Below are 272,977 nucleotides of genomic sequence, written 5' to 3' on the forward strand. Positions count from 1 at the left end.
CAGGAAGCCTCAATGCACTGAACAGGATGATGCAGGAGCACCGTTGGGGGCTGGTGGATATAATTGGGAGACTCTGCCTGTACTTGAAGTCATTGAGAATTTACTTCAGAGTTTACTTGCAAGCCAGTAGTAAACCCATTGGAAACACGTTTTATAAAGCTCGCGAAGTATTTCAGTTTTGTTTACTAGCTCTGGCACCGTCTTCCCACAGCCTAAAAATCCCCCTGGGCCTCAGGGAGCTATTTGGATGCCTGTAGAACTGAGGCCAGGATCCAGAATGCTGCGCGTGAACAATGAATAAAGCCAGAGCAGCAGAGACCGGGGCGGGGAGAGGGGACGCGCTGGGCTCTAAGTTAAGCCAGACTCTAAGCCACGCTCTGCCATTCACACGCGCGACCTGGAGAGTCACTCCGCCTCCCTGGGCTGCCCCTGCGGAATGAAGATCTTGGAATAGCTTCCACTATTTGTTCAGCATATACAGGTCTTCAGGACCTGCATGGCCCTACCGAGGAAATGCTGAAAACAAGGCTGCCCTGGGGAGGTCACGGCCTGGAGAGGGAGACAGGCTCGTGCCCACACGGTCCCTGGATGTAGGGAGGGGAATTTAACATTGACTGAGCATCAGCTGTGTCCCCAGCACCTTATATCTAATGTCTAATGTAATGCTTCCTCTAAGGCAGGTGTTAGTACCCCTGTTTTATAGCTGGGGAAACTGAGGCTCAAGAGGTTAAATGACCTGGGAGTTCCCGCTGTGGCACAGTGGGTTAGGATCCAGCATGGCTGCAGCTGTGGCTCAGATTCAGTCCCTCGCCTGGGAAATTCCATACGCGTGGGTACCGCCACTGGGAAAAAAGGGAAAAAAAAGGTTAAGTGACCGACTATGCTAGCAAGGAACAGAGCTGGCCTTTGAACCCAGGTCTGCCTGACTCTGAAAACCAAGATGATTCTCACCTAATTTGAACAGTCTCTCACTCTGTGATTTAAAAAAAAAAAAAGAAAATTTAGTTTAGGAGAATGCATGTTCATTTCCTTCCTTAAATCTGGGCTTTCAATTATTTAAATTAAAAAAAATTTTTTCTGGCGTTCTTGTCATGGCTCAGTGGTAACGAACCCAACTAGTATCCATGAGGACACGGGTTCAATCCCTGGCCCTGCTCAGTGGGTTAAGGAGCCAGTGTTGCCGTGAGCTGTGGTATATAGGTCACAGATGCAGGTTGGATCTGGTGTTGCTGTGGCTGTGGTGTAGGCCGGCAGCTATAGCTCTGATTGGACCCCTGGCCTGGGAACTTCCATATGCCTGAGTGTGGCTCTAAAAAGACAAAAACCAAACAAACAAAAAAACTTTTCTGATTCAGGAAACGGATAATGTTCTGTTTCAAATTATATGTTAGAAGCTGAAAGATGGCTCCTTCCTTCCTTCATTTATTCATTCATTCCCTTAATTGTTCAACAGACACTTACTGTCCGCTGTGTGCTGACCATGTGCTGTTCAAAGCCCTGGATGTAGCATAATGAGCGGAGGTCTCCGTTCTCTGGAAATGACTTTGTCATATGTTAAGACATGATGAAGATGAACACAACTAAATAAATCTGATTTATTATAAGTTCTAGGAGAAATTTAATCTAGGAGTACTGATATGGTAGATTGGAGTGCCAACTAAATCAAGGTAGTTAGAAATGGCCTCTCTGAGCTGAAATTTGAGCTGAGATCAGGTTGAGAAGGACCCAGCCGGTGATGCTTTAGCGGACGTGCTTCCTGGGCCCAGCGAACAGCCGGTGAAAAGGCACTGCGGTGGGGGCAAGTGAGACTCTGGGCGGAACAGAAAGGAAGCCAGTGTGGCTGGGGTAGGTTAATGATAGGGAGAGCGGCAGAAGATAACCTGGGAGGCAGGGGGGATCATGTGCGGCCTCGGCGCAGCATCGAGACAGCTAGAGAAAGTCCCTGGCCGAAGGTAAGCAGGGCAGTGACATTCAGCCTTGGCGACCACAGGGACAATGGACTCATTCTGACTCAAGCATCTCCCCTTGGTCCAGTGGAAGAGACCTGTCCAAAGACTGCCAGGGTCAGTTCGTGGTAGAGCCAGGAGTTAGTGAGAGACCCCGTTCAAGCAGAGCTCTCGGCCAAGCCACTGACACCCAGGTTGTAATGCAGCTGCCCAGCCACCACCCTGACCCTCCCCCCCCCGGGCCACCAATGTGTCTTTCTTTTTTTTTTTTTTTTTGTCTTTTTAGGGCCTCACCTGTGGCTTAGGGCTAGGGGTCGAATCAGAGCTGTAACCGGCCTACGCCACAGCCACAGCAAGGCAGGATTCGAGCCGCCTTTGCTACCTACACCACAGTTCATGACAACGCCAGATCCTTAACCCACTGATCAAGGCCAGGGATTGAACCTGCGTCCTTGTGAAGGCTAGTCCGGTTCCTTAAGCACTGAGCCATGATGGGAACTCCCCAATGTGTCTTTCTCCTGATCAATTGCACCAACCTTCAATGGGCTTCTCACTCTCACCCTTACCTTCTGAGGATTCATTGTCTACGCAGGATGATCGTGGTAAAGCTTCATTTAGATAATATTTCATCTTTGCTCAACCCCTTTGATGCCTCCCTGTATCTCACTGTATCTTTTCATTTCTTTGTCTTCCCTCCAGCCCTGCTGGCTCTTGTCTTAAATATCCTTGGATCCTCCATGTGCTGGCTATAGGGTCTGGGGCACAAAAGGAGCTCAATAACTGCTGAATGAGTAAGTAAACATATGTAAATGTGAAATCTGCGAACATGACAGGAGGTGACTTAACGTAGGTCCATGTAGGAGAATCTGTCTGCTCAGTATTTATGGATAGGACATTGGTTAAGAAGAGCATGGGCTTTGAACCAGACTGCCCGGGTTCGAATCCTGTCTCTTCCCCTTATGAGTGGTTTGATCTTGGTTAAGTCATTAGCCCCTTTGTGTCTCAATTTCCTTGTCTGTCTAGTGGGGATGAGATCGCATCAAACTCAGTGATGTTGTAAGTATTAAACTAGTGAGTATACATAAAGAACCATTCTTGGTATCTCTCAACTCTCGGTCATGATGTCATGACTGCTGTCTCCATGCGCAGGGAGGAAAATGCCTGCCAGGAAGGTCTGGTGGCTTCGATGGAGACCCCTCGTGTGAGAGACACATTGCTGCCTTTGGGAGGTTCCTCTGACTTGCTGGTTCCACCTTGGGCAGGTCATTCACCCTTCAGGGTCTGTTTCCATATCTGAGAAATGGAGATCATCTTATTTGTTGCAGCTTCGAGACTGAGCATAGCAAGTTTCTGGCACAGTACCTAGCCCCTGATCCAAAAGCAACAGATGCTTCCTTTCTCTCTTCTCCCCACTGGCCTGTGAGCCACAGGATTCCTGTGTCTGCATTGACCCACACCCTCCTGCCCAGCACAGAGCCCCGCCCTGGGAGCAGACAATAAACACTGAACAGAGGATCCAAACTCGCAGACGCCTAAGGAGGCTGCCCTCGCCACCCTCACACATCTGTCTCCACAGGGTCTTTTTTTTTTTTTTTCTTCCAGAAATCTCACCCAGAGAATCAGTCGTCATCTGTCACGGTGGCTAAGCCAAACGACCAGCTCCCATCTCCCCATTCGGGGAGGGGCACGTCCCTCCCGTTTACTGAACATGGTACCAGATGTGTGTTTCTAAAGCACAGCTGAGAGCGTCCCCTCGCCTCACTCAGAAGCCTCTGGGACCCTCCAGAGCTGCCCCAGCCACCCCTGCTGGGGTTTGAGGCTCAGCACAGGCCACCTGGCTGCCCTTGCCGTGTCCTCTCTTCCTCCTTCTGATCTGGCGCACACACACACGCACACACACACACAGAGCAGACCAAATCATCGTTCTTAGGCCTTGCCATCCCCAAACCCTTGCTCTCACTGTCCCCTCTGCCTGGGGTGACCTTCAAAAGCATCAGACCCCCCCACATCCCCAGGTCCCACTCCAAGGCCACCTCTCCACCTGGCCTCCCAACCACACAAGCTAGAAGCGTCCCCCCTGCACCTCAGTTCCCACAGTGCTCCGCCCTAGGGCTCCTCGCGCACTTGTCGCTGCGGGCGTCATATTTACCTGCGTGCAAGAGCTAAGCTGGCCTCAGTCAATGAGACAGATGACTGTGGGTTGGCCTCCGCCCTGCGCCCCGCTCCCTCGTACATTTTTCTTGCCTGCAGCAGGAGCACAGCTCATGCGTACTGGATGGGTCACCCAGCGTCATCTGTTCAGTGCGCAGAGGTGTGTTGAATCAGCCTCTAGTTCCTCAGTCCTGCTAACGCCCGAGGTCAGACCACACTGTCTTTCACTCTACCTGTTACAACAGCCTCCAGCAGTTTTCCTTTTTCCTCCTGAGTCCTGCACAGACTATCAGAGTGACCGTTCTATTTTTTTTTTCTTTTGTCCTTTAAGGGGCGCACCCGCAGCATGTGGAGGTTCCCAGGCTAGGGGTCAAATCAGAGCTGTAGTCGCCAGCCTACGCCAGAGCCACAGCCATGCCAGATCCGAGCTGCATCTGCAACCTGCACCACAGCTCACGGCAACGCCGGATCCTTAACCCACTGAGCAAGGCCAGGGATTGAACCTGCAACCTCGTTGTTCCTAGTCAGATTCGTTTCCGCTGTGCCACAATGGGAATTCCACCTTTCTACAAAGAGAATCTCATCCTGCCTTTCCCCTGTGGAAAGCATTTCATTAACCCCCACCCCTGCTTCGGGGTGAAGCCTCAGCTGCCTTCCTCTTCTGCCCAGTCTTCGCCCCCCCAGCGCCTCCCATGTACTTCCTTGCGCTTCTCCAGAGCTACTTATTTGTTTGAGCGTTTTGGGGCCACAGCATGCAGAGGTTCCCGCGTCAGGGATTGAACCCTCACTACAGCAGCAACCCAAGCAGAGCAATGACAATGCCAGATCCTTAACCCGCTGGGCCACCAGGGAACTCCCAGAGCTACTTGTAATACCACAGCCACCTGGTGTTGTTTCAGGCCTCTGTGTCTTGGCATATGCTGTTCTGTCTTTTTCAAATGACACCCACCCCCACTCCCCGTCCCCCAACATCTGATAACCACTACCCGAGCCTCAAAACCCAGTTCTGACAAAAGCTTCCTCTGTGAAGGGAGAGCCGGCTGCCTGCACGAACACCCCGACACTGGCCATACATCCACCTCGGAGCACTGGGCATTCGCTGTGTGCCAGACGCTCCCTCTGGGCAGCCGCTGCACTGGCCAGATTCCTGGGCTTGTAGTCATCAGCCTGTTTGACATGTTGACGTGAACTGTGCTTGTACCTGCCTCGTGTCCTGGCCTGCAGCCCTGAGGTCCAGGCTGCTCCTGGCTCTTGTCACTGAGGGTCCCTCATCATCAAGGACTCACACGGTGCTGGCACATGTGGGAGACCCATATGTGGAAGGGAGGAAGTCAAGTGGGAAATAGGGCAGGACCACTGTGAGATCTGACCCTAGGCTGCTGGGGCCTCTGATAGCAGAATCCAGGATCCTGCTGCTTAATACAAAAGATGCTTCAGCTTCGATAGTCCTGGGGCTCCTGCTCTGACTTTGGGTGAGTGGTTCTCAGTGGAAAAGTCCTCAGGAAATTCCCTGCAACCGCCCAAATGCTGGGCCAGTGAACCGGTCCAAGAGGCTGCTGACAATCCAGCTCAATATGAAACGCAGCTTTGTTATCGGGGTGGCAGGAAATAAGTCAGTTCTGTCCCTGGCTTCAGCTGCTCAGACCCTCAATGTGCCATTCTGCCATTCTTTCTCTCTCTCTCTCTCTTTTTTTTTTTTTTTTGTCTTTTGTCTTTTCAGGGCTACACCCGAGGCTTATGGAGGTTCCCAGGCTAGGGGCTGAATCGGAGCTACAGCTGCTGGCATACATCACAGCTCATGGCCACACCAGATCCTCAACCCATTGAGCAAGGCCAGGGATCGAACCTGAGTCCTCATGGGTGCTAGGCAGGTTTGTTAACCACTGAGCCACAATGGGAGCTCCCATCCTTCTCTTTTACAAAGCTTGCCGATGCCCCCGCTTTGTGCTTGGCACCGAGGACAGAGAGAGAAATTAGACCGTTCCTGCCCCGGAGAAGTGGCTTGTCTGGGGGAGCAGGCAGTGTGCTCCAAGACACAGCCCAAGACAGGTGAGTCACCCCGTGACTGCGTCCCCAGAGTAGATCCCCGAAGGAGGAAGGAGTGTGGTGCATTCCAGGAACAGAGAGAAGACAGGTGAGGGGTACCAGGAGCTCAGGGACAGGACCCCACGGTGAACCTGGGGAGGCCTTGCAAGGTGGGGGGAGGGGGAGGGGCAGAGTCTTGTAACTACAACAACAGCTAATGTTATGTTACTTGGAGCTCTCGTTACCTGCATTCCTCTAGCTGGTTCGCTTACTTTAACTCCTTAACTCCTTTAGTTGTCTAATAACCCGTGAAGTTAATAAATGAAGTTAATAAATTGGGAGCTCCCAGCTCAGGTTACAGCTGCGGCTCCGATTCAACCCCTGGCCGGCGAATCTTCCGTATGCTGCAGATGTGGCCAATAATAATAATAATAATGTTGTGATTATTATTAGGAGCCAAAGGAAGCCATTGAGTGGTGTCAAGCAGGGAAAAGCGATCAGATCTCTATGCGAGCAAGTTCCCTCTGGCTCTGGCAGGGAGCACCAGAGGGGCTCAGAATGGATCCTCTGATGGGGATACTCTGGGTTCATACCTGACGGGGAGACCTGTGGGGGCCCACGCCCTAATGGGCCAAGGGGGTGACTCTGGGGTGGGGAGAGGGAGTGTATCTGAGAGCTGCTAAGAGGGAGGGCTCGCAGCACCGGCTAGCACTTACCATCAGCGGGACTCAGCCCGGGCCTCCAACAAGCCTCCCCTCCTGCCCTTGGCAGGGTAGGGCCCTTCTGCCAGGCCAGCCCGCACCTGGTCTCCTTCCAATAGCGCCCCGCTCTTACCCAACACCAGACTCCAGGTCAAGTTTCCAGCAAACCAAGCCAAAGAGTCAGCGGTGCAAATGAAAAATTCCCCAAACCATCACTTTGCCATATGGCTAATAAGTCAAAGACCAATTCACCCAAAGCCAAATCAAAGTTAATCCCCTAAATTTGCATGTTTCTTTTCAAAACCAGTAGGCAATTTATAGCAGTTGGTATTAGGTGGGGTAGATTTTGGGTTTGTATTCATATTAAGTAGATAAAAAAGAATACTTACAAAATATGCATAAAGTATTAAAAATACAAAACCCTCACCACTAAAACCAGTTTGTTTTTTTTAATTAACACTTCCAGAAACAATTTTTAAATTACAAAATGAACATTCCCGTAACTTTGGGAACCCCCTCAGTGCCCTTCCCCCGTCCTGTCGCCTTCCTTCCATCCCAGAGATAATCGCACTGCCAGATGTTCTGCCTTTCTCCTTGGCTTTGCTTTTCTTTTCTTTTTTTTTTTTTTTTTTTTTTTGTCTTTTGTCTTTTTCCTTTTTTAGGGCCACACCTGCATATGGAGGTTCCCAGGCTAGGGGTCTAATCAGAGCTGTAGCCACCAGCCTACACCACAGCCACAGCAATGCCAGATCGAGCCACATCTGCGACCTACACCACAGCTCATGGCAACGCCGGATCCTTAGCCCACTGAGTGAGGCCAGGGATCGAACCTGCAACCTTATGGTTCCTAGTCAGGTTTGTTTCTGCTTTGCCACAACGGGAACTCCTCTCCTTTGCTTTTCTTTATGGCTACATAATTGTATTTTCAAAGAGTATTTTTCTTTTAGTTTTGCATGTTGTTTTTTTTGGCCACGCCCACAGCATGTGGAAATTCCCCAGGCCAGGGCTTGAACCAGAGCCACAGCACTGACAAGGCCATGTCCTTAACCGCTAGGCCACCAGGGAACTCTTGGTTTTGCATGATTGTAAACTTTATATAAAGGGAATTTGAGTGCGTGTATTTTTCTGACTTATTTTTTTCATTCAATATTATGTTCCTGAGATTCAGAGCTGTTGATGCTTAGAGTTCTAATTCATCCATTTTTCTTGGCTATATAGCTTTCTTCTGTATAAATACGTTGTAATCTACGTATCATTGAATTGAGGGACACTTAAGATAGCTTCAGTGTTTTCCCTTTACGCGTTGCGCTGCTAGGAACATTCTTGAAGATGTCTCCTAGGGCACATATGCTATGGAATTGATCTAATTCATTCTGTACAAAATCACATGAGGTACATATAATTAGCCTCGTTTTGTAGATAAAGTCATTGAGGTTCGGGAGATTTAAATCACTAAAGATAGGAGTCTAATAAGTGTGAGACTTGTAGGAGTTCCCGTCGTGGCACAGCAGAAACAAATCCGACTAGGAACCATGAAGTTGCAGATTCGATCCCTGGCCTCGCTCAGTGGGTTAAGCTTCCTGCGTTACTGTGGCTGTGGCTGTGGCTGTGGCTGGCAGCCGCAGCTCCAATTAGCCTGGGAACCTCCATATGCTGAGGGTGTGGCCCTAAAAAGCCAAAAAAAAAAAAAAGGAAGTGTGAGACTTTTATACGTTGAATCTCCCCACCTCATGAAGTGGTCTCCCAGGAGAAATCCACCCTCTGACCCGTTCCCTGAGTGGAGTTCCTCTCTGGACACTTCTATGCCTCCCCCTCCCCTTCCCCCATCCCATTCCTCCCAGCATCCACCAGCCTCATTCCTCCTTGGGCCCTTCCTCTCCATCCCTACCCCCACTGCTATCGGGGTTTCAAGTTGCTGCCAGCCACCCCTGAGTTAGAACCTCGAGTCAAGGCCTTACTATCTCCCACCTACTCTCCCCACATCCCCTGTCTTGCAGCCTCTTGCCCCTGGTCAGGCATCTCCCCTCCCCTCCTGAGCACCCACAGCTCTGCTCTACTCTGGGAACCCTGCCTCCTCTGCCTAGGACGCAGCATCTCCCTCTCCCAGTCTTTCTTGTCCATTTCCCCAGCAGTTCCAGAGAACTCCTCTCGTGGTATTTAGCACCTTCTAGCTCATGTCATTAGGACCTGTTTTATTCTCTTTTATCTCCCTTGGGCTTTGCACAGGATGAGTAACAAATATTTAATGAAAGGATTGATTATCACCCAAACCACTTCCTGTGCCGTGCCTGGATTCGTTTCAGTTAATGTTTACTGATCTGCCTTCAAGTACCAAAGGTTGTGCAAAGCCCTCTCGCTCTGGGCCAGCCGAGCCACACTCTCTCCATCTCATCTCTCCAGCTCAAGCAGAGGGTCTCCCCTGCTTCTGGGACCTTGCTGGGCACATTCTTCCTCTTACCTTAGAATTCTAGCCCCTAACAGCAAGCACATAGCTCTTTCAAGTTGAAGCAGCCCTGTCAGACCCATTTGATCTGGCCACCCATTGAGTGCTGCAGGTTTCCTGATTTCCATTTTGCAGATAAGGAAAGTCCAGAAGTATGAAGTGATTTGTCCTGGTCCACGCAGAAAGTCTCCAGAATTGAATCCAACTTTTCTAACTTCGGAGCCCTTGATTTTTGAGTTATTTGCTTTATTTTATTTTGTTTTATTTTTTAACATACTGCCACTTCTTCCATGAAGGCTTCATGAAGGCAGTGGAAATTGACAAGACTGCGTGGCGTGGCAGAAAAGGATGCCAGCTTGGGGTAAGGCAGCCTTTAAGTTTGAGCTCCATCATCTAGTAACTGTGTGACCTTCGTCAAGTCACTAACCTTCCTTCAGCTCACAAAATTATGAAGATTCAATGGAAAAAAAAATGTCTATAAATTTCCTTTCCTGTAGCCAGGGCTCAGTCAATCTCAGCCCCTTACCGGCCTCACTCTGCCCTCCCCCACCCCCAGTCCCCCCCACTCCAGTACTCCCAGCTCTGGGCCCTAGAGCCAAGCGTTAGTGTGTGCATGTCGGGGATTGCTCACCCGCAGAAGATGGGGACACTGGGTTTGGGACAGAGAACAAATGCATATTTACGCCCTCACTCCTGGGTCCAGCTCTTAATGTTCCTCTGGTTGGTTGGTTGCCTTTTGACAGCATATATGTGTGGGTTTGCCCACCACCTCATGTGGCCTGGTGTAGCGACAGTGCATAGTCTCTGCGCTCCTGCTCCCGAGGTGAACCCGTCACCCTGCGCACGAGCTACCAAGCTGCTAAAGAGTGTGTGCTTCCCTGAAGCCCACAGCACCTTCGAGGGATTTTTTTTTTTTTTTTTTTTTTTTTTTTTGGTAGCTGCTTTTCATCTCAGAAATTATTCCCTGCCAGACAAACGGCCTATCAGTCCATTTCTGAAGACTGAACCAAGTGCCAGCTCATGTTACCACATACCAGAAATAATTACTATAATGACTGAGGCTGGCAGTTCCTGGGCATTTATATGTGTGCAATGGTACTAAGTGCTTTATACACATGATCTCATCTAATCTTACCAATAAAATATTGAGATGCGTGGTTACTCCATTTCAAAGATGAGAAGACCAAGGATTAGAAAGGCTTGGTGACTTGCTTAAGACTGCACTAGTTGCAGAGCTGTGGTTCACAACCCTTTCTGATTCCAAAGCTCAGAGTTCTTTTCCTGCCCAAAGAATCTTCTCAGTCTCTTAGTGGAAGGTAAAAATCCAGAAATGCCTCATGCATTGCAAATGTCCCTTTGCTTCTGAATATAAAAATCGGTTCTGAATATAAAGCCTTCCTCTAGAGAAGAAGGTTAAGGAACTGGGGTGAGAGGAAGACCTGCTTTTTTTTTTTTTTCTTTTTCTGGCTGCACCAGCAACATTTGAAATCTCCCAGGCGAGGGATTGAATCCCAGCCATGGCCGTGGCAACGCTGAATCCTTTAACCCACAGTGCCGGGGCTGGGGATCTAATCGAGCTGCTGCAGTGGGATTCTAACCCACTTGTTGAGTACTTTATCGTATTGAACTTTTGAACTTACCGACTGGAAAAAAGAAAGAAAGCCCAACGTAAAAGTTGAGAATTACGTCTTGTTCGGACAGCTGCGAGACATTGCTACAAAGACGTAAGGGAGGAGCCAGGATACGTAGGAGTTTTTGCATCAAAGACCAGTTAGTCGGAACGTCAAAAAGATTACTGTTAGTTAAAGAAAACCAGACATCTCAAGTTAATGAATTTAGGGAGGAAGGATCAAGAGGGCGGAGGAGTAAGACTTGCGAGCTCAGCTTCTCCCATAAGCACCTCACATTTATGAATGTAGTGCCTTTTTATGCATGGGAACGTGCAAAATAATTACGGAAATCATTTCTTTGATATGTATCTCATCCATCTGGGGCCAGTAGCCTGTGCTTTCTCATTCTGAGTCTCCTCTGGGTGCATCACTGGTGGTGGCTGCGGTGACGGCTGCTTGCTGTCAGGCATCGCTTCTGTCCTGGGTCACTGCAGAGGGGTGGCTGTCTTGGGAGGCTTGATGGCTGCAAAGCAACCCTTTGTTTGTTGATGTGGCAGGCAACATTTTTTCATTGACAACCTATGTCGTTATTCTCCTTTTAACCTAATGCAGAGGGATGGAATATGCCACTCCACAATGTGCCACTTTGGCATGTGGGTTATTCTGAGCTGAAAGCAATCAAAACCTAGCACTTAGGAAAAGCTTTTTACCTCTCCCTTAACTGCCTAAAACTATTTAGAAAGGAGGCCTGTACCAAGAAGAGAGTTATTACTAGAGACAAGTAGAGAAAACATATCTGAGAAACATATCTGCGTGGCAGGGCAAACGTGTTTGTCAAACATTTGGCTCTTCTCACTGTTATCAGATGAATCAGATCTCCTGCTTGCTGCTTACAAAATCAATTACATACGCAAAAATGTCTGAAGAAAGGAAAAGGGGCATTAATCAAAGGCAATCTGGGGAGACGGTGGACCCAGCATCCCCCCAAAACCAGCTCCAAAGATTCTGCTTGGCCATGAACGCTTTTAAAGGGACCCAGGAAAAGAATCTCTGTTGATCATTGATTGAACTGGGGGGGCAGAGGGGTCGCCATTCCACACAAGCCTGTGTGCAGGCTTGGTGGCACCTCGAGATCTCCCTCTAGATGCTGTCACAGTTTGGTCACACGGTTTGTTCAAGAGATTACTCGAGGGGAAGCTAGCGAAGAGGTCTGGTCATCTGTTAATTACTTCTTCTTTATTTCTACTTCTTTGATCTATGGAAGAAACCAACCAGTTAGGCAAGGCATAGTGTGATTAAAAGATTTGAAAGATGTGCGTGGGCCAGAGATGCCCCGTTTAAAAGTTAAGATGTAGCTTTGCTAAACTGACAAGGAAAGGGGTTTCCTGCTGAGGGGGTTTCCTGCAAAGAGCTGCTTACATCACCTCCCTCCCTTCCTTTCTTCCTTTCTTTTCTTTGCTTTCGCTTTTTAGGGCCGCACCCTCGGCATATGGAAGTTCCCAGGCTAGGGGTTGAATCCGAGGTATGGCTGCCGGCCTACACTACAGCCACAGCAACAGGAACGCAGGATCCGAGTCGTGTCTGCAACCCACACCACAGGTCATAGCAATGCTAGATCCCCGACCCACTGAGCAAGGCCAGGGATCGAACCCCCAAACTCATGTATACCAGTCAGATTCGTTTCCACTGGGCCACAACGGGAACTCCTTCCATCACCTTTCTGGGAATTACCTTCCCCAATTTGAAGCCTCAGACTCTTATCCCTTTCCTTAGCTCAGGATGGTAGATAAACCTCAATTGCCTGGCTGCCTTTGAGTCTCATATATTTGCATAAATTTGTTTTTCTCATGTTAATCTTTTTTTTTTTTTTAAATATGGATGTGGGGTGTCTCAGCCAAGAACCTAGAAGGGTAACAGGAAAATTATTTTTCCTCCCCTACGCAAACTTTTTAAACAAATTAAAATATAGTAGAACAGGAGTTCCCGTCGTGGCACATCGGAAACGAATCTGACTAGGAACCATGGGTTGCAGGTTCGATCCCTGGCCTCCTCCCTCAGTGGGTTAAGGATCCGGTGTTGCCATGAGCTATGGTGTAGGTCACAGACACAGCTCGGATCTGGTGTTGTTGTGGCTGTGGTGTAGGCTGGCAGCTGGAGCTCTGATTTGACCTTTAGCCTGGGAACATCCATATGCTGTAGATGCAGCCCTAAAATGACAAAAGACAAAAACAACAACAAAAAAAACATAGCAGAACATTTAGAAGGTACAATCAGTAATTTTTAAAAAAGCCATTCCTAATCTTACTTTCCCTAGGTACTCATTTCTGGCTTTTTCCACGCACACACTAAAAAATTGGATTATATTTACATATACCATTTTGTAACCTGCTTTTTACTCATATTACTTTTCATGTCTGAATATAGATCTGACAGTAGTGGTGAAGTTTAAGCTGTTTCCAAACCTATGAGAAGACTGAGATGAAAAATTAAAAATAATAATAACAATAATAAAAGGAAAAAGGAGTTCCCATCGTGGCACAGTGGAAACGAATCCAACTAGGAACCATTAGGTTGCCGGTTCCATCCCTGGCCTCGCTCAGTGGGTTAAGGATCCGGCGTTACTGTGGCTGTGATGTAGGCCAGCAGCTGTAGCTCTGATTTGACCCCTAGCCTGGTAACGTCCATCTGCCGCGGGTGCAGCCCTAAAAAGACCAAGAAAAAAAAAAATGCTGAGATGAACTTTTTTTTTTTTTTAAGGCTTTTTTTCTTTTAATTTTATTTTCCCACTGTACAGCAAGGGGGTCAGGTTATCCTTAGATGTATACATTGCAATTACAGTTTTTTCCCCCACCCTTTCTTCTGTTGCAACATGAGTATCTAGACATAGTTGAGATGAACTTTTTTGATTGGGAATTCGCGGCATCCTGTGCCCTTTACTGCGGCATTGCTGGGTCACAGTAGGGAGGCAGGACCCGCAGGGAGGCAGCAGCAAGAGCCGGCTCACCACGGGGGCACGCTGGGCCCTGGGCCCCCGGGCGCTAGAAAGGAGGAGTCCAGGGACGGGGCCAGGCCGGGAGGCGGCCGAGGGCGGCAGGGGCAGGTCTGGGCTGGTGTCGGCTTCTCTCCTGTCCCACGCTCTCTGGCTTGGCTGGAGCTGGATAGAGCACTGATGGAGCTGCCGAGGTTCCTGGCCGGGACCAGCTCCTGGAGGGAAACCTTGATTCTCCTCTGGACCTAAACTCGGTGGCACTGGCAGACAGGTGTCCCCGCTGGGAAGAGGTGCAGACTAGGTCAGGCGAGTGCCCAGAGCTTGCTACACTTAAGATCTGCAGGCACCCAAGACTCTGGTCAGTCCCTTTGACGGAGTCAAGACGGGGTCTGTCCCCTGCTGCCTGAGGGGAGGCATGTGTGGGCATGGGGAGGTGGCCGCTCTCAGGGATGCTGGTGGAATGGCGGGAGGGGAGACTTAGGACCTGTGTGGACCACAAGGCCCCTACACTCGAGTTTCTTTCTTTCTTTCTTTTTTTTTTAAATCGTTTTATTTTTTTTATTTTTATTTTTTGCCATTTCTTGGGCCACTCCTGTGGCATATGGAGGTTCCCAGGCTAGGGGTCGAATCGGAGCTGTAGCTGCCAGCCTATGCCAGAGCCACAGCAACGCGGGATCCGAGCCGAGTCTGCGACCTACACCACAGCTCACGGCAATGCCAGATCCTTAACCCACTGAGCCAGGGCAGGATCGAACCCGCAACCTCATGGTTCCTAGTCGGATTCGTTAACCACTGCGCCACGATGGGAACTCCTCTTTTTTTGTTTAAGGCCTCACCTATGGCATATGGAGGTCCCAGGCTAAGGGTCAAATTGAAGCTATAGCCTCTAGCCTATGCCACAGCCTCAGATTGGCCTGCACAGGACCCAAGCCACGTCTGCGACGTACACCACAGCTCAAGGCAATGCCAGATCCTTAACCCACGGAGCAAGGCCAGGGATCAAATCTGCATCCTCATGGATACTAATCAGATTCATTTTCGTGTGTCACATTGGGAACTCCCACTCAGAGTTCTTAATGAAACCTTTCAAAAATTATAAAATAAGGCATACACAAAAATAGAATAATATAAGCAATCTCTATGTACTCGTTCCCCAGCTTAGTCACTTCTTGTATTTTCCTATATTTGCTTGTCAGCTGTTTTGTTCTTTAAGCAATGAAGCATTAAGTATACACTGAATGTCTCTGTGTAATACTCCCTAATTCCATTCCTTTCTCTCCCATCTTGAATTTGGGGCTTATCAATTTATCAGCTCAATGCATGTTTTTATGCTTCTAGTACATACGTATTTATGCACAAAATAGATGGCTTGTTTTGCCTGTTTTTAGCTTTATATAAATGCTACCCTCCTGTAACTATTCCTGAATATCCTTTTTCCCCCCTCTCAACATTACGTTTTTGAGCTTACTTCAGTATAACTGCTGTATACTGTTTCATTTTGTGATTATGCTCCAGTTTGTTTAAACGTCTTTCTGTTCGATAAAGGATCACGCAGTGAACATTCTTGAAGATACCTCCTCATACACAGCTGTGAGACTTTTTTAGGATATAGTCCTAGGATTGTATTTGCTGAATCATGGTGTCCGCACAGCTTCACCTTTGCCAGACAGTGTGTCCCAAAGTGATCATCAGTCATTTCCATTCCTGTCAGCCGTGTATAAAATTCCCTATTCCTTGTAGTTTCCAAACTTGAGTTATCTTAAGAAAGGTTTAAAAAGTTTCCTTCCTTAAGTTCAAGTTTCATCTCTCCCATTGCTCTCAATTATACCATGTATGAATTATTTTTCCTCACTAAGCCTGGGCATTCTTATTTGTAAAACAGGTTAATGATACTTATCTTGCTATGATGACTAGGAGAGTTAAATAAAATAAGGCAACAAAAATTGTACTTAAATGCTTGGCTAGAACTTGATAGTGCCACACAGATAGTAGTGGTAGCTTAGAAGTAGATGGTCAATGTGTGTTGAGTTCACAATATGCATCAAGTGTTGTCCTAAACGCTTAACGCTCATTATCTTCATTACATGTAGTGGCGACCTTATTAGCTTGAGGTGCATATTAGCATAGCTTTTCAGGGGAGAGCCACAGTATAGATAGTTCAAACAAATTGCTCAGAGTTACAGTGAGAATTAGAGGCACTGCTGGATTCCGATCAGGTGTGTCAGAGTTTGGGCTTGAAACTGCAGACACTGGAGAATCGCTGAAGGAGAATCATTCATTCATTTGCCTGGCAGCAGTCTGTGCCACCCTCTAACTAGTAATCGTTATGATTATATCCATGAGGCAGTGTAGGGGAGAGGAAGGAGAAAGGTTGGAGTTAGATGACCCACTGTATGCCTGGCCCCGTGCTGGGCACTAGGGCTACCCTAAAGACAAGGCACTTTCCTTGCCCTGAGGCTGCCTGGAGCCTGGGTCCGTGTCTTTCAAGATCTGGTTCCCGGACCATCCTTCTGACAGGGACCCTGGCTCCTAGTTCAACATTCGGAGTCCCGGGTCCCTGTTCCCCAGAGATTCTGATTCACTTGGTTTCTGGAGGAGCATTATGAGCAGAGGTTCTGACATTCTCCTCAGTTTGAGAGCCACTGCTCTTGCTGGTGAGGAAGACAAATAAAAAGACGGCTACCATACAGAATGATGAGAGTTACCAAGGCAGGTCCTAGAAGGAGGTTACAAAGGCCGGTTCTGGAGGAAGCCTGGTGTGAGCTGAGACCTGACAGATAAGAACAAGTTAGCTAAGAGGGCAGGAAAGAAAGGGGAAATTCAAGCTGAAGGGAAAATGAGAGAAGTGGCTCTTTTAGAGATTATTTTAAAGTGTTTTCGTGTAACTGGAGGGTAGGAATGAAGCGAGGCCTCAGAAATTGACAGAGGGAGTTCCCGTCATGGCGCAGCGGAAACGAATCCGACTAGGAACCATGAGGTGGTGGATTCGATCCCTGGCCTCACTCCGTGGGGTAAGGATCTGGTATTGCCGTGAGCTGTGGTGTAGGTCAAAGACACGGCTCGGATCCCAAGTGGCTGTGGCTGTGGTGTAGGCTGGCAGCTGTAACTCCAATTAGGCCCTTAGCCTGGGAACCTCCATATGCTATGGGGACAGCCCTAAAAAAGCAAAAAAAAAAAAAAAAAAAAAAAGGACAGAGAGTCATAAAGGTCACCAAAAGCCTTGCTGGTTATATCAAGGAGTTTGGACTTTACCCTACAGGTAGTGGGAAATTTTTTTTAGAGGAAGGCAGCAGTAGTTTTGAATTTAAGAAAGAGCCCTCTGGGAATTCCCACTGCGGCACACTCCGTTGGGACTCTGACGGCAGCAGCTTGGGTCTCTATGGAGGCGCGGGTTTGATCCCTGGCCCGGAGCAGCAGCGGGGCTAGAGTTGAGAGTCTGGCACTGCCACAGTTGCTTCGTAGGTTGGAGTCAATCCCTGACCTGGAAACTTCCATATGCCGCAGAGGCAGCTGTTAAAAGAAAGAGAGAGAGAGGAAGGAAGGGAGGAAGGGCCCTCTGGCAGACACAGTGTAAGGAATAGGCTGTGGGACTGGAACAGGGTAGGCTTTCAGGAAGGGCACAGGCATTAATGACTTAGAGACAGTGGCGAAGAGAGAAGGGGAGACGTGAACAGATGGAAGAGTCCATGCGGGTGATAACTGATTAGATTCAGCCGGGTGGGGATAGAGAGGCGTTAAGACTTTCTTTTTTTTTAATTTTTAAAAAATTGTAACCATTGTTATTTCCCCAATACATTTTTTTTCTACGGTACAGCGTGGTGACCTAGTTACACATACATGTATACATTCTTTTTTCTCCCATCATCCTACTCCATCGTAAGTGACTAGACATAGTTCCCAGTGGTTTTTTTTAATTTTTAAAAATTGTAATCAATTGTTACTTCCCCATTACATTTTTTTTTTTCTAAGACTTTCTTGAGGAAACTGGGTCAATGGTTGTGAATTTCACTGTAGTTTAAAAAACACTGAAAGAGAAACCAGTGCGGAGGAAAAGGACCAGATTGCGTTAGGACATTTCGAATTTGAGATCCTCATGAAATATCCAAGTAGAACTGTCCAGAAGATAGGAGGAAATACAGGTTTGTGGATATCCTGCTGGTTACTCGCTCAATATCCTCTCCTTCTGCTTTCCTAGCAGAAGTCAGTTTTATTTGGGACAGTGATGTGCCCAGTTGAAACGTCCACCACCGCCACCCAGCCTCTCTTGCCAGTCCTCCCAGAACTCTCTATGGTCGGTCATGAGCTCCGGTTCTGACCAATAAGCTCTCAGTGGCCATCCCTGAATGGAGGTTCTGGGAAAGCTATTGTTTTCCTGCTAATAGTGTAAAAGCCCAGTTGATATTTACCTTTCACACTTGTCCTTCTTCCTTCTTCCTGCATTAACACGGTCGTGATGCTTGGACAAGATGCAACCATTTTGAACCGTGAGGATGAAGGCTCAATGCTAAGGGAGGCAAAGGAGAAAGAAGGAGTCAGCCTTTGTGGAGCTATTGTATGGCCCTGGGCTGTCCACCCTCTGAGAAAAATAAACTCCAATTTAGTTAGGCCACTGGGACTGGTTTTCTGTCACCTGCAGCAAAACATGATCCTAACTGATTCAAGGACTAAAGCTCTGGAGACAGATCTGGGTTAGAGATAGAGATTTAGGTCAGCATCTAGATGGTAGCTGGCAGCGTTTGGGTGGATACAGGGAAGCTAGGTGCTCAAATGTGCTCAAGTGTAAGAAATTCTTACGCATAAAAGGACAGGGCTTAGTTTGTGGGGCAGTGTTGACAGGAGCAATACGTAGTCACCAGGCAAGTGTCTCTGGGTTACCTGTTTTGTTGTTGATGTTTCCATAACCTTATTCAAAACAAAACAGTCAATTTAGGGCTATTCAATTTATAATCATCCCCTCTCCCCCTTAAACTTTATTTTGTAACCCTTTCAGGTACTTAAGCAAGGGCTAATGACCCTGGTGCTAAGCGTGACATGCTTCCCAAGGGTGTGTGTTTGGGTCTCGGGAGCAGACTTGGGAAACCTCAGCTCTCCTCTTGTTTTCCCAGGAAGCAAGTGCCCCTGGAGTACCTTCTGGGAAGGTTGGTGCAAGGACTGCCTGCCCAGGACCTGTGTTGCCACTTCACCTGACTGTCCTATCTTTTGTCAAGATTGTTTGCAACAACTTCCTAATTAAGAGGCCAGTCAAGCTCATTTGCCTGATTTCTCTCTTCTCCCTACCCTGCCTCCAACAACCAAAACAATCCCCACACCAAGCCTCTTCTCCCAACACATGGAAACAGGTTGTTTTCTTTCTTGATCCCTTTTGTTGTCTCTGGGATAAAGCTCAAATGCCTTACCAGAGCCTGTTAGTTCCCAACCTTCCATCCTCCGTCCCTGGAAGCTGCCCCCGTGGCACTTCCACCTCTGCACACGTGGTCAGCCACCCTCAGTGTCTCATTCTGCCCGAAATTCTGTTGCCCTTTCAAGCCTTTGCGGGCTCTTTTCTTGCCTAGTACTGCCTTGTCCATCTCCTGCACTGACTACCCACATCCACCCAGTGCAGCTGCATTAATCTGCTGGTCTTCCAGCAGCCAAGAAGGGCTGGAAACGCCGGAGCGGTCCACTTCCGAAGCTTCCTCCACACCCCCTGCACCGAATCGCTCTCCGAATCCTGTTGATTTTACCCCTTAAATGACTGTTGATTTTACCCCTTAAATGACTGTAAATCTGTCCCCTCCTCTCCACCACTGCTGCTACTCCCTTCAGGAGCCTCCATGTCTTCAGTCTTGCCCAATGCAGTCTCAATCCATCTTCCCCTCTGTAGATGTTCCCATGTCAATCTGTTCCTTAAAACCTCTGGGTCCCAGAGGTCCCTCCTGGCGCAGCAGGTTAAGGATCAAGCCTTGTTACTGCAGCGGCTCGGGTTACTCCTGTGACTTGGGTTGGATCCTTGGCCCAGGAAGGTCCACAGGCCACAGATGCAGTCCCCCAAACCCCCCAAACCCTGAGGTCCCTAAGGGAATTCCCCCAGCAGAACTCTCAGGCCTCATTTCCTACACTCCAGGTGCAGAGGGAACTCAGCTCCAAGGCTGGCCCCCAGTCCTGTCTGTCCTGCATAGCCCCCTTTGGAGCCCCTGCAGGACCTGCTGGGCACAGTAGTGAGAATGTGGCCTCTGGTACCAGAGTGCTTAGATTCCAGCCTCGGCTCAGCCAAGCTGTGTGCGCTTGGGTGATACCTCACCTGTCAGTTTCATCCTCAGTCAATGAGAGCGAAAGTTGCCTTCATCCACAGCGTTGTTAGATTTTTCAAAGGTAAAACTGAAGACTCCTCGGAAGAGTGTTAGGAGCAGAGAAAACATTATCCAAGTGTTAACTCTTATCATTGTTTGCGAGACTTCATTTGGGTGCTTGAGATTTGTCTACTTTGGCCTCTCTACTGTCTAGAATAGTGCAAGAGAAACGGCAGCAGATGGCTTGTCACTGGGGTACAGGTTGGGGGGGGGGATGGATTGTGAGAGGAAATTCTGAGAGATTAGGGGCCAAGGAAGTTTAGCTGTTTCAAGGCCTGTGAAATTGATTTTTCATTCTCTGTAATCCAGGTTTCATTTTAGTTTAGAAAACAGGTCTTATGGGGACAATCAGGCCCAGATGTTTCCTCTTCTTTCCCCCCAGCACCAAGGAGGCCTTCTCTTCTCTTCAAAGCAATAATACTGCAATACCAGGAGATGTATTGACCTCATTCCGTTTCCAGGTACTGTATTTTGCAACTATGTTTCAAATTTAATCCAAACATGAAGTGGGTGCTACTGCTTCCCCATGTTTTAGACCGGGAAACCGAGGCTTAGGTTAATAGGGCCCAAATCACAGCTTATTAAGGGTGAGTTTGGTCTACAAGGTCATGTCTGCCACAATCCAGAGCCAATACCCTTGGCTACTATGGCCGATTGCTTCATAAAAGTGGATTTGTTACTTCATCTGAGAAATATCTACAGACTTGTTCGCATGCCGGTTGCTGGAAGCATGAGATGGATGTGGGTGATTCTTTCCCGCCAGGAACACATAGCTGCTGCCTCTTAGGTACAAACTAGTCGACAGGCAATGAGGCCAAGTGTGAGAAAGGCACAGGCAGCTGGAAAGCAAGAAGAAAGAAGCACTAACTGCCTGAAGAGTGAGGCCTGGGGTCCAGCTACAGAAGCGACCCTTGAGCCTCAAAGTCTGGGACTGAGTGTGACAGTTATAAGAATGATGTGTCTGGAAGCATAAGCATCAGCAGGGATATAAAACATATTCTTTAATGCTTATCATGTATTGTAAGTGACAACAGAAAGCTCCAAAATGATCTGTACTTTTTTATTCTACCTTAACAAAACATACGTATCTATGTTTTAATAAAACACACACACACACAGAAAAATGGAAAAATGTTTGACCAGTTATATAGCAAAATATTATCAGTGAGGAGTTCTTGTCTTTGCTCATTGGTAATGGACATGACCAGTATCCACGAGGACAGGGGTTTGATCCCTGGCCTTGCTCAGTGGGTGAAATGACTGGGCGTTGCTGTGAGCTGTGATGTAGGTCGCAGACGCAGCTTGGATCTGGTGTTGCGGCGGCTGTGTCATAGGCCGGCAGCTATAGCTCTGATTCGACCTCTAGCCTGGGAATTTCCATATGCAGCAGGTGCAGCCCTAAAAAGGACAAAAAAAAAAAAAAATTATCAGTGGTTACTACCAAGTGATGAAATATCAAGTGATTCTTTATATATATTTTTATTATGAATTATATTTTTATTGTATAAATACATCTTGTATAATGAAACAATTTTATTGTGGGACTGTAAATTGGTACAGCCACCTTTTTTTTTTTTTTGTCTGTTCTGGGGCCGCACGCGTGGCATACGGAGGTTCCCAGGCTAGGAGCCTAATTGGAACTGTAGCCGCTGGCATATGCCACAGCTCACGGCAATGCCGGATCCTTGACCCACTGAGCAAGGCCAGGGATCGAACCTGCAACCTCAAGGTTCCTAGTCAGATTCGTTAACCACTGAGCCATGACGGGAACTCCTACACAACCCCTTTAGAAAACTATTTGGTGTTATCTAATAAATTTGAAAATGTGAAGACTCTTCCATTCATAAGTAATATGGCAAAGAAACATTTGTGCGTGTGTATCAGATATGTATAAATGAATGCTCAGAATAGCATTGGTTATAATAGCAAAAATGGGAAACAACTTATATTCATCTTAGGAAAATGGATAAATCCATTGTGGCATTGTCAAGCAATAAAATACATTATAAAAGACTAAAAATGGGAGTTTCCGTTGAGGGTCAGCAGAAACGAATCTGACTAGGAACCATGAGGTTGCCGGTTCGATCCCTGGCCTCCATCGTGGGTTAAGGATCCGGCGTTGCCGTGAGCTGTGGTGTAGGTCTCAGACGTGGCTCGGATCTGGTGTTTCTGTGGCTGTGGTGTAGGCCAGCAGCTGTAGCTCTATTCGACCCCTAGCCTGGGAACCTCCATATGCCGCAGGTGCGGCCCTAAAAGTACAAAGGACCAAAAAAAAAAAAAAAAAAAAAAGATTAAAAATGAAGAAACTACAGCTTTATGGAGAAAGTGCAGCTTTATGTCACAACATGGATAAATCCCGTTTTTGTTTGTTTGTTTTTGTCTTTTTGCCATTTCTTGGGCTGCTCCCACGGCATATGGAGGTTCCCAGGCTAGGGGTCGAATCAGAGCTGTAGCCGCTGGCCTACACCACAGCCACAGCAACGTGGGATCCAAGCCGTGTCTGCGACCTACACCACAGCTCATGGCAGTGCCGGATCGTTAACCCACTGAGCAAGGGCAGGGATTGAACCCGCAACCTCATGGTTCCTAGTTGGATTCGTTAACCACTGCGCCAGGACAGAAACTCCTGTTTGTTTGTTTTTTAATGGCTGCACCTGCAGCATATGGAATTTCCTGGGCCAGGGATTAAATCCAAGCCATAGCTATACCACAGTTGTTGGCAACACCAGATCCTTAACCCACTGCCCCACTGCACTGGAGCAGGGGTCAAACCCATGCCTCTGCAGTGGCCCAGACTGCTATAGTCAGGTTCTTAACCCACTGTGCCACAGCAGGACCTCCTGGATGAATCTTAAAATGTTGATCTTAAAAAAAGTTTTGGAAAAGTACTATATGAGTCCACTTTTATAAAATTCAAAAACATACAGAATCTTTGCTCAGGGGTACATTCATGTGATAAAAGTGTATAGAAAGATAAAGAAATGATAACAAAATTCAGGAAGTTGGTTGCGGTTGCTTTTAGGAGGAAGAGTCGTGAAGTTGGAGAAGGACAATCAAGGGCTTAAGGAATCCATCAAGTTCTATCTCTTAAGCTATATTGATTTTGCTTCATTATTATTCTCGAAACCTATGTATAAGTGATATATTATTTTTATATATTTCATAATAGCGCTTTTCTTTCCCTCTTTTTTTTTTTTTTTTTTTTTAGGGTCCCACCTGTGGCACATGGAGGTGCCCAGGCTAAGGGTCCAATCAGAGCCGAAGCCTCCGGCCTAAGCCACAGCCACAGCAACTTGGACCCAAGCCGCGTCTGTGACCTACACCACAGCTCACGGCAACGCTGTGTCCTTAACCCCCAACGAAGGCCAGGGATCAAACCCACAACCTCACGGTTCCTAGTCGGATTCGTTAACCACTACGCCACGACGGGAACGCCAAGTGTTACCTTATTATTATTGTTGTTCTACAAATATTCCCTGAGCAGCAATTGTGTCTGGACTGGAGATTCAGAGATAGAATGAGTCAGGGGCTGAAACATCAACTCCTAAACAGACTATTATGCAATGTGAGAAAGGCTATGGTGGAAGGAAGGTCTGGGGCTGCAGGAACATAGAGGGGCCCCAACCCAGGCTGGGTTCCCCGAGAAACTTGGGGTTGTGTCCCCAGGTTGGGGTCTGTTGGACTTGACCAACAGTCTAATCCCCCACAGATAGGGGCTGGGGAGGATTGGCCTCACTGTAAGAGAAGCCGAGGAGTAGCTTGTAGATCATAAGATCACTTAATCTGCAGTGAGCCTACACACTCAGTCTTTGTGGGTTCAAATTTCCTTTTTCAGTTATGAAGTTATGGCGCAATGTATCTCATGTGGAAAAAATGGATTACAGCTTGATTTCTTTTGTTGTCTTGGAAACTAGTAGAAAGGGTTTCCTTAAAGGAACCTGAATAAAACCTTTCAAAATGTGGGTTCTCATTTGTTAGCTGGAAAATAAACACAAACATTGGAAATATCCTAAATACCCAGGAGTAAGGGAATAGTAGCATGGATATTTAATAATTAGGTAAATTGCGGTATAGCTGTAAAATTGATAATAACTATTAATATATTTACAAGGACTTTTAATGGCATGAGAAATGCTCGTAAAAATACGCTGTACAAAGGCGTTATTAGTTCTATCATGTAAAAAAAAATCCATAGATAAAATGCTCGAACGGAATATACTTTAATGTTGACAATGGTTATAGCTAGTTGGTGAAGATTATAGGTGATTTCCTCTCTTTTGATATTTTTCCTCTATTTTTGTACTTTTTTGATATTTTCCAACATGAGAATGTATTTTTCATTTTTTAAAAAAAAGCTTTTAAGATATAACTCACATACCACATGGTTCAGCCATTCAGAATGTTTAGTGTACAATTTAAAGTATACAATTCAATTTTTTCGTATTTACGGAGCTGTGCAACCTTTACCAGGAACTATTTTATTTTATTTTATTTTATTTTTTTGTCTTTTTGCCTTCTTTTTTAGGCCCGCACCCGTGGCCTATGGAGGTTCCCAGGCTAGGGGTCCAATCGGAGCTGTAGCCGCCGGCCTACACCAGAGCTGCAGCAACGTGGGATCCGAGCTGCGTCTGCAACCTACACCACAGCTCACGGCAACGCCGGATCCTTAACCCACTGAGCAAGGCCAGGGATGGAACCTGCAAACTCATGGTTCCTAGTCGGATTCGTTAACCACTGAGCCACGACGGGAACTCCCAGGAACTATTTTAGAACACTGTTATCATCCACAAAGAAACCAACCATGTTCCCACGAGCAGTCACTCAGTATTTTTATTCCCCCTCGCAGCCAACAACGAATTTATTTTCTCTGTGGATTATCCTATTCTGGATCTTTTGTATAAACAGAACCATCCAAAATGTACCTTTTAGTGTTTGGCTTCTTTGATGAAGCATCATGTTTTCAAGGTTCATCCATGTTGTATCCTGTATCAGTATTTCATTTCTTCTTATTGTCAAATAATATTCCAGCGTATGGATAGTCCACCTTTTATTAGTTCATTCATCAGTTGATGGCATTTGCAGCATTTCCACTTTTGGCTCTTGGGAATAGTGCTGCTGTGAACATCCTCGTACAGTTTTTTGTGGACCTATGTTTTCAGTTCTCTTGGTGTACATCTAGGAGTAGAATTCTTAAGTCACATGGTAACTCCACTTAGCATTTTGAGGAACTGTTTTTTTCAAAGGGCCTGCATCATTTTACATACCAGCAGTGTTCGAAGGTTCCAGTTTCTCCACATCTTTGCTAACAATTGTTATTGTTTGCCTTTTTGATTATAGCCACCTTAGTGTGTGTGAAGTAGCATCTCAGTGATTTGCAGTTTTTTATTTTTTAAATGCCTGCACCGGCAGCATATGGAAATTCGCAGGCCAGGGACTGAATCTGAGCCATAGCTGTGGACTATGCCACAGCTGTGGCAGTGCTGGATCCTTTAACTCAATGCACTAGGCTGGGGATTGAACCTGTGCCTCCACAACGACCTGAGCTGCTGCAGTCATATTCGTAACCCACTGCGCCACAGCAGGAGTCCTGATTTGCATTTATAGTATGGCAAACATGAACACCTCTTCATGTGATAATTGGCATTTGTTTGTCTTCCTTGGAGAAATGTCTATTCAGATGCTTTGCCCAATTTTTTTTTTTTTGGTGTTATTTTTCTGTTTTTGAACCGTAGGAATTCTTTATGCATTCAGAATACAAGTCTCTTATTAGATACATGGCTTGCAAATAATGTTCTCACATATTTGATATCATTTGTATCAAAAGTTTTTAATTTTATTGAATTCCAATTTGTTTTTTCTTTTGTCACCTGTGTTTTTTATATTTTGTAAAAGAAATTATTGTCTAACTCTAGGTTACAAATATTTACTTTTATGTAAACTTTTTTTTTTTTTTTTTTTAGTCCTGCACCTACCTCACATGGAGGATCCCAGGCTAGGGGTTTAAGGAGAGCTACAGCTGCCAGCCTACGCCACAGCCACAGCCATGCCAGATCTGAGCCTCATCTGTGACTGACACCACAGCTTACAGCAACTCTGGAGCCTTAACCCACTGAGCAAGGCCAGGGATTGAACCCGTAACCTCATGGTTCCTAGTCGGATTTATTTCCACTTCACCATGGCAGGAACTCCATGTTCATGTAAACTTCTAAGAGTTTTAGCTCTTACATGTAAGTCTAGATCCATTTTGAGTAACATTTTGTTTATTCTGGCAGATGGACTCCAAGTTCATTCTTTTGCATGTGGATATCCAGTTGTCACAACACCAGTTGTTGAAAAAACTATTCTTTTGCCTATTGATTTGTCTTGGCATCCTTGTTGAAAATCAATTGACCGTAAATGTATGGGTTTATTTCTGGAATCTCAATTCTATTCCATTGATCTACATGTTTATCCTTATGCCAGTACCATACTGTCTTGATTGGTGTAGGCTTGTAGTAATTTTTGAAATCAGGAAGTGTAAGTCCTCTAATTTTGTTCTTCTTTTTCAAGATAGTTTTCGCTGCTCTGGGTTCCTTAAAATTCCATTCATTGCTTTTATACTCAGGGGAGAAATTTTTTTAGAAAAGAGGGAAAGGAAAACAGGCATTGCTGAAGGAACCATGAAATCCATTTTGTATTTTCTCAGTGATACCTTTTCTTTTGGTCAGGGAAATTCATTTTTCTCTCCTAAATTTTGTCCTGGTCGTGGTAGGTCTCCCCCCACCTCGCCTCACCGCTGATGAACAATGTTCAAAATACTGACTTACCCAAGCTGCATCCCCTACCTGAGTCACCTGGCTGGGCTAGGGGTTCTTTCTACAGAAAGGGCTCCCACAATACCCTAATTTTTGCTATATTCTTAGTATTATCCCACTCTGTGGTTGTGGTCTCTATGATGTTTTTATTGCAATCTCATCAACAAATCACTTTTAGGATGTATTTCTACATACTCATTCTGAGTATACAAATATGTATATTCATTCATGTATAACTGATATACTTATGATTATTATCTACATTAAGAACATACATGAGACAAATTTTAGAGGACAAGATAAAAAATGAGTTAAAAGTTCATTAGAAAGAAGTTTTCCCACGCCTCAATATTATCTGTCTGAAGACTGCCCCCATAGAGCTTTCCTATTTACCTCTGTGTGTTCTCAGCACAGAGCCAAAGTCTGAGTACATAGCAGAAGCTCAATGCCTGCTGTTGAAAAAGAAGAATTTCAAATATCCTACTATTTCTATTAAAACACACTGCCTTGGAGTTCCTGTCATGGCGCAGTGGTTAATGAATCCGACTAGGAACCATGAGGTTGTGGGTTCCATCCCTGGCCTCTCTCAGAGGGTTGAGGATCCCGAGTTGCCCTGAGCTGTGGTGTGGGTCGCAGACGCGGCTCAGATCCCCGGTTGCTGTGGCTGTGGCATAGGCCGGTGGCTACAGCTCCAATTGGACCCCTGGCCTGGGAACCTCCTTATGCCGCTGGAAGCGTCCCTAGAAAAGGTAAGAAGACAAAAAAACAAAACAAACAAACAAACAAAAACCCCCGCACTGCCTTTATTCCTAGGTTTTGCACCATGCAAGGAGACATTCTGCATCTATCATCTGCTAGTCACTTTGTAGAGAGGCTGTGGGTGCCTTATCGTTCCTTTTTTTTTTTAACCTTTTGATTCCACCTTATCTGACATTTCTTCAGAAAACAGCAGTTGTGTTATCCTCACCTATACTCTTCATTTCAAACTGCATAGTCAGGCAGAGTCCTCGGTGTTAGGACGGTAAAGAATGAAGACCAAGCTTTCGGATCGGATGTATCTGACACTGGAGGATGTGAACAAAAGGCAAAGGAGCTCTTGGGGGTGAGTATGTAGAAATACATCCTAAAAGTGATTTGTTGATGAGATTGCAATAAAAACATCATAGAGACCACAACCACAGAGTGGGATAATACTAAGAATATAGCAAAAATTAGGGTATTGTGGGAGCCCTTTCTGTAGAAAGAACCCCTAGCCCAGCCAGGTGACTCTGGTAGGGGATGCAGCGTTTCCTGAAGCTGGATTCTAAAGGACCCGTGGAAATTAGCCAAGTTGTGACGAGAGGAAAGTGGTTCCAGCTGAATCGCTGGAGCAAAGTCAGAGGATGGGAGTGGACCCTGCACTTTCTGAGCTAGGAGAGTTTGGTGTAGCTCAACACAGGGGCAGGGCACGGTTGCATTTGCATTTACATCTCTGCAGCAGTTTTATTACCTATCAGGGTCTTGAGGCTGGTATTAGGGGAGGTTGTTGGTTGCCTGGAGAGTAAGGCCAATTATAGATTGTTCGAGCGTAGAAACTTCGGGGCTTGGAAGCGTAAATGGAAGCAGGCGAACTGCTTTAGAGCTCTGGTTGCACTGTTTTTTTAGGATCTCAAAGCCTCCTCTGAGCGGGTCCCCCCCACCGCGGTCCAGGGTTTGTTGCCCTTTCCCTTTGTTCCCAACTGACACTTACACCTTTATCAGAAATTTGGCGTTTATTTCCTGGGAGTTCCCGGCAGGGCTGTGAGTGTTCGGTTTCTGGGCTCCGTTTGAGGCCTGGGGCCAAAGGATACTGAGGTGCATCTGCGCACAGGTTTCATCAAGTCACGGCTCGATTGAAGGCTTCACTCCACCTCCGCCGGAATAAAATCACCCCCGCTTTCCCCCCCCCCCCCCCCGGCCCCAACACCCACACACGCGCACACTCGCTCTCTCCCTGAGATAACCCAGACAGAAAACAGCCTCCGGGATGTCAGGAACGCCTAACCCGGGGCCCACCCGCGTGTCTGGGCGGGGCCGGCGGCTCCCGTCGCACCCCTCCCCGGGGCAGAGGGGGCAGGGCAGCCCGGGGCCGGCGGGCTGGGCCCGGCGCCGGCCGCGGTGGGCGGGGTCTCCGGCCCGGCTGGGTCGCTGATGGCGCCGGGCCCCGCCCCTCGGGGGAGGGGGGCGGCCGGGCGCGCGGCGAGCGCGGGAGCAGGGCCTGAGCCGGCCTGGGAGCCCGCGGAGCCCGCGGAGCCGAGCGCAGCGAGAGAGCGAGCGCGCGAGCGGGCGAGCGCCTGGGCGGCTGCGGCGGCTCCTCGCGCGATGGCTCCGGCCGCGGACCGCCAGGGCTACTGGGGCCCCCCGACCTCCACGCTGGACTGGTGCGAGGAGAACTACGCGGTGACCTGGTACATCGCCGAGTTCTGTGAGTGCGGCCGCCGGCCTGAGGCGGGAGCGAGCGAGGGAGGGCGCCGGGCTGAGGGGAGGACGGCGCCGCGTGAGGAAGGGAGAGGGCGGACTCGGCCGCCGGAGGAGGCGCGGGGCCTGGCCGGCGGAGGCGGCGTGGGGAGCCCGGGGCCGGGAACGGGAAGGCGGCGGCCAGGGCAACCGGTGCGGCGGGCGAGGAGGGGAGGCCTTGAGTTCGAGAGGAAGGGGGAACAGACGTGAGGCGCGCCTGCCGGACCTCGGGGAGGCCCGAGGGGCGGCGTTGGGAATGGGGATCCCTCCCTGGGGGGCCGAGGGGGGCCTGCTGGGGGCAGCCGGGAAGAGCTTGGGACGGTGGGGGACTCTGCTTATTTGAATGCGGGCTCGGGACACCTGCTCCTTCTGCGGCTGCCACCCCTTCGTCCTCAGGGCACAGGCGAGGGGAACAGGTCCGAGCTCAGTCTTCCCCCACATGCGAGAAAACTCGGTCCTTCCCTCTGTTCGCGTGAGACCTCACGGGTCACCTCCAGGGAACGGTTCTCCCAGCCTCGGATCCCGACCCTCACCCCCAGTCCACTCCTAGCCAGGGTCTCTTCGGCACAGAGATCACCCCCTTGCTGAGGACAGTCATTCAGCTGTTACCGCCTTGCTCCAGAAGTGGAAGGCAGGGCACCTAGTCTGTACCTTCCGGCTCCCAAGAGCACAAGGGATAAGTCCCTGCTCCATTCTGCCTCCTCCGACCACCTGACTACGGTTAAGGTTCTTCTGAGGACATTACTTCCACTGATGACACCCTCTGAGGACTTGGGGAAGAACCCTCCTGCTGCCCCTGTGAGAGAGTGTGTGTGTTCAAGATGATTGTTCCTTCCAGGCTGGGAGAGCACCGGAAAAATCTGCTACTTGGTTTGCTGTTGTTTACTCTGGTCCACACACTATATGATCCCTCTTCAGGCACAGTACAGAGAATGTTTTTTGGCTCACGATGATTGCATCTTTTTAGTTGGCTCCACTTTCTCAGGCCATGAAGCAAAGCTCTTTTTAGCTAACCTTCCCATTGTTGGGTCCTTCTCCCAGACATGTGTTTGGTGTTGTGGAAAGAGGCACAAGGTTCATGCCAGCTGATTGTACTTTATTCTGTTCCCAGTAATTGACTAGGTGAAAATAAAAAAACAGAACTCTTGTAGTTTTTTAAGACTTTAAGTACCATTTCTTTTAAACCATGATTTATGCTGAGAGTTTTTCCTGAACTACTAGCTTAAATTAATAACTTTTGTAAGCAATGAGATCCTGCTGGATAGCACTGGGAACTCTATAGTCACTTGTGATGAGCATGATGGAGGATAATGTGAGAAAATGAATGTGTATTTATATGTGTGTGTGTGTGTGTGATTGGGTCACTTTGCTGTACAGTAGAAAATTGACAGAACACTGTAAACCAACTCTAATGGAAAAAATAAAAATCATTTAAAAATAATTTTTATTAGTAATGGATGAATGTGGGCAAGGGGATCATTTGTAGTGTAATTATTTGGCAGTTCAAATGTTGGCAAAGAAAGTGCTTTACCAATTTGTTGTTAGATCGTATTGGCAAGCCCGTACATGGTCCAGAGGAGGCGCATGAGGGACGGGACTTAAAATCATGCTTTCTGAACTAGAAATTTGTAATGTGGAAAAGTGAAACTCAGAGGTCTTCAAATATTGAATGGGCTGTGATATAGAGCAGTTAAACTTTCTATATTTCTCTAGAATGTGGAATCAGGGCCTGTGGGTGGAAACTACTGCAAAGGAAGAGATTTTGCTTCAACACAAGGAACATTTAAAACTAAAAATTTAATAATTGAATGGGTTGACTTGAGAGGTAGAAGGCTTTCTGTCACTGAAAGTGTTAAAACAGTTAAAACAGGGCATTGTTCAACCAACTCACACGAATATTTTAGGGGGAATTGTTTGGTAGAGAAAAGAGATTGGCTCTAGATGGCCTTTAGGTCCTTTTCAGCTTTATGGGTCTAAGTAATAATGACTTAGTGTAGAATCAACGGTTAGAATCAAAAGAGAAGACCGATGGTAAGTCATGTGAGTTATGAGAGAGCAAGATACCACTGTTCAGGCAGATAGCTTGAGAAATGGGAAATGGCTTTAGTTCTTAATGTCCTCAGAAGAGGAAACTGAGCAGATTGCAGAGGGTTTTGACCTAGGAATCAGGAGTTACCCAGAAGAGAATGAGTGCTGGCAGCCCTCTGCACAGGTACCTTGGGAGAAAATGATCTGGAGGAAGTTGACATCAAGTCTTCTTACCCAGCAAGTGGTAAGAGGATTATTTCATTTCTTTTTACTTTTTTTGACCGTGCCTGTGGTATGAGGAAGTTCCTCAGCCAGGGATCGAACCTGAGCCACAGCAGCAACTCAGGCCACTGCCGTGACAATGCCGGATCTTAACTTGCTGTGCCATAAGGGAACGCCTATCATATCTTTCCGTAAGAGATTTGGTCTTTTTTTTTTTTTTTTTTTTTTTTTTTTTTTTTTTTTTTTTGTTTTTTGTTGTATTTCTTGCGCTCCGCCATATGGAGTTCCAGCTAGGTTAATCGGAGCTGTAGCACGGCTACCAGAGCACAGCAACGTGGATCCGAGCTGGTCTGAATACACCACAGCTTACAGCAACGCAGATGTACCCACTGAGCAAGCAGGACGAACCGCACTCATGTTCCTAGCGGATTCGTTAACCACTGCGCCACGAAGGGAACTCCAGATTTGGTCTTTGATTTAATAATGATGTGTTTAAAACATTGTAATATTTACAGTAATGATAGAAATATTAAGGATAGTAATAATGGTGCTAATAGCTATAGCTAAGTGCTTAGTATGTACCACACTTTGTTAAGCACATTATATGTCTTGTCTTTTTTGATCTTTACTATAATTCCAAAAAGAAGGTTACTATTATCCATATTTCACCTATTAGGAAATTGAAATTCTAATGGAGTTCTCTTGTGGCTTAGTGGGTTAAGGATCTGGCATTGTCACTGCAGCAGCTCAGGTTGCTCCTGTGGCGTGGGTTCGATACCTAGCCTGGGAACATCCCCAAGCCACAGGCACGGCCAAAAAAAAAAAAAAGGTGTACGGATGGCATTCAAGTTGAGGTCTGACTCTGAAACTACTGTACCACATTTTTTCTATCACACATTCATTGTTTTGCCCCTACATGTAAGGGATGAGGACAAGCATGAAGTAGTATACTGATCACAAATGACAAATTGAATAGCTATTCAAGAGGTCCCAACCCGCCAGGAGTTTACCTTCCCAACACCTGGGAGCCAGCACAGATCACCCAGGGCGACCACAGCGCTGCAACCAGGGCACCAACTCTAATTACTCAGAATGCACATGAGGAGGTGGGATTAAGACGGTGGAATAGAAGGACTGGAGCTCAATTTCTCTCCTAAAAACAACAAAATTCACAACTAAAGCCTGAGCAGTCTTCATCCAAATGGACCGGAAACCTTAAAAAAGATATCCTACTCCTGAATAGCTATTCAAGAAGCCTGTCTTTGAGCCTTGGGGTGTGTGTATTTTGGGTAATCTAAAGACAACTTTGGGGAATTGCATGTTAAGATGGTAGCAGTTCTTAGTCACTGACAAACTTGAAACACTATCTTTTTAAAAAAATTTTATGGCTGCACCTGCAGCATATAGACATTCCTGGGCCAGGGATTGAATCTGAGTCACAGCTGTGAACTACATACACTGCAGCTGTGGCAACCTGCTGTGCCACAGCAAGAGCTCCTTGTTGTTTATCCTCCTAGATATACTAGTTTGCTAATCCCAAACTCCCAATCCTTCCTTCTTGTTGATCCATCCTAGATATACTAGTTTGGACCTTGTCATTTATCATCCTAGATAAACTAGTTTGCTAGTCTCAAACTCCCAATCCTTCCTTTCCCTGTCCTCCCTCCCTTGGGCAACCAGCAACCACAAGTCTGTTCTCTATGTCTGTATGTGAAACTTAACTTCTGTTTGGCTGTGTCTGCAGCATGCGGAAGTTCCAGGGATCGAATCTGAGCCACAGCAGTGAGGAAGCTAGATCTTTAACCCACTGAGCCACCAGGGAAACGCTGTCTTCTTAACATCACAGAATGAGTAAAAATTGCTTTTTTTTGTTTGAGCAGACTGACGGGACCAGGGGAAAGGTAGAGGGTTTCTCTCTAGCTGTGAAATACCACATTCCTTGATGTTCCAAGAAGTTAGAGGTATAGGCAGTCCTCACTTTTCATGGTTAGTTCGGGATGATGCAAATGCCACGTGAGATAAAACCTGGCAAAACAGCCTTATTCGTCAGTGAGAAAAGTTCTGAGTGTTCTGTGATCTTTAAACATTTTTATCCAACACTGTAAGTCCTCTTATTGTTAGTCATAATTATAGAGAATTTTAAAAAATAGTAAAACTGAATTTATTTAGTACACTGTAATTTAAAACATTAAAAACTTTGAGAATTAAAATGTTTTCTTTGTAGAAGAACTTACCTAGTTCTTGCCTTCTTCTTGTCATTAACTGATGATACAAAATGACTGTTTTTCTATGCTTTGGTGGATTGTCGACTCTTAAGCTTGAGTTAGGTTCCGACATTTCATTCTTCGCATTTTAAAATATTGTGACATATTTCTGAGCAATCCTTTAATGTAATTTTTTTTTTTTTTTTTTTGCTGGTGTCACTTCTGGTCCATCTTCATTCTTTTCTCACAACTACTTTCTTCATTGTGTCAATAAGTTTGCCTTCACTAAATTCCTGGCTGCATATTTAGGCAGCAAGGTCATCATTGTCATTTCACCTCTTTCTTCTATAACTCTGTTAATGTTTGATTGGGGTTTTACTTCCAACACTATTACTTTTTGTTTCTTTGCTGCACTTTAATCATTCTTGGTCTGTTCATTTTTGTGAAATGTCACATACATTCATTGCCAAGAGACAAGGAGGCAGCTCAGCTACATAGTTCGCAGTCTGTACATGAACTGAATAACAGATGTGCAGTGACTAATCACCAATAGACTTTGCTCTCATGCTTTATCTATAGTTAGAAATTTAGGCATATATATATATATTCTTATTTTTTTCCCCAAGAGAGAGGTTTTTTTGGAGCACTTTGAAGGTATTATTCTGTTATATCCTGGCTTTTAATGTTATTGATGAGATATCCACCAACTCCCTAGTTGTTTCCTTTGCAATTTATTTTTTCAAATCCACCAACAAACTTTGAAAAAAATGACTTAGTCACCAGTCGTAATGTGCTTCTATTATTTACGTAGTGATTTGTGGATTGAAGATCTAGTAGTGACGTTTGTACCGTTTTCACTTACTCACAATTGACGTACTGGGGTAACTAAAATTTGAAATGTGTTGGGAATCTGTTTTATTTAACAAAACTGTGGTCACTGAAATTTATGCATATTAGAACTTTGCAAAGTGAAGACTGCTTGTGTATTTCTTTTTTCTTTTTTCCTTTTTTTTTTTCTTTTTAGGGCCACACCTGCGGCATATGAAAGATCCAAGCTAGGAGTGGAGTCAGGGCTGCACCTGTCAACCTGTGCCACAGCAACTCAGGACCTGATCCAAGTCTGCAACCCACGCCACAGCTCATGCTAACACTGGGTTGTTAAACCACTGAGCGAGACCAGGGATTGAGCCTGCACCCTCATGGATACTACTCAAGTTGGTAACCTGCTGAGCCACAACGGGAACTTGTGTTTGGTGTTACTTTGTTTTTTTTTTTGTTTGTTTGTTTTTGTTTGTTTGTGACTGGCTTATTTCACTTAACATATGTCCTTGTGATTCATCCATGTTGTAGCATGTATTAGAATGTCTTTTTTTCTAGGAATTCCCGTTGTGGCTCTGTAGGTTAAGAACCCAGCTAGTATCCGTGAGGATGCAGGTTTGATCCCTGGTCTCTCTCAGTGTGTTAAGGATCGGTGTTGCTGAGAGCTGTGGTGTAGGTTGCAGATGCGGCTCAGATCTGGCATTGCTGTGATTGTGGTGTAGGCTGGCAACTGTAGCTCTAATTTGACCCCTAGCAGCATGTGCGGCCCTGAAAACAAAAGAAAAAAAAAAAAGGAGAATATCTTTCTTTCCAAAGGCTGAGTAATATTTCATTGCATATATACACCATATTTTGCTCATCCATTCATCCACTGATGGACACGTAGGGTGCTTCCACTTCCTGGCTATAGTGAATAGTGAGGCTGTGACATGGGTGTACGAATATCTCCTTGAGACTCAAAAGTGGAATCTCTAGATCCTATGGTGACATAGCAGCTCTTTTAACCTTTTCATTAGAAAGAAGAATTTTATTATTTACTTTCTTGGGCCTCATGAATTTATTATTTTTACATAATTGAAATTTATTATTACTTTTATATACATTAAATTATTATTGTACTTTATCTTCATCTCAGATATTCAAAGGCACGTGTAACTGTCCGTTAGAGAAGATCTAGTCACTGTTACCACACTGTATTGATCCATATGAGTAAATGAGATAAGGTAATGCATAGTTAATACGTTACCTTAATGTATTGATGTAATTCTAGTCAAAAGCAAAACAGCATAATATTTTCATTGCAGCCTTGTTCCAGATAAATGTGATTTTTGAGGTATTGAAAATAGGCAGTAGAAATAATAAAAGCTAACATTATAGGACACAATGTGGAAGCTCTATGTGTTAAGTTATAAGAACCCTTATTATAATCCTTAGAGCAACTCTTTTAAAGTTTAGAATGGTTAAGTAACTTGCCCTAGGTCACATACTATTAAGTGGCAGAGCTTAAGTGACCCAGGGCCACTTGATTCTAAAGCTATGCTGTTAGCTATCATGCTATCTTGCCTCCCTACATTTACTGCTTTTTCAGATCCCAGTGGGTTCAGGGACCTGAAATTGGTCACTGGTGATCTCACCTTCTCCTTTTACATATCAGGAGAAAGACCTGGAGAATTGAAGCAATTTGCCTAATTAATTGTGATATCTAGTCCAGAATCTACATTCAGTAGTTTCTCAGCATGGGAGCTGTGGAGGATGATGTCAAGTCTTGTTGTTGTCATATTGTTAATGAGTTACCAGATTATAAGACATCGGAACAAAAAGAGCTCCTAATGAACTATTTTTTTATGGTGAAGATACCTTACATCTATAGAATGCTTTGTAGTAGTGCTGCTCAGACTTTAACGTGCATGTGAATTACCTGGAGGTCTTGTTAAAAATGCATAACCCGGTAGTAGGTTTAGAATGTGCCTTAGAGTCTACAGTTCTCGTAAGTTGTCAGGTGATTCCAATGCTCTTGGTCTGGCGACTTAAGAGAGAAGCGCAATTTTACTGTTCGCAGAGCAGTAGTAATTCCTTATTCCCTATGGGCTGTAAATGTTATCCCTGTTTGCATGGGATGAGCCACGTTCCAAAGGGTGACTTGTTCAGGATCACAGTACTGGTATTAGAATCTAGGTTTCTGACTTGAAAATCAAATTAGGTGTTGATCATCCCCCCACTCCTTCACAGTAGTAACAGGCCGAAAACATTGCATATGAAGGAACATTTGAAAATGATTCTCTTTTACTGCATGTGATGGAAAGTTTGAAAATGATGAATGAGCAAATTTGTACATATATTTTCACTTTGTTTTTTGTTTTGTTTTTTTTTTTAGTTACTCAGTGAATTTTATTACACTTATAGTTGTACAACAATCATCACAACTGTATTTTCATTTTGGAAACAATTTTTTTTTCTCATTTATTACTAATACCTTCACCACACTCAAACCAAACTATCTTTTAAATTTAGGTCTATAGTTAGTAATTAGTTTAGTAATATAGTAGTCCTCACTTATCTATGGGAGATTTGTTCCAAGATCCCCAGGAGATGCCTGAAACTGCAGATAGTACCAAACCCTATATAGTTGACTTTTATACAACACCGATCCTCTATGCAGTCAGAAAATCCGTATACAGTGTCACAGTCAGCCCCCTATATCCCTGGTTCTGCATCTATGGATTCAACTAACCGAGGATTGGATAGTACTTCAGTATGTATTTACTTAAAAAGGTCCACAGAGGAGTTCCCATCGTGGCGCAGAGGAAACAAATCTGACTAGGAACCATGAGGTTGTGGGTTCGATCCCTGGCCTTGCTCAGTGGATTAAGGATCCAGCGTTGCTGTGGCTGTGGTGTAGGCCGGGGGCTACAGCTCTGATTGGACCCCTAGCCTGGGAACCCCCATATGCTGCAGGTATGGCCCTAAAAGGACAAAAGACAAAAAAATAAATAAATAGGTGCACATATAATTGGATCTGCACAGTTCAAGCCTGCTTTGTTCAAGGGTCAACTGAACATACTGTGCTTTTTTCCTGTACATAATACATGTATGATTATATTTAATTTATAAATTAAGCACAAGATTTAACAACAGCTCAAAATAGAACATTTATAATTATATGCTGTAGTAAAAGATATGTGAGGAGTTCCCGTCGTAAGCTCATTGGAAACAAATCCCACTAGGAACCAGCTGTGATCTGTGGTATAGGTTGAAGACGAGGCTCGGATGTGGGGTGGCTGTGGTGTAGGCCGGCGGCTACAGCTTTGATTCAGCCCCTAGCCTGGGAACCTCCATGTGCTGTGGGTGTGGCCCTAAAAAGTTAAAAAAAAAAAAAAGATATGTGAATGTGGTCTCTCTCAAAATATCTTTTTTTTTTGCTTTTTAGGGCTGCGCTTGCGGCACATGGTTCCCAGGCTAAGGGCTGAATCAAAGCTGTAGCCGCCGGCCTACAACACAGCAACAGATTTGAGCAGTATCTTCAACCTACGCCACAGCTCACGGCAATGCCAGATCCTTAACCTGAGTCAGGATGGGAACTCCTCCCAAGATATCTTATTGTATTGTACTCATCTTTACTGTGAGTTGATAAATCTCTACCTGATAAGAAGACATCGTGACCTAGTATTAGGCTAATATTACTTTCTGACGTTGTGGAGGAGATTCATTTGCTTTGAGTGATCCTGGATCATTGAGCCACGATGTTGTTGATGGTTGAATGTCAGGAGCAGATGATGGTGATGGTTTAGGATCCTGGGCAAGACAGAGCAGGACAGTGCAAGATTTTATCATGCTACTCAGAACAGTGCACAGTTAAAAAATTATGGATTGTGTATTTCTGGAATTTTCCATTTGGTATTTTTGGCCTGTAGTTGATAGTGAGTAACTGAAAGCTTGGGAAGTGAAACTGCAGATAAGGGGGAACTACTGTACTAGGCTAAGTACGTTTGAAGTCTAATCTCTCTCTCTCTTTTTTGGCTGTGTTAGTGGCATGTGGAAATTCCAAGGCCAGGGATCAAATCTTCACCACAGCAGTGACCCAAGCCACTGTGGTGACAACACCAGATCCTTAACCCGCTGTGCCACGAGAGAAATCCCTATTATTTGTAGACTTTAATGATGGCCATTCTGATCAGTGTGAGGTGATACTCATTGTAGTTTTAATTTGCATTTCTCTAATAATTAGTGATGTTGAGGATCTTTTCATGTGCCCATTGGCTGTCTTACATATATATATGTATGTATGTATGTATGTATCTTTTGGCGAAATGCCTATTTAGGTCTTTCTGGCTTTTTTTTTTTTGGTATTTTTATTTTTGTTTTTATTTCACTTTTTAGGGTCACAGCTTATGGAAGTTCCCAGCCTAGGGGTCAAACTGGAGCTGCAGCTGCCAGCCTACACCACAGCCACAGCATGCCAGATCCAAGCCCCATGGGATCCTCATGGATACTAGTCGGATTCTTTTCCACTGCGTCACAATAGGAACTCCCTTCTGGCTAATTTTTGATTGGGTTTTGGGGATTTTTTTTTGATATTGATCTGTAAGAGCTGTTTGCATATTTTGGGAATTTATTCTTTATCAGATGCGTTGTTTGCAGATATTTTCTCTCATTCCGAAAGTTGTCTTTTTGTTTTGTTTATGATTATAGCAAGCTGCTTTTAACTGTAAGTGGAAAGACTGGATGGAGTCAGAAAACAAAACATAACTCCAAAATTAGCACTTTAAAATCTTGATACCACCATAAAAACTGTTTTTATGACTTGACATTAACTCATGTATTCCTTCATACAAAATGATAAGGAGAGATTCTAGATATCTTGTGTTTATATCACTGTTTATATCACTTCTACTCAAGGATGAACTGGAAGGTCCTAGGCACTGCAATAAAGGCAAGGAAAAAAATGCGTAAGAATTCAAAAGGAAGAGGAGTGCCTGTCGTGGGGCAGCAGAAACGAATCCAACTAGGAACCATGAAGTTGCTAACACTATCTTGTGTTCCTACAGTGAAATATTACAGATTCTAGGCTATTTTACCTGCTGGGTAGCAACTACTGCTTCCCCCAACCCCATGTACACACACGCTTTTTTAAAGCAGACATCAGGGCAGTCTGGCTTTGTTGTCTGATATTCTCATGATCGTTTGATCACTGGGTTGTTTCAATTAGACTTTCCAATCAAATAGATATTCTTTGCTCTTTCGCTATGCTAGAAATGTCCAATTTAATCTTGACACTTGAAAAGAATTACGGCCTTGTTAAAGAAGACTTTTTGGTTAAGAGGAGCCATCGTTAGATAAACATTTAGCCCCCTCTGTGCCCTTCCTCATCCTGTCATCTTCCTTTTTCTTGAGAGATAACCACCAAATGTATTTAGTGTTATCATTTCCTAGCTTTTTGCCACTTCTGAATTTCTAAAAAATACAGTTTAGGTTTGCTTGTTTTATATTTTACGTGATTGGGATTTTACTATATACGTAGATTTTTTTCTTGCAGCTTCTTTTTTTCCACTCAAATTGTGGTCCTTAGTATCATACATGTTCTTGTGAATTCTATGGTGATAGGTTAGGTGGTTCATTTATTTTTACTATTGTTGGGAATTTCATTGTATGAATATATTCATGTATCCATTCTTCAGTCACTGGATGTTTTGTTGTTTACAGGTGTTTGCTGTTACATATAATGCTGTGAACATTCTGGTACATCTTATGGACACAAATGTAATAGTATCTGTATATATTTAGGAGTATAATTATTAGATTGTAGTCTATGCCTATATTCGACTTTTATTAGATCAGACTTTTTGGTCTTATGACACCTTTATACATTTAAAGTTATTGAGAACCTGGGAGAACTTTGTAAGTTAAGTCTGTTGGTATTATTAAAATTGAAAAAGATTGAATGCTTGTTAATCTATTTAAGATTTATGCCATATCTGCGACCTACGCCACAGCTCGTGGCAACACCAGATCCTTAACCCACTAAGCAAGACCAGGGTCGAACCCGAAACTTCATGGTTCCTAGTTGGATTCGTTTCTGCTGCCCCACGACAGGCACTCCTCTTCCTTTTGAATTCTTACGCATTTTTTTCCTTGCCTTTATTGCAGTGCCTAGGACCTTCCAGTTCATCCTTGAGTAGAAGTGATATAAACAGACATCTTTATGCAGAGGCACAAGTTTGATCCCTGACCCAGTGCAGTAGGTTAAAGGATCTGGCACTGCCTCTGTGGCCCAGATTCAATCCCTGACCCAGGAACTTCCACAGGATACAATTGCAGCCGTTAAGAAAAAACCAAAACAAAACAAGCAAAGGAGGAAGGTATTAAATATTTCATTATTAGCTATATGGTTTTTTGGAAACATCTAGGAACTATTTTTAATCAACTTTATTAAGATATAATCTACACACAATAAAATTCATAGTTTTAAGTATATAGGTCAATGACTTTTGAAATGCACAAACTTACTTAGCCAGCACCCTAATTAAGATGTAGAGAATTTTCATCTCCCAGAAAGTTGTCTTTCATCCCTTTTCAGTCAGTCTTTTCCATGCTGTTCCCTGACACAGAGAACCAATGATAGGGTTTTTGATCAGGATTAATTTTTCCTGTTTAGGAACTTTTTTTTTTTTTTTTGTCTTTTGTCTTTTTAGGGCTGCACCTGCGGCATATGGAGGTTCCCAGGCTAGGGGGTCGAATTGGAGCTGTAGCTGCTGGCCTACACCACAGCCACAGCAATGTGGGATCTGAGCTGCATCTGTGACCTACACCACAGCCCATGGCAATGCTGGATCCTTAACCCACTGAGCGAGGCTAGGGATCGAACCCATGTCTTCATGGATGCTAGTCGGGTTCGTTAACTGCTGAGCCATGACGGGAACTCCCCTAATTTCTAAATATTTGGAATTTGCAAGGTATCTTTCTGTTACTGATTTCTAGTTAATTTCATTGTGTTCAGAAAATACATTTTTAATTTAAATTCTTTTCAACTTTTTGACTTGTTTTGACTCTTCATATGTTTTACTTGGTGAATGTTCCATGTGGATTTGAAAAAGATGTGTATTCTTCTGTTTATATACGTAGTATTCTATAAATGTAGGTTAAATTGGTTGATAGTGTTGTTCAAGTCTTCTGTATATTTATTGATGTTTCTTTCTGCTTCAATTAGTAGAAGATTATTGGAATCATTATAATGATATATATTTTTTCTGTATCTCCTTCCTATTTTTGTAATTTTTGCTTTGTTTTTTGTTTATGGCCTTGCCTGTGGCATGTGGAAGTTCCCTGGACCTGGATTGAATCTGAGCCACAGCAGTGACAACAGTGCCGAATTCTTGATCAGTAGGCCACCAGGGAACTCCTATTCCTAAGCGGGCCTTTTTTTTTTTTTTTTTTTTGCTTTTTAGGACTGAACCCATGGCATATGGAAGTTTCCAGGTAGGGGTCAAATTGGAGCCAAGCTGCTGGCCTACACCACAGCCACAGCAACATGGGATCCAAGCTGTGTCTGGGACCTATACTACACCACAGCTCATGGCAATGCCAGATCCCAACCCACTGAATGAGGTCAGGGATCAAACCTACATCTTTATGGGTCCTAGTCGGGTTCATTACTGCTGAGCCAAGACGGGAACTCCTTAAGTGCTTTGATGATGCTTTTCTTTTTTGGGCCACACCTGCAGCATATGGAAGATCCCAGGCTAGGTGTCAAATTGGAGCTGCAGCTTACGGCCTATGCCACAGCCACAGCAATGCTGGATTGGAGCCCCATCTGTGATCTCCACCACAACTTGTGGCAGTGCCGGATCCTTAACCCACTGAATGAGCCAGGGATTGAACCCACATCCTCATGGATACTTCGTCGGGTTCTTAACCCACTGAGCCACAACAGGGACACCCGAAGCTACATTTTTAGGTATATACACTTTGGGATTGCCATATAATATTGAGGTCTTCCTGCTTTATCATTAGATCACCAGGGAACTCCCTCTCTTTCTTAATTAGTACAACCAGTGTTTGGAATTCCTGTCGTGACTCAGGGGTGAACGAATCCGACTAGGATCCATGAGGTTGCGGGTTCCATCCCTGGCCTTGCTTGCTCAGTGGGTTTAGGATCGGTGTCGCCGTGAGCTGTGGTGTAGGTTGCAGATGAGGCTCGGATCCCATGTTGCTGTGGCTCTGGCGTAGGCTGGCCGCTACAGCTCCGATTGGCCCCCTAGCCTGGGAACCTCCATGTGCCATGGGTGTGGCCCTAGAAAAGGCAAAAAGACAAAAATAATAAATAATTAGTGCATATAATTCATTTACATTTAATGTAATTATCACTGTGATTATGTTAATATCTTGCTGTTTATTTTATATTTTTTCTTCTCTCTCACTTTGTTTTTTGGCTTTTCTCCCCTCATACTTTTCCTGATTTCTTTTAAATTATTTTATGGTTGTGTGTGTGTGTTTAGTGTTTTATTTCATCCTGTTTACTAGTCTTTGTGTTACATCTCCTTTTTATTTCATTAGAAGTTGCTACGGAGTTTACAGTATATATCTTTAACTTATTATAGTTACCACTTTAGGGAGTACCTGTTGTGGCTCAGCGGGATAAAAACCCGATGTTGTTTCTGTGAGGATGCAGGTTTGATTCTTGGCCCCACTCACTGGATTAAGGATGGGTATTATCACAAGCTGCAGCATAGGTTGAAGACGCGACTTGGATCCAGTGTTGCTGTGGCTCTGGCATAGGCCCCAGCTGCAGATCCCATTTGGCCCCTAGCCTGGGAACTTCCATATGCTACAGGTACAGCTTTAACAATGTGTATATTGTGTACCACTTTAATGTATGTATAATGTAAGAACATTAAATTGTATACTTTAACTTGTAGTACACTTCTGTGATAAATTTTGTCAGCTTACATTTATGTGAAAATGTCTTTTTTTACCTTCCTGTCTGAAACATTTTTGCTGGCTGTAGAATTCCTTCCTTCCTTCCTTCCTTCTCTTTCTTTCTTTCTTTTTCTCTTTTTCTCTCCCTCTCTCTCTCTCTCCCTCTGTCTCTCTCCCTTTCTCTTTCTCTCTCTTTCTTCAGCTGTGCCTGTGGCATATGGAAGTTCCCAGGCTGGAGTCAGAGCTGCAGCTAGGGCCTGCGCCACAGTCGTAACAATGCTGGATCCAAGCTGCATCTGCCGCCTATACTGCAGCTTTCGGCAACGCCAGATCCTTAACCCACTGAGCAAGGCCAGGGGTTGAACCTACGTCCTCATGGGTACCAGTCAGTGGTTCATTACCGCTGAGCCACTACAGGAACTCTTTTCTCTTTATTATTGGATTTCAGCAGTTTATTACTATGTTCCTTAGTGGTTGTGTGGTGGTGTTGCTGGTGTGTCTGTGTGTGTGTTAATCTTGCTTAAAGTTTCTTGATCTTCTTAGATCTGTGGTTTAATTAAAAAATAAAATAGGAGTTCCCATCGTGGTGCAGTGGAAACGAATCCAACTAGGAACCATGAGGTTGCAGATTCCATCCCTGGCCTCGCTCAGTGGGTTAAGGATCTGGCATTGCTGTGAGCTGTGGTGTAGGCCAGCAGCTGCAGCTCTGATTCAACCCCTAGCCTGGGAACCTCCATATGCAGTGGGTGAGGCCCTAAAAAGTAATAAAATAAAATAAAATTTGGACTATTTTAAATCAGTACAGCTTTAATATTTTCCTACTTTGTTTTCTGCTACCTCTTTTTTCCTAGTACTCTAGTTATACATATGTTAAATATTCTGATATCGTCTTATCTTTTTTTTTTTTTTTTTTTTTTTTTTTGTCTTTTTAGGGCCATACTCATGGCATGTGGAGGTTCCCAGGCTAGGGGTCGAATCAGAGCTGTAGCCGCGGCCTGTGCCAGAGCCACAGCCATGTGGGATCTAAGCTGCATCTGTGACCTACACTACAGCTCTTGGCAATGCTGGATCCTTAACCCACTGAGTGAGGCTAGGGATCAAATCCGTAACCTCATGGTTCCTAGTCAGATTCGTTTCTAGTGTGCTATGATGGGAACTCCTTATCTGTTGTTACATTCTTTTTTTTCTTTGCCTGTTTCACTGTGTGCTTCAATTTGTATAGTTTCTATTTCCTTGAGTTTAAGTTCACTGATCCTCCTGTTAACACACATACAATAAAATTTTTTATTTCAGATACTGCATTTTTCAAGCTCTAGAAGTTTCATTTGATTTTTATTTATTTATTTTATTTTTAATTTTTTTTGTCTTTTTGCCTTTTCTAAGGCTGCTTCCCACAGCACATGGAGGTTCCCAGGCTAGGGGTCTAATCGGAGCTGTGGACGCCAGCCTACGCCAGAACCACAGCAACTCAGGATCCGAGCCACGTCTGTGACTTACACCACAGCTCATGGCAACGCGGGATCCTCAACCTACTGAGCAAGGCCAGGTATTGAACCCGCGTCCTCATGGATGCCAGTCAGGTTCATTAACCGCTGAGCCACCACAGGCACTCCTGCAGTCATATTCTTAACCCACTCCACCTCAGCAGGAACTCCACATGTTACATTTAGATTTCATGTCTGTTTGGTCTCATTCATTTTTTTGGGGGGGGGTGTTTGAGGGCATACAATAAATTTTTTTTACTCAGTGAATTTTATTATATTTACAGTTGTACAAGGATCATCACAACCCAGTTTTATAGCATTTCCATCCCAAACTCCCAGCCCCTGCCCTCCAACCTGTCTCCTTTGGAAACCATAAGTTTTTCAAAGTCTGTGAATCAGTATCTGTTCTGTAAAGAAGTTCAATGTATCCTTTTTTTTAGATTCCACATTTAAGTGATAGCATGTGATGTTTGTGTCTCACTGTCTAACTTCATTTTGCATGATAATTTCTAGATCCATCCATGGTGCTGCAAAAACCATTTATTTCATTCCTTTTAATGACTGAGTAATATTCCATTGTGCATATGTACCACATCTTTTTTTTTTTCTTTTTTAAGGCCGCACTTGTGGCATATGGAGGTTCCCAGGCTAGGGGTCGAATTGGAGCTACAGCTGCTGGCCTATACCATAGCCACAGCAACGCCAGATCCATAACCCACTGAGCGAGGCCAGGGATTGAACTCACAACCTCATGGTTACTAGTCAGATTTGTTTTTGCTGAGCCACAACAGAAACTCCAATGTACCACATCTTCTTTATCCACTCCTCTGTCAATGGATATTTAGGTTGTTTCCATATCTTGGCTGCTGTATATAGTGCTGCAGTGAACACTGGAGTACATGTATTTTTTCAAGACAGTTTTCTCTGGATAGATGCCTAGGAGTGGGATTGTATTTAGTCTTATTCTAACTGGACTATTTCCTAAATCTTTTTTGACCATTATCATCTTGACACTTTTAAAGATTTTTTACCTTTTACTTTGTGGAATGTCTGCTGTTTACGGACTTCTCCTCTCGCAAGGATTGGGTTAGTGTTAACTCTGGCAAAGAACAAACTCTTTCCTCAAATTAGATTAAAGTTCTAACCTGATCAAACTCAAAAGCAGAAATGTAGAATTTCAGGACAGAACCCAAATAGTTACTCCTTTAACTGAACACATAGACTGTGCATCTGAATGATCAATAGAACCCTTGAACTTTTTGTTTAAGTAAGAAATCCATTAGAGTTTTTTTTTTTGGTTTTTTTTTTTTTTTTTTTTTTTGGGTTTTTTTTTTTAAACAACCTTGTAGCCCATGGAGTTCCTGGGCAAGAGATCAGGTCAGAGCTGCACTTGTGATCTGTGCCTAAGTTGAGGCAGTGCTAGATCCCCCAACCTACTGGCCCAGGGATTGAACCTGTGTCCTGGCACTGCAGAGACACCACTGATCCTGTTGTGCCACAATGGAACTCCCAGAGTCATAGTTTTATTTTACCCTTTTTTTTTTCCAGCCACTTCTGCAGCAAATGGAAGTTCCTGGGTCAGGGATCGAATCTGAGCTGGAGTGGTGACCTACGCCACAGCTGTAGCGATGCTGGATGCTTAACGCACTGCATAAAGCTGGGGATTGAACCTGAGCCTCCCAGAGACAAGCCAGATCATTAACTCACTGTGCCACAGTGGGAACTCCTTAATTTGCTTTTAGGTATAAAGGGAGAAGGACATTCCTAAAGCTCTTATAACAAAGAAATATCTTAAACATTTGTCTTTTTAAAAACAAAGAAAACCCTGAGCAGATTAACACTTTAAATAGTATCAACAAGGCAACAGAATATCAGTTTTTATCTCTGGTTAATATGGTTGAGTTGGGGTCTACCATTTTATTTATTATTATTTTTACATTGGTTTTCCGTGTTCGTTTCTACTTTAAAAATATTTTGTTAATTTTTGAGAATTTAATTTTCCTGTTTGCTTTTCAACTGTATTATTTATTTAGTGGTCTCTTGAGGAATTACGTATACATCCTTAACTTTTTACAGCCCACTTCATGAAAAATATAGCAACATGCAGAATAAGATAGTGTTGGAGGTCCATATCCTGCTTAACTTGTTCTTTCTGCTATAGTTGTTACATGTATTACAGCAACATATGTTATGAAATTCAAGACAGTTACATGTTAGAAGTAGATAAGTTATAAATAAATTGAAAGAAAAAGGCAAAATAATTAACTTTTGCATTTGACCAGAAGTTTACCATTTATAATAATGCTCTTTATTCCTGTCTGAGGATCTGCATTTTCCTCTGGTATCATTTCCCTTTAGCAAGTTGAGCATCTTATAGCTACAAATTTTTATCTTTAATCATATTTTGGAAAAATTTGGTCACTCTTTAAATATTCTTTTCTGCCTCAGTCTTTCTCTTCTATCATTTGTTTCCAGTTACAAGTATGTTGAACTGTTTAACAGGCCTTTAAATTCAGTTCATTTTACCAAAAATCTTTTCTCTCTTTCTGCATTTGCAGGTTGGATAATTTTGATCTGTCTTCAGGTTCACATACCCTTTTTTTTCCTCCTGTCATCTCCATTTGTTTTTTAAGTCTATTCAATATTTCAGATATTTTTCAGTTTTAGAACTCTATTTAGTGCTTTTAAAAATCATTTCTATTTTTCCCCCAGAAATAATCTGTCTTTTCATTATTGTCAGCGTATTTTGTTTTAATTTGTTGAAGACAGTTATAATAGCTGCTTTAAAGAAAGCCCTTGTCTGCTTTTATTTTTTTTATTTTTAATTTTTTGTCCGTGGGGTGGTTTTTGGAGTTCCCAGGCCAGGGATCATATCTGAGCTACAGTTGCAAACTACACCGCATCTGTGGCAACACTGGATCCTTTAACCCACTGTGCCAGGCTGGGGATCAAACCTGTGACCTGGTGCTGCAGAGATGCTGCTTATCCATTGCACCACGGTGGGAACTCATTGTCTGCCTTTTGAACATCTAGGTGATGTCAGGGTCGGTCTCAGTTGATTTTTTTTTTTTTTTTTCTCTTAAGGATGTGTTTCATTTTCCCGGTTCTTGGTATGTTGAGTAATTTTACTTTATTTTGGATAGTAAGAATGATAAATTGTGGAGAATCTGTTCTTTTGTTTGTTTATTTTTTTCCTGGTGAATGCTGTTTTTTTGCTTTTAATTGACAGTTGTCTTAACTGACTTGACTTGAACTGTAAACTGTTTCTTGGCCAGCATCTCTTTTGCATTTAGCCACACTTCTTTCAGTCATGTTAATAGCAGAGATACAGGCAGGAATTTGTGGAATCCCTTCTCTGTCTTGTTCTTTTTAAGGATCCTCCATTGTCTTCAGTGGTCATGTTTCTTCTGGCTTCAGTTTTCTGGTTCCCCAAGCTAGAAATCCTGCAGTCTGCTCCTTGTGTGCTGTGCTTTGCCCAAGGCTGAAAGCTGTGCAGGTGGGAACTCACTTTGTACGACTCCCCTTCTTCAATGTGTACTCTCCTTTGGAGTCTGTCTGCTTCTCTTTTACTCCCCAGTGCTTTCACTTCAAATCGCTTTTAGTATTCCTCCAGATATTTCCCATTTTTTTTCTGAGGGAGAATTAGCCAGTAGGATCTTACTCTGTCATTACTGGAAGCAGAAATATATTTGGTCTTTTAAAATATATTCCCTTTCTCTCATCATTTTCATGTTTTCCTTCAGATTCTTGAACGAAGTTACAGTAGCTCATTTAAAATCTTTGGAAATTTCATCATCACTGTCATTTCTGGGTTGTTTCTTTTGACTGATTTTCTTTTTAAACTTACTTAGCAATTTTTGTTTGGATGTTGAACATTATAATGTGATGTTTGTTGGGTCACTAGATTTTGTTGTCTTCTTTTAAAGGGTGTTTGGCTTCTTTTTGGCCAGGAGTCATATTTCTGGGCAGCTTCTCCTTTTGTCAGGTTCCTGTGCTCTGCATTGTCTCTCTCGGCTTTTGCCTACACACAGCAAAGATTTGGAGGTGTAGGCCCAGAAGCGCGGTAGCACTGTAGTGGCGCTGGGATAGAGCTGGGGGGCTCATGCAAAGATGGAGGCAGGTGGTCTGGAGGGAGGTTCTTCAGGCTGGGAGGTGAGCAGCAGCGCCAGGAGAGACTGAGTGGTCTCGCTGCATAGGGATGGAGAGCAGGAGCTCTGGGTTCAGGATGGGAGCAGTTCAGGGTGGAAGAGAATTTCCCTTCAAAGCTACACTGCCTTCACATGGCAGCTCAGATCTGGGAACTTTTTTTTTTTTTTTTTTTTTTTTTGTCTTTTTGTCTGTTTAGGGCCACACCTGCAGCATATGGAGGTTCCCAGGCTAGGGGTCGAATTGGAGCTACAGCTGCGGGCCTACACCACAGCCACAGCAATGTGGGATCCAAGCCCTGTCTGCAGCCTACACCACAGCTCATGGCAATGCCGGATCCTTAACCCACTGAGTGAGGCCAGGGATCGAACCTGCAGCCTCATGGTTACTAGTCAGGTTCGTTAACCACTGAGCCATGACAGGAACTCCTGATCTGGGATCTTTTAATGAGCCCTTCTGGTCTTTTGACCTGAGTGAAAAACACTCCCACCAGTTGCTTTGGAGATCATAATTTTGATCACAATCAAGAATCAAGTAGCAATGTACAGCAAGTTTTATTTACACCCTCAGAGAGAACAGGCCGCCCCGGGATAGGGACTGGCTCTGGCTGCCACTGGGTCTTTCCTTATATCCCTGTATCTTGGACCTGTTTGGGGAGCCCTATTATCTTGCCTCGGGTCTACTGATTTCCTGTCCCAGGACTCCCTGCACTGATTGGAAGGCCTGAGTGATGTTTTGATCTCTCTATGGGGTGCAAGTTTTGATCCTCTGATTGGTTCTGGGCGGGGTGGTTCTGGGCGGGGACGTCTTATTTGCAAGGGGAAAAGGTTATAGGGAACCTCCTAAAAGCATGTGTCATTGTTTGATCACAGGCAGGCCTCCTATTTTAAATACCAATAAATGGCCTTTTTTTTTTTGGTCTTTTCAGTGCCACACCCGCAGCATATGGAGGTTCCCAGACTAGGGGTCCAATCAGAGCTACAGCTGCCGGCCTACGCCAGGACCACAGCAATGCTGGATCCAAGCCTTGTCTGCGACCCACACCACAGCTCATGGCAACACCAGATCCTTAACCCACTAAGCGAGGCCAGGAATTGAACCCACAGCCTCATGGTTCCTAGTTGGGTTCATTTCCACTATACCATGACAGGAATTTCACATGGCCTATTTTGAATCACCCTGGTCAAGTCCCTATCCTATCCTACTAATGATTTTAAGGCTTTTTTTTTTTTTTAAAGCTTGTTTTAAAACATATTTCTGGGTGGGTTTAGACTTGTTTTTACTCTTTTGCTAGTTCTGCTTCATTACTAAAACATGGTCTTTCTGGAATCCCTGTTGAATGCTTTAGGTGTTCAATGTGATCTCTATTCTGTGTGGTCACACTCAAATGTCTCCAGTTCTGTGTGCTCTGGTCGTTGTTCAGTTTACAGCTCTATAGTATTCCCCCCCCAGTAATTCATTTCTCTGCCTCGTAGAGTCTCACTCTGTGCAGGTACAGCTTAGTATTTAGCAGTAGGCTCAAGAGGATTCCCCTGCAGACTTCTGGACTTTTTTCTCTTTGGTATTCTGTCCTATAATTCTTAATGTCTCAGTATTTTTGAAGTCTCATTTCTGTCTCCCCTAAAATTTAGTGAGACTTCCGTGCTGTTTGGATTCCCTTTCTTTGCACCAAGATTTGGAAAGCTCATCCTCCAGAAAACTGGGGTGATCTTAAGATTTACCTTGTGAACTGAAGTTTGGCACTTGCCATCAGCCTCTGCATGGAGTAAAACATGAGCCATTGCAGCTACCAACCTGCAGCACCCCCTGAATGGAGCTCAGGGTGGAGACCAGGAGTTAGGCACTCTGCTCTAGGAAAACTGGGAGAACAGGCCTTCAGATAGTCAGATACATTTAGGACAAGATTTTATGTGCCCAATTCTTGCATCTCCTCATATTTAGAAAAAAATTAAAATCCTTCATGGTAATGTCTCCTCCTTGTGACTGGTAGTAACCTTCACAAGATCAGCCACGAACTTTTGTGTATGCATTGTAAAATGTGTGTACACTCATGCACCTCCCCCTCACCTTTATCATATCCTGATATTCCCCCTTTTTCTCCTTGGGCGGTATTTCAGCCTGGTTGGTAGTTAAGGATAAAGAATGTCACAGTCATTTGTAAATGCAGTCCCCTCCAAGGGTGAGAGCCAGTGAGTCCTGCAGGCTGCTAGCCAGTGTAGCTGTCTTCTGTTCCTGCCTCCTGCCCTTTGTTGCAAAAACTCCTGTATATCCTTGTTCCTCCCTCACCGCCTTGGAGCAGTTTCTCTGGGCTGCCTGAGCTGCAGTCTCCTGGACTTAAGTCCTGGTTTCACCCTAAATAAAACTTAACTCTCAACTTTCAGGTTGTGGATTTTTTTTTAGTCACCAATCTCCTTTGCTTCTCTTTGCTCAGAGGTCCCATTTCTCAGGGGTACTACTTTGTTGTTCGATTTCTGAAGAGTTTTTTTTCCCCCATATGTTTTGCCCTCTTTTCTAGTTGTTAACATCAAGGAAAAGTCCAGTGTAGTCACTCTATCATAGCTAGAAGTAAAAGTCCCTCAGATCATTGTAGTGTTATGTCTATTAGTGCTGTTGTATATTAGTTCAAGCCAATTACGGCGTTAAAATCTTCTGGAACCCTACTGATTTTGGGGCGGGAGGTGGTGTGGAGAGGGGAAAGTTGCTTCCTCTTTCAAACACTGAAATGGCTATATTCAGTATTCCACCATGTTGATGGATTTGATTATTTTCCCTGTTTTACTGTCCATTTTTTGCTTTACATGTTTTGAAACTGTGCAATTAAGTTAGATACATGTGCATTTAGGGTTATGATATCTTCCTGATGAGTTGGATCCCTATTTTTGTAATACTTTTGTTTTAAAGTTATTTTTGTCTGATATTATGAAAGCTATACCAGCTTTTTATCCTGAAGTAATTATAGATTATCTTTTTCATTCTTTTATTTTCAACTTTTCTGCATTCTCGTATCTTATTTGAAACTCTCATGATCAGAATATGCCTATGTTTTATTCATCCCTGTATCTTTAATGATAGCTACCTCTTCTTGGGCAAAGAATACATGTTTTACAAATGATTTAATTATTAAAGTGTACTGAAGAATCATGAGTAAACTCACTCATGCTAAGAACTGAAAGAAAACAGAGGAATTTATTCTCCAGGCTTATTAACAAATATTTATGCAGCAAATTTATTCAACAAATATTTATTGAACTTATACATTATGCTGTTCACCTGGGATACCTGGGATTTGTTTTAATTAGTTATGATGAGACACACAAACGTGGAAATGATTGCCGTAAAGGAAGAGGTTTTTATTACAGTTTCCTAGAAATAGGAGGCATATGTACATGCAGGACCAGACGGGGAAACACCAGGGTCAGTCCAGCGAGGGGAGGATATGGAGGGGTGCTGTGGGTGAGCGCCTTTACTGTGGTTTCTGTAGGAAGGAATGGGAGAGGTAGGGTAAGCAGGTCTAGAATTGGTTAGTTTGAATAATGTCAGTGGGCTCTGGGGTGTAGGGGCTGTCTTTGTTGTCTGGTATTTTGCTCTGAAGTTAGGACAAGGGTGAGAATCTATAAATTTAAGAATCTAATAAGGTAATTGGGTTACAGGCTCTGAATTGTTTGGTTTTCATATAAAAGCTGTGCTTACAGGCAAGTAGTATGCTAGCCTTGAGAAGAATAGTCCTGCTAAGGTCAGCAAGACCCCACATGTCTGAGCATCAATTACAAAACCCAGGAAACGTGGCTATTACGGTATTGTTCTAGGAGTTTGTGATATAGCAGTGAATAAAATACTTAAGATTGCCGTTAAAGCAAAATAGCTTTCTAATGAAGGGGGATGTCGAATGCATAGGGAGTATATTAATGGTTTCTATTGTGATAAATGCTATGGAAAAATAAAGCAAGGTTATATGATAGAGAATGGCTATAGGACTTCTTTAGATGGGGTAATAATTAAGAAAGGCTTCTCTGAGTTGGTAGTATCTGGCATAATACCTAAAGAATGAGAAGGAATGTGCGGTAATCTGGGGTAATGACGATCCCGGCACTTCGGCATCTGGTTCTGAGACTGGAATGGACTTGGTTTGTTTGGGAGCATTAACAAGTTTAGTGTTGTTGGAGTGGGTTAGCAATAATCATAGTTAGAAGAGGCAGGCGGGGGTTGATTGTGTTGGCTTTGTAGTCCACGGTAAGGCTTTTATTTTATCTGTGATCCAAAGCCTTTGGAAGATTTTAGCCAGAGGAGTGAATTTTTTTACACTCATTTCAGAACAAATAGTACAGTACTAGTGACAATGACAGTGTAACGTTTGGGAGATACATTAACATGTTATGATTATGTGATTAAAAATGAAAATGTTACTAAATTGGGAACAATTTCATGAAACATCTGTCTTCTAAGGAGGATGTTGATCATGGAGGGAGACTAAGATTGATGGAAGATAAGAATGAAATTTTAAAGGGGAAGAATCTAACAAAGCAGACCTATGTGCTTGGGGTAACCTGACTTTTTACACGTAAGAACTTATCAAGAACAACATATAGATAAGAGTTTAAGATTGGCTAGAATAAATGATGAGAGAAGGGAGATATAAAATAGCTTTAAAGGTCAGACAAGGCTATTTTAAAAGTCCTCAACTTTATGTAAAATATTTTCAATAAGAGATTGGGGTAGACCCCCCCCCCTTTTTTTAGGTCTGCATGTGGAGGTTCCCAGGCTAGGGGTTGAATCAGAGCTGTAGCCACTGGCCTGTGCCACAGCCACAGCAACACCAGATCCAAGCTGCTTCTACGGCCTACACCACAGCTCACAGCAACGCTGGATCTTTAACCCGCTGAGCAAGGCCAGGATCGAACTTGCAACCTCATGGTTCCTCGTTGGATTTGTTTCTGCTGAGCCACGACGGGAACTCCTAAAGGTAGATTAGCTTTAAGAGAGGGTAAAAATTATGAGTGGGTGATGAGAAAGCAAAGGAAAACTCAAACAGTAATACAAAGGTAGTTTGAAATAAATTTATGTCTTTGCATTAGATGGATCAAGAGAATCATCTTCATAAAAAACACATAATTGGTTGCCAACATATTACAGTTTTAAATATTTTACATTGTGTAAATTGTTCGTGCTCTTGTTAGTTTCTTATAATTAAATTTTATTTCAGTAAAAGAAATGATTTTTAGGGTATGGATTGGCCATATGTATTTTATTTTATTTTTTTATTTACTTACTTATTTTCTCTTTGGGCTGCCCCACTGCATATGGAGTTCTGGGGCCAGGGATCAGATCAGAGCTACAGTTGTGACCTGTGTTGCAGCTGTGGCAGTGCCAGATCCTTTAACCCACTGTGCCAGGCTAAAAGACTTTTACACTTTTGCTCTGTATCTACAGTATTTAGCACAGTGTCTAATATAGATTAAGTTCTCAGTAAATGTTGGCTAAACCAGCGAGGAATTGCTTGGCATATTCTGCCCATTGTAATCTAAAAATGAAAAAGATATTTTGCCTGGTTGTCATTCTGAAGCCATTTTGATAAAAATGGAGAATACTAGAGAAATGATGAATCAACTCATAACCACTAGAGTGTCTTGGTCATGATTGATTTAGGTAGAACCCTTTTTCAGACTAAAACTCTTTAAGTCAGAACTTAAAGACCATTGTCACTGACGGCTAATCATGTCATCAGCTATTCAAGTACTTGCTGATTTCAGGGCTTTGTGGATATGCTAAGTATTCAACCGACAAATACATACTTAACACCTACTGAATATATATATTACTTTGCAACATCATATAATGTTTTTTTCCCCCAATAGTTTATGTTCTAGTTAGGGTATGAACTTAAAAATGTGAAAAGATAAATAGCACAAAAGATAAATGATTCTCATTACACCAGTGAAGGAATTGTCTTAAAATGGTATTATTTCTTTAATCTTATGGATTACAAATGAATACATTCTATAGTGGTTTAGATAAATCTAATATAGTTGCTAGAATTACATGATTTGCTTCCTAAGAACTATTAGAATAAACTAATGCTCATGATTGTATCTCTTTTGCCATTTTCTTCTCTTTTTCTTTTTAAATGATGTAGGAGGAATACAGCTTTGTTGTTAAAGAGAAATGGCATGAGATTGAATCTAGATATTCCCGGATATGATGCTGGGCAAGTTTCTTTTTTTTTTTTTTTTTTTAAGATACTTATTTTTTAATTTTTTTGGCTGCACTTGTGGCATGTGGAAATTCCGGGGCCAGGGATCGAACCCCCACCACAGTTGCAGCCTGTGCCCCTGCTGTAGCAATGCCAGATCCTTAATCCACTGCACCACAAGGGAATTTCCTGGGCAGGTTTCTTAATCTTAACTGTGTCTCAATTTCCTAATATATAAAATAAGAATGATAAAACTATCACCTTGTGAGCTGGGTGTTAAGAGATTATGTAAATAAAGTCACTAGCATGATTCCAGGCATACAAGTTCAATAGACGTTAGTGCTCGGTTTTATTCTTTTTCTTTTATTGTCTAATTTGTTACATTGTCTTTATTTTTAAAAATAAAATCGGGAGTTCCCGTCGTGGCGCAGTGGTTAACGAATCCGACTAGGAACCATGAAGTTGCGGGTTCGGTCCCTGCCCTTGCTCAGCGGGTTAACGATCCGGCGTTGCCCTGAGCTGTGGTGTAGGTTGCAGACGCGGCTCGGATCCCGCGTTGCTGTGGCTCTGGCGTAGGCTGGCAGCTACAGCTCCGATTAGACCCCTGGCCTGGGAACCTCCATATGCCACGGAAGCGGCCCAAGAAATAGCAACAACAACAAAAGACAAAAAGACCAAAAAAAAAAATTTTTTTTTTTAATTAAAAAAAAAAAAAAAACCGAAACCAAGTTTTTTAAAAAATGGTATTTAGATTAAAGGTTAATGGGAAAGACCACAGAAATATTCCAGTTATATATGTGTAGGAGTGTAACAGTACTGCTATTTTAGTTGGCTCACAGAGAAACCTCTGTTTGCTACACTGCACACTTGTCTTGGCTGTCCTATTTCATTTTCGCTGGTTTTCTTCAAAGCAGATTTTTTTCAGACCTTTAAAAGCTGCCACTTGGGCAGTGAATTCCCTGGAAAACAGTCTTATTCCAGTGGAACTTGGTCTAAGGGATTCAGATAGAACTAGCGAAGTTCATTTGAGAGGTTTGGGAATTAAAAAAATTTTTAAACCTGTTTTTTAATTTTTTCTTCCTGCTTAGGAATTTGGCTTAAACACTGCTTAAGAATTTAAGTTGAATGAATTAAGTTCATAAACTTTTTTTTCCACAGGCAATGCGGGATCATTAACCCACTGAGCCGGGCCAGGGATCCAACCTGTATCCTCATGGATACTAACTGGGTTTGTTGCTGTTGAACCACAACGGGAACTCCCATTAACTTTTTTTTTTTAACTTAATTAATTTTTATATAATGATTTTTATTTTTTTTCATTAACTTAATGTATTTTTTGGAAAAAATATTTAGTTGCTTACACTGATCAAGAATGAGATACTGTTAAACATTAACAACTAGTCATTCATTTTCAAAAGTTCCACAGCTCAGATAGCTTTTCATGTTTAAAAAATATGTATCTAAATTTAATTGTGATCTGTAGGCTGACTAAAAGAAATGAATGATTTTTATTTCATTTACCAAAAAACTGAAGATTACCTGGAGGTTAAAGATAGGTAATTCAGTAAATGTTTAAGAAACATGTTTGTAACCATCAATTAGAAAGAGAAGTAGATCAACTATGCTTCAATTTAAAAAAGAAGTTATTTTTCGGAGTTCCTGTCATGGTACAGCTGAAACGAATCCGACTAGGAACCATGAGGTTGCGGGTTTGATCCCTGGCCTCGATCAGTGGGTTAAGGATCTGGCGTTGCCATGAGCTGTGGTGTAGGTTGCAGATGTGGCTCAGATCCTGCTTTGCTATGGCTGTGGTAAAATAAGCAAATGTTTTACTTAGTTATTTTCATTTTGTGGATTTTTTTTTAAAACAAAAATTGAAACAAAACTTTGAAATTCAAATCAGCATAAGAATAAGAGTAGTTTATAAGGTAGAAAGAAAATAAATTAATAGAACCCTTGAATTTGAATCTTGGCTTTGCCTGATACAAGCTATGTGATTTTGTATATATTAGAACAAATTATTTAATTTTAATTTTCACTTTTCCTTAGTTCTCAAATTCAATTAGAAATACCTTATAGATTTGTTATGAGAATCAAATGAGGCAGAGTAATGACCTCACACACTGTAAAGTACTATATAAATGTTAGTTAATAGCTTTCTTAAGAATTTAGAATATCAGATTATGTACTTAGATTCAAACTTTCTATTCATCCATGGACTAAAAAACTATTAGTTTTTCTGCTTTAGAACGTCTCACTTTTTCACCAAAACTGTAAGCTCTCCCTAACATAGCCTAAGTTGGATCATTTGGTAGTTCTATTTTTAGTTTTTAAAGGAACTTCCATACTGTCCTCCAGGGTGGTTGTACCAGTTTACATTCCAACCCACAGTACAGGAGGGTTCTCTTTTCTCTGCACCCTTTCCAGCATTTGTTATTTGTAGACTTAATGATAGTCATTCTGACTGGTGTGAGGTGGTACCTCATTGTAGTTTTGATTTGCATTTCTCTAATTATTAGTGATGTTGAGCATTTTTTTAAATATGCCTGTTGGCCGTCTGTATGTCTTCTTTGGAGAAATGTCTATTTAGGTCTTCTGCCCATTTTTCAATTGGGTGTTTTTTTGTGTGTATGTGTGTCTTTTTGCTGTTTCTTGGGCCGCTCCTGCGGCATATGGAGGTTCCCAGGCTAGGGGTTGAATCGGAGCTGTAGCCTCCGGCCTATGCCAGAGCCGCAGCAACATGGGATCTGAGCCGCGTCTGCAACCTACACCACAGCTCAGGGCAATGCCGGATCGTTAACCCACTGAGCAAGGGCAGGGATCGAACCCGCAACCTCATGGTTCCTAGTCGGATTCGTTAACCACTGTGCCACGATGGGAACTCCCATTTGTTTTTTTGTTGTTGAGTTGCTTGAGTTGTTTAGGCCCTTGTCTGTTACATTGTTGGCAAAGATTTTCTGCCATTCTGTGGGTTCTTTTCATTTTTTTATTGGTTTCCTTTGCTCTGCAAAAGCTTTTGAGTTTGATTAGGTCCTATTTGTTCATTTTTATCTTTATTATCATTATTCTAGGAGGTGGATCAAACAAGATGTGATTTATGTCAGAGAGCATTCTGCCTGCGTTTTCCTCTAGGAGTTTTAAGAGTGTCTGGCCTTGTATTTAGGTCTTTAATCCATTTTGAGCTTATTTTTGTATAAGTTTTGTATCAAACTACAATGAGGTACCACCTCACACCAGTCAGAGTGGCCATCATTAACAAGACAATAAATGATAAATGCTGGAGAGGGTGTGGAGAAAAAGGTACCCTCCTCCCCTGTTGGTGGGGATGTAAATTGGTACAACCACTATGAAAAACAGTAGATCCTGTTCTACTTCCATTTTTTTACATGTAGCTTTCCAGTTTTCCCAGCGCCATTTATTGAAGAGGCTCTTTCTTCCACTGTATGTTCTGTCTTCCTTTGTCATAGATTAGTTACCCACAGGTATTTGGGTTTATATCTGGGCTTTCTATCCTGTTCATTGGTCTATATTTCTGTTTTTGTGCCAGTACCATATGTTTCTATGACTGTAGCTTTGTAGTATTGTCTAAAGTCAGGAAGCTTGATTCCTCCATTTTTGTTTCTTTTTTTTCTTTTTTTTTGTTTTTGTCTTTTTGCCTTTTCTAGGGTCGCTCCCACGGCATATGGAGGGTCCCAGGCTAGGGGTCTAATTGGAACTGTAGCCACTGGCCTATACCACAGCCACAGCAACTCAGGATCTGAGCTGCATCTGCGACTTACACCACAGCTCATGGCAACGCCAGATCCCTAACCCACTGAGCAAGGCCAGGGATCAAACCTGCAACCTCATGGTTCCTAGTTGGATTTATTAACCACTGCACCACAACGGGAACTCCTCATTTCTCTTTTTCAATATTTTTTTGGCTATTTTGGGTCTCTTGTGTTTCCATACAAATTTTAAAATATTCTGTTCTAGTTTTGTGAAGAATATCTTTGGTAATTTGGTAGAGATTGCATTAAATCTGTAGATTGCATTGGGAAGTATAGTCCTTTTGACAATATTGATTCTTCCAATCCAAGAACATGGTATATCTTTCCATCTGTTTGTGTCGTCTTTGATTTCTTTCATCAACGTTTTATAATTTTCAGAGTATAGGTCTTTTGTCTCTGTAGGTAGGTTTATTCCTAGGTATTTTATTCATTTTGATGTGATTGTAAATGGGATGGTTTCTCTGATTTCTCTTACTGATCTTTAATTATTAGTATATAGAAATGCAACTGATTTCTGTGTATTAATTTTGTAGCATGCAACTTTGCCAAATTCATTAATGAGATCTAAGTTTTCTGGTGCTGTCTTTACGGTTTTCAAGTATGGTATCATATCATCTGCAAACAGTGATAGTTTTACTTATTTTTTTCCAATTTGGATTCCTTTTATTTTTCTTTTCTAATTGCTGTGGCTAGAACTTCCAAAACTGTGTCGAATAATAGTGGTGGAAGTGGACATTCTTGTCTTGTTCCTGATCTTGGAATATTTTCAGTTTTTCACCATTGAGAATGATGTTAGCTATGGGTTTTTCATATTTTTTTTTATTATTTTGAGGTAGGTTCTCTCTGTACCCCGCTCTGGAGAGTTTTTATCAGAAACAGGTGTTGAATCTTGTCAGAAGCCTTTTCTACATCTCTTGAGGTGATCATATGGTTTTTATTCTTCAGTTTGCTGATGTGGTGTATCACACTGACAGATTTGTGCATATTAAAGAATCCTTGTATCCCTTGGATAAATCCTACTTGATCATGGTGTATGATCCTTTTAATATATACTTGGATTTGGTTTGCTAGTATTTTGTTGAGGATTTTTGCATCTATGTTCATCAGTGATATTGGTCTCTAATTTTCTTTTTTTTGTGGTATCTCTGTCTGGCTTTGGTGTCAGGGTTATGGTGGCCTCATAGAATGAGCTTGGGAGTGTTCCTTCCTCTGCTGTTTTTTGAAAGTTTCAGAAGAATAGGTGTTAACTCTTCTCTGAATCTTTGATAGAATTCACATGTGTAGCCATCTGGTCCTGGACTTTTGTATTTGGAAGGTTTTTAATCACATATTCAATTTTGGTACTTGTGATTGGTCTGTTCATATTTTCAATTTCTTCCTGATTCAGTCTTGGTAGGTTGTACTTTTGTAAGAATCTGTCCATTTCTTCTAGGTTTTCCATTTTATTGGTGTATAGTTGCTTATAGTAGTCTTTTAAGATCCTTTGTATTTCTGTGGGGTCAGTTGTAGTTTTTCCTTTTTCATTTCTTTTTTGTTTGTTTGTTTGTTTTGTCTTTTTGCCATTTCTTGGGCTGCTCTCATGGCACATGGAGCTTCCCAGGCTAGGGGTCGAATTGGAGCTGTAGCCGCTGGCCTGTGCCAGAACCACAGCAACGCGGGATCCAAGCCGAGTCTGCAACCTACACCACAGCTCACAGCAATGCTGGATCGTTAACCCACTGAGCAAGGGTAGGGATCGAACCTGCAACCTCATGGTGGTTCCTAGTCAGATTCGTTAACCACTGCGCCTCAGCGGGAACTCCTTTTTTTTTTTTTTTTTTTTTTGTTTTGTTTTGTTTTGTTTTTCCAGTTCTAATTTTATTGATTTGAGCCCTCTTTCTTTTTATTTCATGATGAGTCTGGCTAAAGGTTTATCAATTTTGTTGATCTTTTCAAAGAACCACTTTTGGTTTTATTCATCTTCTCTATTGTTTTCTTTGTCTCTATTTCATTTATTTCTGCTCTGATCTTTATGATTTCTTTCCTTCTGCTAATTTTGGGTTTTGTCTGTGAACACTGACATATCTTTATAAAGTGATTTAGAAGGTCAGCTTTAGTCTATAGGAAATTACCTTAAATTAAAAAAAATAAATATCAAACCTACATTTTTCTATCAAAAGTAAACAATATCTGTTGACCCTGCTTGTAAAGTAATACTCTTATCATTCATTGTTCTTTTATTTTTGCTTACTTTACTTTGTATCATACAAGTCAAGAGTAAGGCCTTAAAATATGGCCGCGATAGTGAAGATGGATGTAAAGGAACCTACTCCATTGAGTATTCCCATCCCTTGTCAATTGACTTTCTGCCTCCTCTGATAGCTAGGACCCCTTTCTCTTTTCTCTTTTCCTTTCCTTCTTTCCCAACTAGAAGGATATATATATATATAGAACATAAACAAGACGCCAGTATAAAGGTACGTGGAGGATTTCGCTGAGATACTGTTTAATAGAAAAATATAGGAAACAATGTAGAATGTCCATTGGTATGGGAAATAAAATTCGTTATATTCCTAGGATAACATACAGCAGCTGAAAGCAATGAACTAGAGCATCTTATAGTCTGTTTAATGGATCTCTCAATTTTTTTGATGAAAACTATTGGTAGAATGATGTATACAAAGTTATTTAAGTAAACATCAAAAACACAAGGCAAAACTATATGGTTACACATATATGTAAAATAATTTTGAAATGAATTACAATGATGTATACCAAATTAACCGTAATCATTACCTCTGGAAGTTTATGAAGGTGAATTGGACTGGAGAGATGAGTGATTATTTTCTGTAATAATTCGTTATTAAAATGAAAAGCTTGAGGTAGACATGACAGCATATAAACTGTGATCAATTCTGGGTATTAGATGTTTTTGTCCCTTTAGTCTTTATTCTGCATTTTACGGTTTCTGAAATTAAAGATCATGTTGTATAGCAGCTGGATGGATATTTAATGAATTTCAGTTCTCTTTCTTTTTTTCACCTATTCTTTTAGGAGGAGTGGATCAGTAACTTGTATTACACAGCCAGTTTATAGCTTCTCTAGGCACTTTAAAGAAACTTCTCCCCCAGTGATGATATTCTGAGGTACAAATTCAGGAAACTTTTTTTTTAACTTATAGTGATTTTTATTTTTTTCCATTATAGCTGGTTTACAGTGTTCTGTCAATTAGGAAACTTTTTTTTTTAAATGATGACTGGGCCAGGAACCAGTTCTTATGAGAAATACCAATAATCCCTGTCTAGAAACTTCTGCATTTGAATGTCTTCTGTAAATTACAACTCTCCAAACATGATTTCAAATGAATTTATTGTGAAACCTGTGCTCTTTAGCTAATTTGTTCTTAGTGGACATGCTATCAGTGTGATTGTCTGTTTCTGTGGTTACTTCTTTCATATCATTGGCAACAAGGATAACTAATAAACCCATATGGTGATTTTCTTGAATGCTTTTATTTGTTTCCACCTAGATTTTTTTTTTTTTTTTTTGTCTTTTTAGGGCCGCATCCATGGCATATGGAGATTCCCAGGCTAAGGGTCCAATCAGAGCTGTAGCCGCCAGCCTACACCGCAGCCACAGCAACACCAGATCTAACCTGCATCTGTGACCTATATACCACAGCTCATGGCAACACTGGATCCTTAACCTGCTGAGTGAGGCCAGGGATCAAACCTGCATCCTCATGTATCCTAGTCAGATTCGTTTCTGCTGAGCCATGACAGGAACTCCCCATATTGATTTTTAACTATTCAGATTTACAAGATTATTTTTGAACACAAGAAAATAAGCCAACGATGTTCAGTTTCATAAAATTATTGTTGCTCATCATGGTATACAAGCTATAATTTTCACAGATAAGTCTTAGAATAACCATTTCTTATTTTAAAAAAAATTACATGTAATTCCAATGAATCTATTACTGTTTTTTTCTAACAAATGATTATAAGTGTATATTTTTCTAAACTGTTTTCACCTTATTAGAATAAAACTATTATATCTTATTACAGAATAAAAATCTTAAGGGAACTCACATTTATTGTGTATTCATTTCACTTTTGCAGTATTTTATCATGACAACAATAGGTATTAGGCCTAATCTACATATGAGATGATTAAGCCTTAGGGTGGTTAAATAACATGAATAAGCATTTATAAAATAGAATATATCACTAATAAACAAGAGGAAAAGTGAATAAACAAACATAAAAATGGTTTGATAACCAAAGAAATATATTTATAGTTGTCTACCTCTTAAGTATAAAATTGTTCAATTTTAGAATTTTAGTGTGAGACACTCACCCTTATACACTGTGAATAGGAGAGTAAGTGGTCCAGCCATTCTGGGAAGCAGTTTGGTTGTGCTGTGAAGTGTACCCACAAGTATAATGATGAAAGTGATTAATTATATGGTGGAACATTATACTGACATCCAAATGATTTTTTCAGTGATTATTAAGTTACATGGATGGATACTCATGTGATCATGTTAAGTTTGAAAATTGGCATTCAGTGCTTTTGAAGTTATAACATGATTCTAAATTTATTTTTTAAAATTTTTATTTATTTATTTTCTTTTTGCCATTTCTTGAGCCGCTCCTGTGGCCCATGGAGGTTCCCAGGCTAGGGGTCAAGTTGGAGCTGTAGCTGCCGGCCTACGCCACAGCCACAGCAGCTCGGGATCCGAGCTGCACCTGCACCTACACCACAGCTCACGGCAACACCGGATCCCTAACCCACTGAGCAAGGCCAGGGATTGAACCCGCAACCTCATTGTTCTAGTTGGATTCATTAACCACTGAGCCATGATGCTATTTAAGTTTATTTAAGTAAAGCTTTAAGTTTATTTTAAATAGTATATGGAAATATAATTAGTGAAGGGCTTACGTGATTTTGATTTTATGTTTCTGTATTTTCCCTTTTTTAAGTAGGTATATAGTACTTTTATAGTCATAAAAACAATGACTTTTTATTTTTATTATTTTTAAATGATTTTTATTTTTTTCCATTGTAGCTTATATACAATGATAAGCATGGTTTACAGTGTTCTGTCAACTTTCTACTGCACAGCAGGGTGACCCAGTCAAACATACATGTATACATTCTTTTTTCTCACATTATCATGCTCCATCATAAGTGACTAGATATAGTTTCCAGCACTACACAGCAGGATCTCATTGCTTATCCATTCCGGAGGCAATAGTGTGCATCTGTTAACCCCAGATTCCCAGTCTATCCCACTCCCTCCCCCTCCTTCTTGGCAACCACAAGTCTGTTCTCCAAGTCCATGAATTTCTTTTCTGTGGAAAGGTTCATTTATGCCGTATATTAGATTCCAGATATAAGTGATATCATACAGTATTCATCTTTCTCTTTCTGACTTACTTCACTTAATATGAGAGTCTCTAGTTCCATCCATGTAGCTGCAAATGGCATTTTTGTTCTTTTTTTATGGCTGAGTAGTATTCCATTGTGTATATATACCACATCTTCTTAATCCATTCATCTGAACAATGACTGTTTTTAGAACTGCAAAGTTACTTGTAGTTATTAAGATTACTCTCTGTAGTGTCCACTACTGTATTGTATGTCATGTCAGCTACTCTCTGCCCATCTGTGCTTTTTCTCTATTTCTATGAAGCTTTCTCTGCTTCATTATTCACATAGTCTAAATGTGGATGTCTTGACTTTAGCTATATATCACCTTCCAGTAGAAATATCCAAGAGTGTTGTTTTATTTGAGTCCTAATTTTAATTTACAGACAAAATGTCTGGAATTATTGCGAATTTGTATAGGATAATGAGGGAATGGGGAAGATCTTTTAACCCTCCCATCACACCAGGAGGGGCTAGGGAGCCAACACTGAAAGGAAGCTGGGCACTTTCTCCAAGAGATTTTACCTCTAGAAATTCATCCTGCGAACTTAGTAAAATAAAAAGACGAATATGTTTAAGGATTTTGTAGTGGCTTGAAAAATGTTTCCCCAAAACTTATGTATATTTATAGCCTCAGAATATGACCTTATTTGGAAATAGTTTTTTAGGTATAATTAAAGATCTTGAGATGGAATTATATTAGATTTAGGGTGGGCCCTAAGTCCAATGGCTGATTTTTTTAAAAAAATTTTTTATTATTGTCTTTTCCCCAGTACAGTTTTTTTTTTTCCTACTGCACAGCTTGGTGATACAATTACATATATGTTTATGCATTCTTTTTTCTCCCATTATCATGCTTCATCGTAAGTGACTAGACATAGTTCTCAGTGCTATACAGCAGGATCTCATTGCTAATCCATTCCAAAAGCAATAGTTTGCCTCTATTAACCCCAAGCTCCCAATCCATCCCACTCCCTTGCCCTCCCCCTTGGCAACCATAATCTGTTCTCCAAATCAGTCCATGATTTTCTTTTCTGTGGAAAAGTTTCATTTGTGCTGTATATTAGATTCTAGATATAAGTGATATCATATGGTATTTGTCTTTCTCTTTCTGACTTACTTCACTCAGTATGAGTCTCTAGTTCCATGTTGCTGCAGATAGCACTATTTTGTTCTTTTTTATGGCTGAGTAGTATTCCATTGTGTATTTATACCACATCTTCCTAATCCAATCATCTGTTGATGCACATTTGGGTTGTTTCCATGTCTTGGCTATTGTGAATAGTGCTGCAATGAACATGCAGGTGCATGTGTCTTTTTTGAGGAAAGTTTTGTCTGGATATATGTCCAAAAGTGGGGTTGCTGGGTCATATGGTAGTTCTATGTATAGCTTTCAAGGATACTTCCATACTGTTCTCCATAGTGGCTGTACCAGCTTATATTCCCACCAACAGTGCAGGAGGGTTCCCTTTTCTCCACACCTTTATTGTTTGTGGACTTATGAACAATGGCCATTCTGACTGGTGTGAGGTGGTATCTCATGGTAGTTTTGATTTGCATTTCTCTAATAATCAGGGATGTTGAGCATTTTTTCATGTGCTTGTTGGCCATCTGTATATTTTCCTTGGAGAAATGTCTATTCAGGTCTTTTGCCCATTTTTCAGTTGGGTTGTTGGCTTTTGCTGTTGAGTTGTATAAATTGCTTATATGTTTTAGAGATTAAGCCCTTGTCAATTGCATCATTTCAAAGTATTTTCTCCCATTCTGTAGGTTGTCTTTTTGTTTTCTTTTTGGTTTCCTTTGCTGTGTAAAAGCTTGTCAGTTTGATTAGGTCCCATTGGTCTATTTTTGCTTTTATTTCTGTTGCTTTGGGAAACTGAGCTGAGAAAATATTCATAAGGTTGATGTTAGAGAATGTTTTGCCTATGTTCTTTTCCAGGAGTTTGATGGTGTCTTGTCTTATATTTAAGTCTTTCAGCCATTTTGAGTTTATTTTTGTGCATGGTGTGAGGGTGTGTTCTAGTTTCACTGATTTGCATGCAGCTGTCCAGTTTTCCCAGCAATACTTGCTGAAGAGACTATCTTTTTCCCATTTTATGTTCTTGCCTCCTTTGTCAAAGATTAATTGACCATAGGTGTCTGGGTTTGTTTCTGGGTTCTCTATTCTGTTCCATTGGTCTGTATGTCTTTTTGGTACCAGTGTCACACTGTCTTGATGACTGTGGCTTTGTAATATTGCCTGAAGTCTGGGAGAGTTATGCCTCCTGCTTGGTTTTTGTTCCTCAGGATGCTTTCGCCATTCTGAGTCTTTTGTGGTTCCAATAAATTTTTGGATTGTTTATTCTAGTTCTGTGAAAAATGTCGTGGGTAATTTGATAGGGATTACATTGAATCTGTAGATTGCTTTGGGTAGTATGGCCATTTTTACTAATATTTTTATAAGAAGAAAAAAACACACAGAGACCCAGAGAGAAGAAGGCAATGTAAAGGTGGAGGCTAAGATTGGAGTGATGCATCTACAAGCCACATCAAGAAATGCTGGCAATAACCACAGCTTAGAGGACATGTGAGACATTTTTTCACTGCAGCCTCCAGAAGAACCAGCCCTGCTGATCCTTGATTTCTGATTTCTGGCCTCCTGAACTGTGGAAGAACATAGATTTTTGTTGTTTTAAGTCACTCTACTTATGGTAGTTTGTCATGGTAGCCCTAGGAAACTAATACAGATGTTCACAGCACTTTTTTCAAAGTTAAAAACTGGAGATAACATAACTTCCCTAATAAGGGATTTATTATATAACTTAGAATATATCCATACAATGTAATACTATGTGATCATCTTTTAAAATGATGTATCTATCTAGAAAAGTGATAAATTTTTGTCTTTTATCTTTCCAGGGCCCCACCCAGGGCATATGGAGGTTCCCAGGCCAGGGGTATGTCTGATCAGAGCTGTAGTTACCAGCCTACTCCACAGCCACAGCAATGCCAGATCCGAGCCATGTCTGTGACCTACACCATAGCTCACACAACACCAGATCCTTAACCCACCGAGCAAGGCCAAGGATCGAAGCCGCAACCTTCTGGTTCCTAGTCGGATTCGTTTCTGCTGCTCCAGATGGGAACTCCAGAAGTGATAAATTTAAGGTAGCATATCTGGGATGCATAAAACAAGGTCTTACTGAACAGAGAAGTATATTCAATATCCTGTGATAAACCAAAATGGAAAAGAATAAATAAATATGTATGTGTGTATAACTATATATACAAATATATAGATATGTATGTATAACTATAATTGAGTCACTTTGCTCTACAGCAGAAACTAACACAATATTGTAAAGTAATTGTACTTCCATAAGACTTTTAGAAGATAAAGAAGGCAGTGATATTTATATTTTAAATTGTTCAGCATTCAGGTAGTTTTTTTCTCTTTTTTTCTTCCAGTTTTATTAAGATGTGATTGACATACAGCAGTTTATGAGCTTAAGGGTACAGCATAATGATTTGACTACCATATATCGTGAAACGATTACCACAGTAAGTTTAGTGAACATCCATCATCTCATAGAGATAGAAAAAAGAAAAACTACTTTTGGAGTTCCCGTCCCGGCACAGCAGAAACCAATCTGACTAGGAACCTACCTTGAGGTTGCAGTTTTGTTCAATCCCTGGCCTCGCTTAGTGGGCTAAGGATCTGGCATGGCTGTGGCTGTGGTGTAGGCCGGCAGCTGTAGCTCTGATGAGACCCCTAGTCTGGGAACCTCCATATGCTGTGGGTGTGGCCCTAAAAAAACAAAAAGACAAAAAAAAAAATTTTTTTTTTCTTATGGTGAGAACTCTTAGGATTTAACTCTGTTAACTTTCATATATAACTTATAGCAGTGCTACTTATATTTATTATGTATATTACATCCCTAGTACCGTCTATAGGAAGTTTGTATCTTTTTACAACCTTCATCCAATTCCCCCTTCCCCCATCTCCTGCCTCTGTTAACCAAAATTTGATTTCTTTTTCCTCTGAGTTTGTTTTTGAAGTATAATCAACCTGTAACATTGTTAGTTCCTGGTATACAACATAGTGATTTGATTATTTCTGCACATCTCAAAATGATCACCGTGATGAATCTAGTTACCATCAGTCACCATACAAAGACACTACATAGTTATTGGTTATCCTCCCCACACTGCGTTTCATACTCATGACTCATTTATTTTATAACTGAAAGTTGGTACTTCTTGATCTCCCTCACCTATTTGTCTCCCCCCCGATCTCTTTTCCCTCTGGCAACTGCCTGTCTCCTGTCTCTTATCTATAAATCAGTTTCTGTTTAGTTATGTTTGTTACTTATATTTTTTTAGATTACACATAGAAGTGATACCATACAGTATTTGTATTTCTCTTAGAATAATACCCTCTAGATATTAGAACCATCCATGTTGCAAATGGTAGGACTTCATTCTTTTTTATGTCTGAATAATTTTCCATAGTATATGTTTATGTGTACATGTATGTATGTATCTTCTTTATCCATTCATCACTTGACGGGCAAATAGAGCGCTTCCGTATCTTGGCTATTGTAAATAATGCTGTGATAAATGTAGGAGTATGTACATCTTTGTGAATTAGTGTTTTTGCTTCCGTAAGTAAATACCTAGGGGTGTAATTGCTTAATCATGTGGTAGTTCTATTTTTTATCATTTGAGGAATCTCCATGGTGTTTTCCATAGTGGCTGCACCAACAGTGCACAAGAGTTCCCTTTTCTCCACATCCTTGCTAGCATTTGTTATTTGTTGTCTTTTAAAAAAATATTATTAAAAATTGAGGTATAGTTGATGTACAATGTTATATAGATTTCAGGTCTATTACATAGTGATTCACAATTTTTAAAGGTTATGCTCCATTTATAGCTATCATAAAATATTGGTATGATAGTTACTGTATATGACTGTATATAGTTATTTTATTTTATTTATTTATTTATTTATTTATTTTTTTGTCTTTTGTTGTTGTTGCTATTTCTTTGGGCCGCTCCCGCGGCATATGGAGATTCCCAGGCTAGGGGTTGAATCGGAGCTGTAGCCACCGGCCTACGCCAGAGCCACAGCAACGCGGGATCCGAGCCGCGTCTGCAACCTACACCACAGCTCACGGCAACACCAGATCGTTAACCCACTGAGCAAGGGCAGGGACCGAACCCGCAACCTCATGGTTCCTAGTCGGATTCGTTAACCACTGCGCCACGACGGGAACTCCTGTATATAGTTATTTTAAAATGTCCCTGTGCTGTACAGTATGTCCTTGTGGCTTGTTTTTTTTTTTGTGTGTGTGTATACATAACAGTTTGTATGTCTTAAAACCCTACCCCATTTTGCCGCTTGTCCCTACCCTCTCTCCACTGTTAACCACTAGTTGTCTATTATCCATAAGTCTTTTTTTGTGTGTGCGGTATTCATTAGTTTTAATTAATTAATAAATTAATTGTTTTGTCTTCTGTGCTTTTAGGGCTGCACCTGCGGCATATGGAGGTTCCCAGGCTAGGGGTCTAATTTGAGCTATAGCCTCTAGCCTACACCACAGCCATAGCAATGCCAGATCCGAGCTGCATCTGCAGCCTACACCACAGCTTATGGCAATGCTGGATCCTTAACCCACCGAGCAAGGCCAGGGATTGAACCTGCAATCTCATGGTTCCTAGTTGGATTCATTTCCGCTGCACCACGATGGACTCCTGTTCTATTTCTTTTTAGGTTTCAGATACAAGTGTTATCATTCAGTGTTTTTCTTTCTCTGTCAGACTTATTTCACTTAGCATAGTACCCTACCTGTCCATCTGTGTTGTTGCAAATTTTAAGATTTCATTCCTTTTTATGGCTGAGTAGTATTCCATTGTGGCACATGCATGTGCATGCACACACACAGATATACCACATCTTTATGTGTTCATCTTTTAAAAAATTTTTATTGGAATATAGTTGATTTACAATGTTGAGCCAATTTCCACTGTACATCAAAGTGACCTAGTCATTTAAACAAGAAGAGATGCAAAATACAATGACTGAAATAAAAAATTCACTAGAAGCAACCAACAGCAGAATACAGGAGCCAGAAGAATGAATAAGTGAGGTGGAGGACAGATTAGTGGAAATTATGGATCCGAAACAGAAAAGAGAAAAAAGATTGAAAACAAATGAAGAGAGTCTCAGAGAACTCTGGGACAATGTGAAACGCAACAACATCCGTATTATAGGGGTGCCAGAAGGAGGAGAGAGAGAAGGGGCCAGAAAAAATATTCGAAGAGATAATAGCCAAAAACTTCCCTAACATGGGAAAGGAACCCATCACTAAAATCTAGGAAGTGCAATGAGTGCCATATAAAATAAACCCAAGGAGGAATACCCCAAGACACATATTAATCAAACTTATTGAAATTAAAGCCAAAGTATTGAAAGCAGCTAGGGAAAAGAAATGACATACAAGGGAACCCCGATAAGGTTATAGGCTGATTTTTCAGCAGAAATTCTGCAGGCCAGAAGGGAGTGGCATGATATACTTAAGTGATGAAAGGAAAAAACCTCCAACCAAGATTCCTTGACCCAGCAAGGCTCTCATTCAGTTTTGAAGGAGAAATCAAAAGCTTCACAGATAAGCAAAAGCTAAGAGAATTCAGCAACACTAAACCAGCTTTACAACAAATACTAAAGGGACTTCACTAGGCAGAAATGAAAAGGCTACAACCAGAAACAAAAATACCGCAAATGACAAGGCTCACCAGTAAAGGTATATATACAGTAAAGATATGAAATCATCCGTTCACAGTTTTGCCACCAAAATCAGAAATCATGAGAAAGGTGGGTACAAATGCAGGACACTGGAGATGCACTTGCAATTAAGAGACCAACAACTTAAAACAATCTCATATATATATACGTATAGACTCATATGTATATATATGAATCTATGTAGTCTCATGTATATATATATATGAATCTCATATATAGTCTCATATAAACTTAAAAACAATCTCATATTTATACATATAGACTCATATCAAAACTTCAGAATAACTGCTAACCAAAAATCTACAATTGATACACAAACAAATAAGAAAAATCAACTCAAATACAACACTAACGATAGTCATCAAACCAGAATAGGAGAGAAGAGCAACAAAAACAAATCCAAAGCAATTAATAAAATGGCAATAAGAAAAAAAAAGTGACCTAGTCATACACATTCCCTTCCGTATATTATCTTCCATTGTGGTCTGACTGGATGTATAGTTCCCTGTGCTTTACAGTTAGACCTCATTGCTTATCCATTCTAATGTGTCCATTCATCTTGAGAGACACTTAGGTCCTTCCATATCTTGGCAATTATAATGTTAATATGAACATTGGGTTGCACATACCTTTTTGAATTAGTGTTTTGACTTTTTTCAGATGTATACCCTGGAGTGGAATTGCTGGCTTACATGGTAGTTCTATTTTTTAGCTTTTTGAGGAAGCTCCATGCTGTTTTCCACAGTGTCTATACCAATTTACATTTCCATCACCAGTATATGAGGATTCCCTTTTCTCTACATCTTTGACAGCATTTGTTATTTGTGGTCTTTTCATTGATGGCCATTCTTTTTTAAAAATATTTTTTTTGGTTATAGTTGATATACAATGTTCTGTCCATTTCTGCTGTACAGCAAAGTGACCCAGTCATACATATATATATATGTACACATATATATATGTAAAAAGTTATATTCTTTTTCTCACATTATCCTCCATCATGTTGCATCACAAGTGACTAGATATGCGGAGACCAGCTCAGCAGGATGGGGCTGAAGAACGGGTGCTGTGGAACTTAAGGAAAGAAAGTTAACATAAAACAAGACACGGAGACATTTATCTTAAGTAAAGGTGGGAACCGGGGGACTCAAGGTCTCAGGGACCAAGAGCCCCGCCTCAAGAAACCACACTGCTTTGATTGTGCTCTGGAGGATTACGTCAAGCGAAAAGGGGGTTGTAGGTGCAGGGTATAGGTTTTTTTTTTTTTATTATTTTATAAGTTCTTTTATTATTTTAAAAGTCTCTTAGCTGGTAGATGGTTAAACTTTTCCTCTAAACTTTAGGCATTTAAGAATCATTAGCATTTGAGTTAGCTATCTATGCATAGCATTTCAGAGTCCTCACTGTGCTTCTGCAAAAGGCATGCTTACTTGTGGTAACCCTGGGTGCCTAATGCATATTCTGTTAATGACCACTCATAAACCGCTTGGCCATGAGGTTCCTCTTTCTCTTATTCTTTAGAGGACATATCATGCTTGTGCAAATGGCGTGCCAATCTGCACAGGTCCGGAGTGCCTAGACCAATGTATTATGTCCTCTTTCAGCTGACCCGCGAATAACCCATGCCTTTAGGTCTTTGTTCTTAAGCTGAAGTCATTTACAATCACCATGACTGTTTCTCAAGCAGGAAGACGGGACAAAGTAAGGAAGGACAAGATGGAGTTTTCAGCAAAGAGGCTAAGAAAATATTATAAAAACATGTCTCGTAACATAGGTACAGTTCCCAGTGCTACATATAGCAGGATCTCATTGTTTATCCACTCCAGACACAATAGTTTGCATCTACTAAGCCCAAGCTCCCAGTTGATCCACTCCTGCCCCCTTCTTCTTGGCAACCACAAGTCTGTTCTCCATGTTCATGAGTGGTTTTTTTTTTGTTGTTGTTGTTTTGTTTTGTCTTTTTAGGGCCGCACCCACAGCATATGGAAGTTCCCAGGCTAGGGGTTGAATTGAAGCTGTAGCTGCTGACCTGCACCACAGCCACAGCAATGTGGGATCCTTTACCCACTGACCACACCACAGCTCATGGCAATGCTGGATCCTTAACCCACTGAGCAAGGCCAGGGATTGCATGCTCATGGATCCTAGTCAGATTTGTTTCTGCTGAGCTGCAATAGGAACTCCATATGAGTTTGTTTATTTTCTATAGATAGGTTCATTTGAGCCATATATTAGATTCCAGATATGTGATATCATATAGTATTTGTTTTTCTCTTTCTGACTTACTTTACTTAGTATGAGAGTCTCTAGTTTCATTTGTGATGGTCCAAAAGACATTATTTTGTTCTTTTTTATGGCTGAGTAGTATTCCATGTTGTATATATACCACATCTTCTTAATTTATTCATCTGTCATTGGACATGTAGGTTGTATCCATGTTTGGCTATTGTGAATAGTGCTGCAGTGAACATAGGGGTGCATGTATCTTTCTCAGTGAAAGTTTTGTCTGGATATATGACTAGAGTGGGATTGCTAGATCATATGGTAGTTCTATATTTAGTTTTTTGAGGTACCTCCATACTGTTTTCCATAGTGGTTGTACCGATTTACATTCCCACCAACCGTGTAGGAGGGTACTCTTTCCTCCATACCCTCTCCAGCATTTGTTATTATTTGTTGACTTGTTAATGATGGCCATTCTGTCTGGTGTGAGGTGGTACCTCATTATAGTTTTGGTTTGTATTTCTCTAATAATCAGTGATGTTGAGCATTTTTTCATGTGCCTGTTGGCCATCCGTATATCTTCTTTGGAGAAATGTCTATTCAGGTGTTCTGCCCATTTTTCAGGTGAGTTGTTGGGTTTTTTTTGCTGTTTGAGTTGTAGAAGTTTGTTTATTTTAGAGATTAAGCCCTTGTTGGTTGCATCATTTGAAACTATTTTCTCCCATTCCATAGGTTGTCTTTTTATTTTCCTTTATGTTTTCCTTTGCTGTGCAAAAGCTTGTCAGTTTGATTAGGTCCCATTTGTTAATTTTGTTTTTATTTCTGTTGCTTGGAGACTCTTCTAAGAAAACATTTGTATGGTTTATGTTAGAGAATGTTTTGCCTATGTTCTCTTCTAGGAGTTTTATGGTGTCTTGTCTTATGTTTAAGTCTTTAAGCCATTTTGAGTTTATTTTTGTGCATGGTGTGAGGGTGTGTTCTTGTTTCATTGATTTACATGCAGCTGTCCAGTTTTCCCAGCACCACTTGCTGAAGAGACTTTCTCCCATTTTATGTTCTTGCCTCCTTTGTTGAAGATTATTTGACAATAGGTGTCTGGGTTTATTTCTGGGTTCTCTAGTCCTTTTTTTTTTTTTTGTCTTTTGTCTTTTGAGGGCTGCACTGGTGGCATATGGAGGTTCCCAGGCTAGGGGTCTAATCTGAGCTGTAGCTGCTGGCCTACACCACAGCCACACCAGTTCTGAGCCATGTCTGGGACCTACACCACAGTGCATGTCGACGCCAGATCCTTATCGGTTCTCTATTCTGTTCCGTTGGTTTGTATGTCTGTTTTCGTAGTTGATAGCCGTTCTGACAGGTATGAGGTTGATATTTTATTGTGGTTTTAATTTGCATTTCTCTGATGATTAATGATGTTGAACATCTTTTCATGTGCCTGTTGGCCATCAGTATGTCTTCTTTGGAAAAGCATCTTTTCAGGTCTTTTCATTTTTTTAGTGGGTTGTTTTAGTTTTTGTTTTATTTTTTGATGCTGAGTTGTATGAGCTGTTTACATATTTTGGATATTAACCCCCTTATCGGTATTATCATTTACAAATATCTCCCACTTGGTAGGTGGCCTTTTCTTTTTGTTGGTAGTTTTCTTCACTGTGCAAAAGCTTTTTAGTTTAATGTTGTCCCATTTGTTTATTTTCCTTTTGTTTCCCTTGCTTGAGGAGACACAGCCAAAAAATATTGCTGAGACTGATGTCATAGAGTATGTCACCTGTCTTGTCTTCTAGGATTTTTATGATTTCGGGTCTTATATTTAACTCTTTAATTCATTTTGAGTTTATTTTTGTATGTGAAAAAGTAGTCTAGCTTGATTCTTTTGCATGTAGCTGGTCAATTTTCCCAACACCATTTATTGAAGAGGCTATCCTTTCTCTTGTGTCATAAATTAATTGCCCTTATAAGTCCTTTCTGGGCTCTGTATTCTATTGCATTGATCTAGGTGTCTTTGTGTGTGTGTGTGTGTGTGTGTGTGTGTGTGTGTGCGCGTGCGCCAGTACCATGCTGTTTTAATAATTGTAGCTTTGTAATATAATTTGAAATCAGGGAGTGCAAAGGCTCCAGCTTCATTCTTTCTCAACATTGTTTTGGCTATTCAGGGTCTTCTGTATTTCCATTCAAATTTTAGAATTATTTGTTCTAGTTCTCTGACAGATGCCCTTGGTATATTGATAGGGATTGCATTGAATCTGAAGATTGCCTTGAGTAAAATGTTCATTTTAACAATATCCTTCCAATCCATGAGCATGGTATATCTTTTCATCTTGTTTTTAATTTCTTTCATAAGTGTCTTATAGTTTTCCAAGTATAAGTCTTTTAGATTTATCCTCAGGTATTTTTTTTTTTTTTTTTGGTGTAATGAAATTGTTTTCTTCATTTCTAATAGTTTATTGTTAGTGTTTAGAAATGCAACAAGTTTCTGTATATTAATTTTGTATTTTGCAACTTTACCTAATTTATTGATGAGTTCTAGTAGTGTTTTGATGATGTCTTTAGGATTTTCTTTTATATAGTATTATGTCACTTGCAGAAAGTGACGGTTTTATTTCTTCCTTTCCATCTTGGATTCTTATTTCATTTTCTTGTCTTGATTGCTGTGGCTAGGACTATAGGTACTATTTTGATTAAAAGTGACAAGAATGGACATTCTTGTCTTGTTTCTGATCTTAGAGGAAATGCTTTCAACTTTTCACCCCTCACTATGATATTAGCTGTGGGCTTGTCATATGTAGCCTTTATCATGTGGAGACGTTCCCTAGGGCATTGATACAATGTTAAAGAAAAAAATAAAGAAGGTTATAGAACCCTGATCATTTGACTTTTGGGGAGAAATCCCTGAGTTTTGATCTGAGTAACTTGGAGGCAGGGTAACAGTCAAAAATTTTCCCCTTGTCCTTCCTATATATGAGAATGAGCTATTCTTAAACATTTTTTGCATATTTTAAGGCAGCTTAGGAAATGTTTTATGCCATTTCATAAAAAACATGAAATCAATAAAAAATGTGGATGGTATCCTCAGTAAGATTTTAATATTAATAAATACTTTGCATTTCTATTATAGTTAATTTAGTATAACATTTTAAATGCATTTTAAGGACTTGTATGTTCATGAATTTTAACTAATGATTTCTTAAGTAAATGAAGAGTGAAGAAGGAAAAATTACAGAGAAATTAGTTTGGAGTAAAAATGATCTGTTACATCGAATTAATTTGGGAATAAAGAATGACTGTTACAACATAATTGAACTACATCAAAAAGAATGTCTGTTAGGTTTTAAATATCTTAACTATTTTGTAAATTTGGTTCTATTTTAATCTGCATAAGGTCAGAGTCTGTCTGGTTTTGCTTTGTATTCTCTTACAGAGCCTTGCAGAGTAGATGCTCAATAAGTATTTGCTATTGAATGAGTGAATGTAAGAGTGCTGCTCTCAAGAAATTTAACTTAAGGAGACAAGATACAAATATCTATGTTCTTATTCAGTGAAAAGAGAACTAGCTGTGGAAAGCAGTCTGTGCTAAGTGCCACATGAGAGCTTAGAACAGTAAGTGCTATAAGAAGAGAGTGATCCTTTCAGTAAGGTGATTAGGCGAGACTAATTTTACTGAGTTGGACCCTGAAAAAAAAGTTTTAATAAAAATGGGAGAGAAAGTAGGGATAATCATGATCAGATTTTGTTATTTCAGTAATGCCTCTTTATCCTGAGCATGGTTTGGAAACTTCTTTCTGACCTTTGGATAAGTCTGAAATCTTCATTTCATTAAATATTTCTCTGAGGACTTGAAGATGGTCTTACTTCCCTTGTTCTTCTGACTATTCTCCATCATGCTTATTTGTTAACTGTTTATTCTCACTGTTCAGTTCTCATCTTTAAACCTTCAGAGCAGCAGCATATATAGATAATGCATGTTTTTGCTCTGAGTCTTTACTTTCCCCTATAACTTCCGTCTTTTTAGGCTAGAGTTTACTTGAGCCATAACTGGTAGGGATTCCCAAGTCTTCTGTCATCTCATTATCACTCTGTATTTAGATTTTCTTCCCAAACCTAAAATGTACATCCCCTTGAATTTAATATGATTATTTCCATTTTTACTATATATGGTTTTAAAATATTTTTTATAACTTACATGCAATAAAGTGAAAGTGTAAGGTATATTTTTAAAGAATGATATGAGAAATCAATTTTCATAAATAATGTTTTTGAAGCTACTGTATGTGTCCCAAAGGAAATTGGGTGCTATATATATATATTTTTTTTTTTATAGAATTCTTATATTGGCAGTGATAAATACTTCTCATCTTTCCCTCTTTCAAGGCATAGCTCAAGTGCTATCTCCTTACTGAAGCCCTTCTTAGGTTCTTTCCCTCCAAGTAAGTTTTTTATCCTCTTTGGTCCAGTTATTTTCCTTCACAAGCTGTTTACTTGTCTTTCCCACTAAATTATATTTATCTTTTCTCAGGACAGGAATCAAGATTGCTAACCTTTCTTCCCATCTCCTGACTCAGTGCTCTGCCCATAGAAAATAGTTAGTGAATGTTTGTCAAATTAAGCTGAATTTGTGTTTATCACTTTTTTTTCTTTTTAGGGCCATACCTGCGGCATATGGGAGTTCCCAGGTAGGGGTGGAATCGAAGCTACAACTGCTGGCCTACACCACAGCAATGCAGGATCCGAGCCGCATCTGCAGCTTACACCACAGCCCACAGCAACATACGGAGCAAGGCCAGGGATGAAACTCACAACCTCATGGATCCCAGTCGGATTGTTAACTGCTGAGCCACAAAGGGAACTCCGTATTTATCACTTTTTAAAGTAAGACATACCTGTATTAATTTCCTGTTGTTATTCTGGTATTTGTCTTAATTAAAAGCTGCTATGGAGTTCCCATTGTGGCGCAGTGGTTAACGAATCTGACTAGGAACCATGAGGTTGCAGGTTCAATCCCTGGCCTTGCCAGTGGGTTAAGGATCTGGCGTTACTGTGAGCTGTGGAGTAGGTAGCAGACGCGGCTCAGATCCCGTGTTGCTGTGGCTCTGGCGTAGGCGGCGGCTACAGCTCCAATTCGACCCCTAGCCTGGGAACCTCCATATGCCGTGGGAGCGGCCCTAGAAAAGGCAAAAAGACAAAAATCAAAATGAAAAAACAAAACCAACCAACCAACCAAACAAAAAAAGCTGCTAAGGGGGAATTCCCATTGTGGCTCAGCAAAAACGAATCTGACTAGCATCCATGAGGAGTGAGGCCAGGCATCCGAACCTGTGTCCTCATGGATACTAGTTAGATTTAGATTCGTTCTGCTGAGCCATGGCGGGAACTCCTTAATTCTTAACATAGCAGTATTGTAGACGTTCCTGTATTATGTTCGTTGGTTCTTTCTCTTATCAGAAATGATCTTTATGTGCATTATTTTGTCATATTTTTTGTTTTCATCATAGAATTATTTAAATAACATCTCCCTGCCACCCCCAGTTTAGAGGTCAGGAAACTAGGCTTAATTAAGCATAAGTTGCCCAAGTTCTCACAGCTGGAAGGTGGTAGTGGGTATCAACAAAATGTTGTCTGCTGTAAGTTGAGATTAGATGATCTTGTCTTTTTCCAGCTCTGAATACTCTGAAGTTCTGCAGTTAACATTTTTTGAACATTTGCATAAGTAGTTAAATATTTGACAAAATGAACTTTCCTTGTGGGAAGTACTGGGTTTCTTTCAGGCTCAAACCAGTTACTGCTTCTCTCATCTGGCTTTTTGCTGACTCTGAGGACTCCCCACAGTGGCAAATGAAGCAGTGTAGATCACTTTTTCGGCTTCCCCAGATTTTATTGTTTCTGTTTTTTTAAGTGGTGGTTACACAATTATAAATATGACTGAGTTCTAAATTATCAACCCAGCTGCCCCGGGGCTTTGTGTGTTCTGCCACTTTTGGGAGCACTTTAAAGGAGGCTGAGCATACTGGCTCCATCTACTGTCATGCTGAGGTAAACAGCTTTCTACTATATTTTCAAAGTTGTTTCAGACTTACTCTTTGGCACATTAACCGCCCCCCACCACCGCCACCTTCTTTTCTATATTTTGATACTTGAGTTCTTTTCACTTGGTAAAAGATAGCTTTACCTGTTAAGAAATCTTGAAATTACTGAAATACCAGCCTTGCCTATAATTTGGGGGCAAGAATTCAAAGATGTGTTTGTGGGTATAAAAATATTATAATTTTCAGATTAAAAAAAAATCATTTAACTCTGTATCCAAACAGGATTCCCTCTATAAAATTTTGTTTTGTTTTGCTTTGTTTTTTTGCTTTTTATGGCTGCTCCCACAGCATATGGAGTTCCCAGGCTAGGGATCAAATTGGAGCTGCAGCTGCCAGCCTACACCACAGCCACAGCACTGCAGGATCTGAGCCGTGTCTGCAATCTGCACCATAGCTCATAACAACACAGGATCCTTAACTCACTGAGAGAGGCCAGGGATCAAACCCACATCCTCGTGGGTATTAGTCGGGTTTGTAACCTGCTGAGCCACAATGGGAACTTCCTAATGTTTTAGAACAGTATTGTGTGGTATATGAATGAATCTCTAGTTTTTATTTTTGGAAAAATAATGTTTTAATTGAATTTTCTGGGGCACTCCAAAGTCCAGTTAAACCCGTAGTGGAAATAATTTAGCCTTTATTTTCTATCATTCATCTATATTACCAATATTTTAACTTTAAGTTATAAAAACTGAATACCCATATTGTAGAAAATATTAAAAAAAGAAGAAAGAATCCATTACTTTCCATCTTTTTTTTTTTTTTTTTTTTTTGTCTTTTGTCTTTTTAGGGCCCCACTTGCAGCATATGGAGGTTCCTAGGCTAGGGGTTAAATTGGAGCTGTAGCTGCCGGCCTACACCAAAGCCACAGCAACACGGAATCCAAGCCTGTCTGAAACCTACACCACAGCTCACAGCAACACTGGATCCTTAACCCACTGACCAAGGCCAGGGACTGAACCCGCAACCACATGGTTCCTAGTCAGATTCGTTTCCATTGTGCCACAGTGGGAACTCCCATTACTTTACCATCTTAAAACTTATTTTGGTGCTGGGGGAACCCGCACTAAACATAGTTTTGTGCAGAAATGATTGGCGAAAACATAGTTTTATAATTGTTATCAACTGTTATCGATATAGTTATTAATTTATTACCTCTCATCTTCAAATTCAAATTCATTGCATGCTCTGTGAAAGTGGGCCTGGGCCCTTTAAATGTTTCCTTCAATAGCTTAGCTGGATGTTCAGCTTGGTCAGTAGAGGGCACTGGAGAGACACTGCAAGAGAAAGGATTTTCCTTCCTAGTTCTGGTGTGTCAGCTTGGCTTCAGTGCCTGGCTCTTGCAGTGCAAGTGGTTCATCCATCTTCTGCCCTGTTTATGAAACTTCCCCCAGTGCTCAGATCCAGAAGCTTACTCAGCTTCTCCAGTGCCAGCTCCTGCAGTCATGCAGTCAGCAGCACTAGTGGCCCCTAGCTCCTGCCTCCATGTAATAAGCTTTTCCTGGCATCCTAGAAGGTAGTTTAAGCACAAGCTACTAGGGGTGGATTTTCACTGAGCTCTTCAGGGGTGGCAGCCCAGTAACTTACCTACTGTTTGATGAGCTTTGGTCATGCCCCCTCCACAAGGGTCTGGCTGTCAGCCCTGGCTGGGACCTCTCCTTTTAGTTTCTATCTCCATCTTAGGCGTAGTAGCTGTTCCTTACATATGCTATTTCTGTATTCTCTAGAGTTAGCTTTGCTTACTACTAGCCATCTCTCACTACTGCAATTTCCTCTTATAATTAACGATTTTTTTTTTTTTTTGGCCGCCCCCACAGCATGTAGAAGTTCCAGGGCCAGGGATCAAACCCAAACCACAGCAGTCACAGTGCCAGATTCTTAACCCACTGCATGACCTAATGATTTTTTATAGTAAACTTTTTCAGTTCAAATTACTCTCTGATTTATCTTTCCTGATTGGACCCAGACTGGTAGTATTTTTTTAACCCAAGTTTTCATTTTATGATAATTTTTCATGCATTCTTTTTGTCCAGTAAAGTTAAATAAGCTGACATTTATATATCCCTTATTTACAAAGCAGTTTCATATCTATTATTCTTTAAATCAGCTTTGAAAAAAACAAACTTTTATTCTTTCTTCTTGACTTTATAGTCTTTTTGCCTTTGTGGTTAATCCTTTCTGTGTTCTCTTTAAAAGTTTATTGCCATTTCCAAGCTTGTTTAGCTGTTCTCCCATGTTTTCTTCTAAAAGTTATGCTGTTTAAAAAAGAAAAAAGTTATACTGTTTTACTTTTCACATTTAGATCTGCAATACATCTGGATTTTATTTTTGTGTAAGAAGTGTGAGCTTGGGGTCCAGATTCATTTTTTTCTCTTGCAAACATCCAGTTGCTCCAGTACCCTTTATTGACAAGACCATCCTTTTCATACTACATGTTTGTAGTGTGTAGGGCATGCTTGCCATACAGTTATCCACAGGGGAAAGTGCACACTAGCTTCAAACTTCTACATAGTGATGTTTTTAGTCTGAATAATGAGAGCATAGTGATTAAAAACTTTTGAAAGAAAGATAGACCCCAAAATTTTGTGGCTAAATTATCTTTTGCATTAAAGGCAAAAGACATATTCTCAAGCACTCAGAAGTCAGGGAATACAGCACATACATATCCTTGAAAAAAAAATATGGAGATGGATGATGAAATTTAAACAAGTAAAACTTGGCTTAAAAAAAAGACAGATGTGGCCAGTTAATGATTCGATAGGAACATGAGTGGGTTGTTGCCTGTCAGTGGTAAGGATCCGGGTGAGCTGGGTAGGTTGCAGATGCCGATGCGTGCTGTGCTTGGTAGGCTGGCTAAGCTCCGATTCGACCCTACTGGAACTCATATGCCGGAAGAAAAAACAACAAAAAAAAAAAAAAAAAAAAAAAAAAAAAAAAAAAAAAAAAAAGAATAGCATGGGAAAAAGACTGGAGATTGACACTGTATCCATTTAAATAGAGACCTGAAGTTAAAAACAAAGATAACATAGAATTATGAAATGACACAGGAATTCCACTCCTAGGTATATTCTAAAGAGAACTGAAAATACATCCATACACACAAAAAATTACATATGAATGTTCATAGCAATATTATTTGTAATAGCCAAAGAGTGGAAACAACCCAGATGTCCAACTGACAAGTATATAAATAAAATGTGGTATATCCATACAATGGACTTTTTGGCAAAAAAAAAGAATGAGGTTCTTTTTTTTTTTGTTTTTTTGTTTTTTTGTCTTTTTAGGGCCACACCTGTGGCATATGGAGGTTCCCAGGCTAGGGGTCTAATCAGAGCTGGAGCCACCAGCCTATGCCACAGGTGCAGCAACTTGGGATCCGAGTCACCTCTTCGACCTATACCACAGCTCACGGCACTGCCGGATCCTTAACCCACTGAGCGAGGCCAGGGATCGAACCTGCAACCTCATCTTTCCTAGTCAGATTAGTTTCCTCTGTGCCACAACGGGAACTCCAAAAAAGAATGAAGTTTTTAATGCATACATGCTACAGAGTGGATGAACCTTGAAGACCTTATGTTAAGTGAGAAAAGACAAACACAAAAGATTGTATATTGTATGAATCCATTTATATGAGATGTCCAGGATGGCCAAGTCCAGAGACAGAAACTAGATTGGTGGTCACCAGGGACTCTGGAGAGAAGAGTTGGGAAGTAACAGATAATGGGTCTGGGGTTTCATTTTGGACTATGGAAGTGTTTGAAAATGAGATTGTGATGGTGGTTGCACAACTCTGAATACACGAAAAAACACTGAATTGTACACAGTTATTTTTATGATTTGTGAATTATATTCTGATAAAGCTGTTAGGTTTAAAAAAATCAGCAAGGATGCAAAATGTGGTGTGTAGAACTAAATATAGATTCTTGACAACGTGAAATATATAGTCCTTGAGAATGAGGAAGAAACATAAAAATCAGTAAGTAGTGGAAGGGAGGTAGATAGAAATTTAAGAGTGTGAATTTCTTTGTTTTACAGCAAGGATGCATATGCTATAAAAATTGCCATGTAAAAATCAGAACTCTAGTTATTTCACATTCAGTTTTACTTTCTTTTGTTAAGATAATTTAATAAAAGAACATGTCTAATATCCTATAAAACTGTCTTTTCTTTCTTCATTCATCCATTCATCCATGCAATATATGTAAATCTTAGCAAATACTAATAGTGATAATTTCTGGGTGTTAGGATATTTAATGATTTAATTTTTTTGCACTTTTCTGAATTGTTCAAAAATATATATATTTTTTGGTCTTTTCTAGGGCTGCACCCGCAGCATATGGTGGTTCCCAGGATAGGGGTCGAATCAGAGCTGTAGCCGCCAGCCACAGCCACATGCAACATGGGATCTGAGCCAGGTCTTTGACTTACACCACAGCTCATGGCAACACTGGTTCCTTAACCCACTGAGCGAGGCCAGGGATTGAACCTGCAGCCTCATGGTTCCTAGTCGGATCCGCTAACCACTGAGCCACAACGGGAACTCCTCAAATTTTTTTCTTTTCTTTTTTTTTCTTTTTTTTTTTTTTTTTTTGGCTGCACCCGTGGAAATTCCTGGGCCAGGGATCAAACCTACACTGCAGTTGCAGCCTGTGCCACAGCTGTGGCCTGTGCCATAGCTATGGCAATGTTGAATCCTTAATGCACAGTGTCACACAGGAACTTCCTGGATTGTTTATATTTTTTACAATGAATATTTGTCACTTTAAAAAACTATATTTATTTATTTATTTATTGGCTACACCTGCAGTATGTGGAAGTTTCTGGGCCAGGATCAAACCTGTAGCACAGCAGTAACAATGCCAGATCCTTAACCACTAGTCTACCTGGGAGCTCCTTTTTTATATAGTTTTTAATTTTTTCATTTGTCACGTTTTTAAAAGAGCAAAGTCATGCTAAATGAGCTGCTACCCAGGATAAGCAATAAGATCCTGCTGTATAGCACTGGAAACTATATCTAGCTATTTATGATGGAGCATGATAATGTGAGAAAAAGGAATGTATACATGTATGTATGACTGGCTGTACAGTAGAAAATTGACAGAACACTGTAAACTGGCTATAATGGAAAAAATAATCATTAAAAAGGCTGCTGTCTACTATAACCATTGTTAAATCAAAAAATCAGAAACTGGGACTTCCCATTGTGGCACAGTGGAAGCGAATCCAACTAGTCTCCGTAAGGATGTGAGTTCGATCCCAGGCCTCTCTCAGTGGGTTGGGGATCTGGTGTTGCTATGAGCTGTGGTGTAGGTTACAGATGTAGTTCACATCCCATGTTGCTGTGACTGTGGTGTAGGCCGGCAGCTGTAGCTCCAATTCGACCCTTAGCCTGGAACTTCATACACGTGGTATAGCCCTGAAAAAAAAAAGTAAGAAACATGTAATTTTGTGAATAATACCCAGAGGATAGAGGAGGAACTGCTATATTTAGGTTTCAGTAAGCATGCATACATGAATTTATTAATTCTACCAGACTTTCCCGTCATTTGTTTTGAATGTATTATGCCACTTTATTCCCAGAATAAATGCATAAAATATTACCCCAAATCAATTTTGCACAATAGTTTAGCCAACTCCAATAGGAAATAGGGCTCCAGTAGGAAAGCCCTACTTTACTGTTTATTTCTACTATTGGGGTTTCTATTGTTTCTTTGCTGTTCCTGTTTCAGCTTGTTTTTTGTAAAGAGAGGGACAAAATCAAATCAAGATCCACTGCCTTTTGTGTTTTACTAGAAACAGAAACTAGGAACTAAAAACATTATCACAAAAATTAAACTATAAGAAGACATGCAAAATGCAAACTCTGATTTGTTGCTATTCAATTCAGGAGACAAAATTAATTCAGTTCTATATTTTATCTTGTCATATTGTTATCCATGGACCAACCTTTCAGTAGCGTTGGTGTAAGGTGCTTTCTCCAACTCATTTTTTGCTGTACCTTTGAGGTTCTTTCTTAGATATTTTCCCTTTTTACCTTGAGAAACTAGAATTTCCGTTAGTGGAAGTTCTGGTTGAAAATCCTTAGTTTCAGTTGTCTGAAGTTGTCTTTATTTTACTTGGATTATTTTAAGAATTTTTTGTTGACTGTAGAATTATTTTCCTTTGGCATCTTATAAATATTTTCCCATTATGTCTCTGAGAAATCACCTACTTAATTTTTGCTAAGGGCCAAGTGTGTGTATCTTTATTTAAAGTACTATTTATTAATCATCTTGTGTTTTTTTTTTTTTTTTCTTCTATAGGGAATACAGTGAGTAATCTGATTATGATTATACCTCCGGTTTTTGGTGCAATTCAGAGTGTTAGAGATGGACTGGAAAAGCGGTACATTGCTTCCTATTTAGCACTCACAGGTATGTATAACACTTCAACTAAAAAATGATGTGCAATATTCAGACAGGCTGTTTTTCTCATTTATTCCTGAAATTGTTTCTCAGTTTTATATTGTTTATTACACAACTTGAGCATATCTCAGGCATACAGAAAAGGATAAGAGTAATATAACAAATATACCCCTGTATCTTATAGATCTTAACACTTTATAATATTTGTTTCAGATCTTTTTCTTTTTTAAAGTAAACTACTGTAGATAAAGTTGAAGCTCCCTTTGTTTCTCTGCCTGATTTTGTTCTCATCACTCTCAAGAGTTAACCTCTATGCCAAATTTGATTATCATTTTCTCATGTTTTTGTATTTTTATGTATGTATCCTTAAAAATATAAAAAAGTATGGTTCACGTATTTTAAAATTTTGTGTAAAGGATGCGTTCCCATTGTGGTGCAATGGAAACAAATCCGACTAGTATCCATGAGGATGTGGCCTCGCTCAGTGGGCAAAGAATATGGTGTTGCTATGGGCAGCAGTGTAGGTTGTAGACGAGGCTTGGATCCCGAGTTGCTGTGGCTGTGGTGTAGGCCGGCAGCTGTAGCTCCAAACCTACTCCTAGCCTGGAAACTTCCATATGCCATGGGTGTGGCCCTAAAAAAAGCCAAAAGGATATTATATTGCATCTAACCTTCTGCAACTTACTCCTATTCCTTTACTTGCCTGTGAGATAAGGACTCTGTCTTAGTTATCTCTGTATCCCTATTGTTGGGCAGTTTAGGTGTCCCCAATAAATGTTGGATGGAGAGATGAATGAATTTTACCAGAGCCTAAGAGGGGAAAACCACTCTGTCATGTTCTTGCATTATCATCATAAAGACAAAAATAGCGAAAAAAAAGTAGATTATAGTTTGTTTCTTTTATATAGCTTTGTAAATTAAACATAATTTGTTTTAGTTCATGACGTATTATTTACACATGGGCAGAAAGGACTTCTAATTATGACACAACTGTAAATTGTAGTGTATCATATCAGATTCTAGATAATTATATTAATCACCGCATCTGAGAGAGTAATTTCTGAATCTGTTTCTCATATGTCTAGTTTAACAGAGTTACTTGATTCATATTGAAATGGAAGACTTGTCCACAAACGTAGCCCTCTGCTTTATTTCCTGGGATATTTTAAGAATGCTTATAAGATACCAACAAATCATGATCCATAATAATCATAAGAATAAAAAAATGAGAGTGACTTACAGGTTGCTCTAGGATTATACTGGCCTCCTGAGTTAGAATTTGTCTGCTCGTCCTTCTAGAAAACCATACAGATTAAGAAGGAAAGTAAATAAAACCACATTTAGTCCATATTTTCAGCCTTACTAGGAGAAAAAGAATACTTTGCACTTCAAATAATTTTTGAACAAAAAATAAATACCAAATTCTAAAACAACTGTCTTTAATGTCTTAAACTTGGGGACAGTTGAAAAACTATGGGGGAAAGAGATTTGAGGGCTTAATCTGACAAAACACCAATGGAAAGGGAAAGCCTCACAATAAATGCAAAATTTCTGAAAGCGTTCTAAGATCATAGTACTGGCTAAAGTACACAGTACTTTAAAGTACATGGTAAAGTGGCAGTTTTAGAAAGGTATTACCTCTGGGAAAGAAAGAACTTGAAAGAGGAAGATATCCTTTGGAGATAGGTAAGTGTAGGGAAAGAAGGAAGAAAGGTAGGAATTAAGATCCTACTGGAACAAAACAACTACAAAATACATTGAACCATTTTCGCAGGGTTTTATTTAATTTAAAATTATTTAAATTTGCCACATGTAGCTAGCAGCTACTATATTAGAAGAGTACTTGTGGATTCATCAGAAAGTATTCAATGAGTACTTGCATGTGTACACACATGCACACAAACACACACAGTCACTACCCCCAAATAAACATATATGAAAAAGAATACTAACCTTTATTATTCTGACAGACGAGGGCAGTCTTGAACTAGAAATTAAAAAAAAAAAAAAAATTATGTCTTTTTGCGTTTTAGGGGAAGTTCCCAGGCTAGGGGTCGAATTGGAGCGATAGCTGCCAGCCTACACCACAGCCACAGCAACGTGGAATCTGAGCCATGTCTGTGACCTACACCATAACCCATGGCAATGGATCCTTAACCCACAGAGCGAGGCCAGGGATCGAACCCGCACACTCATGGATATAATTCGGGTTCCTTATCATTGAGCCACAACAGGAACTCCCTTGAACTAGAAATCTTTTAGGCCACCCCAAACCTTTACTCTTTCCACAAAATAGACAGCTCCCCCAACCCAAATCAGTTTACACCCATACAAAGTTACTGTAGTAAGAAAACAAAATGAGAATCAAAACCTTTTGGCTCATGGACATTCTTCTCCTGCAGTTAATTATAAAGCAGAAAGAAACCGTAGCCCAGTACTCTTAACTGAATTAAATCGTCTCAAACAAAAGAAGTAAATAAAAGTTTTAAAAACCAGTAACAGAAATAGCTCCCTCACCCCGAAAGAAATAAAATTAGAATTGATTAAACTTAGGAAAGGAATTAAGACTGAATTACAGGAGTTCCCGTCGTGGCGCAGTGGTTAACGAATCCGACTAGGAACCATGAGGTTGCGGGTTCGGTCCCTGCCTTGCTCAGTGGGTTAAGGATCCGGCGTTGCCGTGAGCTGTGGTGTAGGTTGCAGGTGCGGCTCGGATCCCGCGTTGCTGTGGCTCTGGCGTAGGCCGGTGACTACAGCTCCGATTCAACCCCTAGCCTGGGAACCTCCATATGCCGCAGGAGCAGCCCAAGAAATAGCAACAACAACAACAACAAAAAGAAAAAAAAAAAAAAAAAAGACTGAATTACAATGTGTTGAATATTTAATAAGGGCTGCTTAAGAAAGGCAGAGAAACAAAAAATGAAAATGAGATAAAGAAATACAAAGGGTCAAAGAAAAAGTGATTGAAATGGAAGACAGGCAAAAATAATTCACTATAACTATAATTGGAGTCCCTGAAGAATCAGGAAAAAACAGTGAAACAGACCTTATATTTAAAACTGTAATTTAAAAATTAATTTGAAAGAAGACTTTTGGTGATGAAACAGAAGACTTGAATTTCGATATTGAAAGGTTCGTTTTTGTCTCATAAAACTGAGTTGGAATGGTCAACTTTGAGAGGGACTGTGAGAAAGAAAATTGGACTGGCACTAGACCTAATCAGCAACATAAAAAGAACTAGTGGAACAGCATTTTTAGTGCAAACCAAGGATTTTATGTTTAAGTTGTTTTTCAGGTGTCTAGGTTGTAGAAAAACAGTTTTAAACATGCAAGTACTCATTGAATACTTTCTGATGAATCCGCAAGTAGTCTTCTAATACAGTAGATGCTAGCCACATGTGGCAATTTAAATTTAAATAATTTTAAATTACAATGTAATTTTCAGTTCCTCTGTTACATGAGCCATGTTTCCAGAGGTCAGTATCCATTTGTGGCTTACGGCCGCCATACTGGGCAGTGCAGTATGGAGCATCACATTCGTCACAGAACGTTCTACTGACTGCATTGTACCAGAGAATGATTTTATCCAACTAAGAGAAGACAGGCAGACCTGGGCAAAACGTCTGATGATGAGAATTTAGCATATTTAACTATAGATCTAAGACCAAAATAGAGATGGGATAAGGACCAAAGAATAATATATGGACATTATATGGTCTGGTACAGTAGACACAATGTGGTTTTTTAAATGGGAGAAGGCGAAGGCAAAGTAGAATAAGTTCATTGACTGATGCCTATGTAATAAGTTGAATATTGAAGAATATGATCTAAAAGTAACAAATCAGATAGGAAAAGGTTAAGTAACAAAAAAAGTGGAGGATTCAGGGTACTATGAAAGGCATAATGACAAAGTAACCCATAGACCAAAAAAGCCCCTTTCTAAACACTAGAAGAATTGTTTTAAGTGCAAAAAAAGATATTTTACTTAGGGAAATGAATTTAAATATAAAATAATATATGTAATAATTATAATAAAAGAATATAACAGAAATGAGATTAAACATCAGTCATTTCAGGAGTTCCCACTGTGGTGCAGTGGGTTAATGATCTGGCTTGTCTCTGTGAAGGCGCCAGTCCAATCTCTGGCCCGGTGCCGTGCGTTAAGGATCTGGCATTGCTGCAGCTGTGGTATAGGTTGTAGCTCCAGCTCAGGTTCTGTCCCGGCCCAGGAACTCCCATATGCCACAGGTGCCACCAAAAAGGAAAGAAAGAAAAAAAAGACCATCAGTCATATCAATCAATATGAAATAGCTTAATGTCAAAAGAAAAAGCTTTTCAAATTTACTGAATGAAGAAGACTGAACTTTATGCTATATCTAAAAGACACACCTAAAACAAAGTGATTCAGAACAGTTAGAAATAATACGAAAACAAGGTAGTGATCCTGATATCATACAAATTAGAATTCCCTTGAAAAAGCATTAAATATGACAAAGAAGGATGGTTTTTTTGTTTTAAATTGTATTGGAGTATTGTTGATTCACAATGTTACATTAGTTGCAGGTGTACAGCAGAGTGAGTCAGCTACGCATATATATAGATCCATTCTTTCTCAGACTCTTTTCACATGTAGGTTATTACAAAATAATGAGTAGAGTTCTTTGCTATATGGTAGGTGCTTGTTAGTTATCTATTTTCTATGTAATAGTGTTTATACATTAATCCTCAAACTCTTACTAATTTATCCTTCCCCACCATATTTCCCCTTTAGTAACCATAAGTTTGCTTTCAAAAATCTGTGGGTCTGTTTCTGTTTTGTAAATGAGTTCATTTTTAACATTTTTTGTTAGATTCCGTGTATAAGTGATATCATGATTTTTTTTTTTTTTTTTTTTTTTTTTTAGCCTTTGTAGGGCTGCACCTGCAACATATGGAGGCTCCTAGGCTAGGGGTTGAATTGGAGCTGTAGCCGCCAGCCTACACAGCCACAGCAACACTGGATCTGAGCCGTGTCTGTGACCTACGCCACAGCTCACGCAATACCAGATCCTTAACCCACTGAGTGAGGCCAGGGATTGAACTTGCTTCCTCGTGGATACTAGTCAGATTCGTTTCCCCTGAGCCACAACGGGAACTCCAGTATCATGATATATATCTTTCTCTGACTTACTTCACTTAGTATGATAATCTTTAGGTCCATTCATATTGCTGTAGATGGCATTATTTCGTTATTGTTTATGGCTGAGTTATATTCGTGTGTGTGTGTGTGTGTGTGTGTGTGTGTACATGTATACACCACATCTTCTTTACCCATTCCTCTTTGAAGGACATTTAGGTTGCTTGACTATTGTAAATAGTGCTGCAGTAAACACTGGGGTACATGTATCTTTTCAAATTATGGTTTTCTCTGGATATATGCCCAGAAGTAGGATTGCTGGATCGTATGGTAGTTCTATATTTAGTTTTTTTATATATGTATGAGATATGTATATGAATATGTATATGTGAATATATAATAAATACACATCTCATATATATGAAGATATGTATCTATGAAGTATATTGCTATATAGAAGTTCTCAGGCTAGGGATTGAATCCAAGCCACAGCTGCAAACTGTATCACAGCTGTGCCAGCAGTGAATCATTTAACCCACTGCTCTGGGCTGGAGCTGAACTGATGCCTCCTCAGCGACCCAAGTCTCTGCAGTCAGATTCTTAACTCACTGTGTCCCAGCAGGAACTCCTATATTTAGTTTTTTAAGGAACCTCCATACTGTTCTTCATAATGGCTGCACCAGTTTACATTCCCACCTACAGTGTAGGAGGTTCCCTTTTGTCCACACCCTTTCTAGCATTTATTGTTTGTAGACCTCCTTTTTTTGGGCAATACCCAGAGCATATGGAAGTTCCAAGCCCAGGGATTGAACCCACACCATGGTGGTGACCCACGCTGCTGCAGTGACAATACTGGATCCTTACCTCTTTTGTAGCACAGGAGAACTCCTATTGTTTATATGCTTTTTAAATGATGGCCATTCTGACCAGTATAGGGAGATACCTCATTGTAGTTTAGGTGTGCATTTCTCTAGTATTAGTAATGTTAAGCATCTTTTCCATGTCTTTTTGGTCATCCATCTGTCTTCATTGGAGAAATGTCTATTTAGATCTTCTGCCCGGTTTTTGATTGGGTTGTTGTGGGTTTTTTTTTTTTTTTTTTTTTTTTTTTTTTTTTTGTTGTTGTTGTTGTTGCTATTTCTTGGGCGGCTCTCGCGGCATATGGAGGTTCCCAGGCTAGGGGTTGAATCGGAGCTGCAGCCACCAGCCTACACCACAGCTCACGGCAACGCCGGATCGTTAACGCACTGAGCAAGGGCAGGGACCGAACCCGCAACCTCATGGTTCCTAGTCGGATTCGTTAACCACTGCGCCACCACGGGAACTCCATGTTGTGGTTTTTTAAATAGAGAGCTGCGTGAGATATTTGTATATTTTGGAGATTAATCTCTTGGCTGTCACTTTATTTGCAAATATTTTCTTCCGTTCTGTGGTTTGTCTTTCTGTTTTATGTTTTCCTTTGCTGTGCAAAAGCTTTTAAATTTGATTAAGTCCCATTTGTTTATTTTTATTTTCGTTACTCTGGAAGGTGGATCCAAAAAGATAATACCGCAGTTTATGTCACAGAGTGTTCTGCCTATGTTTTCCTCTAGGAGTTTTATAGTAAACAGTCTCACATTTAGGTCTTAAATCCATTTTGAGTTTATTTTTGTGTATGGTGTTAGAGAATGTTCTAATTTCGTTCTTTTACATGTAGCTGTCCAGCTTTCCCAGCACCACTTATTGAAGAGACTTGTCTTCTGTTCATCGTATATTCTTGCCTCCTTTGTCATAGATTAGTTGGCCATGGCTGCGTGGGTTTATTTCTGTTTTCTATCCTGAAAAAATGATGTTTTTAATGTTAGAAGCTATGATTCAAAGTGATATTATAACAGTTATTAATATCTCTGTACCAAATAATGCAACACCACTATTATATGGCAGAAACTACAAGAGATACAAAGAGAAATAGAAACATAAGCATAGTAGATTTCATTAATAAAAAATTGGGGCTCCTCCTGTAGCATGAGGAAATTCCTGGGTCAGAGCTCAAACCCGTGCCTTAGCAGTGACCGAAGCTGCTCCAGTGACAATGCTGGGTCCTTATCCCACTGTGCCACAAGGGAACTCCTCTTATAGCCTTTTAGACATAATGTCATCTCTCAATCAGTTGAAGTGTGGCATAGTGTAAGATGGATGAAGTGAACAGAAACTATCAACTATATCTGAAAGACCTAAAGAGCTTAACCAGTAGAGAAGATCTTATGGACTTATGCCAAATTTTACACTTGGCAATAGAGAATATACCCTCTTTTAAAGTATACATAGAATATTCATAAAAACAAAACAGTAAGTTTCTGTTAAGTAGAAATATTAAAACAGCATCTTCTTATCACAATGCATCTATGCTAGAAATTAACAACAAATTTAACAGCAATTCAAACCCTAAAAAACTTCCTGGAGTTCCCACTGTGGTATAATGGGATTGTTGGCACTTCTGCAGCACTGGGATGCAGGTTCAATCCCTGGCCTTGCACCATGGGTTAAGGATCTGGCATTGATTAAGCTGTGGCAGCTGCAGTTCAAATCTGATGCCTGGCATTGATTAAGCTGTGGCAGCTGCAGTTCAAATCTGATGCCTGGCCCAGGAATTCTGTATGCTATGGGGCAGCTAAAAAAGAAAGTGGAAAAGAAAGAAAGATAAAGCTCTTCCTCTTTGAAATTTTAAATCTTCTTTTAACTCTTGGTTAAAAGTGAAAGCGTAGACAGAAATTATGGAGTTCCTAAAATACAGTTGCAACAAAAAGTGTGCCTATCAGATATCTATGGGAATTTTTATAAAGCAGCAATCAGAGAATAATCCGTAGGTTTAGATAACTAAATAATTATGAAAGATAAAAGTGAAAAATTAAAATCTCAACTCAAAAGTCAGGAAGAAAGACCATAAAATAAACCAGATGAAAGTTCAAGCAGGGGAAATTATAGAGATAAAAGCAGAAATTAACTAGATAGAGTACAGAAAAACATAGTTTAATTAATGAATCAAAAGGTTTTTTTTAAGAAAAAGACAACTAGCTAATTTAGAAAAAAGTAAGTAAATGTAAACACAAAATAAGAAATGATGGTGGGGAAGTATCCACTGAAACAGTGGAAAAAATTAAAAACTTCTATGTAAATAAATTTAAAATTGGATAATTTCTTAGGAAAATACAATTTGCCAAAATTGACACCAGAAAAGATGGAAAGCTTTGGACAGACCAATTTCTATATAAGAAATAAAATAACTTATTAAAGTATTCCTCCACAAAGTGTTGGGCCCAGTTAGTTTCACAGAGTTCTACTAAGCCTTCAAAGATGAAATAGTCCCAGTGCTACATAAATTTTTCCAAGCATAGATAATGAAGGAAAGCTTCCAAATTTTTTTATGAGGCGTATAACATTGTTATTTAAACCTGATAAAAATTCCATAGAAAAGAAAATTAAGGACTACTACTGTGAATGAATATCAGTACAGATATCCTAAATAATTAGTAAACGAAAAGGAGTGAACTACTGATACACAGAACGACACGTGTGAACTTCAAAAACATGCCAAGTCAAGGGGCCAAAAGATGCAAAAGACTAGACTATACAACCCTTTTCCTTTGTCCATTGTTGTTGGCTTTTTTTTTTTTTTTTTTTTTTTTTGTCTTTTGTCTTTTGTCTTTTGTCTTTTTAGGGCTGTACCCATGGCATATGGAAGTTCCCAGGCTAGGGGTTGAATCAGAGCTGTAGCTGCTAGCCTACCCCACAGCCACACAACATCAGATTCAAGCAAATCTGCAGTCCACACCATAGCTCACTGAGCGAGGCCAGGGACTGAACCTGTGTCCTCATGGATCCTAGTCAGATTTGTTTCCGCTGAGCCACGACAGCAACTCCCATTTTTTTTTTTTTTTAAACAAGTATTGAGACATACCTTTAAATTCACTCATTGTGAGGGTACAGTTTTATGAGTTTTTGTAAATTTAAAGAACTGTGCTTTCATTGCAGTCCAATTTTGTAATAATTCCATCACCCCCTCGAGCTCAATTTCTTTTCAATTTCTTCCAGTTATATCACTAATATATATTATCAAGTTCTTCTCCAAATCCTTGAGACCAGTATTTCTGAACTTATTTTTTGCTTCTAAAAAGTTGAATAGACTGTGTTTGCCACAGTGTAGTAAGCCCACCAAAACCTGGGACAGCACCCTGTGGATGAACATATCCACACTGCTGCTTATCGTATGACTCTTCACACTAACTAGGCTAAATAATCGCTATAAAGAGCCTCATGTCTAATCAGGTCAGGATTTGCTATCAGTGAATTTGTACTCAACTTGAAGAACAAACAGCTTTTGGTTTTAAAAGCTTTTTTTGGAATGTATTTTTATACCGGAGATGTAAATGTATTTAATTATGTTTTCTTCTTTTAAAAAGGAGTAAATATTAAACATAATCTAGTCCCACATTAGGAAAATAAAATACTGTGACATCTAGAGTTTGTCCCCAGAATGCAAGATCATTCAGCCTTAAAGAGATCCCTTAATATAATTTACTATGTTAATAGATTTTAGAAGCAAAACCACATGATTATCTCTATAGATGCTGTAAAAGCCTTTGTCAAAATTCAGCAGCCATTTCTTTTTTTTTTCTTTTTTTTTTTTTTTTTTTGTCTATTTGCTATTTCTTGGGCCGCTTCCGCGGCATATGGAGGTTCCCAGACTAGGGGTCTAATCGGAGCTGTAGCCACCGGCCTACGCCAGAGCCACAGCAACGCAGGATCAGAGCCGAGTCTATGACCTACACCACGGCCACTGTAGATCCCTGACACACTGACTGAGGCCAGGGATTGAACCTGTATCCTCATAGATACCAGTTGGATTCATTTCCACTGCGCCACAGTGAGAACTCCCCAAAAGTGTTTTTAAATTAGACACATTGATAATAAAATTCACATGAAAATATAAACATGCAAAGACGTCTAGGAAACCTTTAAAAAAAGAAGAGCTAGAAGGATGAATTAGCCCTCCTATATTTTAAACATACTGAAAAATCTGCCTATGTAAAAATAGTAGAATAGTGGTATTCTGATAGTATAGTGGAATAAAAAAAAAAAGCATAGGAGTTCCCGTCGTGGCGCAGTGATTAACGAATCCGACTGGGAACCATGAAGTTGCGGGTTCGGTCCCTGCCCTTGCTCAGTGGGTTAATGATCCGGCGTTGCCATGAGCTGTGGTGTAGGTTACAGACGCGGCTCGGATCCTGCGTTGCTGTGGCTGTGGTGTAGGCCGGGGGCTACAGCTCCAATTCGACCCCTAGCCTGGGAACCTCCATGTGCCACGGGAGCGGCCCTAGAGAAGGCAAAAAAAAAAGCATAAATAGACCCAAGTCCATGTTAGATTTGACCCTGTATGCTGCCAAGTGTGGCTCTAAAAAGCAAAAAAAAAAAAAAAAAAAAGCGATATAGCCACTTCTTACAAAACATAATGTGCTCTCACAATACTGTCTAGCAATCACTCTCCTTGGTATTCACCAAAAGTTGGAAACTTTCATCCATATGAAAACCTTCTCACAGATGTTTATAACAGCATTATTCCTAATGCCAAAACTTGGAAGCAACCAAGATGCCCTTCAGTAGGCGTATGGATTAGGAAACTGTGGTGCCTCTAGACAATAGAGTAGTATTCACTGTCAGAAAGAAGTGTGCTATCAAGTCATGAAAAGACCTGGAAGAACCTTAATGCATATTACGAAATGAAAGAAGTCTGTTTGGGAAGTTCCCTTCATGGCCCAGCAGTTAATGATCCCGACCAGGATCCCTGAGGATGCGGTTTGATCCCTGTCCTCTCTCAGTGGGTTAAGGATCTGGCATCGCCGTGAGCTGTGGTGTAGGTCACTGATGCGGCTCAGATCCCAAATTGCTGTGACTGTGACATAAGCTGGCAGCTGCAGCTCCAATTAGACCCCTAGTCTGGGAATTTCCATATGCCACAAGTGTGGCCCTAAAAAGCAAAAGAAAAAGGAAAGAAAGAAGCCAGTCTGAAAAGGCTACATACTGTATGATTCCATCTATATGACATTTTGGGAAAGACAAAACTATGGGGACAGTGAAAAGATTAGTGGTTGCTAGGTGTTAGGGGTAGAGAATAGAGGATTTTTAGGATCGTGAAACTGTTCTGTATGATACTGTAGTGGTGGATACATGTCGTTGTACAGTTTTCCAAACCTATAGAATGTATAACACCAAGAGTAAACTGTAAATCTTCCTCATTAAAAAAGGAACTAAATCTTCTTTGTTAAGTGCCTGATCTCTGGTGTAAGGCAGGGAAACTACAAGATGAGTCTGGAACATTTTGTCATGCTAGGAGTTAAGAAAGGGCTCAAAAAATGAAAGAATAATGTCAAAATGACACAAAAGTCTTCACAAACTGAAAATTTGAGCTTCCAAATGAAAAATGACTTGGGTTATATAACACATGATATAAAAATGTTCATACTAATGCTAACAAATAAATAATGTGCGAAGAGGAAAGCTTTTTTTTTTTTTTTTTTTTGTCTTTTTCTCCTTTGTTTTGTTGTTGTTGTTGTTTATTTCTTGGCGCTCCGCGGCATATGGAGTTCCAGGCTAGGGTTGAATCGAGCTGTAGCCACGCCTACGCCAGAGCCACAGCAACGCGGGATCGAGCCGCGTCTGCAACCTACACCACAGCTCACGGCAACGCTGGATCGTTACCACTGAGCAAGGCAGGACCGAACCCGCACTCATGGTTCTATCGATTCGTTAACCACTGCCACAACGGAATCCTTTTTTTTTTTTAAGAATAGAATTGCCAACTAATTAATGTAACAGAATGATAGAGTTTTGTTTTGTTTTTTCCAGGCTGTGCCTGTGCCATGCAAAAGTTCCCAGGCCAGGGATTGAACCCAAGCCACGCTGCATCCTTAATCACTAGGCCACCAGGGAACTCTGATAGGTTTTTTTTTTTAAATGAGCATTTTGCAACCATCATAATAATTTATTCACACAAGAGTCTTCAATGAATAGTAAAAATTTTGTACTCAATCTGCATGTATCTCCTTGGAAAGTACTCATTAATTACAAATGGAAGAAGGGTAACAACACAGAAGTCTTGCTGATTCCACCTTATCCAAGTAATCAGGGTCAACATCATTAATAACAGTGTAAAGTAACAACCTGGTATGATACACTGAAAAGGAAACATCATTTTATATATACTGAGTATTAGGAATAGTGTGTTAGTAATTAATGATGGTCATTGTATCCTAGGTTAGAGCCGAGATCTACTAATAATTTAGTCATTTTTTTAACTCATTCAAAGAACCTTTAACTGAAAATTGATTATATGATAGGTATAGTTCTCAAACCATTGTTCATTGAAGTTTAGAGTTTAGCAGGGGAAACAAACGTTAGTCAAATAGCTTGGTAATTTGAAGTATGCACTAACAGTTATGGTAAGTTTTGTGAAGAAAAGGTAGCAAGTACAGTAAGAAAGAATTAGGAAAATTAAGAGTTAAAAACATTACTTTTTCGTATTTTTTTCCATCCCATGCCCCTGAGCAACTGCCAGTTCTTTCGTAAGCCTGATTTCTGTTTAGTTCGCCTTCCCAGTTACAGCTGCTTTGGAACCACTCAGTCCCTCTTTCTCCTCCTATTTATTTTTCAACTGTATTGTATTCCAAATGTACACATTTTATGAAAGGAAGAGATACTTATAACAGATCTGTACGAGAATCTAAGATGTGGGTTAAGGATCCAGTGTTGCCATGAGCTGTGGTGTAGGTCGCAGACGTGGCTCAGATCTGGCATTGCTGTGGGTGTGGCACAGGCCAGCGGCTACAGCTCCGATTCGACCCCTGGCCTGGGAACCCTCCATATGCTGTGGGTACGGCCCTAAAAGGCAAAAAAAAAAAAGATGTAGAAAATTTCAGTCACCCCAGAAAGTTCCCTTGTGCCCTTTCTCATTCAACATATCCCTGAAAAGATAACTGTTATTCTGGTTCTATGTATGCCCATATATTAATTTGCATGTTCTTGAACTTTACATAAACGGAATCATATAGTATGTACTCTGGCATATGGTTTCTTTCACTCGATGTGATGTTTTTTGATATTTACCTATGTTTCTATGGTAGTTCATTCTTTTTTTATTGATAGGTAGTACTCCATTGTGTGAATATAAAACAATTCATTTGCCCATTTTCCTATTAATGAACATTTGGGTTGTTTTCATTTTGAGACTTTTATGAAGGAGAGATTCTATGGATATTCTTGCATATGTTTTTGATGGACAAATGCCCTCATTTCTTTAGGGGGTGTGTCCAGGTGTCTAAATGCTAGGTCGTAGGGTAGTCTGTGCTTAAATTTATTAGAAGCTGCTCAACAGTTTTCTAAAATGATTGGGCCATTTTGCACTCTCACTGATAATATCTGGAAGTTTCACTTTCTCCATATTGTTGTCCATACTTGTAAGTCTTTATATTTTTTATTTTTTAATTTTTTGTCTTTTTTGTCTTTTCAGGGCCACACCTGCGGCACATGGAGGTTTCTAGGCTAGGGGCCTAATCGGAGCTGTAGTACTGGCCTATGCCAGAGCCACAGAAACGCCAGATCCAAGCCAAGCCGAGTCTGCAACCTACCCACAGTTCACGGGAACACCAGATCCTTGACCTGCTGGGCAAGGCCAGGGATCGAACCCATAACCTATTGGTTCCTAGTTGAATCTGTTTCCACTGTGCCACGATGGGAACTCCCTGTAAGTCTTTTTTTTTTTTTTTTTTTTTTTTGGTCTTTTTGCCATTTCTTGGGCCGCTCCCTTGGCATATGGAGATTCCCAGGCTAGGGGTCGAATCAGAGCTGTAGCTGCCGGCCTACGCCAGAGCCATAGCAATGCAGGATCCGAGCCGCATCTGCAACCTACACCACAGCTAACGGCAACGCGGATCGTTAACCCACTGAGCAAGGGCAGGGACTGAACCTGCAACCTCATGGTTCCTAGTCAGATTTGTTAACCACTGCGCCACGACGAGAACTCCCCTGTAAGTCTTTAATTTTATCTGGGTTGGTGTGTAGTGATACTCACTGAGGTTTAAATTTGTATTTCCCAATGAGTAATAATGCTGAACACTTGTCAAGTTTATTGGCCCTTTGGGTATCATCTTTTTTTTTTTTTTTTTTTTTTTTTTTTTTTTTTTGTCTTTTTTTTTGTTTTTGGCCTCCCGGCATATGAGGTTCCAGGCTAGGGTCATCGAGCATAGTTCTGCTACACCAGAGCACAGCAACGGGATCCGAGCGCACCTGCAACTACACACAGCTCACGCAACGCTGATCGTTACCACTGAGCAGGCCAGGATCGACCCGAAACCTCATGGTTCTAGTCGATTCGTTAACACTGCGCCACACGAATCCGGTATCATCTTTTCAATGTACTTCTGCAAGTCTTTTGCTCATTTAAAAATTGGGTTGTCTTTTGCTTACTGATTTTTGTATCACATTTTCTAGATGTGAGCCTTTTGTGAGTTATTTTATGTGTTGTGAATTTTTTCTTCTAGTTCGTAACTTGCCTTTTTACTTTACTAATAGTCTTCGTATGAGCCAAAGTTCCTAGGCAGGAGTTTTGAGAGACACTTCAGATACCAGTTTGGTAACTAATATACTAGTCATCTGTTAGTAATGTATTGGTTTTTTATTGTTACTGTAACAGTACCAAAATAACAAACAAGATTAATTTATTGTCTTATGTTTCTTTAAATTAGAATTCTGACTCACGTCTTGTTGGGCTAACCTCAGAGTATCAGTCTGCCTTCCTTTCTGGAGCTTCTAGTGGGAGAGTCCATTTTCTTGTCTTTCCCAGTTTATATTGCTGCCGACATTTCTTGACTCAGGCCCCTTTCTTCCATCTTCAAACTAACAGCTTTGTATCTCTCTGACCACTCTTTCATAGTTACATTTCCCAAAGGTTCCTGCTTTTGAGGACTCAGGTGGTTAAGTTGGACATGTTGTAATAATTGGGGATAATTCCTCATCTCAAAGTCTTTGCCAAGTCATTTTTGCCACTTAAGGTAACACATTCACAGCTTCTGGGGTTAGTGCATAGACTTCTTTGAGAGCCATTATCCTGCCCACCACACTAATTTAATTACTCTGATAGCCCATGAGTTGCTAAACTAATGTAGTAGCCTGTCTGCTCTAATGGTGCAGCATCCTTACTGGGTGCAGGAAGGGACAAAGTAATCCAAAATACGTAGATAAAGCTAAATAGGATTTTCTGGCCTCTGTACGTGTATTGTTACAATAAGGTTATATAGTAGATAAGTGATAGATTTGAAAAGGGAGTGAGTGATCACTTAGTAGGAGGGGAACAGTTAGAAAGTTCTTTTTGAATACCCTAAACTGGCTTCCCATCAGCCTAAGGATAAAACCAAACTTCTTGGGACACCTGTCCAGAACTTGTGCTTTTCATCATTACGCTCAATGGCCTCTCTAATATGATAGCACATTTTGTTTCTAATGTGAATGCTAACTTCACCTGAAAATACTCATGCATTCCTATAATTGTAGCTGGTATTGTTTCGATAACCACCAATAACATTAAAATGAACTCTGAGATTGTAGATTTTAAGATAATCAAATATTACATTGTTAATACCTTTGGTACTTTAGAGTAATATGCCCTTTTCCTTTGTCATCTATTCTGGGTTTTTATTCTTTTATTTTATTTTTATACATCATGATAAATCTGATATAATTTAAAAGGAACTCATAGTGTTTCTTGGGCAATTTTCAGTATGGCAAATAAGCCAAACTTCTTTCAAAACCTAATGACTCCATTTTTCTATGTACATGAAATTTTTTCAGAACTTGAATTGGGGACTAGAAAATAAAATTTGTTGATACCTATTATATGCTAAGTGCATGCTAGATAATCCTCACGGCATTGTTAATGTTTATTTTACACCTGAGGTAACTGAGTTTCAGAGATTTAAGCAGCTTGCCAAAAATCGATAAGTAGTAAGTGACAGATTTGAGATGGTAGTTTAGATCTACTTCTAAAGCCTTTGTGCACTCTTTCCAAGGTGTGGTGAGTCAAATGGATCAAATAAATGTGTGTCAGAACGTATCTGTATTCTTTTGTAACCATGAGAAACTTTGGTAGCATGCCATAATATCTGAATCAAAAGGTTCCAACTTGGTGAAATTCTGTTAAATGCTTGAGAGACCTAAATCTGTGAATGCTGTGAATATGCATGTCTAATCAGAAACTTGAATAGTGCGTTGACCTCTTTATTCCATTTCCATTACTATTTTGACTCCTTCAGTTTTCACTATAGCCACAACCATGTAGGCAAACTTGTTTGTCCCTGTTACTTGCTTTTTGGAATGCTCTGGATAATTCCTATGAATGCGATGTTTAAAAAATTAATTAATCTTTTTTTGGCTGCCCTGTGGCATATGGAATTCCTGGGCCAGGATCACATCTGAGCCGTAGTTGTGACCATGTCACAGCTGCGGCAACGCTGGATCTGTCCCTTTGTGCCAGGGCAGGGAGTGAACCTGTGTCGTGGTGCTGTAGAGATGCCACCGATCCCCTTGCACTACAGCTGGGACTCCTGTGAATGTGAATTTTATTTCGACTTTGATGTTTCAGACTTTTTAAGAAAAACATTGTAATGAAATGTTGGCTAAGAGGCACCCTTATATTAATATTTTAGTCTTTGTGTGATTGAATCAATTGATTTGCACAAGAAAGGAAAGGAAAATGCTTAGATTCCTTTTTAAAGTATCCCTGAAATTTCTAATTTGTTTAATTTAAGCATCAATGAACATTGTTTTGCTTTTACACATTTGACGTTCCTTTGGCCTAAGTAATTCAACTTCCCTATCTTGAATTTCTTATTTCTGCCAATTTTGATAGTATTCTAAAAATATGCACCTGTTGATAAATTGCAGCAAGTCAGTGGTGAAAACTGGTTTATTGTGCTAAATTTCACCAGTGTTTTTTAGGCAGGCCTGCTTCTTATGATTGAACCATTTTTCTCTTTGAATGAGGTAAACTGTTTGAAAATCTGTATTCCTTGGCAGATGGTCCCAGTCTGAACTTTCTGCCTTACTAGCTTCATTTCCCATAACTCTCACCCTTGTCCCTCTCATATCAGCTGTATTAGACTACTTATTGTTTTTAGTACCATATGTATATTTATATCTCTGCCTTTCACCTTTTTCTGGTAAACTTGTCATATCTGTCATTCAGGACTGTTTCTCATTTCTTCTGAAAAGCCCCCCTCCCTTCTCATCACGCAGAAGATCCCGGGTCAGGGATCAAACCAAGCCACAGCTGTGACCACACCGGATCCTTGACCTGCTTAGCCACCAGGGGACTCCTGACCCCCTTTTTTTCTTAAGTAGAGTTGATTTACAATAGTATGTTAGTTTCAGATGTATAGCAAAATGATTCATTTATACATATGTTTTCAGATTACTTTCCATTATAGGTTATTAGAAGATAGTGAATATTATTCCCTGTATTACACAGTAAACCCTTGTTGCCTAGCTATTTTATGTATAGTACTTTGTTAATTCCATACTCCTGATTTATTCCTCTTCCCCCTCCCTTCTCCCTGTGGTAACCCTAAGTTTGTTTTCTATGTCTGTGTGTCTATTTCTGTTTTGTATATAGATTCATATGTATTATATTTTAGATTCCACTTGTAAGTGATATCATATAATATTTGTCTAGAAAGGCTTCCTTTAAACCTTCCTCAGCCCCTGATAGTTTAGATGATCCACAGAATATGATGCATATCTATCATCGTACATGATAACACCATATTGTAATTATCGCAAGACTTTCCTCTAATATTCTTTAGTAGTTAAGGGGGAAGTGGCAGAACATGAGGTTGAAGAGATTTAGGCAGGGGCTAGATCACACAGGGCCGCACCATAGGCCAGAGCGAAGAGTACAGATGTTATCCTAAAAGCCAGTGAAGGTTTTTAGCAAGAGAGGGACATGATCCAATTTTAAAAGATCACCTTGGCTGCCTTGTGGAGAACAGATTTGTGGACAGTAAGAGTGTAAGCTGGGAAGCTAGTTAACAGGAGCTAATGGCAGTGGTTTAAGATATGACAGTGGTTTAGACTAGGGTAGCCTCAGTGGAGACATTAGAGAAGTGGATGACTCAGGATACATTTTGGAGTTAGTGCCTGTAGGACTCTTTAGTGAATTAAATATGTGGGGATTGAAAGAAAGGAACATTTTTCAAAGTTAACTTTCAGGTTTCTATTTTAAGCAACTGTGTAGAGACATCTGGCATTCTGTTTTGAGTAAGTTGAGTTTGAAATGCCTGTAAGACATTAAACCAAGAAACAAGTAGGCATTTAAATATGTGACATTGGAACTGAGAGGTAAGGTGTTATAGTTATAAGGTTATAAAGTCATAGTTATAAAGCTGGTATTTAAAGCCGTGGGAACTGATGAAGTCACTGAGAATGAATAGAGAGAGAGAAGAGAGCCCAAAGATGAACATAAATACCATAAGTTCATCACCTAGAGGCAGAATCTGGCGTGCAGACATGATTTGTCATATTTAAATTTAAACATGTTTTAAATTAGTTTCCCACATTTGAAAATTGAGAGAGTTCCTGTAAAAATCCAGATCTTTGCCTTCTCTTGAATAATTGGAAGAAGTGACATCACTGAGCCTGTGCTTCTATGCAGTAACAATCAGCCTGAGCTGTGCCCTTTGGTGTGATCTGTCCGGCTGACCACAGTTCCTACACCGTTCCTTCTTTTCTTTTTTTTTTTTTTTGTCTTTTTGTCTTTTTTTTTTGTTGTTGTTGTTGCTATTTCTTGGGCCGCTCGCGCGCATATGGAGGTTCCAGCTAGGGTCCAATCGGAGCTGTAGCCACCGGCCTACGCCAGAGCCACAGCAACGCAGGATCCGAGCCGCGTCTGCAACCTACACCACAGCTCACGGCACGCCGGATCCTTAACCCACTGAGCAAGGCAGGATCGAACCCGCAACCTCATGTTCCTAGTCGGATTCGTTAACCACTGCGCCACGACGGGAACTCCCCTTTTTCTTTTTTCTTTGCTTTGTTCTTCTTCTTTTTTTTTTTTTAATTTTCTATTCTTTTTTTCTTTTTTGACCGCTTCTGCAGCATGTGAAGGTTCCTGGGCCAGGGATCAAATCCGAGCTGCAACTGCGACCTTTGCCACAGCCTCAGCAGTGCCGGATCTTTAACCCACCACACTAGGCCAAGGATCAAACTGGCACTGCCACAGAGACAACGCCAGATCATTAGTCCACTGTGTCATAGTGGGACCTCCCCATTTTTTTTTCCCTTAGTCTGTTTTACTCAAATGCTGTTCTGGACATTTGAATTTACAGCCCTTGATTTAGAAGTTAAGGACAGAAGGAGCCCACAAAGGAACATAGGAGGAAGCAACACCACGGTAGGAAAACCAGGAGAATAGAATGTAACAGAAAACTGGAGAGGAGCGTGTTTCCACTTATTAAATGCTACTAAGAGATTGAGGAGGATGAGTACAGAAAAGGGCAGTTTTGGTGGTGTGGCTAGGTTGAGGGAGGGCAGGAAAGAGAGGTGGCTGAAGTGGAGGCTGTCCTTTTGAAAACTCAGGAAAGTGAAGAAGTGCAGGTAAATGGAGCCACAGTTGTCAGAGACCCTGTGAACAGTCCATTAGGGGGATGAAGATGGTTGTTACAGGAGAGAAAGGTGATAAATAATGTGAGGATCTTAGGGACCAGGTGATATCCTAGGACGCGGAAGTCCAGATGGCCTTGGCTCAGAGGACGCGTGCTGCTGCAGGGAAGGATGGAAGGAGCGCCCTGGTACTGAGGAGGTAGCGACTGGGGACACTAACAGATAAAAGTGAGAATCAGCAGTGTTCACATAGAACCAGAGTGTTACTTGAGGCTAAATGTGTAGACTCAAACTGTCTATGTTCTGCGTTGTATGTTCTCCCTATCGCTGCCTATGAATCTATATGTCACCTTGCCAGGCAAGCCTTTCCATGTTGTTATTGTTCACATTCCACCCAAATAACATTTTTTTCCCTATTCAGAACTCATTTCTCCTGTTATATTTTCTCAGTTCATTCCTCACCACCCTGTACTACACATATACATACTCTTAATGTGAAATGCTGGGTCATTAAAAGAGAAGGAAAAAAAAATCAGCCAGTCACCAGATACTTAGTAAGTGTTCTCCGTGTGCCTGGCACTGTGCTAGGCTCTGGAGATTTGTTTTCTCCCTCCCTCCCTTCCTTCTTCTTTCTCTCTTTTTTTCATTCTCTCCGTTTGTTTCTTTCTTTCTCTCCGTCACTCCTTCTTTTCTCTCTCTCTCTCTCACTCGCTCTCACTCTCTTTCTCTCCCCCTCCTTTTTCCTCCCTCTCTCTCTCCCTCCCTCTCTCTCTTTATTATCTTCTTTCCTTCTTTCCCTGCACCTTTGGCATATGGAAGTTCCCAGGCTAGGCATCAAATCAGAGCTGCAGCTGCTGGCCTGTGCCACAGTCACAGTCATGCCAAATCCAAGCCACATCTGCGACCTGCACCAAAGCTTGCTGCAGTGCTGGATTCTTAACCCACTTAGCAAGGCTAGGGATCAAACCCACATCATGACAGATACTATGTCATGTTCTTAACATGCTGAGCCACAGTAGGAACTTCCTCTTTTTTTTTTTTTTTTTTTAATCTTTAGTGAACTATAGAGATGGACAATGCCTTTATGAATCCTAGAATTTAACAGTGTCCTTTGGCTTTTGAAGCTCGAGAAAATCATTGGCAGTCCTTTAAAAAATATGTACCAGGACACCCACTGAATCAAGAGCTTCTGGGACAAGAGGCAATCATTTATAAAGATCTTGAGGCAAAGTAGTGTTCTCCAAAAACCGATAACTACTGGTCAAGCCAAATATTGTGTTAGATGCCTTGAATGGTTGACCTAGCAGGGGAGGAAGTCAAGGAAGATTTAACTTAAGTGATGACATTTGAAATGGATCTGGGATACACACTGTAGTCTTAAGGGGTAAAGGTACATGATGTATCCAGGTTTCTCAAATGATTCAGAAATAATAATTTCATTCATGTATATCAAAATATTAAAATTGGTGAATCCGAATAGAACATATACAGGAGTTCACTATACTATTCTTGCAACATTTCTGAAGTTAGAAATTGTTTGAAAAGAAAAAGCTGAAAGGAATGAAGATCAAAAAATAAATTGAACCTAAAAGTTGCATATCAGAGTTCCCGTCATGGCTCAGTGGTTAACTAATCTGACTAGGAACCAAGAGGTTGCCAGTTCAATCCCTGGCCTCGATCAGTGGGTTAAGGATCCGGCACTGCCGTGAGCTGTAGTGTAGGTCTCAGACTCGGCTCAGATCTGGCGTTGCTCTGGCTCTGGTGTAGACCGGCAGCTACAGCTCCGATTAGACCCCTAGCCTGGGAACCTCCACATGCCGTGGGTGTGGCCCTAGAAAAGACAGAAAGACCAAAAAAAAAAAAAAGTTTAATATGGTTTCAATAAGTAGAAACATAGGTTAGAGTTAGGTAGGATTGGGCGATGAGTGGGTAAGTGTTCTAGGCTGAAAGCACAAGGTACACTCTGAACCAAAGCAGAATAAACTAGAAGTTGATAGTGTGAGGTGAGAGATAGGTAAGTAGTCAGTTGTGACTGAACTACCAGATCAATCAAAAGAAGTGACTGGAGCCAGATTATGAAGTGCTGTGTATGCCCTGCAAGGAGTTTAGTCTTCATCAGTTAAACCAGCAGTCACAACCCCAGGTTGTGAGAAAAGTGATCTGTTGCGGTGCAGGAAGAAGACTTTGTAACTTGTATTTGTATATATTTATGCCATTTTTCTAAATTTCTATTTTTGTGTTTTAAAATATATGTAGTGGAGTTCCTGTCATGGCTCAGTGGTAATGAACCACCTAGACATGAGTTTGATCCCTGGCCTCACTCAGTGGGTCGGGGATTGCCCTGAGCCTGTGGTATAGGTTGCAGATGAGGCTCAGATCTGGCATTACTGTGGTTGTGGTGTAGACCAGCAGCTGTAGCTCCAATTTGACCCTAGCCTGAAAACTTCCATGTGTCTGGGGTGTGGCTCTAAAAAGCAAAAAAAAAAAAAAAATATGTGTGTGTGTGTGTGTGTGTGTGTAGTATCTTAACATAGCCATATATATACAATTTGTAAATATATATAGAGTTCCTAAACAATATTTTTTTTGCTATCAGAGTTAGGAGAATACTCCTATAGACATTTTCCTGCCTTGTAACCAGAGTGATGTTTTTTTTTTAATGTAAAATCAATCATGTTAATCTCTGTGTGTGTATATGTGTATTTGTGTATGTTATGTGGTTTTTCAACAACTCACTTTATTTTTAGGATGAAGTCCAAATCATGACTCTAAAAGCTCATCTCAGTATACCGGCTACAAATCATGCCAACCTTCTCAGTGGATGCAACCGTTTTCATGGTTTAAGCCAAGCTCTTTTACCTCCTTGAATGCACTACCTTGCCTTTATGTTGAATGATTCTTCTACATAGAATGGTATCATTTAAAAAAGTTCTTTTCACCTAGTTAACTCCAGCTTATTGTTCAGGTCCTAGCTTATGTGTTACTTCCTTGATAGCCCTCTTCTGACTCCCTTCACAAGGTAGTAACCCTTTTGCATGGACTCCCCAAGCTTTGAATGGGCCCTCTCATATTTTTAATGGCTTACTAAAAGTTCTTAGGACAGGAACCATATCTTTCTTGTTCACTCTTTTATCCCAGCGGAAATGCTCGGAACATTGTTAAGAGCCCAGTAAACATTTGTGGAAAAAGGAATGGGGTTGTGGAGCAGCAGGAACTCTTATTCATTGCTGGTGGGAATGTAGAATGGCACAGCCACTTCAAAACAGTTTGGTGCTTTCTTATAAAACATACTCTCACTGTACAGTCCAGCAATCATGTTGCCTGGTATTTACTTGAAAGAAAATGAAAATTGTTGTCTACATAGGAACCTGCACACAGGAGTTCCTGTCGTGGCTCAGAGGTAACTAACCTGACTAGTGTCCATGAGGACACAGGTTCGATCCCTGGCCTCACTCAGTGGGTTAAGGATCCGGTGTTGCCGGGAGCTGTGGTGTAGGTCTCAGATGTGGCTCAGATCCTGAGTGGCTGTGACTGTGGCGTAGGCCAGCAGCTGTAGCTCCGATTTGGCCCCTGGCCTGGGAATTTCCATATGCCATGGGTGTGGCCTTAAAAAGACAAAAAAAAAAAAAAAAAAAAAAAAAGGGAAGGAAGAAGGGAGAAAGAAAGGAAGGAACCTGCACACAGAGAGCAGGTTATTCTAATGCTACAACTTGGAAGCAACTAAGACGTCTTTCAATATATGAATGGATAAATAAACTGGTACCTCCAGACAATGGAATATTATTTAGCGTTAGAAAGATGTGTGCTATAAAGCTCTGGAAAGACATGGAGGAACCATAAATGCATATTACTAAGTGAAAGAAGCCAGTCCAAAAAGCCTACATATTGTATGATTCCAACTATATGACGTTCTGGGAAAGACAAAATTAGAGAGACAGTAGAAGATCAGTGGTACTAGAGGTTGGGGGAGTGGGAGAGATAAAGTGATACACCACATAGGATTTTCAGGACAGCAATCTCTTCTATGTAATATCATGGTGGATACATGTCATTATAAATTTGTCCATAGCCAAGAGTGAAGCTGCAAATATGAACTATGGACATTGGGTGATAATGATGTATCGGTATAGGTTCATCACTTGTAACGAATGTACCACTGAGGTGGGGGATGTTGATGGTGGGGGAGACCATGCATGTGTGGGAATGGAGGTTATATGGAAAATTTGTGTACTTTCTGTTCAGTTTTCCGACGAATCTAAAGCTGCTTTGAAAAATAAAGTCCATCAAGACACACACACACACAATGAGATAAATCTCAAGTGTGGAACATTCTATAAGAAGGGAAAAAAAAGGGAATGGGGTAATCATGAGGCAATGCCAATTAAAACCAGAATGAAATACCACCTCAGTCCATTAGGATGGGTATAATCAGAAAGATAGCCATAAACAAGTATAAGGAAGATGTGGAGAGATTTACATTACTAACGGAGGTGTAAAATGGTGCAGCCACTTTGAAGAACAGACAGAACATTGTAAAGTATAATAGAAGAAATAAAAATATTACAAAAATAAAAAACAAAAAAATTTAAAAAGTCAAGATAAAAACACCCCAAACACTTTCACAGTTCAAAATGCTAAATGTGGAGTTTCCATATGATCCATATGAGAAGGTCCAGCCTCAGCATATACCCAAGAGAAATGAAAACATACGTCTGCATAAAAACTTATACGTAATTGCTCACAGCAGAGTTATTAATAATAGCCAAAATGTAGGAAAAGCCTAAATGTCTCTTAGCTCAAACTGCCATAACTAAATATCATAGACTGGTAGGTTGAGCAATAAACAGTTACTTCTCACAGTTGTGGAGATTAGGAAGTCCAAGATCAAGGTGCTGGCTGATTCTGGTGAGAGCCCTCGTCTCGGCTTGCAGAGGGCCACCTTCTCCCTGTGCCCTCCGTGGCCACGCTTTATTGCATATGACTGGGACAAGAGGGGGGTCCTGTCTCTTTTCTTACAAGGACACTAATCCCATCATGGGGGCCTTACCCTCCTGACCTCATCTAAACCTATTTACTTCTCAAAGGCACCACCCCCAAATACTGTCACAGTGGGGATTAGGGCTTCAATATACGAATTTGTAGGGAACACAAACATGCAGTCCTTAACAATGTCCATCAGCTGGTTAATAGATAAATAAAATGTAGTATGTTAATACAGTGGACTATTATATGTGAATTATGTCTCAGTAAAGCTAGTAAATTTTAGCAAAAATGGTGGTTTGCTTTAAAGTGGCAAAATATAAAATACTGCATAGAAAATGGTGATGTTCTGTTACATTTCTTTGCATTCTAAATGGAATGTTGAAATAAACTAGTTTTTTTTTAATTAGACTTTTAATGGCTATATAATAAACAGTAACAAGAGAACATTTAGAAAGATTTGAATAAACAGTCCTTGAGTGAGGCATGATTAAGTGGCTAGTCTGACTTTCAGGATGGATAGTCATCCACTTCATTTTTATTTTTTTACTTTATAGTATATTATTTGGCTTTATTTTATTTTTTGCTTTTTAGGGTCACACCGTGGCATATGGAGGTTCCCAGGCTAGGGGTTGAATCAGAGCTACAGCTGCTGACCTATGCCACAGTCACAGAAATGCAGGATCTGAACCATGTCTGTGACCTACACCACAGCTTATAGCAACACCGGATCCTTAACACACTGAGAGAGGCCAGGAATTGAACCTGCAACCTCATGGTTACTAGTTGGATTGGTTTCCACTGCGCCACGACGAGAACTCCTTTATTTGACTTTAAATAACTCAGAGGGTTTGTTTTTTTCCCTCCTTCCATATCTACTTTACATCTTTCAGTTTTTCCTTTGGAAAAAGGCAATCATCCCACTCCCCCATTTCTTTAGTAAAATGAGTAAATACTTCTTTCATTTCACTTGGAGCATTAAAAATAGTGTGATTATGTCAATAATGACTTTTTTAAAAGCAAGAGTAACAAAGAGTTTGAACTTTTTCTCCAGTGGCTTTATACAAATGATTTGGTGACATCCACTTTTACTATGTTTGTTGGGGTAATAACTCTTACATCCAGAGGCTGACTCTTCTGGCATCATTCTTATTTTCTCTTTCTTCATAAGTCCCTTGTCTGTGCTCCCATGGTACTCTTTTAAAAAATCATCTGCAATTCTGGTATCTCTTATTTATCTGCCTGTCTCCTCCATTAGACTACATCCTTCATTAAGGCCAATGACTGGATCTCATCTTTGTACCTCAGCATCTGTAACTGAATTTGGCAAATAGGAATTCCTCACTAAGGGCTTGTTGAACTGAACTTAATCACAGTAAAAGCTGCATTATCTGATATGATAGGGACTGATATTTAGTCTATGAATTTTTAGAGTCAAAGCTGTGATTATTAAAAAATGTATATACCCACCTTCATGTTTTAATTAAGACATACAGTTGTATAATCTTTGACAATTATTGATGTAGAGCATGGCCTTTGATTATTATAGTTCTGTTTAGTCTTTCTTGCATTAAAAAACAAACGTTTTATCCCCCAAATAAAAAAGTTTATTTTAAATAGAGGTACTTGGAAAGAACTTGAGACTTAAATACAGACTCTTGGAATTCCCATCGTGGCGCAGTGGTTAACGAATCCGACTAGGAACTATGAGGTTGCGGGTTCGGTCCTTGCGCTTGGTCAGTGGGTTAACGATCCGGCATTGCCCTGAGCTGTGGTGTAGGTTGCAGACGCGGCTCGGATCCTGCGTTGTTGTGGCTCTGGCGTAGGCCAGTGGCTACAGCTCCGATTCGACCCCTAGCCTGGGAACCTCCATATGCGAGGGAGTGGCCCAAAGAAATAGCAAAAAGACAAAAATAAATAAATAAATAAATAAATAAATAAATACAGACTCTTTAGATTTTTACTTTTTCCCACTCTATAAGATATATTATCCATATTTAGTTTAAAGCAACTTTTATTAGCAACTCAGTTTTATTGAGTATGTTAAGCATTTTAAATAGTTTTTTTTTAATAGAAACAACAGCTCTCTTTTTATAGTCATATTTCTGATAACTAAAGACAGTGGCAGTAACAGGTTTGGGAACAAGCATAACTGACTGACTCTTAGTAAGCATATGACTCAGCTATTTGGCCAAGTGCAAGGAACCACTCACTGAAGTGTAGCTAACCAGCTATGATCATTAAAGCTTATCCTGAGTATCAGGTAATATATTTTATAGAAAGAATGGAGGATGTTGATTATCTAGTAAATACCTAGTGGAGGGAATTTAGGAGGATGTGTGCTTGTTTTTTCTATACCAAAATTTCATCAATTACAGATAGAGCTAGGGAAAGTATGTTATATCCTGCCATGAGATTTCATAAATTTGTTCTTAAAACTCAGTGCTTTGAAATGTCTTATTATCTTCTCAAGTCACTCTGGCCACCCCAAAGAATTTCATGCTAATTTTTTTTATTTGTTTGTTTTAATTTCAGTGGTAGGAATGGGATCCTGGTGCTTCCACATGACTCTGAAATACGAAATGCAGGTCAGTAATGACAAAATTGACTATATGCTTACTCTCTTAATCCAGAGACACTTCAAATTTGAGGGAAGAACATTACTAGAGGATGATACTGAGACAAGAAAAAAAAGATGAGATTTATAATCTCTGGAGTTTTTACTTCAGGCCAAAGTATCCAGATTAAGTAAGCAAGCAAATAAGTTGTCCATAGAGAAAACAGATCAGAGCAGTATGGGTTGTTTCTTTTGTTTGTTTTTTTGGCTGCCCCTGAAGTACATGGAAGTTCTCCGGCTAGGGGTCAAATTGGAGCTGCAGCTGCAGGCCTGTACCGCAGCCACAGCAACCCTGCATCCAAGCCACAGCTGTGGCAGTGCTGGATTTTTTAACCCACTGAGCAAGACCAAAGATTGAACCTGCACTCTCATAGACATTGTGGTTCTTAACCCACTGAGCACAACAGGAACTCCCCAGTATAGGTTTTTTGACCACCTCTGTGCAGGCATGTATGGTTTTAGAGCAGGATTAGACAGTAGAGTCCCATGGAGACATCTTAAGAAGATAAAAATCAGTTCACAAAAATAATATATTCTTATTCTTAGCTGCCTACCTTCCCTGTGTCTCTCTTATGGCATCAATTTGAATGGTCTGGTACCTCTAGCTAGCAAGGTTTTAGAGCTATGCAAGGATTTTTATTTACTGTTCTTGCTCTAAGAGGGCCATATATCTAGTTGTCATTCTTTTAACCTTTTTATTCCCCATCACTAACACAGAAACTTCTAGAATAGCATTATCCAGTAGAAATATAATGTAATACATATGTCATTTAAAAATTTACAGGAATTCCCATTGTTGCTCAGTGGATTAAGAACCCGACATAGTCTTAATGAGGATTCAGGTTCGATCCTTGGCCCTACTCAGTGGATTAAGGATCCGGCGTTGCCACAAGCTGTGTGTGGCGTAGATCACTGATGGGATCACAGATGTGGCTTGGATCCAGTGTTGCTGTGGCTGTGGTGTAGGCTGGCAGCTGCAGCTCTGAGTTGACCCTTGGCCCAGGAACTTCTGCAAATGGAGCCTTAAAAAAGAAAAAAAAAATTTTTTTTTCTAGTAGCCACATTTTAAAAAGCCACATTAAAAAATAGGTGAAATTAACTTTAATAATATGTTTTAGGAGTTCCCGTCATGGCGTAGTGGTTGGCGAATCCGACTAGGAACCATGAGGTTGCGGGTTCGATCCCTGCCCTTGCTCAGTGGGTTAACGATCTGGCGTTGCCGTGGGCTGTGGTGTAGGTTGCAGACGCGGCTCGGATCCCGCGTTGCTGTGGCTCTGGCGTAGGCCGGTGGCTACAGCTCCGATTCAACCCCTAGCCTGGGAACCTCCATATGCCGCGGGAGCGGCCCAAGAAATAGCAACAACAACAACAACAAAAAGACAAAAAAAAAAAAATAATATGTTTTAGGTAGTTGCTGTTGTAGCTCGGTGGGTTAACACGACATAGTGTCCATGAGGATATGGGTTCAACTCAGCCTTGCTCAGTGGATTGAGGATCTGGTATTGCTATAAGCTATGGTGCAGGTCACACCTTTGGCTCGAATTTGATCCCTGGCCCAGGAACTTCCATATGCCACAGGTGCAGCCATAAAATTAAAAATAATAATAATATATTTTAGTTAACCCAGTATGCCTAAAGTATTACTTCAACATGTAATCAATATAAAAATTTATTAATGAAGCGTTTCACAGATGGAAATCCGGTGTATATTTCATACTTGCTGTGTATCTCAATTTTGATTAGGTTTATTTCAAGTGCTCAGTAGCCATGTAAGGCTAGTGGCTATTGTATTAGATAGTGTTATTCTGGAAGGATATGTGTATAACAACAGTCTCTATTACAGTCAGTTATTGATTATAGCTATATTAAATATATGAGTTAATTCTTAGGATTGATTCTAATGTTTATATATTTGTAATAAGGTGTCATTTGTGCTGCACATACCATGCTTGACTCGGAGAATACATAGATGAGTACATAGGTCTGACCTAATCAAGCACAGAATACATTTCTCGCTCTTTCTGGCTGGGAAAACAGACTTATGAACAGTGATATAATGGCAATTATATTTTAAGAAATACAAATAATCTGTGACAGTGGTGGAGCTTAGAAGAATCTATACTTGTTAAGACATTTAAGCAGAATCTGAAAGTATTAGTTGAAACTTTTTACATAGTGGCATACTATACTTGTACTATGGCAGAAGCAGAAGCAGAGAGTCATTGCAGTGGTGGTATACCTGACAACGGTAATAAAGCTAGAGCTTCTAGTGTGTTTGGAGAAGTGGTAAGAATGATATTCAAAATAAATAACTGTATGGTAAGAATACAAGCTATCAGAATGATGTTACCAGTGAGCGGCAGCTAAATAATAACCTTGAAAATAAGGCTTTGCATTTTATCATACTGAAAAAAATTAGAATTTGTCCAGTTTAGCAATCATCTAGTGATTTCATATATACTCGCTTAGTTATTATTCATGTTTTATAAATTGCAATACTAGAGGTGAAAGAGGCTAATTGATTTGATCAAAATTAACCACAGTTTATAAATGATATCCACACATATACACACATCGCATGTGGGCATGTACACATGCATACGTATTTCTCTCCACACACACACACGTATATATATATATCCATTCTCTAGCTCTGTTCACAAGAGGACCTGGGAGCTGGGAACCCCAATACCAAAGAACACACCTAACATCCAGATCTGGTTTCTAAAGGTCATTCTTGAACCTGAGTGAATTTTGAGGGCTGGGGCAGAAAAAAGGACAGTATGAGTCTGGAACATCTTTTTGTGCCAGAAAGAATATAAATGGTAAAAGCACGGTGGGAACATATCAAAAGGACACTGAAGCCAACGTGAAGGGATATTCACTGACCCATTTGAGATAATTTGAGCATCTAAATAGACATTGATAGTAACAGATTCTAACAGTTATTAAACTCATTGAAGTTATTAAACCCATTGAATGAGATGGGAAATCATGATTTCATATTCAAACAATATATTACATAATAAATAGTAATAGTAAATTATTATGAATAAAAGTTTGATGTTGGATTTACATAGTTTCAAAGTACCTTACCACCAAATAATTACAAGAGGAAAAAGATGTACAATGGGGAAGATTAGCAGGTAACACCTTAATCAAGGTGTCAGGATGAGCATCTTCATGATGGGAGAAATCAAAGCTGTATGCTGTCTGATAGGATGCAGTGGCAAAAACATAGCATACCTCTCTGATACTCTTGCCACAGATGCATAATCTGAATCTAGTCATATGGAAACATCAGACCAAATCAAATTGAGTGACATTCTGGAAAAGAACTGTCATGTAATTTTCAAAAGTATCTATATGTTCATAGTCATAAAATCAAAAGATTGAGGAAATGTTCAAGACTAAAGAAAACGAAAAACATATGGCAAATACATGTGTAATTCTGGACTGGATCCTGTGTGTGTGTGTGTGCATGCTTATATTTATACTTATGATATTATTGGGATGCTTGGAAAAACTTGGAGTCTGAGGATTACATGGTAATAATCAAAGTTAATTTCCTGATTTTGTTGTCGATAATATTGTCAATACGCAGGCGAATGTCTTTTTTAAAGATGGAATTTCACATACCATAAAATATACCCCCCCCCTTTTTTTTTTATCTTTTCTAGGGCCGTACCCATGGCATATGGAGGTTACCAGGCTAGAGGTCCAATCAGAGCTGTAGCCTCTGGCCACAGCCACAGCAACGCGGGATCCGAGCTGCGTCTGTGACCTACACCACAGCTCACGGCAATGCCGGATCCTTAACCCACTGAAAAAGGCCAGGAATCGAACCCACAACCTCATGGTTCCTATTGGATTCGCTAACCACTGAGCCACGACGGGAACTCCACCCTTTTAAAGTATATGAATTAATCTTTTTAAGTATACTTACAAAATTATGGAACCATCACCAATCTCTAATTCCAGAACATTTTCATCATCTCAAAGAGAAATCCCATTCCCAATAACAGTCATTACCCATTAGTCCCTCTACCTAGCCTTGACAACCACTAGTCCTCTCTTTGTCTCTCTGGTTTTGCCTGTTCCGGACATTTCATGGCAGTGGATTGTATAGTATGTATTGTTTTGTGTCTGGCTTCTTTCGCTTAAGCCAAATAATATTTCATTGTTAGGATATACCACATTTTGTTTATCCATTTATCAATTAGTGGGCATTTGGGTTGTTTCCAGTTTTTTGGCTTTTACACATAATGCTGCTATATATATAAATTTTTGTGTGATGTATGCTTTCATTTCTCTTAGGTGTATACTTAGGAGTGGAATTGCTAACTATGGTTTAACCTTTTGATGACTCTGTATACTATTTTCCAAAGTGGCTGCAACAGTTTACATTCCCACTGGCAATTATCCATATCCTTGCCAGTGCTTGTTATTGTCTGTCCTTTTGATCATAGCCATCCTAGTGGGTGTGAAGGTGTATCTCATTGAGGTTTTGTTTTACTTTTCCCTATGTTTAATGATATTGAGCATCTTTTCCTGTGTGTATTGACCATTTATATATTTTCTTAGGAGAAATGTTGCTTAATATCCTTTTTTTTCCCTATGGCTGTACCCACATATGGAAGTTCTCAGGTCAGAGATTGAATCTGAGCTTCAGCTGTGACCTACACCACAGCTGCAGCAATGCTGGACCCTTTAACCCACTATGCCAGGCCAGGGATCAAACCTGCACTTCTGCAGTGACCCAAGCTTCTGAAGTTGTATTCTTAACCCACTGTGCCACAAAGGGAAATCTCCTTTTGTCTATTTTTAAATTGAGTTATTTGCCTTTTTGTCATTTTAGTTGCTTTTGATATTATATCTAAGAAACCGTTGCTTAATCCACAGGTCACAAAGATTTATACCTGTGTTTTCTTCTAAGAGCTTTATAATTTTAGTTCGTACATTTAAAATTAGTTTTCATATTTGCTGTGAGGTAGTAGTCTAGCTTTATTCTTTTGCATGTGAATATCCAGTTGTCCAAGAAAAGATTGTTCTTTTCCCTATTAAGTTGTCTTGGAACCCCTGTCAAAAATCAGTCAGTGATAAATGTATGAGTTTATTCCTTGACTCTCAGTTCAGCTGTTCCATTGACCTATATGTACCTTGAATACTGTAGATTTGTAGTAAATTTTGAACTTAGGAGTTGTGAGTCTTCTGATTTGTTCTTTTTTTTTTTTTAATTGTTTAAGCTATTCTAGGTCCCTTGCATTTTCATAAGAATATTAAGAGTCAGCTTATCAATTTCTGCAAAAAGTTAGCTGGGATTTTAAAAGGGATTGCCTTGAACCCATACTTTGGAGAGTATTGGCATCTTAATATCATATCTTCCTATGAACACAGGATGTCTTCGCATTTATTTAAGTTTTTAATTCTTTCAATAATGTTTTAATTTTTTTCATTTTTAGAGTTTTATTGAAGTATAGTTGATTTGCAGTGTTGTGACTTTCAATGATGTTTTATAGTTTGTGTGTAATTCTTTTTAAGTTTATTCATAAGTATTATTTTCTTTTAATGCTATTGTCAGTGAAATTTCTTATTTTCATTTTCCAATTTCTCATGCCTAATGCATAGAAATACCAATGACTTTTGCATATTGCTTTTGTATTCTGCAACTCTAGTGAACTTGTTTTTTTACTTCTTACAGTTTTAATATGTGTTTATGTATGGATTTATGAGGGTTTTTGTGTATAAGATCATGTCATATGCAAATAGAGATAGTTTTACCTCTTTCTTATCAATTGAATACCTTTTACTTATTTTTCTTGCCTAATTGCCGTGACTAGAACTTCAGGAAACTTTTTTTTTTAATCAAAATATACTTGATTTACATTATTTTAATTGGTTTCAGGTGTACAGTGTAGTGATTCAGTATTTTTGCAGATTATACATCATTATAAGGTATTATAAGATAACAGCTGTAATTTCCTGTGCTATGCAAAACAATGTACATACACACTTTGAGGAAGTAATTTACTCCTAGGAATACTTCCTAAGAAAATAAACAGAGACAGGGAAAAGAGCTGTCACTAAGATGCTTATCAAATTTTTTTTGTTTTTTTTTGTTTTTTGTCTTTTTGCTATTTCTTTGGGCCGCTCCCGTGGCATTATGGAGGTTCCCAGGCTAGGGGTCGAATCGGAGCTGTAGCCACTGGCCTACGCCAGAGCCACAACAACGCGGGATCTGAGCCGCGTCTGCAACCTACACCACAGCTCACGGCAACGCCGGATCGTTAACCAACTGAGCAAGGGCAGGGATCGAACCCGCAACCTCATGGTTCCTAGTCGGATTCGTTAACCACTGCGCCACAACGGGAACTCCGATCACAGTTTTACATATGATAAAGATTTTTAGATGATCTAAATTGTTTAACAGTAGGAAAATTGTTAAATATACTGTGATACGTGTTTAAATGCAATGTGGCCATTTAAAGTAATGTTTTGAAGACCACATGAGAATGTCGTAAAACACATAAAACTTTATATAATATGACATCAACTTTATAAACAGTAGTAAAAAGATTGGAAGTACATTTTGCCTCACTTATATTCCATTTTTATGAAGTTTGTTATCCTTGGCCCCAAATTAAAAAAAATTTTTTTTTAATTTAAATTTAAATTTTTCTTTTTTGGCCGCCCAGTGGCATATGGAGTTTCTGGGCCAGAGATGAGATCCAAGCCATAGTTGGGACCTATGCTGCTGTGGCAACACTAGATCCTTAACCCACTGTGCTGGGCTGGAATTGAACCTGTGTGTCAGTATTGCAGAGACACCATCGATCTCATTGCAGCACAGTGGGAACTCCTATGGCCCCAAATTGTAATAACTCCCATGCACCCATATAGATATCCTTAAAGCCCTTGCCCCTTGCTTTTTGACAGTATTCAGCCTAGATCAAGATTTTTTTTTTTTTTTTTTTGTCTTTTTAGGGCCACACCTGCAAAATATGGAGATTCTCAGGCTAGGGGTCAAATCGGAGCTGCAGCTGCTGGCCTGTGCCACACCACAGCAATGCTGGATTTGAGCCGCATCTGCACCTACACCACAGCTCATGGCAATGCAGGACCCTTAACCCACTGAGCAAGGCCAGGGATTGAACCTGCATCCTCATGGATACTAGTCATATTTGTTTCTGCTAAGCCACAACGGGAACTCCAAGATTAAGTTTTTGCCTATTCCATGCCTGAACTGATTAGCTAAATTTTGCTCACAGAAATCACATCCCTTTGTTAAATGATCTCACTTTTAAATTATTGAACAAAAATCTCAAATAAGCACTCAGTGCCATAAAGCAGTACAATTACATTTCCCTGATAATTTCTTATTTATTTATTTATATTTGAATTTTATTACGTTTATAGGTGTACAATCATCACAAACAAATTTTAAGGCATTTCCATCCCAAACCCTCAGTGCACCCCCCCCCCCACCTGTCTCCTTTGGAAACCGTAAGTTTTTCGAAGTCTGTGAGTCAGTATCTGTTCTGCAAAGAAGTTTATTGTGTCATTTTTTCAGATTCCACATGTCAGTGATAGCATTTGGTGTTGGTGTCTCATTATCTGACTGACTTCACTATGATAATTTCTAGGTCCATCCACGTTGCTACAGTTGCTGTTATTTCCTTTCTTTTCATGGCTGAGTAATATTCGATTGTGTATATGTACCACAACTTCTTTATTCACTCCTCTGTCAATGGACATTTAGGTTGTTTCCATGTCTTAGCTATTGTAAATAGTGCTGAGATGAACAGTGGAGTACATGTGTCTTTTCGAGTCATAGTTTCCTTTGGATAGATGCCCAGAAGTGGGATTGCTGGATCTAATAGTAGTTCTATTTTTAGTTTTCTGAGGCATCTCCATACTGTTTTCCACAGTGGTTACACCAATTTACATTCCCACAGTATAATAGGGTTCCTTTTTCTCCACACCCTCCAGCATTTCTTGTTTGTAGACTTTTTGATAATGGCCATTCTGGCTGGTGTAAGGTGGTACCTCAGAGTGGTTTTGATTTTCATTTCTCTAATCATGAGTGATGTTGAACATTTTTTCATGTATTTTTTGGCCATCCATATGTCTTCTTTGGAGAATTGTCTGTTTAGATCTTCTGCCCATTTTTGATGGGGTTGTTTTTTGGTATTGAGCTGTAGGAGGTGTTTATAAATTTTGGAGATTAATCCCTTGTCAGTCGATTCATTTGCAAAGATTTTGTCCCATTCTCTGGGTTGTCTTTTCATTTTGTTTAGGGTTTCCTTTGCTGTGCAGAAACTTTTAAGTTCAATTAAGTCCATTTTTTTTTTTTTTTTTTTTTTTGCTGTGCAGAAACTTTTAAGTTCAATTAAGTCCCATTTGTTTATTTTTCTTTTTACTGACCTAAGAGGTGGATCTGAGAAGATGTTGCTGTCGTTTATGTTGGAGAGTGTTTGGCCTATGTTTCCTCTAAAAGTTTTATAGTATCTGGTTCTAGGTCTTTAATCCATTTTGTGTTTATTTTTGTGTATGGTATTCTAATTTCATTCTTTTACATGTGGCCATCCAGTTTTCCCAGCACCACTTATTGAACAAGCTGTCCTTTCTCCATTGTATATCCTTGCCTCCTTTGTCATAGATGAGTTGGCTGTAGGTGTGTGTGTTTAATTCTGGGCTTCCTATCTTGTTCCACTGATGTATATTTCTGTCTTTATGCCAGTACCATATGGTTTTGATGACTGTTGCTTTGTAGTATACTCCAAAGTCAGGGAGCCTGATTCTTCCAGCTCCATTTTTCTTTTTCAGGATTTTTTGGCTATTCTGGGTTTTTGTGCTTCCAAACAAACTTTAAAATGTTTTTTCGAGTTCTGTGAAAAATGTCCTTGATAATTTGATAGGGATTGCATTGAATCTGTAGATTGCCTTGGGTACTATAGTCATTTTGATAATATTGACTCTTCCAATCCAAGAACATGGTATGTCTTTCCATCTACTTGTGTCATCTTTGATTTCTTTCATCAGCATCTTATAGTTTTCAGAGTACAGGTCTTTTGTCTCTTTAGGTAGGTTTATTCCTAAGTATTTTATTCTTTTGGATGTGATGGTAAACGGAATTGATTCCCTAATTTCTCTTTCTGATCTTTCATTGTTAGTATATAGAAATGCTGTCGATTTCTGTGTATTAATTTTGTATCCTGTGACTTTGCCAAATTCATGGATGAGCTCTAACAGTTTTCTTGTAGAGTCTTTAGGATTCTCTAGGTATAGTATTATATCATCTGCAAATAGTGATAGTTTTATTTCTGCCTTTCCAATTTGGATTCCTTTTATTTTTTTTACTTCTCTGATTGCTGTGGCTAGAACTTCCAAAACTATGTTGAAGAGTAGTGGTGAGAGTGGACATCCTTGTCTTGTTCCTGATCTCAGCGGGAATTCTTTCAGCTTTTTACTATTGAGAATGATGTTAGCTGTGGGTCTGTCATATACAGACTTTATCATGTTTAGGTGGGTTCCCGTTATGCCCACTTTCTGAAGGGTTTTTGTCAGAAATGGGTATTGGATTTTGTCAAAGGCTTTTTCTGTGTCTATTGAGAGGATCATCTAGTTTTTATTTTTCAGTTAGTGTGATATATCATACTGCTCGATTTGTGATATTGAAGAATCCTTGCATCGCTGGGATAAATCCCACTTGGTCATGATGTACAGTCCTTTTACTGTATTGTTGGATTCGCTCTGCTAGTATTTTGTTGAGGATTTTTGCATCCATGTTCATCAGTGAAATTGGCCTGTAATTTTCTTTTTTTTTGGTATCTTTGTCTGGTTTTGGTATCAGGGTGATGGTGGCCTCATCAAATAAGTTTGGGAGTGTTCCTTCCTCTGCAATTTTTTGGAATAGTTTCACAAGGATAGATGTTAGCTCTTTTCTAAATGTTTGATAGAATTCACCTGTGAAGCCATCTGGTCCTGGACTTTTGTTTGTTGGAAGTTTTTAAATCACAGTTTCAATTTCAGTACTTGTGATTGGTCCATTCGTCTTTTCTATTTCATCTTGGTTTAGTCTTGGAAGATTGTACTTTTCTAAGAATTTTTCCATTTCTTCTAGGTTTTCTGTTTTATTGGCATATAGTTGCATATAGTAGTCTCTTATGATCCTTTGTATTTTTGTGATACCCGTTGTTACTTCCTCCTTTTTCATTTCTAATTTTATTGATTTGAGTTTTCTCTCTTTTTTGCTTGATAAGTCTGGCTAGGGTTTATCAATTTTGTTGATCTTTTCAAAGAACCAGCTTTTCGTTTCATTGAACTTTTCTATGGTTTTCTTTGTTTCTATTTCATTGATTTCTGCTCTGATCTTTATGATTTCTTTTTTCTACTAACTTCAGGTCTTATCTGTTCTTCTCTCTCTAGCTGCTTTAGATGAAAGGTTAGCTTGTTATTTGAGCTTTTTCTTGATTCCTGAGGTGGGCTTGTATTGCTATAAACTTTGCTCTTAGAATGGCTTTTGCTGCATCCCATAGGTTTTGGAGTGTCGTGTCTTTGTTGTCATTTGCTTCTAGGTATTTTTTAATTTCCTCTTTGATTTCTTCAGTTATCCATTGGTTGTTTGGTAGCATGTTGTTGAGTCTCCACGTGTTTGTGTTTTTTGCAGTTTTTTTCTTGTTGTCGATTTCCAGTTGAGTAGCCTTGTGTTTGGAAAGATGCTTAATATGATTTCAATTTTCTTAGAGTTACTAAGGTTTGATTTGTAGCCCAGGATGTGATCCATCTTAGAGAATGTTCCATGTGCACTTGAGAAGAATGTGTATTCTGTTGCTTTTGGATGGAATGTCCTATAAATATCTATTAAGTCTATCTGGTCTAGTGCTTCATTCAGGGCCTGCGTTTCCTCATTGACTTTCTGTCTGGATGATCTGTCCATTGCTGTAAGTGGGGTGTTAAAGTCTCCCACTATGGTTGTGTTATTGTCGATTTGTCCTTTTAAGGTTGTTAGCAGTTGCCTTATATATTGTGGTGAACCTATGTGGGTGTGTAAATATTTACAATTGTTATATCTTTTTGGAGTGATTCTTTGATCATTATGTAGTGACTTTCCTTGTCCCTTAAAATATTCTTCATTTTAACATCTATTTTGTCTGATACAGGTATTGCTACTCCAGCTTTCTTTTGATTCCCGTTTGCATGGAATATTTTCTTTCATCCTCTCACTTTCAGTTGTTATGTGTCCATAGAAGTGAAGTGGGTCTGTAGAAGACAGAATATATGGGTCTTGTTTTCGTATCCATTCAGCCAGTCTGTGTCTTTTGGTTGGGGTGTTTAGTTAGTCCATTAACATTTAAGGTAATTATTGATATGTATGTTCTTATTGCTGTTTTATTAATTGCTTTGGATTTGTTTTTGTTGCTCTTTTTTCTTCCTTTCTTCTCTTGTTCTCTCCTCTTGTGATTTGATGACTATCTTTTGTGTTGTATTTGAGTTGATTTTTCTTATTTGTTTGTGTATCCATTGTAGGTTTTCGGTTAGCAGTTATTCTGAAGTTTTGATCTGAGAGTCTATGTATATATGAGATTGTTTTGTTGGTCTCTTAATTGCAAATGCATCTACAGTGTCCTGCATTTGTACCCTCCACTTCGCACAATTTCTGATTTTGGCAGCATAATTGTGCATGATGATTTTGTATCTTTACTGTATATATACCTTTGCTGGTGAGCCTTGTTATTTGTGGTATTTTTGTTTCTGCTTGTAGCCTTTTCTTTTCTGCCTAGAGAAGTTCCTTTAGGATTTGTTGTAAAGCTGATTTGGTGTTGCTGAATTCTCTTAGCTTTTGCTTATCTGTGAAGCTTTTGATTTCTCCTTCAAATCTGAATGAGAGCCTTGCTGGGTAAAGTAATTTTGGCTGGAAGTTTCTCCTTTCATCACATTAAGTATATCATGCCAGTCCCTTCTGGCCTTCAGAGTTTCTGCTGAAAATCTGATAACCTTACTGGGGTTCCCTTGTGTGTTATTTCTTTCTTTTCCCCAGCTGCTTTCAGCATTTTCTCTTTGTCTTTAATTTTGGTCACTTTGATTAATATGTGTCTCAGGGTGGTCCTCCTTGGGTTTATTTTATATGGTACTCGTTGTGCTTTCCTGGATTTGAGTGAGTGGGTCCTTTCCCGTGTTAGTGACGTTTTTGGCTATTATCTCTTCGAATATTTTTTATGTCCCTTTCTCTTCTCTCTCTTCTCCTCCTGGCACCCCTATAATACAGATGTTGGTGCATTTAACTTTGTTCCAGAGTTCTCTGAGATTCTCTTCATTTGTTTTCAATCTTTTTTCTCTTTCTCTTCTGCATTCGTGATTTCCACTAATCTGTCCTCCACCTCGCTTATTCATTCTTCTGCCTCCTGTATTCTGCTGTTGGCTGCTTCTAATGAATTTTTTATTTCAGTTATTGTATTTTGCCGGAGGCCTGCTCCGGCAGCCAGGGAGCACGCACTTCCCGATTGGAGAGGGATGCAGCGTCGGCAAATGTACAATGACGGAGACAGCCTCTTTGTCCTTTCTTTCAGAGCGCTGGACTGCTCAAACTTTATTAGCAACAGTGGTTGATTATATAGACAGTTTTTCACTACAGATTACATCACAGTGTTAAAAGTCCATTGGTTAACTATTACATGGTATAGCAGCTATGCATCCTGTTTTAAGATCTCTATCTTAACTAAACTTAGTGAGTACTTTGAAGAGGCCATAAAACACAAGAATTTAGCATTTATAAACGTTGTTTGTAGACTGGTGCTTATCTTCAAAGCGTTATGGCAGGGAGACAGTGTAAGTAAATATAAACCAACTTAAACTAGCTATCACTAAAAAGCTTTTAAAATCAAAGACAAAACTCATAGCTAGGTTTTTTGGATAAGATATGGCTAACTTCTATGGACCTCCTTAAAATCCTAATAATCTAAAGTTTATTGTATAACTAGTTAATAGATAAACACTATGTTTTAACTAAGTTGGATTTAAATAGGGGAAAAGTCCTTCAGGATGAAATTTTTATTATACTATTGTTGTAATTTTGTTAAGTCACAAATCACCACAGGACAATAAGAATGGGAAATAAGAATAATAAGTAAATAATCAGGAAAGACTGAGGAAAACTGAGTAACAAATAAAGCAGCAGGAAAGACTAGGTCACCCGAGAAACAGTCCATGTTCTCCAGTGCAAACATGGAAATTGCTTTCCCAGGAAAGCCCCAGTTCTTCCCCATCAACATCAAAGTGAGAGCTGTGTACCTGAGGCCTGCCCTCGGCTTGTACCGTGCAGGCAGGCTTTCATCCTGCCCAGAGGCCCACCTTCGGCATGCACCGTTCAGGTGAGCTTTTTTCCTGACCAAAAGCCCGCCTTCGGCTTGTACTGTTCGAGTGGGCTCCCTTTCTTGGTTAAGAACCTGCCTTCAGGTTTTTCTGCCATCAGGCAAGGTCCTTTTTTTGAGTCCCTGCATTTTCTGGCTCCCCGCAGTATTTTGCATCTCTTCTTGCTTAAGTTTTATATCTTGTATTTCTTTGCTCAGTGTTTCCTGTAAATTATCCATCTTTGCCTTCAGTTTATTTCCAGTGTCTTGCATCATCTTCAGCATCAACAGTCTAAGGAGGCTGAGAATCTCCTGATCACTTAGGTGTTTTTCCAGGGTTTTTTCTTTCTCCCTTATCTGAGTTAGAGTTCTCTGTCTTTTCTAGGTTTTTGCTGTGGTGACCTTTTTGCAGATAATAGAGTTGAAGCCTCTCTTACTTCTGGTGTCTGCTCCCCTTGTGGCTGAAGTTGGTACAGGGCTTGCTGTAGGTTTCCTGATGGGAGGGACTGGTGCCTACCCACTGGTATTTGGGGCTGATTGCTATCCCTCTGGTGGGTGGGGCTTTATCTTTGGGTGAGATTAGAAGCCGCTGTATGCCTGGGGGGTCTTTAGGCAGCCTGTTACTGATGGGTGGGGCTGTGATCCCACCTGGATTGTTGTTTGGCCTGGGGTTTCTCAGCACTGATGGGTGAGGCCAGATTTTCCCAAAATGGCCACCGCCAGAGAAATGCAGCCTGATGAGTATTCCCAAGAGCTTTGCTTCCAATGCCTTTCCCCCACAACAAGCCACATTCACCCCCTGTTTCCCCAGGAGATCCTCTAAGAGCTTCAGTCAGGTCCGACCTAGATTCCTATGGAGGCTTTGCTTTGCCTTGGGACCCAGTGCATGTGAACGTCTGTGTGAGCCTTTCAAGAATGGGGTCTCCGCTCCCCCAGTCCTGTGGAGCTCCTTCGCACAAGCCCCACTGGCCTTCAATGCCAGATGCTCCAGGGGCTCTTTCTCCCAGTGCCAGATCCCCATGCGTGGGGGCTTGACGTGGGGCTCAGAACTCTCACTCCTGTAGATGAGTCTCTGTGAACCAGTGACTTTCCAGTCTGTGGGGCTTCCCACTTGGGAGGTATGGGGTTGCCTATATCGCATAATCGCCCCTCCTACCTCTTGGTGTGGCCTCCTCTTTGTCTTCTGGAGTAGGAGATCTTTTTGAAAGTTTCCAGTCCATTTGGTTGTAATTTTGTTGTTTGATGAGAGAAGTTGAGCTCCAGTCCTTCTAATCTGCCATCTTAATCCTGTCTCCCGCTTTCAACATTTAATTAGAACTCCTAATCTTTTCCAGCTTCCAGAGGCTTCCCACATTCCTCAGCTGGTGTCTGCCTTCCTCTGTTTTCAAAACCAGCAAGAGGGGTTCAGGTCTCTCCCATGCTGCCATGTCTCTGATTTTTCCTCCCTAATTTCATTTACCATTCTCCAGAACAGTTATTTCACTCCTGTTCCTTTCTTTAGATTTCTTTTTACATCTCTTTTGCCTCATACCCTATTCTCCTCACTGAGATCTTCTTCATTATTTCATTGAGAATATAGAAAGAATCAATTAAGAACTCCCTCATTTTTCTGTCATCACCTTCTCCTCCTGTTGTTATGGAAGAAAGGTACCAGATCCTGTCAAAGATCAGTGTCCCCTTCCCAGGACTCTGAATTTATCTCCTCCCTCCTACTCAAAGATTTCACTCCTGCTCTTAACATATCCCACCCCAGTCTTTTGCTCCACTACAGTCTTTAGAAAGTCACTGCATTCAGCCACTGTCATCTGCATACAGACATGTTCAGATAGTTCCTATCTTTTGGAAATTATTCCTCCTTTGACCCTGTGTCCAGACTAGCTGTTGAGTCATTGTTCAGTTCCTTATCACATCACAACTACTTGATTGTCTGTGCTCTTTCTCCACTTACTCCCTCTCTTTCCCTTCTAACCCAGTTAGGCCTCTCTTCCCTTTACTTCGCAGAAACTGCTGGGGTCAAGGTCAACAGTGACCTTCATCTTGCCAGATGCAATAGATGCATTTTTTTTCTTCTTCTTATTTGACCTTTCAGTAGCATTCCATGTAATGTTTGCTTTTTTCTTCATAAAACATTTGTCTTGGCTCCCAAGTTTTCCTTGTCTTATGGAAAGGGGAATTACCCCAGCTTTCTTTGTTACTTACCCCACTATCCTCTCTTAGTCCTGGGCTACCTTCTCTGTATTTTCTGCTAGATGATCTTACATAATCTCAAAGCTATGAATATGCTCTATATGCTCATGATTCAAAACATCTGTCTTCAGTTCTGACCTTACCTTAGAGATCTAGATTTGTAAATCTATCTTTTTTTTTTTTTGCTTTTTTTTAGTGCCGCATTTGTGGCACATAGAAGTCCCCAGGCTAGGGGTCGAACTGGAACCACAGATGCTAGCCCACGCCATAGCCATAGCAACACAGGATCCAGGTCACATTCGCGACCCACACCATAGCCCACGGCAACGCCGGATCCTCAACCCACTGAGCAAGGCCAGGGATCGAACCTGCATCTACCTGATTAGATTGTAAATTCCTTGAGAGTAGTGAATTTGTCTTTTCATCATATTCTCAGCTCCTAATGTGTTGCCCAGCACATAGATATATTATTAAAAAATTAATAAATGCATATCTATTGAATACATTCTCTAGGATTGATTTCAGTATTAGGAATAACTTAACCTCAGCACTTAGCTTAGTGTCCAGCTTGTCATTTAATACGTACATAATAGCTATGGTTATTATTGCTAATACTATGGGTATTATTTTTCAGAGACATTTAGACATCACTTAGATTACCTGGCTTCTCCAGCCATTAGTATCTCTTCTTGTGTGTATGAGTGGACATTTTACTTATCTTAGGTGCTATAGGATGGGGGAAAAGCAAAAGAATACTGATAGGTAGGACCTGTCACCTGTAGATGGTGGACATCATTCTTTTCTGGAGATATGATTGTTGTTTATGATACTGAGTGATCCAAGCTGTCCAGTGAGTCAGGCATCCTACTTAGGTATATATGGTAGGATAGTCATCTGGATAGATAAACTCATTTGTTCAGAAACAACTAAATATATATACCCAGAGTAAATTTGATGATGATGAATATATGAGGATTAGTAAGAGATTATTAGATTATAAGAGGTCTTAATCATTCTGATGTTTTACTTTAGATTCACATAATAATTGCAGGTCTGCAATATTCAAGTCTTGATGTCTTTGTTTCTTATAGCTCTTGGATGAACTCCCAATGATTTACAGCTGTTGTATATTCGTGTACTGCATGTAAGTATTTATGTTCATAATTCATTTCCTTGATATGTTTTGAAATTCATATTTGCGTCATAGGAAAGTAATATAATTAATTCAGTTTTATTCCTGGGACATTATAATAGTGCAGAAGATGACTTTTGTGATCTCAATGAAGAGTATTATCTCTGGGAGTTCCCGTTGTGGCGCAGTGGTTAACGAATCCGACTAGGAACCATGAGGTTGCAGGTTCGGTCCCTGCCCTTGCTCAGTGGGTTAATGATCCGGCGTTGCCATGAGCTGTGGTGTAGGTTGCAGACGCGGCTCGGATCCCGTGTTGCTGTGGCTCTGGCGTAGGCTGGTGGCTACAGCTCCGATTGGACCCCTAGCCTGGGAACCTCCATATGCCGTGGGAGCAGCCCAAGAAATGACAAAAAAAAAAAAAAAAAAAAAGAGTATCATCTCTGTAAAGTTATAATAATGTTTATAAATTTTTGTGATCTCAAGACCTTATAGCCAGTTTAAACAGGATCTTACTTAAATTTGACTTAAATTGCATAATTTGCCTTTCCTGTAGTTATAAATATGTAAAAATTTAGGTAAGTATTTTAAATATCATGTGTTTTATGTATTATATATTAGTATTATATATTTATCTACTCTATACCTATAATTGTGCTGAGCAGCATACAAAGTCTTCTCTAATTTCTCACAGTTGTGCAAGATAAATGGGTATTTTCCTCATTTTATCTAGGGCTATGAGGAGAGCTTATCCTTAGGTGACTTGCTTAAGGTTATGCAGTTAGTAAGAGTCAGAGTTAGAAACTGGGCTACAAGATTAATAACCAAAACCTGTAAAGTCTACTTTCTGTTCCCTAGTGCTAGTACTTAAGACTTCTCTGAACCCCTTACGTGATGGTTATGATTCTTTTCAACATGATCATTATCGCTAGCTCAAGAATATCTTCTAAAGATATGTAAAAATTAAAATAGTTTGAAAAAATATATTATTCAAAGTACATCATTGAAGACTTTTAGTGTAAAGTTAAAATAATTTTAAATTATTTTAGGCTTTGTGGGTCTGTTGTTTCTGTTGCAGCTCTTTAACTCTGCTGTTGTAGTGTAAGAATAGCCGTAGGTAATAGGTAAACCAATGGGTGTGACAGTTTCCAGTAAATTTTATTTACAAAAACAGGCTTAGGTTGAGAAATTGGTTCTTGAACTATAATTTGCTGCCCCGATCTAGAAAAATATTTTCAGATGAACTTTTTAATAAGTCATCGAGTCACAGATTTTAAAGTAAAAGAGATCTTGGAGTTCCCATTATGGTACAGTAGAAATAAATTCACCTAGTATGCATGAGAATGTGGGTTCACTGCCTGGCCTTGCTCAATGGGTCATGGATCTGGCATTGCTGTGAGCTGTAGTGTAGGTCTCAGATGCAGCTTGGATCCTGTGTTGCTGTGGCTGTAGCATAGGCCGGCAGCTATAGCTCTGATTTGACCCCTAGCCTAGGAACTTCCATGTGCCGTGGGTATGGCTCTAAAAAGAAAAAAAAAAAAAAGTTGGATATGTAACTCGTAGGTAAAAATATGTTCATATTTCCTTATTCATTGGATGTTTCCTAGGTGTCAGCCTATCCTAGCGAGTAGGCATATGAAGAGAAAGTGATTTTATCCCTGCACACAAGGCATTCAGTCTGGTTCGGGAGACAGCTAAGCAAAGAAACAGTTGTAATAGAGTGGTATTTTCTGTGACAGTGTATCTTAGCCAGGGATCATTAGTTCCAAAAAGGAAAAACCTACTCAAGCCACTTGATTTATGGGAGATGTTTTTATTGTGAGGACATGAGGGAATTATAAGGTACCCAGTAGCAGGAAGTACAGACAGCTCACTAGAACTGGAAGGGCAGCTTCTTTCTCTCTTCCTCTTTTCTCCATTCCTTCTCTCCACATGGCTTCAAGCCTCTATCCGCTCTTATTTTTCTCTTCCTGCAGATCACCTCTGCTCACTCATCTACTTCAAGTAGCATCAGACCTTGAGTCCACATGGCTTTACACTTGGACTCTCTACACTTGATTCAGTCTCTGGCTCCCAAACTCCAAATACTCAGAAGAGAGGCTCTCATTGGCCCAGTTTAAGTCAGGTGCCTATTCCTGGTCTGGCAGCCTGTTAGAGGCTGTAGGTTCTCTAAGATGAGAAGAACTGACTGGGCATCACTAGACCCAGGGATGTGTATGCAAGTGGTAAAACAGCATCCTGTTGTTTTCTTAGTTATGTATTCTAAAACAGGTTTCTTTCTCTCTCTCTCTTTTGTCTTTTTAAGGTTTGAATGTTTCAAGACGAAGAGCTCTGTAAACTACCATCTGCTTTTTACCTTAGTCCTATTCAGTTTAATAGTAACTACAGTAAGTCATATTTTGTTTCTAAAAGATTAAGTATGTGAACTGGCCATTTATAGAGTTTGGTACATTTTGCTTCAAGTGTTTGCTTCATGCTGTTCAAACTGAAATATTTCTATGCAAAACTCACAGATATTTCTCCTTTGTTGCCTGTAATAGGTATTATTTCTTAACAAAATTTGAAACATCTCTTTAAAAAACTTTTTTTTTTCGGAGTTCCCATCGTGGCACAGTGGTTAACAAATCCAACTAGGAACCATGAGGTTGCGGGTTCCGTCCCTGGCCTTGCTCAGTGGGTTAACGATCCGGCGTTGCTGTGAGCTGTGGTGTAGGTTGCAGACGCAGCTCGGATCCCATGTTGCTGTGGCTCTGGCGTAGGCCGGCGGCTACAGCTCCGATTGGACCCCTAGCCTGGGAACCTCCATATGCCGCGGGAGCAGCCCAAAGAAATAGCAAAAAAAAGACAAAAAAAAAAATTTTTTTTTCTTACAAAAGGGGAAAAAGTCAAAATGCAAATATTTAGTAGCAATGGAAAAAAATTAACTTTTCCTCATGGATGAACGCACTACCTCCAATTTGTTTAAAAAGAAAAGTGAGAGTAGGGGGTTGGTTCTGCTTTGTTGGGCCTAGCGTGGCTATTTTAATGGTTAACCTTTTCCAAAAAGGTTGAGATAACTGATCACTTCTGATCCTATCCTAGTGCTTTTTGTCCTCAAGTGAATTACATTATGTTCGGAGATTGTCATTTCAACAAACTTTTATTACAAACCTACCATATCAGGTGGTAGAAAATACAAAGATGACTAAGAAGTAGTCGCTATGCTTGAGGAGTGCGTTCTAATGGAGAAGTCAAACATGTAAACAAAGAACTGAATCAAAAGAGGGTAATTTCATAGTTCCCGCCTGGCACCGTGGGTTAAGAATCCAGTTGCAGTGGCTCAGGTTGCTGCAGAAGTGTGTGTTAGATCCCTGGACTGGCATAAAGGATCTGGCATTGCCGCAGCTGTGGCCTAGATCACAGCTGTGGCTTGGATTCAAGCCCTGGCCTTGGAACTTGCATGTGTCATGGGTGCAGCCTTTAAAAAAAAATGATAATTGCAATAATAGAGGTAAAAACTAGTTATATAATGATGACATAGAAAAGAATTAATGGAGATTTCCTGACTGGGCAAAGGAAGCTGCAGAAAGGTACACTTGACCTGGGTTTTAATTGATGATTAAGAGGTGGCCAGCCCCCTAGGGAAGAGTGTTGTGAAGCACTTCTGAATAGACCATTGCATTTTCCATGGGCACAGAACCTTGAAACATGCTTTGAATTATCGTTTTTAAGTGCTTAGTGTGCCAGACACTATATCGAATACTTTACATTTATTTTCTCATTAACTCATCACTGCCAGTGGAATTGGGAGACATTTAGTGACTGGATCATGCATTAAATGGTAAGGAGTGAACGAGTCTAGTGAATTAGACAAATATCAGATTATAAAGACCCTTGTAAACCATGTTTAAGTTTGGATTTTTTTAATCCAGCATTGAGCCATTAACTGATTAAAGGAAAAACATAATTAAATGTGTGTTTTAGGAGTTACCATCGTGGCTCAGTGGTTGATGAATCCAACTAGGAACCATGAGGTTGCGGGTTCGATCCCTGGCCTTTTTCAGTGGGTTAAGGATCTGGCGTGGCCGTGAGTTGTGGTGTAGGTTGCAGACTCGGCTTGGATCCCAAGTTGCTGTGGCTCTGGCGTAGGCCGATTAGACCCCTAGCCTGGGAATCTCCATATGCCATGGGAGTGGCCCTAGAAAAGGCAAAAAGACAAAAAAAAAAAATGTGTTTTCAAAAGATTTGATTATGGATGATGGATTAGAGGAGAATGGGGCTACCCTAGGGGTTTTTGCATTTGCTCAGGCAAGATTTGAAATCCAGGCTGAAGTGAAATAGCTGTCATTAACAGTCCATAGTACCTGTGACCCACTAAGTAGAAAGCGGTTGGAATGGAGTAAAAAGAAGGCATTGTCTAGAAAGATTCCTCGGTTTATGGTCTAGTTGTCGGAGTGCATAATAAGTCCTTAACCAAGACAGGAAACTTGGAGGATAAACAGATTTTGCAGGAAAGATAATGAGTAGGTTTGTGTCATGAGGTAGGGGTAAGGGTAGATCAGTTCAATTTGGAATGTACTGAGATTGAGGTGCCTGATATTATTGATATCTGAGACCTAACAGGTAGGCTGGGCTGAAGATAAGGCTTTGGGAGTTGTCAGGCTATAGGCGGTGCTAGAAATGTGGCAATAGGTGAACTGGCACAGAGAAAGCCTAGACCGTTGTGATGACCAAAGACATAACTCTATGGAACATTGCCCCTTTTTTCCCACAGCAATAAACAAAAGAGTATACATATATGATGTTATACCCTAAAAGTTACAGTTGATTTATCTGTTTGACATTTAAAGCCTCTCAGTATCTAGGTTCTTTTTTAAGATAAAATGAGGATATCTCATTTTATAATGCCTAAGGATTTCAATAAGAATCAACATGCTAAATAAAAATTTAAATTTATGTATTTAAGGTATACCACACGATAATTTGATATACATAAATACACAGTGAAAAGGTTACTGCAGTCAAGCTAATTAACACATCACATAGTTACTTTTCCTGAGTGTGTGATGAAAGCACTTGAAATGTACTCTTTTAGTAAACTTCCAGTATTCAGTCCAGTGTTATTAACTCTAGTCATCATGTACATTGGAACACTGACCACTTGAGGGTCGGGTGAAAGAAGTGGAGCCAGCAAAGGAGGCTGAGAACCAGGTAATCAGAAATGTAGTAAAACCAGGAGAGCTTGATGTCACAGAGTACAAAGAGGTTTCTAGAAGGGATAACAGTATTAGTTGCCTCTGAGAGGATGAATAAAATGAAGTTGAAGTTTGACCAATAAAAATTTAAATTAAAAGACCAAGTAAATTTAATGAGGATACCGTCAGCAGCAGGTTGATAGGAGGCAGAAGCTAGATTTCAGAGAGTTGGGAAGGTGATTAGGAGATTGAAGACCACAGATACTCTGTTTTCTTATGTTTCTCCATTGTCCCGTGTGGTCCTTTGTGTAAACTACATACTGTTAACCATAGAAGAATCCTGGGATTTCAGAGGTGAAAGAAGTCTTGTTACTGTAGAAAAGAAGAGAGAAATGTCAGTTTTAGTGACTTGCCTGGCCAGCTTATAAGGCAGATTTGTGGTAGAGACCCCTTTGTAAGTTAAGAGCTGATTTGGTTGGAAGCATAAGCTTGGGAGTCAGATCTGAATTTGAACCAACACTGTTACTTTACTGTGGGACTTTGGACAAGTTACTCAATCTCTCTCTACTTTAGTTTGTGTCACCTGTAAAATGAAAATAATAATAGCATACATTTCATGTTAGTTGCAGGAATTAATACCTGGCACATAGTGAGGACTCCATAATTCTCTTGCCTTAAAAATTGCCTTTAAGACACATACCCTTCTGCATTTCTTTTATTAGTAACAGTGAGAATCTGAAATTCTATAAAGGAAAATTAGTATTTTGAGGTAACAAATTTCAGAGATTAAAAACATTCTGCTTTACTCAGTTTAGAGTTATATCTATATAAATGTCTCATACACATCTTACTATTAAAGCTCTATCGGCGCTTAAAGGAAATAATCTGCTCTTGAAGTGAAGGTAGGAACTTCCCACAGGAATAGGAAGTTCTGTACCCAAATTTTAGCATTACATAAAATTTTATGAGATCAACACTACATCGAATGAGAATGTAGAGACATTTAAGAATGGTCCTTGCTGCCATAAAGGGTATTGCCTTTATGGTGTTTACCAACATGGGAGGATTTCTAAACGAAGTAAAGAACAGCATGTTGATAGATACAGAAGCATGAAACTAGCACATTCGGAGTAGGTCTGCACTTTCCGGAGCCTATGATGAGATAGAGATGAAAAGAAAGGAATAAGGCCAAACAGAAGGGCAGTGGCAAGGTCATGGAAAGCTTTGAAATTTGGACTTCGTCTTATAACTGATGGGAATCATTTCAGGATTATGGTTTAAATTTGGTTCCTTTCTATCGTGTCTCCCCAGCCGCCTCTGCTACATCCGCAGCATATGGAAGTTCCCAGGCCAGGGACTGAATCCGAGCCATGGCTGTGACAACACCAGATCCTTAACCCACTGTGCTGGGCCAGGGTTTGAACCTCTGCCTCAGCAGCAACCCAGGCCACTGCAGAGATAGCCCCGGATCCTTAACCTGCTGTGCCACAGCAGGAACTCCACTACCATGTCATTTTAAGAGTATACTCTTACAGGGCAACAAGTGCTCACAATAAATAGGCATTGAACTTAATCACCCACGTGAAATTGGAGCCTAAAACTAGGGTTTGTGTAACTGGGAAGGCATCTGGATGAGTGAATTAGAGGTTTTCAGATGCAGAAAAAAGGGTAAGAAATTTATTTTAAATGTTTTCACATGTTAGCACCTATTATGTTCTGGACACTAGCATGTATTTCAGCTTATCACTATTATCCCCATTATCCAGATAAGGAAAATTAAGTCTTTTGGTTAAGTGACCTGTTCGAGGTATATAGCAAGTAAATGGCAGAGTTTGAAATCTACCCCTTGTCTCTTAGGCCATTGTTCTCGCTACTGTAGAAGAGTTCTTCCCAGGGATTGTCATCATAGCCTCTTCTGCCGTCATGAGTATCCGTGCATCTCTGCCCCTCAATACTGATCAGAGGCCAAGAAGCCAGGGCAATCCATAACAGTTTTGAAACATTTAGTTTGCCGTTATAAAGCTAGCTCTGGGGGAGACCCAGCTGTAGGTACTAGCCCTTTTGTGGCAGGCCACCTAGTCTGGTTTTATGCTACTGGAATCAAATTTAAGAAGGAAGACAGGGAAGCAGGAGAGGTTTGGGATTTGCAGAGTAGTTAGAATAGGTTTTCTTTCCCCTCCATAATGTGTGTCAGCCACATGTGTTTCTTTTATATTTTTCAGGTTTACCTTAAGGTAAAGGAGCCTATATTCCATCAGGTAATTTTTAAAATTTTCTACACATCTGATTGTTTAGCCTGCCTCATGTTATTCTTTTGTAGTAAATTATATGCATATACAGCTTTAGAAAATGAATGGTAGATGACAGTGTTTAAAACAGAAATTGCAAACTCAGGTTTCTGTAGGAGCCCACTGAGAACGAGCCAATGCCCAGGCCCCGCTGGCTGTCGATAGACAATCATGCAGGTATAGCATTGCTCATATAAGCAGAAAAAACCAGGAAGCATAGAGCACATATAAACAGTCTTCTTACAATATTTTCTAGAAAAAATAAGGGAAAATATTCAAGGAATTTACAGTCTAATGTATATTTTAATTAGTCTTTTGACGGAGGTTTATTTTTATTTATTTATTTTTTATTACTCAAATGTTGCCGTGGGAAGTTAATTTACATCAAGGGAAATAGATATAGAAAACTTTGATGTAAAAAATAATGATTTAAGTGCATCCTAGAATGAAAACCAGAGTAAAATAAAGTGTCAGACCCTAAATAGAGAGCTATTGTTTATGAGTGCTGTGATGCGCCTGTCACCATGCTCATTATGACACAGACCCTAATCTCCTACAAGTTAGGGATTGTCTACATTTTAAGGAAATGAGCTCAGAGATATTAGGTAATTTGCCCCAGGGTGACACATAATTTATGAAGGGGCAGAGCCAGGATTGTAACTATTTTGTTTGACTCTTATCACCATTCTTTTAACAAACTATGATAAACAAATAAGTACGCAAGCACACAATTCAGGAAGACCAGATGCCTTGTACTTTTAGAATATTTTGTGCTTGTAAGTAAATGTTCCTGTAACTTTTAAAACAAACTAGACAATTGTCATCTGAAATCTGTTTTTTAATTATTACTATTTATTTTTTATTTATTTATTTATTTATTTATTTTTGTCTCTTGGCCTTTTCTAGGACCACTCCCGTGGCATATGGAGGTTCCCATGCTAGGGGTCTAATTGGAGCTGTAGCTGCTGGCCTACGCCAGAGACAAGCAACGCAGGATCCGAGCCGCGTCTGCGACCTACACCACAGCTCACGGCAATGCCGGATCGTTAACCCACTGAGCAAGGCCAGGGACCGAACCCACCACCTCATGGTTCCTAGTCAGAATTGTTAACCACTGAGCCACGACAGGAACTCCTATTTATTTTTTTGAAATAAATTACAAATCCCCATTACTGTGCCACAGGCCAGCTAAAAGTAGATGTACTAATGTACTAATGTAGATCTTATGGGGGTGACATTCTCACATTCATGTTTATTATGACTTGAAGTCCTGTCATTACGTAGATTAGTGTTAAACACAGTGTTAAAAAAATGAAGCAAGGTTTTTTTTTTTTCTCTTTTTGTCATTTCTTGGGCCGCTGCCACAGCATATGGAGGTTCCCAGGCTAGGGGTCTAATTGGAGCTGTAGCCGCCGGCCTACACCACAGCCACAGCAACGTGGGATCCAAGCCGTGTCTGCAACCTACACCACAGCTCACGGCAGCGCTGGATCCTTAACCCACTGAGCAAAGCCAGGGCTCGAACCCGCAACCTCATGGTTCCTAGTCGAATTCGTTAACCACCGAGCCATGATGGGAACTCTTATTTTTCATGAAGAATACTTTAGTTTTTATAAGTTTTTTTGTTTGCTTTTATAAGAAAGAAAAATTGTAACCACAAAAAACAAAATTTGGAAAGTTTGAGTTAATTTTTTTAAGTTTATGTCCATGAATTTTCCCATTTGTGTTTAGACTTATTTAGCACTGTGTTTGTGTGATAAGTAACAAACTATTCGTATAACTTTCCATGCTGCAATCTCCACGTGTTTTTGCAGTAATGGATGTTTTCTTCTCTGTGTATAATGTATGCTGATAGGAAGGGAGGCAGGATGAAAACCTATGGCCATGGCTTGTATCCTAGGCTTAGATGTTAAAAACCAGGATAGGGAAGTGGTGAAGTAGAGGAATGCTAGGGTGAAATAGATAAGCAATCTGAAGGTAGAACATTCTTTTATTATCAGGTGTTTACTATGTACTTTCTCAGTACCAAATTCTGAGCTGGAAGTTGAACTAAAGAGGCAGTAGAGCAAAGACTTCAAGAGCTAAAGTCAGTACGACCTGGATTCAAACTAGCGTCCACTTATTCACTGTATACTCTAAATAAGTTACTTAACTTCTTCGAGCTTTGGTTTCCTCGTTGTTCAAAAGAATGCTTTTTTTTGGACTTCCCTTGTGGCCTATAGCATAATTATGTGGCACTGTCACTGCAGTGGCTCTGGTTCAGTCCCTGGCCCTAGAACTTCCACATGCTGCACATGTGTCCAACCCCCCCCCCCAAAAAAGTTCTTTTTAAGTGCCTTCAATATGCCAAGTGCTGTACTAGGCACAGAAGATATATTAGTGGCTGAAATAATGAGGTCACTGCTCTTGTGGAGCTCAATAGACTGCATCTCTAAAGTTGGTATGATAATCTCTTAAAGTCTGAGTATTAAGTGAAATGATACATTTAAACTTTAGGACATAGGAGTTCCCGTCGTGGCGCAGTGGTTAACGAATCCGACTAGGACCATGAGGTTGCGGGTTCGATCCCTGCTCAGTGGGTTAACGATCCGGCGTTGCCGTGCGCTGTGGTGTAGGTCGCAGACGCGGCTCGGAACCCGAGTTGCTGTGGCTCTGGCGTAGGCTGGCAGCTACAGCTCCGATTAGACCCCTAGCCTGGGAACCTCCATATGCCGCGGGAGCAGCCCAAGAAATAGCAAAAAGACAAAAATAAATAAATAAATAAATAAACTTTAGGACATAGTAAACCACTGAGTAAATGTTACCTAAATATATTAAGGCACATAAGACATGACTGCTGGTCTCAAAGAACTCACTGTCTGGGCAGAAAGATTGACTTGTAAAAACGTATTTGTAGTGTATACATTTTATAATAATCGTGTAAAAGTACTGATGTAGACAAGGGCACAGTCCCTCTGCTCCAGTGACTCCAAATAGGACTGCAGAATACGCATATTCCACATGGCTACTTACTACTTATCCTAGTATTGAAAAACAAATTAAAGAAAGTAGCCCACTATTTGGATAAACTAGTATTTCTCACTGCTTTGTAAAGTTTTATTTAAAGAGACCTTTGCCTCAGATGTGTAATATAGAATATCCTGTGCTGATCTGTTAAGTAATTAAAACTGATACTTTCTATTTATACTTATTGCTTTAAAAAATATATCCCTAATTATTTTCAGGGCGTCATTTTTTAAAGGCAGCATACAGAAGTTCCCAGACTAGGGGTCAAATTAGAGCTGCAGCTGCAGCCCGACGCCACAGCAATGCTGGATCCTGGCCACGTCTGCCACCTCTACCACAGCTGTGGCAACGCCAGATCCTTATCCCACTGAGCAAGGTCAGGGATTGAACCCACATCCTACGGACATATGTCGAGTTCTTAACCTGCTGAGCCACAACGGAAACTCCCAGGGTATCATTCTTAAAAGAGAACTTCTCTTTCTGAGAATCTTCTAATTGTCTAAGTTTGGAGTATTGCCCTCAATCTTTCATATTATTTTTATGTATAAAAAATTAGAAAAATTGTTTTGTAATTTTAAGTGGAAAAATTGTTTTCAAATTTGGAACAAGATCTATAATATTTTTCAAGATCTTAAAAATAAGGGAAAAGAAAGGAAAAGCATTGTGGTCTCAAATCTAAAGGAGCTCTGGCTTGAGACTGGAATCTTGGTTTGTACCACTTTGATGCTTTGGAATCTCAATTTCTTGCCATTTGGTTATCCATGGACAGATTTCTTGCTGTGCCTATTTGTCAGTTTCCTTATCTGTAAAGTACTCACAACAAGGAAAGGCATTATTTCATGAGGGTAATATAAAAATAATTAATATAAGATAATGCAAAGCACAAAGGAATAAATGTAATAATACAGTGTGATACTAAAAGTACTCATGTAAGATAGCATGCATAAATTCTGCCTGTGATGATCACAGAAAGCTTTTGAAAGGAGATATTTGAGAAGGACCTAAAGAGATAATAGGGATATTACAATTCAAAGTACCTGTCACGGAGTTCCTGTTGTGGCTCAGTGGTTAACGAATCCGACTAGGAACCATGAGGTTGTGGGTTCAATCCCTGGCCTCACCCAGTGGGTTAAGGATCTGGCTTTGCCGTGAGCTGTGGTGTAGGTCACAGACGTTGTTCGGATCTGGAGTTGCTCTGGCTCTGGCATAGGCCGGTGGCTATAGCTCCGATTAGACCCCTAGCCTGGGAACCTCAATATGCCGTGGGTGCAGCCCTTAGAAAATGCCAAAAGCAACACACACACACACACACACACACACACACACACACACACACACAAAAGAAAGAAAGAAAAAAAAGTACCTGTCACAACAAGGATGATTGTCTTGCTAACCAAATTAGTTTCTCTGAGGGATAATATACCAATAACAGTTCTGTTTTACTGTATTAAATTCAAGGTGACCCAGACATCTCCAAGAGAGCTAGATACTATTTATTTAAATTGATGGCCGTGCACAGGATAATGCTCAACTCACATAGCTGCTAAATTCAATAGAAACACTTATATATCTTAAGCAAGAAAACAAAAAGAAAAGCATGTATGAGAATAGATTAAAAGAACATTTTAGAAGTTATTGAACCCTTTTAAAGCAGCTAATTGGCAAATCAGTAATTATCTCAGATGAGATTTCATCTAAAGTCTCTAAGAGTTCTGTTGCTTAAAATCTTCTTGCCAAAGTAGATTTCTCTTAAGACATATTTGTATTTTATTACTACCCCTCTAATTTGACCCTCAAGGTTTTCAAGAAAGGACACACTATGTAGTTGATTTACAATGTTGTGCCAGTTTCTGTATTTTACTTTTTTTATTTTTATTTTTTTACACTGAGTCAGAAAATTATTTTAATAATTACAAAACATCTTTTTTTGTACAGAATCAGTATAAAATAGCAGTTGATTTCTCCAGAATTATCAGAATCATTTATACTTGGAGGTCTTGGCTAAGGGGGGCTGAAAGCAATAGGAGGTCTTGGACTTTGGCTCAGAAATCTTCCTAGGAAGCCCACCTTGTTGATGTCTGTCATGCTCAGCTCTTATGAGGTGACCTGGTCCTTTTCTTAAAAAAAAGTATTTTTTTATTCGTTCTTTGGAGACTTGAAGTGAATTTGGCAGCATTCATTAAATACCTTCCAGTTCCTGTCATTTACCACTCATTCGACATTCAGTTCTGACTGCATCCATTTCAATTTTACCTGTTTTTTCCAAGTTGCTTTAATAACGTTAAGTCACCCAAATTCTTTTCTCTCTCTTCTCGAAGTTGTTTGACTACCACTGAGGTCTGAGCTATACAGTTTTTTATGACTCTGTCCCCGCTGGCATGAGCCTCCATCAGAGACTCATAAAGTTGTTTACAGGTTTGGCTGGCATCAGTTTTCCTTGCAAAGGAAGCTGTTGGAACTACAGTGTTTAATTCATGTACTATACTGTCATCTCTCATCCTCACCACCTTGAGTAATTCCTGGGACTTGGTGAACTCCTCACAGTTCACACTGCCGCTGGGTGCCACCAGATTGCTCAGTTTTGTGTGTGTGTGTGTGTGTATGTGTGTTTTAAATATTCTTTTCCATCATGTTCTATCCTGGGAGACTGAGTATAGTGTCCTGTGCTATACAGTACGACCTCATTGTTTATCTTTCTCATGTAACAGTTTGCATCTACTAACCCCAAACTCCCAGCCCAACCCTCTCCTTCCCCCCTCCCCCTTGACAACCACAGTCTGTTCTCTATGCCTAGAGGTCTGTTTATGTTTTGTAGATAGATTCATTTGTGCCATATTTTAGGTTCCACATCTAAGTGATATTATATGGTATTTGTCTTTCTCTTTCTGCCTTACTTCAATTAGTTTGCTAATCTCTAGTTGCATCCATGTAGCTGCGAATGGCATTATTTCCTTTTTTGTTTTTGTTTTTCTGGCTGTACCTGCAGCATGCAGAAGTTCCCTGGCCAGGGCTCAAACTGGAGCCACAATAGTGATACCACCAGATCCTTAACCTGCTGTGCCACCAGGGAAGTCCTTTTTATGGCTGATTAGTATTCCACTGTATATCTGTACCACATCTTCTGAATCCATTCATCTGTCATTGGACATTTAGGTTGTTTCCACGTCTTGGCTATTGTGAATAGTGCTGCTATGAACGTAGAGGTGCATGTGTATTTTTGAATTAGAGTATTGTCCATACATATTTCCAGTTGTGAGATTGCTGGATCATATGGTAATTCTGTTTTTATTTTTCTGAGAAACCTCCATACTGTTTCCCATAGTGGTTACACCAGCTTACATTCCCACCAACAGTTTAGGAAGGTCCCCTTTCTCCACCCATCTCCAGCATTTGTTACTTGTAGACTTTTTTTTTTTTTTTTTTTGTCTTTTTTTTTTGCTATTTCTTTGGGCCGCTTCCGGGGCATATGGAGGTTCCCAGGCTAGGGGACTAATCAGAGCTGTAGCTGCCAGCCTACGCCAGAGCCACAGCAACGCAGGATCCGAGCTGCGTCTGCAACCTACACCACAGCTCACGGCAACGCCGGATCGTTAACCCACTGAGCAAGGGCAGGGACCCAACCCGCAACCTCATGGTTACTAGTCGGATTCGCTAACCACTGCGCCACGACAGGAACTCCCACTTGTAGACTTTTTTAATGACGACCATTCTAACTGGTGTGAGAACCTCATAGTAGTTTTGATTTGCATTTTTGTAATAATTAGTGGTGTTGAACATCTTTTCATGTATCTTCTGGCTATCTGTATGTCTTTGGGAAAATGTCTATTTAGGTCTTCTGCCCAAATTTTTCATTTGCTTTTTGTTGAGTTGTGTGAGTTGTTTGTATGTTTGGATATTAAGCCATTGTCAGTTGCATCGTTTCCAACTACTTTCTCCCAATCCATAAGTTGTCTTTGTTGTTGATGGTTTTCTTTTTTCTTTTTCTTTATGGTTTCCTTTACTGTCCAAAAGCTTATAAGTTTGACTAGATCCCATTTGTTTTTTCATTTGTTTGTTTGTTTGTTTTTATCTCTACTGCCTTGGGAGACTCACCTAAGAAAACATTGGTGTGATTTATTTCAGAGAGTGTTTTGCCTATGTTCTCTTCTGGGAGTTTTATGGTGTCATGTCTTATGGTTAAGTCTTTAAGCCATTTTGACTTTATTTTTGTATATGGTGTGAGGGTGTGTTTTAACTTCATTGATCTACATGCAGCTGTGCAACTTACCCCAGCACCACTTACTGAAGAAACTTTTTCCCATTGTATGTTCTTATCCTTTGTCACAGATTAATTGACCATGGGTGAATGGATTTATTTCTGGGCTCTCTATTCTGTTCCATTGATCTGTGCCAATACCATACTCTTTTGACCACTGTAGTTTGCCAGTATTATCTGAAGTCTGGGAGGATTATGCCTCCTGCTTTGTTTTTTTCCTCAGGATTGCTGTGGCCATTCTGGGTCTTCTATGGTTCCATATAAATTTTTGGATTATTTGTTCTAGTTCTTTGAAAAATGTCATGGGTAATTAGATATGAATCATATTAAATCTGTAAATTTCGAGTAGTATTGCCATTTTAACAATATTAAATCTTCCAATCCAAGAGCATGGGATATCTTTTAATTTCTTTGAGTCCTCTTTAATTCCCTTTATTAATGTTTTCTAGTTCTCAGCATATAACCTCCTTGGTCAGGTTTATTCCTAAGTATTTTATTTATTTATTTTTTTGGTGTGATTTTAAAAGGTTTTGGGTTTTTTTTTTTTACATTGCCTTCCTATTTCATTGTTAGTGTACAGAAATGCAACTGATTTTTGAATGTTTGTTAATCTTGTATCGTGCTACTTTGCTGAATTCCTTTATCAGATCGAGTAGTTTTCATGTGGAGTCCTTAGGGTTTTCTTTATATAGTATCATGTCATCTGCATGAGTGATGGTTTTACCTCTTCCCTTCCAGTTTGAATACCTTTTATTTCTTTTTCTTGTCTGATAGTTGTGGCGAGGACTTTAATACTCTGCCGAATAAAAGTGGTGAGAGTGAGCATCCTTGTCTTATTCTAGATTTTAAGCAGAAAGGGAAAAGCCCATATTGCTTTCGTGATATGATATGATATGTCCCTACAACAGAGTACTTTGGAATCAAATTTATTGTCAGAAAGATCCATGGTTTTGTTTTTGTTTCGTTTTTGTTTTAGGGCTGCACCTACAACATATGGATGTTGTTCCCAGGCTAGGGATTTAATAGGAGATGCAGTGTGGGATCTGAGCCGCATCTATGATGTGCACCACAGCTTGTGGCAATGCCGATCCTTAGCCCACTGAGCAAGGCCAGGGATCAAACCTCATGGATACTAGTCAGATTCCTAATCTGCTGGGCCACAATGGGACTCCAGAAAGATCTGTTTTTAAAAATAAAGGAAAATACTATTTAGATTTTGGTACGATAATGAACCTGGAAAAAAATGTGAAGACTATGTAAAAAATTAGCTAGCTGTGGAGTTCCCGTCATGGCTCAGTGGTTAACGAATCTGACTAGGAATCATGAGGTTGCAGGTTTGATCCCTGGCCTTGCTCAGTGGGTTGAGGATCTGGCGTTGCCATGAGCTGTGGTGTAGGTTGCAGACGCGGCTCGGATCCCGTGTTGCTGTGACTGTGGTGGACCCCTAGCCTGGGATCCTCCATGTGTTGCAGGAGTGGCCCTAGAAAAGGCAAAAAGACCAAAAAAAAAAAAAAAAAAAAAAGCTAGCTGTGTTTTACTTTAAGTAAATCTGAATGCAGTTATCATTTTAAAAAACTGCCCAGGAGTTCCCATTGTGGCTCAGTGGTAATGAACCCAACTAGCACCCATGAGGATTCAGCTTCAGTCCCTGCCCTTGCTCAGTGGGTTAAGGATCCAGCATTTCTGTGAACTGTGCTGTCGGTCACAGATGTGACTCAGATCCTTTGTGGCTGTGGCTGTGGTGTAGCCCAGCAGGTGTAACTCCAATTAGACCCTTAGCCTGGGACCTACCATGTGCCGTGGGTGTGGCCCCAAAAAGAAAAAAGAAAAAAAAGAAACTGCCCAAAGTCTAACATAAGTGACCTGCTTGGGAATAAAAAAAGAATAAGTAATTTTCATAGAAAGATTTCAGGGAGTTACCATCGTGGTGCAGAGGAAACAGATCCAACTAGGAACCATGAGGTTGCGGGTTCAATCCTTGGCCTCGCTCAGTGGGTTAAGGATCTGGCGTTTCCGTGAGCTGTGGTGTAGGTCTCATATGAGGCTTGGATCTGGCGTTGCTGTGGTGTAGGCCAGCAGCTACAGATCCGATTTAACCCCTAGCCTGGGAACTTCCATATGCTGCAGGTGAGGCCCTAAAAAAGAGAAAAATTTCAGGAATGCTTCACATAGGAAATTACATTAAAGCAGGATTTGACCATGGAACTCTTTTTTTATTGAATATGTCTCAGTATCTCTCAGCACAGTGATATTCCCGGGGATGCTGTTACTGAGTCTAAGTTCATGCCAATAAATTGAGAGACAAGTTGCCAGGCAAGGAATAACGACTTATTCAGAAAGCTAGCAGCCCAGAAGATGGTGGATTTGTGTCCCAAAGAACCATCTTGCATGAGTTAGAATTCAGGCTTCTTTTATACTAAAATGGGGGAGAGGTAAGGTCAAACATTTCCTGGTTCCTGTCAGTCTCTGGAGGGGATGCATTAATTTCTTCCTCCCTCCAGTCATTCACACGTGAGCCTGGTCAGGATGTTTCCTGTGAGCTAAACCAAGGTGTTGTTTCTAATTTTTTGTAAGATTTTTATTTTTTCTATTATAGTTAATTTATAATATTCTGTCAGTTTCTGCTGTACAGCAAAGTGACCCAGTCTCTCACACACACACACACACACATATATATACCTTCTTTTTCTCACATTATCTCCCACCATGTTCCATCACAAGTGACTAGATAAAGTATTTTAGCTTAATGCTCAGTTACAAGTAATATCTACATTTAGTTTATTACCATTTAAACTATGATTATGTAGGAAGCACTACTTTTTACCCCTATTGTTTGAGGATAATTTATTTTAACTCCCCCAAAAATGCTTCTTATAAACCTATTTCGACTATAATTATAGACATATGACACCATAGTCCCTTCATTTTACAAACGGAAGTCCAAGGCCACAATAAATGAAGTGACTTATTCAAGGTTATATACTGAGTCATCAGTCAGGTGGTATAAAAATCTAGATTTGCGCAACTGCAGCCCTTGACTTTCCTTTTTTTAATCTTTTCAAGGCCGCACCTGCAGCATATGGAAGTTTCTAGGCCAGGGGTCAAATCGGAGCTGCAGCTGAGGTCCATGCCACAGCCATGGCAACACCTAAGCTGCAGCTTGTGGCAACACCGGGTCTCTAACCCACTGAGCAATGCCCAGGATGAAACCTGCATCCTCACAGAGTCAGCATCAGGTCCTTAATCCATTGAGTGACAGCGGGAGCTCGGGCTTTTTCTGTTAGAGATTCTCTTTACTATGTTTGGACAATTGATTGTCATTAATGTAATGAATCTACTACAAACTCCAAATTCCTAAATCCTATTCACTATCCCCACTGTAGGTCCCACTCATCTGGGGCTTTATTCACATATCCTACCTGAATTCCCACCCTGATAAACTTCCTGAACCACAGGTGAGCTCGGTGCCTTTCTCTTAAAGTGAAAGACTTGCGCTCCCTCTGGGCATTAAACATTAAGCTAATAGTTATTCTAGTGGGTTAATTTTGAATTCTTTATCATATATATATATATATATATATATTTTTTTTTTTTTTTTTTTTTTTTTTTTTTGTCTTTTTAGGGCCGCACCAATGCATATGGAGGTTCCCAGGCGAGGGGTCTAATTGGAGCTATAGCTGCTGCCCTACACCACAGGCATAGCAGCACCAGATCCGAGCCATGTCTGTGACCTACACTGCAGCTCATGGCAACATCAGATCCTTAACCCACTGAGTAAGGCCAGGGGTTGAACTCACAACCTCATGGTTCTTACTCGGATTTGTTTCCACTGGGCCACAACCAGAACTCCTGATATATCTTTTATTTTGAAACAATATCAAACTTACAGAAAAGTTGCAGGAATGATACAAAGAAACTTTTTCCCCTGGACCACTTGAACTTGCATTGTCAACATGTTGGCGCATGTTGCAATATGAAGACTTATGATAGTGTCTATCAGATTTCTCCTTGTAAAGTTACTCTGTTTCTTCAGAATTAAAAAGAACTTTGTAATAAAAGTGCTCTGAGACTTACAAAAATATTGTTAATTATTAAACTTTGAGTTAATTTTTATGAGCTCTTGTATTCCAGTTTTATGCAGTGGGTTATGATTTAGTAACAAATCATGATTTATTTTGGTGTGTAGTTGTCTCAGATTTGGCCAGTGGAGCACTTTCAAGTTGGTGTCTGCATCCTTTTGACATGTTCCCGTCATTCTTTGAGTATTTCTTACTTTTTGGCACAAGAAGGCTTATCTTGTTCTTTCCTTGCTCCAGGCCTGACCTTCATGGAGCCTTGGTTTCCTTTAATGGGGAATGAAATTTAGAAACCAGATCCAAGTGCTAGATACCTGATTACGTTTGCCTCTGCTCTATTAGACTGAGCTCTTTGAGGTCAGGAGTACTGAGGCTTTGCCTCGTTGAATGATGAATGCCTAGTCCAATGGCTTCACTTAGTGTTCAGTAAGTACTTGGTAGAAAATGAGCGGGTTAGTAATTTGGAACTTTTCCCCATTTTTTGGCTTAATCCAAGGAATAGGCTATAAGGAATGAGTCATGGAGAATGTTAGCTCTGAAGAAATACTGAAAGTCAGTCTCCCTTATTATCAAAATAATTATATCTGTGATTTCCAAGGTCCCACCCTACAGCCCCATCCCACTTAATTTGCCCTCTTTTACCAATCTACCTTCAAATCTTTCCACATAGGCATAGTAATGCCAAGTCACGGAAGAAAAAATTGTTTTTCAGCTTTCCTCAAGATATTTTAGTTGTCTTTTTACTGATAAAAACACAACCTGCTTTTTTTCCTAGGCTGTAGGTTCCTTGAGGATAAATACCAGGTCTCAGTTTTAAAATGGCATATTTCTATGATGCTTTAGCAGAGAAAAAACACTAATACTATTTTTATAGTCTTTGGAGCTTGGAGACTGAAAAAGTATTAAATATGGAAAGGTATGAAAATCTTTGTAAAAATTTTAGATGAAAATAGCAGGGAGTGGAAAAGTATGTATTCCATTATCTTTTTTATTTAAAAAATGACTAATATCAGAATATGCATAGAGAAAAATTCCCAAAAAAAGAAAAGGTTATGTAGCCACCTCTAACTTCAAGAGAGCCTGGTAAATCAAGCTTTCATAGATTGGGAGATATTGCGACCCCAATAAAATCAGTCTTCTATAAAGACAGGCAAAAATATATACTTAGTAAGCCACTAGCAAGATCTGTCTCAGATTCCTACGGGAGATTCAGAATGTATGGGATAGAGGTGCTTGTGAAGAGAAAATCAATTTGAAAAAGCCCCCTTGTACTTCTAGGATATAGATTCTTAGCCATCATTTGATATGTTTACATAATCTTTGAACAGTCCGTTCCTCTTGACTTCTCTATGCTGATGAGTTATAATTTTGTTTCTTCAGCTCAGATTTTTCTTCTAAGGTTTAGACCCAGTAGTCCAGTTACTGCTAGAGATCTCCACTTGGATATCTAACTGGCACCTCAAACTCTGAACATGTCTAGGAATGAAATCAACATTTTTATCCCCTTTCTTTTCATAAATTCTTTAACGCAGTAAACAATTTCACCGTACACCTAACTGCCCAAGTCATAAACGAGGCCATCGACTTTCCCAAATTTGACCAACTCCCACATCAAATGATCAGTCTAAGCCTGATCTACCCATTTCTCTCCTTTCCCACCAACATCCTCCTAGTAGCAGGCCCCATGTCTCACCTAGGTTCCCACAAGACCTTGTCATTGGTCTGTTTTCCATCAGCTTTGCCTCCTCCTCATTTCATTCTCCACCCAGCAAGACAGGGCCGTCTTTGTAATCCACAGATGATCATGTTGAGCCAGAGGTGAAACTTTCATTGACTTTGCCTTGTTCTTAAGATAAAGTCCAGCTCTTTCGCAGGACTTAAAAAGCCAGACTTGACTTACCTTTCTGACTTCATTTTTTCCCACTCTTTTTCCCACAATATATTCTAGTCAGCATTGTTTTCTTCTAATCCCCAGAATATAAGCTATGCCAGTTACTCTCTTTCACCTTCTCTTAATGTTTGTTATTACTGATAATGCTTCAGTTATAAAATTGAGCATTATATCCTCCAAAAAGTTTTCTTTTTTCTTCCAGTTTTGTTGAGATATAATTGGCATACAGCACTCTATAAGGTATAATCATTAAGGTTTAATGATTTAACTTACATACATCATGAAATGGTTACCGCAGTAAGTTTAGTGAACATCCATCATCTCATATAGATACAGCATTAAAGAAATAGAAACAGTTTTTTTCCTTGTGGTTAGAACTCAGGATTTACCCTGTTAACGACTTTCATATATAACATATAGCAGTGTTAATTATCTTTGTTGTGCATTACATCCCTGGTCCATCAGGGGCTTTCTGATCTGCATAAGTGTGGATTAGGTGGCCTTCCCATGTGCTTACCAAATACTCTGTTCACTCTGTTACAGAGTTAAAATAATACATTTTGATTCCTGGTTACTTATCTCTCCCCTCACTAGATTGTAACTGCAGTGAGGGCAGGGATCATGCCTTTCTTGTTGGCCATTATAGCAGCATGGCTACAACTACTGATTGAGGCAGGCAGTCAGTCTCTAGTAGGCTTTAATCTAATACGGTGTTTATGTAGCTTTATTATAGGATACAAGGTGGCGGATACAGTAGGTCTAACATTTTTATCTCCTCTGGAGATTCAGAACTCTCCATATACACGGCTTCTTTTGCCCTCTCATCTGCATAAGTGTGTACATCTGCCAGGGATGAGAGCTTAGTTTCGTGGAAGTCATTCTAATAGGCAGAAGTTACAGCCCCTTTTTTCTTTTTTTTGCCTACCATGCTTTATAATGGGCATCTTTCATACTGTTATCATGCAGGCCCCACCCTGCAGTCTAGGTACAGCCTTCACAGTAACAAAAGCAGATACAACATTCCCTATTTATCTTAACTGTTGTATTCAAGCCTGAGAGACTTGAGCTCATTTTCAACCAGGCCTACATCAGCCTAGGCTGGATATTAACCCTTTACTCAGAACTTTTTATCTCCAGGGTCTAGTACATTGCTCAATGTATATATTTATTTGATTTCATTTAATAGAGAGACCACAGGTAATAGACAGGAGTCATAGTAAAGCCTTATAAGAGAGTCCACCTAAAACATCAGAATATAGAAAGGCTGGAGTTCCTGTTGTGGCGCAGTGGTTGGCGAATCCGACTAGGAACCATGAGGTTGCGGGTTCGGTCCCTGCCCTTGCTCAGTGGGTTAAGGATCCGGCGTTGCCGTGAGCTGTGGTGTAGGTTGCAGACGCGGCTCGGATCCTGCGTTGCTGTGGCTCTGGCGTGGGCCGGTGGCTACAGCTCCGATTCAACCCCTGGCCTGGGAACCTCCATATGCCGCGGGAGCGGCCCAAGAAATAGCAACAACAAAAAGACAAAAGACAAAAAAAAAAAAAAAAAAAAAAGACTATAGAAAGGCTGAAAATGAAAGTACAGAAAAAATATATACTGCGCAAACACTAATCAAAAGAAATCTTATAGTTGTTTGTTTTGTTTTGTTTTGTTTTTTGTCTTTTTGCCTTTTCTAGGGCCATTCTTGTGGCATATGGAGGTTCCCAGGTTAGGGGTCGAATCAGAGCTGTAACCACTGGCCTACACCACAGCCACAGCAACGCGGGATCCGAGCCGCATCTGCAACCTACACCACAGCTCACGGCAACACCGGATCCTTAACCCACTGAGCAAGGGCAGGGATCAAACCCGAAACCTCATGGTTCCCAGTCAGATTTGTTAACCACTGCACCACGACGGGAACTCCTACAGTTGTTTTAATACAAACAAAATAGACTTTAAGGGACAAGTACTTCTATTGATAAAGAGAAATTAGTTCATAGCATTAAAAGTATTCAGTTCATCAGAAATTATGATAATTTAAAATTTGTATCTTTAATATTTATATATCTCAAAATATATAATAAATGGCTGAACTAGAAGGGAAAAAAATCTGTAATCTTAGGTGATTTTAATATGTAACTCAGCAATTCATAGAAGATACAGAAGACTTAAATAACATGATTAGCAGTTTGTGTCTTACATTTATAAAAATTGACCATATACTTGCTTATTCAAAGTTTTAAATTCCAAAAGGATGGTAATCTGAATATAATTTCTCAGTATAATGCAATTATGTTGGAATTTAATATAGTTTAAATAGCACATGGATCAAAGAAATCAGAAATTGGAAAATATTTTGAAGTGAATCATTGAAAATAAATACACATTTAAAACTTGGATTCAGCAAAATTAATATTTGGAGGGAAATTGTCTAGCCTTGAATAATGTGTGTACCAAGAAAAAAAAAAAGCTTAAAAAGGAGAGGCTTAGCATATATTTCAAGAAGTGAAAGATAAAAGAAAAAAAGAATACAATAGAAAACAGTATACTATCAGGAGTTGGCATTGTGGTGCAGTGGAAACGCATCTGACTAATATCCCTGAGGGCGCAGGTTCAATCCCTGGCCTTGCTCAGTGGGTTAGGATCTGGCGTTGCTGTGAGCTGTGGTGTAGGTCGAAGATGTGGCTTGGATCCCACATTACTGTGGCTGTGGTGTAGGCCAGCAGCTGTAGCTCTGGTTCGACCCCTAGCCTGGGAATTTCCATATGCCCTGGGTGCAGCCCTAGAAAATAAGAGAGTCAAAATAGTAGTAAACCTTGAGGAAGAAGGGGTATAGGACTTAAGAAGGGTATGTGGTTGATTTTTATATCCTGCCAAAGTGTAGTTTTTTGACCAACAAAGCTATTTGTTTTGGTTGGTGTTTTTTTCATTGTTGTTTGTTTGTTTGTCTTTTGTCTTTTTGAGGGCCACACCTGTGGCATATGGAGATTCCCAGGCTAGGGGTCTAATCGGAGTTGTAGCTGCTGGCCAACGCCACAGCCACAGCAACACCAGATCCAATCTGAGCCATGTCTGTGACCTACACTACAGCTCACAGAAATGCCAGATCCTTAACCCACTGAGCAAGGCCAGGGATCGAACCCACAACCTCTGGTTCATAGTCGGATTCGTTTCCACTGCGACACAATGGGAACTCCCAAAGCTATTTGTTTTGTGATAACCATCAAACTATTTTTGTTTTGAGCACTTTATGTATGTGTTATATTTAAATTTCAGAAGTTTTTTTAAAGTTAAAAAAAAGGAGCAATTAAATAAGAAAATGACAGACAACTGAAAGAAGAAATAGGTTTGAACAATAGAGGACATCAAATGGCTGGTGAACGTAATATACAATGTTCATCCTGTAGCCAGGGACATACATATTAAAACCATATACACTGAAAAATATTTAGAAGTCTGATTATATCATGTGTTGATGAGTATATAGCACGAAAGAAACACTCATACACATTGTCAGAGTAAATGCTGGTATAACCACTTTGGACAACAGTTTGGCCTTTTTTGTAATTTTGATAATAATATACCCTCCTAGCCTGCAATTACATTCTTAGATACATGCCGTGGAAACACTTGTGTGTGTATGCCCTGGAATATGTGAATAAGTATGTTCATAGCAGTGAAACCTGGAAATAACCCAAAAATGTCGATCAACACGAGAATGGGTAAATAAATGTGGTATTTGTTTTCAGTTAAATAGTGTGTTAAATCAAAAAGAAATTAACTATGGCTACATACAAAACATAACTGATTTTTAAAAGACAAGACAAAAACAGATGTGTGCAACATTATTCTATATACATGAAAATTTTAAAAACAACTCTTTAGGAGACCAGTTTGAGTTAGTAAATATGTAGAGAAAAGCAAGAGAGGAGTTCCGGCTGTGGTGCGGTGGGTTAAGGATCCAGTGTTGCTGCTGCTATGGTGTAGGTCACAGCAGCAGCTCAAATTCAATCCCTGGCCCGGGAACTTCCATATGCCACAGATGTGGCCAAAAATATATATCTTTCAAAAGAGTGGTTTCCTCTAGAAATAAGGTAGTGAGTTGAACTGGGAAGAGGTATGTCTTTTGACCTGAATGGTACTTTCCCAGCTATTGTCTTTATGAGTATTTGTTAAGCTGTGCATTTGTATTCTATGCAGTTATCTTGAATTTATATTTCACACTTTTAAAAGTTAAATTTTCCTACTTGGTTCAGGTTTCCAGGTAGTAGTACCTGTCCCGTGCTCAATATAAAAGAGAAAGAGGTTAGTTGTTGGAGCCAAGCCTAGGAAGATGTGGGAGCATATATAATAAAGAACACAGGGGAATAGATTAACCTCAGTCAAGAAGAAATGGCCACCTCTTTCTTTGGAAACTAGGAATGGGAGAAAGACTGCAGAGAGAAGATACATATGGAATGCAGAAACTCTTAGGAGGAGAATTTAAAAGAGTTCAGGAGTTCCTGTTGTGGCTCAGCAGTAACAAACCCAAATGGTATCCATGAGGATGTGAGTTTGATCCTTGGCTTCGCTCTGGGGGTTAAGGATCCAGTGTTGCAGTGAGCTGTGGTGTAGGTCATAAACATGGCTCGGATCCCGCATTGCTGTGGCTGTGGTATAGGCCGGCAGCTGCAGCTCCAATTCCACCACTAGTCTGGGAAATTCCATATGTAGAGGATTTGGCCCTAAAAAGAATAAATGAATGAATGAATAAAGGAATTCAGATTTTTACTGTTATAAGATGGAAAGTAGAATCATTTGCTGAAAGTGACACTAATGAGAAGGGAAGGATCTCTAGGGAGTATGACGCAACAATGCTGCATTTGTTCAGGGTTCAGCAGCTATTTAAAGCTTCATGTAACCATTCACAATTAAAATTGATATGGGACTTCTGATATTGGTTATTCATAGGCAGGCTCTTTCCTCAAAGGTTAGTATGACTCTTAATTATATAGTTACACATTTTTTTTTTTAAGAAAGATTGTCTTCTTTAAAATGTAATGAAAGGTAATAAATGTTTACATTTAACTAGGAGGGCTATTTTTGTAGGCAAAATACACTTCCTTTGCCAAAAAATAGTGACTTTACTAACTTGGTTTCTCCTTTCTTCCTCAGGTCATGTATGGAATGTTGGTCTTCACATTAGTAGTTCGGTCTATTTATATCGTTACATGGTAAGTGGTGTGGATCTTCCCCAGAACGCACTCAGGTGATAAATCTCCAGCCTGAATGGAAGTAACATATAAAATCCAACTCCAGCAAGGAAACTGATAGAAAACTATATCCCAGCAGTGATTATGGTGTATTACAAGGAATACTAATTCTTTAAGCAAGTTGTGAACAGGCATCATGTGAAAACAAGCATTCCAAAATGAAAAAATTGAGGAAAGCTGTGTAGATGGCCTCCTTTTGAATGTGTGTGTGTGTGTGTGTGTATATATATATATATATATAGTACATGAGTGTATTAAAGACCTTGAAAAATCCTACAGTAGCAAAGAAAATAACTGTGTTTATGTTTCTCAAACCACTTGGCTAAGTAACCCTTTTTGCAGAACACCTGTCAGGGAAGACTGTTAGTGTCACAGAGAAATAGTACTCCAGAAAGATCATTTAGGAGATAGGCATAATCACTATAGTGTTTATGAAGAATAAAATAAGGAATATTTCTTTTGGGGAAGGGGCATCCCAAGTTAATTTTCTTTTCATTTCTTTTATCTTTATTAAAATTTTTTATTGAAGTATATAGTTGATTTGCAATGTGTTAGTTTCAGGTATACAGCAAAATGATCCACTTTTATATATATGTGTATGTGTGTATTCTTTTTCGGATTCTTTTCCCTTATAGGTCATTACAAAATAGTGAGTATAGTTCCCTATGCTATACTGTAGCTCCTTGTTGATTATCTGTTTTATGTATAGTGGTGTGTATATTATTAATCTCAAACTCCTAATTTATCCCTCCCCTCTCCTTCACCTTTGGTAACCATGTAGCAGGTACCCAATAAGTAAATAGTATGATTTACCAGTTTATTCCTGTTTTTTTCTTTTTTAATTAAAGCTTTTGTTTTGAGGTAATTGTAGAAGTATGTGCATTTATAAGATATAATAGGAGTTCCCGTCATGGCGCAGTGGAAATGAATCCAACCAGGAACCATGAGGTTGCGGTTCTATCCCTGGCCTCACTCAGTGGGTTAAGGATCCAGCATTGCCACGAACTGTAGTGTAGGTCCCAGATGCGGCTCAGATCTGGTGTTGCTGTGGCTGTAGCGTAGGCTGGCAGCAACAGCTCTGATTAGACCCCTAGCCTGGAAACCTCCATATGCCGCAGGTGCAGCCCTGAAAAGACAAAAAGACAAAAAGAAAAAAAAAAAAAGAAGTAATAGAGATCATCTGTACCCTTTACCAGTTCCCTCCAGTGATAACATCTTGCAAAACTATAGTACAATATCACAATCGGGATTTGACATTGGCAGAGTCAAGATACAGAAGAAAGACAACACAGGAGCCACACCCACTTCCCTCCCACCCTGTCCCCTCACCTCCCATCCGAAACCACTGGCAACCACTAATCTCCCCTTCATTTCTCTAATTTTTTCAAGAGTGTTATTAAATGGAGTCATACAGTATACATAACCTTTGGGATTGGCCTTTTACATTCAGCATAATTCACTGGGCGTTAGTACACATTGTTGAGTGTATCAGTCATTCATCCCTTTCTGTTGTGATACTCCCAACATCCCCTGATACGCATCTCATGATAAGGATGTACCACAATTTAATCATTCATCTGTTGAATGACATCTGGATTATTTCCCTATTTTTACTGTTTCAGTAAAGCTACTATGAACATTAGTTCACGGGTTTTCATGAGAATATAAGTTTTCATTTCCCTGGAATAAATTCCCAGAGTTGACTTGCTTGGTTGTGTGATAATTGTATGTCTGGTTCTCGTCAGAACTGCCAAGCTGTGTTCCAGAGTAGCTCTGCCTTTTTACATTCCCATGAGCAGTGTATGTGCAGCCTAGTTTCTCTGCATCCTGGTCAGCATTTGGTGTTGTCACTTTTTATTTTAGCCATTTTTGCAGGTATGCACTGATATCTCACTGTGGTTTTAATTTTCATTTCCCTAATGTCTAATGATGTGGAACATATTTTCATGTGCTTATTTGTCATCTGTATATCCTGCCCCCTCTCAGGGCTGTTATACCGCAGAGCAAAGAGGAGGCTCCACTCAACATCCCGTGTAGGCTCTGGTCACCACAACAGTCACACACTCTATCAGAGGGATAACAGCCAGCACACACTGAAGAAAGACATGGCAAGCATCCATGCTAAAAAGAGCCCTTACTCCAAAAATATTAGATTCATGCAGGCTATATCCCACATAAAAACATCCCTTTAACACCACAGTAGATAACTTTTTCTCCTAAATTCATAGAGTCAGAGACATAAAAGTAATATGAAGAAGCAGAGGAACTATTCCCAATTAAAAGAACAAGAGACGAGTTCCTTCTGTGGTGCAGTGGGTTAAGGATTCAGCATTGCCACAGCTGTGGCCTAGGTTGCAGCTGAGGCTCGGATTTGATCCCTGGCCTGGGAACTTCCATATGCTGTTGGTGCAGCCAAAAAAGAAAAGTGGAAAATTAAAGAATAAAAGAACAAGAGAATCCCCCTGAAGGAGGTAATAAAAAAAATACTGAAAGAGGGATTCTCGTTCTGGCTCAGTGGGATCAGGATCTGAAATAGTCTCCCTGAGGATGTGGGGTTGATCCCTGGCCTTGCTCAGTGGGTTAAGGATCCAGTGTTGCCACAGCTGTGGTGCAGGTCACAGATAATGGCTTGGATCCAGTGCTTCTGTGGCTGTGGTGTAGGCCTCAGCTGCAGCTCTGAATCAAGCCCAAGAACTTCCATATGCCACAGGTGTGGCCATAAAAGAAAAAAAAAACAAAACTGAAGGAATGGAGGAAATGACCTGGAAGATAGAATAATGGAAATCACACAATCAGAACAGCAGACAGAAAGACAAATGAATAAAAAATGACTGCAATATGTGAGACCTATGGGATAATATAAAAGTGAGCCAATCTATGCATAATAGGGATCCCAGAAGGAGAAGAAAGAGAAAGGGGGATTGAAAATGTATTTGAAGAACTTACAGCCGAAAACATCTCAAACCTAAAGAAGGAAACAGGAACAGGAATCACAGAGGGTCCCAAACACGATGAACCCAAACAGACCTACACCACGACATGTTACAATTAAAATGCCAAAAGCTAAAGGGGATTTTAAAGCCACCAAACAAAGAGAAAAACAAAGAGTGAGTTAGTTACAAGGGAATCATAAAGCTGTAAACTGATTTCTCTACAGAAACATTGCAGGGCAGAAGGGAGTAGGTGGCAGAATGTGTTCAAAGTCCTGAGAGGGAAAAGCCTGCAACCTAGGATATGCTTCCCAGAAAGATTATCATTTAGCATAGAAGGAGAAAGATTTTCTCAGACAAAAACTAAAAGAATGCAACAGCAATACTAAACCTAACCTAACAGAAATATTGAAAGGTCTTCTCAAAATAGAAAAGCAAGAATCTATAGGAGAGAGAAAATCACAATTGGAAAATAAATCACTTAAACCAGTACACAGATTTGGGGGGGAGAGAGGTGAAAGAGATAACTGCAGACAACAGCAGAAAGATAAACATGAAGATGCAAAGGACATCAGAATCATAAAATGTGGGGAAAGGGAGTAAGAAAACGTAGATTTTTCAGGAATTCCCATCGTGGCTCAGTGGAAACGAATCTGACCAGCATTCATGAGGACTCAGGTTCGATCCCTGGTCTTGCTCAGTGGGTTAAGGATCTGGTGTTGCCGTGAGCTGTGGTGTAGGTTGCAGATGCATCTACTGCTGTGAGCTGCACAACAGTTGTGTCATAGGCCTCAGTTGCAGCTCTGATTCGACCCCCAGCCCAGGAATTTTCATATGCCTCAGCTGCAGTGTAGGCCACAGACATGGCTCAGATATGGCATTGCTGGTGTATGGGCTGGTGGCTACAAGTCCAATTTGACCCCTAGGCTGGGAACTTCCATGTGCCTCGGGTACGGCCCTAAAAAAGACAAAAGGAAGGAAGAAAGAAGGAAAAAGCAAGAGGCTGAAGACGAATGAACTAATGAAGTATTCAACTTCAGTAATTAGAAAACAGATCAAAGAGAAATGAAGACTGATACTAATAAAAAGCAGAAATTATTGGGAAAAAAAACCCAGGGTTACAATACTGAAGATGATAATTTTGTTTCCTCCGAAACCTTACTAAATGTGTAGCAAAGGAATATATTTATGAAGCATAAATCCACAAGGAGAAGACTCAATAAAATTTTAGTAACTAGAGAGTAGATGGATTACTGCTAATGCCTTAACTAACCCACAAAAGCCAAATTCTAAGCCAAGACCCTCCAGTTTACATCAGAATTTTCTAAAGTATCAGGCATTAGCAGCAGCAGGCAGTTTGACAATGGAGATCAAGGAGGGATCTAAAATAAATAGGATTATTTAAAAGTTTTAAGAAACCATTAAATGCTTAGACCCCCTTCACCCAACTCCATGCTCTGGAATAACTTCAGAAGTCTGCAGTTTTTTTCTCAGGAAAGGTGAACAGTGTCTCTAGATTGGATTTTGCCAGGCACAGTTGAACATATGAATACCAGACTGAAATCAGGGAAACTGGGTGACCTTATGCTTTCTGAATGCTGAATGCAAAGACTTCTAGGCAGAATACTGAAATAATCTTCTGATAGGAAATATGAGGAGTTCCCATCGTGGTTCAGTGGTTAACGAATCCGACTAGGAACTATGAGAATGTGGGTTCGATCTCTAGCCTCACTCAGTGGGTTAAGGATTTGGTGTTGCCGTGAGCTGTGGTGGAGATTGCAGATGCAGCTTGGATCCCATGTTGCTGTGGCTGTGGTGTGGGCCAGCAGCTACAGCTCCGATTAGACCCCCAGCCTGGGAACTTCCATATGCCGCGAGTGCGGCCCTAAAAAGACAAAAAAAAAAAAGAAAGAAATATGAGCAGCTAAAAAACCCTGAAGATACTGATATTGGGAATTTCCTAACAATTGGCCAAAAAAATAAGCCAACTATGAAGGTTACTAATCTAAAGGCCTCAGTCGTGTGCTTAGAACTTGTGGTCACCTTTTTTAGTTTCCTGCTGTTTTAAGAATGAGGAGACACTAAGAGTTCCCATCGTGGCTCAATGGAAATGAATCTGACTAGCGTCCATGAAGACACAGGTTCAATCCCTGGCCTGGCTCAGTGGGTTAAGGATCTGACGTTGCCATGAGTTGTGGTGTGGGTTGCAGATGTAGCTCGGATCTGGCATTGCTGTCGCTGTGGTATAGGCTGGCAGTGACAGCTGTGATTCAACCCCTAGCCTGAGAACCTCCATATACCGCAAGTACAGCCCGAAAAAGACCAAAAAAAAAAAAAAAAGAATGAAGAGACACTGCCATATATGATGACTATATCCAAAACAAATAATAAGGGGAAAAAGTTACCTTAGAATAAGCAACTCTACATGAAGAAAAAAACAACACAATAACAAATATCATTAATTCATTAATAAATATATACTCTTTAAAGATGTGGTTGATCAAAATAAGAGAAAGCCAAAAAGGAAGAAGACATAGGATATAAGACATAGGAAGTCCAACACAGAGAGAGGTGAAGGCAGTTGCCAAGGTGAAGGTGAAGGGAATGGATTGCTCGTGTAATAGCTACACTCTCTAGTCAGGCAGCCGATCCAGAATGAAGCAGTGTGACTCCAGACACAGATAGAAGAGGGACTTCTGTATTATATGCTCCTGACCTGATAATACAGGTAGTCTGTGCCCAGGATCCTATCTGTACTTAGCTTGGACCATGTACTGATGAAGTTCTCACTCTCTCCTACGTGCCCTGCTACCTGGATAACCAAAGACATTCGTGTCACCCCACAGAGGAATTTTGCTTTGAACTACCTCTGAGAGCCGCAGATTGGCCTTGGTAAGTAAGCGTAGAAGCAGAAAATAGAGCTTATCCCACTCCCACTGATCATATCCCTGTCACATGGCAGCACCTGGCCCACACTGCAGCCCTGCCAGATGCCCTCACTGTGCTGAGCCCTGTGTTTCCTGGGACTCATTCTTGCCTCCCTCAAACAGAGCGATGATGAATTCTGAAAAGCTGAAGACATACTATGACTCTCCTAAGAACATTCTTCAGACAGTGGCAATAATGTCCTTTCCATGCATAGCTAGGTTTGTGCTTTCCTGATGGTTTTTAAATTAATCACATTTTTCATTCATTACATGCAAATATTTGTAGTTAAAATAACAAAATATTTGAGAATATCTATTATTTACCACATTTCAAAAGGAGAAAAACCACATGATGATAGCAGTGAGTTTAGAGAAAGTATTCTATAAAATTCAGCAGCTATTTATGATCTAAAAAAAAAAAAAACCAAAATAAAACCCTTTACAAACTTTATTTTTTTCCTTTTTAGGGCCACACCCATGGCATACGGAAGTTCCCAGACTAGGGGTCTAATCAGAGCTACAGCTGTCAGCTACACCACAGCCACAGCAGCATGGGATCTGAGCCACTTTTGTGACCTATATCACAGCTCGTGGCAACGCCAGATCCTTGAGTAGGGCCAGGGATCAAACCACATCCTCATGAATACTAGTTGGATTCATCTCCACTGAGCCATGATGGGAACTCCCTAAAACCCTTTACAAACTTAATAGAAGGGGGACTTTCTTAACCTGTAAACTACAGCCTGTAACACATTTACTCATGAAATGTTATAAAAAGTTATCTTTAAAATGAAGAATAAAATAAGGATAGACATTGTCACCACTTCTTTTCAACATTCTACTGGTGGAAGTCCTATCCAGCATAGTATTTGCAAATGACATGATCATGTGCAGAAAATATCGAAGGACATGTACCAAAACCACTAGAAGCAGTAAGTAGAATTTAGCTAGGTCATAATATTCAGACCAGTATTCAGAAATCATATTTCTGTATACTAGCATCAGACAATCAGAAAATGAAATTTTTGGAAGTGTAATTTAAAATAGGATCAAAAACATCAAATATTTAAGGATTAAATTTAGCAAATATATGCTAAATTTAAGCCCCTGTATATTGGAAACTGCAGCAAACTTTTTTTTTTTTTTGCTGAGTGAATTAAAGAAGACCTAAATAAATAGATGTATCATTTTCATGGATTAGAAAACTTTAGTTTTGGAGTTCCCTGATGGCTCAATGGGTTAAGGATCTGGTGTTGCTGCTGCTGTAGCGCGGGTTCGATCCCTGGCCCTGGAACTTCCACATGCCATGGGTGTAGCCAAAAACATGCGCACATCTGCACACACACAAAAAAACTTAAGATATCAGTTCTCTCCAAATTGATCTAAAGGCTCGTTGCAATTGCAATCAAAATGTCTGTAGGCTTTCTGGTAAAAATTGAGAAACAGTTTCTGAAATTTACTTGGGAGTGCAAAAAGACCTAGAGGAGCCAAAACAATTTTGAAAAAGAACAACAAAGTTAGAGATCTTAACACTACTTGAGTTACTCTGTACTACACATCAAACAATGTATTACTGGTAAGAATGAAATATGTATTAATGGAACATCTCAGAGCAGATCCACACATCTATACAGACCTGATTTTAAGTAAACATTTTAAGGCAATTCTGATAGGAAAGGATAATCTTTTCAAAAAATTGTGCTGAAAACGCTGGATATTCTTATATTCTTATTTTTAAAATGAACTTAAACTCACACCGTTACTATTTAAGTGAATCATATCCCTACGTGTAAAAGCTAAAATTATAAAACTTCTGGAAGAAAACATAGAAATCTTTGCAGTCTTTGGATAGTCAATCAGTTATTAGATAGGACAGAAAAAGCACAAACTATGATGAATAGTAGATAAATTGAACATCACAATAAACTTTTGGGAGTTCCCTGGTGGTCTAGAGGTTAAGACTTTCATCGCTGTGGCCCAGGTTCAGTCCCTGGTCTGGTAACTGAGATTCCCCCATCAAGTTGCTGCACACTCAGCCAAAAATAAATAAATACATAACTTTTGTTCTTCAAAAGACACTTAAGAAAATGAAAGGAATATTTGCAGCATCATGGATGGACCTAGAGATTATCATACTAAGAGAAGTAAATCAGAAAGAGAAAGACAAATATCATATAACATCACTTATATGTGAAATCTAAAATATACAAATGGGAGTTCCCGTCGTGGCGCAGTGGTTAACGAATCCGACTAGGAACCATGAGGTTGCGGGTTCGATCCCTGCCCTTGCTCAGTGGGTTAACGATCCAGCGTTGCCGTGAGCTGTGGTGTAGGTTGCAGACACGGCTCGGATCCTGCGTTGCTGTGGCTCTGGCGTAGGCCGGTGGCTACAGCTCCGATTCAACCCTTAGCCTGGGAACCTCCATATGCCGAGGGAGCGGCCCAAGAAATAGCAACAACAACAACAACAAAAGACAAAAGAAAAAGTCAAAAAAAAATATATACAAATGAACTTACTTACAAAAGAGGAACAGACTCGCAGGCATAGAAAACAAATTTATGGTTACGAAAGGGGAAAGAGGGTTGGAAGTGGGATAAATTAGGAGTTTGGGATTAGCAGGTACAAACTATTATATATAAACTAGGTAAACAGTAAGGTCCTACTGTATAGCACAGGGAAGTGTATTGAATAGCATAATAAAAGTATGAATCTATAATGTATATTATTTTTCATATGTATAACCAAATCACTTTGCTGTACATGAGAAACTAACAGAACATTATATATCAACTCTATAGCAATAAAAAAAATTTTTTTAATCCACAAAAAGAAAAAGGAAAATCACAGACTTGGAGAAAATGTTTGCAAAGTATATGTTCATTAAATACAGTATCAAAGAAGACATTTGGATAACAAATAAGCACATGAAAAGATGCTCAGTAACATTATTAGGGAATGCACCTGAAAACCACAATAAGTTACCCCTACATGCTTACAAGGACAGCTGAGATGAGAAGATTGATGTCATACCAAATGTTGGTGAGGATTTGGAACAAAAACCGTTCATACACTGCGGTAGAAATGTAAAATACAATCACTTAGTAAAACAGTTTAGCATTGTCTTAAAAAGTTTAGCATTCACCAGTCAGACAATTCTGCTATTTTTCTCCTAGCTTTTTACCCAAGAGGAATGAAAGCGTATGTCCATAAAAAGACTTATTTCTGAATGTTCACAGCTGCTTTTGTTTTTTTATATTTGTTACAACAAAAAAATCAGAAACACAAATATCCACCAACATGTCAACAGATAAGTAAATTGTGGTATATCTACATAGTGGAACACTACTCAGCAGTAAAAGGAAATGAATATTGATGCATCTAACAACGTGGACGAGTTTCAAAATAATTATGCCAAGTGAAAGAAGCCATACAGCAAAGAGAATATGCTTTATTATTCCCTTTATATAACATTCTGAAAAATTTATAAACTGAGCTTTTGGATGTGATGGATAGAGCTGTAAAAAATACATTAGTGGAATTCCATGGTGTCCTAGAGGTTAAGGTTCTGGCATTGTCACTGCTGTGGCTCACTGCTGTGGCTTGGGTTCAGTCCCTGGCCTGGGAACTTCCTCATGACATGGGTGCAGCCAAAAGAAAAAAAATTAGCTACGCTTGTTATTTTTAGTTACTCACCAAACTTCACTTTCCTCATTTGCAAAGTGAAGAGAGTAATACTTGCCTCACAGGGTTTATTTGAATATTTTATTCATATGTGTATGTTCATTTCTATATATTATTTGTTTATCTAATATATTGTAGTGCCTGACAGAGCAGATGACTCAGTTAATGTTAACTCTATTCCACCACTCCTCTGCCTCTTCTAAAAGATTGCTAAAGGTACTGGGGACTTTCAGATTGTCTTCTTGATACACTTAACAAAGTCCTAGTGGCATATTTTTTCTCAGTACCTTTTAGTGGCTAAATGTAATAGGCAAATGTATTAGAGAATCTAATAGGTAAATTTGCTTTTAATACTAATGAAAACCTTTCCTTCTCAGAACAGTGATGACTTCAAGCTCTGATCATGACAAGACTTGACAAAAGTTCATTTTTTTTAACCCACAGGGTTTATCCATGGCTTAGAGGACTGGGTTATACATCCTTGGGTATATTTTTAATGGGATTTTTATTATGGAACATAGATAACATCTTTTGTGACTCACTGAGGTAAGATGTATTTTCAGTCTTTGAAAAACAGTTTTGGAATCTATTAAGCAGACTGTTTCATAGGCTTAATTCATAGAATTACTAGTGCACTGAAGTGAATTTTTGCCATTGTTGAATTTAAAAAGATAGGTACAGCACAAAGTTAAATTTTTGGGAGTGCTTGTTTCAATTACCTAAAAATCTAGTCCTAAGAATATTTCATAACATCTGTAGGGATTTTTGTGTTTGTGCATCACAGTACTATATAGTTAATCAAATATTGATAGGATTTTTTGAAAGCTGCGTAATCTGCTTTAACTGAAGAACTAAGAATGATTTGTAATAAGAATATGAAATACATCTGTATAATTTTTTTCTTTTTTTTTTTTTTGTCTTCTAGGGCTGCACCCAAGGCATATGGAGGTTCCCAGGCTAGGGGTCAAATTGGAGCTGTAGCCACACCACTGGCCTACACCACAGCCATAGCAATGCCAGATCTGAGCTGTGTCTGCGACCTACACCACAGCTCACGGCAATGCCGGATCCTTAACTCACTGAGCAAATCCAGGGATCAGACCTGCTTCCTTATGGATGCTAGTGAGATTCATTTCTGCTGAGCCACAGCAGGAAATCCATGAAATACATTTATATAATTTTTTATTTTTACATACTTATTATTTTCTAAGAAAGGCAAGTATTTCTTTTACCATCTTTTCAGCAGTTGTATATTCAATAGAATTTGAATCTTAAGTCTCTGGACTCTATTCTGTCACCTAAGACACTGTCTGGGCTTCAGTTTACATAAAATGAACATGTTAAATAGGTTAACTGGAGGGTCCTTCCAACTCAAAATTCTGTGACTTAACAGTTTTGCATAATGACAAAGGAATATATTAAATGACAGAGGAATATATTAAACAGCATAGCAGAGAGGTAATCAGCAAAATTCAAACTGGGCAGTCTACGGAAAGAATGACCTGGTCTCTTCAGCAAATACATTGTAGAAGGGGGAAAAAGGGAGGAGGAAAGTATAGATTAAAAGAGACTTAAGGGAGTTCCCATTGTGGCTCAGAGGTAATGAACCCAACCAGTATCCTTGAGGACGTGGGTTTGATCCCTGGCCTTACTCAGTGGGTTGAGGATCCAGCGTTGCCGTGCTGTAAGCTGTGGTGTTGGTCACAGAAGCAACTCAGATTCTGTGTTGCTGTGGCTGTAGTGTAGGCTGGCAGCTACAACTTGGATTCGACCCCTAGCCTGGGAACAGAGCCTGTAATCTGTTAGTATGCATTGTAGGTCTCCATATGCTGAGGGTACGGCCCTAAAAAGACAAAAAGAGAGAGAGAGACTTAAAAAATATATCAACTAGACACAGTATAATTACTTTTTTTTGGATCTTGATTCAAACCAATTGTTTTTTTTTGAAAGCTTATGATCATTAACGAATATTTGATATTAAAGGATTGTTGTTAATATTTTAGTTGTGAAAATGATATTATAGTTATATTTTAAAGAGGTTTTAATCCTTTAGAGATAAAATGATACAATATCTAGGATTTTCTTCAAAATAAATGAGGGAGAAGTGGGTAAGAATTTAGGTGATGTAAGATTGACCTTAAGTTCTAGTCGTGCAGTGGAAACGAATCCGACTGGGAACCATGAGGTTGCAGGTTTGATCCCTGGCCTTCCTCAGTGGGTTAAGGATCCAGCATTGCGGTGAGCTGTGGTGTAGGTCGCAGACGCGGCTCGGATCCCGCGTTGCTGTGGCTCTGGTGTAGGCCGGTGGCTACAGCTCCGATTTGACCCCTAGCCTGGGAACCTCCATATGCCGTGGGAGCCGCGCAAGAAATGGCAAAAAGACAAAATAAATAAATAAATAAATAAATAAAGATTCACTATGAAGTGAAATAATAGATATGAAAGGACTTTATAGACTGTATAGTGCTCTTCTAAAATGATGGTTATATGTAAGGCATAGGAAAACTCATATCTAGTTTCTTGAGTGAACAGCTAAGTTAATCAGTATTTCCCAAAGTGTTTTCCAAGGAACACTTGTTCCATAAGGTGTTAATAAGATACCACCTGAAAAAGGGTCTAAAGGGTCTAACGGTGGATTAGGAGCTTACCTGTAATCTTTCAGTGTGCAGCAGTACAGGTCTCCAAGAGGACAGTAAACTTCTACTTCCTACATTTATTTTGACCACAGAGTCACTCTTCATGGAACTTCTGCTGGGAAGATTATTCCTCAAAATACTCTTTGGAAAACAATACAGCAGACTACAGCAGACATAAGGAGATAAAATAATTGTCATGTGTGAGAATGACATTTCAAAATGCTCTAAGTCTGTCAGTATTCATTGTTAAATATGAAAAATAATTGACATGCTGATTTTTTTCCCCCTCTCCACACAGGAACTTTCGAAAGAAGGTGCCACCTATCATAGGTGTTACCACTCAGTTTCATGCATGGTGGCATATTTTAACTGGCCTTGGTTCTTATCTTCACATCCTTTTCAGGTAGGAAATAGAGACTTTTTCGGCCTGGTATTAGAGTGTTTCTTTTTTTACTCTTCAAATACGATGGTGTAAATATAAATTGTCAGAGACAGAATCAGGAACTTCTGTTCCAGCTTTGCCTCTGCCACTGGGTGACCTTAGGCAAGCTATTTCCTCTTTCTGAAGCTCTGCTTTCTCATCCCTAAAGGGTGACAGCTGTAGTAACTGACCTCTGACACATGATCTACATTTTAAGTAGATCATTCATCTCCTTTTTTAGCGCAAGTAGGATTTAAACATTTCCATTTATTGTCGATCCGTATTATGTTTTGTTTATAGAGAACACATTTGGGGGGAGCGGGGAGGCAGCCAGATCCCCTGAGTGGGGACAGGGAAAGCATGAATTGGTAAAGTCCCCAGCTTAAATTTTTTTCTCCTTCCCTGAAATAAATTGGTCACCACTTTGCTTTCCTTGTTCCCCTAATAAGAATTTGTTGGAGATCAGCCATTTACAGCAAAGATGGAATCAGAATTCTCTCTGATGATCCTACTCAAATAATCCTTGTGTATTAGTCTCTCTCCCTTTACCAGGCCTTATTTTTCTTCACAGCATTTATAACCATCTATATATTTGCATGTTTACCTCCCCCCACTAGACTCTTAAGTTCCTTGAGAAAAAAAACTTTATTTTATTCACTGCTACTCTTCTAAGTGCTTAGAACAATGCTTGTCACATACTAAGCACTCAGTATATATTGTTAAATGATTTAATGAATGGATGTGTACATGTTTGTCGTCATATGCGGTAATCAGAACGTAGGCTGCGCATGGAGATCAGCTTGAAGACACAGAGACAGCTGATGCTGTAGCAAGCAAGAGCTTGGGGCAAGCTCAGAGTCTGTCTTTTATTAGGATTTTGAACAAGGGCTACGTGTCAAAGAGGCGGAGGCAAGATTCTCGAAGAGGTTAAGAGGAAACAAAACAATAATTCAAAAGCCCATAGGGAGGCAAGGTCTGTTACAGGCCTTATCAGCTCTTATCTCAGGAAGACATACACTAGCCTTTACAGCAGGCCTGTTTGTTCCCCTCCCAGGGCTCATAAACCTAACTGTCTAAAGTTCCCCTAGCATAACCTTCTTGGCATTCCAGGAAGAGTCATAGTTTTACATGACCCCTATATTCTCTTCTCTCACTCTAGCTACTCACTTTCAAGCTCAAGGCTTACGGCCTTGTTTTCTTCCACCCACATATGTTGACCTCTTTACCAGGGGATCAGGCCATGTTTCATCTCAAATTCATCTCAAGAATTGAGAAAGCTGAAATACTTGTAGAAAGAGGAAAAAAATTTTACTTTGAACCAATATGAAAATTTACTGAAGTCAAATTTTTAGAATACCTTTGCAAAATCATATTTGCATCTCACCTAGCTAGAGATCCACTAGGGAACCTGAATTATCTAAAATTTAACTACCTGAGAATTAAATAAAAAGAACTTCTGGGCAGCTAAATAATAATCACTGAATTCAGGGAGTTCCTGCTGTGGCAGTGGGTTAAAAATCCGACTGCAGCAGCTCTGGTCACTGCAAAGGTTTGACCCCCAGCCCAGCACAGTGGTTTTAAGGGTCTGGCATTTGCAGCTGCAGCTTGGATTCAGTCCCTGGCCCAGGAACTTCCATATGCCAAGAGTGCAGCAAAAAAAGAAATACCCAATTTAATAAGGTTTAAGGGAGGAGGTGCTTGAGAAAACTGAAAAATGATAGAAAAGGAGAAACAAGAATAACTGTAAAGCAAACCAAAGAATTGAAAACTTAGCACCTCAACACTGCCCAAGAAGTCCCGAGACGTAAGTTACTGCAGTGTGGTAAAATATAGCAATGAATTTTTCCTTCCCCCTGCCCTTTTCATCTACACCACAGCATATGGAATTTCCTGGGCCAGGGATGGAATCTGAGCCACAGCTGCAGCAACACCAGATATTTCACTGGGATCCAACCCTTGCTGGCCCAGAGAAAATGCTGGATCCTTAACCCACTGCACCACAGCAAGAACTCCAAATTTTTCTGATAAATACTCAAGAACAAGTAAAATTATACTTAGTATATTCTACTTTGAAAGACTAAGGTTTCTTTCCACTTTTCCCTCCCTTTTCCACTTTCTCCTTTCCGTCTTTTTTTTTTCTTTCTTTCACTTTCTCCTCCTTCTCTCCTGGTGTGGAAGTTCTTCAAGAAAACAGGGCAGTGAGGGGGAAGAAGTGCCATGCAGAGGTAGCAGCATGCTGAACTTCCAAGAGAATCAAGGTGATGGGGAAGGTACTGCTATGTGAGACAAGGGAGCAGGGCGATGAGGGGAAGGGATGAGGAAGGGATGGATGGAAAAGGTAGCTGGATTTAGGAAGTAAGTCACATTGAACAAATAAATTTATTAAACAATAATATATTGAGGGTAACAAAAGCCTGATTTCTCCACTGTCTTATGAAGGATTTAAAACTATAGAGAGAATGGAGTTCCCTGGTGGCACAGCAGGTTAAGGATCTGGCATTGTCACTGCTTTGGCTCAGGTCACTGCTATGGTGTGGATTCAGTTCCTGGCCCAGAAACTTTCATATGCTGTGGGCACAGGCAAAAATACATATGTATAGAAAGAGGGAAAGATAGAAGGAACTGTGAGAGGGTTGGAATTAAAGTTATTGGTATTAGGAGTTCCTAGTGTGGCTCAGCAGATTAAGAACCTGACACTGTGTTCCCGAGGACATGGGTTCAATCCCTAGCCTCATTGAGTGGGTTAAGGATCCAGCATTGCTGCAGGCTGGGGTATAGGTGGCAGATGCAGCTTGGGTCCTGCATTGCAGTGGCTATGGCGTAGGCCAGCAACTGCAGTTCCCTATTCAACCCCTAACCTGGGAACTTCCATATGCTGCAGGTGCGGCCCTTAAAAAATAAATAAATAAATAAATAAATAAATAAAAATATTTATATTAACTCAAGAGCATAGCACACACACACACACACACACACACATACATATACATACATATTCAGATACAGAAAAGTTAGGAATTCCCATTGTGACGCAGCAGAAACAAATCTGACTAGTAACCATGAGGTTGCAGGTTCAATCCCTGGCCTTGCTCAGTGGGTTAAGGATCTGGCATTGCTACAAGCTGTGGTGTAGTGCGCAGGCACGGCTCGGATCTGGGGTGGCTGTGGCTGTGGCATGGGCCAATGGCTACAGCTCTGATTAGACCCTGGCCTGGAAACCTCCATATGCTGTGGGTGCAGCCCTAAAAAGACCAAAAAAAAGAGTTAAATATGTGTGTATAAGTTATACATATGCTATATATGTATAATATGTTTACATATATATAACCTGCATGTTATGGATGTAGATTATATAAAATGTTGTGTATGTATAATATATATGTTATATATGTATACGTATTTTGTACTTATATATTCATATATTGCCTAGCTCTGTCCCCTATGAAGGCTGTAAAGCAAACATTGGTCCATTGCCAAAGCTAATATGAGTATCAAAATTAAATAGCAGGAGTTCCCATCATGGCACAGTGGAAACAGATCCAACTAGAAACCACGAAGTTGTGGGTTTGATCCCTAGCCTCACTCAATGGGTTAAAGATCCTGTGTTGCCCTGGGCTGTGGTGTAAGTGGCAGACACGGCTCGGATCCTGCGTTGCTGTGGCTGCAGTGTAGGCCGGCGACTATAGCTCCAATTTGGCCCGTAGCCTGGGAACGTCCGTATGCCACAGGTGTGGCCCTAGGAAAGAGAAAAGAGACAAGGCCAAAAAAAAAGAAAAATTAAATAGCAACAGGGAACTATATCCACTTTCTTGGGCTAGAACGTGATGGAAGATAGTGTGAGAGAAAGAATGTATACATATGTACGACTAGATCACTGTTGTCTACAGCAGAAGTTGGCATGACACTGTAAATCAACAATGTTTTATTTATTTATTTATTTTTTCTCTTTTTGCCTTTTTTTGGGCCGCTCCCGCAGCGTATGGCGGTTCCCAGGCTAGGGGTCTAATCGCAGCTGTAACCGCTGGCCTACACCACAGCCACAGCAACGCAGAATCCGAGCCACATCTGCAACCTACACCACAGTTCACGGCAACGCCAGATCCTTAACCCACTGAGCAAGGCCAGGGGGATCGAACCCACAACCTCGTGGTTCCTAGTCGGATTCGTTAACCACTGAGCCACGACGGGAACTCCAACAATATTTTAATTTTTAAAAAATTCATGGGAATGTAGGCAGCTTACATGTCCACTGACAACAAAAACAAATTGAAAAAAAGTTAAATAGCTTGTGTTTCAAATGACAGCCCATTGAATAATGTGAATGCATCTAATATAAGTAAATAAGTGAGAAGGGAAAGCTCTTCCTTAGAGAAGCATTCTGGCTAATAAGTGTAGAAGGAACAATGGAAACAGATAATCACCATTTGGCCACTACCTTATGGATAGTTGATATATATTAGTTATCAATTGAGCTCTGGCTGATGGATGAAAATTTGAGGAACACATGCTGGCCTAATTCATAACGTCTCCCCCATGAAATACTAGTACAAAGGAGGAAATAGTGACTTAGAAGTGAAGAAAACTGGCTGCAACTAACTTAACATTGTATCAGCCATTGACATTGCCCATGGTGGAGTGTGACTCCTGATACAGTGCACTGAAATGAGTTCAGCATCATTTCTGTGGTATTCCTGCCAAAACTGCATGGCCTGAATGTGGACATGAGGGAATGTTAATGGAATTATATTGAAGGTCCTTCTACAGAATGAAAGTCTTGTGCCCTTTAAGACCGTCAAGTGATGAGAGACAAGGAGACTGAAGAACTGTTTGAGTTAGAAGACGACTTTGGAGTCCTGCTGTGACACAGTGTGTTAAGAATCCAACTGCAGCATCTCAGGTTGCTGTTAAGGTGTGGATTTGATCCGTGGTCTGATGCAGGTTGCAGCTGAGACTCAGATTTAGTCCCTAGCCCAGGAACTTCCATATGCCATGGGTGTAACCATTAAAGAAAAAAAGACTCTCTTAGACATGACATGAAACCTAGACGCAGCGCTTACTTCTGGATAGGAACCTGAATCAGGAAGGAAAAGAGAAATTGTTGGGACATTCAGCAAAATTTGAATGAATTCTTAACTTTGGTGGTAGTGCTGTTTTAATGTTTTCCTGATTAGAATGATTATACTATAGTAATTTAGGAGAGTGTTCTTTTTTTGTAGTGATACACATCGGACTATTTAGTGGTGATGGGCATGACGTCATAGAATGACTATAGTATATGTAATAATATAGATACATCATGTCATAGAATGACTATAGTATACATAATAATATATATGCATCATGTCATAGAATGACTATAGTATACGTAATAATATATATGCATCATGTCATAGAATGACTGCAGAATACATATATATACACATGTAGGCATGTTTATTTGTGTTTATAAATATAAAACAAACATGATTAAATGATAGCAGTTGGGGATCTGAGATAAGGGGAAACAGGAATTCTTCATACCAATTTTATTACTTTGCTGTAAATTTGAAACTATTTTTAAATTAAAAAAACAGGAGAGGGGAAGGACAGGCCTCCAGATCATGTCTTTTTGAGGTATTTGTAGGAATAAACAACTAGAAAAATGATCCTCAAAGTAGGAGTCAGAAATGCCTTCTAAAACAATGGAATATTCATTTTTGTGAAAAAAGGGATCAAAGAACACATATATGCTTATAAATGCATAAACTCTGTAAAAGTATATAAGCTAGTAAATAGTAGTGGTCATCTGTGTGGCTGAGGGTTGAGGTAGGAGACAGACTTCCTTTTTCCTATATACCCTTTCATACTGCCTGAACTTTTTACCAAATGATTGTATTAGCTATTCAAAAAATTTTTTTAAATAAAAGAATGGGATTTTTTTTATATCCATTGAGTGAGCTATAGTAGTATTTGTATTCTGTATGCTTTAATTACAGTGAAAATGGTATGATTACACATTACTCGTCAGTGTAAATTGGTACAATCCCTTTGGAAAAGAAGTTTGATACTACATGTGTTCATGAAAGGAAAACGTTTGTTTTTTAAATCCCAGTTATTATATTCCTTGGAATTTATCCAAAAGAAACAATCTGGGAGTTCCCGTCGTGGCTCAGTGGTTAATGAATCCGACTAGGAACCATGAGGTTGTGGGTTTGATCCCTGCCCTTGCTCAGTGGGTTAAGGATCTGGCATTGCCATGAGCTGTGGTGTAGGTTGCAGACACGGCTCGGATCCCATGTTGCTGTGGCTCTGGCGTAGGCCGGTGGCTACAGCTCCAATTGGACCCCTAGCCTGGGAACCTCCATATGCGGAAGGAGTGGCCCAAGAAATGGCAAAAAGACAAAAAGAAAAAAAAAAGAAACAGTCTGGAAAAATGAAAATGTGTATGTAAACACAAAAATGTTTGTCATGATGTATTTAATGTAGCAAAACATTAACAATAATAGGAGAAAAATAAACTACCCAATAGTTGGAGGAGAATTATAAAGTAGATTTTTATGTGACCTTTATTCAATCATTTAAAATATGAATATGAAAAATTTATAGCAACATAGACATTTTGATTTTATTTTATTGTTTAGGGCCGCACCCACAGCATATGTTCCCAGGGGTTTAATTGGAGCTGTAGCTGCCAGCCTACACCACAGCCACAGCAATGCCAGATTGTTAACACACTGAGCAAGGCCAGGGATCGAACCTGCAACCTCATGGTTCCTAGTCAGATTCGTTTCCTCTGTGCCACGACAGGAACTCCTAGACATTTTTATTTTTAAGTGAAATAAATAGACTAAAAGCATATATATGTAATTATTAAACTTTTATAAAAATTTGCATGGGAACAAAGGTTAAAGTAAATACAGTGAAGCATTATGATGAGATTTTTGTGACAAGATATTGAATTAACTTTTCCTTTGTTTTTTATTAATGTTAAAATCTTTTACTCTGATTCTTTTTTAATGAGGCAGGGAAGAATAGAATATATTTTAGACATATTTCACCCTAAATAACTAAAATAAAAGAAGCTTGGATGTTTAAATTTCAGTTATATGGAAATTTGATTCTATAGGTACCTCGATGAAAGGACCATGTGAATAATAATACTTGAGGGATGATTTGAGAACTTAATATATAATGTGCCATTTAAGACTTAAGTATTGTACAAATAATTTGTTCCAAAGAGTTAACACAATAGATTAAAAATGTCTGAATTCAGATCTTTGCTCCATTACTTCATAGGTCTGTAACAATCTTGAGCCAAGTTATTTACTTGGCTCTAAGGCTCAATTTCCTGGTCTGTCAAATAAGGATAATACTGTTTATTCCATAGATTGTTGAAATGATTAAATTGAGCAGGACTTTGGTTTGTAGTTATGCCAGCCTACATTATTCAGGTGGATTTCCTGCTAAAAACAACTAAAAGTGTTGGCTAAAATATTAAATCATCAAATATTTGGCAAGATTAAAAGAAAGAAGTCACAGTCTGAAAGAAAGCAGGTGCCTAAAAAAGGAATACCACAGCTGCTTTGGGCCAGAAGAATTTTGGTCAATCCATCAAATTCAGGCTCTGATTTCATGGCCTCAGAATAAAGGGGACAAATGTCAAGGCCTAGGGCTAACCAAAGGAAAGGAGCCAAGGAAGACCCCTCCCCCCACATCAAGCTGGATGAATCAGAAGTAAACTTACTCTGTACTCTACCCTCAGATGACTGCAAAGTAAGTTGTTGTGAAACTGAGCAAAGCAAGAAATAGAAAGGAAGTGGGAAGAGGACTATGTTTCGCAGAAGTAATTGTCATCAGCCATCCTCACACGGATTTACATCCCATCTACCCAAGTCATCTGGGGGTCCTCATGCCATGAAGCTGGGTGAAAGCTGTCCTAGACCTGTAGTATCCCCCAAGTTCCTGGCAAAAGCAAATACCAGGTCTTCCTAGAGAGACGCTTCTTCACCTTGGTTTCCAAAGAACCTTCCAAGGTAGCTTTTAAGAAAACTTAGTAGCACACAGTCAACAATGATCAGGCACGTCAGAAAATAAGACACCAAAAGCAAGAACCCAACAGAAATAATATAGCAGAAAGAGACCTGTCAATATATCAGATATTAGGGTTATCAGTAATTATAAAAGTGATTTTAATTCCTGTGTTTGAAGAAATAAACTTTAAAATAACTTTAAGGATGGAGTTCCCTTGTGGCTCAGTAGGTTAAGGATCCACCATTGTCACTTCTGTGACTCTGGTTACTGCTGTGGCACATGTTTGATCCCTGGCCTGAAAACTTCATGTGCTATGGGCACAGCCAAAACTAAATTAATTAATTAATTAAATAACTTCAAGGAAAAAGAGACTTTTTCAAACAAATTTCAGAAAGAACAAAATAGAAGCTCTAGAAATGAAAAATTACAGTAGCCAATATGCAAAATTTGATGTACAAGACTAATAGATTTAGACTCAATTGAAGAGAGAATTAATGAGTTGGAGGATAGGTCAGAAAAAATTACTTAAATGCAGCAGAGATAAAAATATAGAACATACGGAAGTGAGGTTAAGAGAAATGGAAGATAAGAGATCCCTTGTTGTGCAGCAGGTTAAGGATCTGGTACTGTCATTGCAGCAACTTGAGTTGCTTCTGTGGCACAGGTTTGATCCCTGGCCCAGGAACTTCCACATGCTGTGGGCATGGCCAAAAAAAAGAGAGAGAAATGGAAGATAAAAGTGTGAGAGTCTAACATAAGTTTAATTGGAGTTCCAGAGGGTGTGTAGTGGAGGGAGGAGTGAATTTCAGTTACTAATATTATATATAAATTTACCAACCTAAAACAATCACTTTTTTTTGCTCACAATTTTGGGGGTCTTGAATTTGAAAGTGCTTAGCCAGGTAGTCCTCACATGGGGTCTCTCATGGTGTTGGTGTCTGTTGTCAACTCAGGCTGCAGTCATCTTAAGGTTCCACCTGGGATAAACGTCCAAGATGGCTCACGTACATGGGGTGTCATTTGGCACTGGCTGTCATCTGGGCACTCAGCTATGCATGATCTCTTCAACTTCAGTGTCATCAGCCTTCTTACCTGACAGATGACTTTCCTCAGGGGGAGCATCAGTTATCTCAAGAGAACTGGTTGGAAGCAGCATGGCTTTTTATAACCCAGTCTCAACTCCAGTGATGTCACTCTTACCATATTTTATTGATTAAAGTCATAGATTCTGCCTCTTGCCCAAAGGACTGTTGAAGAATCTGCAGACCGCAAACTGAAGTCTGAACAGAAGGCACTGCTCAGCTGGAGATGGTATCTGAGCTCAGAGGAAAGATCCCATTGGGGCTGGGACCCAGGCCTCTTAAGAAGGGCACTGCTGCTACTGGATCAAACTGCTGCTGCCACAGTGATGAAATGTTATTGAGATGCTGTTCAGAGGAACCCAAGCCGACAGCCCTCATGAAAACAAAACAAAAAGGAACAAGTCCCTTCCTGCTCCTCCAGCTTTGCAGTCTCTCTCGATTGTGCTAATTAGCAGAGCCTATGAGGGAGCATCTGGCAATGCAGAAATGCTGTTTGTAGTCTCAGCTCCTACGTCGCAAATGAGATGAAATATAGAAGAGTGGGTTTGAAGCTAAGATTCAGTAACTTAGTAGCTGACCCATCTGGTGAGACTAAAAGAGAAGAGGTGAAAAGTGTAAATAATCAGTATCAGAAATGTAATAGGAAAAATCTTCATAGATCCTTTAAATATAAGGAAGATAAGAGGGAGTTCCCTTGTGGCCCAGCAGGTTAAGGATCCAGTGTTGTCACTGCTGTGGCTTGGGTTCAGTCCCTGGCCCAGGAACTTCCCACATGCCACAGGCACAGCCAAAAATAAATAAATAAGGTAAGAAGGTGCTTTTAACAACTTTATATGCCAGGTTCTTTTGTTTATCTCTGAAGTCTTCCACAATAAAAAGTTTAGATTTTTCTGGAGTTCCCGTGGTGGCGCGGTGGTTAACAAACCCAACTAGGAACCATGAGGTGGCGGGTTCGGTCCCTGCCCTTGCTCAGTGGGTTAAGGACCTGGCGTTGCCGTGAGCTGTGGTGTAGGTTGCAGACGCGGCTCGGATCTCGCGTTGCTGTGGCTCTGGCGTAGGCCGGTGGCTACAGCTCCAATTCAACCCCTGGCCTGGGAACCTCCATATGCCACGAGAGTGGCCCAAGAAATGGCAAAAAGACCAAAAAAAAAAAAAAGATTTAGATTTTTCAGCTCATAGCCTCATCTGGGTTAGGCACTTGATGTATATTATCTCCTTTAATTCTCACAACGGTCCTATTTTATACTTGAGGAAAGACGAAATCAGAGAAGTACCTCACACATGGTCTTAGTGGTATTGTCTGAATTTGAGCCCAGAGCTTTCTGTCTCTTCATACCAATCTAGACCTTAGAAATCACATAACTGCTTCATTTAATGGTGAAGGAAGCTAGGGTCCAGGGAGAAGTGACTTGCTCAAGGTCAGTGGCCACTTAGAGTACAGTGTATTGGATAACGATTAGACAGCACCTGCTTCTAACACTTACTAGCTGTGGCACCTTGAATGAAAAATTTGACCTTTTCTGAGACTTTCTCATATACAAAATAGGAATAATAATACCCACTTAGTAGGGTAGTTTAGTAATGAAGTGTATATAAATCTCTGGGTCCAGTGGTTACCCCCACATTGTAGGTACTTAATAAGTAGTTGAGGAGTACCTGTCATGGCTCAGTGGTAATGAACCAGACTAGTATCCGTGAGGACCTGGGTTCGATCCCTTGCCTCACTCAGTGGATTAAGGATCTGGCGTTGCCATGAGCTGTGGTGTGGGTTGCAGATGCGTCTCGGATGCTGTGTGGCTGTGGCTGTAGCATAGGCCAGCAGGTGCAGCTCCAATTCAACCCCTAGCCTGGGAACTTCCATATGCCGCAGGAAAGGCCCAATAAATTAATAAATAAATAGTTGAGAGTGATGGAGATAACAGCAAGGGCTGGAATCTGGGGCCTTTCTTCCCCAGTCCAGGACTCTTCCCTAAAGAGAAGGGAAAATGTGGCAGCTTTCTTTTAGAGATCAATATCTGAAATAACCGAGTAAGGTTTTATTTTAAGACAGTAGAGTATTCTTCATAATATATGACGCTTCTCTTTACAGTTCTGGTTTGGGGGACAATAGAGTGGCATTGTAGCCGCATTAAATCACACAAATTCAACTATACATGTTCTTTTTCATTCTCTTATTTAAAAGAGAAAAATTCTTGTACTATAAAATAATGTTTTGCTGAGTTGCCATTGTGGCTTAGTGATAATGAACCCCACTAGTATCCATGGGGATGTGTGTTCGATCCCTGACCTTGCTCAGTGGGTTAAGGATCCAGCATTGCTGTGAGCTGTGGTATAGGTCGCAGACATGGTTCAGATCCAGTAGTTGCTGTGGCTGTGGTATAGGCTGGGTGCTACAGCTCCACTTCAACCCCTAGCTGAGACTTCCATATGCTACGAATGTGGCCCTAACAAGATAGATAGGTAAATAAATATTAAAATTATGTCTTGCATATGTACTCAAGATACACTGTATAGTCCTACTCAAATATGTTTAAATAGTGTGCTCTACATAAATTCTGTATGCTGTAAGTTATGGACAGTATAATAAATATTTCAGGGTCAAATTTAACTTTATTTTCGCTCTATGGACTGATTTTAGAATCTGATATCATCTTCAGAGGTTACTTATTTTAAAGGGTGCTATGAAATAGTGTTACCTTCCTGGTTATTTCATACCTGTATTGCAATCCTTATAGAGCTACTACATTTCTAAAATATTCTAAGAATACCCCCACTTAATTTTTATAATCATACATCTTCAAAGATGAAACTGGCAATCATGATATTAATCACACCAAGCATTAGTGGGACTGCTCCCTACTGAACTGCGAACATTGACGTCACAGTCTGAGAGCTGATCATTTCTCCTTCTTCCTTAGCATCTTTCCTGCTCTGCACAGAGCAGGTCCTCCGAAAATGGTTGCTAAATGAACCAAGTTCATTTACCGGTGCTGCCTTTTCTTTGTATGTAGAGATACTGCGGTAAATTTGTCAATGAGCCAGTTTGTATGGATTAAAAATTTGTCTGAAAAGCTTCCCCTCTCTTTTTTCCTTTCAGTTTATATACAAGAACACTTTACCTGAGATACAGGCCAAAAGTGAAGGTAAGTCCTCTTTCTGGGGAGGGGGGCTGATGGGAAGATGAGATGGGGGTGGAAGAAGGGGGTGGGTAGAAAAGTAGTGGAGTGAGTACAAGCTTTGGAACCGGATGCTTTTCAATCTTAAGTCTTCTACTTGCTGCTCCATGACTTCAGCAAGCCTCTTTTCTTTAAGCTTTGGTTTCTTCCACAGTAAAATGGAGCTGTTAATGCCTACATCACAGAGTTGTTTAAGGATCTGAGGTGATTTAAATGCTTAACAAAGTAGATGCTTAATGTGTTTAAATAAATTAAATAAAAATCGTTTCTGGGAGTTCCATTGTGGTTCAGTGGTAACAACCCAAATAGTGTGCATGAGGATGTGTGTTCAATCCCTGGCCCTGCTCAGTGGGTTAAGGATCCGGCACTGCCCCGCGCTGTAGTGTAGGTTGCAGATGTGACTTGGATCCCAAGTTGCTGTGGCTATGGCGTAGGCTGGCAGCTGTAGTTCTGATTTGACCCCTGCCCTGGGAACTTCCACATGCTGTACCTGCAGTCCTGAAAAGCACACACACAAACAAAGTTTCTGGGAACTGGTGCCAACCTGGAAAGAATATGCTGTATTCAGGTTATTAGTACCAAGACGGCTGCTAGCAACCTACCAAGCACCGTAGTCATAGCCCATGGGTTCTTTTTCAAGGAAAACATGGAACAATTTTATCTTCTTTAATTTTTGTCCTAACTTGTTTCCAAACAGTTTCTCTTCGGAATCTGGCCAGTGATCTTGTTTGAGCCTCTCAGGAAGCACTGATGAATTATTTCACCAAGAAAACAAACAAAAAAAGCGCATACCATAGACCTGGCCAAATGAATAAGGAAATCCTTAAAGATCTACATGTTCAAATATATCTGACCATCGTAGCTTTGGAGTGACTTTCTGATTAATGCTGCCAGCCACACAAAGAATGAGGAATGGGGTTTTTGGGTGTTTAACTTGTATCTTTATCTCATTTGTCTTCCTCCTCCTCACCCTCACCCTAATGTGTTTAAAAAGAAATAAGACATGATGTGTATGTATATACTCGAATGCCGGAAAAATTGGGCTTTTCTTAACAGGTTAGCAGTTTATGCTGATCATAGGAAATTAACTGTTCTTTTTTTGACAAGGCTTGCATGTGAATTAAACTTCTCTTAATACTTGATTAAATACTGAAAACAGCTAAGGACTGGCAAAACCCCATATCCAAATGGCCAGCTGTAAGGCTGCACTTAGCTGTGTCAGCCTTGGTTTATATTTTTGTCATAGTAACCTCATGGAAGGTTGTTTCCAGGGTAAAAAAAAAAAAAGCTCTCTGTGGGATTCTGGTAGTTCTTCACTGTCTGCCTCTGGGCTAGTCAGTGTCAGAGACAAGCTCCGAGCTGCCACTGGGTTCTATACTTGTCACATTCCAGATCTGTGGTGGGCTCTGGGGTGTCTGTGTGTGGTTACAGCCCTGCAGAGTGGGTGTGTCTTGTAAGCTTTACGCAGGCCATCAGGACGCGTGTAGAATGTCACTCCTTTAGCTAATTACATGTGATTTCTCTTTCTTTTGACCTTTGCAGATATTTAAATTATCACTGTTTTTATGTCTAGGAAAACATGATTGGTGGTCTGACCAATCCACATTTCATCCTCCTATCCTCCTAGCATAACTTACTTGAAGTGAATGTCATTATACTCTGACTTTTTAAATTATGCAGTGTTCTCCAGTTTTCAAAGAGGCTGTAGTTAAGGCCAGGGAAATGTGTTGGCTTAACTAGAGCTAAAATGATCAGGATCCTATTTACAGAAAGCTTATTAGAATACCTGCTCCTTCTTTTTTTTGAAGGAAATGCATATTAGGGTTGAAAACAGCTGTAATTTACTTGAACTTGTAACAGAACTACCAAAAATTAAAGTGCTAATGGCAGTGAAATCTCCTTGTAAGGCAGCTAGTTCTAATTTGGATTTGAATGTATAACAAATAGAATCATTCTTCATAAACATAACACCTTCCTGGAGTAAAAACCTGATTTTGACCCCTTTGCACACACATCACTCTATTTGTAGCTCTGTACCATTTAGCATTTTTATAACTTTTTCCTGCTTATACATTGTTATAAAATCCAGGCTGTTTTTACTACATGGTGTCATGACCACAGATTAAATTCTGAGCAACAGCTTCTAAAAGAAAATCATTTTTTCTTATGCAAAGGTATGAAACACTCTTGTCATTTTTCCAATTTTCAGGAAGTAGCTTTGGTACAAATTTAAAACCAAAACAAATTTTGTTGTTTTTCTTCACCAGCTGGCCTTAATTTTAGTCCAAGTACTATTTTCCTTACTTTAGCATGCCAACACGCCCTTAGGCAGATACTCCCACCTACTCTTATCATCTCCAGCAGAAAAAAACACTTGCCAAAATATAAATCTAAAAGAACTTTAGTTGTGCCTTAGGAAAATATAAACTAAACAGCTCCAACACAAGCCCTTAGGACTATTCTTTTACCACAAGATTCTGGCGTCTGGCTACATTTCATGTGCAGCTGCCTAAGCTGTCAACCATCTGACGTTTTTAAATTAGTTCGTTTGTTTCACGCCATTGTCTTCTTGTCCTTTTCTCTAAGATATACTTCTGCATAAAGAATCCATGTACAGAAACAAAGGCACATCCTTCCTGACTGTGCTGCTAACCCCGAGACTGAGGTTCTGCCCTATTGAAGTCAGATTCAGGGTCTAGAGAGCACACCCTGACACTGAGGCCGTTTACAACAGCATGTTGAACGAGCAGTTCAGCCACCACCACCTGTAGTTCCTCTTGAATAAAGCCTCATTGGAGACCTGTAACACTGTGGCCAGTTCTTCAAAGGCCCTTGCTTCTGTTGTGAAAACAAACAGCGTGAAAGCTCAGCAAAACACATTTTAGAAGTGTTGAGCAGAAAGCAGAGACCAAATCCAGCCTCCTAGATTTTTTCCCAATTAGTTTGTGGCTCACACGTGGTTCTCTTGTCAGCAACTCAAGTATTAGCACACTCAAGACTTTGTGCCGTGTCAGTCAAGTACTATGGAGATAATGCTGACCTTTGACTATTGCCTCTTTCAATGGCTTTATTTTTTCTCTTCTAGGATTCTGGGTTGTGTTTTTACCGGGTTGGGTTATTAACACCCCCCCCCCCCCCCCCCCCGCCGCCCTTTATTTTCTTGGGAGAGTTCCTGTTAACAGAAAAACCTGTTTCCTGCTATGCAGATAATTTGTTTGCATATCACCTGGTGTGAAAGGCGGAGGTGTCATATCATCTGTGAGCCCCGTAGCAAATTGTATGTCAGAAAACATTAGTGCTTCATGAGGATGCGAAAGAAGCAGTTACCTTGCACATTTTAGTATCCTACCCTTGCTGCCAATTTTACTCCCGAAAAGTTGAAAGCGGTTTGATTCTTTTTAAGGAAAACCTGTGTGAAAGGTGGAGGTGTCAGCTGACGATCACTACTCACCCTCCCCACCTCAGTGCTTTGGTGAAACATTGCCACTCCCGAAATGATCTCTTTATCCTTGTGGTAGTATATACGTGAATGTTCCACAGGAGAAGCATTTATCTTTGAATAATCCGCAAATCAGAACCCCAAACAGTGGTTTAGAATTACATCAAATATTGTGGTTTAAACTCAGCGCAAAGTTCCCAGGACTGGGCTCTCCTTTTACCAGGAGGGTTTTCATATACCAAGGAGAGGAAGAGGTGTGAGTCAAAGAAAATCAAGAAACCAAAAACTTCAGGTACACGATGCATGAACATCTTTATAAATACCTGAAAAAAACTAAGTTCTGTTTTAATGCCAACACTTTCAGAATTTAACCAGGGTCCCTAAAGATGACTAACAGCTTAGTTTAAGGTTTCGAAGAGTCCAATGGGTTGCATATTACTTTGCTCTTGAAAAAAAAATCATCTGTTACTTTGTTTTAGCTCTTAATTCCATATTTACACAACAGAAAAAATTATTCTAACCCTGTAGTTTATGATGTACTACTGGATAAGCATTTATGTACAATTTATGTTTCAAAGAGAATCAGTTCTAATTGGAATGTGCAACTGTGTGGTGATTTGCAGATAACCTCTGTCTTAACATTTTGCATCATATCATTGCCATAATGTAATTAGTTTGATCACTTTGTCTTATTTTTCAGTGTCTAAAATTACAGCTTCATCACCATGCTGTAAACATTTGGAAATAATGACTAAAATTTAGCTAAATGTAGTTTAAATCCCATTGCAGAGGGGAATGTAAAGTGAAAAGAAGTTAAGACCTATCTGAATGGAAAACTTCAATGCTGTTTTTTAAACTGCTGCACTTTCTTTGAGAATAAGGAAACTTTTGGAGTTCCCGTCATGGTTTAGTAGAAATGAATCTGACTAGGATCCATGAGGACGCAGGTTCGATCCCCGGCCTCACCCAGTGGGTTAAGGATCTGGCGTTGCCATGAGCTGTGGTGTAGGTCACAGATGTGGCTCGGATCTGGCGTGGCTGTGGTCGTGGCATATGCTGGCAGCAACAGCTCTGATTAGACCCCTAGCCTGGGAACCTCCATGTGCCGCAGGTGCGGCCCTAAAAGAAGACACACAAAAAAAGTAAAACAGTAAGGAAACTTTTCCTTTGTCTAATTGTGGCTGCTAGATGGGGAGAAGCTGCTTAGCATTGCTGAGGTTTACGTGAGCATGCTGCTGGACTTAACAGTGTCTCCTGTTTTTGGGGAAACCTCTGCCCTCTTCGATTGAGTTGTTGGGGGCCTATAAAATAAAATGACGAAAGACAGATTGGCAAAAGAAAGGACAGATTTTTGTTTACATACATAAATGGGGGTTCAGAGAAAAATGTGACTCAAGGCAGAATTCGGAGTTTATATACCATCTTAATAAGAGAAGGGGACAGTGAGAAAGGGCACTGGAGGGAAAACTAAGGACTTTTAGGAAAGATAAATAGGCCCTTAGGAGAACAGATGGGAGATATGATAGATCTGTGGTAACGTCTTTTTAGATGTGGCCCTGAAACTCCCAGGGGAGAGGATTTGTGACAGTTGACTTCTTTAGGGAGGCTCTGCTTTTAGGCAGATAAAGGGAATTCAGGAAAAAAGCCTCCTCCTGCATCTGTTGATTATCAAATGCATTCAGCTCAAAATATTTTTATACCACAGTGGTATATTCTGAACCCCTTTATTTCCCCTGTCTAAAACGTTGCCAGTAGTTTCACAGACCAGAAGCCAAGTTGGTGGCTGTGGAGAGAAGATTCAGGTTAGAAGTTAGTAAGAGATCTGCAAAAGGAAGGAAGATACAGATTTATAGAAAAATAAAAGCAAAACAAAAATGAAAAAGCAGATTATATATAAACTCAGTTTTTGAGTACAGAAGGTAGTCAGTCAATAGGATTTCTAGGAGTTCCCGTTGTGGCTCAGTGGAAATGAACCCAGCTAATATCCATGACGATGTGGGTTCGATGCTTGGCCTTGCTCAGTGGCTTAAGGATCCAGCGTTGCTGTGAGCTGTGGTGTAGGTCACAGACACAGCTCAGATCTGGCGTTTGCTGTGGCTGCGGTATAGGCCCAAAGCTATAGCTCTGATTCGACTTCTAGCCTGGGAATCTCCATATGCTGTGGTGCGGCCCTAAAAAAAAACAAAAAAAGGTTAACCATATATTAAAACTGGTCATATCTATGCACATCATCCTCAGATGTGACATTCCAGTGAGAGCCTTGGTAATACAATCAGTGCTTCCAGTTGTGTTGTGTTACCTGGAGAACAAATTCTTATTGCCATGAAAAATAAGTATTTGAGAGTTCCTATTGTGGCTCAGCAGGTTAAGGACCTGACTTAGTTTCTGTGAGGATGAGGGTTTGATCCTGGCTCATCAGTGGGTTACAGGTCCAGCATTGCTGCCAGCTACAGCACAGGTTGCAGATGCAACTCAGATATAGTATTTCTGTGGCTGTGGTGAAGGCCACAGCTGCAGCTCCAATTTGACCCCTGGCCTGGGAACTTACATATTCTGCAGGTACAGCTGTAAAAAGAAGAAAAAAAATAAGTATTCAATAAGAGTTTTTTCCAAATTTTGGAGGGTTCAGGCAGGGAGAAAAGATAAAATGTTTCATTTTTCTTTACAAAGCTATAATCTAAATTGCTGTAAGTTACAGATAGTTTAAGAGAAGAGGGGTTCCTAAAATCCAGAAAAGAACATTAAAGAACCATTTTTGCTTTTTCCCAAGCAATAATCATAGAAGGAATTGTTATCATTCTTTATCACTCTGTTCACTCCCTTGGCATAAATTCAGGTCTTTCTTGATTTGGGTCAGCAATTTTATGAACCCATAAGCTTCTCCATTAGTTCAGGAACTGGAAATCCTTGTTCAGCCCAGTGGTATGATCTTAAAGTTATGTAAGCCTATTATACCTCAGAGTACCTGTTGTAGTCTTTGCCATGGGTCTCTGAGAAGACGTTGTTGAAGATGAAGCCTGTAACTGATTACAGGAGTTTTCAGGGGTGTTCCTACCCATGGCATAGTGGGTTAGGAATCTGACTGCAATGGCTCTTGTCACTTTGGAGATGCAGGATCGATCCCTGGCCTGGGTTAAAGGATCCAGCATTGCCGCTACTGTGGCGTAAGTGGCAGTTTCTGCTCGGACTCAGTGCCTGGCCAGGGAACTTCCATGTGCTATGGATACAGCCATAAAATTTACTTTAAAAAAAAAAAAAGTTTCTAGGAAAGCATCAGAGTAAATATCCGTGAATGACAGAGGGCTTAAAATGGCTATGGTTAAAGTTTGATGAGAGTTCACAGTAATGCAGGTAACAAATCTGATTGTCTTTGTGACATTCAACATTTTAAGATAATTGGAGTTCTGCTATTATACCAGAGCATATCATGGACAACTGTGACATTAACACATTTCTGGAAATTTCGTACAGTTTCTGAAATACTTATATTAATAACATATACCCATACAAGTATAACCTAGGGAGGGTTTAAGCGTCACTTATGACAGTGCTTGCCATGCATCTAAACATGGCAAATAAACTAATTAGTTAAACACCTCTCTTTTTACGAGGTGAGAGAACAAATCCTTTGAGACTTTCCAGGTACCCTCTGGGAAATCTGAAAGTCAGAGGTCAAGAAAATTTCATTTAGAATTTGATTTGGAGAAGCTGTTAAAAGGTTTGAATATTTGATTAAATAAGATCACTGTGAAAAAATACTTGTTTCCCCCTGTGACCAAAGTGACAGTTATTACTTTGCCTCTTATTAAGTTCAGGCCAATAATCCAAGAAACTTTGTCCTTTTAACAGAGAGGAAATTTCAGCCTCTAGTATTGCATGTATACACTGTTGAGCTCATTGTATTAAAAAATTATAGGAGTTGCCGCCGTGGCTCAGCAGAAATGAATCTAACATCCATGAGGACGCAGGATCAATCCCCGGCCTTGTTCATTGGGTTAAGAATCCGGCATTGCCACGAACTGTGGTGTAGGTCGCAGACACGGCTCAGATCCTGCGTTGCTGTGGCTGTGGCGTAGGCCAGCAGCTACAGCTCCAATTTGACCCCTAGCCTGGGAATCTCCATGTGCTGCGGGTGCAGTCCCAAATAGACAATATATATATATATGTATAGGAGTTCCTGCTGTGGTGCAGTGTGTTAAAAATCTGACTGTATCAGCTCAGGTTGCTGCAAAGGTCCAGGTTTGATCCCCAGCCTGGCGCAATGGGTTCAAGGATCCATAGATAGCAGCTATGGCTCACAATCAGTCCCTGGCTTGGAAACTGCCATATGTCACAGGTGCAGCCATAAAATTTAAAAAAATAATAAAATTATAAATAAATGTATTCAGTCTTAGCCAGCTTGGTCACATGAGTAAGATTTCTCCCCACCCCCATTCTGTCCTCTACCTTCCCTCCTCCCCTACTTCTGCAGAGCCGTTATAACTTTCTATACCCATTAAGGTTTTTGTCCTTTGTTTTTTTATTTTTGGTTTTTGTGGGTTTTTTTCCTTTTCAGGGCCGCACCCATGGCATATGGAGGTTCCCAGGCTAGGGGTTGAATCAGAGCTACAGCTACCGGCCTACACCACAGCCACAGCAAGAAAAGATCTGAGCCACATCTACAACCTACACCACCGCTCACAGCAACGCCAGATCTTTAACCCGCTGAGCCAGGCCAAGGATAGAACCCACAACCTCATGGTTCCTAGTTGGATTTGTTTCTGCTGTGCCACAACTGGAACGCCAGGTTTTTGTCCTTTACTTTGCTCTTTCTCATTTTGGAAAACCATTTGACACCCTCTAAGCAACTACTTACTTTAGGACAAAATTACTCTCCTTTTTTCCTTAACAAAAACATCCTTCATTTCTTTCAGACTTCAAGACTGCTTCCCTTCTTTATTGTTTCTAGGATATTTATTTATGTATATTGATTATTATCCTTACACTTAGTAACCTTAATTTCCAGTGAAAATGGGGAAGTAGACAATTGTGAACTGTCACACATCATTCTGTAGTAGATTAACTTTGTAAATGTGCCACCTCAATTTATAGAAGTATATGCTTATAGTACGGGTTTTGAATGTGGTGAAAAAACACATATTAACAGATGCAAATATCTTTAGTCTCTAAAAATAAGAGATCAAAAATAAATAAATTTATGCTTAGTAATTAATATCTTAGTATTTTATCTTATTTGGAAATTACCTAGACCCAGATATAGAGATCTCTTAAAATTCATAATGAGGGAGTTCCTGTTGTGGCTCAGTGGTTAAACAGACCCAACTAGTATCCATGAGGACACGGGTTCGATCCCTGGTCTCACTCAGTGGGTTAAGGATCTGGTGTTGCCGTGTGCTGTGGTGTAGGTCGCAGACATGGCTCAGATCCCGAGTTGCTGTGGCTTTGATGTAGGCCAGCAGCTACAGCTCCAATTTGACCCCTAGCCTGGGAACCTCCGTATGCTGCGGATGTGGCCCTAAAAGGACAGAAAGACCAAAAAAAAAAAAAAAAAAAAAAAACCATAGTGCAGATAAATCTCCGGCTTTAGGCCATAAACTTTGATCTTGGGTAAGAAACCTTGACATATTTGAAGGAAAAGTGAAAGACAGTTGGCAATCAGCAGCTCAGGAGAAGACAGCTGATTAAGGAATTTAAGCAGTAGCATTGGCTACAGAATTTCTACTGTTGTTGATGCACATCTGGAATAAGCAGTACTGACCCCCATTTTAACACACTTTAAATATTTAGTATTGTTTTATAAGACCTTCACTTATCATTAAATCATCAAATTGCTGCCTGTTTCGATTGGCAGCCAGCGTGGAAAATGATCACAAGAATATTTCCTACTAAAAGACGCTAAAACCCATTGCACTACAGGCATGCAGGTGACCTAAAATCGCCCCACTCTGTTTAGCTCAGCAGCTGCCAATATTATGGCATCAACCACTGGCCACACTTGGCTTACAGTTCCATTTCAACCCTTATTAATGAAACCTGCTTCATTACATTAAAAGACACAATGTTGATACATGGACCAGACTGGTAATTGATAATTTAAATACAAAAATGGCATAAAGCTTCTGAAACTTCTCTGGCAAACTTAAGATCTGCAGATCTGCAGATCATCACTTTTGACCTGAGTTTGCAGAAGTAACTTTTAAGGGTGCAGCAGACCATGTTTGTTAAAGAAATCTTTAAGCACAGAAATATGGTTCCCTGCAAATACTCCTGACATCATCTGCACCCAGAAGATGTGATAAAAGTTTAATGATATCAAATGACTCAGGACCACAGGTGGGCAAACTGCTGCCCACAGATGAAATCCAGTCTGCAGTTGTATGGCCTATAAGGTAAGAAAGATTTTTACATTTTAAAGGCATTGTTTTGGCATACAAAAAGGAAGAAGACGAATATGTAACATGTGTAATGGCCTACAAGACCTCAGGTGTTCTCTCTGGTTTTGGGGATTGTTTCCCACTCTCTAGACCTTTAGCAAGTGTGGAAGGATGGTAGTTCTTCCCACTGCACATCTCTGCAGGGTGAGTCCAGTGTGAATTTGTCAGAATGAAAATACTTTATACATTTAAGACATTGCTCACTTCTTTGTTGAATGTCGTCATAGGATTCATGTTTAAACAGTTTGGCTGTAAATTATTTCTTCCTATCAGTCTTACTACTACTGCAAAGTGCTTAAACCTTTGGGGACAATTACATGATTTTGTTTTCATTATAAAGGGAATTCCATTCCCTACTGTAAAGTCCAAAAATGCTAGTGGCTTCATTCAGCTTTTGAGTTGTCTTCCAGAAGCTGCGATCATTTGACCGTTTTCTTTTCTCATGCCATATAAAGTGTGTCATGGGGGAATTGTCAAGGAACTAATAAGCTATCGTGGTCACGTGCACTTCTTACTTTCTAAAAAGAGACGTTTGAAATCCTTCCCACAATTAGACCTTGTTTCTTTTGACTCCTTTAGAGATAAATTGCTTAATACCAATTAATAAGTGAATCATTTTAAGAAGTAGATACCATCAATTTCTGTCTAATGTACTGACAAGGTATTGTTTACTATGAAGCATTTCCATGCTTTTGATACTTCTGAGTTATTTATCATTGTGACTCTTAGATAAACTTTTCAAGCTAATGTAGGGTTTCCCGGTTTCATTTTAGTATAGAAATTTACTAGCAATTACTTTACTAAACATAGGTTGTCCTGAATCTATACAAGGAACTAACAATTTTCATAGATCTCAGAACTTGCTTATTCACTTTTTCTGTTTGACTTGCCAATGCCACAGTTATTTTAATAGAAGACTAGAATTTGAATTTTTGTCTGACCTGCTATAATTTAGCTATATTCAGCATTCATTACCTCTCTGTAGGTGAAAGTATTAAATGCTACTGTTTTGAATAAGGCTTCTGGTAATGTGTTATCCCTGGTTTATATTTAATGTATCTGTACATTTATATAAAGGCAGAGCCATGTGTGTAGTTGTACAGTTTGTGCACTGTACAACGGTACCCATCTGGGTAAGGGGATTAGTAGCAGCCGAAATCCAACTTGTGCTCAACTTGTCACCAATATGTGCCTCAGTAGGGTTTATCTCACAACACACCTTTTTCCAGTTTCTGAGTGAAGGGAGCTGAATTCTGCTGGAACTTTAGCAGTGACCAAAGTACCATCGATAAGATGTAAAACAAAAACTAGTATTTCCTGCAACTCACCTGATTTTCCAAACAACAGCTTTCCAAATATTAGCTTTCTTAGCCAAGCCTGCTGGATTTAACAGTTCAAGTCACTGCCAACCATATGGCGTTCTTCAACCAGTCCTTCCTTCGTGTGTCTCCAGATAGATGCTGGCAAGAGATGAACCAGGACCTTGGTCTGAAAGAACATGATTCGGACCATGCTTTGTAAAAGGGATAACAGAATAGTCAAGGTTAAGTTAAGATTGCTTCAATTCCACCTCTAAAGGGTACACAGTTTTCTAAAGCCACCCTGCCACACACCACCCCACCTTCAAGCATCATCATTTAATTTGGTGTATTTCTGTTGAACTCACTCTGCGCTCAGTGCTGGCATGTCTGAGATGTTTCTCTCTCTCCCTCCTCCCTATTTGCTTCAGCCCCAGACGAGGATGCAAAATGGATCTACCTGGATGAGAGAAAAGTCAGGACACACCTCACTTGGTAGGGTGGCCTCATCCCAAAATAGGGCTTGATTCTCAAAGAACAATGTGGAGAAAGCATAAAAAGAGAAAGAAAAGGAGTTCTCTTGTGGACCTCAGCAGGTTAGGGATCCAGCTTTGTCACCTCGGCTGCTCAGGCTGCTGCTGTGGCTCAGATTCGATCCTTGGCCTGAGAACTTCCATGTGCACCAGGTGCAGCCCAAAAAAGAGGGAGAGGATTCATTTACTGGACCCTAGTATATGAGGACCATGTAGCACTGTGCCATCCATTCAGTACACTTTGGAAAGGTGTGTTAAGTGCTAAGAGTACAGTGGAGACACCTGCCCATGACACTTCCAATCTGGTGTCTTACAAGCCCTTGTGCCAGTTACATTTGGGATGGGTGTCATGGAGGAAGGGTGTAGGGAGCTCTGGGGGCGCGCACTAGGGAACATCCCTGAAGATGAACATGAAAAGCTGAAGGGTAAGCAGAATGAGGAAAGGAAGAAGGCTGGTTATCGCAGAGAACAAGAGGTGCGTATCTGGAGAGATGAACAGGATTAAGTCACGAACGGCTTTGAAAGCCATGCTAAGAACTTGACTTTGGAAAGCTCTTGAAAGGGGAATGGACTAAGGGGAGTCAGTGCGGATGTGGCAACACCAGGCAGAAGAATGTAGGAATCCAAGCAGGAGACAGTGGTGCACAGAGGCACTGGAGATAGAACATCAAATATATTTGAGTTCCACGGAAACAAGCAGGTTTGCGGGGGAGTTATCATCAAGAAAGTTTGAGATGTGTTGGGCTGGAAGTCTATGTGAGATAGTTATCCTGGTGGAAGCTTGAGGATAGTAAAAGAAAAAAAACAAAACAACAACAGAAAAAAAAAAAACATGGATCTGGAGCTCAACTGAGAGATCTGGGCCAAAGATATAAATTTGAGAATCAAAAGCATACATATTTGGAGCTGTGGGAGTCAATGCGTCATTGAAGAAGAAGGTCTCAGATTGAGTCCTAGAAAGCAAACTATGTAAGGACTAGGTGGAGGAATTTTGAAGGACAGCCAAAGACAATCATCAGTCACTTGAAAAGGAACCCTGGGATGATTCCAGTTCCTCAGGGTCTGTGGAAGCCAGCAGCTGGGCTGGATGGTGGGGCTGGCTGTGTTCTTTGTGTGGCATGAGAGGTGGAAGGGAGTGACCTGACCCACGCTGCACTGAGGCAGCAGGCTCCAGGTTGGAGCCCATTGGCATTCGTCCCGGCAGAGTGCTGTTACATCCTTGTTGGTGTCAAACAGCCTGGCTTAGGCTCCTGGTCTTCCACGGAAAAGCTGAGTGATTGTGCCCAAGTCATTTAATGTTGAATGTTGGATTCTACATCTATAAAATGTAGGGCTGTCTTCAGAGTTCATGAATCTAATTATAACAGGTTTTCTGAATAGGATCCTTCCTATAAAGGTGCCTAGCTTGGGGTTGCCAGGGGTACCTCAAAACTTCTGGACAAACCTGAGGAGTGAGCCTCTCTTTCACGACCCACACAACGTTCCTCCCCTTCCTGGTCATCGGGTGCCAGCCTTTGCCCACAGAACCTGTTTATCTTGAAGGTGGGGACAGGCTCCCCTGCTGTATCCCATCCTGATTCTTCTAAGGTGTGGCAGAATAGGCACTGGACCAAGACCTTTTCCACTAGATGAAGACGTGAGGGCTGAAAAGATTGCTTTAGTTCCACCTCTGAACCACAGCCTTTCTGAAAGCACCTGCCACACACACCCAGGACACACATCTAAGTTCTTCTCTGGCCGCTCCAGGACCTCTCTAGAGAGGTCATTGCTGCCTGGCCTAAAGTCTGTTCATTTCACTCCAACGAACTTACTCCCATTTAACTTTCTCCCCACTTCAGTTCACCCCCAAACTTCCCAAACGACATTTCTTTTCTTTTCTTTTTGGTCTTTTTGCCTTTTCTGGGACCACTCCCATGGCATATGGAGGTTCCCAGGCTAGGGGTCGAATCGGAGCTGTAGCCACCGGCCTACACCAGAGCCACAGCAACACGGGATCCGAGCCACGTCTGCAACCTACACCACAGCTCATGGCAACGCCAGATCCTTAACCCACTGAGCGAGGCTAGGGATCAGACCCGCAACCTCGTGGTTCCCAGTCAGATTCGTTAACCACTCAGCCATGACGGGAACTCCTAAATGACATTTCTGCTAGGAAGAAAAGAGTTTTTAGGGAACTTGAAGAAAAGGAGTTAACAAACTTGAGTCATTGGCCCACCGGGAGGGATGTCTGCTCCAGGCCAGGCCTTGGACTCTCAGCCACAAGTGGGACAGGAGTTGCTCAGTCTGGAGAGGAATATGGTCAGGCCTCTCCCGTCACTTCCCACTCATACTGCCCTCCCTCTTCACTCATCCAGCAGCCCCTGGCCCCTGCCAAGCCCTCAACTTAGCAAGGAAGACAAAGAGCCTGAAAGGTGAACATACAGAGTATCCAGTAAGTCACCAAGCCATGAGGACAGCATCCCTGCCCTTGTGACGACCCTGGCACAGTTCTGACCCGGGCCTCACCCCTCTCTCGTGGATCACTGTACCCCATCCCTGGTTCCTTCACTCTTGCCCTCTCCAGCATCTGTACCATGTAGGAGCTGCTACAGTGAGCTCTTGAAAACAGATAGGGACTTGTCAAAACTTTCAAAGGATCAACTTAAAATTCCAAGTATGGTATTCAAGGCCTTTCCCAGGAACCTCTAATTTATCTTTGCATCTTCAACTCCCAATATTTACCTCCCTAGTCACACTAAGCCTGGAGTGTTGTCCAGCCATATCCTGTTATTCCCATCTCTATACCTCACCCTCAGTGCCCTCTCCGTCTTGACGCTGCTCCTTAGCTGGAAAACTTGACCACCTCAAAACCCATGTGGTAGGTTAAGTTTGGCCACAAATTTTTGGAACTACTCTTCACACTTGGTATCTGGGCTGGTCTTGTGACTTGCTTCCATCAACAGAATGTGTTGGAAGTGATGTTGCAAGTTCCAAAGCTCAGGCCTCAAGAGGGCCTGTAGGTCCACCTTAACCATGTTGGAACCTTGAGAACATGCCAGGAAGCCACCCAGGATGAAGGAGAGTGGGGAGACCCAGCCACTGCAGTTGAGCCCAGCTCTCAGCTAATATATTAGCTGAATAGAGCCACATGAGAGAGCCCAGATGGGCCCAGTGCAAAATCTCCCAGGCAACCCACAGAATTTGAGAAATAATGAATGCTAGTTGTTTTAAGCCATTGGGTTTTGGGATGGTTTGTTACACAGCAGCAGGTAACTGATACATTGCAGTTCTAATTGAAGTCACTCCAGTCGACTTCCCCAAGTTCTATCTATGTTTGTACACATCAAATCACTTTCTAGGCATTTAGTATCTGGCTCTCCCAAGAGATGGTGAGCTCCTGAGGATCAGGGCTGAGTCTGATTCATCTCCTTCCTGACCACTTACAGTGGTAATAGGATGAAGCCCTTGCTCACTGGTCAGATTCAGTATACTCAGGTGTCATTAATGTGTCTAGAAAGTATGCCTAGGTGGAGTTCCCATTGTGGCTCAGCAGATTAGAACCTGACTAGTATCCATGAGGATGTGGGTTCAATCCCTGGCATCGCTCAGTGGGTGAAGGATCTGGCATTGCTGTGAGCTGTGGTGTAGGTTGTAGTCGTGGCTCAGACTGCTCATTGCTGGGGCTGTGGTGGAGGCCGGCAGCTGCAGCTCTGATTCATCCCCTATCCCAGGAACTTCCCATATGCCACAGGTGCAGCCCTAAAAAGATAGAAAAGAAAGTATACCTAGATGAACATTTTACATGGAAATTACTCAACAAAGATTTTTAAAGCCCATCCTATGTAAACAGAACAGGCCCCAGGCCCTGAAGTTGCTCTCAGTCTAGCAGGGAAAACCGGTTATTAAAAGCATCAAATGGAATACTACTCAGCCATAAAAAAGAACAAAAAGTGCAATTTGCAGCAACACAGATGGAACTAGAGACTCTCATACTAGGTGAAGTCAGAAAGAGAAAGACAAATACCATATGATAATCACATATCTGGAATCTAAAATATGGCACAAATGAGCCTTTCCGCAGAAAAGAAACTCATGGACTTGGAGAATAGACTCGTGGTTGCCAATGGGGAGGGGAGAGAGTGGGATGGATTGAGAATTTGGGGTTAATAGATGCAGACTATTGCCTTTGGAATGGATAAGCAATGAGATCCTTCTGTGTAGCACTGGGAACTATATCTAGTCACTTATGATGCAGCATGATAATGTGAGAAAAAAGAATCTATACATGTCTGTGTAATTGGGTCACCATGCTGTACAGTAGAAAATTGACAGAACACTGTAAACCAGCTATAATGAAAAAATAAATAAATAAAGTTTTTTAAAGGGGGAAAAAAAGTATCAAAGTGTTTCAATCAAGTGAAAGGCTGGGAGTGTATGAGGCAGCTGGTAGGTGGAGGAGTCAAGAAAATGGCCAGAAGTAATGACATTTAGCTTCATCATATAGGGTTAGCAAGCTGCCACTGTGGGAAGGAAGTTTGCAGCCCCCCCCCCCCCAGTTTATCCACCCTCTAGGGAGAAGGGATGCATGGATTGGTCAGATTCAAGAACAATGAAGTAAGCCACAGTCCTGGGGGCGGGGCCTCAGCCTGTGAAAAAAAGAAGGTCTAAGGTAGGTCCCAGTCTGGGAATGGCTCTCGCCAATTTCTTCTCTCTCAGACCTTCAAGGTAAGATGGGGAATTGGGCTGCTTCCTGCTGGCAAGGAGGTGCATTTTCTCCTCTCCCCACCTCCCTGTCCTTCGAGTGCTAAGCAAGAACCAGGAGTTCCCATTGTTGATCAGCAGGTTAAGAACCCAACCGAGCGCCTGCGAGGAGGTGGATTCAACCCCTTGCCTTACTCAGTGGGCTAAGGGTCTGGCCTAGAGGGAGGCCAAGGGGAAAGGAACCAGGGCAAAGCCCCGGGGTTAGAGCTCCACATTTTGCGTTGGGATCACGGATAAGAAAAGGTGTGTTTGCCTGCCACATCCACGGTGTGTGTCCTCCTCAGGAATACCTTGGGGGGGGGGGTAGGGGGCTGGAGGGTGACCCAGGAGATTTGTGTTCCAGCCACCGCTTGACATCAAACTGGAAAAGGGAATAGCCAATGAGAATGTTTCCTGTCCCTGGGCTTAGGGAGAGCGTCCCAGGCAGAGTGAGTAGCAATGTGAAGGCAAGCAAACGTGCGGAGCCTTGAATGGAGTGAGAAAGGAGCAGCCAGAGGGTCACAAAGGAATTCATATGATCCTGCATGAGGAGGCTGGACTTCATAGAAAGATGACTGGCCCATAAACACTCCTGTGTTAGCCAATCGCTAACATTACTATAGTATTTACTATGTGCCAGGCATGTTTCAAAGTGCCTTACGAGAGTCATATTATTCTCTGAGGGTAGAGCTCACACTTATCCTCCGAAATAAATACACTTGCCCAAGATCCCACAAATGAACCTGAGGTTCAGAAGAGTCACATACATGGCAGGTCTGTCCTCTTTCAAAACCCTTTGCTAGTCAGTAGCTGTGATATCTGTCAACAGGGACACAGGTTCCGTTGAGCTGGACTTACCAGGAGGTTTCCTGCAGGAGGTGGTTCTTGAGCTGAGTCCTGAGGGACAAGGGATCGGGGTCAGCAGAGGCCATGAAAGCTTTGGGTGCAGGCACGCCGGGGATCCTGGAGGAGTGTATGGAGAATGGAGGCGAATCCAGCAAAAAGAACCAGAGAGGCCACCAGAGCTTCCTATTGTCAGCATCCAAGAACGGAGCTTAGCAAAACAGCAGTACCCTCAGGAACAGATCTGGCCCAACCTTTCCCTTATTTTCATGCGTAAAGGTCATGAGATCAGGTTCCTGGATCGAGTTTATCAAGGTTAATGAGAGTTTAGTTGAGGTAAGTTCAAGGGGAAGCGGCAAGGTAGGAAGAGCATTGGCAAACTTAAGGCTGTGACATGGCTGATGGCCAGGGCAGGTGGATAATTGTGGGAAGCCGAGAAAGGAACATGAAGAGTAGCGTGCAGACCTGCATTCAAAGCTTATTCCGGCTGCTGTAGAGGAGGGATCCGCTGAGAGCAAGAAAGTGTGTGGAGAGACCAAATAAGGCTATTTCGTCTGAGCAGCAGATGCTAGCTTTGATCAGCCTGTTGATAACGGGAATGGATGGGGACAGAATGATGAAATATTTCTGGGTTAGAATTGACCAGGCTTGGGTGGGGGATGAGGGAAAGGAGGGAGTCATTCAGTTTTTGGTTTTAACAACATAGGACGGGGGTGGGGGGAACTCTGGGACAACGCTGGGGACGAAGATGAGAACTCAGGTTGCACCCGAGGTGGCTGGGCACCACCACATGGATCTGGTAAGTAAGAGGTGGTTGGCTGGACATATGTATGGCTCTTGGGTTCAGAGGTCCTAGAAGCCAAGGAAGTCATCTTGCCCAAGGTGAAAAGAATGTCTAGGACAGAGCCCTAGAGAACCCCCCCACTCTTCCCCAGCCCCCCCCCCCCCGCCGCCGCACCATTAAAAGACATCAGAGAGGAAGAAATGAGCAGTGAAAACTGAAAGATGGTTAAAGAGGCAGGAGAAAAGCCAGGAGAGAGTGGCAGCCCTGAAACGGGGAGCAGCGACTTTCAGGAAGGGCAGGACTTGGTGCAACTGAATGCAGCAGGGAGTAAATATAGGAAAGGCCGCTGTGATCTGGGGTTTGTCCTGAGCTGTCCTCATGAAGGCAGGGCTTGAGGTGCACCCAGGTAGGTGGAGATGGAGTGGGGGGGTATTTAGATACACAGAGGGGAGGGCCTGCCCTGGCTTGTGTGGGCAGCAGAAAATAACACCACCAGATAGAAATAGAAGGAGGTGGGGCCAGAGGATGCCCAAGAGTGTAAAGAAACAGTGCCATTCATTGACTGGCCAGTTTATGCTCATTGAATGCTTCCAACTACCTTGTAAAGTAGGACTCTATTAACCCTTTGTTAGACAACACTCAGCTGTAGGTTTCTGAAGTGACTTATTCCAGGTGATACATATAAGTGGTGACAACAGAATTCTAAGCCGAATCTGAGTCCAGAAATGTCACTGCATGCTTCCTTGACTCTGGTGGCAAGGAAGGAAATTGATCAGAGAGGGTCAGGGCTTGACAAGGGTATAAGAGGAGGGAATGAGGAGTTCCCATTGTGGTTCAGCAGAAACGAACCCGACTAGGATCCATGAGGATGCGAGTTCAGATCCCTGGCCTCGCTCAGTGGGTTAAGGATCTGGCTGGTGCCATGAGCTGTGGTACAGGTCGCACACAGGGTTCGGATCTGGCCTTGCTTTGGCTGTGGTATAGGCGGGAGGCTATGACTCCCATTCGACCCCTAGCCTGGGAACTTCCATATGCGCGGCTTGAGCAGGGAGGGACCTGGATGCAGTATCAACAGGATGTAGGGAGTGGATACAAACAGAGGGTGGGGAGAGAGTCGGGGCTTCCAGCTGGAGCAACTGGGCAGATGGTGGTACCATTCACTGAAGTGGAAAAAGCAGCATATGGATTCACGGGAAGACAGAGGCTTTGACTTTGATGGAAGGTTCTGCCATGCCCAGGTGACATCCAGAGGAAAGGTCAGCGAGCAATGAGATTCACAGATCTGAAGGTCAGAACACTCAGAGCTGCAGGAGACATGACATGCTTCAGTATGAAATGCTTCATTTCGGTTCTGATTCCTTTTTTACCTTGAGGACAGAGCTGAGAAGGGGTAGTTATGGGTTCCGGAAGAGACGTAACGGGGGAGAGCATCATTCCACTGATTCCAAAACGACTCCATGTTCACCTCTGACTCGGTCGTTCCCCCCCCCCCCCACAGATGGCTTTTCCTCGCCGCCAGTCCATGAAACCCAAGAACCTGACCTGCCTTCTGGTGGGTGTGAATTTCTTGGTCCTGTATCTATGGTTCCTCCAAGCCCCCAGGTCCCAGCAGGAAAGGATGTGGGCTGGCTCCTCGCAAGCTGACCGTGTGACCCCTGTTGCCGCACCGCGGTCCAGCCCAGGGCCCCGGTGCGTGGCCAACACCTCGGCGAACAGCACGGCCGACTTTGAGCAGCTGCCCGCGCGCATCCAAGACTTCCTGCGCTACCGCCACTGCCGCCACTTCCCTCTGCTCTGGGACGCGCCGGCCAAGTGCGCGGGCAGCCACGGGGCCTTCCTGCTGCTGGCCATCAAGTCGTCGCCCGCCAACTACGAGCGGCGGGACCTCATCCGCCGCACGTGGGGGCAGGAGCGCAGCTACATAGGGCGGCAGGTGCGCCGCCTCTTCCTCCTGGGCATCGCCGCGCCCGAGGACGCCGAGCGCGCCGAGCAGCTGGCGCACTGGTGGCGCTGGAGGCCCGCGAGCACGGCGACGTGCTGCAGTGGGCCTTCGCCGACACCTTCCTCAACCTCACGCTCAAGCACGTGCACCTGCTCGACTGGCTGGAGGCCCGCTGCTCGCGCGTGCACTTCCTGCTCAGCGGCGACGACGACGTCTTCGTGCACACTGCAAACGTGGTCCGTTTCCTGGAGGGGCAGCCGCCCGACCACCACCTCTTCACCGGGCAGCTCATGAGCGGCTCGGTGCCCATCCGCGACAGCTGGAGCAAGTACTTCGTGCCCCCGCAGCTCTTTGCCGGACCGGCTTACCCCACGTACTGCAGCGGCGGCGGCTTCCTCATGTCCAGTCGTACCATCCAGGCCGTGCGCAAGGCCGCCCGCCTTACCCCGCTCTTCCCCATCGACGACGCTTACATGGGTATGTGTCTGGATCGTGCTGGCCTGGAGCCCAGCGGCCACGAGGGCATCCGGCCGTTCGGTGTGCAGCTGCCGGGAGCCGGGCAGCCCTCCTTCGACCCCTGTGTGTACCGCGAACTGCTGCTCGTGCACCGCTTCGCGCCGTATGAGATGCTGCTCATGTGGAAGGCGCTGCATGACCCCGGGCTGACCTGTGACCGGCGGCGCAGGGTCTCCTGAGGCCGGGTGGGCCGTGCTTGGGGAGATGAGCAGCCTCCACAGGGTACCCAGAGCAGGGGTGAGGCACGTCGCGTGCTGAGCGCCTCACCCCTGCTCTGGGTACCATCTCTCCTCCCCAGCTCTCTGCACCTGCCTCCTAGCTGCATATTGGGAATCACCTGGGGGAGGAGGGGGAGTGGTGAAATACCTATATCCCGGCCTCATCTCCAAAGGTTGTGGTTGTCTGGGGTCCCCCAGACTTCTAGCGATTTTTTTTAAGTTTCTCAGGTGCCTGGAATGTGCAGCTAGGAATGAAGCCCACTGTGCCAAGGATGGACCGGGCTCTGTCACCCCTTCTACAAGTCTTTCGGGGCACCCACCTCCAGTCGCTGTCGGCAGAGGAGCAAGGGAAGAGTGCGGAGCCAGAATCAAATGTTACCTGCAGGTGCAGGACACATGTCAGTCGTCACTTCACTTCCTCTACAGCGTGTGGAGCTGAACCTGACAGCTTTCAGATGGATTCCCCTTTCCTAGAAGTCAGCCTGCCTCTGAAGCCTAGAAAGCAACCCCCCGGAGTCAGAGCGGAGGGTGTCTGGCAGCCTCCTCGCTATCTGGTTCTCCTCCCTTCATCCCTCTGTGCAGCCCAGACCCCCCTGTGCCAAGTGGAAGCCAGGGCCCGGCCAGGACAGTGACTACATCCCGGGCCATGTGCTCAGTGGCACACAACACACCACATGTCCCCTCCACGCTCACCTTGACCACAGCTGATGGCCTGCCTGGGTCTGGCCCAAGCACGCCTGCCCCACCCGCACTCACTCCAGGGGACAAAGATGGGCTCCTTGCTGGAGTCTGGGCCTCAGGGTCAGTCGGCTTTGGGGAACCAAGCTGGGAGTTCAGGGTGTGGGGACGCTGCGGGGGTCGGTCATGAGGAAACCAGGCAAGGCAGTGATGGGGAATCTGGGAGGACCGTGCTGAGCAAGCCCGTGGAAGGTCAATGCAGGGCCTGAGTTTGGAGGACGGGGGATCTGATGAGTAGCCATGAAGGACCGTGATGAGGGCGTGTGCGGGGATGACCGGATCTGTTGTGAACATCGATCGAGAGGCTGGGGGGTCAGTGGCTAGACTCTGAGGATCAGACTGTGGTCTTGACCTCCAGGAGCTGCCAGTTGTTTCGGAACAACTTAAGGGGTAAGCAGCTTAAGGGGGAGGCAGAAACGTGTGCTGTCAAGGTCCCACCTGTGTGAGATGGACAAGAAGGACTGAGTTTCAAGGAGGAGAGCCCGATTGGGAAGCCAGGAGACTGACCAGACACCTTCCCAGCCCTCAGGATGAGGTCCAGTCTGCCCCCTGGCAGACTCTGTCCAGGCAGAACAGCTTGCAGTCCCTGCTGTGTCGGGCTCTCTCCTGCCCGGGCATCATTGCACAGCTCTGCTCTCTTTACTGGAAATTTCCACCAATTACCACCACCATCCATGTCTCTTGAATCAATGAGGATGCCTGCAGGAGAGGCTGTCCATCAAACTCTGCTGCCCGCGTCCCCCGGACACACATCTAGACTACATTTCCCAGCCCCCCTTGCAGGGAGACACGGCCACGTGACCAAGCCGTCTTCATGGCTGTCTGTGGGTGAGACAGGACCACTCCCGAGGTCCTATATATACCTCAGTATAGATATAGGACCCATCCCTGACCTTACAGATGATTTTCAACCTCGGGACTATTGCCATTTGTGGAAGGGCAATTCTTTGCCTTGAGGGGCCGTCCTGTGCCTTGGAGAACATTTAGCCGTATCCCTGTCCTCTGCCCACTAGATGTCAGCATCATACAACCAAAACTATGTTTAAAGATGGCCAGAGGTACTCTGGTGAGCAAAGTCGCCCTTAGTGGGGAACCACTGGCCCAGAGGAAGGTAGAAAAACAAGAGGGCTTCCCAGTTCGCTATATGGAGCAGGGCTGCCTATGGATTCAGCTCAAATTTTTTTTTTTAGGGTCGCACCTGCAGCATATGGAAGGTCCCAGGCTAGGGGTGTCTAATCAGAACTGTAGCTGCCAGCATACACCACAGCCACAGCAATGTGGGATCTGAACCACATCTGTGATCTATAGCACAGCTCAAGGCAATGCCAGATCCTTAACCCACTGAGCAAGACCAGGGATGGAACCTGCATCCTCATGGGTACTAGTCGGGCTCGTTTCTGTCGAGCCACAATGGGGAACTCCCTCAAACTATTGAGAAGAACAAAATACACTTTTATATTTTTTGAACCTCTGGGGTTTTGTTGGCCTTTTGCTAGGGCAGCCTTGCCGCATCCAAGGTAACCTGTTTTCTCTGATCCGTGTTTCTCCCTGGCCAGACTGGCTGCTCCCAGAGGGAGGGACCATGTCCAAATCACGCTGAGGCCCTGGCATCCTGCACGCTCACTCCTGGATCCAGGAGGTGGAAGGAGCAGAAGGAAGAGGCACCATCCAGGCGCCCCTTCGGAGCCTCAGTCATGGGCCCCCTGGAAGCACGTGACCCCTGCCAGTCTTGCCTCTGAGCAGGGCCTGGCTCACAGCAAGCACTTCCTACATGCTTTAGAGGTGAACAGGTGAGTGGATGAGCGGCTGTCTGTCCCAGAGTGTGGACTGTATCCATCAGAACAGGATATTGTTTCCTATCACTGCTTGAAGAAATGACCCCAAACTTAGTGGCTTAAACACATACACACACATTTCCCAGCTCCTAGAGGCTCCTTCCTCCGTCTTTGAGGCCAGAATTATTGCATCCCTCTCTCTCTCTTCTGCTTCCACCTCCCATTTCTAAGGACCCCTTGTGATCACAGTTGGCCCTCCTGAATAATCCGTGATTATCCTGTTTTTTTTTTCTTTTTTCTTTTTTTGGCAACGTTCTCAGCATACAGAAATTCCAAAGCCAGGGACTGAACCTGCACCACAGTTTCAACCCAAGCCACAGCAGTGGATCCTTAACCCGCTGCACCACCAGGGAACTCCTTATCCTCCTGTCTTAAGGTCACCTGATCCATCTATAACCTTAATTCCCTTTTCCCATATAACCCAACAAATTAAAAAAAAATAGTGGAGTATAGTTGACTTACAGTGTTGTATTAGTTTCAGGTGTAAGTGAATGAGTGACACACAAACATGTATATACATATATCCATTCCTTTTCAGATTCTTTCCCCATATAGGTCACTACAGAGTCCTGAGTAGATTTCCCTGAGCTCTACAGTAGGTCTGTGTTACTCATGCACTCGGTATATAGCCAGGGGTACCTGTCAATCCCAACCCCCCATTTATCCCTCCCTCCAATAGTTCTCCTTTAGTAACCATAAGTTTGGTTTCAAAATCTTTGAGTCTGTTTCTGTTTGGTGAACAACTTCCCCTGTATCATTATTGACTAGATTCTATGTGTTACTGATCTCATATAATTATCCTGATCTGTCGGACTTCCTTCACTTAGTATGATAATTTCTAGGTCCATCATGCTGCTGCAAATGGCATTATTTTGTTCTTTTTTATGGCTGAGTAATATTATATTGTATACATATGCAATATGTATCCATATTCAGTGTTGTATAAGGTACTACATCTTTATCCACTCCTCTGTTGGATATTTAGGTTGCCTCCATGTCTTTACTCTTGTGAATAGTGCTGCAGTGAACATTGGGAGTGCATGTATCTTTTTGAATTGTGGTTTTCTCCAGAGAGATGCCCAGGAGGCGTTTTGCTGGGTCATATGGTAATTCTACATAAAAGCTTTCTAAGGAATCTCCATACCGTTTTCCAAAGTGGTTGTACCAATTTACATTCCCACCAACAGTGTAGGAGGGTTCCCTTTCCTCCACACCCTCTCCGGCATTTATTGTTTGTAGACTTTGACCATGGCCATTCTGACTGGTGTGAGGTGGTACCTCATGGTAGTTTTGATCTGCATTTCTCTGATGATGGGTGGTGATGGGCATCTTTTCGTGTGCCTTTTGGCCACCTGTCTGTCTTCTTTGGAGATATTTCTCTTTAGATCTTCTGACCACTTTTTGATTTGGTGGTTTTTTTTTTTAAATAGAAAGCTGTATGAGGTGTTTGTATATTTTGAAGATTAATTCCTTGTTAGTCATTTTGCAAAGACTGTTTCCTCTTCTGTGGGCTGTCTTTTCATTTTGTTTATGGTTTCTTATGCTGTGCAAAAGAGCCTTTAAATTTAATTAGGTCCCATTTGTTTATTTTTGTTTTTATTTTCATTATGGTAGGAGGCGGATCCGAAAATATCTTGCTGGGATTTATGTCAAAGAATGTTCTGCATATGTTTTTCTCAGTTTCATAGTATCTGGCCTTACATTTACGTAACCCCGCATATTCATAGGTTTGAGGGATTGGGGTGTGGACATTTGGGAGGAGGCATTATTATGCTTATCACAGTGTCTGATAAGTATTTGTTGAATAAGTAAACAATAATGAAATAAAAATGAATAAGTGAGCAAATGCACTTCCTTCGCACAGACCTCCCCGATGCAGAGTCTCATTCTGGACAGTTGAGCATCATTAAAATTGAATTCCCTTCCCCCTAACTGCCATTTACCAAGTGCTTATAGCAGACAAGGAAACAAGAATGCTGAGGCCAGAAGAAGACGCCTCTGTGTTTTCCAGAAAGTCTGAATTCTCTGATTTGAGAGCTTCCTCCTCCCATTTCCCTAGAAGGCAGGTGGATTAGCCCCACTGTACAGGTAAAAAGCTTCAGTAACTTCACAGCTCAGTGCTGTGTGTCTCTGGGTCCTGGTCACGCCATCTCTGAAGCTTGAGTCACTAAGCTCTGGCACCACCTGGCTCATGGGGCACTTTTGCACCCCATGGCCGCCAGGGGGCGCACCCTGCACGTGGTTTCCACGCGGAGGTCTGTTTTCGTGTAAATTTGGGTCCTACCAGGAGGACCCTGAGATGCGCCTGTCTCGCTAACAAACACAAATGCAAAATCCTACGCAAAATGCTGGCAGCCACAAGGTGGCAATATGTAAAAAGGATAATGTCACAGCACCTAGATGGGTTTACCCCAGGAACTCGAGGTGGGCTTAGCATTAGAAAAAGAATCAGAATATGTGAACAAAAAAGGAATATCTGTGCCATATTCCTAAAACTAACAAACGCAATTTTGTAAGTCAACTATACTCCAATAAAATTTATTTTAATAATAAATAAATTAAATTAATAAAAAAGGAATATCCATCAATATGGTACATCACATCAAGAGAAATATGAGTACCTTAGATGTGGGAGAGAAAAAAAGTTTGATAAAATTCAACATCCAGGGAGTTCTCATCATGGCTCAGCGGAAGGGAATCTGACTAGTATCCATGAGGATGCAGGTACGATCCCTGGCCTTGCTCAGTGGGTTAAGGATCTGGCATTGCCATGAGCTATGGTGTAGGTCACAGATGAGGCTTGGATCCCGAGTTGCTGTGGCTGTGGTGTAGTCCGGCACCTACAGCTCTGATTCGATCCTTCCATATGCCCTGGGAACCTCCATGTGCCGCAGGTGTGGCCCTGGGGGGAAAAAAAAAGAAAAAATTCAACATCCATTCGTGATTTTAAAGGAAATATTAGCAAAAGGTGAAAGCATTTCCTTTAAGATTTGGAAGAGACCAGATGTGCCTATCACCACCACTGTTCAAAGTTGTCCAAGGCTTGAGAGCACAGAAAGGCCAGATAAAGATTTCAAATTATAATGACTTGAAAAAGAAAGACAATGATCAAAACCTCAGAGGTTTGCAATCCTATTAGACCCAATTTCCCCATAAAATTAATGCTGTACTTGCTATCTTGAAATGAAATTCTTAGCGAATATAATCAGTTCACACACATATTTTCCCCCAAATCAATATCATTCTTTAATTATAATATAAAATATTAACAAAAGAAAAAATACTTTTAAAATAATATGAATAATTAATATGAATAATATGAATAATAAAATTCTTGGGCACAACAAACTCCCTTACAAATTTTCAAACCTCCCCCTAGGGGGCAGTACACCCCATTCAGAACCATTAGCCTACTTAGAAAACCCACCAAAACACACAGACAAATCCTATAGTTCATTAATTAAAATAATTTTAAAATGTACCACGTCTTCCAGTACAAAAATCAGTTTGAATTCTATATAGTAGTAACAAGCGATCGTGAAAAACCATTTTGTAAAAGTACCATTTATATTAAAAATAAAAATGTACCTAGGAGTTGTCTTGTGGCCCAGCAGATTAAGCATTGTCCCTGCAGCAACTTGGGTCGCTGCTGTAGTGCAGGTTTTTTTCCTGGTCCAGGAACTGCCACCTGCTGAGGGTGAGGCCAAAAAGTGATGCAAGAACACAATAAACAAACATATAAGACGTTTCTAAACATCTGTAAAGATACTGTGCTATAAAGTACTTCCAAGTCCCTGCCTTCCTTGGATCCTCCCCCATCCAGGAAATAGGGATTTTTATCATCCCCATTGTGCAGAAGTGGAGACTGAGACCCAGTAAGTGCATGACCTGCTCAAAGTCCCAAATCTGCTGCACCCAGGTCTCCTGTCTGCCATTCCCGGGCCCTGACCACTGCCCGGGGCACCGTGCCTGATGCCCGCCACACCTATGCTGAAGGCTGCAGCTGCACAGGGCCCGGGCGGGTCTCGGCTCCAGAGAGGAGGCGGCCAGCGATCTGGCTGCACGCATGCGCACACACCCGGCTCTAACACGTGGGTCTCCAGCAGCGGCAAAGCTCGGTGTCGCCTTCTCCGCAGCCCCTGGGAGCTGGAGGCAGTCGCCCCGCCCCCCGAGGCAGGAGGTGGGGGTGGAGCCCGAAGGGAAGCCGCGCTTCCGTTTCCCCCACCCACTGCCGTGTCTCCCCCCCCAAACCCCGAAGAGCAGAGCAGATGACGGTTCTGAGACCAGAGGTCCCTGCCCCACCCCCAGGGGAGGGAGAATGGGCCACAAAGGAGCAGTGGCTCCAGCATCGCACCGCAGGTCTGCGGCAGGAGGGCCCCTGGCCTGACCCCAGCTCAGCCCCGGGGGGCGGGGGGGCCCTCGGGGGTTTGAATGATAACGACTGGCTTTGCTGCCCAAGCAGAGGAAGGACCCTGCATCTCAGGGCTGGGCGCTGTGTCCGCGCTTGAAGCCCGGAGAGCAGAACTACCGCTTTGAAGGCGCCACCTGCAGCTCAGCTGGCTGCCCGGGGAAACTGCCCGTCTCAGCCCCAAATCAGCATTATTACAATTTTCAGAGCTCGCCTCTTTCCACTCTGGGACCGTCATTTACCGAATGACCCGCCTCTCCCCTCGCGCCTAGACTCGGCCTTTGAGTAACAAACGGGCCCATTAACGTCTTTCCCCAGCAGAAGAGCAGTCTTTCCAGAAGCTTGGCTCTCGTATTCCCAAGAACACAGAAATGACATCAGATTTTTAAAATGTCATCTTTTTTTTTTTTTTTCCTTTACTCGTGGTGTCAAGAGTTTGGAGCTGTAGCTGAGAGATTGGATTTATATTCTAGAAAGTTCATTTGGCTGCAGGAGAAGGGATCTGAGCGTCAGGAGGGGTCCTGGGAGCACGATAAGTAGGGGACCTGGGCGGGACAAGGAGGGGAGTCCAGGGGTCAAGGGAGGTGGAATGGGCGGGGCTTGGACCCCGGTGGGCGGGGCGGGGCGGGGGGAGAACCGAGGGGACTGCTTGTCGGGCAGATGGGGTGGGGGTGGGGCTGGCTCAGGTCTAGCCCTTGGGGTGGGGTGACTGCGACCCTAGCGGGAGGTCCACACACAGGGCTCTGTGGCCCCACCCATGGAGAGTGAGTGGTCCTGGGAGCCTGTGGCCGCGCCTGGGGGCACGGACCGTCCCTCACCCCTCACCCCCACTGCCTGGCATTCCACCCCCACTCATCCCCACAGCTCCCCCGCATGCGGCAGAGGACAGCAGTGACCTCAGAATGTTCTACCGCAAGTGCCCCTGCTCCTCCTGCCCCGCCCCTCATCCCCTCCGCAGCAGAGGAGTGGGGGCTGGAGGCAGAGTCCCGCCCTCACTGCAGGACCCGGGCGGATGGCTTCTGAAGCTCCCATCCCACCCCTGTGTGAGCCCCCCACACTCTCAGAGATGGGGCCTGAGACTCCTGACCAGCCCGCATCCAATCCCAGATCAAATGGGGGTCCCGAGCGTCCAAGAGGGGGCACGTGCTCCTTCCCACCCCTCAGGGCGCTCCTGAGTGCCCGAGGACCCCAAGCCTCCAACTAAATCCAAAAGCTTCTTAGACCAATGAACTCCTGTCCCCAGGTGCCCAAGGGGCCACCAAATCCATCTCTCCCTGGCTGCCCTCTGGACCTAAGGGTCTTTTAAGGCCCAGCAGGACCCCTGGGCACCTCGTTCAGCAGTGTTTCTCCCTACTCTCACCCCATCCCCGCCTCGGTTCTGAGCTGGGAGCCCAGAGCAGAGCCAGGCTGCCCTCAGCTCAGGCCCTGGGCAGGTGCCGCCTCCTCTGGATCTCAGATGGCCTGGGTACCCCTTGCAGCCACCCTTACTCTCCCACCTTACCCACGGAGCAGGACAGTGGAGATCCAGGAACCCTGGGGTCCAGCTGCCCTCTCTTGGCAGGGGTTCTGGGTGCGGATGGGTTTCGGCTCCCTCCACCTGCTGAGGCTGTTGGCAGCACATGCCCGCCAAGAGGATCTCCAGGATCTGCAACTCGCAGGGCTTGACGGGCTCCATCGAGGTTCTCACGTGAGTGTGCTGGGCTCTTTGGGAGACTGGCAGCGTCTCAAAAAGTGTCACGTGCCCCTACTCTATGACCCAGTAATTCCATTCCTAGGAGAATTAAAACCCCAAGAGAATGGAAAACATACGTCCCAGGAGTTCCCATTGTGGCTCAGCAGAAATGAATCGGACTAGGAACCATGAGGTTGTAGGTTCGATCCCTGGCCTCGCTCAGCGGGTTAAGGATCCAGCGTTGCCATGAGCTGTGGTATAGGTTGCAGATGCAGCTTGGATCTGGCATTGCTGTGGCTGTAGTGTAGGCCAGTAGCTATAGCTCTGATTCGACCCCTAGCCTGGGAACCTCCGTATGCCGCAGGTGTGGCCCTAAGAAAAAAGAAAAAAAAAAGTCCCACAAAAAACTGTACACGAATGTTTCTAGCAGCATTATCCATAATATCCCCAGAGTGGAAAAATCCCAAATGTCCATCAAAGGATGAATGGATAAACAAAATGTAAATAACACACAGTGGAATATTACAGAGCCACAAAAGGAATGCGGTTCTGATTCATGCTGTGAACCATGCACACTGTCTGCTAAGTGAATGAAGGCAGAGTCCATTTATATGAAGTGTCCAAAATAGGCAAATCCATAGAGACAGAAAGCAGATAAATGGTTGCCGGGAGTTGGGGGAAAGGGTGAATGGGGAGCTTATTGGAGTGATGAAAATATTCTGCAATTAGATAGTGGTGGTGATTACGCTACCTTGTGAATACACTAAAATCCTCTGAATTTAACACTTTAAGGGACAATTGTCATGGCATGTAAAATTGTATCTGAAAAGGCATTAGTCAAGATACAGGCAGGGACGTGACCCTCCTGTTCCCTCCCTGCCTTCCTAGCTCCACTCCGCATCTTTCCGCCCACTTCTGCCTCCCCTCTAACCAGTCTCTTGGCTTTCTCAGAGTCTCTCCTGCTCACAAATAAGCCGTCGCCTGTGTATGTTCCTATAGGCTCTTCTTTCTTAGATGAAAAGGAGCATACTATATAGACACTCCTTTTTTGTGTGTGTCGTCTTAGCGCCGCACCCACGATATATGGAGGTTCCCAGGCTAGGGGTCAAATCAGAGCTGCAGCTGCCGGCCTACGCCGCAGCCACACCAGCTCCTTAGCCCAGTGAACGAGGCCAGGGATCGAACCTGCATCCTCATGGATGCTGGTCAGATTTGTTTCTGCTGAGCCACGATGGGAACTCCTATACGGAGAGGCTTGTCCTTTGATTTTTTTTCACTTGGTGCATGCTGGAATTTATGTTCTATAAATCCAGACAGCCTCCTCATTCTTTTTTTTTTTTTTTTTTTTTTACAGCTGTGTAGTCCTTTGTGTGGATATGCTGTAGTTTATCTAACCACTCTCTGCCTATGGGTACATTGTTCTCAATATTTTGCAAATAAAAAGTAATGCTTCAGAGTTCCCCTTGTGGTTCAGTGAGTTAAGGGACCCGACGAGTCTCTGTGAGGACGCAGCTTCGATCCCTGGCCTCGTACAGTGGGTAGAGGATCTGGCATTGCTGCAAGTGTGGCTGGGATCTGGCGTGGCTGTGGCGGTGACACGGGCCTCAGCTGTGGCTCGGATTCTCCCCTTAGCCTGGGAACGTCCGTATGCTGTGGGCGTGGCCGTAAAAAGAAAAAAATAGAAATAAAAAATAATGCTTCAATGGACACCCTTTTGCATATGTGTTTTCACATTGTTGGAGGCCTAACTTCGGGATAGACTCCTAGAGGTGGGATTGCTGGGTCAAAGGTGAGCGTGTATGTACTTTTTGGTACCTCTTTTGCCAGAGGTAAAAGCCTCCCTGGAGAGGCTTGTGCAGTTTGCATCCCCACCAGCGGTGTATGAGCACCTGGTTGTCTAGAGCCTTGCCAGCAGAGTGTGTGGCGATAGTTTTATTTCTGTGTCGTCTGATCGGTGAGGAATGGCATCTATCTCAGTGTTGTTTTAATCTGCTTTTCTCTAATTCTGAGGGTCCCTGAGCGTGTTTTTGGCCATATGTTTGAAGGCCATTTTTAGATCTTTTTTGGCGAATTGTCTGTTCATGCCTTTCCCCTCATTTTACGACTAGATTTTTGAGTTTTGCTCTCAAAAGAAAATTCTTTTTTTTTTTTTTTTTTTTTTGGTCTTTTTAGGGCTGCACGCATGGCATATGGAGGTTCCCAGGCTAAGGGTCAAATCAGAGTACCGCCATTGGTCTACACCACAGCCAGAGCAATGTGAGGTCTGAGCCACGTCTGCGACCTACACCACAGCTCACCGCAATGCTGGATCTTTAACCCACTAAGAGAGGCCAGGGATCGAGCCTGTATCCCCATGGATACCAGTCAGGCTCATTAACCACTGAGCCACGACGGGAACTCTTTGGTCTCAATTTTTCAGAGTTACTTGTATAATAGGGGTATCTGCCCTTTGTCTGTTGTGTTGTACACTGATGATTTTCTTTCAATCTGTCAGTTGTCTGTGGACTTTGCTTATGGTGTTTTGTGTCATGCAAAGTTTTTTTTTTCCTTCACGTAGTCAAATTTATTAGTCTTTTCTTTTCCGCCCTCTGGGCTTTGGATCCTAGCTGGAAATCCTGTCCCAACATCAGAGTCTAGGAAGAAGTTCCCGTGTTTTCTTCTGGGCTTTGTGTGGTTTTAGCCTTTACACTTAGAGCCCTAATCCATGCGGCGTGTTGTTTGCTGGGTGTAGCATATGGATCTAATTTCATCTTTTTCCAAATGGCTCTGCAGTTGTCCCTGTACCATTTATAACAAAGTCCATTTTTACCGTGTACCCAAGGTGGCGTCTCGAATCCCTAAGGTAAAGATATATTCAAGTCTGTTTCTCAATTTTCAGTCTCTTTCAGTTTGTCTCTTCATGTACCAGTGCCACCTATTTTTAATTATAGAAGCTTTTATTTATGTGTTTTAATGTCTGCGAAAGCTGTTTCCTCCTCATAGTTTTCTTTTCCAGTGTTTTCCTACCTTTTCGTGCATATTTATCTTTCCATACGGACTTTGCAACTTGTCTGTTTTCATAAAACAGCTGGCTGGTATTTTTATTGGGATTGCATTGAATTTGCCAAGTCACTCAGGAAGAAGTGACATCTTTATAATGTTGACTCATCCTATCCAAGATCAGGGGACGTCTTTCCATTTGTTCTTTGTTAGCGTCTTTCAAGAATGTTTTTAAAAATTTTCCTCGTAGAGGTTTTATTCGTGTCTCATTAAATTGGTTCCTAAGCATTTAATCTGGCTTTGTTTTCATCATGAAAAGGACTTTCTCGGGAGTTCCCGTCGTGGCGCAGTGGTTAACGAATCCGACTAGGAACCATGAGGTTGCAGGTTCGGTCCCTGCCCTTGCTCAGTGGGTAAGATCCGGTTGCCGTGAGTTGTGGTGTAGGTCGCAGACGCGGCTCGGATCCCGCGTTGCTGTGGCTCTGGCCTAGGCCGGCAGCTACAGCTCCGATTCTACCCCTAGCCTGGGAACCTCCATATGCCACAGGAGCGGCCCAAAAATGGCAAAAAAAAAAAAAGGACTTTCTCTACCCTTATGACCTCTGTTTGCTGTTTGTACAATAAAGGCCATTGAATTTTATATTTTAATTTTGTATCCGCTACTTCACTGAAATCTTTTGTAATTTTACTTAGTTTTATGTTGGTTCTTTGGGTTTTTTTCAGGTATAACAGGATATCATCTGAAAATAGAGTTTTTTCTTCTTTGTTCAATCTTAGGCCTTAGGAGTTCTCTTGTGACATAGCACGTTAAGGATCTGGTGTTGTCATTGCAGTGGCTTGGGTTGCTGCTGTGGCGCAGGTTTGATCCCTGGTCCAGGAACTTCAGATGCTGTGGGTGCAGCCGGGAAAAAAAAAAAAAGGCCTTAAATTGATTTATTTTGTCTAAATGCATTGGTTAATACCTCTAGTACCATGTGAAATAGTGGTATAGGTAGTAGATTTTTTTTTTTTCTTTTTCTTTTGGGGCTGCACCTGTGGCATGTGGAAGTTCCCAGGCCAGGGATTGAACCTACACCACAGCAGTGCCCCAAGACGGCAGTGACAATGTGGGATCCTGAACCCACTAGGGCACTCTTTTTTTTTCTCCTTTGGGTAGTGGCTATTCTCGCTTGCTCCTGATCTCAGTGGAAATGCTTCCAGTTTTAATTAAATGAGATGTTGGCCTTAGGACTACGTTTGATCATGTTGAGAACATATCCTTCGCGTCCTCATTCACTGAGTGTGTTTATCATGAGTTGATGTTGAATTTTGGCTTTCTTGGCATCTAGAGAGAAAATCATGATTTTCCCTTTAGGTTCATTAATAAGGTACATGCTTGTTCTGGGTTGGTTGAGTTGTGTCCTCAAAAGAGGTTGAAGTCTAACGCCAAGTGCCTCGCAATGTAAACTTGGAAATAGAGTCTTACCAGAGGGATCAAATTAAAATTAGGTCACTAGGTGGCTCCTAATCCAGTATAACTGGTGTCTTTCTAAAAAAGGGGGGAGTTCCCATTGTGGTGAAGCTGAAACGAATCCGCCTAGGAACCATGAGATTGCGGGTTCGATCCCTGGCCTCGCTCAGTGGGTTAAGGATCCGGCGTTGCTGTGAGCTGTGGTGTAGGTTGCAGACGCGGCTCAGATCTGGCATTGCTGTGGCTGTGGCATAGGCTGGTGGCTACAGCTCTGATTGGACCCCTAGCCTGGGACCCTCCATGTGCCATGGGTGCGGCCCTAAAAAGCAAAAAAATAAAAAATAAAATAAATTTAAAAAAATGAAAATAGGGGACGTGTGGGCACAGAGACAGACAGACAGACACACAGGGAGAACATGTAAACACAAAGGCATAGGTCATGGTGTTCCTTTCGGCCAAGGAACGCCAAAGACTGCCTGAAAACCAGCAGATGCTGGGCAGAGGCATGGGGCAATTTCTCCCACACTGGCCTCAGAAGGACCCAACCCCGATGACACCCAGATCTTGGACCGCTAGCTTCCAGATCTGTAGGACAATGAATTTCTGTTGCTTAAGCCGCCCAGTTTGTGGTACTTTGTTAACGGCAGCCCGAGCAAACTAATGCTATTAGTGGATTTCCTAATAGTAAACCAACGTTGTGTTCCTGGAATAAATCCCACTTGGTTCTGGCTGGTTCTTCATAATATCCAGGATACTAACAAAATATAAGCAGTGTTTCGGAGGCATGGGATCAAGTGCAGCTCCAGGTTCATTTTGCCCTCCTTCTCCCCATTTTCCAGGGCCTCTGCTCTCCCCGGAGGCCAGTGTGACTGTCCCATGTCCGAGCTCTCAGGAGAACACCCTTAGCCACCACGCCCAACCCGAAAGATCTGTGAGTCCAAATCTACTCCCTTCTCTGCGATCCGGACCCCTCGGCTAGATGGGATGGGAGTCGGGCAGCTGGTCAGCAGGGTTACTCGAATATTCCACTCCACCCCACCAGGCCTTAGGAGCCTCCATGTGGAGCCACTCCCCACGCCGGGGGGCATCCTTTAGGGTCTCACGGGATAGCTGGCCGTTAGATCTGTTGGGATTTTTACGAGAAGTTATTATTATAAGAATTTCATTTGGGCAGCTCTGTTACATGCAGGACGAGTGAAGATAGAGGTTTGCTGGCCTGCGGCCAAGAAGAGTCTTCCAGGGCTCTGGTGGGGTGGAGGCCGTGGAGTCCAGAACGAGGAAGCAGAACTAGGTCAGCTCTGCGTGACAAAGACTCTCTCCCCTCAGAGGAGTGGAAAGGGCTGTGCTGGGAGGGAATGAGTTCCCCGTTAGAGGGGGTATGCAAGCAGAGCTTGGGCAGCCAGTCAAGGAGGCATCAGAGGTGGCTTTCCCTGGCGGGGAGAAGAGGAGGAGGAGGAGGAGGGGAAGGGCACAAGGCGGATTCAGACAGGGTAGGTAGGGTCCCAGTTCTCCCACGTCTGAATTGTGTGAGCGGGGCATCTCCCTGGGGCTCAGTTCCGTCATCTGTGAAATGGGGCTGACGAGGCCGCCAGCTGAGGGCGGTTGTGAGAATTAAACGGGGAAAAGCACCTACACAGCGGGGCCCCGTGATGACACCATTTGGTGGCTCCGTTTATGACAACCGACCAGCAGGGACCCGGGGCCGTGCCCCTTCCCCAAACCTACTGGGAGACCAGGCGCTTCCCAGCTTGTCTGGAAACCTCCCCCTGACCCCCGACAGGAGGAGCAGAGCAGGTGCCTCCCAGCCCCAGCGGGCACGGTCCTTCTCTAGGCCTCTTTCCTCCTCCGTCGAAGAAGGAAGGAGCTGTTGGGGATAGCCTTCCGGTTCTAACGCTCTAGGAGGGCTGGGCTTCCAACCCACCAGGCGTACATGCCTCTGCTTCTGGGACCCAGTGCAACTAACACCAGCGAAGCCCTGCTGAGCACTGACTCCAAGCGCGGCTCCATCCCTTTCACCCTCACAACAACCCCATGGTGTGGGTGCTACTCTCATACTTTTCTAGGTGAGGTGCCTGGAGCACTGAGGGTTGAGTCACTTGCCCGAAGTCACACAGCTAATAGGAGCCCAGCCAGTGAGTCCAGAGTCCATTCTTGCAACTACCACACAACACCCCTCTTGTGGGTCCAATCCTGTGAAATACAGAAGGGGGGCTGAGCATTCTCTCAGCTCCGCCATTGCGTGGGCTGAGGCCGTCATGTTTTCTCAGAGGTGACCCCAGCTCCACCTCTGAACATGTGGGAGCCGCCCAGCACCCTACATGCTGGGGCCTTATGGGGCCCCAGGACTTGCCTGTTGTGGGAATTAACATATGTCTTTTCTATCAGAGGAAGCCTTGGTTACTCCATTTTGTTCCTGCTTCACCTGAGACACCCCCCACCCCCCGCCCCTGCCAGTAACAGTTTGTTTCAAATTCCAGAAGAAGATGCGCCCTGATCTGACCCATGGGAAGGGGACAGATGGACCGGCTGCATTAGGGATAAATAGGAGGTTCTTCCTTCTTCCTGTGGGGTTGCTCCTTTGCCTGCTCACCACCGACAGGGAGCACCTGCACCCTTTGGCAGACGCGGAGGGCCTTGTCGGGCTCTCCCTGTGTCTTCCAATCCGAGCCGGGGTCACTTTTCCCCAACCCCTGTACCTGGTCATCACACACTCTGCCAGAAGCCCATTTTACAGGCAGAAAAAGGACAGAGGACAGCCTGGATCACACAGGCAACACCTGGCCGAGTGAGGATCTGAACCCGGAGCCGCCTGGCCTCACCAAGCACCACTGTCTTCCCCGGAACGAGCCTCAGCCTGGCCGGCCTGGAGACTCCACCCTAATTCCAAGAGGACAGCGTGAGTGTCTGTGGAAGCAGGGCCCTGGAAGAGACACAAACAGCCGGGCGCGGGTGCTGAAGAAGGGGTTGCGTGGAGGAGGCCTGACATGAGAGCCAGGCCTGAGACCAAGACCTGCCTGGAGAGAGGGAAAGAGGAGCCTTTCTGCGGGCGGGGAAGCTGATGGCCCTTAAGAGAAGGGGGGGTGGTGCTGGGAAATCAGGCAGGGCACTGTCTTGGGACATGCATTGTTCTGTGGGTACCCGGTTGCAGCTGCATATTTGCAAGGCTCTCTAAGAGGCTGGAGCTACACCTGGGGGAGAAACATCTAGGGGCTCGGGACAGAGGCTGTGAGGTGGTGGAAGAGACCAGACCAGCTGGAGAGAGGAGAGGTGGATGAAGTCCTTAGCTGAGACTGGGAACCCTGGGCTGAGACATGAGTGGGCCTAGTGTCTCCCTTTGTGAAGCAGGCTGACACTAGGCCTCCCCTGAGCCGAACAGACCCGTCTGCCCTGCCGTCCGCCCTGTGTGCCAGGGCTGGTCATTCTCGATCCTTCTCAGTCTTATTTGGGAAACATGCCCCTCCAGCTGTCCTTCCATCACAGCACGAGTGAAATAAATGCTCACGATGGGCCCGGAGCCAGCTTTCCCCATAAGCTGACAAGGGGGGGCCCTCTTGGAGCCTCCCCGGGGGCTGAGTCCCACCGCTCCAGCTTGAATCTTGGGCGGGATAAGGACGTGGAGATGGGGAAGAGATGGACGCTCGCCTTCTATCCCCGGCCCCCTGCCTCGGCCTTGCCAGGGTCACTGCTCCAGACAAATGCTCAAGGCTCCGGGAACTGCGAGCCTTCCGAGGCTGTTGCACAGCGGCCGACTTGGGCTGCGCCCCGGGGCTCTGAAGTTCCCCAGCGGACAGAGCGAGGTTGGGAGGGAGGGAGGGGGAACGCGCGGCCCGATCGAGCCGGAGAAGGGTGGGCCAGAGCCGCGCAGGCCCCCAGATCCTCTCGGACTCTCCAGCAGGAGCTCGGCAACCACCTCCCAGCGGGTTCGCCTCCCAGCTCGGCTCCAGTTCGCATGCGCGGCAGTCCTGGCCCTCCCGCCCCGCCGGAGACCACGCCTCTGTCCCCAAACGGGCAGAGGCCGCCGGGCGGGGCTGGCCGCCGGGGAGTCCTAGCTCGAGCCCCCGCCCCAGGCCGGCCGCAGGCGTTCTCCGGCCGGAGCCCGAGGCCGCAGCGCGGGGCCGGCCCAGCCTCCGTTCCAGTGCGGGCGCCGAGCCCAGCATCCCCGAGTCCGCTGGACCCGAGGCTGCGCGGCAGGTAGGAGGCGTGTGCGAGCGCGCGCGGGTTCCAGTGTGTGTTTCGGGGCGGGGGGTGTGTGTGCGCGGGTGCAGCGCGGGCCAGTGCGTGCTCTGGGAGCACAGTCGGTGGGTGTGGGGGTGCGCATCCCGCAGCCGGGAGGAAGGAGGTGAGCGCTGGCCTTGGGGCCCCAGGGGGCGTGACCTCTGCGATCCGCCCCGGCCCCCGGGCTCGTCCCCACCCCTCCCCGCGGCGAGGGGCCTCTTCCCACTGCACCCGGGTGCTCCGGAGCCGAGCTCCTAGTTCGGACGCGCGGGGCTTTAGCTCCCGGAGCTTGACCGGCTCTTCCCCACTTGTCACAATTGCGCTTTCCAGTCCCGGCTCAGCCCTCCGCCCGTTCAGTTCCACGCTCCCTCCCGCTGCCTCCCCATCCCCCGACCCTGGCGGCTTGGACAGGGGGCAAGGCCCAAGCCGATTCCCTTCCTGACCCTCTTCTCAGCTTGAATCGGGGCCTTTTTCCGGGTCAGCTGGGCTTGGCTGTGGGCGTGTGAGGGGGTCGGGGAGGCAGGGTGAGCCGGGGGCTGGGGGATCGTGGGCGTCTCTGATCCCGCCTCCGCCCTTCAGAGTTGGGAGTCAGAGGAGACCCGCCTGGGTCCCTGAGGTGAAGCAGATCATTGACAGGTGCCAAGTTCAGGCTTCAGTTCATAGGGTGGGATTCAGCCCCAGACCCTAAGGGGCTGCGGAGGGTCGCGCGCAGAGGGTGAAGTGAGCTCCTCTCTGGGGGCTGCTGAACCAGAATTGGCACCTGGGTTGACCTGACTCTCCAGCCAGACTCCTCTCCCAGCACCAGCGCTGGAGAGGGGAGCGCGAGGACAAGTGTTCCTAGGATTCTGGGGAGGAAGAAATCTGGGCCGACTTCTTGGAGGAGAAGCGGTTTTGAGGGCGGGGCTTGTCTTATCCTAGGAGTGGGAGCCTCCTGGAACTACGGTGTTCTGCTGCAGGGTTTGAGACCCTCCCATGCTGGGTCTTTGGGCCAGGTCCCTGCTCCAACGCCCAGAGTCCGGGGGTGGGGGTGGGGAGGCCTGGCTGCTTTCCCAGGCTGAGGGACTGGGTGGGGCAGGGTGGGCCCAGCTGTTGCTGCTGGAGGCCAGAGCTGGGAGCGAGGGAGTGCTTAGGTGGGGCCATTGCCCTGGGAAGCCCTTCTTCCGACTGGGGAGGCAGATGGGTCCAACTGGAGCCCTTGCCCAGTTATCCCAGCGCTGGGAGCCAGTCCCCACCTGGAGCTGGAGAGGATTTCACTGCCGAGGCTTCAGCGATGCTGGGTCTGGGAGGGAGGGGAAGTTGACCAAGCCGAAAGGAAAGGGCAGGGCACCGCATCCCAGAGAATCGGTGGGTAGAGGCCTGGAGCTGGGCACCGGAACGGCAGTCCGAGGGGAGGGGCATTAAGTCAGCAGATGTGCCCCCTGGAAGCATCATCTTGGTGATGGCGAGTTGCTATGGAGACCAGTGAGGAGGAGGCCTGGGCAGGGAGAGGCCCCCTCCTCTCTCCCTCCCCAGCTCCCCTTGGGGGTCGGGAGGTGGGGGGGGCGTCCAGGTTTAGGGGTTCCAGAGCAAGAAGGTGAATGGGAGATGCTCAGAGGCTGCAGGGGGCCCCAGCCCGGGGAAGGGCTGGGGGGAGCCCTATCTGAGCTGGAGCCACCCTTGGGGTGGAGCAGGTCTGGGGAAGCCGCTGAGGTGGGGGTTGGACACGGGGGCGGAGAGGCCTGTGGGCTTTCTGGGTGACATCCAGGATGCTGCTCCCAGGCCAGTGCTGTATCTGGCTGCTTCTGCCCCAGCCTTCCCTGCGGGCTCTCCGGACAGCCCAGAAGCCCCGGTCCCTGAAGCCCCCAGTGGGCACAGGGAAGCCTCCTTCCATGACCCCTCCCACCTGCAGGACCCTCCGAGTCTGGTTCTGCGCATGACCTTGAGGCAGGGAACTTCCCCTGTGAGTCTCAGTTTCCTCATATGTGAAATGGGGACCAGTGCTGCCTAATCTTAGGGATTTGGGGCTCGAGGATGATGTTAAGTCATGCCCCTCAAAGCGCTTTGGGCAGTACATGGTATTTAGTAGTCGTAACTAATAGTAACTAACAGCATCGACTGGTCCCTCTTCCCTGGGGAAGGGACAACCTAGAGGAAGGAGGGGCCGACTTTGGGAGAAAAAAAGGGCCTCTCTCATCCCAGTGGAAGCCCCCCTTGGCTTCCATGGGTGAGAACCATGGCCCGCTCAGCTCCCTCCCTGGGTGGCTCCGTCTCTGGGGCCTGGCAGGCTGAGCTGGTCTTCTCACCTCGCCCCTGCCCGTCTTGCCCCCCCCCACCCCCATGTCCTCAAGTGTTTTGAGCCCCCCCTCCCTTTCCCCCTCTAGCCCCTCCAGAGACCTCATCTGTTCTTTCCCGCCTTGCCCTTGCTGCTCAAAGCAGTGCTTGGCGGGCCAGGGGTCCGGGCCTCGCCTTCAGGCCCACCCCCCCTCCCCTGCTCCCCCAGCTCTGCAGCTTCTCCTTCTCCCTGGATTTTGCCTCCCTGACTTTGTTTTTGTTGTTTGGGGCCTCAGGCCTTGCCTTTCTCTGCTTACTAATGGCAAAATGGGCCAGGTCCCTTTGGAGTTCTCATCCAGGAGGTTTCAGGAAGCCAGCTTTGGATGTGGGAGGCGGTGAAATGTGAGCATTTGCTTGCCTGTAAGGGCCCGAGTTGCTGCTTCGCGCTCTAATCGTTCAGGGGTGTGTTTCTGGGGGCCTCAGCGTTCCCAGGGCCAGGGTGTCCCTGGCAGAGGCTCTGGCGGCCTGTGGGTGCGGGCTGTGGTTTTCTGCCACCAGGGTGCCTGCGGTCAGCTGAGGGACAACGGTCTGGTGGCCAGAGCAGACCCAGCCCACGATTGGTACCCAGCTGGCCAGGACGGTCAGGGGGTGCCCACAATGGCCACAGGCTCTTGCGGCCCCTGGGATGACAAAAGGCAGAGAGCCTGGCCGCCTGAGGTGTCTGCCCCTGGGCCGCCAGCCCCTGCCCTGGGGCCTCTGCTGCGGGGTAACTTCAGGGTGAGGTGGGTGGGTTTGTTCCTAATAATAGGAACCAGGACGCTGAAGTTTGGGGCGACTTTGTTTTCCTTTGGAGCAATTCAAGGAGTAATAACTTCATCCTCTCTCACTTCCTTGAGCCCGAGAGCCTTCCAGGCCCCAGACTCACCCCAGGAACCGTATCCATGGTTTTCATTTCCTATTGCAGCTGTATCACATCAACACAAATTTAGTGGCTTGAAATGACACATTTTTTCTCTTCCTGTTTTGGAGGTCAGCGTCTGAAAGGTGTCTTAGGGGCTAAGCTGGTTCCCTCGGAGGCTCCAGGGGAGCCTCTGTTCCTTGTGGCCCCCGTCACCCCAGGGTCTCCTTCGTTGTCACCTTGTTCTTTTCCTCCTTCGGAGTCAGATCTCCCTCTGCACCCCGCGCCCCCCGCCCCCGAACTCCTGTGACTACATTTAGGGGCCACCCGGATAATCCGGGATAATCTCCGCATCTCAAGATCTGTAATCACCTCTGCACCGTCTCTTTGGCCCTTTAGGTAACCGTCTCAGGTTCCAGGGCTGAGAGCCTTGATGTCTGGGGGGTTATTCAGCCTCCTGCAGGAGCCAGCTGCGGTGGCATTGCAGGTGCCCTTCTTGGGGATCCCCGCCCTGGGCACCCACAGCTGCTGGTGCCCCCAGGAGGTCACCCGCCGTGTTGGTTCCCCCACCCACCCCCACCCCAGCCTAGGGCTTTTGCCAGCAGAGCCTGGGCGGCTGCACCTCTGGCCCAAGCCCAGCCTGAGACCACAGTAGCCAGAGCCAGAGCTCAGGGATGTTTGGGAGGGGAGGATGTTGCTGGCTCGTCCCCAAAGTTGTCCCCATGACCAGACCCCATCCACTTTAAGCCTTTCAGAGTGGAGTTGATCTCAGAGCCACAGTCAGTGACCCCAGGGCTGTGCAGGGTCGCTGGATCCCCACCGTCACCCCTGGAGGGCCAGCCCTGGCGCCCACGTTGCAGACGAGTGTACCAAGGCCGACTGGGGCTAAGTCCCGCTTAGAGCAGAGATGGGACAGGAGGGGAGCCAGGGGAGGGCAGGGGGCCAGCAGAGCGGGAGACCTGCCTTTTACAGATGAGAGCTCCGAGCCACAGAGGAGGGAGCCCTTTGCCCTCCCTCGGCCTCAGTCGCCTGGTCTGAGGATGAGGATGTAGACGGGGCGTCCCCAGGCTCTGATTCCTCCTCTGCCTGGGGGGTGGGGTGGGGGGGGCATGGGGGGAGAGGCACTGGCAGTCAAGGCTGCCTTGGGCCCAAACATGGCACGGGGCAGAGAAGAGCCTGGAGCCCAGAAGTGCTGCCCACATGCCAATCACCCAGTGGTTGTCATCCTAGGAGGTGGTGAGCCTCCTGGGGCCTCCAAGGAGGGACTGGCAGCCACATGCCCACTGAACACCTGGCTGCATGCTGGGGACTCTGCCCCCGTGCATAGGTCTGGGCCTCCCTTTCTTCATCCCACCTCTCTTTCTGCATCCTGGCCTCCCTTTCTGCGTCTTGGCCTCCCTGCTGCTTCCCGGTCTCCTTTCCATCCAGCCGGCTTATGAATCACCCAGGAGCACAGCTCACACCCCCGAGGGCTCAGTCTGGCTCTCGGGGCCCCCGCCGACCCACTGTGGCAGTGTTGTCCTGCGAGCCCCTTCCTTCCTCTCCCCTGCACCCTGTCCTGCAGCCTTGCCTAAAGGCCTTCTCCCTCCCAGAAGGTTCCATCCTCCATGGAACCTTCCATTTCTGTCCCGTAAGATCTCAGTCTACCCTTCGAGCTCCTCCTTCCATATCACCTTGTCCAGGAGCCTTTTCTGTCCCGTCTGAGTGAATCATTGCCCTCTTAGAGCAGATTTGTCTCTCCTCCTCCAGGCTGACCTCCTGGGCTGAACCCTGTCCGATTCTTCACTGTCCCCTTGCCAGGCCCAGAGCAGATGTGGGAAGGTCAGGGTGGGGGCCACAACTGAGCTGGACTCCGTGGGGCTGATGAGTGGGTCTTTGCCTGAGTCGGCAGAGGATTGGGCCGGCAGAGCGGGGCTGTGACGTGAGACAAACTCCTGGCTGTGTTCTGAAGGCGTCTCTTCCCTCTCTGAGCCCCTGGAGCTCATCTGTGCAGTGAGAACAGTACAGCTCATTTCTGAGGTTGTGCAGGAGCTTGACCTAGGAACTGAGTCTCAGTTTCCCAGTCTGAGAAATGGGCACCATCTCACCAGGTTTCCAGCCTTGAGTTTTGGAGGCAGGTGGTGCTAGGGACATGGACTGCCTATGCCAGAAGCAGGAAAAGAGGCTGTCCTGGTGACCAACCCAGCCGATTGGCAAAGAGCAAGAAGTGTCCCCCTCTCCACCATTCAGTGGTGAGAGCCTGCAGGCCAGAGAGGGCAGGGGTTTGCCTGGGGTCACGCAGCCCAGTGGAGCTGAGGTGGCTTCAGGGACCTGATCAAGTCTCACTTTTGTCAGGTTGTTTCCCTTGTCCTGCGGCTCCAGGTGTGCCCCCCAGCCCCGCCCCCAGGAGGAGAGGGAACAGCTGCTCCGGGGCCACTCGGGTGCACCTGCCGCTCCCCCGGCACCTTCTCCCCAGGATGTGGTGCTGGGCTGGGTTTCCCAAGCCCCAGTGCTTTCAGAGCCCTGCCAGAGGCTGAGCCTTGGCCTGCCTGCTGCTTGGGAAGGTTCCCAGCGTCCTCTGGTCCCTGCCCACAGCTGGCAGATCCAGCTGGACGGTACCTGCTTCCCGACTTCCTGGCCCTCCTCATGACACCGCGTCCCAGTGGGAACCACTGTGGGGCAGAGGCCTCGGGACTCAGCCAGGGCCATACAGGGAGCTGGCCCAAGGCAGGCTTTCTCCTCAAATACACTGCCAGGGGGATATCAGCGCCCCGAGACCACTGTCCCCCAGGAGAGACCCTCGCCCCAACACGTCTGGCCCTGCCCACCATCCCCCCTCGTCTCCTGGTCCAGAGCACCTTGGTTGGGTTTATGTGTTAGAAAGATCCCTCTGGGGCCGGGCAGAGACTGGATTGGGCACAGAAGTGATGACAGGAGGGCGGCGGAGAAGAAAGACAGGATTGCTCAGTCCCGGGGCCGCCTGCTTGGCGCTGGCTGCAGTGACTCACGGTGCCTGGTCCCCTCTCTGGTCCCCTGGCTCTGCTGCAGGAGCCTGGAGCCCCGGGGGTCGGTCCCAGCCCAGCTCTCCCTCCTCACCCCCCTCCCCATCCTTCCTTAGCTGGTGGATCGTGGGAGACGGGGTCCTGGGAGGCCCCAGGCCGACCACACGAGGACAGACAGACATGGGTTGAGCGCGTTATTGAAATGCTGGCTTGTGGGCCAGGAGGGCGGTGGGAGTGGGCTGTAGGGGAGACGGAGTGAACACGTTGATAAAACCCACTTACACAGCCAGGCTGTCCCCAGATGGAGGCTCTGTCCCCTGCAGGCTCTCCCTGCCTCCCAGCCCAGGTCCATCGTGAAGTGACACCACCCTTCGTCCCGCCCCTACAGCCCCACCTCTGGGAGCACTGAGCACAGCACATCTGGCTTCGTTCCTGGTCTGTGTCTGCCCCCCTGGGCCCCTCCTGCCCTGGACTGCCTCGAGGACCTGACCCTCTGCTGTCAGCTCAGGGCCAGCCTGGAAGGGGGTGTCAGCAAAGATGAGCCTCTTGGAATGGTCTATTCTTGGCGTTGTTCTAAGACGCACCTGTTCTGCCCTTCCCCAGTCATGTGGCGGAGGGGAGGGGACCCTGCTCCCTGGATGGGTGGCTGGGGGGAGGGTCAGGAAGGAGGAGGGTGGGGCTTTGCCTGCCGGGCATCCTTGGCTCCTTCTGTTGGCCCTGGATGACACCCACTCTACTGGGCTATGCAGCATCAGGTACCCACTGTGGGGTGTGGGCATTGGACACAGAGGAGGGACCCCCATCTCCCAACTGGCTGGGCACCAAGTAGAGTTGGTGACCCAGCTCTGGGACACGTCTGCGCTCTGTTCCTCATCAGCCTGTCCATGCCAGCTTCGCGGGCATCCTTCTGGTTTCTCTGCCTGACTCTTGCCCGCTTCTAGTGCATTCTTCATGTGGCAGCCGTGTAGACCTCAAATCCCTCCCCTGCTCACTCCCTCCCCGGCTCTCTGTCACTCAGGATGAAGGCCAATCCTGTGCCTGGCTTTGCAGGGCCTCTGATCGGGGTCCGGGGCAGCCTGGCTCACCATCTCCCCCAGCCACGGCCCCTCTGCCTCAGCTCAGTGTCTCTCCTGGGCATCCTGCCTGTGCCCGGGGCTCAGAACGTCTCCTGAGGATGGTCCCTGGCCGGCTGGCACCCTCTTCTCAGAGAGGAAACCTTGGCGGGCTGCCCGCTGGGGTGCAGGGACACCACCCCACCTTGTGGGACCCTCTGGTGGGCTTGAGCTCTCCAGGTGTCAAAGCCACAAGTGTCCCGAGAGACAGGAGGAGGCTTGCGGGAGGTCAGCCGGTGCGTGAAAAGGCCAGGCCGGGACTAGTGCTCTGACCCCCCCCCACCCTTTCCTGCCCCCCACCGCCCAGGTGAGTAGTGTCCAGCCGGACAGACTGGGCTGTGAGGGGCCCGGAACTGGGGGGTCGAGGGTCCCTAGATTCAGATAGCCCTTCTCCCCGGGCCCTTACTCTGGCTTTTCCGTTTTAACATTTTATTAAAGGTAACTGACCTACACAGCAGAATATCAGTCATAGACGCCCCGCTCTGCGACCCCACCCTGCAGATCAAGGAGCTGTGTTACCAGAACCCCAGACCTCGTGGCTCTTCTAGTCACTACCCCCCAAGGCAGCCACCGTCCTGTCTTCTTCTCCTCACTTGTATTTTTTTGTCCTTTTAGGGCCGCACCTGCAGCACATGGAGGTTCCCAGGCTAGGGGTAGAATCAGAGCTGTAGCTGCTGGCCTGCGCCACAGCCACAGCAACACCAGATTTGAGCTGCGTCTACGACCTACACCATAGCTCATGCAACGCCAGATCCTTAACCCACTGAGCGAGGCCAGGGATCGAACCTGCGTCGCATGGGTGCTAATCAGATTCACTTCCTCTGAGCCACAATGGGAACTCTTCTACTCACTGTTGATGGCTTATGTCTGCTTTTCAATTTTACATCAGTGGAATCATGATTTTGCTTCTCTTGTTTAATATTAAGCCCGTTAGAACCATCCAAGGAGATGCGTGCAGCAATTAACTTGTTCTTTTTTTTTTGTCTTTTTAGGGCCGCACCCACGGCATATGGAGGTTCCTAGGCTAGGGGTCTAATCGGAGCTGTTGCCGCCAGCCTACACCACAGCCACAGCCACACCAGATCTGCACCGCGTCTGCGACCTACACCACAGCTCCGGCCACGCCAGATCCTTAACCCACTGAGCGAGGCCAGGGATCCACTTGCACCCTCATGGTACCTAGTCAGATTTATTTCCGCTGTGCCATGATGGGAACTCCTTAATTTGTTCAGTTTTCGCTACTGTGGAATATTCCCTTAAACGCCATATTCATCCTTTTTTTTTTTTTTTTTTTGGGCGATGGACTTTTGGGTTATAATTTTCAGTTACAACTAATTACTACACATACTCCTGTGCCAAACGTCCTGGTACCTGTGTTTTGGTGACCATGTGCATATGTTTGTCTTGAGTTATATTCTCAGGAGTAGAGTTACTGAATGCTAGAGCTTGCATTTGTGTAGCTTCAGTAGATACAGGCAGGTGGTTTTGCAAAGTGGCTGAGTCAGTTTACATTCCCGGCACCAAAGTCAAAGAGCTGGACTTGAGAGAGAGAGAAAGGAATGTGTGTGTGTGTGTGTGTGTGTGTGTGTGTGGTGGTTTTCCGCTGTAGCCATTCTGGTTGGGGTGTAGCAGCATCTCACTGTGTTTTTCCTTTGCGTTTCTTTGGTTAGTGAGGTCAAGCACTTTGCTTCCTGTCTCTTGGCCATGTGGTCATTCTCTTTTTCTTGCGCTTTTGGCAAAAAGCTTTCTTGTTTTCCCTTTCAGTTAGCCTTGCAGTCTCCGTGGAGTTGCTGTTGTGTACAGTGTGAAGTCAGGGTCAAGGGGAAGCTCTCTCTACACATGACCGGTCGGCCCAGCACCGTTCGTTGAAAAGACCTTCCTTCCCCTAATCCACTGTGGTGTTGCCTTTGTCAAAATCGGGTGTCTTCTACTGGGGGCTTTTTGGTCTGTTCCATTGGTCTGTCTAGCCTGTGCCAACCCCACACTAGAGCTTTGTGAAAGGTCTTGTGAACTGTGAGTGTGAGTCCCCCAGCTTGCTCTTCTTGTGTCTTTTGTCTTTTTAGGGCCGCACCTGCGCCATATGGAGGTTCCCAGGCTAGGGATGAATCAGAGCGTTGCTGCCGGCCTACACCACAGCCACAGCCACCACACCAGATGGAGCTGTGTCTGCGACCTACACCGCAGCTCACAGCAACACCGGATCCTTAACCCACTGAGCGAGGCCAGGGATCAAACCCGCAACCTCATGGTTCCTAATCGGATTCGTTTCCGCTGCGCCACAATGGGAACTCCAGGGATAACTTTCTGACTGGCCTCTTTCTTTACTGCCACGTCAGAGCCCCCCTTAAAATGGTCCCAGTACTAACCCTGGCCTACTTTGGGAAGCCCTGCTGTGGTAAGGAGGCTAGAGCCTCGGGGCCAGCTACCAAGGCTGGGCCGTGGCAGAGAGTGCCAGGGCGGCAGCCACATCTTCCCCAGACAACGCGGTGTGGGTACCAGCTGGCACCCAGCCATCAGGCGCAGGAGGGAGGGAGGGAGAGGGGCCTGGTCTAGTGGGAAGGGCGGGCCCTGGCCTTCAGGGGACCTGACAGCTGCTGCGGCTCTGACGTGGAAGCCTGAGCCTCCTCGGGAGTCCTGGCCGCTCTTTGAGCCCGTTTTCCCATCCCATTCGTGAAGGAATTCCTCCTGCATCCCCTGCCTTGGCTCATTCCGTCTATATTCCCCGAATCGACCCCCCGCCCCAATGTTGGACCCTAGGGGTGCAGAGAGGAGCTGGACATGGGCTCCGTGCTGGAGGGGTGTGGGCAGGCTTGGTACCATGTAATGGGCACCCTCACGGGGCTCCAGGACCGCAGAGGTGGAGAGAGGAGTGATGTCAGGGGCAAGGGGAGGAGCTGAGCTGAGTCTTTTTAGGGCCGCTCCCATGGCATATGGAGGTACCCAGGCTAGGGGTTGAATCAGAGCTTCAGCTGCTGGCCTACACCACAGTCACAGCAATGCCAGATCCGAGCTATGCCTGCGACCTACACCACAGCTCAGAGCAATGCCGGATCTTTAACCCACTGAGCGAGGCCAGGGATCGAACCTGTGTCCTCATGGATGCTAGTTGGATTCGTTTCCTCTGCACCTGGTGGGGACTCCATGCTGAGTCTTGAAAGGTGATGGGGAGTCAGTCATCCAGGCACATGCACGGGTGGATGGACGGTGTGTGCGAAGGCCCGGAGGGGCAGCTTTCAGAAACGTCGAGGGGCTCATCACACTGTTCCTCAGGTCTGGGCGGAGACTGGCAGGGGAGGGAGAGGGCAGGCTCCAGAGGGGAGCAGCTGGGAGGCTCAGGCTGTGCCCTTAGCGCCTGGCTCCAACACGGTGTAAGAACGTCAGAAGACAGGCGAGTGTCCTGGCCCCAAGCTCAGACCCGGAGACCAGAGGCTGGGGTTTGGAGCCGGCTTTCCTGATCCCTGGTTTATCCGTGGCCGTCCGTGGTTAAGCCTGGAGCCACAGGGAGAGAGGTTGGTGACTCTGTGCCCCTTAGGCAGCTGACCCAGTGGATGGGGTGGGAGGTGACCTGGGGGCAGCTGCAGGGGCCGGAGGACAGCCAGCATGAGGAGTGGCCTGTGCGAAGGCCAGGGCCATAGGGCCTGGCATAAGTAGGGCAGGGCCAGCCTGGCGGGCGGGCGAGGCTGGAGAGATGGCTGCGCTGGGTCAGACCCTCAGCAGCCAGGCGACCCCTGTTTTCCTGGACCCCTACCTGGCCGAGTTTCCCCTCTCTGACCCACTCCCTCTGTCCTCAGGAGCTGGCCGCTGTGTGGCCTGGACGGCTGCCCGCACCCTCCCTGTGCACCAGCCGGCCTGCGTGACCTCGGCCAGCTCGCTCCTCCTTCCTGGGCCCTCGGGGCTCTGAATGCTGGAATTGCCAGAGCTGATTTCTGGGCTCCTGCTTTCAGCTTCTTTGATCTAATTCTTGCAGCTTAAATTGCTTCCTGAGCAGGCCCCACCGGAAACTGTGGAGCGGACCTGAGGGCTCTCCTGGTGGCTGTGTGCCAGAGCCCAGGGCTGCCTCTCCGGGCTCCCCCTTCTCTTTTCCTCAGGCCTCCCAGGCTGGGAGGGTGGATGGGAAGAGGCAGGGCTCTTAGCCTTCCTGGGCAGGGGGATGACCAGAGAGGTTAAGGGCTTAGGCTGAGGTCACACAGCAGTGGAACAAGCAGGCCCCATAGGACATGGGGCCTGTGGGGCCAGAGCGGAGGTGGCCGGCCCTCAGCCCCTCAGCAGGCAGGGACCATCCGCCGTCCCCGCTTTCCCTGCCGTCCAGCCTGTTCTCACCCCCTCTTCTCACCTCCTTCCCTTCCTGTCTCCCCCATGAATCCCCTTCACGTTTCCTTTCCTGTGGGGCTGGGCCTGCCAGGGCACGTGTGTTGGGGGGTGAGCCCGGACCTGCCTGGCTCTCACCGCCTTCTCCTGCGCTCTGGGGTCACCAGGCCAAGATGGAGGCTCCAGCGTCAGAGGATGTGAGTTCAAATCCAGACTCTGCCATGGACCTTGCCCCCAGCCCCTCCCTGTCCCGGCCACCTCAGTGCTCTTTTCTGAAAAAGGGTCACAATGAAAGGCCTCCCCGGCAACTCCTAAACCCAAGCCTCCGCCAGGCGGCTTGTATGAGCAGGTGCCCGAGGTGTGGAGGTTCTCTCTCGGGAGCGTGAGACGGCTCGTCTTCTCCTCTCCCCTCCCGTCCCTCTGGCGTGCTGAGCAGACTCCTCAGCCTGGGGTTCATTATCCCGGCATCTTTCAGGTATTGCAGCAACAGGGTTCCCCTCACGGAGGTAAGAAAGTGGGGGATCAGAGAGGTTGAGAGACTCGTCGAAGGCCACACAGCAGGCAAATGATGCAGCTATAGGACTGGTGTCCACATCAGTCTTGCTCTCACCCCGGCCTTCACCCCAGAAGCAGGCCTCCTGTGCCTCAGTGTCCCTCAGCTGGGCTGGGAAGTTGAGGCCGGAGTCTCAAGGTGGGGGCTGCAGCGTGGCCCTGAGCAGGTCCCATGATAGGTAGGCCTGGGGGTGTGGAGCTCCCAGATGGAGTCTGAGGTACAGGGGCCTTGATGGGGCGGCGCTCAGCATCTGGCTGCTGCCCCTCCTCCCTCCCCGCTCCCCTCCCTGAGCCCAGTCCGTGTCTCTTGCATTTGGTGGGCACAGGCACAAGGGGGGCTGGAGGGGGGATGCTGATGGCCACGGTGCCTTCCGTGTCGGGCTCTGTGCCAGGGCTGCTTGCAGATGGATTCAGGGCCAGCCTCTGCTGTGGGATTTGGCCCTCACAGGAGATGGGCTGGTTTAGGAGCCTAGAAGGGGGGTGCAGGCTGAATGCAGGGCCATGGGGCCATCAGCCAGGGGAGGGGAGCAGACCACAGGGCTTGGTGCTGCTCGTAGGGGACCCTGAGCGGGAGGGGCGGGTGGAGACAGGAACGGGTCAGGACCGGTGCCAGATGCCCGAAGCTGAAGAGGAGGAGGCTGTTGCAGTGAGATGCTGCGAGGTCTGGTCCGGGAGGCCGTGTGGGAGGGTCTGGCTTTGGAGATGGGGAGGTCGCAGGGTGGGGATGGGGGGTCCTCGAGGCAGGTAAGGTCCCCAGATCAAGGGCAGTGCTCCAGAACTGCGGAGGGAAGGCAGGGTACTGGAGGGAGGAGGTGAGTGGGAATGGGGCTGATCGATGGCTGCGGGGGGTTCCAGGGCCCGGAGTTTCAGCTCAGGACAGGTATGTGGGGCTCTAGGTGAGAGGGGCCGGAAGAGGGAACTTTGGGACAATGTGGCTGTTTTCCTGCGGATGTGACACCAGCCAGGGAGTTGCCGAGGTGCTGCTTGTCTGATTCCTCCCGGAAGTTCTGGGGGCGCTGGTGGAACAGCGGAAGGGAGGGGTGGGTGCAGGTCCTGCCCTCGGCCTGATGCCGTTGCCTCTGAGCCTCAGCAAATGAGGTGGTTCAGGCTGTGGGGTCAGGCCAGTCGGTTCCTCTCCCTGCTCTGCGCGTTCCAGCTGTGTGACCTCGGGCCGGTCTCTCTCCCTCTCTGAGCCTCGGTTCCTGGCCTGGACCATGGGGATGAGGTTGGCCACTTTCCGGGGGCTGTGGGGAAGGGGGCACACGGGGACCCGTGCTCAGGAAGGGATCTCATCTCCTCTCCCCCCAGGTGCCCCGGGAGCCGCCCGCCGCTGCCTGGCCTCGGCCTCCCCGCCCGGGGCAGCGGCCACCATGTTCTCGTGCGTGAAGCCCTACGAGGATCAGAACTACTCGGCCCTGAAACGGGCCTGTCTGCGAAGGAAGGTGCTCTTCGAGGACCCCCACTTCCCGGCCACCGACGACTCGCTCTACTACAAGAGCACCCCAGGGCCCACGGTCCGGTGGAAGCGCCCCAAGGTCAGTGTCTGGTCTGAGCTGGAGCCAAGGCGGGCAGGCCTGACCTGCCCAATCTGATGGGGACAGTGAGTGGCTGGGAGGAGTCACCCTGAGGCTCTAGGCGACCGAGAGGCTGCTGCTGGGCCTGCCTGCTGGGGGATTTTGTTTTTTTGTCCTTAAGCCACCGCGGCATATGGAGATGCCCAGGCTAGGGGTCTAATCCAAGGTACAGCTGCCAGCCTACACCACAGCTCACGGCAACGGCGGATCCCTAACCCCGTAGAGCGAGGCCAGGGATTGAACCCACATCTCATGGATGCTAGTCAGGTTCGTTAACTGCTGAGCCCCGACGGGAACTCCTGCTGTGGGATTTCATCCAGACGGGAGCCAGGAGACAGCCCCCAAGTCCACGGCCACCAGTGCCCTGCCAGGACCTTGCCCCCTCCTGGGCCTCAGCTTCCTTAAGAGGAAAGTGGGGCCCTCTGGGCTCATTTTGGGGCTGAAAATGAAATGATATGGCTGTGGCCCTTTTTTCGTACAATGTAGAGTGACATTCAAGTGTAAGGCGTTGACTTTGCTGTTGTTATAATGATTCGGAATTGTCACTTGCTGCCCATGGAAGCTATTTATTATGATGGTTAATCAGTAATAATGGAAGTTGTAAAAACTAATAGTACCTCATAGGGTTGTTGTGAGCGTTAAGAGAGATGATGCATGGAAGTCTGGCACCGAGCCTGGCACCCATCCTGCAGCCGTCACCGTTACTGTTGGGATGGGTGAATTCTAGAGCGTCCGTCTGGTGGCTGCGTCCCCCGTCCTGGCCGTGGTCACTGAGGCTGGAATGTATTGAACCCAAGTGTCTGGCCTCATGGCGTGAGCTCATCTCTTTCACCCCGATTCCTGAGTGTGAGAGTGGGTGTCCCTGTGGGCCTGGGTGACGGGGAGGCTGCGGAAGCCGCCCCCCCAGGCTCCCTCTGTGGTCGCCCCTGCTGTGCTGGTGACCCTGAGCGTTGGTGGCCCCAAAGGCACTTTAGTGCAGAGTCAGTGCTGGGGCGCCTGGGGCGGCGCGGAGAAACCCTTTGCCCAGTGCTCAGAGGAGCCTCTCAGGGTTGAAGGGTGAGAGGCATCATGTGAGAAAGATGCAAGTTGATTTGGGGGGCGCGGGTGGGGGACGTGGAAGCCCAGGTCCCACTGCCGGCCGGGCTCTCAGCAGCGCCGGGCAGGGCAGACTTGGCCTTGACAGAACCCTCTGCGGCCTCCGGGAATTTGGAAGGTGGGATTTCATTTTCAGGTTTCCGTTCTGGGCTAGGCTCTCAGCCCCTTCCAGCTCCGAAAATCCTGTTTTCTTGGAGGGTACTTTAGAGCTAGGGCAGCTGAGTCCGAGAGGGCAGGCCTGGGCCCCGGTGCCAGGAGCCCTGCCTGGCAGCCAGCAGCCTCCCTCCCCTGGCCCAGCTCTCCAGTACCCGATACAGGGTCGCTGGTGCCCCCTGGGACTGGTACAGTCTCTGACCCCCGCCTTGGTTCTCCAGAGCTCCCAGCCCCCTCCGGCCTGCCCTCGGATTCCTGCCCCCCTCCCCTCCTTTGTTTGGAGGGTGGGCAGGAGGCCCGCCTCAAAAGGCCTTTGTGAGGCTTTGGCTGCACTGACCGGGGAGACTCTTGACGTTGTGCCCTCCTCTCACTCCACCCCCTCACTACCCCGTCCTGACCTCCTCCTGCCCTCGGGCCTCACCCTGACGTCTTAGATCCCGCAGCTCCGGAAGGAGGCTGGTGAGGGGCCAGTTGGACTCGATGCAGTGAGAGGAGGAGGTGCCAAGCTGGCTGGGCTCGGCCATTCCCCTGCTGTGTGACCCTGCTGGAGTCACCTGCCCTCTCTGGGCCCCTTTCTCTTCAGATCGGGGCTCTTGCCCCGCTGCTCTCGCCTTCACTGCCTTCCTCGCTGGGCTTGGTGCCCGTGCTCTGGATGCGGAGGCCAGCGAGACACTTGTGGTGGCTGGTGTCTGAGTGGGGCCCGGGGCAGCGGTGGGGGTCGCTTCCCAGTTGGGAGGCAGTTCAGGGCCAGGCCTACCGAGTGGTGCAGACCGTGTGCCCTGGGGAGGGTGGGTGGCCATGTGTAAACAGCGCTGGGGTGGTGGCAGGGCCAGGCAATGGGCAGGATGCAACGGGCAGGATGCGGGGCTGGTGGAGCAGGAAGTCAGGCTCAATGGCCGCGGGGGGTGGGGTGGGCTGGCCAGCGGGGTGACCACGAACTCCGGGCTGCTTGGCGCTGGGCCAGTGAGATGGAACTTTGGCCGCCAGCCGTGTTTCTTTGGAGTCCCACTTCCTGGGTCCTGGGACCCGCGTACAAATAGATCCCAAAGCCAATTTCCAGGAGAAGCCTTCCTCGCTCCCCTCCCAGGCCAGCAGCTCCTCGTGCTGTTCCTGGGGACCCCTCCTCAGCCAGCCTCCCTGCTGCCGCCTCCTCCCTCCTCCTCCTGCGATGGAGCGACGAGGCTGGCTTTTCAGCCAGATGGCCTTGGCCCTGCTTGACAGAGATGTGACCTTGAGCTATCCGGTCCCCAGGCCTCAGTTGCCTCCCCTGTACCCAGGGAGAGGGGGCCCTGCTGCTTGTGGTTTCTGGAGATGGAAGGGATATTCAGGACCCGGGCTGTCGGACACACGGGAGGCAGATGACAAATGGGCTGCCTGGTCTCGGCCACCTGCTCCTGCCAGCACATGGTGGGGACCTGGAGCCTGCCCTGCCCGGAAGTCCCACCTCTTGTGGACTCTGCAGGTGGGGCCAGGCTGGTCCATTTCCGTGCCACCCACACCCTTCCCCCTCCCAGGTCCCTAGTTACTTGTAAACATCTGCCAGCCTCCCTCTCGGCCCATCCAGGGAGCTAAGAGATTGCAGGAGGCCTGTGACTCGGGGTGGGGGGGGCCTCCTCCTCTCTCAGGCCCACTTGTACTGCCCCCCCCCCCCCAGCGAGGGGCAGAGTACCTATCACAGCCCATCCTGCCGTCTGCCCCTCCCCATCCCTGGGGAAAAGCCTGCAGTTCCTTTGGATGGATTCAAGAAGAAAACAACTAGGGAGCTCCCGCAGAAATGAATCTGACTAGTATCCATGAGGATGCAGGTTCGACCCCTGGCCTTGCTCAGTGGGTTAAGGATCCGGCGTTGCTGTGAGCTGTGGTGGAGGTCACAGATGCTGCTCGGATCCTGCGTTTCTGTGGCTGTGGTGTAGGCCAGTGGCTATAGCTTTGATTCGACCCCTAGCCTGGGAACCTTCATATGCCGCAGGTGTGGCCCTAAAAAGACAAAAAAAAAAAAAAAAAAAAAAAAAAGGGTGGGGGAAGAAAGAGGAAGAACAAACACACACAGGGGTCTGAGAAGTATCATGCTGCCTGCCCTGTCAGAACAGGGAATGCCTGTGGTCCAGCAGCTTCAGCCTGCAGCCCGAGGGGAGTCAGGAGGAGAAGGCACAGGTACAAGCCCCGAAGAGCTGAGGTGCATGTCAAGGGGGTGATTTCACTGAGCCCAGACTCCTGCATCTTCTCCTCCATAGAAAAGTGCTAAATTCCTTAAATAGAGACACCTAGTTTTCTGTTAACAGTAGCCTTTTGTTCCAACTACCTGGTGGTGTTGCAAAAATACCTGTATACCCTGGCTTCCCGCCTCTTCCTCTTCTGAACCTTTTGCTCAGTGTTTACCTGAGAGGCTTCCTCCTGGACCTGAAGTCCTAAGAAGGTCCGCTGAGGAAAACCCAACACCCAGCTTTTAGGATGGACATTTGTTTTTTCAGTCGACAGGTCCTACCCTCAGACGTCCGTTTTGCAGCGTCCCAGAAGGCCTGCAAGGTGGCCTGGTTGGTGGTCCCCCGTCCTGTGTCTGGGGCTCAGGCTCACCCCAGCCCTGGAGACGGCCCTGCTCCTTGGCTGTGCAAAGCCCATTTATGCCACAACACAGGCAGGGTGTGCGCCCCTGGCCTCTGCCCTGCCCAGGAATGAGCCCCTTCCGGGCACAAGCTTGGGTGACCTCGAGGGTGGGAGGAGGGGGGAGCCTGGGGCCAGGAAGCAAGTCTGTTCCCCCGCCCCCAACGCAGCCCTGTTTTCCAGCCCAGCCAGCGGTCTTCTGGTCCTTTCCGGGCCTCAGGTTCCCCCATTGTCTAATCCACTCCTGTTGTGATCTTAGAGTCCCGGAAGGAGGCGATGGGGGTGGAGGTAGATGGATAAGAGAGAGGGGAGAGAGGAAGCTGGAAGGTGCCCTGCTGACTGGCTGCTTTGCGTCTCTACACCTAGCCTCGAAACCTGAAGTTCTGGTTCAGGGAGAGGTGGTTACGGACTATGACCTGTGTCCCGTGGAGCTGGTCTAACAGCCTGGGAGCGGCTGGGAGGTGACAGATGACCGCAGGGGCAGAAGGCTGTGTCCCAGAGAGAAGTATGTTGACCAGAGGAGTGGTTCCCCCAGCCCTGGGGGCGGCCCGGCCCCGGGGCTCTGCCAGCAGGTGCCTGGCCAGCCCTGCCCACAGCAGAACCACTGAGGGTCAGGCCTGGGCCCTGCCTGAGAGCTCTCAGGCTGTGGGAGAGACTTAAAGGTGAACCCCAGTGTGGACAGCGAGGCGAGGGAGCCCAGGCGGCTGGGGCCCTAGGGAGGCTGGCGTGAGAGGTGGCATCTGTCTCGAGGCTGTGGCTGGATCCCCTTTGGGGGGGAGTTTGGAGTCTCCGCTCCCCTCTGGGGCCTCCCTGCCCACCAGGCTCTCCATGCCTGCTGAGCTGGTGTCCCCGCCTCCAGGCAGCCTCCTCTGATCTCTCCCTGGGTTCCTGCTGTCACAGCTGGGGGCACACGGAGGGCCACAGCCAGGCTTCTCCTCGTCAAGAGGTCAAGGGCTCTGCCTTTGGGCTGGGACCTTCCCTGGCTGGCTCTGTGCCCAGGAAGGGTGAAAGGACGAACGCTGGTCTTGAGAAGCCTGCCTGTGGTGACGAGGGGGAGGGTCTGTGCTGCACTTGACCCCTTGGTCTCATCACCATACAGCAAGTGGCCTTAGCCTGGCAGGGGACAGGTGCGGGGGCGGGGAGGGCACAGCTGGGCACACAGCACATGCCCAAGTCATTGTGAGCTGTTTGTTTTGTTTTCTTTTTTTTATCTTTTTGCTTTCGAGGACCGCACCCATGGCATATGGAGATTCCCAGGCTAGGGGTCCAATCAGAGCCGCAGCCGCCGGCCTACGCCAGAGCCACAGCAACACGGGATCCGAGCCGAGTCTGCGACCTACACCACAGCTCCCGGCAATGCTGGATCCTTCACCCACTGAGTGAGGCCAGGGATCCAACCCGCGTCGTCATGGATGCTAGTCGGGTTTGTTAACTGCTGAGCCCACGACGGGAACTCCTGTGATCTGTTTCTGATGGTCGCATTCAGAGCACCCCAAGGTGGCCGCCGACTCCAGGGCTGGCCCCAGGTCCTGCCACCTGCCAGCGGTTTCTCTAGCTTGAACTGGCAAACCTGCACCTCTCCTGGCAGCGGGGATGCAGATCACCTCCTCTCCGCTCCTTCCCAGGCTGGCGGATTCGCCCCCGGTCCCTGCTCCGTCACAGTGAATCAGGGCAGTGCTGAGCCTGGAACCTGAGACCCCTGACTGCTGAGTTCGGTCCCTCCCAGGGGCTGGGCCAGGGTCCTGTTCTGGGGCAGCAGGGCCAGGCTGGGGTGGCTGGACCTGCCCGCAGGCTGCCCTGGCGGCTGCTCAGTGGGGAGTAGAGACTATTTGGGGCGCTAGGCTCTGCCTCATGGGTCCAGGGTCTCGTGACCTGGGCGTCACCGCCTCTGCCGGGGCCTCAGCGTCTTTCTCTGTGAAATGAGTGGTCCTGTCTCTGTGCAGGGCCCTGCCTGGAGGATCTGAGGGATCGGTGCCTCCAGGGTCCCCTCCTGTGATGCCAGGTGGTAGCTGTCTCTTTCCGGGAGGGGGATGTGACTGGGGTCCCCCAGATATGAAACCCCCTGCATTCCTGTCCTGCCCGCCCTTCTGGGCCCTAGGGAGGCAGAAGCTGAGTCATGGCCCCCTCTGGTTCCATGCTGGGCTGGCCGTGGGTCAGGGCCTGGCAGATAAGATAAGGAAGGCCAGGCTTCTCACTCTGCTTCCTGAGAGCTCACTGGGTTGCTATGGCCTGGGGCAGTGCCACTCACACTAGTCTGTGCTCAGGGGAGCCACCTTGCAGCTTGGCCCTGGGTCACCCTGAAGTGCCATCTGGAGTGCTTATGCCCTCTGAGCAGGTATGGGCCTCAATCTGGCCCTCCCAAGCTCGGGTTTCCCAGGCAGAGGGGGCCACAGGCGTCCTGAAGCCTTAGTGAGAGAAGAGAGCCCTTTGCCCCACTTCCCGCTGCCGAGTGCTCGGGCTCCACAATCTGTGGTGTCCTTACACAGCCTGCAAGCATAATAATCCACGGGTGAGGCAGTGGAGGCTCAGAGAGCTTGAGCCACTGGCCCAAAGTTGCACAGCCAGTCCGTGGGCAGCAGGAATTGGAATTGTCTCCCTGACGCTGCTGCCCTCTGCTGGCTGCGTGTGGTAGGACCTCAGTAGCTCTTTTGTGACTGAGCAGGTTCAGGTTCAGGGGCACCAGCTGAAGAGGAGGCAGGCCTGTGCTGTGTGGCTGGGGGCCTGTTCTTCAATCTCTCCGGACCGCAGTTTCCTCATCTGTAAGATGAGCGCAGTGCTTGCCCCTCAGACCATGGCGAGGACGGATTATGGTGCCGGAAGGATGCCTGTCACATGGGAGGCATGTCTCCTCCCACCCCCTCTTGTCACCCCCTCCACCCGCCCCCCCAGCCCCGTGCCCCGGAAGGCAGTCACTTGCTGTCAGCTTCGTGGAGTGAAGGTGCCGTTGGGGCGGGCACACGGGGAGCTCTGTGGGCATCTGCTTGGCATTGGCGGGCTGTGTGTCCCTTAGAGTCGCTGCCATTCTCTGAACCTTCGTTCCTCATCCATAAGATGCAACAATGATGCCACGCTGCTCAGGTGGGGTGACGGCCAGATGAGACGGGCTGAGGATGGGCCCCCATGGGGCCTGCACGGCCACCTCCCCCCTTTCCCCTGCCCTTTGCAGTCACTGTATGTAATTGTGGTGTGTTCCTGCCTGGCACCCCCCCACTCACTGGGGACCATGGGCCCCTGAGAGCTGGCTGGGCTGGGCCCTGCCACCAGCAGGCTGCCAGGGCTGGGGGATGACGGGCGGGGAAGACCTCTTGCAGAGGGCAGGGGGAAGGCGGCGCAGCCCTCGGGAGCCCTTCCACAGGGTTCGCTCGTCACCCAAACTTCAGCAGAGCAGCAGAGGTCTTCGGCCAGGGCAGGGGAGGAGGGCTTTCCAGGCAGCCCGGGGGGACACTGGATTTGAGACATGGACGCGGGGCCCCCATCTGTGAGGGGAGACGGGCGAATCTCCACGCCGACCGTGAGGTCTCCTCTGTGTGTCTCCGCAGGACATCTGTGAGGACCCCCATCTCTTTGTGGACGGCATCAGCTCCCACGACCTGCACCAGGGCCAGGTGGGCAACTGCTGGTTTGTGGCGGCCTGCTCATCGCTCGCCTCCCGGGAGTCACTATGGCAAAAGGTGAGGCCTGGGTGGGGCTGGGAGCTGGGGAACATTAACTCAGCCTGGTACCCTTGCCATCAGAGGGGACTGGGGGGGTGGTGGTGGGGAGGAAGCTGCGGCCTGAGAGTGCAGGTGGCTTTATGCCAGCCTGTGTGTGTTTTGGGGGGTGGGGTGGGAGGTTGGGGAGGGGTAGGGCGTTGCCAGGGCTCCCAGGACTGGCTGAGCATCCAAACTGCCTTCTTCTTCTCTGCCAGCTCAGGGGCGGGTGCTGAAGATAGTTCCCAATTCTGATGTGTCTGTCCCCTCTTGACTACGGGGGCCCCACAGTGTCCTTAGAGCCACTTGGCAGAATACGCATCTATGAAATGTGGACACTGCCTGAATCACATGCAGTGTGGAGACACCGCTAACTGGGACGCAGTTAGTCCCTGCCAGTACCTGCTGTGTGACTTGGCCAGTCCTTGTCCTTCTCTGGGCCTCAGCTTTCTCACTTGTCCTGTGGGTGCGATCCAGACAATTCTGCTTTCATGATTCATCCCTCCAAGCAGCTGCGGTTCTGGACCACGACCAAAGGGTGTAGGTTGGAAAGAGTGGGCGCTGGTCCTGGCACTTCGCCCTCTTGTGGTAGCTTTCGGTAGTGCAGCCCTTAAACCCCACTCTCAGCTCGCTCCTGGGGAGGCGGGGAGGCTGCAGTTGTGGTTTCTAACGAATCATTGACAGGGACTGCATCCTGGGTTCCCAGGCCACCAAATGCAAGTCGTTACCCCTGTGCCATCCCTGCCGCTCCTGCCCCTTCTGTAGGGGCTAGCAGCAGGGCTTAAGAGAACTGGGCATTCAAGTCAGGGCTCAGGTTCGAGTCCCGGCCTCACTGTTTCGTGGCTTTATAATTAGCCTCGAGTTACTCATCCAGGATATCAGGGTAGCTCCCTCTCGGGGGGCTGGGAGGATGGAACGAGGTGCCATATTTAAAGGGCCTTGTGCAGAGCAGCGCTGGGGGACAGGTGGCTGTGATGACCAGTGTCGGTGTGATTAAGAGTCATGGAACCTAGTGGGTGTCCCTGTGCAGACAGGGTGCAGGGAGTGGGAGGGTTTCTTCTTGTCGGCTGAGGTGTCCCTCAGCCATCAGAGGGAGCTGTGCCTTTGGCCGTGGTGGGTGTCCTGCTGTCGTGCCTTCGGAACAGGAGGGTGACCTCCTAAAGTCACCTCCAGGTGGGCATCCTTGGGCCCGGCCCTGATGGTTCTGTGGATAAGCTTTGTGCTGTAGGGCCCTTGGCAGGGGCCACTGCTGTGGCCTGTAGATGTGGCGTCTGAGCTGGGAAGGCCTCAGAGAGCCACACGTGGAATCATTTCACTTGTGGGCCTTTACGGCCCAGGGACAGTTGGGGCCTGGCGCTGTTCTCCGGGTAGGGACTATGCTGATGCTCCTTCCTCCAGGTGCCAGCCCCTTGTCTGAGCCCAGAACAAGGCATCCCTGCCTCCGAGCTAGGTCAGGGCTCAGTCTGGGGCCGGAGGTGGCACACAGGAACCCTGTGGGTCTGGCCCCACACCTCCCACCCTGCCCTATAATTGCCTGTTTATCTGTAAACTCCCCTCTCGAGGTGAGCTCCCCATGGACAGAGCTGGTCCAGCTCCTAACTTCCCTCTGAGCCCAGCAGGAGCCTGGCACAGAGAGGCCTCAAGAAAGTTTTGAAAGGAGTTCCCTTTGTGGCTCAGCAGGTTAAAAACCTGACTAGTATCCATGGGGATGCAGGTTTGAACTGGGTCAAAGATCCAGTGTTGCTGTGAGCTGTGGTGTAGGTCACGGATGCAGCTTGGATTCCGCATTGCTGTGGCTGTGGCATAGGCTGGCAGCTGCAGCTCTGATTCAACCCCTAGCCTGGGAACCTCCATATGCCAAGAGTGTGGCCCTAAAAAGCAAAAAAAAAAAAAAAAAAAAAAAAAAAAAAGAAGGAAGAAAGGAAAAAAGTTTTGAGAAAACAACTCCCTGCAAATTGTCAGACCCAGCCACTGGTCAGCAGCCCCCAAGCCAGCCGTGCTGCCCCAGGCGTTCTGGGGCCTGCAGCTGGGCCAGAGCCCGGCCAGTTGTGTTCCCTCCCGGGAACAGGTGGTCTGGTTATTTGTAGGGACCCAGGGCCTGGCCCCTGGTGCAGCTCCCCACTAGCAAGTGGAAGAAGGGGCCCTGGACCCCCAGGCACGGGGCTTGTCATTGGTGCTCTGTGACCGTGGGCAGGCCTGTATTTGTCTCTGGGCTGAAGGTGCCTCCTGCAGGGTGTTGGGGCAGCCAGCCTGGCTGGTCGGAGGCTTCAAAGGTGGATCTCCAGGAGCTTGGGTCCGCCCGAGGTTGGGGCAGGGTGGGGTGCTCTGGGTTCATTGCACTCTGCCTTCTGGTGCTGCTGTGGTGACAGCCCCCAGGTCCCGGCAGGAGGCCCGGGGCCCCGGGGAGCTCATTACCGTGCCCCATCTCCCCTCCTGTCCCTGCGGACTGTGCCCTGTTTGTTGTCATCCTCACTTGCTGGGCCCGTTGCCCTGCAGGGCCTCCCCTGCCCCACCCCGTTTTCTCCGTGGAACGGGGGTGCCCTGCCTGAGCTGCACCCCTGCTCCCCGCCCACCTCACAGTCTGGGGATGCTGAGCCTCAGAAGCAGGTGCATCATGCCCTCAACACACATGCCCGCTCCTCCGGGAAGCCCTTTACCTCTAGTGCTAGACATGGCCTGGGGCCAATGGGCACGGGGTTTGATGCCAGGCAGGCCTGAGTTTGATTCTGGTTGGGTTTCTTATAGTCATGTGACCTTGAACAGGTCACATTCCTTGGTCTCTGTGTAAATTTCGCCTTTCCAGTCCCCAGGGGGGTGGGGGGATTAAAGGAGCCCACGGGGCGGGGGGTAAGCTCATGGTAGTTGCAGCCACCTGCCTGCCTTAAATCCCCCCTCCTTGCTCCTCTGGGCCCCCGCCTATTTCTCTGCTCTGTTGGACACCTCTTGGCAGCAGGCCTCCCCCTCCTATGGGATCCCTAGAGGGGGTGTCCTGGTCTCCCCCACCAACTGAACCTTCCCGAGGGCAGGGCAGTGGATCTCAGGGGACTAGTTTTATGGACCAGGAGTCAGGATGTGATGGGGGTGGGGGCGGGGAGGGGGGAGAGCATTTGCCATTAGCTGGCAGGCCCTGGGCCTTGAGTTTGCCTCCTTGGGAGCCTGGCACAAGGGCAGGGCCGATCCCTGGGCCTGGGGGAGGTAACCGTGCCCTGGCCGGAGGAGAGCAGAAGTGAGCCAAAATCCAGTGGAGGGCCTGGGCATCCGAGTGAGTGCTGGGGGTGCGCGTCCTGGGCCAGGGCCTGGGGGTGGCACTTTGTGACAGGCCCGGGCTATCTTCGAATTCCATTTGAGAATGTTTCCTGGAGTTCCCATTGTGACTCAATGGGTTAAGACTGTGACATATCATGAGGATGCAGGTTTGATCCCTGGCCTTGCTCAGTGGGTTAAGGATCCAGTGTTGCCTCAAGCTGCAGTGTAGTGGTTGTGGTCGTTGTGGTTGTGGTCGTTGTGGTGGTGGAATAGGCTGGCAGCTGACCTCTAGCCTGGGAACTTCCATGTGCTGCAGGCGCAGCCCGAAAAAGAAAAAGAAAACGTATTTCCCATCCCGTGCCTGCTTCTGTTATGTGTAGCACATAGTAGTTCACTCACCAAACAACAATTGAGCACCAGCTATGTCCCAGCACCGTTCTAGGTGACTTTAACACGTCCTAAGCCACTTATGGGTTTCATACCTGCAAGCAACCAGTGTTAAGGGTTTTCTCGTTTTCCTTCCAGTCTTTTTCCCACGTGGGGTTAAAGAAGTGCTTGCTTGTGTAGTTGTGTCTTCTTTCCTGGGTGTGGCATGTTTTGGCAGCTCCCCTCCCCCAGCTGCACGCGCATACTCCACTTCTTGCATTTGCTGAGTTCCCAGTTCCCCCTCAGGCCCCAGGGATGTGGCCGTTTGTCAGATCCTTCCATGGCTTCCAGTCTCCTGGGGGGAATCGTCTCTATGTAGGGGTGAGAAATGGTGGGATTTTAGTAGACGGATTTCTGGGCCTGGGGCTGCCACGGGGTGCAGGGGCGAGGCAGGGCCAACAGGCGAGGATGGGTTGGGTCAGGGATTCAGATCCCCTGGGGGGTGGTTAGAGATGCACATTCTCAGGCCTCATCAGCTACCCATTAAATCAGAACCTCTGGGGTGGGGCCCAGCAAACAGTGTTTAAGTCCTGCAGGTGATTCGGATGCCCCCTCAAGTTTGAGAACAGGGGTCTAGGTGGGAGATGAGGGTGGCGGGGCCGGGGGCCTGGCCCTGGGTGCAGGGAGGAGGGTTTTGAGGGTACCCAGCAGGCCTCGGTGACTGGGTGTGGGGAGCTGAGGGTGAGGCTGAGTCTGGAGGGCTCCAAGGTGTGGCTCGGGGATGTCAGGTCTCCAGCCGATGGGCCCCTCTGGTCCTTGTCCTGCCACCCTCCGGCCAGGGGGTCTTCGAGCCTCTCCTTGCCAGCCTCCAGTGAGCGCTGCTGCCGCCTCCTGCCCTCCTGCTGCCTGTCAGCGATGCTCCCTCTTGCCAACGAGCCAGCTCCCAGCCCATCCGCCGTAGCCAGGGTGGTTGCCACAACGACTGACATCAGCCATCGGTCCCCGGGGATGCTGCCACCCTCCTGCCTGCCTGCAGTGCCTCCGTTACCACCTCAGCCAGGACTAGAGGAGGCGTTGGGGGACCCTGCTCTCCTACACACCCCATTTGGAGGACTGGGTGGGGCCGGGAAGGGCCAGTGGCAAAGAGAGGCGGGACGAGGGAACGGCCTCCGGGGAGGCAAGGCCCCTCTCGGGTGGCCTCTAGCCTGGGCGGCGAGGCCCCGGTCCACTGGGCTCCGGGACGGCAGAGGCAGCATCAGCAGCAGCAGCATCAGCAGCAGCTGCAGCAGCAGCGCCCGGGTCATGGCAGAGGACGGGTCGAAGCCGACACAGCTCACCATGCCGCTGGTCCTGGACCAGGACCTGACCAAGCAGATGCGGCTGCGCGTGGAGAGCCTGAAGCAGCGCGGGGAGAAGCGCCAGGACGGCGAGAAGCTGCTGCGGCCGGCCGAGGCCGTGTACCGCATCGACTTCATCCAGCAGCAGCGGCTGCAGTTTGAGCGCTGGGACGTCGTGCTGGACAAGCCGGGCAAGGTCACCATCACGGGCACCTCCCAGAACTGGACGCCCGACCTCACCAACCTCATGACCCGCCAGCTGCTGGACCCCGCTGCCATCTTCTGGCGCAAGGAGGCCTCGGAAGCCATGGATTGGAATGAGGCGGACGCCCTGGAGTTCGGGGAGCGCCTGTCCGAGCTGGCCAGGATCCGCAGGGTCATGTATTTCCTCATCTCCTTCGGGGAGGGCGTCGAGCCCGCCGACCTCAGGGCCTCCGTGGTCTTTAACCAGCTCTGAGGGCAGCTGCCCGCCGACCCCCGCCTCTCGCCCACCTGCCCGTCCCCTGCCCACCCCCCTCCCCCCGCCCCCGGGCGTGTGTCCGGGGACAGTCTTCCTGCTGCTGGCCTGTGCTTGGCCTGTGTCCTTCCTGAGCCCGTGTCCTCCCTCGCCTCCTTTGCCTGGTCCCGGTGCTTCTGCTCGCGGGAGGAAGATGCGAAGGCTCCGTAGTCTAGACGCCGAACCGGCCGCCGCTGCTTCTGCTGCAGACCGTGGAGGCCTGGCCGGGGCTCGGGTGGGAAGACGGAGGGGCCTCCTCTGTGCTCCTTGTCGGGAGACAGACCGAGAGAGCGACCAAGACAGAGATGCAGACAGAGGGACGGACAGATCTAAAGAACCAGCCATCGGGCTTCCTCTGGAGAAATGACAGAGTAACCCCCTCGGAGAATCTGGCAAACAGGCCTTCGCTGCCATCCTGGCCATGCCACCTTTTGCCAGAGCCGGCGACCGAAGTGAACACCCAGCCCAAGAACCCGGGAAGGCGCTGCTCTGGGCACCTTGTGTGCTCCCACGATGCCTCGGGGCTCTTAAAACATCAGGCAGGGTTGCCGCGGGCATGGATTTGGGCCGTGGGGAGAGGCGGGCCCGCTGGAGGCTGGCAGGCTCTTGCTGTTTTGGGAATGACTCCAGGAGGGGAGCCGTGAAGCGGGAATGCGAGAAACGGTTGTGTAGCGACGTATGTATGCAGGTGCATGTATATGGAGAGAGAGCAAGCTGTAATCTTAGAGATGTATTCTGTCCCTGCCCTGTGAACACATCTGACTCAGACCATCTGTTATTTAATTGCCCAGCTCGTTCCTCAGTGGCCCTTAGCCCGGGCTTGGCCGGGATGGCATGGGTTGCGGGGGAGGGGGCTCCTGAGCGGGGAGACTTTGAGCTTCCGGCAGTGAATTTGGGAACGGGGTAGTGAGCAGTTTCCCTCTGCCCCCGGGGGAAGCTGGGTAGAGGGTCAGAGCCCCAGAGACAGGGCCTCAGGTGTCCCCTGCTGCAATGTCAGGCATTTTCTAGCCCACGGGTCGGGGAAGGCGGGTGTGTCATGCATGTATGGTGTTTCTCTGGCATCTTTGGTGGTGTTGAGGGGTGGGTATGGTGTGGGGGGAGGAGCCGGGAGGGCAGTTGGTCGGAAATGGGCTAGAGGAGTTCCCGTTCTGGCTCAGTGGGTTAAGAAGCTGACTAGGGTCCATGAGGATGCGGATTCGATCCCTGGCTCGGTGGGTTAAGGATCTGGCATCGCCACAAACTGTGGCGTAGGAAGTGCAGATGTGGCTTGGATCTGGCGTGGCTGTGGCTGTGCCATAGGCTGGCAGCTGCAGCTCTGATGTGACTCCCCCCAGCCTGGGAACCTCCATATGCCGCAGGTATGGCCCTAAAAAGAAAAAAAAAAAAAAAAAGGAGATGGGCCGGAGGGGGCTGTGTGTTGTGACGGTGGAATGCTGGCCTCAACCCGCTCACCCACTTGTCACTGGCACAACCTACTCACCAGGGAGGGAAACTGAGGCACGGTTCCCAGCAGATTCGGTTCCAGCCCCATTTCCCACTGCACAGGCCCAGTGAGCCCCTGTGAGGGCTGTATCAGCCGAGGGCACCTCAGGACGTGCTCCCGCCACCGTGTCTCCAGGCCAAGCCTCTTTTTTGTCAGGGTCGTGAGGACATTTCCCTCGTGGAGCCGTCGGGGGACAGCAGGGCCCTGGGACCAGAGGCGCCGAGAGATTGGGGGGGTCAGAGCCACCCCAGTGGCCGGGGCTGCCATGGGGGGTGGCCCCCACTTCGCAGGCAGGCAGGCAGGCACAAGCAGCGTGTCAGAGTCGGGCTCTTCAGTGGGAGACTGGCTGTGGTGTGAGCGGTGGCACCTGTTTGGGGACGTGCGTGGAGTTCTCTGCCTGCTTCTCTGCTGACTCCGGGGGGACCCTGGAGGCCAGGCCCCTGCCGTTAGCCCTGCCCATCTGCCTCTTCACTTGACCTCTCTCTGCAGCTCTGGGGACCCTCTTGGTGCAGACTGCCACCCCCCCACCCCCGCCCTCACCCCCCCCACATCTGCCCCATGCAGGCGTGCAAGGGCTTCTGCTGTGCCCACCGCGTGTCCCCAGTAAAGCCGTGTGTCCCGCCTCATGGTGTGAGCCACCCCACCCTGGGCCTACTCTACACTCCTGCCCCTCTTCCCACCTCTTTCAAGGATGAGGCTCAGGGCCGGCAGGTGCCTGGCCCAAGGTCAGACATGAGGGTGGAGTTTGAAACCAGCTCTCCCGACACCCAACCGGGACTCCGTACCCTTGATGGTTTTTTTCTCCAGGGGCTCCCACCCCAGCTCCTGTTGAGGGCATGGAGAGGGCCCTGCCAAGGCCTCGGGGAGGCTGGCAGGGCTGAAGGGGTGGCGGGGCCCCACCAAGTCGGGCTCAGCCTTGCATCTCCCTCCCTTGTAGGTGGCTGGGCAGGGGGCAGATGGGACTGGGGAGTGGCCCAGGGTGGGATGGGGTCAGGCCTGTGCCCAGGTTTCATCTGGCCTCTGTCACCGGTTTGCTGTGTGTCCTTAGGTAGCCCCTGACCCTCTCCCAGCCTGGTTCTGCGATGCCCCTGCTGCCCCACCCTGCTGCCCAGAGAAAACCTGTGTCACCACATCACCCTGTGTGCCACCTGACCCGGACCCTGCCCCTCACTCAGTTTTTGGAGAGTGACAACGGAGGCCCAGGGAGGAGGCCGCCTGCCCGAAGTCACCGAGGGTGTGGAGGGGCCCGGGATGGGGTCGGTGGACCGTTGACCCCATGACACTGGTCCCCTGGGATGGGCAGAGCTGATGCTCCGTCCACCTGAGGGCTCAGGCCTGGGCCAGGCCGGGTTCTTCCCAGAAATCAAGGTCAGGCCCCGCTTCAGAGGCCACTGTTGGGGTGTTTCTTGGGAACAACCCCCGTCAGGTCTCGCACCCGCTTCTCCCTCCACCCCAGAGCTCTGCCCAGAGCAGCTGCTGCCACCCGCTTCCCTCCCCCAGGCCCGGCCCTGCAGCCACGGCCTCCAGCCGCTCCTGAAGATGCACCCAGGAGGGTGGGGGAAACGGAGGCAGGAAGCCAGCCCCCCACCCCTCGGACGGCAATAGACCCTGGTTCTCCTCACGGGACTGGGTCGGGAGGAGAGCAGGGCACGGGGAATGAGGACTCGCTTTCCATGGAACCCGTGAGAAATCTCAGAGCAGAGAGGCCTGCTGTCTCCTGAGCTCCTGCCCTCGCTGAGCCAGTGGAAGGCGGAGGTGAGGGACCTGGCCTGGCTCTGCCACCAGCCACGCCTGTGCGGCCCCGGGCAGCCTCTCGGACCCGTTTCCTTGTCTGTCAGTGGGAGCTGAAAACGGTGCCTCCCTCGAAGGGTGGTTGGGAAGATGGAGTGAGTGAGTCAGGGCTGCACCGAGCCTCCTAAGTGGCCCACAGGCACTGCCCGGGTTTGCCATTGTACCTTCGCGGTCACCGTAGTCACAGGGTCTCACTTTCTGCAGTGATTCTGGAAACAGAGAGCCTGTCTACTGAGGAGTGCAGGGTTCAGAGAGGTGAGGCGAGTCACCTGGGAAAAACCAGCAGCGGCACTTCTGGCAGCAGGTGGTGTGGGGCGGAGGGACGGCTCCGTGGTGGGAGAGCCGGGTCACGGGGAGCGGATCCTCTCACCGTCATGGGGCTGGCAAGGACCCAGCCGAGGGGACCTTTAGCCCAGCGGGAGAGGCCACCCAGGTCTCTGAGCCTCTGGCTGTGCTCGCTCCCTGCCCAGTGAACAGGGATTCTGGGGTCCCCCTGCAAGTGCACCAGCACCCTGCTCTTCGGGTGGTGAACCAGGGGCTTCCCTCTTTCGAGGAGGTGGGGGTGGGGGTTGCCCAGTCCCCCCCAGCCTCTTCCAGTCATGGCATCTGCAGCTCAGGAATTGGAGACTCTTGGAATCAGAAGCTGAGCAGTGAGAAACTCGAGATGCTCAGAACCAGGGACCCCCTGGTGTGGAGGACGCCCAGAGGCCTGTGGCTCACCTCACCCAGCTTGGCCCCATGGGAAAGCCCACTGCAGCCCCTTAGCCCACAGCCCTGTTCAGGAGTGCTCCCGACTGGCTGTTTGAGGTCAGGAATCTGTGGGATGCTCCCAGACAGAAAGACAGACAGACAGAGAGATACACAGACACACACAGAGGCAATTATTCACTTGCCAAGAGTCTCAGCAGGATTTGAGCCCAGCCACTTGGGTTTGGCGGGGCCGGGGGGGGGCCCTCCAGGGCCCAAGGCACCAGGGGGCGCTGTGGCACACCCATCAGTGGGTCCCTGAGGTTTCTGGGTGACTCTGCAGCGAGTGGCTCTTCATGGGCGTGAAAGGGGCTCCACTCCGCAGAGTTCTTGCCTCACTACCCTGTCGGCCCAAGGAGGGGCCTTATCCCCTCGGGCCTTGATTCTCCCATCTGCACAGTGGGCTGAAAGCTTTCCTTTCCCCAGGCTGATCAGGTCAACCCGAGGTTTGCACACACCGTGTGCTCCACACACCAGCAGGATGACCCTGCCCGTGTGCACAGCCCTCTACAGTTGATGCTGCACCGCCAGGGCCATTCCGCACCTGCGTTCTCACAGCGGCCTTGTGGGGAGAGTGGGTAGACGGGGACCCTGAGGCTCAGAGAGGTGGCCTCATCGAAAATCAATCGCAGCCACACACTGGGGTTGGCAATGGGGGCTCCAATGTCAAAGAGCAGTCGGAATCAAGGCTGCAGAGAACAAGGAGCTTCACGTGGGGTATTCGGAATTGCAACTCGGGAGACGCAGATGCAGGTAAAATCACGTGTCCCAGGGAAGAGAAGGTTGGGGGCTTGTCCAGGCAAAAGCCACTAAGTTGTTAAAGGAAATATTTGTCCTTAAGGGCTAGGCGGTCATGACTTATTCTAGGGGAAGGATCCAATAAATATCTTGAGCTTCTGGAATATTGGGCAGACGTTCCGATGGCTGCTGTGTTAAGACAAGAACGGTCAAGGTTCACATTCCCCCCCGGGCTGAGACGTGCATAAGCCACACTTCCTCAGTGGCCTCTCAGCTCACACGTTCGAGAGCTCTCTTAGCAAAACTGACTCCATTTTGGTTTTCCTTTCACACTTGCAGCGAGTACAAGCTCCCTAGACGGCCAGGGCCTTGCTGCGGCCAGCATTTGGGGATTTTCCTCCCAGAAGGACTCAGCCAGCAGCGGAGATGGGCCAGGCGGGGGGCACTGGGTGCTGGGGGTCCGGACAGGAGCCTGGGGGAGGGGCTGCCCAACGGTGTCTGAGGGGAGGGTGGGGTCAGGAGGCCTCTGCCAGCTGCTGCTGAGCTGCCCCTGAGGGACCAGGACCGGATGCGGCTGGCAGAAGGAGCCACTCATGCAAAGCTGAGGTGGGCCCGAGGGAGGCAGCGTTCAGGGGTGAAGCTGAGAGCCACCTGCAGGGCTTTGAAGGCTGGGCCAGGGGCTGGTGTCTGTGATGGGCTTTTCAGCTGTAGACACGCAGAGGAGAGAAAACCTCGTGAGCCCAGTGTACCCATCCTCCCGCCTCAACCATTGCCAACTTGCGGCTCATCTTGTCCCTCCGGAACCCCTCTCTCCGCAGGGCGCAGCTCAGCTCACCTCTAAATATTTCTGGATGCATCTCTGAAAGATAAGGACGCATGCAAAACGAAAAACACAACTAACCCCCGCCACCGTGATACCATCACGGAACTAAAACAATTTTACAGTAATTCCTCGACATCATCAGATACCCAGGGCCTGTTCTAATGCCGATATGTGTCAGAAATGTTTATATGTGCGTTTTACAGTTTGTTTGAATCGATCCAAAGAAAGGCCGGTAACTGCAATCCGTTGGTTTCTTTTCGTGTTTGTCCTTGCAGTTGATTTGCTGAAGAAACGGGTCCTTCGCCCTGTGGCGTTTACAACCCTCTTGATTTTGCAGGCTTGATTTTCATGGTGTTGATTCCTGTTTGTTTTGGGCCCTGCATTTCCTGCGAGGTAGGACTTATCTCTGGAGACTTGTTTCCTTGGTTCAGGCACCGCTTTTTTGGCTCAGCTGCTTCATAAGCAAGTTATCGCCGGAGGTGCATGACGTCTGGTTTGTCTCTCTTTTTTGTGACTTAGGAACCGTCAATGATCCTAAATTGATGTTAGAACCCGTGAGTGCCTAAGTCCGTTATTTGTCAGTGGTTGCCAAAGAGTGGCAATCCAGTATTCTAGCTTCTTCATTCTTAGTTGGAATTCCTCACCTGATAATTGGTTCTCGGCTCTTGCTTAATTTATGGTATAGTTTGCATAGAAAAGTCAGGACAGGAGGTCCCTCGTGGCTCAGCCGGTTGAGGATCCAGTCTTGTCACTTGTGCTGTGGTTCTGGTTACAGCTGTGGCGTGGCTTCCATCCCTGCCCGGGGAACTTCCCCATGCCATGGGCATGGAAAAAAAAATTAGGCAAAGTCAGGATAAGCCCCTGATTTGTGTGCCCCCTGAATTTTCCAGTTTCAAAGCCGGGCGTTGATCCCCTGCCATCCTCCAGTTGTGACCAGTTGTTAGTGTCAGCATGATCGTGACGTCATGCATTTGGATCCCCTGGATGTGTGTTCATCCGTCGCAGTTGTTATCCTCACTGCTGCTCACGCCGGCCCGTCTCTGCGAGTGGGAGCCTCCGCGGTTTGGTCCTGCATCCTTTGCTGGCTTCCTGCACTTCCGGCGTGATTGGATGTGCTGGAGAGGGGGTTGGCTCGTGTGCCCCAGGGAGCACACCCTTCCCAGGCGGCCTCTCCCTCCCTCAGTCCCCTGGCTGGCAGCAGAAGGGGGGCTGAGGGGAGAGAAGGCAGGCCCCGGGGCCCAGCTCATGCTGGGTGCAAGGGCTGTGACGTCGGAGGGAAATTGAGGTCTACAGGGACCCCCGACTCTGGATCCCAGGCCCTGGAGCCTCATTAGCTGCCTCTTGAGTCGGCAGAGCGTTCAGAGCCAAGCTCTGGGTTTGGCTAATGATCCTCCCCCGGCTCTGGCGGTGCCTCCCAGCTCCTACCAGCACCCCCCAACCCTCTGCCATGCAGTCCGGCGCTTTCAGAGCCAGGAGGATACAGTGGCCAGGCCAGTGGTGTCAGCTTCGGCCCCCGCACTGCTCTCTGTCCGGGGCAGCCCCTCGCTCCTCTCTGGACCTCAGTCTTCCCATCTGCGCAGTGGGGGTGGTACACCCCAGCCCACCCCGCCCCCTGCGCGCGCTCCATTGTCCATCTGCCCCTCTGTCCTGAAATGAAACATGAGGGAGCATGCTGGGGGTCAGGGCCGAGGCCGGCCGGCGAGTTGTCACTTAGAAAGGACACGGTGTGGACTGAAAAGGGACCAGCTAGCATGGGGCCTCGCTGGGTGTGTGTTGGGCTCTGAAGCCCTGAGCATGAACCCTGCCTGCCTCACCGGTGCCTCGCACTCCTGCCCTGCAGCCTCAGTGGACAGGGTGGGGTGGGGTGGGGTGGGGTGCGGGCACCGAGCGGGGCTCCAGCAGTGGCTGTACCGCCTCTCACTGTGCTTAGCCTTTGCATTTTCTTCATCTCCGATGTCCAACAAGGAAGCGCCTCTCTTCGCCAACATCCCACGTAAACAAAAGCGCGCTTAATGCGGGCGGGGGCTGGGGAATGGCTTTTGGCTGGAGTCTCTGGGCTCAGGATTGACAGCCTCCTGATCACCTCCGGCTCCTCATCCTGGATGCCTGTGTGCCCACCCTCATACCTCATACCGGGGAGTGAGTTTCTTCTAGAAGCAGCTGCTTGTGCTCTGGATGGGGTTTGGTTCCTCTGGGTCCCGTGCCCAGAAGGGCCAGCAGGTCAGGGCGACGGGGGTGTTTCCCTCTCTTCGCACCTCCTGCTGTCCCACGTCACCCCTCTTTGTCCTCATCTACGTGGGAGAGGCCCACTGGCCGCTCTCAGGACACCTGCTGGAAGCCGCCGCTGGCTTCTCTCCATGGCCCCGCGTGTACCCCCGTGTCAGCCTTGGCGTTTGCCTGTGTGCCCTCTGCCTACCCAGCTGGGATCCTCTCGAGGGCAGGGACCATGTCTGCTTCATCTGAATCCTCTGGGCAGGGTTCAGAGTGGTCTATACTGGTCAAGAACTCATGTGAGGGCAGACACACCTGGGTTTGAGTCCTGGTTTCAAATTCAGTCTGCCTGCCTCCAAAGAATGCATGTATTTCCTCGCTGTGTGACTCTGGACAAGTTACTCACCCTCTCTGAGCCTCCGTTTTCTCACCTAGAAAGTAAAGATGGATATAACAGCAATCTACTCATGGGGTGGTTGTGTGACTTAAACTGAGATAACCCATGGCAGTCACAGGCTTGGTGCCTGCCATCTCCAAGATGCTCCATAAATAAATGATATTATTAAGGGTCCCAGTTGACACCTCTGAATTTATTCATTCATTTAACGCGTGATTATTAAGGACCCTCTCGCTGGGCCAGGCCCTGGGCTAAGTGGGTGGATAGCAGTGGTCAAGCCCTGAGAGAGCTGACGTTCTAGTGACAGTATCAGCCTATCGAAACGATGTCACACACTTGGGTAACTCTAACTGGGGAAAGTGTCTCAGAGAGGTGCCAGGGCTGTGAGATGGGCAGTCAGGGGTCCTGCCCAGTCTAAAGAGCCAAGGAGGGCTTCCTGGAGGAGGAGGAGGGCAGACCCTAAAGGACAGGTGAACTGGCGGAAGAGCAGGTGCAGAGTTCCTGAGCAGAGAGAGAGCCGGGAGTGGGAGCGGGGTGCAGGGGGTGGGGACAGAGCACAGTAAGGGGCTTGGGCCTTATTTCCAGGGAGGTGACCTGATCAGAAAGATCACTCCTGCTGGGTGGGGTGAGGGCAGCTGTGGCTGCTGGTGCTCATACGGTGTCCCGGGGTGGGGAGAAGGGGAACGGGGCAGGGTGGTGCTGGGGGATGGAGCGGAGGAGATGGATTTTTGCACGATGGTAGGAGCTCAGGTTGAGTGGAGAGAGGGCAAAGGGGGAGGCCAGTGTGGCTGCCAATGTGGGGCTCAGGCTAGACACGGGGGATGGTGGCACCACTGACCAGGCAGGACCTGGGATGGATATGCTGAGTGGGGGTGGGGGGAGGTGTGTTGTGCAGAGGGAGGCACGACGAAGGAAGGGGAGGCTCATGGCATCTTTGAGTGACAGAGCTGGAAGGAGCCTCAGGGAGCCTCCAGCTGCTGCAGAGATGGGCAAACTGAAGCTCGGAGATGAGAAGGATTCGCCCATGTCCCACCCTGGCTCATGGCAGAGATGGGACGAAACCCCGCATTCCTTTCCATTGGACCCCCTGGAGGCACCCCCCCATCACCTCCTCAGGAGGCCAGCTGTGACCCTCAGTGTGTCCCCATCCTGTCCCCCTCCCCATCCAGGTCATTCCAGACTGGAAGGAGCAGGAGTGGGACCCCGAGAAGCCCAACGCCTACGCGGGCATCTTCCACTTCCACTTCTGGCGCTTCGGGGAGTGGGTGGATGTGGTCATTGATGACCGGCTGCCCACGGTCAACAACCAGCTCATCTACTGCCACTCCAACTCCCGCAATGAGTTCTGGTGTGCCTTGGTGGAGAAGGCCTACGCCAAGTAGGTGTCGGCAGCGGGCAGGTGGGTGGGCGGCCAGGCCGATGGGCTCCGTGCAGGTGTTCCACTAGCCGGGGCTCCAGGCACAGAGAGGGCATGGGCTGATGCAAACACACACAGCGAGCTCAGAGCCCCAGCGCCCAGGCAAGGCCAGCTGAGCTGACGCCAAGGCGGGGTGGAGCCTGGATGGGAGGCCTCTGGGTACTTGGTGTCGAGTCTCTACCTAGGGAGGAATAGGTACTCCCGCTTCTCCTTGGGTAGATGGAGGCCAGGTCACCAGCGGCAGGGCCAGCAGCCACATTCAGGGGGATGGTTCTTTTCCAAAGGTCCACGTGGCTGAACCCTCCTTGGAGGCCTTGATGAGGGTGTGGTGTCTCTGAGCCTGGGCTGGTCGAGGAGGTTGGGCTGACCATTGCCTGCCCTGCTCCCTGGGGCTCCTCCATCCACCCACACGTCTGTCTCCCTGACTGTCCAGCCATTCTATCTTTGCTGCCCCCCTTCCTGCTCTGTGCCAGGCCCTGGGTCCCCAGCAGGGGCATAAGCAAAGCCTTGCTGAACTGCAGAGGGCTTTGAGGCAGAGTGACCTGCCCAGGCCCCTGCGGGACAGGTGTAGGCCTGGGGCGGGAGGGCTGGACTGCCAGCTCTGCGGGAGCTTGTCTCTAGTTCCTCCTCCCAGGCCCATTTGTCACTCTCCTTTCACTGTGTGTGTGTGTGTGTGTGTGTGTGTGTGTGTGTGTGTGTGTGTAAGGAAAAGGAAAAACAAAAGCTCCCATGATCAAAAGCAAACCCAGAAAACCACGCCGGCAGATTCCATTTTTAATCCTAAGAAAGCAGCACCCGCCCCCTGGTGGCCACCACGGGCCTTGGCCGTGGTGCAGGCCCCTCTCCTCCCTCTCCAGGAGACTCACCCGAGACTCAGGGGGCTTGCTCCTTCTTTAAATTTTCTGTTTGTTTGTTAAGTAACAGTTTTATTAGTTTTCAAAATTGTCTAAAATATAATACTTACCTTGTTGACTATGTGTAAGTGTACGATTCATTGGCGTCGGTTACATTCACAAGGCTGTGTAACCGTCACCTCCATCTCCTATACTTTTCATCATCTCGACCTGAATTCCCTTACCCACAAAACAGTAACCCCCCCACCCAAACCTCCATTCTACTTTTGGTCTATATGAATTTTCCTATTCCAGGTGGCTCATATAAGTGGATTATTTCGCCACCTGTGTCCACTTTATTTCATTTAGCATAATGTGTTCAGAGTCCATCCATGATGGAGCATGTATCAGAATTACAGCCCTCTTCATGGCTAAGTAGTATTCCATTGTATGTATATGCCTTTTTTTTTTTTTTTTTTGGTCTTTTTCCATTTCTTGGGCCGCTCCCGCGGCATATGGAGGTTCCCAGGCTAGGGGTCAAATCGGAGCTGTAGCCACTGGCCTACGCCAGAGCCATAGCAACGTGGGATCCGAGCCGCGTCTGCAACCTACACCACAGCTCATGGCAACGCTAGGTCCTTAACCCACTGAGCAAGGGCAGGGACCGAACCCGCAACCTCATGGTTCCTAGTCGGATTCGTTAACCACTGCGCCACGACGGGAACTCCCATATTTTTTTTAATCCATGTTTCTACCTGTTTGCTGTTATGAATAATGCTGGACATTGTCTGCAGATATCTGTTTGGGTGTCTGCTTTTAGTTAGTTGGAGTATTTATCTGGCAGTGAATTGCTGGGTCACATGGTACGTCTGTGGGTTTTTTTTTTTTTTTTGAGTAACCATCAAACTTTGCCACAGAAGTTGCACCATTTATACTTGCTTATTTTTATTGATTTACTTTTTTTTTTTTTTGACTGCCACCCATGGCAGATGGAAGTTTCTGGGCCAGGGATCTAACCTGTGCCACAGCAGAGACCCAAGCTGCTGCAGTGACAATGCTGGATGCTTAACTCCCTGCACCACCAGAGAACTTCTGTTTTATTCCTTAAATAATAAAATGCAAGCATGTCTGTTATAGAAAATCTAGAAGACCATGCAGAGGATAATAAAACTCTCTCCCATATTCCTGCACCATCTCCCAGGCCCCTGCCCTCCCCTTCCCCGTTTCAGGCCACCGGAGTTAATGGGGCAGCTCCTCTGTTCAGGCTGGCAGGCCATGTCCCCTCAGTCCCCTCGCAGCCCCGCCCCCCCGCCCCCTCTCCACATCCCCCCACCTCCGCAGCTCTTTTAAAAACCTCTTTGATGCCTCTTTTGTTTGTAGGTTACCTTGCAAAACCTGTGCTGCTGTGTCATGGCATATATTTTTTTTTTTTTTTTTTTTTGTCTTTTGTCTTTTTGTCTGTTGTTGTTGTTGTTGCTGTTGTTGCTATTTCTTGGGCCGCTCCCGCGCATATGGAGGTTCCCAGGCTAGGGGTTGAATCGGGCTGTAGCCACTGCCTACGCCAGAGCCACAGCAACGCGGGATCCGAGCCACGTCTGCGACCTACACCACAGCTCACGGCAACGCCGGATCGTTAACCCACTGAGCAAGGGCAGGGATCGAACCCGCAACCTCATGGTTCCTAGTCGGATTCGTTAACCACTGCGCCACGACGGGAACTCCTGGGCATATATTTTTAATTTATGTAAACAGTATTTGGTCATATAGCCCATCCTGCTTCTCACATTCACATGTAGCACTCTGCCTTTAAGACCTCAACCCTAATATTTATTTAACTTACTTATATTGATGTATATTTGATCTACAATGGCCTGTCGATTTTTTTTTGCTGTACAGTAAAGTGACTCAGTCATACACACATACATGTATATTCTTTTTTTTTTTTTTTTTCTTTTTAGGGCTGCACCTGCGGCATATGGAAGTTCCCAGGCTAGGGGTTGAATCAGAGCTACAGCTGCCGCCCTATGCCACAGCCACAGCAATGCCAGATCCAAGCTGCGTCTGAGACCTACACCACAGCTCACGGCAACGCCGGATCCTTAACCCACTGAGCGAAGCCAGGGATCGAACCCGCAACATCATGGTTCCTGGTCAGATTAATTTCTGCTGAGCCACGACAGGAGCTTCCTGAACCTTCTTTTTTTATACTCTTTTCCATCATGGTCCATCCCCGGAGACTGGATGTATTTCCCTGTGCTATATGATAGGACCTTGTTGTTTATTCTTTCTAATATTAAATAAACCGTAGCTGTGTCAAGCACTTGGTATGTTGTTCAGAGTAGATGCTTAATTTTTTTGAAGTGAATTATTGTATACAATTTAAACATAAGGGATCTCACTTTATTGCTTTTTCAACTGTAATACACAAGCATTGGCATTTTCCTGCAGTAGGAATTCTTTTACAGTGTTTTGTTCAATGGCTGCCTAATGTTCCAGAGTTGAGATGCACATTTTATTATTTTATTATCTTTTATTTTTTTGTCTTTTTGCCATTTCTAGGGCTGCTCCTGTGGCATATGGAGGTTCCCAGGCTAGGGGTCCAATCGGAGCTGTAGCCACCGGCCTACGCCAGAGCCACAGCAACGAGTGATCCGAGCTGTGTCTGTAACCTACACCACAGCTCACGGCAATGCCAGATCGTTAACCCACTGAGCAAGGGCAGGGATTGAACCCGCAACCTCATGGTTCCTAGTCGGATTTGTTAACCACTGTGACACAATGGGAACTCCTTTTTTTTTTGTCTTTGGACAGCTTATTTTTGAAACTGGGACTCTAAAGACTAGGTGGAATTTGAGTGACGAGATGGTGTGGCTCAGTGGGACAAACGTTGGCCTGGGAGCTGGAGACCTCTGTTGTGTGGAGTGCTGTGTGACCCCAGCAGTTCGCTTGACCTCTCTGAGTCTCAGAAATCTCCCCGAGAAGGCGAAGGATTTAGACTGGCTGGAGACTGAGCTGCGCATTCTTTCCACTTTGCTTCCAGACTGGCGGGCTGTTACCAGGCCCTGGATGGGGGCAACACGGCAGATGCACTGGTGGACTTCACCGGGGGGGTTTCCGAGCCCATCGACTTGACCGAGGGTGACTTCGCCAATGATGAGGCCAAGAGGAACCAGCTCTTTGAGCGCATGCTGAAGGTGCACAGCCGGGGAGGCCTCATCAGCGCCTCCATCAAGGTGAGAACAGAGGTGGCCCCTCCCCTTCATCAGCCTGTCTGAGGTGGGAGGCCACTGCAGCGTCCCAGGCAGAGCCCCTGTCCAGGTTGGCTCCAGACCCTTGACCTCACTGGGGGAGGGGAACAGTGAGAAGGTGCTGCCCCCTCCCCAGCGCTGGACAGCGCAAGCCTCAGCCCCCCTGCCCTGACCCTTAAACTGTGGAAGCCTTTGCCTGTGCTGTTCCACTTTTCTGGCCCTTTTGCATCGGGGTGATGGGTGTCTATGCATCCGACGTTCCCCAGCCAAGATGTGGGGCAACGCAGCTACGAGGCAACTGGAAGAGGCGGGGGAGCCCCTGCAGGACTTTTCACGAGAATCGTCTGTATTTCATTGACTGTTCATAGTTTAGGTGGGAAAGCTGGGGCTCAGCGAAGGCAGAATTTGAACCCAGGTTTGGCTGACCCAGTGGCGTGTTGATAAAATGACTCTGAATAATGAGAAAGCCCTCATGTGCGGATTTCAGTGGTGTAAAGGCACTGCTCCATCGTTGATTTCAAGCTAGTGTTTTAACAACTAAATTGCAAAGCTGAGCTCGCGGTGGCGGACTCTAGCACCGCCCAGAGCCGGCTGCACTGCAGGGCCCCTCCTTCACCGCCGCTGCTGCTCCGGGGCCTGTAAACGGCTGTGAATACAGCAGAGCTCGGACCGCCCAGGTCCCCAGGTCCCTGCTTTGTGCGGGACTGCCATTCCCGCCGCATCCTGAAGGGGGCGCTGTGCCCCAGCTGCCGGCGGCTGGGCCCTGGCCCTGAGCCCTGTGTCCTCCCGCAGGCGGTGACGGCGGCAGACATGGAGGCCCGGCTGGCGTGCGGGCTGGTGAAGGGCCACGCGTACGCCGTCACCGACGTGCGCAAGGTGCGCCTGGGCCATGGCCTGCTGGCCTTCTTCAAGTCCGAGAAGCTGGACATGATCCGCCTGCGCAACCCCTGGGGGGAGCGGGAGTGGAACGGGCCGTGGAGCGACACGTGAGGCCTGGGGCTGGGGGAGGCACTGGGCAGACCCCACGTGGCTGGGCCCGGGTACAGGGGGCTTGGGCAAGGTCAGGGTGGGCTTCGTGGAGGAGGTGGCACCGGGTCTGCCTGGAAGGGTTTGCAGGGAGGATGACATTGGGAGAAGATTTACTTTGAGGGAGCATCGGGGGGCCGATGGAGTGTGGGCTGGGCTCTGGAGGTGGGGGTGAGCCCATTCCTGTGGGAAAGCAGGGAGGGAGCCCACCCAGCAAGGAGGGAGGTGACAGCGCTGGCCTTGGCTCGTGGCTGGTGAGGCCCGGAGAGGAGCAGAGCCCAGGCCCCCTCCTCCCGTGCGGGGGGGTCCCCTTCATTCAGGGTCATTCCCCTCTTGCCCCTCAGCCTGCAGCGTGGCTCCCAGACCTCTGGTCCCCAGCATGGTGGCAGCTCAGTTACCTGCGGGAGTGGGCGGACAGGGCTTCTTGGAGAGGGGCTGGGCATGGTCTCTAGTTATAGCCATACTGATGGAGGCCCGGTGCCGAGCTGTCCTTCGTGCCAGCTGTCCCTTGCCAGGGTGGCCCTGATGGGGTCCTTCCTCTTACACGTCTCCCTTTTTCCTCCCCCTGTGCTCACATCCCAGCTCAGAGGAGTGGCAGAAAGTGAGCAAGAGTGAGCGGGAGAAGATGGGCGTGACGGTGCAGGATGACGGCGAGTTCTGGTGCGTGTGCTCTTGCCCCGGGCGGGTGTCGGGGGCTGCGTGAGAGCCTCCTGTGTGCCAGGGAGGGAGCATCGAATGGGGAGGCAGGGGACAGGGCTCTCGCCAGTGCCCCACCAGCGACATCTCTATGCCTGTTTCTTCTTTTGTAAAGTAAATTGGGCAGGAAGGGACCTTTTCATCCCTGTAGCGCCCGGCCCACCTCAGGGGACCCTGGGCTGCTCTGGCACCCAAGCCGAGCCCTCGGCCAGTAGGCTAGGGTACCAGCACATGGGGAATTGACCAGAGGGCAGAGGGCATGCTGGCAGCCTGGTGCCAAGAGCAGGTAGGGAAGAGGAGCCCTGAGCGGGCAGGGACAGAGACCCAGCCCAGAGGCCAGAGAGCACCCTTGGGTTAGGGAAGCATGTGTTCAGGGAGGCGGGGGCACCGGGAGGGGGTCCGTGGTGGGGTGAGCTGGGGAGACGGCCACCGCCTTGCCTCAACAGCCTGATCACGATTCCTGCAGTCGTTCACTCACTTCTGCACTCAGTCCTGACTGCGTGCCGGGCCCAGGGTCTTTCTTCAGTAGGACACTTGATTCAGAGACTGAGCCTCTTCCTGGAAGGGCAGGCAGTAGTCTCCATGCGGACAGGCAGAGGCAGGTGGCAGTGCTCCTGGCACCCCAGTGAGGTCCCCTCAGGGGAGCCAGTCTGGCTCAGGGGTCAGTCAAGTTAAAACACCACCATAGGAATTCTCGTCGTGGCTCAGCTGTTAACGAACCTGACGAGTATTCATGATGACAGGGGTTCGATCCCTGGCCTTGAGCAGTGGGTTAAGGACGTGGCATTGCTGCTGTGAGCTGTAGGTCACAGATGAAGCTCAGATCCCGCATTGCTGTGGCTGTGGTGTAGGCCGGCAGCTACAGCTCCAATTGGACCCCTAGCCTGGGAACCTCCATATGCTGCAGGTGCAGCCCTCAAAGACAAACAAACAAACAAACAAACAAAAACCCACCAAAAAAATAAAAACCCCAGAGCAGTAGAAAACTCATCGGGAAAACTCTTCCTAAGGCCTTTCTCATGTACCTTCCACTGGAGTATACATGTGCGTATGCTCTCAGATTCGTGCCCCTTGAAGGGGTGGGCGCTCCCCCTGGGTGGGCGCTCCCCCCTCCCCAGGCTCCCGGAGATGTGACAGCCTTCTGGCTGCTGCAGCTCCACCTACCAAGAGGTTCTCACCACTAGCCTTGGACCAGAATGGATGCTTTATACACTTAAGAGGGCTGTACACATTACTTACTAATACTATTAAGAATTGTAACAGCCAGCCTTTGCCCACTCCTGTGTGTCAGAAGTTGTGCCACGTGCTTTTGTTGCATTGCTTCATTCCTACGCTGACTGCGAGATGGGCAGCTGTTGTTAGATTCATCCTCATTTTACAGATCAGGAGACGGTGGCATAAGGGACAGGCAGGGTCTGTGCCAGGCCATGTCCAAGCTCGCTGCTGTGTGGGCGGAGCTTCAGAGCCGGTGGGGCGAGGGGTGGGGGGGCGAGGGGTGGGGGTGGAGACGCCGGCTCAGCCCCGTGGCCCGCACGCCCAGGATGACCTTCGAGGACGTGTGCCGCTACTTCACCGACATCATCCAGTGCCGGCTGCTCAACACGTCTTACCTGAGCATCCACAAGACGTGGGAGGAGGCCCGGCTGCGGGGCGCCTGGACGCGGCACGAGGACCCGCTGCAGAACCGCAGCGGGGGCTGCATCAACCACAAGAACACCTTTTTCCAGAACCCGCAGGTGGGCACCCTTGGGGACCCGAGCAGCTGGGGCCCTCGCCGCTCACCTGGCGCTGACTCCTGCACGACCTCGGGTACCTCCTGGTGCCTCCGTGGGCCTCGCGCATGCGTTGTGCCGTGGGGTTGGGTGGGCACGTCTGGGCGGTCATGCACCCCCGCCCCCGGGCCTCACAAAGTCACCTGCAGATAGTAGAAATGAGGAAACAGGACTAGGCAGCGTCCTGACAAGCTTACAGGGACATTTTGTTTCGAGGCTGATCTAGGGGCTCAAACCCCTTCTTTTTATACGCGGTGCTGCTCCTTCTGGGGGACCTTCCCAGACTGGCTCCCCAGGGCACCTCCCCCTCTACAGCCTCCTCCACGGTGGCCCTGGCACCTGCCTAGTCCTCATGCCTGGTGCGCATTCATTGAGCCCTGGCTGCACGCAGGCTTGGAGCTGAGCGTCCATCATCTGCCCCGGATGTTGGCCCATCTCACGGATGAAGGGCGGAGGCTCAGCGAGGTGATGGGGCTTGGCCAAGCTCACAAGCGGAGCTGCGACCTGGGTCTGGGCCGAGCTCTGGGAGCCAGCGCGCCCGTCTTTGTCCTGGCCTCACTGCATCGTCCCTCTTTCCCTGCTGCACCTGCAGTACATCTTTGATGTCAAGAAGCCAGAAGATGAGGTGCTGATCTGCATCCAGCAGCGGCCCAAACAGTCCACGCGCCGGGATGGCAAGGGTGAAAATCTGGCCATTGGCTTCGACATCTACAAGGTGAGGCCAGCTGGGACCCGGGCTCCGGAGGGGGAGAGTTTGGACGACCTGGGCCTGGGAAGAACACTCTGGAACACTTTGGTCTCCACCATCACCCCTGCCACCCTGGCCACAGTGGCCGATGCCACGGGCGTGCTGTGACATGGGCCCCCCCTGCCTTGCATTGGCCTCACAGCAGCTCTCAGCCCGATTCTTCCTGCCCCAGACTCATGAGCTGTTTGGACAGGGCAGGGGAGGTTAGCTGGAGGTCGAGGCCGGGCTCTGAGGGGACCCCTGCTGCTCCCTTCCTCAGGGCTTGGTCCCCTGACTGAGTTGGTGGCCTCGCTGGGCACGGGATGGAGGCATCCTGGGCAGAGCCAGGAGGGCTTCCCAGTGGCCGCTGCCCTGGCCTGGGCCCTGAGGCCTTCTGCGTGTTGTGATGCCTCGTGCTTGGTGACACTCGGCATAGCTGGACACCACGTCCCTGCCAGACACGGAGAACCTGGTGAAACCACGTGCATGTGCTGGGCCCATGGCCTTTGACGCATTGGCTCGTGTTATGGCAGTTTGTCCGCATCCGTGTGTAGGGACATCCGTTGTGCTGACGGCGTGACTGGCACATGTCGTGACCTTCGCTGACCTGACTGCGGCTGATCATGGCACTTGTTCCAGGAATTGTCCAGCACGTCCTGGTAGCTGGCAGTGTCACTCCAGGGACACATGCTGTGACTTGGGCATGTCCCCCCCACGGACATGGTCCCCGGGGGGCATCCCACTGCCACCCCCCAACAGCTTCATGAGATATTGTTCATGTACAGACGGCTCACTCATTTAAAGTGTGTTCGTGGACTTGTGCAGCTGTCACCACAATCAATTTTAGGGCATTTTCATCTCCCCCCAAAAGAAACCCCACATCTTTTAGCCGCCACCACCCAATCTCACGCATCTCCCTCCCCGCCAGTCCCAGGCAGACGACGCTCAGCTATGTCTGTCTTTTGTCTTTTGTTTTGTTTTTTTTTTTTTTTTGCTTTTTAGGGCCACAACCGCAGCATATGGAAGTTCCCAGGCTTGGGTCGAATCGGAGCTACAGCTACCAGCCTACACCACAGCCACAGCAACGCGGGATCTGAGCCGTGTCTGCGACCTCCACCACAATTCACCGCAATGCTGGATCCTTAACCCACTGAGCGAGGCTAGGGGTCAAACCTTCCTCCTCATGGATACTCGTCGGATTCGTTTTCGCTGCGCCATGACGGGAACTCCCTTCTTGTTTTAAAATTTCTTTTATTATAGGTGATTTACAACGTTCTGTCCGTTTCTGCCGACAGCAAAGTGACCCACTTAAACATACATTTCCATTCTTTTTCTCACGTTATCGTCTTCCATGGTCCATCCCAAGTGATTGGGTGTAGTTCCCTGTGCTACGCGGCAGGACTCCAGATTTGCCTCTTCCGGGCAGCGAGGGGCAGGTGTTGGGGGTGTGGGTGGGGGTGGGCTGGGGGCTGTGTGACCCGGCGCCCCCGTCCCCCGCAGGTGGAGGAGAACCGCCAGTACCGCATGCACAGCCTGCAGCACAGGGCCGCCAGCTCCATCTACATCAACTCCCGCAGCGTCTTCCTGCGCACGGAGCAGCCCGAGGGCCGCTACGTCATCATCCCCACCACCTTCGAGCCGGGCCACACGGGCGAGTTCCTGCTCCGAGTCTTCACCGACGTGCCCTCCGACTGCCGGTGCGTGGGGGTCGGTGGGGGCCGGGGTGGGCAGGACCCAGGGCCACATCAGGCTGAGGCGCAGTCCGCAGCCCAGGGGTGTTCAGGGTCCGCCCAAGACGTGGCACCGGGGTCTCCAGCCTCCTGGGCTGGCACCGGCACCGCACTTCACAGTTTACAAAGACGCTTTCACTCATCTCTTTGGCTCTTTCCGAATCCCCGGGCCGGTGGCCTGACTCCTCCTTTTTACAGATGACAATTGGGGGTGGCTCCTTTTTCTTTCGGCTTTTTAGGGCTGCACCCCCGGCACATGGAAGTTCCCAGGCTAGGGTTCGAAACTGAGCTGCCCCTGACAGCCTAGGCTGCAGCGACAGCCTAGGCTGCCAGCCACAGCCATGCCAGATCCAAGCCTTGTCTGTGACCTGCACCACAGCTCATGGCAATGCTAGACCCCCGACGCACTGGGTGAGTTCAGGGATTTGAACCTGCATCCTCAAGGATACTAGCTGGCTTCGTTTCTGCTGTGCCACAATGGGAACTCCCGGGGGCGGCTTCTAAGCTCCTGCACCCAGTGGTAGAGCCGGGGTGGGTGAACCCGGGAACCATACCCATCCCTGCTGTGGTGCAGACCTGGGCATCCCACGCTGCCCTCCCACCTCAGGGGGCAGCGCAGAGTCGGTGCCCCCTGCCCACTTCCCAGACCAGGGAGGCAGCCCGTAGAATCAGTGGGCCTGGGTTCTCCAGTCTGCGCTGTGTGGGCAGCCCCTTCCCCAGTGAGCCTGATGCTTCCTGGTCTGTAAAACAGGCAGAACAGTTGTCACCAGCTCCCAGGGCTTTGAGAGGATGAGGGGTCAGACCTGTAACGTCCAGCGGAGGCCTGGCACCCAGCGGTGCTCAGGACATGCCTTTCCCCTGGGGGAGGAGGGGCACCTCGGGTGGGTAGGGATGGAGGAGCAGGACGTGCCCGAGGGCTCATTTGCCCAAGATGGGCAATGTCTGCACTAAACGCTGCTCCTCCCCCCGCCCCACCCTTCTGGAATCCCCTTGCCCTCTGTCCTCCGGGCCCCTCTCCATCACTGCCCCTTTCTCCTCTGCCTGCACCAGGGAGCTGCGCCTGGACGAGCCCCCCCGCTCCTGCTGGAGCTCCCTGTGCGGCTACCCCCAGCAGGTCACCCAGGTGCATGTCCTGAGGGCCGCTGGTCTCAAGGACTCCCCAACAGGTGAGCTTACCTGAAGCCCCATGCCTCCTCCCCGGGAGGTCCCCGCGTTCCTCTCCAGCCCCGGAGCTCTCCTGCTCTCCTGCAGCAAGTGTGCATGCCAGGCTGGCCCTGGGGGGACGCTGGGCATGCAGAGCAGCACAGGCTCAGCCTCCTGCCTTTGGTCAGCTTCCGGTGTGGCGGGACAGTCAGACACAGGGACAGGCAGCAGGGGTCGGGGCGGGGGGTGGGGGTGGGGGAAGGCTTCCTGGAGGGGGCCGGCTTTCTCCAGGCTGGGAGGTATTAAGGCATGAAGCCGGATGAAGGGAAGTCGGGGAAGGTGCTCTGACAGGGGGACTGGCGTGGGTGGAGGTCGGAGGCCAGAGATGACTGTGCCTCCTCTCGTTCTGGAAGTTCGAAAGTTGGTCAGGCTGTGGTCTCCCTTCTCCCGAATGCGTGAGCCCCTGCTTCTGCTCTGGGGAGAGCTCGGCTCCCAGACACCTGTCTCACCCGGGCCCTGCCCCAGCCCCTCACCCCACTGCCCGCTCGTCCTCTCCAGGGGCTGACTCTTACGTGATCATCAAGTGTGAGGGGGACAAGGTGCGCTCGGCCGTGCGGAGAGGCACCTCGACGCCTGAGTACGACGTGAAGGGCGTCTTCTACCGCAAGAAGCCGAGCCAGCCCATCACGGTCCAGGTGAGGCCACCTGCTGGGGTCCCGGAGGGGCGTGATGCCTCCCCACCCGGAGGGGCAGGGCCCCGCACGGAGGGTCTTTGGCAGGGACCCGGAAACACTGGGGTCAGCTCCTGACTCTGTACCTAACGGTGTGTGGCTTTGGGAATCGTCTTGCCTGCTGTTCCTGGTGCCCTAGGGTCCCCTCTGGAGGACGGGCGAGCTGGATTAGCTAGAGTGACTGTGGGACACTGGAGGGTCAGTCTCCTGGCCAGGGACAGCGGTCATCTCTGCTGACCTTGCCCCAGAGCCTGGGGAGTTTTTCCTTAACTTCCAGTGTAGGTGAGTCCACCTGGAACAGCCCCACCGAGGTGGTGGGTGGTCAGGCGGTGTGGCCCGAGAGCGGGGCTCAGAAAGCCCGGGGCCTGGGCATGCGCTTTCTGCCTCTCTCAGGCCAAGGCGGTCACAAGTCTGAGCTCATTGGCAGGAAGCCCTGTGTCCCCAGGGCCCAAGCCAGCATCTCTCCAGGCGAGAAACCATCTGTAAACAAATGCTCGGGTACCCTGGGGGAGCTGCTGTAGGGTTTCCAAGCTTTCTTTCTTTCTTTCTTTTTTTTCTCTTTTGTCTTTTTTAGGGCCATACCTGCAGCCTATAGAGGTTCCCAGGCTAGGGGTCTAATTGGAATTGTAGCTGCTGGCCTATACCACAGCCACAGCAACGCCAGATCCAAGCCACGTCTGTGACCTACACCACAGCTCACGGCAACGCCGGATCCTTAACCCACTGAGCAAGGCCAGAGATCGAACCCGCAGCCTCATGGTTCCTAGTTGGATTTGTTAACCGCTGAGCCAGGCCAGGAACTTAGGGTTTCCAAGTTTTCTTGACACTGGCTCCCAACAGATCAAGTCACAGGACCATAGATGTTGGGGTTGGAAGGACCTTTAGGGGCTGTTGATCCAATGCTCAGGTCAAAGACGGGGAAACCAGGGTGGGGGTGTGTTACTTGTCCAAGGTCACCAGCAGAGCTATTAATGACAGTCTTGGAGTTCCCGTCGTGGTGCTGCGGAAATGAATCTGATTGGGAACCATGAGGTTGCGGGTTCGATCCCTGGCCTCGCTCAGTGGGTTAAAGATCTGGTGCTGCCGTGAGCTGTGGTGTAGGTCGCAGATGCGGCTTGGATGTGGCATGGCTGTGGCTCTGGCGTAGGCTGGCGACTACAGCTCTGGACCCCTAGCCTGGGAACCTCCATATGCCGTGGATGCAGCCCTCAGAAGACAAAAGACAAAAGTAAATAAATAAATAAAATAGTAGTAATGACAGTCTTAATTGTACACACGGAAGGAACCTTTGACACATGGGAGGAAGCCCGAGGCTCCAGAAAGGACATGGCCTTGGCCAAGGTCTGTGGCGAGACAGGCACTGCAGGGCTCCTTCTCCTCAGCCTGGCTTGTGCTGCAGGAAGGGCATTCGAGGCTTTGCCACTCCCGCCTGCAGCCCCCCAGACCCATACTTCTGGTCTTGGAGCTGGTCCCCAAAGATCCTCTGTCTCCCCCCAGATCTGGAACCACCGAGTCCTGAAGGACGAGTTCCTGGGTCAAGTGCACCTGAAGGCCAACCCGGACAACCTCCAGGCCCTGCACACCCTCCACCTCCGAGACCGCAGCAGCCAGCAGCCCAGCGACCTGCCGGGCACCGTGGCTGTGTGCATCCTCAGCAGTGCCTCCCTCACGGCCGTCTGATCCCTGCCCCTCACCTGCTCCCACAGTTCTCACTGTCATCTGCATGTCCCCAACCAGGCCAGGGACTAGCCTGGGAACCAGGACACTGCGGTCCTTCCCCCAGCTTTTCCACTGACTTGCTGTGTGACCTTGGGAGGTCTCTGCCCCTCTCTGGGCCTCAGTATCCCGAGGACCCTAAAGCATTCCCTTCTCATCGAGGAGTCTTCTTGCCTGAGATTTAAAGTAGCCCCCCTGCCCCAACTGCCACCATGGCTAAGGGACTCTATCCGTTGAAAGCATTTTCCCGAGGCCCTGCTCTCTGCCAACGGAGTGCCAAGATGTCACTTGTTTACACACAAACTGCCACATCCCAAGGTCCACTCTTGCCCCTCGTGTCCCAGGCCTGCCCCAGTGTCCCAGACTTGCTTTCTCTGTCACTTACATCTGGTTGAAGGGGCTCTTGGGTTCCCACGCAGGCCGGAGTTTGGGTAGTTGTTCTTCCTCTAATCCCATCCGCTCGCCTGCACATCACTTAGTGATTCAAAGGGGGTTTGCCGAGTGAGAAAGCGCTGCTGTGAGCCCCCAAGTGGAGCCAGGCCCCTCCCGCAGCGCTGGGAGACCCGGTGTCTGTCCTGGGCCTCGCCTCTGCTCTCAGGTCCTCTCAGAGGCAGACAGACGCCCAGACAAGCTGCAGCCGCCTTCTCCATCCAGCCTCCGGTTTCATCCCCAGCCTCTGGTTTAGGGTCCCTGGAGAGGTGGCAGAAGGGTGTCCTGCTTCCACTGCCCTGCTGCGGGAAGGAGTGTGTCCGGTGTCGTGGGCCGGGCAGGTGGAGGGGGCCGTGGGGACCGGAGGGGGGTGTGGGGACCCAAGGGGAAGGCCCCTCTGCTGCCAGACCCGGGCTTTTCCTGGGAAAAGGGGCTCTGGGTGGTGGTCTCAGGCCCCCTGGGATCAGGTCACACATCGGGCTCGGCAGGAGGTGGTAAGTCCATCCCCTGACCAGAGACCCCCCTCCGCCAACATCCTCCCACACACAGCCGAGGGGGCGACAGCCCTCGCTGCCGGGACCAAAATGCCCCTTTCGGTCCTCAACGTTTTATATTCTTTGTGTTTTACGTCTCGATTTTAACCAGGGGTTTTTAAAGGAAAACCGAAAGCCTGAACCCTTTTTTCTTCTTAAACTCTGGTTCCTGTAATCCTCTGATTTTATTTTGCTTCTGCTTGGGGCGGGACGTGGGGGTGGCCGGACTTTCTCCGGGGAGGTCTGCCGCTGATGGGGGCAGGGGGTTCGGACCGACTGGGTTCTTGGACAGCGTGGGTGCCGTGACGGGCCTTGGGTCTCCTCTGCGTCCTTGGGCTCCAGAGCAGGGGATACAGATGAAAAAGGCCAGTTGGTTCAAGGATGGGAATTCCTTCGGGGAGCCTGGCTTTTCGGCTCCAGATCTGGCTCTTTGGTGCCGCGTCCTGGCGGGCTGTGCTGGATCCTCGCCTTTGCCTCCTCCCTCTGGGTCGTCTGCTCCTGTGCTCCTGACCTCCCTGGTCACGGGAGGGGCCTGGAAATGAGTGACAAGGGAGACAAGAAGAGTCCTTCTTGAGAAGCTGGGATTTCCCCTCGAGAACTCAGGCCTAGGGCTGGACTCTCTGTGTGACCAGGAGCAAGTCGCCTAAACCTCCTGTGCCTCGATTTCCCCCTTCTGCAAAGTGGGGCCAAGGATTCTCATTTGTCAGCACTCTTACTACCGAGCGCCGAATAAGGGCAAATCAGTCCCCTTTCTCCGCGTGTCTCTGTGCGCGCACACTATCCACAGTCATGTAATCTCCACGGCTCGCTGTCCTTGATTCCCAAGTCGGGTGGAGGGACGAGGGCAGGTTAACCAGCCTAGGGCCTCTGGGGCCACCTGCCACACAGGTGTTTGCTCAGCCACGTCCGTGGGGCTAGGCGGGTAAGGCAGGACCAACTGGCAGATCTGTGTGGGCTTCGGCCCGGAGGCCAGGCACGGTACCCCTTCCCCAACCCCCGTCTCAAACAGAACTGGTTGGGCAGCCCTGTCTTTGCTCCCCGTCCCTCTGGGTGGGCCAGGCTGGCTCCTGGCTGTGGGAGAACCCGGTCCCCTGGGGACTGGGCGGGTGAGACAGGAGCTCTTTCAGGCTGGGACTGGTGGGCATGTGGGGAGGGCAGCCGCTCTCTTCAGCAGGTGCACCCTCCAGCCCACGGGGTGACAGGGGGGCTCAGGGCTGCTTTTGGAGATGGGTGGGACCCCTGGTCCACACCACCCCAACCTGGGCTTCACTCCCCTTGGGGTCAAGGGCAGGGTCAGGGGACTGGAGACCTGTTTGTTCTCAGAATAAATGTTACCGCTCTTCCAGAAAGGTCTTCTGTGTCTCTCTGTCCCTTGAGGGTAAGGGACAGTGAAGGGAATATTTCCCAGGCCTGGGTGACTGTTGTTTGGTCAGAGAGCCAGGTGAGGGAGTTAGAGCTGAGGCTGAACCCCACTGTCTGCCTGGGGGGACAGTGTGCCGACATCGTAGAGATCATTCATCTGTCCCATCGGTGGCCTTGTCCCAAGTCCCGTCCCAGGCTCCGAGGGGAAACAGCACAGAGCCTTGCTGGGGTGCTCTGCAGACCAGTGGAGGGGACGTGCAGAGATTTAGTGGTTGGGTGGCCTGGGGGTACAGGTGTTCCCCGAGCCTCTCCCTGCCCCAGCTGTGGCATGGAGGGTGGCCGAGGAGGAGACGGGCTTGTGGGGGGATCGGAGTGGAGGCTCTTGAGGGGAAGATGTTGGCAGCTCGAGCCAGGAAGCCACGGGCAGCGGTGAGGAGAAACCAGATTTGGGAGGTGGAGTGGACCGTGCGTTGGGAGTGGTGAGTAAGGGAGGAACGAGTGGTTGAAGACCAAGTCTAGATTCCCCATAAGACTAAGAAGAGGACATTGTGGCTGACGTGCCCGCCTTGGCATCTTGCCCATGCCCGGTGGGTGCTGAGTCGTTGCAGCTGTGCGGCATCTGGCGTGAAGCCTGTGCCCGCTTCCGGCCATCCCTCAGCACAGACCTGCGTTCTGCCTGGGGCCCCACGTCTGTTCCTCTCTGGGTCTCCGTTTTCCCACCTGCCTAAGGCTGACACCACTTGCCTGCCTGGTCTGGGAGGCTGAGCAAGAGACGATTAGAGGGATGCTAGGTCCCAAGTGTCCATGGAGACGGGACTGGCCAAGGTGTTCAGGAGCACCTCCTGCCACGGGCACCCGGCCAAGCACACCCCAGCAGCCAGGGGTCTTCCGGGGTCAGGACTGTCAGGTCAGAGGGAGCCCCAGCTCGGGCAGAAGCAGTACCTTGACTTTCTACCTGCTGCTGTAGGCAGAGGCTGCAGGCTCAGCTTTGATCTCCAGGGGGCGCCATCAGGCAGCTGTGCCCAGGAGGCGGTGCGGTTGGGCCATGCCTGGGTCCCTCCCTGGGCCCCCCACCCCATCCTTTGGGTGGCAGCCAGGTGGCACCTTACCAGCGGGCACATCCCAGTTACAGAGAATCCCACAGAGCGTCTCCCTCCACCCGGGGCCAAAGCCGCCCTGGAGAGGCCCGGATGGCCAGGGCTGGGGCAGCTGCCAGGGCGAGTGAGGGCCAGGGCTCAGCAGGGCGCCCGTGATGTCACTGTCTTCGCTGATGCTCAAAATGAACATTTTGTTTACTCTTCCTTGTTTACCCCCCTCCCTACTTTAAAATCACATTTTCTTACAATTAAAAAAAATATATATATGCATCATATTTAGGAAACTACTACATATAAAGACTAAACTTTGGGACATGTAAAATGTCTTGTATTAGTCACTTTAAAACTATGCAATAAACTCTGCAGAATACAAAAAAGCATTTATACCACACACACAAAATCGCATTTTCCACCTCAGTTGGCACGGGCCCCTGGCACATGCCGGGCTGCTCCTGGTCAGCTGGTCTGAGAAATGATTAGAGAGGAGTTCCCATCGTGGCTCAGAGGTTAACGAATCCAACTAGTATCCATGAGGACACGGGTTGGAACTCTAGCCTCGTTCCGTGGGTTAAAGATCCGGTGTTGCAGTGAGCTGTGGTTGTAGGTAGGCAGCTGTAGCTCCGATTTGAGCCCTGGCCTGGGACCCTCCATATGCTGCAGATGTG

The 272,977-nt window shown here is 45.2% G+C and overlaps 4 protein-coding genes and 1 pseudogene across 6 annotated transcripts; 4 read left to right on the forward strand and 1 right to left on the reverse strand.

Annotated features, from left to right (window-relative positions):
* ACER3 (alkaline ceramidase 3) lies at positions 9,563-191,871 on the forward strand. 3 transcript variants are annotated; one of them, XM_021062556.1, is made up of 11 exons: positions 9,563-9,627; positions 86,035-86,145; positions 113,450-113,502; positions 130,159-130,211; positions 132,502-132,583; positions 137,593-137,628; positions 156,020-156,078; positions 166,101-166,202; positions 168,591-168,695; positions 180,903-180,948; positions 181,679-191,871. In XM_021062556.1, the coding sequence occupies exons 1-11, from the start codon at positions 9,615-9,617 to the stop codon at positions 181,730-181,732; spliced, it is 714 nt and encodes a 237-aa protein (XP_020918215.1). In that variant the 5' UTR covers positions 9,563-9,614; the 3' UTR covers positions 181,733-191,871. The 3 variants fall into 3 exon arrangements, with proteins under 3 accessions (XP_020918215.1, XP_020918213.1, XP_020918214.1); XM_021062554.1 differs by lacking the exon at positions 9,563-9,627 and adding an exon at positions 29,189-29,431; XM_021062555.1 differs by lacking the exons at positions 9,563-9,627; positions 137,593-137,628 and adding an exon at positions 29,206-29,431.
* On the reverse strand, positions 141,940-148,874 carry LOC110262309 (annotated as a pseudogene).
* B3GNT6 (UDP-GlcNAc:betaGal beta-1,3-N-acetylglucosaminyltransferase 6) lies at positions 193,493-203,713 on the forward strand. Its single transcript, XM_021062552.1, is given in 3 exon segments — positions 193,493-197,389; positions 200,530-201,028; positions 201,031-203,713. Coding segments are annotated over 2 exon segments (1,137 nt in total). The 5' UTR covers positions 193,493-197,389; the 3' UTR covers positions 201,669-203,713.
* Positions 218,787-271,198, forward strand: CAPN5 (calpain 5). The gene is made up of 13 exons (XM_003129679.6): positions 218,787-218,980; positions 232,414-232,640; positions 240,068-240,199; positions 255,022-255,230; positions 259,143-259,335; positions 260,143-260,336; positions 260,959-261,036; positions 262,613-262,808; positions 263,437-263,559; positions 265,072-265,268; positions 266,352-266,467; positions 267,003-267,139; positions 268,673-271,198. Exons 2-13 carry the CDS (start codon positions 232,476-232,478, stop codon positions 268,853-268,855), a joined length of 1,923 nt encoding a protein of 640 aa, XP_003129727.4. The 5' UTR covers positions 218,787-218,980; positions 232,414-232,475; the 3' UTR covers positions 268,856-271,198.
* OMP (olfactory marker protein) lies at positions 242,105-247,014 on the forward strand. The gene has a single exon (XM_013979169.2). The coding sequence runs from the start codon at positions 244,745-244,747 to the stop codon at positions 245,621-245,623; it is 879 nt and encodes a 292-aa protein (XP_013834623.1). The 5' UTR covers positions 242,105-244,744; the 3' UTR covers positions 245,624-247,014.

The sequence above is a fragment of the Sus scrofa genome, chromosome 9, assembly GCF_000003025.6.
Source record: "Sus scrofa isolate TJ Tabasco breed Duroc chromosome 9, Sscrofa11.1, whole genome shotgun sequence".
NCBI lineage: Eukaryota > Metazoa > Chordata > Mammalia > Artiodactyla > Suidae > Sus > Sus scrofa.

What these genes read in the sequence shown, in the direction of transcription:
- ACER3 (XM_021062554.1), top strand. Translation starts at nt 29,329, where the DNA reads ATGGCTCCGGCCGCGGACCGCCAGGGCTACTGGGGCCCCCCGACCTCC. An exon ending in TGTATATTCGTGTACTGCAT is followed by an intron (nt 130,212 to 132,501) that starts GTAAGTATTTAT and finishes TGTCTTTTTAAG; the next exon opens with GTTTGAATGTTTCAAGACGA. An exon ending in AGGAGCCTATATTCCATCAG is followed by an intron (nt 137,629 to 156,019) that starts GTAATTTTTAAA and finishes TTTCTTCCTCAG; the next exon opens with GTCATGTATGGAATGTTGGT.
- CAPN5 (XM_003129679.6), top strand. Translation starts at nt 232,476, where the DNA reads ATGTTCTCGTGCGTGAAGCCCTACGAGGATCAGAACTACTCGGCCCTG. An exon ending in TCCGGTGGAAGCGCCCCAAG is followed by an intron (nt 232,641 to 240,067) that starts GTCAGTGTCTGG and finishes GTGTCTCCGCAG; the next exon opens with GACATCTGTGAGGACCCCCA. An exon ending in GACGTGCCCTCCGACTGCCG is followed by an intron (nt 265,269 to 266,351) that starts GTGCGTGGGGGT and finishes TGCCTGCACCAG; the next exon opens with GGAGCTGCGCCTGGACGAGC.
- OMP (XM_013979169.2), top strand. Translation starts at nt 244,745, where the DNA reads ATGCTCCCTCTTGCCAACGAGCCAGCTCCCAGCCCATCCGCCGTAGCC.